At 35.3% G+C, this 288,358-nt stretch overlaps 4 protein-coding genes across 7 annotated transcripts; 2 read left to right on the top strand and 2 right to left on the bottom strand.

The window, feature by feature from the left end:
* Positions 1-161,750: 161,750 nt before the first annotated feature.
* On the bottom strand, positions 161,751-181,533 carry LOC131572566 (uncharacterized protein C12orf50 homolog). The gene is made up of 13 exons (XM_058825816.1): positions 181,525-181,533; positions 179,919-180,042; positions 177,777-177,950; positions 176,522-176,599; positions 176,312-176,425; positions 174,911-175,030; positions 172,190-172,297; positions 171,768-171,977; positions 170,243-170,332; positions 169,560-169,651; positions 168,970-168,999; positions 162,287-162,496; positions 161,751-161,798 (listed from the first exon to the last, which is right to left on the bottom strand). Exons 1-13 carry the CDS (start codon positions 181,531-181,533, stop codon positions 161,751-161,753), a joined length of 1,407 nt encoding a protein of 468 aa, XP_058681799.1.
* Positions 181,534-182,381: 848 nt separating this feature from the next.
* Positions 182,382-189,032, top strand: LOC131593133 (RNA ligase 1-like). The gene is made up of 7 exons (XM_058865390.1): positions 182,382-182,513; positions 184,337-184,454; positions 185,080-185,175; positions 185,590-185,706; positions 186,068-186,262; positions 187,373-187,542; positions 188,104-189,032. Exons 1-7 carry the CDS (start codon positions 182,424-182,426, stop codon positions 188,290-188,292), a joined length of 975 nt encoding a protein of 324 aa, XP_058721373.1. The 5' UTR covers positions 182,382-182,423; the 3' UTR covers positions 188,293-189,032.
* Positions 189,033-189,170: 138 nt separating this feature from the next.
* On the bottom strand, positions 189,171-239,318 carry LOC131593132 (centrosomal protein of 290 kDa-like). Of its 3 annotated transcripts, XM_058865387.1 has the most exons (55): positions 239,097-239,318; positions 236,966-237,022; positions 236,291-236,416; positions 236,074-236,151; positions 235,671-235,740; positions 235,392-235,438; positions 234,956-235,099; positions 234,679-234,732; positions 233,858-234,010; positions 233,330-233,512; positions 232,901-232,990; positions 232,704-232,826; positions 230,814-230,937; positions 230,104-230,276; positions 229,527-229,689; positions 228,775-228,875; positions 228,595-228,682; positions 228,009-228,121; positions 227,142-227,226; positions 225,844-225,986; positions 225,491-225,655; positions 224,414-224,563; positions 223,292-223,407; positions 221,636-221,738; positions 219,715-219,945; positions 218,383-218,556; positions 217,105-217,216; positions 216,089-216,294; positions 213,869-214,020; positions 212,775-212,886; positions 211,559-212,014; positions 210,352-210,516; positions 210,020-210,127; positions 209,807-209,941; positions 208,928-209,191; positions 207,749-207,856; positions 206,973-207,163; positions 206,109-206,322; positions 204,018-204,155; positions 203,706-203,927; positions 203,053-203,169; positions 201,422-201,567; positions 200,638-200,793; positions 199,916-200,039; positions 198,709-199,362; positions 197,551-197,685; positions 197,177-197,263; positions 195,312-195,476; positions 194,880-195,002; positions 194,417-194,577; positions 192,648-192,789; positions 190,874-190,947; positions 190,617-190,720; positions 190,077-190,183; positions 189,171-189,800 (listed from the first exon to the last, which is right to left on the bottom strand). In XM_058865387.1, exons 3-55 carry the CDS (start codon positions 236,390-236,392, stop codon positions 189,588-189,590), a joined length of 8,064 nt encoding a protein of 2,687 aa, XP_058721370.1. In that variant the 5' UTR covers positions 236,393-236,416; positions 236,966-237,022; positions 239,097-239,318; the 3' UTR covers positions 189,171-189,587. The 3 variants fall into 3 exon arrangements, with proteins under 3 accessions (XP_058721370.1, XP_058721371.1, XP_058721372.1); XM_058865388.1 differs by lacking the exon at positions 198,709-199,362; XM_058865389.1 differs by lacking the exon at positions 198,709-199,362 and having other exon boundaries at positions 190,629-190,720.
* Positions 239,319-239,422: 104 nt separating this feature from the next.
* Positions 239,423-269,400, top strand: LOC131573138 (protein O-mannosyl-transferase TMTC3). 2 transcript variants are annotated; one of them, XM_058826776.1, is made up of 16 exons: positions 239,465-239,523; positions 240,124-240,166; positions 247,021-247,138; positions 247,731-247,947; positions 249,053-249,271; positions 253,295-253,394; positions 254,081-254,196; positions 255,823-255,995; positions 256,824-257,076; positions 259,871-260,019; positions 261,869-261,989; positions 262,599-262,710; positions 263,465-263,568; positions 264,760-264,929; positions 265,714-265,940; positions 267,450-269,400. In XM_058826776.1, exons 4-16 carry the CDS (start codon positions 247,759-247,761, stop codon positions 268,259-268,261), a joined length of 2,745 nt encoding a protein of 914 aa, XP_058682759.1. In that variant the 5' UTR covers positions 239,465-239,523; positions 240,124-240,166; positions 247,021-247,138; positions 247,731-247,758; the 3' UTR covers positions 268,262-269,400. The 2 variants fall into 2 exon arrangements, with proteins under 2 accessions (XP_058682760.1, XP_058682759.1); XM_058826777.1 differs by lacking the exon at positions 240,124-240,166 and having other exon boundaries at positions 239,423-239,523.
* Positions 269,401-288,358: the final 18,958 nt, after the last annotated feature.

The following is a 288,358-nucleotide window of genomic DNA, read 5'->3' as shown; positions in this document are numbered from 1 at the left end:
AAAGGAGGACAATGAAAATGACACAACTTTATAAGTATGTACTTTCTGTCCTATTAACAACAATATCTCCTATGTAATCAGCAATTGCCTATATTTCAAAAGCTCTATTTAAGGCTGAAGTGAAGGCTGAAGTACAATCTACAATGCAATTTGCCTTTCGTCTTCCCACCTGCCTAAAGCAGGAATAGCAAATAAACCCACAAAATAACACTTTGGCAGGAAAGGTCATCATTCTTTCCATACTCCCAGTACTTATATACTTACAAGCTTTTACTTCTATGTTTAGTGACTCATTGTACCTGACACTTCCAGTGTATTGTTACTTTAAAACCCTGGTTGCAAGTCCCTTCAAAACACCTTTTGTGTGCTTGATTATCAATATCTGAACAACTTTCACACTCAATATTCCATGGACTGAATAATATTTTGTTTCATCTAGAACTATTTGAATGACAAGCATCAAAATCAGGCACATCAGAAAATATTTTTGCTTCACTAAATCTAGCACCAGCTTTCATCAACACTGAGTCAAGAACATTTTATAGCTAAAGAATATGTCTGACTTCACAGATAATTTATTTCAGCCAAATTCACTCACCCTTATTTCTGCCCATCTGCTAGGGTGGAAAAATAGTGCTAAATAAGGTGTAAAACACTATATTGAATTCATATGCTAAGAGTGCTTTCAGAACTGCACAGTTCTAGATATGAACAATTCATTCCTTTGGATGACTTGAATTAAGCAAGTCTGGTAGTCTACTTACAGTTTCAGAGAAAGGTTCAGGTTGTGTGGGTTATATCCTGCGCTGTCCTCAAAAATAGGGAACACTTCTGGACAATTATGTATGTAGTTGGAACTATGTAAATGTTATGTTGTGAGGCCAAAATAATCAGATATGACAGTTATCTTGTGATGTTGCAATAGGCGACAGAAAACACCAGAAGGGTAAAAAATCTCAATGCCAGAGAGTCAATGGAGTGGCTCAGAGGCACACAGAGACACAAATCTAAATGTCTGTACATGACTAAATAAGTTAGCTTGTTCTTTTATTGTTTAAATCACTTTTATTCTATCACTTTATAAAAAATGAAAATGTTTATCCCTAAGTTGTTCTGAAATATGTGAATTTACAGCCATCACTGGGTTCATTTATAAATTACAGAATCTCTGAGAAGTCATTAACAGACTCAAGAATGGGCAGTTACACAAAAGTGTCAACCCCTGGGATGGTGAATATTCATAATTTCACACAAAGAAGAAATAAATCCAACTTTCTACTGCCTTCATGAAACTCCAACTTATGCCCTCAAGCACAGGAAATTATCTCCATTTTTACTAGTTTGGTAGCTAATATAAAAGTAGATGCAGTTCTGTGCAGTTTGCTGTGACACACACATACATGGCTTATAATTTTTTTCAGATTTAACCTCTACCATGGTCCATATGACTGTACCTCCAGGGAAGGCTACTGAAAGGTTATCTGCAGGGCCATAATTTTACTCATTTTAAAAACTTAAAAAGATTCAGCATGTTACCAACCTAAATATCCCTTCAATGTCAAATCAGCTGTTGCTGCCCTAAGGTCTACTATGAGCACTCTGAACATAAACTTTATTTCCTAATGTGTTGAGTGTCAAAAGATTGGGAATTAGCAAATTAGATGCTCACACTTGCCTCATACAAAGCAAAAATACTTACCAGAAGCAGCATTCTTAGCCTGGCATGCCATGCCATAAAATACTCTTTGATTTGAAGAAAAAGATTTGGCCATAGAGTAATACCAGGGAGAAACCATCTGAGTCCAAAAGCTACTTCCAAGGATTTTGGTTCAAATACTCTCCAATTTTCTTGTACAGTCCTATTTCTCAAGGAAACCAAATATTTGAGAGGAAATAAACAGGAAATAACTTTGAAATATTTTTACAAATAGATATCTTGTTATCTATGTTAATAGCCGATGAAAATGGTTAGTCTTAGCAAGATATAGTTACCAGTGAGGTACTGGAGCAAGATTAGAAAAATCCAAAGATTTAAGAAAATTATCATTCAAGAGGAAGGGTCAGAGTGCCCAAAAGGTGATTAAATATTATCATATAGGAGTATCAGAAAAATTTTCTTGTCTCCATGGATTTGAGAATATTTCTCAAAGGTGTCTCAGAAAACTCCACAGCCCGCAGTTTTTTACATCTTCCCCACAGGAACACAGCTAAAGAATGTTGGCTCAATTTTTGCTGCTTGGAGTGACTAAAAAGGTGATGACAGCCTCTTGAAAAATGAAGCCATGGATGAAAACAGCTAACAATAACTTTCATTTATTTATTTTTTTTATTTGATATGTATGTTTAAATAGATTTCACAGATGAAATCCCAGCTTGTTAAAACCATGTATTCAGTAACATTTGTGGACAATCTCTGAAAAATATAGCAGCCTTTTATTGTAAGTTAAATTATCAAAGCTTAAATGAACTCAACAAATTAATGTAGTTTTAATCCATTGTGACTTTTTGTTCAGAACATTATATTTGAGCAGCTCTGGTCATGTTCAGCTGCAGACAGTCAGGACTACAGTGTACACTGAGAAGACAAATTTTCATTCTGCCCTCATCTAGAATGTACTTGACAGCAATTTAGGAAAAGCAGCAGGGCTTTGAACATTATAATGAGAAAGGAAGATCATTTGTGTAATATTTGTAATGTTGAGCACTACCACTGGGCTCTCACCATTGATTTAATTTCTGCACTTTGCAACAAATTGTCACCACCACTGCTCTTTGAGCCATAATTAAGGTAAAGTTACTGTGAAAATTTTGTAATTTCAGATTTTCATTTCTGAGGTTTTTATATTATATTTATATTTTGCTGAAATTCCTTCTTATGAGCTCATAGCTGGAAGCCAATAGACTATAACAAATATAAATATCATATATACTGAAAATACAGCAAATTGAAAGCTGGCAGAAAGCACAGCTAGCTCTAACATCACAAGTAGTGAAAGTTAATCAGCCATCCCTGGATGTACAGAACATGTTATTCTATTCCCTTTTTCACAAATTCTCTCTCAGGACCAAGTAGCCCCACATTTCTAATAAAACACTCAAGAAGTATATCTAGACTCATTTGAAAAATTTCACTGGTAGTGATATACTTTTTACCTCTACATTTCTACTGTAAATTTAATTTATTTTAAGCTATGATCGTATCAATAGTTGTAATATTCAACATATTAAAAAAAAAGTACTAAAAGAGGTCACAAAATGATCTGCAAATTCTTTAGGCTGACTCAAACCTAGTCTAACTTCCTATAAAAAAAAAAAAAAAAAAACCAAGCTGTCATTCTATTTTAACAGCATAAATACAATGGTTTTATCATTAAATTTTCATACACAGTATGTATTCACATTTGTCACTAATTTTTATTCTTGTAGAACCTTTCTTGTTATGCTTACCAAATAATTTTTCTGTTTTGCTTAAATTTTTCAGCTAACACTATACTCCTAATTCTATTCTAATAGTAGTCTACTTTGGATTCATTTTCTTTACATTATACCAGTAATAAATAATCTATAAAAACTCATACATTCTCACCAATTCTTATAAAGACTGAATAGAATAAAAAACAAACATAAAAGCCAGACACAAAAGAGAAATATTTCATTATATATTCTGTGCAAAAAGTTTGTAGTAATTTCTGGATCCCCCTTTTATTCATCAGATAAAATGGACAGCTACATTGTTCTTTTCCAGCTAGTCTGATCCACTTTAAGTGTATAAATCTACACTGTGTGCTATAATAATGCAAGAAGATAAAAGATTTTTTTATTTAAGACGCATATATACTCCAAATTACACTACTCAATGTATTTGCAATAATATTTCAGCATTTAGGTAAGCCAGTTGTTTGGAAATAATCAATAGTTAGATACAGTAAGTTCATTTTTTTTTTGTATTTATTGATATTATCCTAATCAAAATCCAAATTTAAACTGCTACAAAATAGTACATCAGCTGGGCATTTGAATGCACAGGAATAATGTTTAAATTTCACACAAATAGTGTTGTTGTCTTGACACTTGTGTTCTTTGGCAGATAAATTTGTCTCTTTAAATATAAACTTTCCTGTTTCAGCTCTAGCCTTTGAGAGAATAACAGAGTGAAATAACAACAATGCAGGTGCTGCCTGTGAAAGTGATGTGAAAAGTCTTAGCAAATGTCCTTGGCAATTGTATTCCAACAAGCATTCTGCAGATAGGTTAATAAATGTTAGAAGTATTCAAAGGACTTGTCTGTAACTATATGAAAAGTCATCATGCCTGTTTATATTAATTAAAGATAAATATTAATCATATATGCTGGCAGATTTTTTTAGTAAATCATTATCAATCTTATTCTGTGATAGATGCCCAATTACCTGTGCTGTTTTATTGTTTTTACATAACTTGCACTTTGATCCCAGAAGATGAGCCTTTGACCAACCATTCATATGGGCATGTGAAAACTCACCTCCCTTATTTCTTCTTCAAAGATTTTAGAGACTATTTGACAATATTATTGTAAGTCTTTGAGAAGTTCCAAGAACTAGAAAATTAATAATACACAGTGACAAGTAAATCCAGAATTCATCATAAATATGCTCTATGAAATGACAAGATTTGAAACTGACTGATCTTTCTTCTAAAAAATATAAAGTGTATGGAAATTAAAGAATTTCTGGCTGGATTTTCATAATGATGTCTGAGCAAACAGACCAACTAAAATTTTTGTCTGAGTGAAATCAAAGGCAATTTGCTGTTAACATCAAGGAAGCCAGAATATAACCCTTTATCCTTATGTTCTGGTTTTCTATCAGTATGATGAGGGTAAAACCATTATATTTCCCATACCATTTGGCTGTTTGGATTGCTTGTTCTTCAGCATAAAAATAGTTTCTCACTACACATATCAGAAGGTACTGATCTTGAATAAAGCTTCTAGTGTTACCCTCGTGGATACAGTTCAGAGTATAAAAAGACATAGATAAGTGGAATATATATTAGCCAACTTCAAAAAGACTGTTCTTTGAATTTATTTACTAGTACACATTCACAGTAACAAATATCTTCCCCTGAAGAGAAAAAAAAAAATCAAATATAATGTCTTGTATACTTATGCCTTTGCCCTGATCCAAATCCCCTTTGATGTTAATAAACATATGATAGGCCTTCATATTTAAAGATATTGCTGAAACAAAAAGGAGACCCTATTTGTTTCATGAACATTCAAGAATATTTATGGATCTAATTTTATAAAATAACAGATTTAACGTGGGGAAACAATTTAATTTATTGAAAATTTATTGCAAACCTAAGATTTATATTTTGATAATGTAAGATAATGAGAAATAAGTAAAAAACCCCACTAAAATATACCTTTCTCCCACCCCTCCCTTCTTCCCAAGATCAACTTAATTCCCAACTTCTCTGCCTTGTCCCAGAGTAGGACAGGGAGTGGGGGTTGCCGCCAATCCATATTACTTTGTCTCTGTTGCCCTTCCTCTTAATTCGCTTTCCCTATTCCAGCATGGGGTTCTCCTCCCACAGGAAACAGTCCTTCATTTTAAACTGGATCCTTGCCATGGGCTGCAGCTCTGCCCAAAACTCCCCAAAGCTCTGCCCAAACTGCTCCTCTGGGTCCTTTCCATGGAGTTCAGTTCTTCAGGAGAAAGCCGCTTCAGCCTGAGACCTGCAGGGGGTCACAAGTCTATGGAGGCTAGCTTTGGAGCAGGCTGCAGGCCCCATGGCCTGCCAGGCCTGCCTGAGAAGCTAGCCTGAGAAATTCATGGGAGGATTCAAAACAATCCTCAAAGACAGAAAACAGCCTGCAGGTGCCGTTTTCTGATTCCTGTGTTTTCCTTGCAGGAGAAGGTCAGGAGGTGGTAAACCCCACTGACCAATGATGGTAATGTAGTACTTTACTAACCAATAAGAGTTTCCTTTCTGTACTCTTCACGAACTAGTCTATATAACATGACTGAAGCAATAAACTAGAGATTCTCTCCTGGTCTGACTCCCTTGGGAGTCCGTGTCGTTCTTCCGCCGTTCCCAATTAGAACGACACAAGTCCTGCCAGCAAGCCTGCTCTAGCATGGGATCCTTTCTCTCCACAACTTTCCAAGAGCCTTCTCTTGCATGGACTGACCATGAAGTGATAGCTTCCTTCAGGGCAGATCGTGTATGGAGCTGTCCACAGGCTGCGGATGGATCTCAGATCCCCTGTGGATCTCCATGGGCTGCAGGGGAGTCTCTGCTCCTGTGCCTGCAGCACATCCTTCTTCTTCCCTTTCCTTGCTGTCTGCTGAGTCCTTTCTCTTACATGTTCTCAGTCCTCTCTCCAGCTGCTGTTGCCCAGCAGTTTTTTCTCCTTAAATCTGTTATCCTGGAGGCACTACTGCCATTATTAATGGGCTCAGCTTTGGCCCGCAGAGAGTCTGTCTTGGAGTCTGCTCCAAATGGATCTGCCAGACATGGGGGGAGTTTCTGGCATCTTCTCATCTCTCCAAGCCACAGCTGGAGTCCCCCTGACTACCTAAAACCTCGTCTCAAAAGATATTAGACTTAAAAAATAGCATTAGAAAGCCATGATAATATAACTGAAGAAACAACTAATGATTCTGTATTTTAAATGACATTTTATTTTTTCTATTATTTTAGACTACTTCCTTTTTCCTTCTAAATTATAATACAGATTATGATAGGAATATTTTAAAGGAACAGCAGACTATTTTAAAGGGATATTAAAAGCAGAAATTTTTTTATCTGGAGTATGGCCATACATATTTTGCTTCATCTGAGGCAGACAGACATGCTATTATTATTCTTCATTTTTTTTCTCTCCATTTTTTATTGTACATTTCTGTTACTTATTTTATACTGCTGTTACAGTCTAATTGATGATGTTTATCAAACTGGAAATCTTTTATTCTTTATCTGTCTCATTTTGGCTTTTATTGCCAGATTTTTCCAGAAATTATGTGTTTTTGCTATATAGATGCCTTTTGAAGAGTGGATTAGATTAAATGATCCGTAAAGTCCCTTCCAGTCCAGTGCATTGTAGTTTTAGGTTTAGAAAAAAATCAATCATGGTAACAGCTATATGAGGTTTCTGCCTATGATAGTTGCTCTGTGTCAGGCAATCTGACAGTCTTCAGGCTCAGAGAGTATTAGGAGAGTGGACACATGTGCAATTTGACTTACGTTAAACATGCTCTAAACATGCTTTATTGACACAATATGAGATTTCTGTTCATGTAACAGATATGCAGAAATACTTGAAAAAATCTAGAAAAGGAAACATGTAAAAGATGAGAAATATGATCACTCTAGTAAAGGTTTGTCAATTAAAGCAGTCATTTAACACCTTCCATACCTAATAAAAAGAAATAGTAACCTCTACACTGTGAATCTCCTGAGGGTAAAGTAGATCTGTGGGGAAAAAAAAAAAAAAGGAGTCAAGCTGTTTAGAGAAACAGACTTTAGGATAACTAATGGAGATCTAGATGTCTACACTGAAATCACCAAGTATATCCAGTGAATTTCATGATATATAAATATCAAAGCATGTCACTTCAAGTCTCAAAATTTACCATAAAGCCCATGTTGGCTGAAGCATGTGAATTTCAGTGTCTAGAGTAAAAGACTAGTGTTGAATTAGTGTAATTTGGAAAAAAACATGATATGGTTCTCCTTTCTTTTTATATATTTCATATTGCAACTATATGTATGACAAAACCAACTGTAACTAAGGTCATGGTATGTCTTTAACTCATTAATAACTGCTGTCCTGACTGAATAGTTAAGTTAGAAAGGAGTGTTCTTTGCGAATGACTAAATGCCTTTTCAATTCTGAGCATTGCAGGGAAAAAAAAACAAAACAAATGAACCCATAGACAGTCTTCTAATCTGTGGTTAATTAAAACAGACCTGGATACTTGGTGCAATGCAGTATTTTACAGCAACATTGTTTCACTTTTCAAATGTCTTCCACATACATACAGAACCACAAAATAAAATTATCTCCTTTGAATTACCCAGGTAGGTAAGGAGTTTCAGAAGAGGAATAAAAATTCTAGCTCATTTTGTCACTTTTGAAAAGGAAATTATTTCAAGTGTGATGTCTAAATATGGATATATAAGCATAATTCAAAATGTCCAGTTTTGAGAACCTGGCCAATGTATAGAATGATGATGTATTAATATGTTGGCTTAAAATATTTGCTAGATTTCTATTGAAATGCAATAATGACTACAGTGGAGAGAGTCAGGAGGAGAACAAAACAGAAAATATTTTTTGCAGTGAAATAACCTTCCTTTTGCACAAACACTTTCCTATTAGCTGTTACCTCTGACCCTTCTCCTTTAAAAATCAGCTCCTGTGAGCAATGCCTATCAAAAGTCTTATGCTGAAATTACCTCAGAACGTGTACAAGCATGCCAGGAAGTAAGTGTATTACTGAATCTAGCTGCAGTATTTATATTTAATAAGCAAATAATAAATATGACATTAAATTTCTAAAATTAAAAAGACTAGAAGCCATCCATGAAATTGACAATTATCTGACTCTCCCTGCAGTGTTGAAAGGATAAAGCAAAGGTTCAAATCACACTTTGCTCTGCATCAATCTCCAATTTATACATTCCCTCTAGCTCAGCCTTTTTAACCTCTCAGAACCAATTCTTCACATGCTCATTATCTTTAAAAATAAAATTTTATCTATATACTTAACCTAATTGTGAGTTCATCTCAAATATACATTTTAGACCAGATACTGTTATTCTCTCTAAGAAATGTTTTCTACTGTTGCAGGAAACAGTAGGATCAAGGCTACTCAAAATATAAGTATTGCTGTTTACCTTCTCAGATTGATTCATTCATTATTATCTGAGTTTATCAATGCTGAAAAGCATAATACCTGGAGTAAAGATACAAATGTCAAGATACTCAACTTTCTTTCCTTCCCTTGAGTAATAATTATCTACATAAAATTAATACATATCTCCTTTAGCCTAGACAAAACACTTTGACTAATTAAATAGCTAAAATTGGACAGATTCTTAGAACTGGTTTTAGAAGACTTCTAATAATTCAGAATAAAAAACCTTTCTTTTTTTCCTTTTTTAAGGAGGAGCAGTGGTAGTCAAAATTTGTTAATTCATCAAGATTAAATTTTGCTGTAAAAAATATATCAGTCATGAAAGCTGACTTACTGAAAAAGAGCTTCTGAAACCAAACTGGAATTTCCTACTGAAATAGGAGGGGAAAAAAAGTGATATGATACATATGAATTCTATTTTTAACCACATTATCTCCCTTCTTCTTCATCTCTTGATAAAAGACCGTATTCCAAAGCAAATTCCACAGGTCCAACAAAGTAGCAGCTTTCCCTGAATTTTTGCAAGTATTTCCTATTTTTATTTGAAGAGTCTTCATAGTAAGTGAGTGTTGAAACATGTAAATCACTCACTGAAAATGCCACAGTGCTGCTAACTGTCTTGCTGGTATCATGTGTTTACAATACCAGAGTTAATCATGATTTTTGCTTATAAAGGGCTCATTACAGAAGTCTTTCAGAGAGTATCTGCTAGTCTTTAAAAATTAGTAGAATCATCACAGAGGAATGTGTCTACTTAAGGTTAGATGGAAAATGACTGACTATCATTATTAAAAAGACTAATTATCATCCTGGATCACCATTCAGCCATCTGTTATATAAGTTGAGAACTATGACTCATCAAAAAAAAAAATAAGAACCTCATGTGAAAAGTCTAAATGTGTTTTGATGGAGTACCTGGAGAGGTAACAGCAGTTATATTGTAAACAACATTTATTTTCAAGTATTGAACATTTTCAAGTTTTTTCTCTAAATGTTTGTATAAGGAATGTACAGACAGAGATGGATAATCATTAAATTATGTTAGCAACATTCCATGTTCATTTCCCCTTGCATAGGAAGACCAGAGAAAATCAAGACAAATCTTAAACACAAAAAGCTTCACAAGAGGCTTGAAAGAAATTTTGTGGGTTTGATACAAATTATTTGATAGCTTATGAGTTCTGCATTAAATTGCAAGAACATATTGTGTGTGTTTTTGTTTTCTATGGAGAATTATAAATATAACCTGAAATTTGGGTATCTGTGTGTATAAGCATACATAATATACACAGCATGACAGTTATTCACAATTGATTCAAAATATCCAGGTCATCCAAAACTCTTAAGAGAGTCTAGGAATTATTTACATCATCTACAATATTTCAATCAAGCAAATTGTAAAGTTCACATTTTTATTTCCACTAAGAATTTCACTTGTTTCTTAAAGTCTTATTTTTCTGTGTTAGTTGTTCACTATCTCTTTTAGCATGTTAATGGTGAAATTGGATAAATTTACTCCTGGCCACTTTCTGTGTGGCTTGTGTGAGGGAGTGATGTCCTGCTCCCCGACAGTAATTATGCATGGTTGAATAGAATAAGCTCCTGGACTGAGGCTTTGAATGGAAGAAAGCAGCAAGAAGCCTGCAGTGCAAAAGGAACAACAAACAGAGTTTCTCAGGACTGCTGAAAGACTTGCTGGAAACTCCTGTTTCTCATGACAAACACCCCAGGCTGTGCCTCCAGTAGCAGTTAGCAAGGCTCAATAACAGCAGACCTGTGGAGAAGACAGGTGATAAGGACATGGTGACTGCAGGATATATACTTCATCAGGATTTATCTCAGCTTAAATTTAGTCTGGTTCATGGGCTGAAATAGGAGAAATAGGAGTATGTGCTTCTGAAATGCACTTTTCAATTTAATATTATTAAAGGAAAAAAACCCACAACTCACTACTTAGTATGCTTGCTGAAACCACTCTATGAATAAACTAAAGCACAATAAACAGTGGCACTGGGGAGAGCTGCTCTAAAAATGTAGTCCTGATCCAAACTAAAATGATAATGTAGAAAAAAATATTTGGAGGTGAATGAAAAGCAATTTTATCTTAGGAGATAAAATGTGCAGTTGGTGAAAGCTGACATGACACAGACAATTGCTGGAAAGATGTATACATTCTGCAGTAATAAAATGGCAGAACATAGATTTCAGACTTCTCTATTTCTTTTTTGCCTTCTACAAAAGATCCCAGTCTTCTCTGCAGGCAGTCACTTCATTTCAGATTGCAAATTAAGCCACTTTAACTGGAACTTGAGATAAGGAAAAGGTGGTACTATTGTCCAAGTGTTATCTCACACCTAGGGGGAGGTTAACAGGCTGAAGGAGAAGAATCTTTCACTGATAATGGACATAAAGAATGCAGAATGTATGGGTCACAAGGAAAGCCAGCTCAGCAGCTGTGCTGAAATCAGCTCAGACTGGGGAAGAGGGAGATAGTGACCATCTCACAGCCCACTGATGCAAGAAACCTGCCAACTGAAAAGAAGAGAGACTGGACATGGGACCTAATTAGCATTAGAAGTGAGGAAATAATTTAACCAGTAGAATAAGACAACATTTTAGTCAATCAGCATTAAATCTTTTATTTGCTAAAATGTATAACTAGTGAAAACTTTTGAACAACATCAGGACCCCCACCACTTACAAGCACAGGGTGAAGAAGGACCAACAGGTGGCCACAGAATCCATGGGTGGTGACTATCTTCTGCTTGATCTCTCTCCCCCTCTCTCCCTTCCGACCACTTTTCTATTTCTTTCTATTTCTCAATTAAATAATATCTGCATTATTGACTTCAGCATATGATCTCGTTTGCACAGCAGAGGCATCTCTCACTAATCAGATCTTAACACAAGGTTCCCAAAGGTATAATTACAGGATGTGCTTCAAAATAAAAGCACAGAAAAATAGAGGCCACAAGACTATAATCATCATCACAAATGAGTAATTATTTGCCATTAAAAGATTGTAACTTCTTGGCCAGGTCTTAGGGATCAGACAGAGAAAACACATCAGATATCCAGCATATACAAAATACCATGGGTGCAGTAGAACTTGAATGTAAAATGAAAACATTAATTAATGAAGAGCAAGAGGATTGTGTTTAAAAAAAGAAAAATAACAAACCCAAGTAGATCCACAAGTGAGGAAAAAAACTCCTTCAAAGGCATCATACTCCTCCTGATGCCCCTGATGACTGCATAAAAAGAATTTAAAGAATAAATGGTTGAAATTAAAATTTGGCCTCCACATTTCTGTTCCACTTCAGGTTCATCGGTAGCTGAAGTTATCTAGCTCACCCACAGATTAGGCTGTACCTTAAAATAACAACCTTTACTTGATTCCAAGTTAAGAAAAAAGATATAAATCATTCAAACCAGTTTTTAATTTGGATTTAGAGCAAAAGTGTTAAACCAAAGTCTGCATTGAAACTTAGGTCAGTGATAGCCAGATCATCCCAGTGCTGTGTTTATCATTTGAAAACTGGAGGAGATCCTATTACACTGTATAGACAGAAGGTGCTGATCAAAGCAAATCCAGCAATGTATAATAGCGCTTTTTTTTCTGCTCCTCAATTGCTCCAACTTCTCCTAACACTAAAAATTAAAAATCAAACCATTTCTAGTATTGTTTGCATCCTGATTAAAGTACAGCTGAGAACATGCTGATAGGATTGCTCTTCCAGGAGAAAAAGAGAGAATGTCCTGCATAAAACCTTGATTTTTTTCTGTGTGAATCTGAAAGAGCAAACAGTGTTTTTCTTGGATGGTTAGAATCTGCAAGGAGTGAAAAGCTGTGACAAGATAGGTGAAAGTGACCACTGGAATGGTCTGTTCCCATAGTGTGCCTCCTCCTTGTTGCAAGAATTTAAGATAATTGTTTCACTGAATATAGCAGAATAAGAATGTTTTATAAAAGTCAGATGAAAGATGATCATGACTTTTTTTTTTTTTTGTTTTGTGATGTTTCTTTTGCTTTGCCTTGGTTTTTTGTTTACCAAGTTTTACAGTATGTCTTTAAAAAGGAATGGTTGGACAGCAAATTCAAAAAGCTGCTCATTTGTCTTTCCTGACTGCTGTAACTCAATCAGATAGAAGCTTTTGGAAAGGCAGAATTTTGTTTTTTTTCTGCAAATGTCTGAACTTTTCAGGGTGAGTCTTCTGATGGGCATATAGAAAATGAGCCAAAGGATACCATGAACAAGCAGAGGCTGGGAAACCATTGAAAAGAGAAGGACAGAGGTGACCAACCAAGTGCACAAGGTAACAGGCAATAGAGATACAGAGTGCATCATCTGAAGTGTGGTGGCACTCAGCTGTTGTCTTGTATTGTCGTGAAAGACAAAAAGAATGGAGCAAATGCTCATCCTGAAAAGACAAGAGTAGAAGAAGTAGGGACTGTATACATATCTCCTTACATTCACTCTCTTAGCCAGCAGGTCTGAGATTTTACAATTAAAAAATATCTGTTTGTCTCAGTATTCTAAGAAATCCTAGCTTTATATGTGAAACTTTATAAGTTTCATGTTCTCCTGGTATTTTGCATATGCTCTCATAAGAGAAAACCTTCTCAAAATCCTAGCCGATTTCTGATGCATTTTGCCAACACTGATGAAACAAAGATGTTCAAGGAGGAAATAAAGGGAAAAATATTGAATGAAATTTGGAAATTAGAAAAAAATGTGATGAAAAAGGGAGACAGAACATATGGCAAGAGCAATTCTAAAGTATTCCAGATTGCCTTGTTCACATCTTGAAAAGCTGAGAAACCTAATTTACTCTGAAAGGCCACATTATGTCCTCACACTCCCCAGCACACATATTAACCATGCAATTTTAGAAAACCAGTATGCCACATCATGCTATCATGTTCATCCCACATTTGCTATTAGACTGAGTACCTGGGAAGATGTGTGAGCCTGATGAACATTACCTTCATCTGATGTTTCAGAGGGTCAGCACATTAAGACCGTGGTTGAAATAAACATGGGCAAACAGCAATTCTTTTTCAGTTTGGGCAACCTCAAAAATGAAAAAGAAGCATTTTTATTATTTTTCAGTCCTTAGTTTTTGCTATATAAAACAGAAATACAAAAAGAAGTCTTTTTCACTTAGCTTACTGTTAAATGCTCAGATACCTAGTTAGATAGTCCATAAAAATTTCCATAGGCAAACAAATATCAAAAGGTACTGTCATACACAAGCAATGTTATATGACCTAAGTCCTATGATTAGAAATTAATTCACAGCCTGAAAAATAAAGCTTCTTTATAAATTTTTGGTGGACACACAGTTCTAATTCCCTTTTCATTTCTCAGTCTTTTTTTTTTTTTTTTTCATCCCTCAAAATAAACTCAAATAGTTAAAGCAGCCCTAAGACATGATACCTTGGTACCCTGGTTGAGCTACTTGGCTGCATTTGTTTTATATCCTATCATTATTTATAGCACTAGGCTACAAGTACTCGAAGCAGCAATGTCATTATCCGAAAGCTGGTCACAAAAACACTGATAATACTTCTTAGTTAGAGTTCTAAGACATAGACTCTTACTTTTTATTGTTTGCTGTTTGCAATTGCTTCAAGATAATGTTTATATTTCATAGGGTCCCCTTCACAAACTTTCTCTTCCTGTTTATAATAAAGCATAACTAAGGATGATTTTGGAATATTAAAAACTTCAAAGGTAACTAAGCTGTATTGACTGAGCTATAAGAAGAATGGAAGAGTTCAGAATCATCAGTCTTTTTTATTGTTTTAATCTTTTCTGCCCTGTTGACACAATAAAGAGGGCTTCATAACAACTGCTATCTGAACTGCTGTGGTGCTCCAAGCTATGCATTAATCTTCAAAGCTGAAGCATTTTGAGTTGTATTTCCAAGAATGATAGTGTGGTATTAGTAAATCAATGGTTCCAGTTACATAAATGCCCTTATATAATATTTTTTATTTTTTTTTCCATGACAAAGGAACATGGAAAAATTTTTTTTGTAATTTTTGTCCAGTGCCTCAAGCTTCACCATCATCTGCAAATTGAGATTAAAAAAGATAAGAAGCATCAGATATTTACAGCTTTTTTAAAGTTCTAAAATTGAAATAGCTATAGTTTTATAAATAAAAATTCATGTCATGGTTCAGTACATTTTAATAACTGTTATTTATAATAAGTGCAGTATAGTATTAGACTATTAATAATTTAGATTCATGCTTCCCTGACAGGAATAAAATTGAAACTAACAACAAAACAACAAAACCGACTACAGACTGACAGAATAATTTATTGTAATCTTTTTTAAACCAATAAATATTTTTAATTATCACTCAGATTTCATTAGTAATTAAATATATCATGATTAATTATGGAGAATAAAACAAAAAATGGAAGATCTCACCAGCAGAGGAAAAAAAAGGCTAAAGAAATAAACTAATCATCAGAATCTAAGAATCTAGAAAAAGGATTCTATATGCATGTCATTCAAGAAATTACAGCAAAAAAAAGAATAGATGACAGAAAACTGGAGAATCACAGCAATGATGACAGAACAAAATGAAGGAATGAAGATTCTGAAATAGCTCAATTTATGGAGCACATACTCCTAGGAATAAGAGATTTCTGTCTCTAAAAACAGGGTCAGAAACTTTGTATTAATGCAAGGACTTACACTTGTTTGTTTTTCAGGATTTCTAGTGAATCACGGATTTCTTATAACCAGGTGACAACTATCAAACTTTTATTAGCTTTTTCTTAGCTTATGCAATTATGTTCGAACACTTATTGTTGGAATACTATCTGTGCATTTTTGTATCTATTATATAGTAACTCCAGATAATTGTTCTATTGAGAATGAGTTATCTATGATCTTTGATGAAGTGATATCTTAAAGCACAGGATATTAATAGTGTTTGAAAGTACCAGCAGAGAATCATGCCAGAGACCCTAAGAGCTCGAAAAAGAAGTTAGCAGTAATTGCAGAAAAATAGCCTTGTGAGATGGGTTAAACTTGGTTTAGAGATAACAATAAAAACAAAGAATTATCTCATACATGTAAAATATTGTGTGCCAAAAAAAAAAAAAATATCAGCTTTGTGAGTAAATAAGAAAAAATGATAAATTAGACCATGTCCACAAATTTACAAGATTAACTCCAGTTAAGGCCAGAAGCAATGGGATGGAACCTCTTCCATGGATGTCATACTCCTTTCAACAATAACTTCATGGCACTGACAACTCACTGTGACCCTACTTTGGAATGAAGGCCAGCACAAAGCTAAAGAAAGGGGTAGAAGGTCAGTATATAACAATTTTACCTGTTTGTTTGTTCATTTATATAATAAGCTGCAATTGGAAAACTGATCCTTAAATGCTTATATCACTGTAAATGGACTGTTAGCATCTTGGCACTTTGAGTTTTAAAAATTTTTTGATTGTCTAGCAGCAAATGTTTGCTGTCTCTACATCAGCTGTGTTTCTTTATAACAAAAATTTAAAATTTCCTGGATATAGTGCAAAAGGAAGAAAGGAATTTTGTCTTACCAGTGGGAATGCACAAGATGGATTTGATATGTTAGGTATTTCTCTCCTTGAGTCTGGCTGAAAAGGACTTTCAAGAACTTTAGGCACGAGTGATCTTTTTCTATGTCCTACATGAATACAAAGTGAAAACAAATTGTTCCTGCTGAGACAAAAAAATATCCCAGTAATCTCTTTTATTCCCATTAGAATTTCTATGTATAGATGATGTAAAAAAGAAAGCACCAGGTTTAGTTCTTTCTAATTTGAACTGACCTACAATGATGCCCAGTACACCCACGTGCCTTATAAAAATATATGCAACAACTCTCCTTGTGGATATGCAATGAAATGACCATTTTGCCACAATTCTCTCATTATTTAAGGCATCCTGAACTTAAAAAGCCACAATAAAACAGCAAAACCAACTACAACAAAACCCCTCCAAAACAAAGAACACAAACACACACAAACTGATTTGGTCTCATAGCTCACGGGTCAAGTTTTATGCATGTGGTAGAGAGAAAACACAATCCAGAAAAAAGGTTGAGGTTTCAAAGTAGACAGTGACTAAAATCTCAGCTATCCACTGTGCTGAAATGGATGAAGTTGTTTGAAATATCCATCAGATAAATTTTAAACACAATCCTTACAGTGGAATCTGGAAACCCAGTTTCACATATGATTCCTCTAAAGGCAGTTTTGCTTTGCAAGTGAAGAGTAACAGATTTCACCCAAGGTTTCATGGATGAAAATCAAAAGTTGCTGATTGTTTTGGACACTCTCTAAGACTACTTGCTGCTTTGAGTCCTTTAGGCAAGAAAAATGAAAAATCATTAATTTGAAGAGGTTGACATAATCTACTTAATATGGGCAAGACTTTGGTTCATAAGCGTTGACTTAGTGGCTTCAGGAAACCATAGCTATAGAAAAAAAATTTGAGAATTTGTGTTGAAGACTTATAGGGCTATATGGCACCTGCAATTCATTTTGGGATCCTCAGTGTGCCTGTCATTCTGAACAATTTATAAAAGGGCCTGATTTAGATTTTAAGAAGGAAAAAAAGATAAGAAATCTATACACAAAGATTCTATAGCTCCAGAAATAAAGATGAAAAAAGAGCCAAAAATAAGTTTTGCACTGAAGATAAGGCTGCATATTGATAATTGTATTCTTTCTCTCAGATTTTATAAGAAGCAGAGCAGAATATAAGTGGAACAGTGTGAACGTTAATGAGAATGCATATGTGGAAATAGATCAAAGAATTTAGTAAACTTAAAATGGAAGGTTGATATAAGAATATAAGATATAAGAATAAAGAAGTGCATCCTGTGATAAAGGCTTAAAATATTTAACCAACCAAAATTAAGACTTACAGAAAATATAGTTGTCCTTAACAAATACTCAAGAACATGAATAGTAGGGAGGCAAGATTACTATTCAAGTTCAAGGACAAAATTGTCACGACAAATGGATTTAATTTGACAGTAAATAATGTTGACCAGAAGTGAGAAGGAGATTTATAATTCTAAAAGAGCAACTTTGCACTCAACACCAGAAGAAAAACCACAGCAAAAGTGAATTTAGCTACCCTATGAAACAGACTTAAAATTATGTGACACAATTGCATATAAGCATTAAACTGTTTTAGATGCTTCCTTTCAAATATTTGTACTGTATTCCTAAAAAAGGACATTTGAATATATATGTTGATTTCAATTGTGTCACATTTATAAAATATCTAGATTGCTTCTATTTTTTTTCTGTCAATCACTCTTTTACCCTACTTTAGACACCATTTAATGGATTCCATGTGTTTCAAGGTTTACTGCTCAGCTTAAAAGGTTTTACTGTAATTGAGCCAATGTGTTTGTCGTCTTAAAAGCAGGTACTATATGAATAACAAGCAAAAGTTCTCATTAAATATGTGTAAATGAAGCAAATGTACTTTCTATATTGGTCTGATTATCTGTAAATTTATAAGAACATTTTGTATGCAAAAAATATGAAGGATATTTGTACGTAAAAAGTAAAGAATTGCCTAAAGATGTGTGCTTAGGGAAACAGTGTAAGCAGGACTTCACCTCAATATTTATATTGGAATTTAATAAAACACTCTGCACTCAGAAGACTTTGCTTGTTTTTCTCCACAAAATTAAGGTACCAATTTTCTTGTAAATAGAGTGTTTAGTATATGCACCAATAGCTTTTCTTCATTGAGAGGTGTTATTTATGTGACCATCACAATGTCAGTATGCACTGGCTAGTATTATTGGAAAATACCTATATTAGTGTTGTCCTTCCTGCTTCTCCCCACCTTGAACATTAGCCATAAAGACAGGGCTTGTCCCTTCTTTTCAGCTCCTCCTCTAACATGGAGCTTGCTAGGTAAGACTTTGAGAGAAAGTGGGAGATGGAAGAGAGTATTGTAAATATCTTTGAAGTAATTCTTTATGTGTTCACTCACACTGTGGGTGACTGAGAAGAGGAGCAACTAACAATTACCTAGAGGAGGACCCTTAGAGTTCTTAATTAAACAATGATTCAGGATAACTCCCAAAGGCAGCATGATCCTGGAATGCTTCCGGAAGTGCATAATGCTTAGTGTGAGTATGAGCAGAGCTCCAGGTGGCCTCTGCAAATGCCAAGTGTGCAATGTTCCACAGAAAAACCACTGTCACTGCTTAAAATGGCCAAATGAGCCCTTGCAAGAAGGAGGTTCTCTGCCAGCAGTTTGATAGCATTCATTTGCATGTTATCATAAGCAGGATGGTAACTTTTGTCCTGACACTGACATCCTCTGAGGTCCTTCAGCCTTTACACAAGGACATTGAGAAACCTACTGAAGGAGGTTTTCCAGTGTAAAAGGACAATGAGAATTTATACTCTAGTCTGTAGAGAGTTGTATTTACTGAGAAATCATGAGACTCAGGAGAGACATGGCAGTCAGAAACTCCTCTGGTAAAGCCTTGAAAAGCCTGTTAAGGGTTGCTTTTTCTTTCTGGAAATGACACAAGGGGAATTAGCCTTAAGACCTTGTATCTGATCTAAGCTTTTCTGTAGAAATCATAGCTGCTGAAAATTCTTTTAATAGATAAACGAGAAGATAAAGCATTTAAGGTTAGCAGAGCCTGCACCTTTGAACTGAAAGAGCCCATTGATATCATACTGGAAAGTAGATCTTTAACTGTAGGTAAAGCCTATTAGACCCTTCAGGAATTTCTCCTGGGGAGTGAGAATGCTGATTAATCTTTTACCTGAGGACATAAAGCCACAGTGACTGCTACACTGGCTGTAACAGAAGAAAATTGTAGGCTGCACATCTGAAGTTTTGAACTGGGAAATTCACTGTGGCTGGGAAACATGACTTATGACACTACCAGTATACAAATGTAACTATTTAATGTGGCAAGTAGATGTACTAGAATTTCTTCTACTGTTTATAAGAGTGTTCTTCTCTAGAAAACAGATAACCTCTAAGTCAAATTCATCCAGTATTTTGCTCTGAGACAAACTAAATTTTTCTAATGAGAAAGAGGTCTTGAGAAGGACAAAGCCAGGGTGATGAAGAGGTAGTAGCTTAAATGCAACAAAAAAATGATGGCAGAATCCTTGCCTATGATAGCCATAACTCAGTCACCAGAAATTATAAATTGGGATGTTTAATGTAAATTTGACACTTAGTCCCTTGAAAGAGGTTGGGATGAGAAATTTGATAGTCACTCTAAGGGAGGCAGCAATTATGCACTTCACCATACCTTCAAAATATTGTCATTATTCCATCAGCCTTGCCTCCCAGATGATTTATGCAAGACAGGCCTGTAGGTAGGCCAGGGCCTACCTGGAAAAGAATTAGTGTGTAAAATAAGTACCATCTGTGTGGACATGGACTTGAATCAAGACTGGAGCAAATTTAAAGATTTCAAGATGTCCATCAAATGTTTGTGGAATGTAGTTCATGTCGGCACATACACTAAACATGACTCTTGCCCTTGGACCTGCAATTCCTTACAGATATCTGTGGCCACAACCATGTGTTTTTTCAGGACAGTTCTCACAATTATGGACCTAGCTGTGACATCCAAAGCAGCAGCATACTACATGCAAATTTCTCAACTAGGATATTTATATTAAATATATTATATATATAATTATTTATATTTTCTAGTTGCTCTGCATGAGAAAAAATTCACATATTAAGTTCCATCACATTTTTAACTAGTAGTCTTCCAGATTACAACACATAAACCTGGATTCCGGTGAATGGAAACAAGGTCAAGGCCTAGCAGCTAACTTATTTTCCTTTTGGATGATGTGCTTCACACTTTTAATAATTACAATCAGAAGTAGATATCGTGACATCTTTCTCTCACTGCACAGCGGAACAGGAAACACAATACTAAATTAATTTTAATTTCTTTCTGCATAGTTTGGTTTCAGTGTCTGCACTTTGGGTGAGTCTACATTTCAGATCAACAACATGCTGTCAGTAAAAATTTCTGAATTTTTTGTGACAATCTCCAGCACTGGACAATGAGAGATGCACTGTAGCAACACTGATAATAAACCAGAAAAATACTAGCTTAATACAGGTAGTATAGCTAATACCTCTTTAGAAAACAGGGAAAGAAAGCAGTAGAAAGTAGTAGAATAATAGGGTTTTTTTTAAATCATGGATGTACTTTGTCAAGGCTGAAGACATTTGTTTACCACGAGTGAATGTATATTGATGAAAGCGAGGAAATGTGGACATATTGACTCACAATGGCAAGTAACAGTAGTAGAACCACTCTTTTAATAGTTGCTGTGGTGCAGTGCATTATGAAGGCAACAACAGCTATTTCTGAATGACTGTTCATTAAAAGCATGTGTACAAACTTCCATTTTCACCCAATGTGTGCAATTGAGTGGAGAAGAACTGATATCTCCCCAGTCAGCTGATATATGCTTCTACCTTCCCCATAAGCTTTCCACGCCTTCCCCATCTCTAAGCATTCACATCTGCAAGAGGAAAGTTGTAAGTTTTGCAAAATATTAACTCTACCACTGGAAAACAGATGCAGCATGCTGGACTTGGGACAGAAATAAAACAATAACCTGCAATCACCACAAAATATCCAACACTTTTTGGCTGCATTGCTGGCATTGAGTGGACCTAGACTGAATATATATTCTTAACTACAGACAATAGCTATTGACTTTAACTAATTAAAAATATTTTCAAATTTCTTCTAATTTGTATACTATTTGCATTGTCCACAAACTCGTAAATTCCACAGGGAATTCAGAAAGTTGCTAGCAATCCAAATAAAAAACAAACGTGAAACATGTCAACTACAGATTTTCATGCATCAATAGACATAAAAAATCCTTCTGTATCTCCACAACATAATGGCATGCTGTAAGCAACCCAATGTGAACAGAAAATATTGACTGGGGGGTCTTTTACTAAATTCCTAATGCCACTTTTTCTGTCCAGGAAATTGCAGAGGCTATTTTGTGGGGTAAGACATGCCTCACAGGTTCAGAAGGACAAAATGCAGGAACTTCTTGTACAGAAGTGTTTATTTCTGTGTTAATTTGCTGTTTTTATTTTAGGGAAGCTATGATGAAGAATGAGAGCTCTATGACAAAAATATCATGGAAAAAATTGTTTGCCATAGAATTTAAGAGTTGAGTCAGAATTCACTTGTTTAATTCAACATGCCAAATAAATCGAACATAAAACAAAATACTGCATTTTGCTAAAATAAATACTCATTAAAATTAATATAACCATAGATAGGTACAGTGCTTAGAGAAATAAATAGAGCTCAAACTGAAATAAATGTAGCACATTGAAAAAAGTATGCAACTTTTACAGGATGTGATAAAATGAACACGGCATCATTTAAAAGTGATTGACAGGTAATGAACTATAAAATCTATATTGAAATGGAAATGACAGAGAAAGAATAGGACAAGCCATCAATGCAATAGTCACAGAGCTGAAAGATGGAAAAATTTCTGAGACAACAGCTCACTGAAATTAAGCAAATTAAAGAATGATGAAAAATCTTTGTGTTCTGATTGAATTAACCAGTTGCTGAGAGACAGAACAGCACTGTAATTTAACATGACTCTTAAATGGTTTCTTCTGCTTCTAGCAAACTTCCTCTACAGCTGAAAATGTGACACCAGTAAAACAAAACACACATTCCTACATATCCAGCCTTTCCTTGACTGTAGCAACATATCTTACCCATGTTATCTCTTTACTATCCAAGTAGCAATATGACAGTTGATAAATGAAGCAAACATCAGTTTATTCTGGATTTTCAATCTAGGACTAATTTGCTTTGCACTTCTTTTGAATTTGCTTCAAAGAAAATCTCCCAATCTATTTAATAATCAAAATTCAGTTAGTAATATTCACTTGTAACATTTTCCAGGAATCCAGAATGATTTTTTGGTTGGTTTTTTTTTTTCCCTAAGAGTTCCTATGGTTGCTTTCCTGCACAGAACATTACCTTTCAGTAACTGTAGTTTTCATTCAATGGACTGCAGTCCAAAACTCACAGCCTCTAGCTAATCTGCAGAATCTATCGCTTTGAAAATGTTTTCCAATAAACACTGAGAACTCATTAAAATCATGATAAATTTTGTTACTTAAAAATGATCTGTACTCAGCTAAAAGTCTGAAGATTACTGTTCCAATCCATTTATTTTATTACAACTCTGCACTAAATCAAACAAGGAGCAACTTCTTTGATTTTTTGGGGTTTTTTTTCCATCGAAGCAGGAAAATTATCTATTTGAGAAAAGACCCACCTTCAGAAAAATCAAGGAATATATTTCTAAATTGATTGGTACTTTAGAGGTGTTCTCAAAACATTCAATCTGCACACAAGTTGATTTTTATATGAACCATTCTACATCCTAATACACTGTCTCTAAAGACAGTCAATAAGCAAATAGGAATTTTTCTGAAGTGTTAGCAACAATTGAAAGAATATGAAATGTGATATTCTAGCTATTATATTAGAGGATTTTGATTCCAAGTTTTTAGTAACTTTAGACACTATTAGCCAGAAAGTTCTATTAGGTCGGATGTTAATAATCTTCATACTAGTTGATCATTAAATTTTATCTTGCATTGTGTTTGTTTAAATGTAAAAATGTAATTTGCTTTTGCTTAGAAGTCATCAATAAATATACACTGTACTTTTAGGGATGTACTATACAGTTCTCATGATTTCTCTCTGTTCACAAACATGCTCAAAGATTTAACCCTTAAGTTTATCATAAATTAATAGAGAAACGTAGGTGTTCTGTACCTTCTTAGCATAGTCTAAAAGCCTCACCAAATAGGTTCACTGAAAATTTCAACTTATCAATCATCAAGATAGCTTTTTAAAATATAACCCTGGTGAATCTTTGCCTCTTATATCTTGATATTTTCTGTTAAGTGCTTTTAATGTTCTGTTCTTAAACTTCATGAAGTAAATTTTAAATACCAATGACCATGATATTTCTTCAACAGGCACTCCAGGTAACACCTGAAGATTACAGATTTCCAGTTTTCCTGGCCCTTTTTCCCCTGCATGGTATACGGGTAGCATGAAAAGGAGTTAACTACTCTCATTATTAATCTCCTTTTTATTTTTGAAACCCTGAAATTGTGAAGTCACCTGGCTACAACTCATCTCTGAAACAGATGCCATGGTATTTTCTTTATTTCCTGTAGGATTTAATTTTACATTTATTTGTCACAAAACACTCAGTATTATTGCATTTTATGTCATTTCCAGAGCATTTCCCCATTTCCATTCATCCTGCACACATTTTATGCTTTTAATGTTAAGCTTATGATAATTTTCCACAAGATAAAAGTTTAAACCAATCCCTACTGTGTTTAAATTATTTCAGAAAAGTAGCTATTTTCAATAATATATACTTCAAATAAGAAAAAAAATATACATTTTCTTCATAATGTCTGCTTCAATGTTATTAGTCATATTAATTTTTCTTTGAAGAATTTTACCATATTTCAATTCAGATTATAAAGAGAGAATTATATTTCTTTAAGAATAGGAAATGGCTGCAAGAATCCCAAGAAAGAGTAGAATCCATCTTCTTGTCACTATGAAAGGATTATTTTTAACTACCTATGTTTTTCTAGTCATTAATAGCCTGAAAATACATGTATCAAATAAACCACTGAATAAGGAGGAGTGAAATGGAACAGATCTACTAAAAAAGTTATAGTGAAGTGTGTTTGCTGCTCTAGTGCACTGAGAAGAATTTAGTTTGAATTAGTTTTACTACACTGTTGTATTGGAATACTAAACACAAGACTGTAGGCAATTTTAAAAAGTAACTGAATAATGTACTAGGAAAAATTGCAGATCTATGCTGACGATCTCCATCTTCAAAACACTCCTCAGAATAATAAATAACAGGATCTTCAGCTGCTAAAATATCCAGATAGAGACATTCCATCAATTACTGAAAAATAAAATGGTTTGTCTCGCCATGTGAAATGTAAATCCCTGAAGTTTCTGTGTAACAAAAACTTCACAGTTAGATACAGATCTTAGAATACTGTCAAGAATGTCAAAATTTAGAATAGCTAAAAATGTTCCTTCAGTGATACAATATATTAAGGCAGTCTGTACAATGTTTTTTTCCAGGAGTAGTTAACTTTGTGTCAAGGATAAAATTCAGAATATGCCTGGTTAGAATAGGAAATTTAAAACACAATATTCAAGCAAATCTGACATATTTAAAATACTTCTAAAGGAAAAAGAAAGACATTAAAGATTTTAAAGATTATACATAGCCACACAAGTAAGCTGCATTTTGATTTTGTACTCTACAATATTCAAGTTGAAATTCATCCTAAAGGAGTCACTATAAAGTACACTACCTAAACATTAAGTTATAAAAACTTCAGAAAAAGAAAGAAAAGTCAAATTGGTACAGAGGTGATACCAAAGACATTTTGCACAGACTAAATTTGAGCTAGAGTTGTGTGATATGGAACTGAACTAAGATATGCTACATGGAAACTTGGTATTATTTTTTTTTTTTTTGCAATCTTTTAAAAAAGAAAAGGAACAAAACCAAGTCTTGCTTATTCATCCAACTTTAACAAAGAAACTCAAGATACAATGTTAAGATGGCACCTAAAATGCCAATTATTTGGGCTTTTCAATCAGCAACTGACAAAGATTTTGTTAAAGGAAGAAAGAAAGAAAGAAGGAAGATGAACTTGACTTTAATATAGGGGTAATGGGATGGTAAAAAAAGAAGCCCTGATTTCCTATTGTTACAGCATCAGTCATTAACTGCTAGAAAATTACCTAACCAGCATCACAGAGAGAGTATGAAATGCAGCAGATGCAGAGAAATAGTGCTTTATATATTCTTAATTTTGCATGATTTATAAATAATGGCCTCTGGGATTAATATTTTCTCACAGTTAATGGCTTTGGGGCAAACTCCTCTGGATTGTCATTAATTGTCAAGAAATGCTGACCTCAGAGGTCATTCTTATGAAAGTGCTGCATAATGCATATAATAGTTATGTAAATGCTGAGTATCACTGCAATAAATATTCAAATGAGGTGCTTACAGAATGGTTACAGGTTATTCTCAAGCAAACGCTTTGGCTGGTTGTGGAAAGTGGGCAAAGGGAGGATGTGTGTACACTTATACTCAATGGCAACCAAGCCTAAATATTTTTATTCTCTGTTAAAATGGATCTGGATTAAGGTTTAGTACTAGCAAATATAAGGGATACTAAGACTGCAGGATAAACTCCAGTTTGGAGCTCTGCCCTTTATGGTATTTGGCTGCAGTCGGAGGAATTTTGAATTGCACTGCAAAATAAATGGAATTCACTGCCAAATATTCTCAGTGTGTCACAGAGGCACATGTTCAGAATCAGAGCATTCTGTCTTGCTCATCCTCTTTAGATGTGGATGACTAGTTCAGATACCTCCCTTAGGAGCATAACCATTATTGTCTCTAGTGAAAGCTATGCATCACCAAAAAGTATCCCTGAATTTTAAGCACTGAGCCTCCTTGATTTTGCCAGTCAGACATATTGATGGAGGAGGAAGTTTTCCCTCATGAATTTAGACAGAAGAAAAAGAGGTGGCTATCAAGCATGTCTACTCCAAATTCAGAGATCTGGATTCTGTACTATGAATAGACATATAACTATCACTAGCTATAGTGAGTAAATCTTTTTTGAAATTATGATTCACAGTGTCCATTTTGCATAATAATAGCCACTAAAAATAGAGAACACATGTACAAAATCAGTGTTCATGGATCATTTCCTTCCTAAATATGAGAGGAATTCAACTTATTTTACCCTCCTCCCAAGTATCTTACCTTCTAGATTAACATAGACAAGACTAGAATCACTGTCCACAGTTCTTACGGAAGTAGGAATCCTACTTCCTGTATAGGCAAAAGCACCAAGAAACAAGTTCCCAGAAGCCAACTCTTCAAGCTTTTAGGTAGAACCTTACTCATGGAAAAAATGTTTGTTTATCTGATCCACAACCCATGTTCTGTTTTGGTTTCTGTGTTGGATCAAACATTAAATAAAAAAGCAAATGCTTAGAAAGATCTCCCTGTCTCAAAACCTACATTATTTAGATGCTACTTCTGTGAATTAAAACACTGGCCCTCTCTAAGATGCTGAATGTCTGCTTACAATTTATCTGAAATGCAATGAAGTTTGAGCAAAAACAATACTACTAACTTCTTACAATGATGCACTTCTGTAAAATATTAGACACTACTAAACACCACAACTGGGTCACTGCATAGGATAATTAGAAAGTAACTGAATATCCAGTCCTTCAGGATTAGGGTGAAAATATCAAGTCGCTAAATTACTTTGATATAGACACCACAAACCTGTTTTATGCATCAAATAGCCCACTTCTATAATGACTTCTCTTGTTAAATTGCTAAAAACAACAGTGACAGTAGACATCACAGTTAACAGAGCAACTTCTAGTCTATGATACTGTATAATCACAGATAAATTAGAAGTGGTAAAGGATAACAGTATTGTGCATATATGTATATGTACTGTGTATATATATATATATATATATATATATATATATATATATATATAATGGTGCATTGAAATGATGAACTTACAAAAAGGATTGACCACTTATAAGTAGTGTGTCACTAGTGATTGCATTTCATTTTGTAGTTGAAAATTGATCTGGCATCTTAGACCTCTAAATCTTCCCATCTCAGTAATCTTTGATTTCTCAACTGATGCTTATAGATGTTGCTGCTCTACAAAGACTTGTGTAAGAAATTATGCATATGAAAGCAGAAATAAAATTTAGAGATACCTACTGTGGGGCAGCCATCACAAAAGATGCTGCATTTGGAAAGGGTGGTCATTGTCAGAAAGTAACTCAGAGATGGCAAGCATAATTAAGTCTTTGTTTGAAATGCTGCTAAGAATTCATCTGGCATGAATGATTACTATGAGACATTCCTTCAAAATAAACGATAGAGAAAAAAGGGTGATTTTGATTGCCATTAAGACAGATTTTTGGTGTTGTTGTTGTCTTATATATCTTCTAAACAGATTTAATTTTGTGATATATTTTCAGACAAAAATCTAAACTGACTGATGAATACTCCACCTTTTGAGCTTTGAGAGGAAGTAGGAACTGTCTTAGTCCAAGCATAATGTCTGGGATATAATTGAATGTTTTGGACTAGAGCACACAGAGCACATACCCAACTGTCAGTAAGTAAAAATACGAAAGATGTATTTAATCAGTATATGGTGTTTAATGCCTAGTGCAGACATACATTCTCACAGCAAGTAAATATATATGTATATATGTATATTCCAGATATTCAAAACTAGAGAATTTTTTACCGTTTTAAGCCCTTTTTCCCTGCATGTCATAAAGCTGTGCAGGGCCTTGTAGTACCTACCATAAGCTGTAGTATACACCAGGAAGTCTAAGCCTTTCTGGGGAACAATAATTTTCATCCATCAGTCCCTCAGTGTGACTATCCTACTGAAAATAACTAGTTAGTCCGCGTGTAGGAGATTTAGAGACAGAAACAGGAAAATAAAACCAAAAAAAAATGAAGAAATGCAGCACTCAAAGTGAATTCAGATTTTTAAAGAGGAAGAAGGTTTGCTTCACAACATTAATCTGTTTTTATACATTTAGGGAATGCTGTGTTCTAGCACATATTTGTTAAAGTAACAATTGTCACATCTGTACTTATCTGTACTTGTGCTGTGAGAGGACATTACTAATTCTTTACAGCTTAATTTTATGAGACTGTATAAAATATACCGTTAGGGGATTGGCATAATATCAATGTGTAAAAGTGATTCCAGTCTGAGGTTGCCTTTTGTTTTTTTTTTTTAAATTCAGTATAAAACCTGAAAAGAAAATTGGTTAATAAAAGGTTCTTTTCCATAAATAAAAGCAGGATTTTCTAAAAAGAGACATAAATAGCAGAATTCAGAAAAGAAGATTTTTCTATTACAAAGAAATTATGTATGCTACGCATATGTTCACAACTGCCCAAAGCTATAGGATGAGATGCTGAGTTAAAAATGAGCTATTATCCATAGCCAAAAAATGTAATATCACTTTCTTTTTTCCAAAGGAAAACTCCTTGAGGAAAAGATCATATGGTTTCCTCCATGTGAAATCTTTACCTTTTAACATGCTTTGCTTCCTTTAGAAGTTACCATCACTTTTAAAATATTTTATCTAATCTACTTTCTTTTCATTTTCCTTGGAAAAATATATTTGAATTATGCAAATCATTATCCATCTGTCAAGATGAAATGTCATAAAGAATACTTAGAAATAATGTTTATCCATAAAAAATATACAAGTATCCATCCTGTAGAACTGCATAACTAAGCAAAACATACTTTATCCCCTACTCCTGTTTGTGGGATATTAAATCTCAGTCTGAACTAGGAGGATTGTTTTCATTGTCTTTTGTGCCCTCAAGAACATTATAAGAAGACACGGGATTTTATGGGGGAGGACTTGAAATTTTGCATTAATTGGTATTTAAGAAAAGATGAAAAATTCAATTTTCATATATTGAGAGCCAGAAAAACATTACTGATTTCATAAACAATAGCAACATTAGTGAACACAATAAATAAAAGCTAGATGACTAGCTTTTTTGTTCAGTCTCTGAAAATACAGTCTCAACTTTGATACGAATTGTTAAACCTTTTAAAGAAAAACTCTGTAACAGAACCTCTGAAATGTAGTGGTATTTAGGAGATAGTAATAGCATTGCTCCAATGTCAATAATATCCTTATGACAGTGCTAAGTCCTTGTAACACATAAACCAAGTTATATGTCAATGTGAAAATTTAATTTTTATACATTAGGAATAAGAATTTTGTTCACACGGATTTACTTTTCCAGAGAGTCTACATATAAATCGCAGGGTTGGCTTGGCTTTCAGTTTCTTAGAATCTTGTTTTATTTAGCAAATAGTATAAATGCACTAAATAGTGCAATGTCTGCAATAACCTTATCTGAGTTTATATCTTAATTCATACATGAAAAGAAAACCAGACATAAGTGATGACTAAGTCCTACAGCAAGGTATTTTTAAATTACAGAAAATAATACTGTTCTCCTAGAATTTTTTACTTGGAATATTATAGGTATTTTAACATAATTCTTAAAAAAAAAGTGCAGTTTTTACTTACAAATACTCTTTCAAAAACAACATGACTTCTTAATTGATGAAAAACTATAGAAGATACTTTACATGCATGCATATATATTTAGATACACATGGTCCTTCATTTATGCTTTACTTAATAAAATAGTTGCCACAAATGAATACCTAACTTTCAGGTTATTTTTAGTGATAAAAGATTCAGCTGGGAGGGCTTTTGTGTAACTGCAAACCTGGCAAGTCTCTCTCTAACTACAGCATGGCTTGGCTGTGTACCTAAATACTAATATTTACTGCACAGATATGACTTTCCTTGACCCCATAAGAACATTCTATTCTTCTAGCTGTAGGACTACCATACACCTGAATCTAGTCATCTTTCTAGTAAAGTTAAAAGCATTATTTACTCTACTTTCAACCATGCAGAACTGGGCAGAGTGCATCTTGTCATTTATTCCTTGTACTATCAAACCTTACCCAGCAGAGCCTTAATCTGTGCTCTGTGCTATCGCCATTGTACTTGACAGCAATGTATAACACATTCTATTATGTGAACAGTTAGAAATGCACTGAACTATGCAAATGAGTCTCACTGCAAGAATTTTTATAACATATTTAAATTCAATGGGCACATACTGAATCTAAAATTCTGCATTAATATACATTTCATGGAATGATTTACAGAAATGCAAATCAATCCACTCCCATAAAGTGATTATGGCATTTTCTAATCTATTTTTACCAAAAAAAAAAACTTTCTTCCCAATGACTTTCCACTGTAGTTTAAATCACAGATTGGTACTTAACAGTAAAGACAGAAGAAACTGGGAGGCTTCACTTTGTATTCTAAAGGTTAACAAACAATCTTCAGAAAGACTTCTGGTATTTCTTCTGAAAGAAATATCCAGAAATAAAGGTCTTTCATTTAAAAATAACATATTAAAAATATCATACCTAAAAAGAAAACAAAAAACAAACCTAACCTTCTGCTTGAAACAGGAGGCTTTTTCAACCTAGTAGGAGAAAAATGTCCTAAATTCTATATAAGACTTTATTATCTTCTACTCCATGATCATCCTATTCTCTTCCCTAGTCAGATAACTCAACATACATTATTTAATGAGTTTAACAATTGTTTTCTCCTTTTAAATTTAGATCATAAGGTCTCCAAGAAAAAAAATACATTTTTATTTCTGAATATTTTTTGAGTATTTTAGAGCACTTGTAGAAGAAATTCTGCATCTCTAAGAACAATGTCAAGATTTTTCTGTTGTTTAGGTCTCCCAAATTTCATCTGGACACAAACCAAGAAGTACAAATCTAACATAAATATTTCTTTGTGTGTCCAAAATCTAATCTAGTTGCAGTTTTGGAAAAACATTTAGGCTAGAACATCCTCACAATATATAAATTTGCTAATGACCTTTATATGGCAACAGAACTAATTATAGATTGTAGAAGCAGTAAGCTATACCATTTCTCTGACCTTTCTTTTCAGAGAAATGAAAATTTTCACAGATTTTTGAAGTCGTGTGACAGTCTCTCTAAAGTCAGAATCAGAAACAAAAATTCCCCTCAAGACGGACCATTGTCAAGTACAGATTTCTTTTTTTTTTTTTTTTTTTTTTTTGAGGGGGGGGAGGGGGTGGGGTTGCTTGTTTGGCTGGTTTGGTTTTGCTTCTTTTCTCATACCGTAAAAAAGCCTTGGCACAAGTAGGAATATCCAACCATCCATAAGTAAAGCACTAACAGGTTAATAATGATTTAATTTGGATCTCTCCCTAGCCAGCAACACAGCCCCAGGAACAAAGCCCCAGACAGCTGCTCGTTCACTTGGTGGGATGAGGGAGACAATCCAAGAGTAAAAGTGAGAAAGGTCTTATATTGAGATAAAGACAGTACAATAGGTAAAGCAAAAGTAGCACATGCAAGCAAAGCAAAACAAGGAATCACTAACCACTTCCCATGGACAAGCAGGCATTCCTCCATCTCCAGGAGAGCTGGGCGCCATCACTTGAAATGGTTACTTGGGAAGACAAATGCCGTCACTAATAATGTCCCACTTCCCTTCTTCTTCCCCATTTTTATATGCTGAGCAGGAAGCCCTTATGGCCACTATGATTCCTTTGGTCAGTGGGGCCAGCTGTCCCAGCTGTGTCCCCTCCCAGCTCCTTGTGCATCCCCAGCCCCCTCGTTGGTGGGGTGGTGTGAGGGGTAAAAAAGGCCTTGACTCTGTGTGAGCACTGCTCAGCAACAGCTAAAACATCCCTGTGACATCAACACCATATTCACCACAAATCCACAGTACAGCCCCATACTAGCTACTATGCAGATTAACTCTTCATTGGCCAAAATCATCACATTGTCATAGATTTCAAAACCTACCCATAGTATACACTGAGAAGAGGGATCATCCTTGATTACTAGGTTAATTTGCTTTGCCAAGGTGAAATAACCCAAACTTTAATTGGATCAAACAAGATTTATATTGATCTTGCTTGAGTTTCACCAAAAAGATAGGAAAAGAAATACATTTTTTAAACATTTTTTAATTAAAGTAAGATTACAAAGTGCAATGTGTTTAATTGTTACAAATGTAAATCTTTGCCAAAAATTAATAAACCGTATTCAATATTTTATACTTAATGTGTCCTCTGCTTTAATATATAGACAGCATGAATAAAATAAGCAATACATCAATGGGGATATCTCATTACTAAAACCAACCTAGTACTATTTTGTTTGAAAGATAAGGTTGTCTGCAAGAGCATAGCCCAGTTGATTTATCTCTGGAACTGTAAATGATGTTTCACAGAGCAAGAGTCACTCCATGAAAAAAGCATTAACAACATTCCTCCCTTTCCTTCTGACAAATAATTTTCTGCAGCATGATAATTTTAAATGCATCACCAGAAATGATGTTTCACTGTCCCTTAAAATTCACTTCTGACAAGAAAATAATTTAGGAGAAAATAGGACTGGTGTTATGTTTATCTAAACAATATTGTAATTTTTGTGAAGATAGATTATTAAATCCACAAGTGAATAAAATATTTCAACTAGAGAAAAAACCTTCCATTGCCAACAAGAAAACAGTGCATTCTCTTTAAAACACTTTTCCTTTATTCAATATCGAGGCTTGAGTCAGATCAAGTGACGAGTAGTAGGGCAACAAACATGGACAAGTTTTGAGAGTAGGCCTTGACTAGAATTTAGTGATGTCAGATATTAGAGAAGCTAGTGGACTTGAAGGGTTAGGGATTTTGCAGACTGATGCAGATGTAGAGGAATCAAGTTACTGATTGAATCAAGGGGCAGGTGGGAAGGAGGGAAGATCTCTACCTTCATGTTAATCCTGAAGAGGACTTAAAACTTCAAGCTCTTTGGAACACGATAGAACAGAGCAGTTCTGGGCTTATAAATCACTGTCTTATAAATACAGACTTTCAGTATAAAGCCTTGTCTTTCATGCAGAAGTCATCCATTTCCATTTCTTGACATGAGAAAGTATTTTTTTTCTGGTGGATTAGATTTCTTCTTTTTTGAATCCATTTACAAAAAGGTAAAAAAGCACTAATACTAGTACAAAAAAAACGAGACGGCACTTGCAGCTGGAGTTGGAATTGCACTGAGGAGTGAAAGTAGGAAGCAGCTCAGACTGATTCAGTGTTACAAGTTTACAAGTGATACTAACTAAGCTAATTTAAATGCTGTAAAATTCAACAAGTAGCTTCTTTCTGTGGTTGTAAAATGTGTTGGAATTTATTTCCTATTTTATATTACTGATTTGAGGGAAAAAGCGCTGAGCATTGGATCAATCTCCAGTTAAACAGCAGTTTTGAACTAGTCCACCTCCCAGTTCATGCTTAATCATCTTGTCTATGAGAATGCTAAAGGAGAGATCGTGTCTAGATAAACAACATCCATTGCCCTCCTCCCATCCAAAAAGTTTGTCATCTCATTGGAGAAAGTTCCATTACTTGAGCAAGTCCATACTAAACAAGCTCATGTCCTTCATGTAATTGGAAATTATTTCTAGGATTTGTTGCTCTATCATCTTCCAGGGATCAGTGAGACTGACCTGCCTGTAGTTCCCCAGACTCTCATACTACTCCTTCTTGAAGGCAAAAGTAACATTTACCTTTTTTCATTTCTGAAGAACCTCACCCACTTGCATGTAAACTGTCAGAGACAATTAAGAGCAGCCTCACAAGGGCATCAGTCGTCTCCATGAGTATTCAGGGTCATCAACTGTCCTGTGAATTTGTGTGTTTCTGGTTTGCTTATATTTTCTAACCTGATACTTTTCCACCAAGGGGAAATCTTCCTTGCTCCAAACTCTCAGCATCCAGGGATTGCTTAAGGCTATCCTGGTTAGTAAAGACTGAGTCAAAGAAGGCAGTGAGTACCACAGCCTTTTCCATGTACTTTGTCACTGTTGCCTTCCCCATTAAGCATCAGGGTCACATTTTCCCCTCTTTTTTCTGTTTAAGTTCTTGTGGGATCTTCTCTTGTTACCTCTATGTTCCTTGACAGATTTAACATGCAGGCCCTAGATTTCTTAATCCCATTCTTGCACTGCTGGACATGGACGCCATCTCTGCATTATTCCCAAATCAATTGTCTGTGCTTTTTTCGCTCCTCGTACACTTCCTTTTTATGTTTAACTGGGAGATCCTATTCATCCATCCAGGCCCCTCCTATGGCCTTTGCTTGACCTCCCACTGATCTACATTCTCAAATTCTTGATCTTGGAGAATGTCAATCTTGAACATCAATGAGTTGTGCTGGAACTCTCTTGTCTGCAAGACAGTCTTCCATGAGGTTCTTTCAAGCACATCACAGAAGAGACTAAAGGCTGCTCTTCTGAAGTATGTGATCCTGACTTTAGTCCCGCTTCCTCTGTTCAGGATCCTGCACTCCTGCATGATTATTGCAGCAGTGGCTGCCCTGGCCTTCACAAGACAATTCTTTCTCGTTTGTAAGTATGAGATCCAGTAAAGTCTGCCTCTGTTGGCTCCTTGGCCACCTGTCTTAGAAAGCTGCCATCAAAGCTTTCCTAAGCTTTCCTAAGCTCCCTGCAATGCTCATGCTCTGGTGGTTTTTCTCTCTGGCTGAAAAAAACTTGAAAGGCACATTTGACTGAAATGAGAATTTTAACATTGACTGGTGATATGGTTTTAGACTTCAGTCAGTACCTGTGAGTGCATGAAAAAGAGGGTAGATAGACTAGACAATTCTGGTAAAATCTTAGTGCTGAACACATGCAAGGATGGTGGAACAAGACTGACATGTAAAGAATGCATCACATAACCCTGCAACTTTTTTACAGACTGATATCATCAATATATTAGGTATATATAATAATTCCTTATTTTCAAAATCCAGTTTTCTGCCAAAAGTGCTGGAAACAGTAATAAATATTTTACTGCATGACTCATTCTGTCTGGAACAAATTTTAATGAATTATATCTTAATGCTACAATTCAAGCATTAAAGTTGTGATTAATAAAATTGCATTTTAACAAAGGAAAAAAAAGGTCTGTAAGAGAAGAAAATAATGTTTATAATTACAATGACAGTGGTGTGATAAGGATATAGTATCATCAAACATTTTGTAGTAATATAAATATATAGAAAATATATTTTATGGAAATAGAGCTGAACCACTCATTTTTGAAAAGCCATACTTGATGCACTACACAGTAAATGTTTTATTATTGCCACTGTAATAAAAAGAAGGAGGAAGAAATATCTGCATCAACTACATGGAAGGTCTACTTGTTAAACAAAATACCAGTTTTTGGGGCATAAGTGAACTACACAGTAATTATTTCAAGGCTATCTAATATTTAATATGTTTAAAACTTTGGTTGTTTTCATCATGGAAACCCAAACCATTAAACTCAATTGTTTCCACATTTGTTTCATTCAGCCAATGAACCAAAAAAATCAATTAGTTGCACAGCCTTGTTTTGATGGTACTTTTCTTACTTGACTAGTCTCAGGGAGAGTAAACAGCATAATGATCCAAAAAAGTATTCTGCTATAAAAGCCAAATAAAAGTTCTCAAACTAAATACATTAACATATACAGAGAACCCTTACTTCAGACAGATATCTTCTGAAGGTAGTTAATGTGTATATGACTGTGGATCAACTGCAATTAATTTTCTTTTCATCACTTCTAGATACTTTTAAAAGTTCAAACACAAATCAAACCATATTCTGCCTCCAGCTTAGAGAAATAACATGGATTGTATTTCCAGAACTTCAATCAAGTAGCCATACAATTTATTTGTTGTATTGAAGAAAAATAGGGCACAGAAGTGAGTTTTGAAGTATTTTATCATTTAGATCTAAAAGACTTTTCTCATGTTGGAAGTGTTACTTCAGGTTTGTGCAAGACATGCTTGACGATTAGTTAGCTGTCACCTGAGTAGAAGTGCTTCTCTAATGTGTCCTGGTTTACTCTTTGTGGTTTGTTATCAATCCTATTGCTGTGAGGGAGTTTGGAGAAGAGTACACACACAAAGACACAGAGAACTCTGAGTCCTAGTTTACCTAGCCTATAAATAATTTAACACTAATTTACTTAATAGCAAAAAGATAGCTCTTTTGGTTTTACTAGTGAATCTGCAGTAATAAAATGTGTTTGATAACAAATTAAAACAAGGACTTTTTTTATCTACAGGAGGTGACAGAGATCCTGCTACAAATAGTAGTATCATTACTTTTACAATCATTTGTAAAGTTAATGAGCAAGAAATAGACTTATTTCACTAGAGTTTACCAACTATGAGGCAGGTATTTGTACATTGTTCAAAATAGTATCCACATGAAACAATTGTAGAACAAATTTTGTATTTTAAAGAACCATAAGGAAGATCAGAAAGACTTCTCGTTAAGTTTAACCATAAAATGTGTAGCTGTTTTTCTAAAGAACAAGACATGAGTAACTGCTTTGGCCTTAACAGAGGGTAAAAATAACTGAAGATAATTTTTACTCCCCACTAGAGTACAATGCTAAATCAAACCAGTGTATTTTTCCCCATATTAATAAACAAAGCTCAGAATCACTGTAAAAATGTGCTGAATATAAAATGCATGTAAACAGCTAATCCATTAGTGAAGGAGGTCAAAGGTGGAACCATTTTTGTCTCTAGCGAAGCTGTTCAGACACAATGCCCACTCATCCTTAGCATATCAGTTTCTGATATCTTAAGGTCCTTACTCTGTTTCTATGCAGCTGAGCTCAATGCTTGATAAAGAAAATCAAACTCTAATTTTTTTTTATATGTATTTAGCACTTATTTTACCCATTGGACAATATTAAAGCAATACATACACCAAACACCATACTCATAGATGAGAAAGATCTGTAAATACACATAATTTCTGTGTTATTCTATAAAATAAAAGAATCAACCCACTAAGCCTAAAGTTACATTTACTAACAAACCTCTGATTTCCTAAGAAAGAAAAGCTCTTGAAACCACATGTGTATGTATACATATATAAATAGATATACACATACATGCAAATATATATATCGTTTTAGCAGTACAATATAACTAGTAAGGTCTCCAAGAGAGTACCTTATTGGTATTTTTTGGTATTTTTTTGAGAAAAAAAACCCAGACCCTCTGCTCTGTGAGAAACATCCTGTTTATGGCCTGTTTCATGTACATATTAATTTCTATTTAAAAAGCATTATTATTTTTGCAATTCTTACAAACATTTACATTCAATTTCACTCAGAGGATTTTTCTTCTTTTTACTTTTCTTCTCCTTTTTATTTCTCCTCTAGTCTAGTGCAGAAATCTTGATTTAATAATGTAAATGATTTTTTGGTTACTTGACTAAAAATATTGATACCATAGTCATTTCCACATTTCTTCAGGTCCTGAAGAACTTTGAGTGTATACCATCACCAAAATTAGAGATCTCTTACTGACTTGTTCTTGAAATTACTCAGTAACTTCAATACCGTGAATAAAACAACATAGTTTTTAATTTTTTTATCTTGAAAAATGCACATGGTAGCTGTTAGCTCCATACCATAACTTCTCTTCATAATTAACACACAGATTTCAAGTACTTTGGATTATTTAACAGAGTATGTCAAATATGACTGTTGCCATCTTACATTTTCAATTATCCTGAAGGATTGTCATCATAGGCTTCAGGACACAGGGAGTTTGTTGTCAAAAACAGACAGGTTTTTTAAGTATTGCTAAACTCATATTTTGAGCTTCAACACAGAACATTTATCAAATCATCATGGCACACTTGATTTTTCCCAGCAGAAATCTTTAACCTGATTAAAATTAAAAATAAGCTGATAAAGAAAAAAAAATGTGGCTAAATGCATGTTTCTCTCCCAGCTGATATTTTTGCCTTATGATCTACATTTTGCAAACATAGGTTTGTTAAACTTGCCAAGTGATGGATGAATTACTCAACATCTTTAACGCACATATGGCCAAAGAAATGAAAAATGAAGTGAAAGCATTTGATTTTAAATCATGAATGTTTACAACAATCACTATTCAAATGTAATAAATTTTAATTTAGAGCTTCCTACACTTAGAACAATATATTATCCTTCACCTAAGCTTGTAATTATTTTTTTAAATGATCTTTTAAACCAATCAAAAAAGTTTAGAAAAAGCTAAGATGAATGATATTATCACTCACATTTCTTTATTTAATTTAATTTGTTTAAATTTGGTAAATATTCTTGCTGCTAGCATTTTAAAAATTTAATTAATACCTACCCATTTATTAATATCAGTTGCACTGTTTAGAGGATCCTCATTTGTATACATTAAAAAGTTACCATTGAGGATAAAACTGTAAGCACGTAATCACACTATTGCTATAATAGAAATAGTCCCTATCTTACATTTCAACACAGTCAGTGAAAAATACTGCCAGACATCTCAAATTAATGCTTTCATTTATTTTGTCTCTTTTTAAACAAAACACAGACTACATCAAGCAAATAATTCAAATGTTTGAAGAGCTTCCAAGCAGATATGGCAGGTGAAGCTCAAGAAAAGTTACAAAGCTTCTTTCTATCCTGTCACTTGGAGTTACTCACTGGACTTAATCACCACCACATTGTGAATCTGATATTTCTGAGTCTGAAAAGGTTTTCAGCCTGCCAGTGGCTGATTTCTTCCCAAGGGAAGATTTCTCAGGAGAGTCGTTCTTTCAAGGACAATTTCTGTAACTAACTTATGTTTCTCAAAATAAATCTGTACATCTGTGCTGATTGTGTTTCTCTTGTTCCACCAATGGTATTAAAGAGGTGTTGTTCCCTTTCACCAATCATGTTAAGTCTGTATCAGAACACCTTATGAAAGTTACTAAAAAGTGGGCAGTAAAGCCCTCTGATCTTCTGCCTTTGGAGTCGAGCATCTTTCTTTCATGTCTAACAGTGATATCACATTACATTCAAAATAACTTCAGAAGCAGTCCATATTTTTCACTGCAAAGCAGAAAGATGGAAAGGGGTTTCCAGTTTTGTTGGTTTTTGTAGCACTGAAGTTCCAGATGTGCCAGCAGAAGCCACAAGTATTGATTTACAAATGCACCATCAAGACTGGCAAAGACATTTGGGCGGTTGCCTGCTTTGTGCTGTTAGCCATGTGCAGGCTGGAGGTGTCACTTGTTCCTCCCTTCCTCTCCTTGCCTCAGCCTCCCCTCTCTGCAAAGGTGCATTTTCAGTTTTAATGCTCTCTTGCTCAGTCTGCTTTCCTTGCCATCACAAAAGAGGCCCCTCCAACACCACAGCCATGCTGACTCATCACAGCACACATTACACCCATGTCTTGGCCTTGATCATTTCTACAGGACAGGTACAGCCTGTCTCAATGCCTCTTGAGGTTCCTCAACCACATTGGAAGGTCAATTCACCTGAAATTACTTTTGTGGACAACGGTTAATTACCACCAAACATACAATTAGTAACTGTCTGGTAAAATCAGGTCAGTGATTTCATCATCATCATCATCATCATCATCATTGTTATTAGTATTATTATTCACACATTCAAGGTAACTGGTAATGTGAAGACAGTCAACCACTCCCTCAGGTAATAGATCAAATAAAGAAAAAGGGAAGGTGCTGCTATACTGAAACAGTTTGCACATCAGCACTGTCACTAGTATGTTTTAGAAACCTTGATATATAGGAGATTTGAAAAAAGACTCATAGGATTGTACAAGTGTGTGATGTAGGAAAAGGAAAATGAAAATAATTCTTTTTGTTAAATATTTCTCTGTGGTAAATTTTAAAAGGATTTGCAGCAAACTTACGTGGTCTTTGCATGACAGATTTTATTTTTTTTAAGGTTTCTTTTACCACAGAGCTTTGAAAGCCTGAGACCACTCTAAGATTTATTTGTGCAGTCTACCAGAATCTACATGTCCCTAGACACAGACTACCATCTGTCCTTCACTTTATTCAAAAGTTACCATGGTGGATTAACCTTGTCTGGCTGTCAAGTGTCCATCAAGCTGCTCTGGCATACCTTCTCTAGCAGGCCTAGAGATTAAAAATCCACATGTGGGTCAAGATAAAGGAAGTTTAACGGGGAAAGGGAGGGAGGGGTGGGGGAAAATCAAAGGCTGAAACAAAGCAAAACCAAAGGAGATTTATTTTCTACTTCCTATCAGGCAGCAATGTCCAGCCAGCTGCTAGGAAGTAGGCTCTCAGTATGCGCAGTGTTTACTTTGGAAGAAGAGAGGATATTCCTTTTGCACATCCAGTTTAGCACATACAGTTGTGATACAAGAGGAGCGGTGCTTCAGCAGGAAATAACTTCAGTTCTGAAGTGGCTTTAACTCCCTCAAAATGTGCTAGTATTTCTTTTCTGTTTTTGAAGTAGGCTTCAAAATATTCTTGCCTGATACTGAAGGAACTGAAAACACATCTCGTATACCTATTCCTTTGACAAAATGCCCTAGTGCCCTGAAGTCCCTTTTGATTTTCCTACAGCTTCTTCCTTCAATCCCATCACTACCAACTTGAATAACTAATAGTGACTGATAGTCAGAGGGCCATACCAGATCAGTTTCCTGGTAAAGTCCCATACCCAGGCCTCAGGGAGGCAGCAAACCTTCCTGTGGATGTGTCCTGTCAGTATGTCGTGCCCCTCAGATGGGAGCTGCCTACAACAACTGCCCTTCTTTTTTTGCTTTGTAAAGCAACACATGGGGTTGTCTGAGTCACCCTAGACAACCTCCAAGATGGTCTTTCTCCTACCTTATCATTTTCCTGGCTTCCTGTTTCCAGAGCCTCGTATCTTTTCCATAGAGGCAGTCAGTGTGGAAAGGGAGACCAAGAAGGGATTTGTCTGCTACCCCAAACAGGGCCCTACCTCCACTTTTCCGTGTCTCTCAGGTCCCCTCCTGCCTGAGAGGGAGAACATAGGTGATCCTCTGCTTCCGGAGGTGCTACCCTACCTCAGGGTTGGTACAAAGAAGCTCCAGTAATCAATCCTTCTCAGCCCTGGTACTCCTTAACCTTTCCACCTCCTCTTGAAGTTGTACCACCAGGCTGAGCAGAACATCAACCTGCTCACACCTCATACATGTACTGTCCCTGCTGTCTTTTGATACCAATTGTACATATAAGAAATATTATATACATAAGAAATAACTGTATACTGAAGAATATATAAGAATAAACAAGAACTAACAGTTTAAGCCATTCAAGAACATCAGAACTCAAATCTTCCATGGGCTTCCGTGGGAGCAGACAGCACAGTGACTAGTCTTACTAAGAAGTGTTATGACGCAAGGGGAACTCGACCTTCTGAACTGACCTTCTCAATCTAGGAGAAGCATCACTGGGACATGGCATTAGGAATCATGAGCAGCAAAAATCACCACCTTTGGCAGAAGCCAGCTGCTCTTTTATGAATTAAAAGCCATTTATTATGTACATGCTGACTAATGACTTAATTTAGACTGTTGGATTTATGTTCCTCTTTATTTTCCTTGAAGAAATACTCAGTAAACGTAACCCATTATTTATGGAAAACAATGAAATTGTTTAGAGTAAAAAACAAAGTATTCTATTTTGGTTGATTGTTTGGAAATATTCTTGCTTACAAATTAAAATAACATTAATACATGGATGACATTTGTAAACAATAGTCACTGTTAAACATTCATAATAATCATTAACACTATTGTGTGGTATCACAGAATAAAAAGATTGGTGAGTTTTCAGCATTTTGTGGAAAAGTAACATTTTATTTACACCTCCAGAGGACCTTTGAAGCTGCATATCACACAATTTAGTCAGAAATCAAAGGACATGATTTGTTTTTATTTCTTAGCACAACATTTCCTGCTCATTAGCAATATAGCGCTGAATTATTCTTAGATCATTCTTTTTCTTTACTAAAAGGGATGTAAAGGTTATGGCTAACAAATTTCTACTTAAAATGAGGACAGTAATTTAGTGGTACATAGGGATAGATGTAAAAAAGACAAGTAATTAGAGCTAGTGACATTGAAACCTAACTGCATGAGGCCTGTTTATTTCAAAGAAACTGAGTGTCACTAGAGTAAGGAAGGGAAAAGAAGATGGCAGTCTGCCAAGGCGAGTTTCTGCTGGGTGACAGTGTGTATTACAAACTAGAAAAATGCTTGTTATTTAAGCAAATTTGACAGTGTATTTTTTAATTTTTTTTAAATATGGTGTATATTTGATAATACAATCGGGTTAAAAAGGTATCCCTCAGTAAGATATGCATGTGTCATTAAAAGGGCCATAGCCACTCTCACATTATTAAAAAAAAATTTACTGGTTCATAAGTTCAAAAGCTGATATAAAATACATATTTTGGGAAGCAACTTGAATCTTGTTTCTTTTGAAAGTATTTTGAAAGGGAAATGTTGTGCTTCAAATTTTTTCGATTTTTTTTTTTTTTTCTAACACAGAGGATTCTAAATCTGTTAGACCTTTTAAGAGTATTTTATGTCGAAAAATGTATTGGTGAGGAATGCTGCATTAGTGACATGGCTACCATCTACAACACCTTCAGAAGCAAAAAGAGGTCCCAACCTAGTGAGTTCTTCCTCTCTCTTCTCAGTAGACCATGAAGTGCAAGGAGTTGAACAGGATCAACATCTACAAAAAGTATTACTACTTGTAATAAGTATTAATATTATGAAAGAATTAACTAATATTTATTCTTACTATCAAAGTATTTTAAGAAATATTAACTTCATTACAGCGTGTTTGACTAGATTAAGGCAATGGAAGGTGCAAAGCCAAAAACCCTTGTGCTTAAAAATATTTTTCCCAAATATAAAGAAATAAATTAAACTGTTTGGCTTTAGGAGATTTTCCTGGAAAATAGGGACAAGTTCTACCAACTTTGTTACATCTTTTCTTTGGTCCAATGCACTTTTGATTTCATTGGACCTTGAAAATCTTGTATACAGAAATAGAATAAAAAGGAAGAATATTTTTATATTATGAGATTTTTTTTCATTTCTACTCTTTTTTCCATAGATTTTTTTTTTTTAGTTTTTATCATGGTATTCAAATCAATCCTAAAATACCCATGACATTACAAAACAATGTATCAACACTTTCAAAGTGACAATTTTATGCTCCTATTTACTGAAATATCAAGGACAGTTTACAAATTAGTCAATCTTTCCTCCTAATTCTATAGTCATCTAATACAGTCATCTAATCATATTATAGGATTTACTGCTCAAGCTGCATATTTCACTAATCAACCAGCATGCTTTTGTGTGTTGTTTATTTTAGTATTTGAGAACTTGCATGTTTTACCAATTCAGTTATACATTTCACCAATCTAATTGAATATTGCGTGGATCTACCTGCCTGTGAAAATCCAGGTAGATGTGGAACGGATTAGCTTCTAGAAATATTTTAAGGTCTTTTTTTGAGCAGTATTTTAAGGGCTCTCTTTTGCTTCAAGTATTATTTATGTGCAAAATACTCTGGGTTTGGACAGTTTATGTCATCCCAACTGCTTCAGAAGTTATCCCTACACATTCTAGGGCATTCAAGTTTTAACATTATAATAGAATCACAGAATGGCCTGGGTTCAAGGGGACCTTAAAGATCACATAATTCCAACACTTTCACTAGCCCAGGTTGCTCCGAGCCCCTTCCAACCTGGCCTTCAATACCTCCAGGGATGAGGCATCCAGAACTTCTTTGGGAAACCTATTCCACAAACCTCACAGCTTCTTCCTAATAACTAATCTAAACCTCTGCTCTTTCAGTTTGAAGCCATTCTCCCTTGTCCTCATCACATGGTACATTGTCTCCATATTCCTTATAGGATCCTGTCGTGGTTTTAAGGCAGTAACTAAAACAATAACTAGAAAACTTACTTATTTCTTGCTGTGAGATATGGATTAGAACAAGAGCAAAACAGGCTTAAAACTTAAAAGAAACAAAGAAAGTTTATAACAAACTACAAGAATAAAAACACCAGAATAAACCTCCAGAAAACCCCTTTATCCCCCACTACCCACCATTCCCTTGTTCACATGACAACATAGAGACAAAAAACTTTGGAACTTTGATGTTTAAAATAGTCCCAATTCTTGCTAGAGTCTTTTTATCAGCCTTTGTAGAGAAACAGAAGTCTTCTCCTGCTAATCTATGGAGTTTCTCACAAGAAAACTATTTCTGTTATAGTTTTCCATTTCTCTGATGCCAGCTGCCCGGAAATCTGTCATCAGTTCACTCTTCCCATTTCACATCACTCTGAGGTGTGTATGGGTCAATGAGTCTAGGGATGTCATTTTAAGGATGAGTTATTCAAAGGCAAAAGTTCTCTTCATCTGTCTCTGTGAGCTTCTCTGGAAAAACAGTTTTCTCATTGCCCTCAAGGCCTCAAATCTTCACTTCACTCTGTTCCAGCACCTCACTGTACCACAGTTACTCCACCTTTTGCTCAAAATCCACACTTTGAACACTCTATTCCTCCCAATATACTCTGTTATGAATTAAAGGAGTTTTTTCAGAACACTATTGTCCATCTCCATAGCTTTAACAGAAAAATATTTCAGCTTATAAAGCATCTCCTTATTCTCTCTTCCCCATCTAAAACTTAACTCTTTTCCTCACTGTCTTTGATGGTTTTATGATGTCTTCTTCATGTTGATTGTCTCTCTCTCTGTCTCTCTGGGAAAAAGGAGTAATCTGTATGTTTTATCTAGATAGCAAAAGAATTAAAGTCTTCGAAAAGCTGCAAGTGTTCATGGTGTCAGGTTTCAGTCCAGCAGCAGAAACTACAAACTAAACCTGGCTGGCCGGTTCTGTTTCTCCCCCCCACCCCCGTCCTCTGCGGCCTTGTCCGGCCTGGAGCGCGGTAGGAGGCCGAGACAGAGCCTTGTTACCTTGTCAGAAGCCAGAAACCCAAAGAGAACAAGAGAACTCTGGCTTTATATCTTAAGGTGGTGTTCACAAGTTGATCCCACTTTTCAATGGTTAAAACTGCTGTCAATTCTTAGAAATGACCGATAATTGGTCAAGAGAAAAGACTCCCATCATTCACCAGCAGCTTCAACTTCCTTAGCTCCCAAAGCTATCTTAAAGGTAAAGTCACCTCATGGCAGATCCCCTGAGGCACTGGAAGACCACAATTAGGTCACCCTGAAGCCTTCACTTTCCCAGGCTGAACAAACCAAATTTTCTTAGCCTTTCCTCATAGGAGAGCTGCTCCATTCCTTGGCATAGCTCTCTGGCAGTGTGAAGGAGTCAATACTGTGCTGTAAAACCTTTGGTGCCTATGATAATTAGTATAAAGGCATCTCAAAAAAACATTTACTAATTTTTTATGAAGGTCGTCTATCCAATCAGAGCCTAAATTACCAAATAACAGACCAATAACTGAAAAGATAAAGAACTGAGTAAGTTCTGATACTTGTAAAAGAAGAAGAAGAAAGGGACTGAGGCATCTGCATGAATTCCCTGAAACTGGACCTCAAACTTTTATTTTTCTTAGGCAGTTTATGTACAGGAGAGAGAGACTGCTAAAATGAGAAGAGCAGACAGAAATGTCAACCACATATTCCCCATCAAATACATTAACTAGAAGGAACTGAACAGTTTTGAAAAGGCCAACATAAAGACATCATGACAGAAGCCTGTTTGGCTTTGCCTATGAGGGGGCAGGACTTTGAGAGTCATTATGGAAGCTTTATTGTATGGACAACTGTCCTACCAAAGCTGGAAGGAGACAGAAAAATACAGGCCAAAGAGAAAGCTGAGGAGAGAGAAGGAACATCTGTCCAATGAAGGATAAAGAGAACTTCTTGTGGGGAAGATCAAGAAGGGACAGAAGGTCCAGGTGACAGTTTGATATAATACTGAGACACAGCTAGTAACAAAAAGAAACTCCAGTGCTAGGTATGTTTTTAGAAGATACTAGGTGGTAAACTCTGAAGGCTAAGAGCACAGGCAAGGAGAAGCAACATGTTGGAAAGTTGGTGGCTAAATACTTTTAAGTTTCAATTCTAAATATTTCTGGTCACATGCAGAAAGAAGGGTCAGTGAAAACCTTGCAGATGTATCATTTCTGTACAGCACTAATTATGGTGTTTTTTATAGAAATTACATTTTTTTTGATGCTGCATTTTTGTTCATAGTCCTTGAATCATACATCTGACATCCCACTTTCGTCCAGGAATATTCCATGGGGGTGATTTGCCATGCTTTTGGAAATACATGGAAATGGCTGCATTTTATTTCTACTAGTGCTGAACTGCTACACTAAGTTTGTTTTTTTCTGAATAGCAAACAGCTATCACACTTTCACTTACACACACACGTATATATGTAAATTTCTGTTAAAATAAACACAGGGACTTTTGGTTTTTGTTCAGCTTATCCCTCATTTCTTGACAGTATTTCTATGTTTTCATACCACCTTGGTCTGGGTTCAATAATACATTACCAGTGTCCATTACAAAAGGAATATTTCTATTAGGTTTGTTATTCAGCACAAAAAAATCCCATGAGTAACAGTAAGCTAAAGTATAATCTATTCTTTATAACACTGAAATGAGTGCTGACCAAGTTACTTAAAGCTCCACATGAATAAAGTATTGGAAACAGGCCCTAAGGGAAAGCTAAGGTTTAATGGTTATACATATAACAGTGATACATTTCCTGACACACAGCATTCAAAAGAATAGATTCCATGATGAGTGTTTCTAAAGTGCTAGATTAGTTGGAGCTAAGCAAAAATTGGTATATTTTTATGACCCTTACCATTTCTTATGGGATCAAATCCTACCTTGGAGCTAAGTAATAATCTTTGCTCATAGTAATCATCAAACCCATAAGTGAAAAGCAAAGTGAATAAAGGCTTAAAAAACCCCCTCTCCTTATTTTCTTTCCACTCTAACTATAATCAAATAGTATCTGGAAATTTTAATAAATAATATTATGGAATTAATTATTTTTCAAATTGTACTTTGGTGACAAGGATCACCACAACACAAGGCGTAATGGAAACTAAAGAAACATAATTTATTTAAATTTTTGCTATGGGTTTTTATAGAAAGAATTCTTTCCTTGAAAAGGATTGACTATTAAGTAACTGACAAAAGGCTCTTATTTAGCATAGGGCTTTCATTATTCTCAACTTTGTGTTTATGCCGGTCACACATGTAACTATGTGTATAATTTAATCTCTAAATCTCATTATATAAAGATATCTCTCTCATACCTTTTTTTCCACCTACTGAAAGAAAAGATTATAAAATAAAGGGCAAGTTTTTTCATATAAAGTGTGATTTTACATAAAGTGTGATTTCATTAACAAAAACTTTTTATATATAAGCTTATAAGCTTTCAGCATTTGGCTAGTCCAAATTAATAGAAAAATTTTACTGAGCACAGAAGTGGAAAGAAAATCTTAAGAATATGTTTGAATTCCAAAAATTCTTTCTAAAAAAACTAATCTTTATTTTTTTTTCTAAAAATACAAGTTTATAATGACTGAGTTAAAGAAGCAAAAAATGTTTGCTGCTTTAAGCAATGGCAGAATTTATTTAGTAGTCATTTTACACTGCTGATAAAAAAAACTCAAAATTTCACTTTTTAATTATGTGATAAACTGAGTTAACTTGAAGTTTCAAGTAGCAGAGTCATAGAATATCCTGAGTTGGAAGGGGTCCATCAATAATACCATTGAGTCCCACTCCTGGTCTGCACAGGACACCCCAAAAGTCATACCATATGCCTAAGAGTGTTGCCAAATGGTTCTTCAGCTCTGTCAGGCTTGGTGCTGTGACCACTTCCATGGGGAGCCTGCTCCAGTGCTCAACCATCCTCTGGGTAAAATTTTTTTTAATGATATTTAACATAAGCCAACCCTGACTCAGCTTCATAGGGGATCATTATTCTAGGATCATTGGGATCATTATCCTCTCGTAAAAGTTAAATCTTCATTCAAACATGAATGGTTTTGCTAGAAGCACCACAGGTATAAGTGAAAACTAAGATTAGAATATGAGAAGCTCATTTAGGACACAATTTTAAATTACCACTGTACAAGTAAAATGTATTTCCTATTTACTTTTCATTTATGTGCAAGGACTCTTATTAAAAATTATTCCAAATTTGTTGTTATCTCTGTCTCAGCAAGAAATGCTAGAATCAAAGAAAAACTACATATTTTGACATAAAAAAGGTACTAAATGATATGTGTCCCACTTTTTCATATATTTTGGTTGCATGTAGTATACTAATCCACTTTTGTTTACAGATTAAAATAATTAGCAATGATATTAAACCTTCCAAACCCCAATGTTAGCAGTCTGCTTGTAAATAAAAACCCTTTATTTTCCATGTTTCCATCTGAACCAACCAGTAGGGTTCCTAAAAATTTTATAGATCAAGGAGACACAATATTTAGGCATCGCCTCAAAAAATCTTAAGTACTTATCCTCTTATTATACATGAGGTATTAGTCAAGGCCTTTTACAGGTATTGCACAACAGCACCACAGACTAACCCTTAAATATTTTCTATGATAGAAAGAAGTCCAAAATGTGTTTTTGACTTCAGTACCCTTACAATTCCTTTGGACCACTAAAGTAGGGCCCTTTTGAGCATTTCAGACCATTACAGGTTAAAAAACACACTGTTTAAATAAAGTCCAAGGGAAGCAAGCCAAAGTGGTCACAGTACCTCCCAACTGCTGTGGAAAGAAAGTCAGCTTCCAGATTTAGCATGGAATATCATCATTTGGCTCCATATTTAACTCCCTTTCCTCTCTTTCTGCAACATGTTTTCTTCAAGATGCTACCAATAATATCTCCACATACATTATGCAAATATTCCAATATTAGCAACAAAAACACAGTATGAAGAACCATCAGTAAGATTTCATGATCACTGAAAGAATCAACATTACCTATGATATGTGTTACATGAGTCTTCAGTGTCAGCTTTATTCTGTGAGAAAGAGCAAATAGATTCTTCCTTCTGACCTGAGCACTTAAAGTGCTGTTCTGCAGCACAGCTCAGATGAAAACCTCTGTTGTGAATAACATGATAATTCAATTGTGAGAGCAGAGTACATGCTCTCTCATTTATAAATTCCCCCCCCACTTTTTCACAAAAAAAAATGTCATGTTCTGGAAATATGTGTCTGATATTGAGGGACAGGCAAAGAATGAATTGATAAATATCAGCATAACTGTTTTATTTTAATGTTTTAAGTTAGTTCCACAATAAATTCAAAGTGAACATTGCAAGATGTTTGGCAGTTAAGATTTATCAATGGTGAATGAAAATCAAATGTAATCCCTTCTATTTTTTTTTACTTGTGGTCTAGAGCATGGATTGTAATAAAAATCTGGTTATAAATGTATTTGTCAATTGATTACTGCACTGAACTATAAAAAAATTCTTCCCAATTTTACCCAAATTAAATTCTCTTTTATGTTTTAGTTAATCTGGGAGTCCAACATTTACTGCTGCTTATTCTCCTTCCTTCCTATGTCATTTTTTCATTTGCATGTTCTTGAACCTTTTTATGAAGCTACCCTAGCACTCGTCAGTCCTTTTAGTGATCTAATCCAACCCATCAGGTTAGGAAAAAAATAGCCACTGTCAGTTTCCTTTTTGGTCACTTTAGCAAGCTCTTTCAGTGCAGGGTCATAATCCCCCAGAATAAGAAAAGGAGTCATGATCAGAAAAGACAGAGCAAGGAGAAAATTTTTGATATATCAATAATCTGTCAGATTTAGCAATGGGATGTAGTTCTATCCTGACTCTTTTCTTCAAATTTGTTTTGCACTACGTAAACCAATTAAACCTCCATATGCCTAAAAAAATAGAATGAATACTGCTAGTGCTTGGAGTGCTTACTGGTCCTCAGTTTCTACCTCCTTTCTGATTTTCCATGCAAATTTGCATGTCTTGTGAGTCATTCTCCTCCTTCCAATACTGTCAAAATGCTCACATACTCCCTCTTTTGATATACATCCTGTCCATTCCTCTGTCTGGTTGTTTGGCTCCTGCATCACTGATGAGCCTGAGCCTCACAATAGCCACATAGCAGCTTCTAAGCACAGCCCTGCTTAGGAACAGTTTTCCAGATGACTGCAGCCACATTAAGATGGAAAGTTTTAACACATTGCATTGTCTGAAGCTTTGTTTAAACAGTAACAGCAGTCTTCCAGCAAAATGCCAACAGCCAGAGTCATCCCTCAGCAAAGATTGCTCCGAGGTTAGCATCAGTAACCACTAAAATCACAAGCCACGTGGAAAATTCAGACGTACAATATCTGTTACAACATAGAATAAATAGTAAATTACTAATAGTAGCACTAAGTACTTCACAAGTAGTAAAGTCCTGATGATCTAAGACAATGATAGAATTATAAAGTATTAACGCAGCAGTTTTGCCCTGGTAACTCATGATGACACACCTCTAGCTGAGGTAAAAAATATAAGTAAAAGTGAACACTGTTCATTTAAAAAAAAAAATCAACATTAAATCATCATTATTAAATTCTTGTCTATAAGATTCAATCAGGAAAATTGCAGAGAACAATACCAAATACTGTGGAAACCGGTGGGCCTATTTACAAGGAGTCTACAACACTCCTGTGGAATAAAGGTTCCTAGACGAGTGCCTTTTGTTGAGGCAACAAAAGGAGTTGCCCCCAGCATGCCTTGCAGCCCATGCAAATTTTATGTACTTCATGCAAATTTTATGTACCATATTGTTCTTTCCCCTTTGCTGAGCCTTCAGTTGACTAGTCCTGCTGCTCCTATATAAACCTTTGTTTCCCTCTGACTATCCAGAGTCTCATCTCTGACCCCTTGGTGGTGGCTGGCATTCTCCTCGTCCCTGGACTGAGAATAAAGGCTCCTTGTGGAGCACCACACGAGGCTCCCGTCCCTCCTTCCGTGTCACACGAACATCGCCCAAAGAGTTGCAATCACTCACCAGCCCTTTTCAGGCCTCAGAGCTGAGATTGCTCTCAGCAGGGCAGGGAGTGCCTGTGTGCAAAAGAGTGTCCTTCCAAGGACGCTTCTCTGGGAAGATCGCAGCACCCAGACCACTGCCCAGACCGTGACAAAATTCAGAATCAATGTTTTATATTACCATGTTACTCTTTTTGCTCTTCCTCAGAGATATGGCACTAAGAAAGTATTTTCACAACAGCATTACTACCTTGGGAATTTTAACAATGAGCTAATTTCAAAGCAAGCTCCTGACTAAGGACTGAAAGTGAGCCAAGAACTTAAATTTTAAAAAATCCAAAGCTAGAAAAATGTTAAGTATCTAGAACAACCTCGCTGTTGCTGAATATGAAATGCTGAAAGTTTCTGAGAAAGGAAAAATCCTAATCTCTGGTTTCAGAAATGTGCATCATTAAAAAAAAAAAAAAAAAGATAGTAAATAAATTCAATAATTTGTGTTCCATACAACATAAGGAAGCATCATCATTATTATCCACAAGAAAGAGCCAGGAAATTTACACCAGAATTTCTTTTTTTGTAACAACAATTTTAGTTAGAGTTCTTCTAGAAAGTCACCAGAGGGTATGAATTAAATGGAACAGTCTGTCAGCACACTAAAATAAAGAGAAAAAAACTGCACTGCTTAGTGCAGTTGAAAATTGAAATAGTATTCAGCTTCAGGTAAAATAAATGGTTGTCTTAACAGGAGAAGAATGTAAAAAAATGTAAACCATAAACTTAAAATGCGAACATTAGGTCAGATATCGTTGGTAATTGAAAACAATCTAGTCTAGTTTTAGCAGAAGTTATATAAATCTATCTAATCAAAGAGGCAACTTGTTGATATACCTTTGATGTCCTCATTCGGTATTTAAATGTTGTGTCTGGTTCTTCCCTCTGCTTCCAAGATATGACATATTGCTTTGAAACACAGAAATTTGTTAAAACCTTACCTAATATTTCACTGAACTCTTCTATAAAAGCACATATCCTTAAAAAATGTTATTGTGATGCCAAGATGGTTTTCTGCATTTTCTTTTATATATGCTCAGTATTCTTAGCATGCATACTTATAATACCTGAAGTCTGGTAATAGCATAGTCCTAGTACTCTGCTAGGCCAGGAGACCAAACATCCTAAAGGCCTCTTGTAGGAGGCCAGGAAACCCTACACTATCTTGGGAAACCAAGGTCCTCTCTAGAACTTATCCTGTAGACTAGAGACTTGGCCCATGCAGGGGGGAATTTCACAGATGGGGGAATATCATGCCATTCGTCCAGGCCTCCCATGAGGGCATCCTTAATAAATATGCTAATATGTTAAATATGCTAATTTGTAAGGTCTATAAATTGTTTAGGTGATCTGTTGTGGGGGTGAATAGTGGCGCATCCCACCTTGGAGAAGTGGTGCACAAATAAGGATCCTTATTAAAATACAGAGGTAAAACCCCTCGTCCTTTAACTATGTCTGGCTCTCAATTTTTAAGACCAAGAAAAGACACCAATTGCAACTGTTTATATGCTTTCTATAAGTTTTGTCCATGTTTATATACTCAGCCTTATAAAAGGCATGATGGGGATTGTATGGGGAACTGTGTTAACATTCTCAGATAGCAGAGGAAATTTGTTTAAGGGTTGACATTTTATATTGAATCATTGTGGTACCTACAACTCTTAAGAGGGATTTCCTGTCCTTTCATGCAGAATAGGTTACAGAGAATGTCTGTATAACCAAAATCTGGAGGACTCCAAGCAGCTGGAAGGCCACCAGATAGGGCTCAGAGAATATCTTGATTACAGGAACTTGGATAGTACTGAAAAGCTACCAGAATATGTTCTTACTGTCTGATGCTTTCCATTTTTCAGGATTTCAGTTATCCTTTCAGAAGAAATACGAGTTCGGTTGACATATGGCAGATAAATCCATACCACCTCTTTTAACAATTTCATTCAATTTTAGCGTCATATGGATTATTCATTGCTTAATTCAAAATTATCTTGAAAAATCACTGGTATAGGCAATTAGGAGTAAAGGGTTGATGTTCTTGGAATAATGATTAGTATACTTAGGAAAAAAATGTCCTATTTAAGTAGCTCTGTTAGAGACATTGAGATACTGGACAGATTCCAGGAAATGAGCATGAAAATTATTAGGACACTAAAGTATCACTCCTATGAGGCAAGTTTATCTGGGACTGTTCAGGCTGCAGTAGAGAAGGCTTTGGGAAATCTATCAATGCATAAAGGAATGGAGGGAAGATGAACTGAGGACTGTCAGGTGCTGCCTAGTGACAGAATGAGGGACAATGGACACAAACTGAAGTACAGTGCCCTGGCTTTATCTGAGTTAATTTTCTTCTTAGTAGCTGTGACAGTACTCTGTTTTGAATTTAGGATGAGAATAATCTTGATATCACACTAATGTTTTACTTGTTGCTAAGCTGTGCTTGCTCTGTGTCAAAGACTTTTCAGCTTCTCACCTGTCCTACCAGCCAGTAGAGACAGGAGCAGAGCAGCTGAACCCAGCTGGCCAGAAGGATATTCCATACCATGTGGCATAACACTCTTTGTATAAACTAGGGAAAAGTTGCCCATAGGGCTGCTACTCAAGGACTGGCTGGGCACCAGCCAGCAGGTTGTGAGCAATTAAATTGTGGATCATTAGTTTTTTATATTCTAATTCTTCTATCACTATTATTATCTTTTTCTTTTCTGTCCTATTAAACTGTATTTATCTCATCCCATGAATTTTAATTTTTTTTTTTTCCTTCCAATTCTCTCCTCCATCTGACTGCTTGGAGGAGTGAATGAACAGATGTGTGGTGTTCTAACTGTCTGCCAGGTTAAATCACAACACAAAGAGGTTCCGCCTGAACGTCAGGAAACACTTTTTTTTCACTGTGAAGGTGGCTGAGCACTGGCACAGGGTGCCCAGAGAGACTAAGAGCTCTTTCTCTTTGTTTCAAAAACCATCCAGACACAGTTCTGGGCAACTACTTCTGGGTGACCTTACCCAAGCAGAGGAAGCTGGACCAGATTACCTTCTTTGTCCCTTCTAAACTCATGCATTCTGTTATTTTGTAATTCTGTCTTTCTGTGTTATTATCAACTAAACATATATTAAACCTTGTTTAGCATACCTAACTAGTTCTTCTTGTAACCAAAGCATTAATTCACCAAAGCATAAATTGTTTATATCAACCTAGAATACACCACTACTCTTGTATATCCTAATTCCTGTAGTCCTCCAGCATTTCAATTCACAATTTAGTCTTCTGCTGTTAGTTATTTATTTTCTTTTATATGCAAAGCTCATACTGGATTTCTATAATAGGAAAACTTCTCCAAAATATTCTCAAAGCTATTGCACATAATACAGACATATTGCATAATCCTTCATCACACAACCTTCAGAGAAAAGGATTGGTTCTTCTACTGCATTTGCTATTAGCAATTAAATTACATTAATCAGCCCTAAATGGAAACTAAAATTTCTAATTTGAACTGAAATTATATGAATGGATAAGTTTATTAAAACATACAATTTGAACCATTTCACAGTTTGGGAAACTGGAGTGCCTCTGGATTTGAAGGATTTGGTTGTGATCATGAGAACATTGACAAGTACAGAATAAAGAACTAGTAGACTAACTTTCAGATGTGCCCTGTCTTTATTCAAAGCTGGCCATTACTTAGATTTCACCTTACTTTCCTCCACTTTTATCACTTGCAAGTCAATGAAATACCAAAAACTATCAGAAACCTGATGCTGAAGAGCAGGTATATTGGTAGGAAATCTTTCTTTTTCCACAAGACAATTGAATAATGTCATTCTTGTAACTACCAGAACTAGGAATCACAGAATAGTTGAGGTTGCAAGGAATCTGTGGGTTTTCTGCTCCATCTTCACTCCTCAAGCAGGGACGCCTAGAGACTTAGGACTGCTTAGGACTGTGTCCAGATGACTTTTGAGTATTTTCAAGTAGGGAGACTTGACAACCTCTTTTGGCAACCTGTTCAAGTGCTTAGTCATCCTCAGAGTAAATGAGGAACACGAGTGAACAATTTTCTTAAACTCTAACTTTCATAGAATGAATATTTCCTGGATATTTTTGGTATTTCAAATCACTTCAAAGAAATATTACCATTTTTGTCACTCAAGAAACTTTCTGTGTTCTTTTTATTTTCACCTTTTTCTGCTAATTGCCAACACAGCTTTTTACTATCCAATCTCCCTCTCAAAAGTTTCACTTATCCCACACCCTGACAATTCTAGAAGTTTAATTGGATTTCCAAAAAGGCACTATTTTCAACTGTGTAACACTCCTATATTTCTGACAGAGGTAAGCTTTACAATTTCAGATGGGAAAAAGTTGTAGGTCATATAAACAAAATTTTCAAAATAATTTGTAAAACCAACAAAGATTATATTGCTGTGGAATAATTATTTGTATAATCTAAAATGCAGTTAGATTGTCAGAACAGGAAATCTTAAAACTACAAAACAAAAGTCTTGTTTTTTTTGTGTTTCTTTTTTTACAAAATAATAAATCTGGGAATATATCAGAACAATTCACTGGTAAAAAGGGAAGGGAGAGACTTACCAAATAATTGATAGGTGATTACAAAACAAAAACTGTCACAGGGTTGGTGGGTTTTGTTTGTTTTTTTTTTGTTGGGTTGTTTTGGGTTTTTTTGAAAGCTATTTTGTTTTTAGAATTGAGACCAGATTTCTAGGACATTGAGTGATTTCTCTGTACAACACAAAAAAATGTCTTTTTTTTTTTTTTTACAGAAATATTGTAACCCTGACTATTGACAAAGATGTTCTCTCAGGCAGCCAAGATCAATAGCATTTGTGGTTGTTCCAGTCATGAAAGCAAGTGGTTTCCATTATATTTAGAATAAAAGAAAACCCAAAATAACAAGTATCAAGGATTAGCATTTTATGTTCTGGCCACTAAATCAATTGAACATAATTTACATTTCAAATCCTCACCAGTTGTCATGAAAGAAACCATGGTGTTTCTGTTTGGCTTTTTAGTTTGTTTTGGCAAGTAAGAAATAGTTCCACTCCTTTGGCTGAATTCCAGATTAGCAATTAATTACATTCTTATGTCCACTTAAATGATCTTAGAAATTTCATGGGGAAAAGCCTCTCCTCCCTTCTTTCCTAAGTGCAACATATTGCTGCTTCCCACTGTTCAAATACCAAACTCATTATATCCCAATTCCATGTCTGAGTAAACAGAATGAGTTCTAAATGGAACAGTGTTACAGGAAGTGCTTAGGGATTTCTCTGAAAGACAATGTTCTAGACATACAACATGAAATTGTTATCATTAGAAAATAAAAAGGCTTTACTTTTAAAAACATCTTGTTAAATATGTTCAGACTGTCTTCTAAAATATGTTTTTTATTTATTAAAAGGTGAAAATAGCTTAAAGTATACTAAAATGTAAAATAAATTCTGACTTCTGACTTTTCTGACTTTCTTATTTTCTCTGCAATATGTCAGGTTAAAAAAGATTAAGGCAAACATAAACTTACCCAATTGCTCTTGTTCCAGGGAGCACTTTGGGTTTTTGGTTTTTTGGGGTTTTTTTGTAATTTATCAGAAAGAAATCTTTGACTGTTGGTAGTCTGAGTATAAAAAAAGTCTGATGAAGGAGATTGAAGTCAACATCAAAGCAGTTCATGGTTGCAGTTATATTTTCCTCTCTAAGAGTTCTTTTGTCCCTTCAAAATTCTCGCTCCTCTACTCTGTTTTGTGTTCTATACTGAGATAAGCCATCTTCTAGCTGTAAAAGATGAAACATCTAAGGTATAACATATTCACAATATCAAATAGTAAATGAAATCATTCTCATCAATCAGAGAAACAGGTTTCAAGACTACAGAACTGTTTATACCTTATTTGGAGTTCCAGTTCTGGAACATAGTACAACAGACACGTGGACAAAAAGAGAGAATCCAGCAAAGAAGCATGATTCAAAGACTAAAGCATCTCTCCATAAGTGGCTTAAATAGCTGAGTTCAGTCTGAGAAGGCTCAGGGATCTCATCAATGTTTACAAATACCTGGAGGGTGTACAGTGGACAAAGACAGGCTCTCTTCAGTGTATCTATTGTCAGGGGAAGATGCAATGGGCATGAAATGAAACACTGGACAGTCTCTCTAAAAATCAGGAAAAGTGTTTTACACTGGCACAGGTTGCCCAGAGCAGTTGTAGTCTCCATCCAAGGATACTCAAAAGCCATCTAGACACTCTTCTGGACAATCAGCTCCGGGTGACCTTGCTTGTGGCATCCATTCCTGCTCAGGTGCTTTCCAATCTCAGTCATTCTGTGATTACGTGGAAGTTTTCACTATAAATAATATATTATTACAAATCTGAAATACAACTATGAGTTAATACAATGGAAATTATCTTGCCAGTTTTTCTGAACACTTTATTAGTCATGATAAAAAGTATAAACCAAAACCCTGCAATTTTATGTTTTTTCTGTTGCGTAGTGTTCAAATTACTGTTTAACAACATTAAAACACTTATGAATGTCCAGTATTAATTATACACAGAAGAATTCTTCTCATACACATTCCTTTTGACTCTAAATTCCTTTGGACTATGCTCTTTCATCATTTTTATTCCCTTTCTCTTAGTCTGTTATCGCTCACATTTTTTTTTCACTGCAAAATTGTTTCAAGTTATTTTGTCCTTTATGTTCCTAAGTACTTTTCAGAAAGAGAGAAAGAACTGAATTAGATGTTTGTTCATCTAAAATATGTTTTTTATTTTTAGAAAGTGGAATCCTAGCTCTTTTGGACAGTCCTAAATGCTTTTTAGGCTTGAACTTTAATTGTTTCTTGGTTCTTGCTCAGCTGAATAATGTACATAAAATAAATGAAAAAGTAGAATTATATTATCCAGTTTACTTCATTACTTTTTCTATGTGACACAGTGAAACAGTTCACTACATATATATATATATAGATAGACAGATATAGATATATTTTTATCAACCACAGGATTTTTTTTTATCTTCATTTCTTTGCTGAATATATACACATTTCACCTAAGAACACCTTACTATTAAACTTTCTTGCCTCAATTATACCTTTGCAAAGCAATCATATGATAGTTTCTCATCCAGTGTAATCAAACTGTAAATATAGATGGTCTGCTTAGTGTTTTCTGTTCATATACATCCCTCTTGTTCGACTGGTGTTTCCATTCTTCCTACCAATTTTCCACACTATTTCCCCAGGGTTCTGCTCAACTGATTTTTTTTATCACACACATTTTGCTTGGTCTCTGTTTTCTTACCAAGATAGGAGTCAAACAATCCATTCCTGTGCTGAGCAGGGGATATAATGCAAAACAGAGTCCACAAGGGAAGGTCCTGATGGGTGAGTTCCTGCTGCTACCTGAACTAATAGAGAAGAAGAATGTGTTCAGACAAGCAGAGAAGATAAAATGCAGCAGACTTGTTCAAGGATGAAGTAGCATCAAATAGCTGTGTCAGCTGAAACAGAACAGAATTGAAGCTGCTGGGAGTGAAAGAGTGGATGGCAAAGGAACAGAAGTTGATGAGATTTGAAGACATTATTTCCCAAAACAGAATCAAGAGAGCTTTCTTTTAGAGTCCCTTATAAGAGCCACAGTGACCATTTAAAAAGAACTACTGAAAACTCATTTCTTCATTTTCAGTATATAATCTTTAAACAGTTTAAGTAGACTGTGCAGCCTGACTTCTGCACATTTTGCTAAATAGTATCACCATCATATTTTGTGAAACATTACCAGGAACACTTTTAAACATATGATAAAATCTGTCTAATTGAAATAAAGAATGAATGTCTTGGCCAGTTTGGGCAAGTCATTAAAACTTGCAGACTTATTAATGTGCTGCACCTTAAAAAGTACTAAAATAGAGAGAATTAGATAAAATTTTTAACCAAACCTTACAGGGATTTCATCCTCATTTTGTTTCTGAAAGCATGTGAAAGCTCTGTCTCTTGTGTTGGGTGGCTGAATGCTGAACCAAAAGGGTCCTTAGTCATTTCTGTATGGTGCTGTACTACAGCAGCACCAATTCACTGCCACCTTAGTACAGTTCTTCATAGTTTTTCATTTGGAATTGTTTGAGAGCTTGGTCATATCCACAAAAAGGAAAATCTTAATGACAACACCCATATGGGCTAATGCAATCTAAACTGGTAGACTCCCTTTTAAAGCGAAAGCATCCATGTACAAGCTGTAATTTTTTTTCCCACATACAGAGATACCAACTGCAACCATCAAATTTATTTGACTTAACAAGTCAATGTAAATTGTGCCAAGTAATGATAAGGGAAATATGAGCAAAGGAAGTGGCAATAGCTAAGAAAACTCAGCAGCAAGAAATAGAGGTACAGTAAAACTGTGGACAAATGACAAGAATAAATGTATCCTGACTGCAGAATAGTTTTACTTGCTAAGATTACTGTATTCTTATTATTATAGACCAATATTCATATGTATATACCTGACTTCCTATTAAATCTAAACTTTCAACCTGTAGGTATGAAACAAAAAAAAAAATAGCCTTCAAAAGGGAAATAAAATTTCTCCTTAAAAAATTTTTTGCTTATTTGTTTTCTTGGAACATCACATGACAGAAAATTCAGATCTGAGTTTTTTTTATGTCACTTCCTATGGAGGCTAGCTTTGGAGCAAGCTGCAGGCCCCATGGCCTGCCAGCCCTGCCTGAGAAGCTAGCCTGGGAATTTCATGGGAGGATTCAAAACAATCCTCAAAGACAGAAAACAGCCTGCAGGCGCTGTTTGTCTGTTCCCGTGTTTTCCTTGCAGGAGAGGGTCAGGGGGGTGGTGAACCCCACTGACCAATGATGGTAATGTAGCACTTTACTAACCAATAAGAGTTTCCTTTCTGTACTTTCCACGAACTAGTCTATATAACATGGCTGTAGCAATAAACTAGAGATTCTGTCCTGTTCTGACTCCCTTGAGAGTCAGTGTCGTTCTTCCTGCCGTTCCCAATTAGAGCGACAACTTCCATAGTCATTGCACTGCATACATGATTTGTCCTGGGGCTAGCACTGGGATAGTGCTGTTATAATTTTCTGCATTTTTCATTCAAGATTTCCAACAAATTTGTTTTTAATTTGCCTTTCCTGAAACATGCAGTTACTTTATACTTCCTGAACACCCCTTCAACAGTTTATAAAGAAAAGGTGGGTCAACAGTTTAAAAATCATCCATGTTTCTGTTCAATTTTGATTTGGAGGCAAAACCTAAGTACACATGTGGTCTGTCTTTAGCTTTAGTGTGGCTGGTAATTCAGTAAAAGACAGAGATAACTGGAGGTTTTGTTGCCCAGCTACTGAATCTTTTTCACTTGACAGTGATTAAATCTCAAAATCTTTTCTAGTGTGGTGGAAATTGTTTTATATTTCAGCTATATCATTTAAGTTTTGGGAAAGGGAAAGCAAAAAAAACTCACCACTTCTGAATTTCACCAAACATTATTTGTCCACTTTTAAAAATTCTGCATAAATATTTATGTTTCATATCACATACGGACACCAGTTTTAAATTGTAAGATACATTTAAACACCTCAGACTGCCTTTACTAGCTGAAATTCGTCATGTTGGCACGACACATGACCTTCACAATCTCAGCAATCGAAGAAAAATGCTTTGTTATTTTCGCTCACAGCCTTGTTTGAAATTGCACAGATGCAATTCTTATTGCTAACTATCTCTTTTTCATGATAGAAGCATTGGTTATGGCAGTCATCTGATAATACCAGTTTTCTAGCATACAGTATTCTGAAAATGAGTGGAGAGATTGAAGCACTACATGCTTCAATTCATGCAGCAGCAGCAGAGTCCACTGCTCCAAGAAAAAAGGACTGGAATATCACAACAAATTATCCTCTGAAAAATTAACAGACTCCTCTCAAGAAATTACAAGGAATAAGTTATCTATAAATTAAAACTGCTTAAGTTGCCAAATATTTGAGAGGAGATGAAGTTATTTTTGTGGTCTTCTGCAAAAATGGTGAATGAAGTGGGTCTTTGCTATGTTCCAGCTAAAAACAGTGGGTTTTGATGTCTACATATCACCAGTTCAGTCACAATGTGACTGAGTAAATAGGATCACTCTAAAGACAACATTCAGCCCCAGAACAATATAAAACACTTCTTCACAGTCAAAATTTACTTACAAGACCTTTATTTTTCTCACAGTGTGATTTCCTTGGATCAAAGACCAACTGTTTTGAGTATTCTCAAAATGTCTAGTTTGTAGAAATACTACTATCAGTAAAAGTATTTTTGTCTTGCCGTGCTGAACAGCAATTGTGCAAGAATGGCTTTGGCATGCCCGTCAATACATCTTAAGAATGTAATAAAGAACTACACCGTAGCCCAAAAATGCGCTACAGAATTCTTTATTCTAGGAGTGACAAAAGTTCAGAGGTTTTAATAAATTTCAGAGAAATGAATGAAATCTTCTTTTTTACAGCTTATTATATTAACAATTAACATCCAACTAAAGAACTTAGCTATAGAAATCAAATTTTTATAGATGTAATTTTGTCTTTTCAACAACCTGATTTATTTTGTATTACATTTTGGTATATTTTCTGCTGGGATAAAGGTTTCATACAACTACACTTTCAGTGTGTCAAAGGGTTCAAAAGTAAATCAGATATCAGACAGAGTTCATGAAGATATTCATTTGTGCATTTTAAAAGAGTAACTCAAATATTTCGATATTGGCTTTATTTTTTACTGGACTCAGGAAAGTCTTTGGGTACATTCACAGTCACAGATGCAGAGACTGCTTAAAGGTTTGCATATGAAATTCTGTGACTAGGAAATAAAACTGCAGTAGAACTAGGAAATACTAACTGCAATGATTAAAGTGTGCTTTAAATCATTACGATTTTGTATCTGTGGGAGCAGAAAAAGGGTTACTACCACCTCTCCAGTTTTTTTTCCTGCAGTGCCCACAAATGAATTTGATTTTAACACAATCTTAGCAATATAGAATGTTTTTCATTGCTTCTTTGGAGACTCACGCTAGGAAATGTGTCTGTGCTCCTCATATGTAATTTGAACTATGTCTCCTTTTTATAGAAAGAGACCTTATCCTAATTTTATTCTTTTGACCTATGCCATACCAAAGTAATACAATTAGTGTCAGTATTTTAAAGTAGAAAATATAACAGTGCAGAGCCAATGTGCATCATTTAGAAAACAATATGAACAAAATAGCTTGCCAATGTGTTAGCAAATATTTGGATGTTATACTTTAATATCCCTACCATAAATGTGTCAGCTCAAATTAAAAGTGCATTGTATACTGCTTCGTTGCAAGGACAATGAAAATGAATCCATCTTAATTTGCATTGTCCAAATGTGCAATTAAACCCTGCTGATCTGGTAAATATAAAGCTGCTTTGTTGCTTCAATGTGAGTTGGTTATTACAAGGAAGCCTCCCAGTTTGAGTTTAAATGAGAAATCAAATTGATTAGCATATAATTAGAGATAAACAGGCTCATATAAAAATCTAACCTCATGCAGGCATTGTCTGTTCAGTTAAGTAGGGCTCAAACTGAGCTTTCCATTTATAAACATAAATTGGACTTAGCTGAAAAGTGCTCTGTGTCCTGGCTTTCAGTGATATGATTCAACGTATTTGATAGTCTGTCATTGTGTAATGACATTTAGAACACAGAATACCAATATGCACTTCACCAAAGACTGCTGAACTTCATATTTGTTATTCAAGTTTAAGCTTCACATCTGCTATTTAAGAAGAACCTTGATGGCTTAATGGATAAGATGCTGATCTTTCCCAGTCTGCCTTCTAAGTAATGAGCACAAGAGTTGTTTGTGTTTAATCCTACAGAAAGCAGGAGGCTGCATCCTGCACAATCAAAAATAACTTTTCAAAGACAGATTGGGTAATGTTTGTACCATGTCCTTTTTAACCATGCAATCAAATACAACAAGGTTTATAAGTGCACTCCTAAGTGTGTCAAGAAAAAAAACAGGAAGATTTTAGACTTAAATTGGAGAACCTAACCAAAGAAGTGTAAACAGATTTAAGAGAGTTGCCATTCAGGGGAAGCTACAAACAGAGAAATGTATTTAAACTGTTACAAAAACTGATCTTATTTAGTGTTCTTGTGGCTTGCTTTGGACAACACTTGTTAAAAGTATCCCTGCACATCTTATAATATATTAACATCATGAGACATAGCATTTTAAGTCAAAATATTTTAAAATAAAATTTCCTATATGGGCCACACTGGTTCTGCAGTCTTATATTTAGCAATTAAAAAGAATCATTCAAAAGTTTTACTAGACCATTTTAATTTCTTAGAGTTAAGAGAATTTGTTATTACGCCAAGAACTGGGAACGCTTTCTTTTCCTTAAACACACTTCAATGCTTGGCTTGTCACACGCTGTTACTAGCCTTATGCAGATCATCTCATTCTTTTAACCATTTTTTTCCCAAGGAATTAACTGCAGGGAGTATAACTATAACTTGATATCTCAAGCAAGTATTATAAGTACACTGGGTTAATACTCAAGGTGAGGAGTCCCTACATCAATGACAACTTAAGATACTGAATATTGTGAACCATTTCCATTTCAGGTATTTTACTTGCCAAATACCATATGATATTCTGAGTCATAATCAAATCTTGCTTAGAAGTTGATAAATTGAGTTCAAATTAAAATTATTTTAGAGAGAGAAATGTAAAGTATAAGGAATACTCTTAAAACTTCTCTGCATAAACAATAATAATAAAAAAATACATTACCCTAGAAAGGTTTTGTAGAGAGGAAAATATAGGCCTTAGGATTTACTTAAATGAAAATATAAGATTTTCTTTGCCAGAAAGAAAATTTTTTTATTCAAGGCATGCTTCACCCAAATCTTTCTTTGTTTTGCAACAGATTTTTCTGCATCTCCATAAAGCATTTTATAGTGTCTCTACAGATGTCCCAAAGAGCTTGTGCAGTCTCCATTTTTATAGGTTTTCAGTATCCTAAAGTTCTTTTCAGGCTGAAGGAACACTCCTTTTAGGTGTCTGGACAATTCCCTTCTAATTACAGATCAACCTAATGAGATTTATAGGTTAGAACATTAGTGGTGGGAAAAACCTACTTGAATTTCTGTTAGCTTTTAAAAAAAATGTTAATTGTTAAATGAATGACAAAAACTTTTATCTTAAGGTTTCACTTGATAATTGCTTTTCTGGCCAGTGAGGTAATACTGACATCTCCTTGCTTGATCACTTAGACCCGTGTGGTGGAGCTATCATAACCTTTTTAGTCATAGGCATATCATGACCATTTTAGTCAGCTAGAAAGGCCAAAAAAGCCAGATTCACTGCTCCATCCTTTGGAAACACCAATTCACTGTGGGATCTCACAACTGAGTCTGCTTTTGAACAGAGGAAGGCTTGCCTTTCCCTACCTTTCAGACTATTGAAGAGAAGAACATTCCCTTGTCTTCCAATTATGTTTCCAATGATTCCAAATTGGAAACTTTGCAAGATCTTTTGTTGATTCATATCCATGTGGCAAACTGGATTCATATCCAGTGGGGCAATAAAAGAACTTTGTTCATTAGACAAGGCAGGCAGGGCTTGCAAATGAAGCAGTCAAAACGTGGCCCACCTCACATCAGAGACACCTCCTACATTTCTAGTCTAACCTTTTTTATTTTTTCCTCACTAATGGAAATATTTAAAAATATGGGAAGACAAATTTTTTTCTACTCCGAAGATGTATTCTGAAGATATAAAAGCAAAATTTCTAATTACACAAGTTTTTTGGGGTTATTTTGAAACTTGACTTAACGTGAAATGACTTACCTCTACATCTTAGTATTTAATGTGAACTCGAGAATTGGGAGGAATCAGAGAGAAAGATCAGATAAGAAAATAAGAGAAAAAAAATCTCTCACAAAATGGAGAGGCTATTTCTGTCTTTCAGAAAATACAGAAAAAAGTTTATATCTATAACTGGTACAAGTACTAAAGGTATAATATCCTGATGGAAAAAGTGGATGAGAATGACCTTAGAGAGAATTATCTTTTGGAATTGTTTTCATGATCTATTACTTGATATTCCATTTCAGGATTGCATTTAATTTCTTTCTAAGTTTTATAAAAAAACAAACAAACAAAAAAAAAAACAAAAAAAAAAACCAAAAAAACCCCCAGACAACAAAATAAAACCAAATGCAAGTAGAAATCCAAAAGACCAGAGAAATACAAAAAAAAATTACATTTTTCAGTACAACAGTCAAATTGATGGTCTGGGAAGAAAAAATAGTCTATGTGCAGCAGAAAATGAAATAAGAAAATATGTCCTTTTGTGAAACTGTTGTTTCCTTCTCAGTCACTACAGAAGTTTCTGAAAAAGGCTGGTAGTACAGTGAAAAAAGCTATCTTGTCTGAAACAGGTGATAATCTTCTTTTCATTGGGAGAATAAATAGCCAGTAAACAACAGGAGACCAATTTCTGAGCTTTTGCCTATTGCCTTCAAAGGCAATATAGATTCTAAGGGACTCTCTTGTAACAGAGAATGCTGTGCAGCACAAGGATAGCCAGAGAAGGTCTGTGTACAAAGTAGTGCAGCACAGTTTTGAATCACAGTGAAAAAATTCTAGACACTTATACTTTACAGAGCAGTATCACTGAATCAGCACAGTCACCTTTGTGCTAATAAACCCTGCCAAGATCAGCCTAGTCCCAGACCTCTGACTATTAAAGTTCTTGCTCGCTAGAAAATTAATTCCATGGAAAGATCCTCATGTAACTAAAATGTTATCTGGATTTCTTCTGGAGCAAGGTCTGACATCCAGACATAATTTCCTCTTTACTTGTTTTGTAGGCAAGGCTTTGAAACTAATTTCATTTACAGTACTTCAAGGCCTAGATATCTAAGAATCTTCACATTTAAATAAATTTCCTAGGTATACGATAAAAAATATTCCACATTAAAGCTATATATGAGCTATCATTCAAAATGGAAGAATGCTATGAACTTCTATTTTGTCAGTATAAGTGATTATTTTTCCCTTAGTAATTGATACTTCAGTGAAGCACATAATTTTCCTTTTTCCCTACATTGTTTTCCCTACAGTCTGTGGTAATTTTAACCAATACTCATCCTATCAGCTGACATTTTAGTATGTGTAAATTCTCCCCAGGATACGTACTATAAAAATTGCTGATCACTGTAGGACGCTACACTTGTTGACAAAAACAGTAAAACAGTACTCTTGTATTCTGCAACAATTTATCCATTTCAGTTACCCAAGATACAGGAGTCAAAAAGCAATGGTGCAGGTCATTCCAAGTTGTGCAATCCTTCCTCATTAAAACCTAACACCTCTCAGTTTTTGTGTGACATGTTGCCATGCCTCATGAGTGACAGGTTAAAGGAATCCCAACAGAGTTGATATTTTATTCAACAGAACTGATTATTCCAATGCAATAATAAAGATTTACCCAAAGTCAATTAAAAAGAAAAATACAAAGTTTTCTGAGAGGAGTTTTGTCGGTTTTTCTCATTTCTATTGGGTTCGTTTGTTTTACACTTCCTTGAAATATATCTTGTGATAGCCAAGGAATGAACAAGTTAGAAAATCAGTCTCATTTCAATGAAAAACAATTACTTAAATTTTATAGGTGATTTTTAGATAGTCCTCTTTCTCTCCTCCCACCTTCAGTTTTCTGTTTTATCAGAATACATTTTCAAAGGCAGCAGCACTGAAGAGATGCTCATTGGTTGAATACTGTTGTGTTTCAAACAACCATTACTGAAGTGAGAAAGAGCAAAACAAATCAACTGCTGTCATGTTTCTGCATATCATCAGTTATTCAGTATGCCTAGAACAGAAACCAGACATTCTATCACTTTGTTCTCCAAGTCCTGTTTGCAATGACAAAATACTATAATTGTAAAATGATTGTCACTGGGATGAAGTACTCAAGATATAATAGCTGCACAGAAATTCAGCACTTATGACAGATAAGTCAATGCTGCAAATACTTTAGAGAAGTACTTAAGGAATCTTCATATCCTAAAAAAAAAAAAATCTGAAGTACTTCCCTGACATGCATTATTTCCTCTTCTTCCTGAATTTCCTGCGCAAACTTTGATATTACTACTTTGCAAGCAAGTACAGAAAATGAAGTGAAGCAGTACAAGTCTCCAGACAAGTCTCCCACCAGCTAACATCACACTGTGGTATCCATTCTGGTTCTTATATTAATCCATTTGAAACCATGCAATTTCTGGACGTTTATTTACAGACAGTTGTGATCTAGGTTATTTACCCAAGTCTATTGCACAGGCAAAACTCTTAATCACATAAAATTAATGGAAAACTGAATTACATCATTTCCATGGATTTACAAAGATAACTAATCAGCCCTTGCATAAGTCCATAGCACATCAGAAGTGTGAAGGTCCTTGTGTACCTAAGTATTTCACTTAAAGGCAGGAAACAGGTGAGTGGGAGCACATTTTGAGTCTCCCCACAGTCAGCAAACAAATGGCAATAGAAGAACTCTTCAGATCTGACCTGGGATCTGAGCTAATCCCCACAGCCACAAGTAACAGCAAAAAAAATTAGGAGTTAAGTCTGCTGGTGAGTCTATCTCACATAAAAGATAAAGTTAAAATTGAAGAATTTTAGAAGCAACTTATAAGACTCAATGATTGAGCAATAAAATGTTATATGAAGTTAGACTAATTTAAGGTGACATACAGAATAATCACAGCATCTTGTTTTATGTTCACAAGAGATGCTGAAATTATTTATTAATGAAACAAAGAATCTTGGCAGGGGGAGAGGTGGAGGAGTGATTTTGGTGACAGGTAGCTCCATGAAACCAGCAGTTCAGAACTAGAGACCCATTTCTAGCACTGGGTTTTCTTTTTTAATTAGAAAAAAAATGACAACCCAAAAATCCCCTTTGATATTTCATGGTAGAGATCATGACTTGCTTATACCTTGAACTCTGTGTAGTTATTCTGACTCACCTAAATAAAGAATGTAGCACAGATAAACATAAATTGTTCAAAGAAGGGTGACAAAGATGGTCAAACAGCTTCCACATATTGAATAGGGTGGTGGTCAAGTACTTTTTAGCTTAGAAAAGAGATGACTCACACAGTATGCGAGAGAAGTTCAGAAATCTCAGAAAGGACAAGGCTGAATAAGTCTGACTCTTCATTCTGTATTACTCATATGATCTTTGTGTCTTCCATTTGTTTAGACAAATCATTATGCTACTGCTTGAGAAGTTAAATACCATACAGCACAATACTATTGATCTGCTGTTTCCCTCTGTGTAATCACACTTTTCATGCATCCTTCTATATTGAAAATACTGTTCAAGTTTTGTTACATAGTTCTTTCTTTAATTCATAGCCCAGAATGAAAGTTCAGGAATTGTCTGTCACAGAAATTGACAGAGAATTACAGGACATAATCAGAAATCACAGGATCAGAGAAACAAAAATAAGAAAACTATTGCCGCTGAAGATAAATAGATCACACGGACACAGGTCGAGGTGTGGTGGAGGAAAGAGAGAGTTTATTTTTCCCCCCCAGGATTTATAGGCTTCTGACCACGGCCAGGGATTGGATGGTCAGGATAACACTTTCTCACTGCACTGGCCATGAGAGATGTCCATCACAAGACGTGTAACAGAAAGAATGTACACATATCTATGTTTACAATTACTGTCCTGGGAAAGTCTTTAGAAAACTATGTTAGCAAGCTCAGAAGCTGAGTTTTCAGGGTGACAGAAAACAACACTAACAGTCATGAAAAATTCCATATTAGCATTTTTAATGCAATTTCTAAAATTTATGTATTTTCCTGGAAAAAAGTATTCTGCACATAACATGTTTAACCAAACATGTGGAAGGAGGTTGCATTGGACAGAAAATTATTTTCTTTAGAAAACGTGAGGGAAAAGAAAGTCAGACTTTTTATACTGGAGTCTCAAACAGAATTTTACTGAAATACAATTCTCTAGTGAGGACATTTAGGAAGAAAATGACTGGTTTTTTGCTTGTTCATTTTACTCCAAGGGTTTTTTACCTAATAGACTCTCCTACCAGTCTTTACTAAAACACTTACCATAGACAGATCTGGATTCACAGAATAACAGAACCATTGAGGCTGGAAAAGACCTCCAAGAGTATTGAGTCCAAACCTTCTCTGATCACCAACTTATCAACTAGACCATAGCACTAAGTATCCTATCCAATCATTTCTTCAATAACTCCAGGGATGGTGGCTCCACCACCTCCCTGGCAATCCATTTCAACGTTCAACAACACTTCCTGTGAAGAAATTCCTCCTGATGGCCAGTCTGAACCTCCCCTGGAACATCCTGAGGCTATGTCCACTTGTCCTGTTCTTGGTTGCTTGAAGGAAGAGACCAACTCACACCTGGCTACAACCTGCTTGCAGGTAGTTGTAGAGAACAATGAGGTTGAGATTTATCAGATAATATCCAGAGCTGGAACGATCTCATGAGGATCATTCAGTCCAATTTCTTGCCCTACACAGGAAAACTCCAAGAATCATACCATGTGCCTGAGAGCATTATCCAAATGCTTCTAGAAGTCTAGAAAGAGGCTAGAGAGATCCCATCTACGTTGATCTTGGTTGTGGTTTGCAGCCTGGACTTGAGAGAATGACAATTACCCACAACAACTAGTGATAAAGGAGTAGTAAAGTCAATCCCCTTGTCCAGATCATTGATAATGATATGAAACACAACTGGACCCAATACTGAGCCTTTGGGAACACTACTGATCATCTGCCAGCTGGATGTAGTTCCATTCACCACTACTCTCTGGGCCTGGCCATCCAGCCTGTTTTTAACACAGAAAAGACTGCACTTGTCCCAGACATGGGCTGCCAGCTCCTCCAGGAGAATGGCATGGGAAACTCCATCAAAGGCTTTGCTAAAGTCCAGGTAAACAACATCCACAGACTTCCTCATCCACTGGGTGGGTTATCGGGTCATAAAAGTTCCGTCTGGTTAGGCAGGACCTGCCTTTCCTAAATCCATGCTGTCTAGACCTGATCCCCTTGCTCTGTACGTGTGTGATGGCACTCAAGATGACCTGTTTCATAACCTTCCCAAGCACCAAGGTCAGGCTGACAGGCCTAGAGTTCTCCAGTTTCTCTTTCCAGCTGTTCTTTTGGGTCAACATTATATTGCCTAACCTCCAGTCATCTGAGACCTCCCCAGTTAATCAAGGCTGAGGATAAACCATGATGATAAACCATGGAGACCAAGCAGGACCACCAAGCAGGTGGTCTGGACGTGAGTTTTTACACCAGTTCCCATGGTACCCTTGGATAAAACCCATCCACTCCCAGAGACTTGTGAGTGTCTAAGTGGCTCAGCAGGTCACTAACTTCTTCCTCCTGGATGGTAGAAGTGGAAGCTATGTCCATCCCTATATACCAGCTCTGGGGGATGATTGCCCTGAGTTAGGTTCTCTCATATGAGATATTGGATTAAAAGTTTTCCTGGAAGGGTTTTAAAAGAGAATGGGTGGACAACACAGAGATAACTGAAAATTTATGAAGCCTTGTTTTCTTTTAGTATTCTGAAATCACTCTATATATCTCAGTAGAGTGCTACATATACCATGTCTTGTGTAAAACTCTTCTGTCATATTTTTTTTCATTTTATATTTATTAAAATGCTACAGGCAGCTGCTACACAATAAAGACTGAAAGTTACCATTTTATTTCCTGCTCACCATGCCTTCAGGAATAGGCTCTGTACAGAGACAGGTACAGAAACCTGTAATTTATGACTCCCACTGCAGTTTAGACAGGAGAGAGCTTCCAAACAGATTAGTGTTGTCAGAATTTCAACTATCTGTTCATACCCTGCAGCAGAAAATTAGATATCTATAGGATTTTGCTAGGCAAAATTTACATGCCCAAGGAATTGAACTTCTTTCATGCCAGACAAGGATTCTGAGGATCTACATTTCAGACATTATTGCCCAAATCCCCTAGTAAATCTATCCATAAAGCTGAACTGCTATAGTGTTTCTGGGTTTATAAAAAAAAATCATATCAAGACAAATTTCCATAAAATTTTTCAAATTCCAAATTGATGATATAGCTAAATATGAAAGGAGATCTCACTGAAGTTTTCTAAAATAGATCAGCAGTAATAACTGGCAGTAGAAAATCTATTATATTAACTCTTGGAAGATTTTTTTTTTTTTTATTTTCACTTTATTACTCAGCCTCAGAGCAGATCCTGGAAAAGATTTTTTTCACTTAGCAGTTATGGTATGAAATTATTTAGAAGCTGTTGTAAAAATACCAAAAAATGCAGTAGTTTGTCTCTCAGAGAACACACTTCCATGTTAAGAAAGAAATGCTGTTTTTCTACAACTCAGAATTAGAAATGTATGTTAAAGGACATTGAAGCAACTACAATTTTCTGTAAAAGAAGGAAACAAAAACACTTAATGTAAAGAAGATGGTAGATTTTAATAGAACAAAATACAAGAAAGTTTGACTTACTGTAAGATACAGCTTACATATGTTACCTACAGTTCAATTCCAATTGCTATTCACATGTTAAGATATTTTGCAACATCTTTCTTTTTTAAAATGCTTAAATGTTGAAGGATGAAAAAATAATATGGATGCATAACTGGTAAGGCACCAAGTTACTTAATATTCAGGAAGAGATACTCTGCTGTCATGAAAATGTATGTAACTTACTTTTATTTTCTAAGAATAAATTGAAATTCATCTGCAATCGTATCTAAAATACTCACTCCTAAAAAATGCCCAAGAATCTCAGCTTCTTCTGAGACACTTGTATACAAAAATATTATTTTGTAGTTATGATAATGTACTGCAAAATGCTGAGAACCCCAGGTCGATTCCTTTTCACTTCACACCAAATAACTGAGCCACTTTAGTAATGACATGAAGTTTACATGAAATTTTATACATTTTTCCCAGTAGAGTATACTCAAACTCTTCAATAAAACATGAATTGAAACTGGAGCTTTAGAAACATCATAATTTTTACTGTACTTAGACACAGCCTTGAAGAGAACTGGAAATAACCAGTATGAAAACAAACCCCACAGTGCCAAAGATTTGAGATTCTAAATACTGTGACTTGACATCATTCTTGCAAGGACATTTTGCTTACTAGACTTTTTCAAATGAAGCTGTGATATTGCATGTTTCTGTCTGTTTGGGAGGGATTACTTCTTAAAGGAAAAAAAATATATTTCAAAAAGATTGCTCCTTAAATGTGCTTAGTATAGGTTGCATAAGACAGAGACACTGTTGCATTCATTATGAAAATTTGTCTATACCTTGCAAAGCCTGAACTGCAAAACTTCTGTTAGTTCATTAATTTTAAACCTAATTCTTTCAACATATCTGCAGGAAAAAGGAAAATTGCTGCAGATAATGTGTGCCTGACCTTAAGTTAATATCTTCCCATATCCTTGATATTCTTCCTATTTTTAATGTGAGGATAGCATAGACTTTCTTTAACAGAGAGATTATATATATATATATGCTAGATATTAACACTAGGAAAGCTCAATATAGTTATTCTATAAAACACTACAAGGCAAATAAACCAATTTAATAAATGCTGTTCTAGTTTCATAAAAAATCTTGACAGAGTTCAATGATTATTAGCATGTGAGAAGGTTTTTCTAAAATATTTTATCAAATAAGTTCTTTAATGCTAATAAATATTAGAATTAGGAAAATAAATTTGTCCACATTGTGCAAAGTTTCTTTTGTAACTTCTAAAAGGTGAATTTACCTGTTAGCAATGTAAAATAGCTGTAGTGCAAAAATAAAATAAAATAAAATTCATAGCTGGTGAAATTAATTTGAAATGCATTAAAGAAAAAAAGAAATCAATCTTGTCAACAGTGTTTACTGCAGAAGAGAGAAGAAATCAAAATTGCAGGGTTTTATGTCTGGCCAGTTTTATTCTAAGGGACAAGAGGAAGAATTACAATTCACATATATGGAGAAAATATTAATGCACTAACTAAAGTTGATCTGCTCAGGACAACTAAATATACAATACCTGAACATTATTTATATTATTATTTGGAGTATATTTTCTATGGAAATAAGACAGTAAGACAGAATTGGTATGATTATTAAATGAGAAGGGAAAGCCTTGAAAACATTGGGTTTTGCATCCCAAATGAAGAATTTTTCCCTTGAATGATCATTTTACAAATCTATCTGGCCACAGAGTGAAATTTCTTTATGCAAAACAGTGTCTGCTTTAAAACTTATTATTATCTACTTTGTTTGCCATCTCTTTATTAAAGCTCTTAAATCAATAGCCAGTCTAGATGGAACTGGGAAGAATTAGATTTAATAAACATGAAAATGAATAAAAGGCCACTGAGAATTTCCATTTGTATTCTAGTAGTGTAAATACAGAAGGCCAGGTGATTGTTGTATTTTTTCATCCATACTAAGGAATAGGAAAGAATCTGCAGTGTACCACACTTTCTTACATCTGTATACTGAGATTCAGGGTGAGATTAGTCACAATATTGATGAAGGGGTTGCTGTTTCTACAACATAAAATAATACATGTCCCTGCAATCTGTCCAGTGAAGATCGGGAGATTATAGCTGTGCAAGAGCCTCCAATAAATCTGGGATATATCCATTCACAATTGTGTCTAACTTTTGACAGTGTGGTAACAAGCATGGTTATATAGATATTGTCACTACAGTCCCCCCTCCCCCCCATTTTTTATACACAGTTTTAAATACCAATATATATTCCAGCAGTTTTTTTCTTTACATATACATATAAATAAATATATGGTGGATTAAAAGAAAGTTATGATAAAAAAGGAAACAAAAACTCACTGAAAACTTCTTTATTTCTTTTATGGTGTAATTAAAGCACAATATAGTATATGGAGGTAATGGAATAAATATAAGATAAATCCAGATCTTCTACATGTTAATCAAAATCATAAAACCACAGTGATATTTTTAAAATTCAGATAGTATATCACATTATTCTTCTGTCTTTCTTATACTCTAATCTTAAAAAATATATTCTAATCTTAAAAAAATCTTAAAATCTTTCTATAAACTCAGAGAATAAGACATATAAGGAGACAAAATCTGTATCTAATTTGTAAACCTATTTGATGGTTCAGAGAAGCCTACACTGATTCCAGCATTCTCTATATTCCATTTACTTCAGCATATGAAATAGATAAGCATTTTTAGTACTGAAGTATCTATTTTCTGATGTCATCAGATATGTACTTCTATATCTCATATCAGCCTTTCCAAAACTGGAAGTGGGAAATATTTCAAATTGGTATAGAAGTTTACCAAAATGAATGCCAGTTATTGTTATCCATTGATCTCAACAATTGAAGTTTAAAATACCTGACAGCTACCCAGTACTCTTAAGCATTTCAACCAGCTGGCCTTTAAAATTAAAGCAAGTAACACTGAAAATCTGTGTTCTCAAACCCGTTCACATGCAGTTTTTAACTTTCCCAGATGCAATACTCCATTTTTGTAGTTTAAATTCCACTGGGCAGCCAAGCCCAAACACAGCCACTCACTCAGTGCCCCATTTCAGATTGCAGGAGAGAATGGGAAGGATAAAATTGAGAAAACTTGTGAGTTGAAACAGTTTAACAGGCAAGGCAAAATCTCCACACACAAGAAAAGAAATTAGGAATTCACTCAGCACTGCCCAATAGCAGGTCAGTGTTCAGCCATCTTCAGGAAAACAAGACTGCATCATCTTTTTATAGTGGCTTGGGAAGACAATTCAAAGGTCCTCCTGCTTCCTTCCTCTTACCCTAGTTTTTATTGCTGAACAAAGCATCATATGGTCTGGAATATCCCTCTGGTCAGTGGTGTCAGCAATCCTAAATGTGTCCCCTCCCAACTCCTTGTGCACCCTCAGCCTCCTTGCTGGTAGGGCAGTGTGAAGGCACAAAGGGCCTTGACATTGTGTCAGCACTGCTCGGCAATAGCTGAAACACCCCTGTGATATCAATGTTGTTGCCAGCACAAATCCCTGTCACAGCTACCACAAAGAAAATTATCCTAGTCAAAACCAGAACTTCCATCTCAGTCCCTAACACAATCTAATTAAAAAACTGAACAGCTACAGTTTATAAATTATCCACAGATGTCCAAGATATCATAAACACCTGACTGACTTTAGCACTTCAACATGTGATTGCAATCCCACTGATGTCATTACAACAACTAATTTATTGAGAAATACATGAAAGAGATCCTTCTAGAAATGTTAAAGCACATGGGGGACAGGGAAGTAATTTGCGGCAGCCAGTATGACTTCACCAAGGCAAAATTCTGTCTGAATAACCTAGTGGTTTTCCATGATGGAGAAACTACATCAGTGGATAAGAGATGTCCAGATGTTATTTATCTGGACTTCTGTAAAGCTTCCGACATGGTCCCCAACAACATCTTTCTCTCCTAGCTGGAGAGTGATGGATCCAACAGAAACACTGGTAGGTGGATAAGAAATTGGTTGGATAGATACACCCAGAACGTAGTATCAACAGCTAATAGCTCCAATGGACTTCAGTGACAAGTGGTGTCCCTCAAGGTTCCATACTGGGACCAGTGTTAGTCAATATCTTCATTAAGGACATAGACGAGGAGATCAAGTGCACCCTCAACAAGTTTGTGATGACACCAAGCTGAGCAGTGCCTTTGACACACCTGAAGGATAGGATGCCATCCAGAGGGACCTGGATGGACTTGAGAAATGGGCCTAGGAAAATCTCATGAGGTTTCACAAGACTTTGCAGCAACCTTTTCACAAGAAATTGCAGCAAGGTGCTGAACCTGGGTCAAGGCAGGCTGGGGGATGAACAGATGGAGAGCAGCCCTGGGAGAAGGACTTGGGGTGCAGGTGGTGAGAGGCTGGACACGAGCCAGCCATGGGCACTCCCAGCCCAGAACACCAAACGTGTCCTGGGCTGCATCCAAAGCAGCGTGGGCAGCAGGGCCAGGGAGGGGATTCTGCCCCTCTGCTCTGCTCTGCTCTGCTGAGACCCCACCTGCAGGGCTGCATCAGCTCTGGGGTCCCAGCACAGGGAGGACATGGAGCTGCTGGATCAAGCCTAGAGGAGGGAAACTGAGTTCATTAGAGGGAGGGAAAACCTCTCCTATGAGGAAATGCTGAGAGAATTGAGATTTTTCAGAGTGGACAAGAGAAGGTTTTCTCTCGTCTCACAGTTAGAGGTGACCTAACTGTGGCCTTCTAGTACTTGAAGGGAATTTACAAGAAAAGTGAGGCAACACTATTTACAAGAGCATGTGGTAACAAGACAAAAGAGAGTTTGTTCACACTGAGAACAGGTTTAGATTAATATCAGATTTTTTTTTTTTATTCTGAGGGTGGTGAAGCAATTGAATAAACTAGCCATGGAATTTGTGGATGTCACATTACTGGAAATGTTCAAGCCCAGATTGGATGGGGCTCTGAGTAACCTGGTCTAGTAAAAAATTACCCTTTCCACAGCAGGGACATTGGAACTAGATGATCTTTGAGGTGCCCTTCCAATCCAAACCATTCTATGACTCTATGAAGTACAACTGTTGTTTGATATTTTGCAATACATCCAGTGTAATGCTGACTTACATATATTAATACAGCCCCAGATAATTCTAGTATCCAGTTTCATGGTAGCATTCCTTCTCTGTTTTATTCTACCACAGTTTTAAAAACATAAGGAAAAGCACCTTGGAAATAGCTGGGCTAGATTCCATGTGTTATTTAATGAGCTTTTTGCTAATTCCTCATGTTTGGACAAGAAAAATACATTAGATCTTGGCACAGCTTATCTTCATTTTAATTAGCACTGCCTTCCAACCAAATGGCAAGAAAGTCCTGACCTACATGTGGAATGACAGTATGAAATATGAAATCAGATATTATCTTCCTGGAGGCAGACAGTTATACAAGCATAATAGAAAACCTCCTAACAGTTTACCTTTACAATATACTAATTCAATTATTTCTTTCCCCCAGCTTTCCTTAGTTTGTTTTTGCTAAAAGTTAGATTTCTTTTGAAAGACGAATGTAGGACACCAAATTAGTAATGTGATAGGTGCTAATATGTAATTCCTTTAAACACATGCAAATGTCCTTTTTGCAGGAATAAGAATGAGTGTGAGTTTTTTTACACAGGACAATTGCTATGATAAAGACAGATTTAGATGCATTTGAGGCCCTCTGAGAATCAAAAGAGCAGAATTTTGTAATTCTTAAAAGATAAGCCAAACATTTAGTTAAACTTTTACTTTACCAGAATTCAAAGAAATGTAGAATTAATATTTCAGTTGGGTTGTTAACAAAGTACTTAATAAAAAGCTCTGATTTTTTTTTTTTTTACCATCTTGCTTGGGCAGACATAACACTGTGTGCCTTTCCCATTTCTACACTTTAGTGATGCAGGGAACAGGTAATTGTGGTCTGTTATTTTCACTAGGAAAGGTCAAGAATTTTTTCCTGATTTTTACTTTTTTATCAGAACTATTTTGGACCTTAAAAGCTCACACTGATGATATAACATCCAAAATGGTTTTAGAAGTTAATATTAATATGATATTTTAAAGCGCTGCTCTAGAATGTGTTTTAGAAATATTAGTCCTCCAGTTTGTATTTTTTGTCACAGAATCAGCAATGTCCACAGAAGGCACTTATAACCATATGTTTAAACTTATAATATTCATTATTATCTGCATTTCAGCACTGAAACAGTACTTCATTGGAATTGTTTCGGTTGGATCATATGTGCAGCAAAATTTTATTTTTTTTATTTGATTTGACAGTTGGAACAGATTAACTTTTTGCTTCAGAGGTTTATGATGTCACTGTTCTTAATACAAAATTATTTTGTCTATGAATAAAGCTTAGTAAAGTGACAGAGCAAGTTAATACTTGATGGTATTTTGTATGCTTTGAGAATTAAAAAAGTGATATTTTGAACTGTTATGGAAATCATATAGTCTAGTTCCACTCCTATTCCAGAGGGTAGTCTAAAATTAAGAAAGCCCACAATTTGTGTTGAGCATACTTTAAGCTCTTAGAATTCCTAAACTTAAGCTCTTAGCTTGCACCCAAAAAAATATTTTAAAGGTAAAGATTTCAGCAAATGATATAACCCATTTAGTATACAAATCTCTTAAGTGTGGCACATTTTTTATTACTCAAACATATAATTTTTCCCCACAATATTTTCTATTTTATACACTTTTTAAATAGAACACTGTAACACAGAGAAGTGATGGAAACTAAAAGAGGAAAAACTATGGTTACTATGCAAGGAGGATAGCCATATGACAATATAAAAACAGGTACACTGTCATTGTGTTGACCCAATTAGATAAATTTCACCAGATACAGGATGTTTAAAATAATAAAATATTAATTTCTGGTTTTGTCTCCCTGATTCCCCAAACTTTCTTCCTATTCTGAGTACAATTTTCTTTGTGCTGCAGATCATACAAACACCTTCTACAGAGTCTGACTCACTGTCTGACTGCCTGAATATTAGTCCTTTCAGAACATAACCCCATTTACTCTGAAAACCTGCAGTGAATTGTCTGGTGGCTCAACAAGAGGAAAGTTGGCAGCATTATAAACTTCTTGTACAGCACTTCAAATCAGCTTTCAAGCAGAACACTTGAGAAGAAATACAATATTGTAGAGAGAATATTGCATGAGTCAGAAAAAGACACTTTTCTGGTATTTTTTCCTTTTCTGTGACTTTCAGCTTCAAAGAATGCAGATCAGCACTGACACCTTTGATATAGCTACAAACTTGGAGTACTTCTGGCTGTCTAGTGAGGTATTTCCATTCAATATTGTTCTGAATTGGGAAAAAAACAAAACCAAAAAAAAACCAACAAAAACAAACAAAAAAAGACATAGACACCAGTGCATATTCTTGACCATTAATTCCCAGCTGTGAAAACAACACGATTCTGCTGCATACTACTGCCTTGGTATTTTTCCATCTGTGTGACTCCCAACATGTCCCTCAGTCAAACCAAAATCACAGGTCAAAAGAACACAGTCAGTGGAAGTCTGTTCTTATTCATCAGTGCTGCTGTTTCTCTAGGTGTCTTTGAGCAAGTTAATCAAATCCAGTCCAAAAGACAAAGCACACTGAGAACTGTTAGAGATGAACCAGAATTACTTGTATGCAAACTATACACTGAAAACGTCTAATTATAGAAAGAACACACATCAAATCTTGTATTCATAAAGAGCTCATAAATTACTCTCGTTAGTGTGTCCAGACCAGACAGGCACACACACAAAATTACGTTTGTGGGCTAAGAGTAGAATTTGACTAAGACTTTTAACCTAATTAGGAAGCTGACTTCAGATAAGTTAAGAATGTAAAATGAATTAGTAATTTGTCTCTCAACACAAAAATTCCCTCTATCTCCTGCTCTGAAAAACTCCTAAAATTTGTGTTAAAACTAAATGAAAGTTTTTAACAAAACATTTTCTTTCTGTACGTACAATTCATTAAAAAAGTATTGTATTCATTTAAAAAGTAGTGTATATGATTCATTTAAAAAGTATTAGCTTTTAATCTATTCTTGCATTGTGCATAATGCCCATGAATTTTAACACTTTAAATAACCTTTAGCTCATTGATTTCTCAGTCAGTTGATGTTTTAAAGTTTAAAAGCTTCAAAATTTCATTTTAAAAACTTAATCTTCTCTAGCTAGATCCTCAAACATGTAAAGCACTACAATAAATATACCACAGAAGACCTGAGGCTGATAGCCTCAGTATAATTAAAAATTATTTGAGGCATTGCCAATGTAAGATTCTATTTCCAACTTTGCCAAACCTCCAGGATTTTACGTGGAATTTTTCACAGCTATGTTCTTCAGTACACACTTTTATTTGTGTCTTTGGGATTTAGTATTATCCTACGGTGAGGAAAATATTTATTGTCTTTTCTAAAAGTCCTTTAAATTTTACTTGAAAAATATCCTAGCTCTGTTTTGAATAAAGGAAGCAATGTTAATCATTCAAGAAATGTCACTCGACAGACAGAAGTGTCATTTTGCCACACCATTAAAAAATCTCTTGATATTTTTTTTTATGTATTTACCAGATAGTTCAATTAAGCTTGTTTTAACTTCACCAAGAATGAAGCAGAATGAACAATGTTAATCAATGTTAAAATCTCTCTGTATCTCCTTGAAAATAATCAAGCTACACCTTCAAAAAATCCAGATGTCATTACTGTTACAAGGTGATTTAGCAGGAATGGTTTGCAACACAATATTATATTCATGAGCAAGGAATACAATGATAAATGTCTCTCCATCTCAGACAGACAAATATACTATTTGAAAGTGCCCACAAAGATCTGGCTGCAAAACAAAAAGTCAGATCTTTGTAACAGAAGCAAAAAAAAAAACCCAAACTAATTAAATATAAATAAAAAACTAATTAAATTATACAGTCACCAGAAAGTATGTCTTTGACAGCACTCAATTCACACTTAAAATGTAGGTAAGCAATTCACTTATAATGCCTTTATCACACAAATCAGTTGTCCATGGTCATGTTGATTTTGATATACTGGTTTATTGTAATTTCTATAGTTTTGCCACTGCTATGTGTTATGAAAAAAATATGTAACTGTGTGCATTTTAAAATGGCATTTCATTAGTTAGGCTTGTAACTCCAACATAGATTCACAGAAAAATCAGGAAAATGGGTTAAGTTGTTCTTACAAATCTAGTTGATGTAAATCAATTCTCCAAACACTACTTTTATTTCTTCTTTTTGATTCACAGTATGCTCTTACTGAAAATTCTCTGAATTCCTCATATCTACTTCCTAGAAATCATACTCTATTTGTTCTAACTGTACTTTTGGTAACACAATAGTTTCTTTTGGCCAAAAGGAATTTAACCTTTATGTTAGATGAGTATCCTACTTCCAGCCGGAAGAAACTGCAAAACTTACTTGTTTCTACAGTCTCAAGCCCATCATAGACTGTAAATCCAGTGCCATTTTGTATATTTTGTTGTTGTAGACTCAAAGAAGCACTTTAGTCATTTGTCAGTGATTGCAATTTCAGTCACAACTTTAAATAGTTCACCAGATACTTTGAATTCTAACATTGTACTAGATATTAAGGCACAATATAAAAGATGAAACTAATATCTTTGGCTTGCTTGGCAAATTCATGCAGAGGTTTATCTTAGAAAGCTTTGCCCTATTTACTCTCTGTATACAAATGTATGCTGTATTTCTGTCAGTGCCACTGCATCAGCTGAAGACCCTGGTTACTTTGATTTTTTTACACTGCGAAACACGTAGGTTGTTCTTATTATCATATGTCTCCAAAAAGAAATTACATCTGCCAAATCCATCTCCAAGCTTTGCAGTGACATTATGACAATGCACTGCTATTAGAACATCTTGTCATAAAGCTCTGCTAACTGAATGGTAATTTGTACTGGAATAACCCTGTGTGTCACAGATCGCTTCTGAGTGAGTGAGCAGTGAAAATGGAGTTGCATTTAATGCAGCAAGATGTTACACTCCTTACTGTTCCTCTTTCTACTCCATCCTCCTTCTAAATATGCAGATCTAGATTAAACCAACAGTTCCCAATTAAAAAAGACAGACATTTCTATAAATGTTGCTTCAAGGGGATCCTAACACTACGTAAGTATAACAATTCAAGGCTTCAGAGAGTACCATCCCATAATCAAAAAAAAAAAAAAAAAGGAAGCCCAGACAATTTCTCCAACGTGGGAATCTTGGGTTTTGACCACCTTCCCAGAAATATGATCAGTCTAGCTCAATAAAAAGATTTCTGTCCATCTAAAAGTCTACTTTACATAAAATCAGAATGTCAGAGTGCTATTAACCATCCTTGTCATTCAAGCATTTCTTTATTATTTCTTACATTATTCGCTACACCAAAAACAGGTTAAGACAAAACACTTAGAGACACATTTTCTGAAACTGAGGTTAATTTGATAATAGATTATTTCTATCTTGGCATTGCTCTACAGTAAATCTGGGAAGGGGAAGGCTCAAAATATATTTGGGCCCTTTCTACACCAAATATTGAAATCAAGATATAAGGCCTATATACCCTTTAATGAAAAGATGTTAGGGACAGCTGAAAGTATTGTCTCTAGTTTCTAAACACTTTTGCTTTGATGTTTTTACACATGTAGGACTATATTACATACTGGAAATCCTCCAGTAATTTATTCCAGCAGAAGGAAGAGTTTGGATAAGATTGCAGCCCCAGTTTATAGTAAAATTTATTTCAGAAGTATATTTCTTCTTGCTTAATTTCTCCCATTGTATAAATTCTTAACATGAAACCAAATTATTGCTGATTCTTTGCAAAGTTCAAAATTCTGTTCAGTAAGAAAAGGATTTAAATGCCCATTTGAACTAGGCAAATTCTGTGACAAACTATTCTTTCAGCAGACTTAATTCAGAACTTTGTTAAATGTTCCATTCATCCTTTCACCACCCATTCTTTCACACCTATGGGCTGCAATTCTGGCTGTATATCTTCATTAAAGATTATTCAAAATCAAGATACAGAAAAGCCTAAGAAAGGTTAGCTCACATTGATGGACATAAATATTCACACACTTCCAGGCAGGCCGATTCAACCTGTGCTGCTCAGAAGCTGTGCAGCTTCAGCAGCACCGTCCTTGAGCTAATTGTACACAGCCTCTCAGCAGGAGAATGACAATCTATCTTGTAAGTGGAGAATAAATGAAAAAGACTTGTTTTGCCTAAAAAAGCAAACAGTGAGAGAAAATACGACTGCTATCTCAAAGCACACTTAAGCTTAAGGGCACAGCTGGCAAAAGAACAAGTGAGTAGAAACTTACCATGAACATGTTCAAGCTGCAAAACAGGTTTCTATCCAGTAGAACACAAAGGCTTTCCAGCAGTGTTTTCCACTCAGTATTTCTAGTTTTATCATGGCACTTCGGAAGTTTATGAAGGATCCCATAATTTAGATACCCATTATAGCAGTGGTTGGACTGGATGGCTCTTTGAGTTCTTTGCTTGGCAGATGTGTGAAAAAATATGAATTATCCCATACATGTCATCTTGTAACTAGCATATCTACCTATTTTCATATCATGGATCTGACTTTGAACACAGACTGGAAGCCAAAGATGTATTCAAAGTACTATAGTTTAAGTGCAGCCTGCATCCTCCTCCTACAGAAATGGCTGTCCAAGCTTTTTAATTCAGATTACCTATGCAATTTAAAAAGTCCTTTACCTATTTTTAACTAAAAAGAGTATCATATAATCAAGCTAACTGTACTTCTGAAATATATGTCACTTCCACACCGTGATGTGCTGATTGGACAGGTTCAATTGCACCCTTATTTAAAGCAAATGCAAGAAAATGATGCATCATCAAACTTTCGACTTCAAAACCAATGCACCATTTAATAAAATTAATTCCCTCCAAAGAAACACTGCCACTTGCCATCAAATACTCCTAAAAATTTTGGCACCAATAGATTTGTTCTATAAATAAATAGGTGCTACTAGAGGATGCAACTTGCTACTATTATTATCTTTAGATTAAATTAACTAAATGGAAATACCTGAAAAGAAAAACTTCAGTCAAAGGAGATGATTCCCAGAGGGCTTTTTAATTATTTTTTTTAGGGCCTGAAAAAGCAGAAAGAAAAAGGAGACTTTTCCAAAGAAAGATTCAGGTCTACCTTAGGTCCTGAAATGCGCCTTGAAGGTCTGTCTTGAAACACTGATGGATCATTAGATCTGAATACAATAACTTTAATATTCCCTGATTATCAAATCAAAACGATTTCCACAGTCTTAATCCAGCTCTTCTTTTTTGGTCATGTTTTCACTCACCTGCTGCTGTGTCTGGAATAGTCTGATTTTTCATGTAGTCTCATTTTCATGTAACTCAGGTAGTATTTTTGTAAGAGTATTCCATAGTTCTGTCATGATTTAACCCCAGGTGACAACCAGGCACCACCCAGTCACTCACTCACCCCCAGTGAGATGAGGGAGTGAACTGGGAGAGTAAAAGACTGAAAACTCTCGGGTTGAGATAAAGACAGTTTAGTAGATAAAGCAGAAGCTATACATACAAACTACACCAAAAAAATAAAAATAATTCATTCACTGCTTCTCATCGGCAGGTGTTCAGTCATCTCCAGGAAAGCAGGGCTCCATCATGTGTGACAGTGACTTGGGAAAACAAATGCCATCCCTCCTTCCTGTACCCATACCTTGAAGTGGGATGTTTCCAGCACACAGGACCTGAAATGTGGCAAGGAAATGGTAAGGAAACCACCTTTCTTTGATTTCCTAAATGGTGTGATACCTATGGCTTAGGGAATCCCTGTAAATTGCAAAGTGTGTTATATGAGCATTGATTATAAAATATACAAATAAAGGGCTTTCTAATATTTATTCCAACTCAAAAATACAAAAAAAAACCCCAAAACAGTAAGTATTTATTGCTGATATAATTTACAGTAAATTGGTCATTTACTGCTTTAGAGGACTTTATTTAATTTCTTTAGTTTTCTATAAATACATGATAATATCTTGTGAGAGACTGAACTACTAATGACTAATGACTCAAAACATCTGCCTATCTGTGGAAGTGGCAAGGTGCTTTATTGAGGCCAGGTTTGTATTCCTTGAGAGAGGTAAGGTTTTGGGTGTGAAATGATTAGACTTCTCTCTCTTTTTTTTTTCTTTCACCTTATGCATTTTCTTGAGTAATATTTTTGTCCTTTCATATTGCTATATTTCTGTAGATAATAACAAAAATACAGCCTACATACCTGCTTTCAACTGCAATTTGTACTAGAATATACCCTACATATATCTATATATTTATATATATTTACAAACACCAATCCTTCAGCATCATTTCATTCTAGTCAGCCCCAAGGGATCTATTAACAACACCTGGGTTACTCTTGCCTTTGTGGGGGCAGCTGGTAACATATGTTAGAAGGTATTTCATTAAATACCAAACAGCTGGGGAAAAAACAGATGTTCCACTAAGGTTAACAGAAAGCAAGGTGCTTTCCTCTTCAGATGTAAAATGAGTTATGCAGAATAGAAGGTCTGAATACAAGTGGTAACACAAATTTTAAAATCCTAGATGTAATCTAAACCCAGTCAGACTACCAGATGGCTCTTTTCTTAGAAAACAAGGAATTTTTGCTACTGTTCCCCTAGTACATACATCTCTGGAGAAAGCTTTAAAATTTATTTCTCCATAATTTCTACCATTGTTTTGCATTTAACTTTGCAATTATAGATAATTTTCTAATATATTTCTGCAGTATTTTGTAGCACTTTTCTTATCAATTCAAAATTATTTATTTGTGCACATATAAGTGTTTTTACTTTCTTCTTTATCTTGCTCTAAATAATTTAACTTAGGAAAAAAATCTATTCAAATGGTTCAGAATAACAACAGGCATTCTGCCTTGGTAAATTTGAATAAGAGAGAAAATACCCCTAGCCATACTCAGAGATCTGAAAAAATGTTTTTAATCACAATTTTGCCTTAAACTTGAATGTACTTCCTTAATTATTTTACTTTTTCTCATTCTTATGTGTGATACAAGCACCTTCCTGAAGGATATTCAAAAGCATGAATCAATTTGCCATGGGTAACAGATACAAAAAAAAAATAAAAATAAACCAATCTATGAAAGGAAAATATTACTTTTCAGTGCAATGAGAAAACAAAGCTTGTGTGTGTCCCTGTGTTACAAGATCTAAATCTTATCTGTGGATCAAATTTATTATTCTAAAAGAAACAAAAATTCCTCCTTTGGTTCTTATGCTTCATCCTGTTTTCAGAGCAAACTCTGTCAGCTATGAGGCACAGCCATAGCAACAGACATCTTAAGCTTCTATTAACCAAGGATGGAATAATCACAGTACACCTGGAACAGATATCCCCTCTGAGATACATACATGTCCTTATTATTTATGTTCAAATCACAGTGTACTTTCCAAATGGGCCATATTGAAATTTTTCACAGTTCCAGTAGAAAACTTCTAGATGGAAAGGTAATGTCTTGCATCAATTTTGTGTTTCTTACTGTGGTGGTTTTAAAGCATTAGCTAAAAAATCACTAGAAAACTTACTCATTTCTTGCTCTGAGATATGGATTGGAAATAGAGCAAAACAGGCTTAAACCTTAAAAGGAACAAAGAAAATTTATTAACAAAATCTACAAGAATAAGAAACCAGAATAAAACTTCCAGAAACCTTTTTTCCCCACCACCCAACCATTCTCTTGTTCACATGACAACACAGAGACAAAAAAACCTGGTGGTTAGAACAGTCTCAATTTTTCTATAGTCCTTTCATCAGTCTTTGTAGAGAAAAAAGTTTTCTTCTGCTAATCTATGGAGGTTTTTTTCACAAGAAAACCATTTTCTTCATGGCTTTCTATTTCTCTGATGCCAGCCGCCCAGAACTTCTGCCATCAGTTCTCTCCTCCCATTTCACATCACTCCGAGGTGTGTTATGGGTCATGAGTCCAGTAATGTCATTTTAAGGGTGAGTTATTCAAAGGCAAAAGTTCTCTTCATCTGTCTCTGTGAGCTTCCCTGGAAAACAGAAGTTTTCTCTTTGCCTCTACAACAGCCCCAAATCTTCAACTATTACTTCTCCCCCCTCTGTTCCAGCACCTCACTGTATCAGAAGTCGTCTTCTGCTAACCTATGGAGTTTCTCACAAGAAAACTATTTTTGTGAGCCTCTCTGGAAACAGGAGTTTTCTCTTTGCGTCTTAAAGGCTACAAATCAACTATTACTTCTCTCTTTTTCTGTTCCAGCATCTCATAAGATCACAACTACTTCACCATTTGCTTAAATCCACACTTTGAAATACTCCATTCCACCCACCATACTGTCATGAATTAAAGGAGTTTTTTCAGAACACTACTGTCCATCTCCATAGCTTTAACAGAAGAATATTTCAGCTTATTAAAGCATCTCCTTATTTCTCTCCCCCATCTGAAGCTTAATTCCTTTCTTTACCGCTTTTGATAGTTTATGTTGTCTCTTGACCTGTTGATCACTCTCTTTTGCCTTCTTCCTGGAAAAAAAGATTAAATCTGCAAGTCGCATCTGGGTAGTAAAAGAGTTAAAGTCTTGCTCCAGCTGCAGGTGTTCATGGTGTCAGCTTTCACTTCAGCGGTGCTTAGAGCTTGGGAGCCTCTTGGAGAAAGCTTCAGCCACCCTGGAGACTTCTTGGGAGGCTGCAGCAGAGCCCGGCCCAGCCAGAGCCCGGGGCAAGCCCCGCAGGCCCCATCTCCCGGCCGGGAGCCGCTGGGCCCAGCCCAGCCCCTGCCTGGGCAACATGGCCTGGGCAGGGAACGGGAGGCCAGCCGGAGCTTTGTTACCTTTCACAGCCAGGAAAACAAAGAGACAAAGAAATTCCTGGGTTTAGATCTTAAGGTGGTGTTCACAGGTTGATCTCACTTTTCAATGGTTAAAGATGCTGTCGATTCTCAGAAATTGCCAGTTATTGGCCAGGAGAAAAATCTCCCATCAGCCTCCAGCGGTTTTAACTTCCGTAGCTCGCAAAGGTAATCTTAAAGGTGAAGAACTTAATATATAACATAAACCAGGCAATTGGGAATACCAGTTTCATAAAGTCACCCCAGGACACTTACCAAAATAGTGTTGTACTTTCCTTAAATTTACCGTGATAAATCAGCCAGTTGAACATAAAAAAAACAGTCCTCCAGATTATTATTAGTCATATACTTGGAATGCAATATTTTATCTCAAATTATTAGATTTAAGCAGATAGTTGTAACTTCAATCGTGTAATTAAAAGTATACAGAAATATTTTTAAAATTGTCACTGGAACATCCAGGTAAATTTTTGTTCTATAAAGGACTTTTATAAAGGCAGAAAAAAAAAAAATTGTATTTTTTAAATTTTGTTAGGCAAAAACCATATTATTTTCTTTTGTGATATTTTCTGAATATAACTTCCATTTATCTATATGAAAAATTGCTTGCTGTATAAAATAGCAATTCAGTGGCTATACAGTGTCTAAGAAGAACTTTAAATTCGTTTTCAAGCTATACATCAGTTTAATACTTCAAGAGTATTTGAAGTATTGAATTTAAAGGTTTGGGATTTTTTCCAAAATAACACTAAGCTGTCCTATAAAGCTGTGTTGCATGATGTAATATGGTAAAGTTAAATATTACCATTCTGAGCCCATATGAAACTTCAGCTGCATTCAAAGTATAAACATGTAAAATACCGACCGCATTTCAACTACCATTTAGACTTCTCTCTTCTTCAGAGCAGTATACCTGAAAACTGTCTTACTTGGATTAACTTTGAACGTTTAAAAACATAACCTAAACCAGATGGCTGTGAAAATGACTGAAAACCAATGGAAAGATGTGAATTGCAAGTTTCACCAATAGACCGTATCAATCACAATGACATTGCCAATTACTCACTTTAACAGCCTATGTCCATTTGGCATTTTTTCCAAACAGATTTTATTTAGAACCTCACTGCATTGGCGACTACATACACATATTGAGACAGGAGGTGAGACTGAGCCCATCCAGTGCTCTTCCGTCTCCTGCCAAAAAGCAGTCAGAAAAATCTCCCTTTTATTCTTCTGATTTGGAGCCACATGGCTCTAGTTTTGTTTTCCTTCCCACAATTCTTGTAGACAGATCTCTTTCTGCAGATTCAATCTATTTCAGCTATTGACTTTTGGGTTTGAGGAAAAATTTAAACTAAAATTGGCTTAGACCAGCATGATAGGGTCTTGGCCAAAAGAATGGTTGCTGGTTTTGGCCTTTATTGTAGAACAGCTTCACAGAAATGGAAGTTGATAAATTATCAACATTAGGAGTTTGACAGAAATTGATAGTATTTTAGAAACATTGACAGAGAACACTGAGGCCATTTTTCTGCATGCCTACAGGTTAGTGATGGAAAGAGAAATTAGACAATCTAGGTCAATTAAAAATACAATTTTAAATCAGAATAATATGGTATGTACATATTAAATTTATCACCAATTAACATCTTAACATATTAACTAGAAAAATTGAGACATTTTGCAAAAATGTAATTAAATATGTTTAAAAAATATGTAATTAAAATGAAAAATATATAATTTCAGCAGTGGTTCTCTCAAAGATCTCCAAGGCTGCTGTTTCTAGCCTTCATAATATTGTACTCCCGCCAGGACATACTAAGATGAACAAGGTGAATAACTCATTTGGGTTTAGCAATCCAGCCTCTACACAAAAGCTGTGTGATTTCTGCTTGATTGATCTCCTGACACTAACTAAAGATAACATGATTTAATTGGGCTCTATGCTGTCTTCTTCCACAGGCAGCAATTCCTGTTTTTAACACTCAGAATCACTGATTTTTAGAGTCATAAAATTACAATATTTGCTGAATCCAGTATGGATGCAGCCAATTCTGATATTCCTGCAATATTCTCTGTGTGCAGTTGTGTTTGTCTGTATTGCCATCTAAACTTACTGTGTTCTCTTCAGAATTTTACTTTTAATCTCTGTCAGTCTCACCTAAATTTCATTGACTGTTCTGAAATGTGCTCCACGGTTTCCTGCCAAAATACATAAAAAAGTTCTCCTCAACAGTAGTCAAGCTACTCACCAGCTCAGTAAGAAGTGTGAAGTCACTAGTGGCAATACCTGGCAGAATTGTCTCTACTTGTATATGAACTGCCAAAAGCAAGACATTTCTAGGAAATCTGAAGAAACAAAAATAACTACTGAACTCGGTGACTGTCCTGTACACTCTTAAGGCTTTGAGTGAAAGAGAAAGCACAGTGTACACTGAACAATATAGTGGGTATATTCTTGTCCACAAATATCTAAACTGGTTGTCACTGAACCATGTATATATGACAAAAAGATGCATGTTTCTCCACTTTTGTAAGCTAGAATTTGAGTGGTGTGTGTTGAGACAAGACAAGACACATTATTTCTCATCTCATCAAAGAGAAACAAATAAATGTCAGGTGCAAAACCAACAAACCAACATAAATCATGTGTCACCCATACTTTAAACACCAGGATGTGGAATTCCACTGAGATGCAAGATACAAGATATGCATGAGCTATGGAGGTGTAATTTGCTTTTTGCCAGAATTATATTTAAGGTAATTAACTTTTAAAATACTTGGTAAACTGGTGCTTCAAATTTTTAAATGTATTTCTTCTTTTGAATAAGGCAAAAAGTGATTTTTTTAATACACAAGGAAGAAAAAAAAGGAGAACATGAACCTTACAGCTGATGCAAAATTGGGGCCTTTTTATTATTTTTCTTATTATAAAGTGTCCTGCATAGGCAACAAAATTAAATTTGAGTCAGGATCAGAGAGATAGTTGATTTATTGGCCATTCTGACTGACAACATAAGTCTAATGCCATTACTAAGAGATTATTTTTTTTTTTATTTTAAGGGCAGAATAGCCACCAATATGTGACAGAAAGCTTACTAATGAAATGTGTCCTGTCACCAATGTCAGTAACTGCTTACTATAATCTCTGAGATGTGTAATCATTTTGACTGTCTTGAAATTATAACATGCTGTTTGTCAGATTGATGGACCCCCAATTAGCATAAAAAATTGCTGAATTTTTCTTCTCTTAGATGAAATTAGGATATCTTAATTAAGAAGAAAACTTGGCATTATTAACATTATACAAGTGCAAAATCTGGTTTCTTCAGATTCTCAGAGTTAATGTAGGATTTATGTTTCCTGCATGGCAGAAAATGAATGTTAAAATTGAGTTTCCACTCACATAAACTTTGTTGTAGGCACATATAGGTAAATGAGAAAAGCTCATATGGAAGTGCACAGGTACACATAAAATTTGGCTTCTCAATTCAAGAAAATCTTTCATTTGACCTAATTGTATAAAATAGCATCTGCACATGGAGTGAAGATGCCTAATTTGGGTTTTTAGGCTAAATTAGAGGAGGTGAAGTGTTCATCAAGGAAGTGTAATGACTGTGAGGCATAAGTGAAACAATTCAAGTAATTTGATCTTTTGGATTATGTTCTCTTTTAAAAATATTTGGCAGGTGTGGGTGCTATTGCCTAGAATACGGATAACTTCTTGCTGCAAGATATTTATGCACAGAATCCTCCACAGGGAAGTTCCCCAGCTCCCACCATCACCCCAAATGCATCCATCAAATGAGCAGGACCTAGGTTTCTAGGTCCTAGAGTGGGACTTTTGTTGCTGGAGAGGAGGTTTAAAGGTTTCAGTTCTCCTCTGGTAGTAGCTACTGAGGAATCAGGGGGTTGAGGATTGTGTTCCAGCCTGTCTGTAGAATTTTTGCTCAAATAAGGAAATCCCTTCACTGACTTGTTTAAAAGTCAGATTCTTTTATACTGAGTAGCAAAGATACTTAAAAGTCTAAAAATATGAGACATTACAATGATGGTATTAATAGGAGTTATACACTGGTATTTCAATGCAGTATAGCTGAACTCTCCAAGGTGATAAGAAAACCTTTCCCTCTGTGGGACCAAAATCACCCCAATGACTACAGCCTTCATCATAGAGTTTACAGCTGGGTTTTTTTCTTCTATTTACAATTAGACCTCTATGATGAATAAACTGAAAGGTTACAATTCGTGTGCACTTGTCATTTTGACAGACCTTGCTCTTCTTCTTGTCCAAGCAGAAGAAAAATTTAATACCTGCTCTGCAGAGATAACTGGTTACTGGAGGCAGATACTCCATAAACAATCCTTCTATTATAGGAAAAAAATGGCCTTTTATTGATATGGCAAAGTTTGGGGAGAAGAATTTTGAGCAGAATGTAGAGAAATATGCCACCAGTCACATAAGAGAACATGCCTATATGTCTATATATAAATGTCTTCTGACATTTAGATTTTAACAAAGGCCTGTTTCTTAGATTTCTTAAAAAAAGACTCAAACAAATAAACAGTGTCCCCCACACACAATGAAAAATATAATTTGCTGCAATACTTCTTGTGGAAGGACTACTGAAATGGGATGTGCCATTCCTGCTGAGACTAGCATACATCTAAGTCAAGTGTATTTGGGCTGATAAATGCATCTTTTTTCCAAACATGCACTTCCTCTCTCTAAAAACCTAACTTAAAATTATTTGTATTAACTCAAGCAGTTAATTCACACCTAGATGTATTTATGAGTTTATTACACCATTTTTTGTGTTTAATACAGCATTAACATCTAATAAGGCACTGTTAGAAGATCATTTACAAATTTAATGAAGATTATTGCCACATGTAAGGGATGCTGAACAGCATCCCTTGTCTTTTAGAAGAGATGTATATATTTACTTCATAAGGAAAGGCAGCTATAAAACACACCTATCTCATTTTCATTTTCTTTGAAAATTGCTCCATGTATTCAAAGAAAACCAAGCTGTTTTAGGTGATGGAAAGCAGAGGGGAAAAAAATTAGTAATCAAGTAAAAAAATTCTTTTTCATCATGCATAAGCAATCTGTTGAAGGAAAAAATGCTATCGATATTCTAAACGTATGGATGTAAATTCTCATGTGTGAAAGCTGTAACATGCAAAATTTTATCTTCAGATACAAACTACAGTGGAGCCAAGTGCCACATTATCTGCAAACAGAATTACAAGGACCATTAAATCATTAAAACATTAAAGTCATGATAAAGCACAGACTACAAAAAAGTTAATGGAAGTTCATTTTCTTGAGGATCATGAGGCAAGCCCTCAGGTCCAGTTTCTGTCTTTTCACTTAGAAGGAAAAGGATTTCCTGTTCAGCCAATGTGCCTGCTGCAGTTTACAATGCCCCTGAGGGAGCTTATGGGGACAGGTAGCAGGCAGCCATTACAAAGATTAATGGAGCTAGCACCACCTTTTCTGCACTCTGATAGGGAAGGTGCCTTTACCACCTTTTCTCTCCTCCTCCAAATAATAAAGTTTTGTTTTGCCCTCCATACAGGTCAGCCATTAAGCCACAGATTGGGGCACCAAATCTGTAATGATCTGCAGGACCCCAGAGGATAGTATTTTTTACTAATTGATATCGGCATATTGGAGGTCATTACTTGCATCTCTGACTGGGAAGATTAATTTAGTCCTTTCACTAAATCCCTTGGTCTTCCTGTGGTCATCTCTACAGTTCTTTGGTGTTTCAGAAAGAAAAATCAAAGCAAAACTGTATATAATGTGTTCTCAGATTCTTTCAAAATACTGAGAATCTTTTCTGTATAAAAATCTGAAGAATAGTTGTATATACCTGGTCTTTTAAGTAGACCACAGAGACCACTCCTTTTTGGAGAGGCTGCAGATAACAAATTTGAGCATCAAATGCTAGTTTTTCACAAAGGCCAAGTGTTCCTTCACAGTTCAGAATCCCTTGATCTCACCTATAAACTTGCTACTGCTGCTGTGTTGCAATTTCCCACACATCTGGGACAAACACCAGCAGTATATGTGCAAGAGAGCAATAAGCTTTAGGAAGATTCCCAGTGGGTCCATCAATCTAACTTAGTGGCATCCTACCTCACAAGAGGACATGAAAAAGCAATGTGGAATGGCTATCCCTTCATTTTCTAACCTGAGTGATTGTGTAATTTAAGAGCAACATGCTAGAGCTCCTTCTTTAATTCAGGACAGACAGATATTTGTATTTTTTTCCTTCTCATGTCATTCTATTTCAGTTGACTGCTCTCTAATAGTCACCAAAAATTTATATTTAGCGAATAGATCCTCTAGTCTCTGCTCAGCTAAAACTTATATCTACTTTTACAAAGACATTTAAAAGTACTGTACTGAAATTCAATATAAATATACATATGTTTAAACATACATGTTTTAGATATTTTCTTCCAAATTTAGCAAAATAATTCCTTCCACAATTGGTTTCAGTGAGACTACATATGGAATAATGTACCATTGGCAGCAGATGCAGGTACAGTGTATTTAAAAAACTCAGTATCACTCTTCATTAAGCTGTCATTGTGTAATACTATGTATCTAACATGTTATTTAATGGGGGCACACTGTTTTGTGTGATGTCCCTTGTCTGTTAAAGATAATCTACAGTACATACTTCCCTCGGGTTGTATCTGACAGTGCAGCGTGTAATTTATAGTTTCTCAAAATAATCAAAATTATACAAAACAATATAAAAAACTTAATTAACTTTTAAATAAATTCTAAAGAAAAATTCTTATCTTGGTTTTAGAAAAAGACATGAATACTGAAAAAAAAAAAAAGAATTTTTGAGCTTCCTCAAAATGCTACAAATGATTGAACAACTTCAGAACTGCACTGTAGTGAGAAACCATTGAAGAGACACTGAGAAACCAGTTCAAGACATTAATGCCTTTCTGTGCATTGACCACTGCAACCCTGGAAATTTTTCTAATTCTTCTCCTATTATTAAAACATCTGTTCATTCATTTGATAGTGAGTTTCTTGACTTAGCTTCAGAACAAGATAACTAATATACTATTTCTTACATAAATTCTTCTGGTATTTGAGAGCTTAGATGATACTAATGTTGAAGAGTAAATGAATGTGATTATTTAGTAATCCAGTAATTGCTCTTTTCTTAACCCTTTTAAGAATTTCATACAAGAAAGCAATCTGTGGACTCTAACAGTGTTCTGCAATTATCCATCAATTTTGAAGAAACTGAAGGGCACAATAAGGATTAAAATTGCACTTTCTAAAAAGTCTGATATGTGGAGAAGAAAGTTTGAAAAATTGAGGCTATATTTTAAATTGTAATACTTTTATTGATCTATTTCTAAGTAATTTAGCAAAAGAAAAAAAAGAACTAATTGTTAGAATTGAAAGTTTTTGTACTTCTTAATCCCTACCACAAGTAATGAACTGAAATCTGATTCAAAACTCAGAAGATCATGTAGTTGTCAGGTTTTATCTTGTGATGTTTATGTCAATATATCTTCCAGAGAGAAAATTTCTAGCAGTCACCTTTCCCCCTGAACTGCTGGTATGACTAAATAGAATTTAATTATGATTGCTTCTATCCTGATCTATAAATTTTGGTTAGCAACAGATGTTTTCTTTTTCTCATGACAAGAATGAAAAGGGCATTACCCAGGTAAAAAAGAAAAAAAAAAAATTCTGAGACAGCCAGCATGGCTAGAAACAGTCAAATTTAGAGCTTGGCAGTATGTCAAAAACTGTATGTTGTCTTGTAAGACTGAATGAAAATGTCAGAACTTGCTGAAATTGCCATCTCAGCAACTACAAGACCACACAATTTTGTGCACTTTTGTCCTATTTTCCTTTGTCCATTACCCTCTGTATTCAAGCTGTTGCCTTGAGAGCAGTCAATCATAATTTTCCCAAGGAATTGTCATGTAGACAACAGCCAAGTACACCGATAACAGCACCAAAGTTAATTTTATTTTACTCAATTTAGAAATGTTACCACACTAGATTAGAAGATCTACTCATTTAAACTGGCAGCAAGCTTCTAGCAATGGGTAATGTCTGTTGTAAAAGAATGTTCTCATGCTGCAAAAATCCAAGTGTGAATAATTACATTCACATGAGAAACAATTCCTTCATTACCAGTACCATGATTACTCTCTGTCTAAAAAAAGAAGATTTTAATATCTTTGGCACACACTCTGTGGTTCCTCATCGAGGAAAACTTATAATTAACGCTTGACCTAACAACCAACTAACACAAATTTAATTGCTTAGAAGTATGAAAGTAAAAGCTGTGTTAGTAGGAGAAACATGTATTGCTATCTACCAGGCCTTTACTAACCTCTAACTCAGAAGTGTGTGAAATTATACCGGTGCTATATGAAAAGGCTTGCAAAAAAGAATTCCCTGTGATGCATATAATATATTTCCCTGAGTAAAGAAACTTCATATTTCACTGTTTTGAGGGAAAACTGTGTTCTAGGTTAGGCATAAACTGGAAATCTGACTGCCAGATTTCTTATTGAACACTAGCCTTTTAAGCAGTATGGACGCTGCTGCCACTCAAAGTCAGGATATGCAATTACCAGCCAAAGCTTTCTGCCACCAGCTGTTGTTTTAATTTCTGTCTCTATCCTTTCTATATCCTGCTCCTGGGATTCCTGCTTTCCCTTCACAGCAGACACGGTGAAACAGCTGGATGACAGTGATGTGAAGTTAGACAGAAGTACGGGTGACAGTGACTCCTTTCTCTGTAGTGACTTCACCTGCAATATCAAAAGAAGTTGCTAGGTTCAGAAAAACTGAGAAATAATTATGTTCTATGACTTTTAATAAGGAACATGGGGTTTAAACTTGCAATAACCACCCCCCACCCCCATATTATATGGTACTGCTGGAAACTCCAATGGAAGGATAACCCACATATGCTGTTGTAAGAGATAACTTAAAGAAAATTAAAAATCCTGTAGAGAAAGTAAATTTCATAGTCGAGATTTCTCCTACAGTTTTGCAGCCCTGTGCTATCTGAACAGAGAAGAAATATTGAAAGGAAAGATTGCTTTACAAATCCTATCTCTGCATTTTTGTTTCTCAGTCAGCATTAAAAACATGTTTAACCTACACAATAAAAATTATACAATGAAAAACATTCAAAATTTTATCATATATTTTCTGGACAAAATAAACCTGAACCAAATATCCTAAACTGTGTAAGAAAACAGTCATTAAAAGATAGTAGCTTCCTTTATGCCAATGAGGGTAGCCCATCCTAGTTAATATATTTAATGTAATGCCAAAACGTATCCTTATAAAAATATTGTCCAAGTTCTAAAATTACTTTATTTCTGAATTTGCATGCAAACATTAAACTGTCTGTAGCAATACACTTGATATAAAATTTGGGAAGATCACATCAAAACCACTGTGCTTCTCTAACAGATCCTCTCAACTTTTTTAAATCACAAAGCTTGTGAGAGTATATATATGGCTGTCCCAGGCAAGTTCATCCTCTTTTTGGATGATTTTGAGGACATATGAATGAAAATTATCTTTTCACTGCATATTTATCAGTATATGCTAAATTCCTCTTTGTCTTCTTTTACTTTTTAATGCTCTTTCTTTTTACTACAGTACTGCCTCAAGATTCTTATGCAATTAGGGAGTTAACCTTTACTGTTCAAATTTTCCACTGGACTGCAGTACTTGATGAATTGCATATAATCTCAGTACCCACTCATTTCACAGAACTTTACTAGTGCAAGTGAACATTTGAATTCAGATGTTGATTATTTGGGAACTTTTTTCTGATGTTAATCGGCTTTATAAAGCTACTAACTGTGTTTAAATAGTAAAGAACTCTTGCAATGGTCTGACCAGTTAGTTTTAAGACAAAAAAGTGTATGAAAAACTAGGATGTTTTTCAGTTTAACAAGCAATATGCTCTCTACTGTTTTCTTTCTTTTCTGTTCTCCTAATAGTTTTCAGTTCTTTTTGTAATACTTTTCTGACAGCTTGCTTCTCATTTCTGTGCTGGCCCGCTCAGAATGACACTTCTGGTAAACTGGCAATTTAAACTCTATTATTATTCTGCATTAAACTGCTACAGAATGCCAGTCAATATTGCATTTTTTTCCATCCAGCTGTGCTGAACTACAAGTAGATATGGAGTAATTGACCTTATTGTTCATCGAATTGTACAATGCTTTGCTACCTACTGTTTTGTGCCACTCACTTCACTTCATGTGTCTTTACAAGTCATGACCTTTATGGGGGATATTACTCTCCAACAGAGACAAAAAACACTTTTACAAAAGTAAAACATAAACCATGATCAGCACAACATTTAGGCAACAGAAAGCCCAAACAGACCTTCAGTGTTAAGATCGTTAATGGTTTCTAACATGGGAAAACAAAAAATAGAATTGTTTTTATCTAAACATACACTTGAAAAATCTCCAGTGGATGAATTAATCCTTCCTATTTTCCCAGAAAGACATGGTGGGTTGTTTTGTAGTTGGAAAAACTAGGTATAATGAATGTACTACACAGAACAATTAAAAAAAAAAAAAAAAAAAAAAAGTTGTAAAAGCAGGCCAACTGGCTAAACTCTATAGATTTCATTTCACCTTAGAGAATTGTTAATCCACTTCAATAGTACAGACTGCTAAAAGCAATACACAGTTTATTAAATAAAGCCTGTCACTTATATGTGCACCAACACTAAGTTCAGTGGGACAATCCTCTCTTTTTCCCAGGTAGTTGCCATATTTGATGCATCCCAGGATGCAGTTTGCCCTCTTGGCTACCCGAGCTCACTGTTGACTCATGTCAGCCAGCAGCCCCAGATCCCCTCCTGCAGGGCCTGATTTTCACCCAGCATGCTGTGAATCCCACAGCTGGATAACATATCCGAGAGAATTCTCTGGGGGACAGTAAGGGAAGCCCTTCTGTTCTCAGCTCCCTGGTACAAGAGAGATGTGGGCAGAGTGTAACAAAGAGCCACAAGGATGATTAAAGGGACTGGAGCATTTCTCCTATGGGGAAAAGAGGGCTGGGACTGTTCAGCCTGGAGAAAAGTCAGAGGGGTCTTGTAAGGTAAGTAGACAAAGGGAAGGTACAAAGAGGACAGAGCCAGGCTCTTCTCAGTAGTGCCCAGTGACAGAACCAGAGGCATGGGCACAAACTGAGACACAGGAGGTTCACTCTGACCATCAGGAAACACTTTTGTAATGTGAGGGTGACTGAGTGCTGGCACAAGTTGCCCAGGGAGGTTGTAGATTCTCCCACCTGGGAGATGGTCCTGGGCAACCCGATCTACATGGCTTTGCCTTGGTAACTGGGGTGGCCCAGATGACCTCCAGAGGATCCTTCACACCTCAACCATTCCGTGATAAGCAATGTAGAAAGTGTGGCCCATGGAGAGCCCAAACTAAATTGAGTGTTTTCTGAAGGACTCTCTCCTTCAGGGACCCCCACTGGGACACTTCAGGAAGGACTCAGCCCACAAGGACCCACACTAGAGCAGGGGAAAAGTTTGAGGAAGCATTGGCAGAGGTGAACACTTACAGGCCAGCTGCAATCACCATGTGCCTCTCTGTTCAATGGGGCGAGGAGGAAGTGGAGAACTGTGTTTTTTAAATATTTATCAGATTTTAGAATTTAATTTTGAAAAATAGGATTCGAATTAAAGTGGTTTCATCATTCACCCTGGGGTTAGCTCATCTGATTAGAGCCTGATGCTAGTAACACTAGTGCCAGGATTCAATCCCTGTATGGGCCATTCACTTAAGAGTTGTACTTGATCATCCTTTTGGGTCCCCTGCAACTCAGAACAATCCATGATAATATTTTGTTTAAAAACAAAATAATATTTTCTTATTAAATAGCATAAGTAAAAAAGAATAATAATACTAAAAAGACACTATCATGAAAAGAGGACAAAATGTTTCTCTGTTTTACCAGGATAGTTTTATAGAACTTTAGGAAAAAAAAATCCAGAAATCACATTTTGACAATGCCAATAAAATTATCCCATTTCTAAACATTCATTTTTAAAAATCAGTTTAGTTCATCACCTCTACAAAAGTTTAAAAAAAAAGGACAAAAAAATACATTTCCTGAAGTGGATAGGATTTGTTATTTCCCTATTCACATATGGTATATATAATTCTCTTGCACTGTAGATTCCAGATAAAGTCATCTTAGTCCTTCATGGTCCATGATGTGTTGAAAGATATATATGGCATGCTAGGCAAATTTGTCATGCTTCATTTAAAGAAACTTGAGGGAAAGTCAAATCACATAAGTAGCTGATTTTTCTTTATTATTTAAATAGGAAAACATCTCAAAAAGAATAAAATGTTTTTCTACTCTTTATAGTGATCTTTTAAATTACATACTTTGAGTATTTGGGTTTTAAGATAAAACTGCAGTATTGGAAGGAATGAACAGATAGAACAAGCAGTGGTCAAACTGACTTTAGGGGTTTTTTAGCACAGGGAATTGGTGTTTAAGTATGTCACCCTGTCTAGTTTAGATGAATCTTCATTTAGCTTTTAGATTTAGAAAAATCCTCCAATTCTTTGGCATTATGGCTTGTTACAAGGAAAATGAAAGAGGATTCCTAAAGTCTCTAAAAAAACCCAAAAACCAAAACAAAGCAAAGAGAAAAGCAAGCAAAAAAAAAAAAAATCTCAAGGGAAGTAGGTAAGACAGAAGAACTAACAAAGAATACCATGTTGGATTTCCTATTCATTACAAGTTTTTTAATAGAACCTAAAGTATTCATGTGTACTTTGAGAAGGATTGCCTGAAGCATATTTCCACTAGAAGGAAGCAAAGGAACCTTGTTCTAATGTTGTAGGTTAATTCTGTTTTCACAGACTATCGTATCTCAATACTCACAAAGCAAAATCCAATGCACAGTGTTCCAACTTACATGGGACTATGGATGAGAAAGAGCAAGGCAGATAACGAAGTGGTTCCTATTCCAACTCTCTCTTGCAGGTATTGTCAAGGGAAAAAACACCAGCCTCTCAGTTCATATTTACATAATATTTCTGCGCAGAAACATTCCATAATGTCTAGGGCTCTGTAATACCTTTTGAAAACAAGCACCTGGTTTGATTTATTTCTGTGCTCTAGTCTACAATCCTGTACATCTAAATCACAGAAGCACAGAATATTCTGAGTTGGAAGAGACCTACAAGGATCTTTAAGTCCAACTCCTAAGTGAATGGCCCATACAGGGATCAAACCCACAATACTTTTCTTAGCATAAGAAATAGTTAGCTGGCTTTTGTTCTTATTGAACACTTTTAACACTAGTTCAAACTTAGTTAAAATTTTCCTTTTTTTTCTATCAGTCAATTTAAAAATGTATTTTCTGTGCAAGCGCCACATTTTTGAGACACTTTTACAAGTTCATCTGGATTTGTTCCTCACTACAATATAATATTTAGTGGCTTCATTTTACTTTTCTCCTTGAGGCTCCTGAAGGCTTTTAAACTCTCATTACTAGTAAGAACTTCAGGGCAAACTACAGAGATACAGCTAGTTACTGATCTTCCAAATATAATGTCATTCCAAAACTGTTTGGGATATGATATAATTTATGACAGCAGCAAATAGCTTTCTGTTATGAGCACACTTCTGTTAGTAAATCTGTACTTTATAAAAATATAACAGGGCAAACTGGCACCTGGTCAATCACAGGAACTTAAGAGGTCAAAGATAGATTCAGTTTTAAGATATTGCAATGAAATGTCCTCTGCCTATTTTTAAAGTTCTGTCATAAAAAATTGTGAATAATAATGACCACTAATTTAGGAAAATCTCTGTCTGTAACATCTAATTGTCATTAGAAAATTATAGCAAAGAATACATTTAACTAAATATGTATTTTCTAAATGAAAGTATGTATAAATACAATGGGATATTAAATTTCTTATGCTAAGAAATATCTCTCAGTAAAAGACTACTTTTGAATGGTTCATTATCAGTAGTAATATAAGTTTAAGTGATCATCACCCACCAGCCTATCAAGAGTTAATAATTATATTCTGTATCTTAGAACAGCAATAACATAACAGCAAACAAACAACTGATAAAAACTAACACACCCTAATGTTTCACTTAATGAAATAAGGGCAATACAAACTTAAATCTTCTTTGGCTTCTTTATTTTCAAGGAATGAAGGACTGTGGTTTCATAGAAGCAAGAAGCCAAGGAAAGGCATATTATGATGGTTCTAACTACCAATTCTTTATGCTGTTATCTTTTTTCCTTCATTTAATGGAAGGATTGCTTACCTCAAAGGATGTGTCATGAGCTGCGCTTAATAAATGTTAATAAAATGCTTAGAGTCTCAGAAAAGTTCTATCTAAATGCCAAATATTATGATAAATAGCATTCTTCATTTTATGCAGAACATTATATTCAAAAACTCATTTCTCTATAGCACACTGGCACATCCAATTTCTAGACTAATAATATTCTATATGGAATTAATAAGTGTTCCACAGAATAAAACAACACATTATTCTTTTCCTTTCAAAATATATCACACATTTTACAATAATTTTTGACAGAACTCAGAGGGTTAGAAACATAACATACTTGACCATCTCCTTCTTATCATTTACCACATGGCAGATTTATCTGCGCTGAATAAACAGATCTGACGTTCCCAAAGAATTCAGACATGAAAATAAATTACCCTGGAGTAAGCTGCTGCATAGAATAATAATGTGGCTTCAGAATGATCCCAATCTTTAAAACCAAGCCATCAATTAAATAAAAATTAATGGCATCTTAACAAAAGCTGCACTTGTTTAAAATTACAGCATTAAAACTGCCTGGTAGTAATATTCACATGATGTCCATCATGTTTATGTGTGTGAAGTATATGGCTTCACAGAAGCATCAAGTACTTCTTAATATCATTTGTATACCATTCATTTTATTTTCAATGTTTTAAAATTGGTTAGAGCCTTATACTTTAAACATATCAATAAGAAAAGTATTCAAAATCACTGGTAAGATTACTGGGGCACCAGTTTTCCTTTGAAAGTTTTGGTAGAAATTTAGTCTGGGTTTCTAAATGATGCTCCAGTGGGGAAAAATAAAAATAAGCTAATATATTTTTAAAATTAATTCTCTTGGAGAAAATTTTTGTTTCTCATCTGCAAGTCCTAAAAACTTAACTCCACAAAACCCCTGGAGATAATTCTGTTCCTCAGAAGGATTCAGTAAGATCTGTTTTCTGTATGTTTTACAGTTAATTTTCTAGGAAATATTTATTGTGGGAATCATTTATTTGTGTCAGTGTAGGTGTCTATCTATGGACACAGATGTTTATTAGGCTTAGTAAAATATTCAGACTGGAAGTCATTGGACAGCAGTGCGAGCACAAGGACTAAAGATGAGGGCTCATTCCTACCTTAGTTCTTTTGCACCCAAATCATGGAAGTTGGGCTCAAAAATGTGCCTGTGCATGTGCCAGGGCGTACAGGGAACAGAAGACATAGAAACCTATGCACATCACATTTATATTAAGATATTTTGTTCCTTGAATATATATTCCCCCTTCAGCAATTCCTAAGCCTGAGTGTTTCGACTACACATGAACTAAAGATTAAAATTCAAAGTCGATTTGAAGTAGGAAACACACTGTAATGACAAATTTATTAATGGGTGATTATGCTCACTCTCAGAATATTATCATTGTGCTTGCCAAGAATCCCTCCTGCAGGAACGAAGTCATGGTACAGTAAAACAAAGCTATGAGTAAATAAAGAAGATTCCCACAGAGGGGAATATCTAACTGGGAATGCACTTTTATCCCCTAGACTATAGTCTTGTGGATAACAAAAGGCCAGTAAGTACTTTAAATGATAATTCTTCTTTCCAAACAAAACTTATATAATTTTTCTTCTGAAAACCATTCTTGGTCATGTTCATTTTTGAGTTCTAAGGCAACAAGGAGTTTCTAACACAGTACTCTTCTGCAGAAGATAGAATATAATTAGATTCCTCTATTTAGTGAGGAGTAAAGGAACAGTTTTTCACACTTTAAAACACTCTTTGACAGCATTGCAATTGAACAATGAAAATCATAGTTGTTTCTTAAAAGGATATATAAGGACATATAAAAGGATAGGATATATATATATGTACGATATACATATATATAGTGTATATATATATATATATATATATATATATATAGGATATATAAAAGGACATATAAGGCAGACTAAAGTAACTGCTGAAGTGCTCCTGAAGAGCAGGTAATTCTAGCAGCCTAGAGAGAAGGAATACAAAGTGAAACTGAAGTTGAAGAGCTACTGTAAAAAAAATTTCGTCCGTAAGTCATTTAGCTTCTCACAAATGCCCTGAAACCTTTCTCCTACTCATCTCATTTCACACACATAGTGTGTGAAATTTTGGGTCAGAATTTTTTGAACAAGTTTAAAGCAGATGGTGTTGTTTTCCCAGCATAAGTACATCATCCTTCTTTAGTAAATACTATCTGGTGTTCTAAACCTCTTGCAATATCCAATGTCCTAACCAGAATGACTTCTGTTGAGTCAGCCTGGATGTTACTCCTGTTGCATTTGCCTGCAGAATACATAGAAAGGCATGGTTTGTAAAAAGCTTTCTTTCATCAGCATTAATTATATACATATCATAACCTTGGAGCCCCATAATATATTATTGACGCTGTTAATAAAGAGATTGCAAGCTTTATACCCTTAGGACTGAGGTTTGACAGACCTTTTCTCTCTAAAATTTAGCTGAACTTCCTGATTTATCTGGTTGGTGTTTTAGCAGATCTTTTTTTTTACCAGTTGACCAGGTGGTTGAGGCTATCCTTTCTTTATATGGCAGCACCACGATGGTTTTATGACGAATGTAATGATGAGAAATAAAGGCCTGGTATCACAGCTGAGACCTTAGGAAGGGGAGACACAGGATGTGGCACCTACACAGGATGATGAGTGGAGACACAGGGTGGCACTGGAGACATGGCTGAAAATGCTCACCCGTCGTCAGCTTTTGACTTGAAAACATTAAGCTGGAAAAAACAATCTTTAGATCAATTAAAAGAAAAAAGGAATAGCTACTGACAAATATAGATGGCAATATACATGGTAAGTTTAAATGTAAATTGCAGATGCAGACCAGTGAAATAAAGAGCAAAGTTATAAGAGCATTCTAGAAAACATAGAAGCAGATCCTAGGCTGAGGAAGAAGACATTAACATGAACCAAGAGAAGACCTCTGAGTGCTCACAAGTTACCATAACATTCACCACACAAACAAGGAAATACAAGTACAAATGAGCTCCGGAGTACTGCATCATGACAGATTCCTAGGTAGGGATTTATGTAGGAATAGCAATAGGTAGTTAGAAACAAGAATAAAGAAATCAATTCCTTTACTGAAAAACAAAAACGATGGATACACTGAAAACAAATAATGGATATTTATACTTAGGCTAGACACAAGTTAGCAGACTTTTATTTCCCTAATAAAATAATTCAAAAAAAATGAAAAAAAAAAAAGCATGTCAAAGTAGAAAAGAGGATTCAGTCTCTATCCATAATTAGAAATCTGTGAGAACTCAATAGTCCTATCCATAGTCATAACTATTGAGTCTCCCTCAAATGGCACCAATCTGAATACTTAGATTTAGGCAACTAAAGGCTACCTCTACTGACAAGACAGCAAAACAACTTTCTGGAAGCTACTTCTAGGTACAACTGCCACGACACAAGATTTTCAAAAAACCTGCAGCCTTCAGTAAAGACTGCTGGAAATGGGAGATGTGAGCACTCAACATTTAAAACATTTGACACTGATGTAAAACAACTGAATTCTGCTGTGAGTGACCTGTAGTATAAGATGAATAGTTCTCCATTTGGGCCAATAAATATAGATATTTTATTCTTGAAGAGAATTTCACTAAGGAAAAGAACATTTTCTTTAAAATAAGCCTTTGATTTTTTTTTCTAAAATGGAACTTCTATTATTTGTAAATTCATTGATTTCTTTGCTCATTCTTAACCAAAACTATGCTCTTACAAAGAAAATTGTAATTCCTATTAAAATGATTGACAGTTTTACATGTGAAGGAACATGGAAGTGTTCATGAAAAAGGGCTTCAATGAAAAAACTTCATTTTCAAATGCATTTCCACAGGTTGTTTTTCAAACAGTCTTGCACAGAGGCTAAAGCTATAGTCCAAACAACCAAACCAAAGACATCTTCAAAAGAAACATTAAAATAAATCCCCCCAAAAAAACTCAAAATAAACAGTAATTCATTGGATTAAAGCTTCCTTCTCTATGAAAATATTTTACTGAACAAATCTTCACTATAAAATCAACCACTTGAGAAAAACCTTTGCTATAGCAATCAGGCTAGGGATGAGTAATAACTACATTGAATGTGTGAGCACATTTTGGAGAACATTTTCCTGTCTTTTAAAGATTCTACAGTCAGTTCAGCACAGCTTCAAATATGTTAAATGTGTTTTATGATTGGTTGCATTCTCATCCTGAAGCAGCATTTTCCTGGCGCAAACAGAAAGAGGATCAGAACTTTCCTAGCAGTGGATCTGAATGATTAACTTGCCATATGCAATAATGCATTCATCCAAATACTTATTTAGTTATAAAAACTTAATAGACCTATTGCAATAAGAATTTCCATATTTTAGAACCTACATTTCAGGGCATTATAAATAAAATTGATGGGTTTACTGGTACTACAGAAATTTGTATGCTTCCAGAAGGATGTCTGGAAATACTTCTCCCAAAACACTAGATGGTTAAAAAAAAAAAAAAAAAAGTTTCAGCTTTATCTTATTTGATCAGAAGAAGTTTCTGAAGGCTTATTCAAGTACAAAGATTAAAAAAATTGAGAATTTTAAGATTCTAGTGTATATGTGAAAAAAGAAAGCAGAAGAGCATGCTTCAAGCAAAACGCATTAGCAGAATACAAAGGTTATATTCTTATCTGATTCTGCATGTTGGTGTGATGCACAATCATATTAACTTCTTTTTAATGTTTCTCTTTCCCTTTCAGGAGAATGATAATGAGCTGAGTTTTTGTTTATTGTCTGGTTTCTTAACTCTGGAGGCAAAGCTGTTGATGATGACAGACATGCCTAGAGAACTAAGAGTGTTTAGCATGCAGCTTTCTTAGGATTTTTCTTTATATGAATATATGAAAGGTCCAAGTTTTCAACATAATTTAAAGAACTCAGATTTCTATCTATATTGGATATGTTTGCAAAAGGATGACAGAAAACAATTTTTTTAAAAAAAGGAAGAACAAAGTATCTAACACAGAGAGGCTAAAGGGAAAAACCACATTCATGTGTGTTCTTACTTCCTCACAAGAAATGTTTAAGGGGGTAACTCCCTTTTCCACGATGATTCCTTATTAGGAACTGGACCTAAGATACCTCCCTCCTTCATTTCAAATGATAACATACCTTTTTCTCTAGAGGGCATCTCTCCACTCCACCTGAAAAAAAGATACATTGGATGAGAAAACAAAATAAATATTAATCCCATCTTAAAACTCATTATACCATTACAATTACACAGAAATATGCTTCTTTGAATCTGTGCTTTCTGACTGCCAGGGAAGCAGAGTGGGTTCCAGGACAGACACTAACTAAATAATGTATTAATAAAAATAATAAATATGAATATGTAAGTACATTATATATGTATTATAAATACATTATTGATATGTTATAAGTATATTATGACGTATTATGAAATATTATAAATATATTCATATAAATAATATAAATTAATAGAAATAAATTAATATTGAAGAACAGTAGATGACATGATAAATCATATCATTGTTTTACATTAAATATCAAAGCATCCAGAGCTATCCAGAGACACAGACACTTTTTCCCTGACTTGTTTGGATGCATCTCAGTAACAACATAACAGTGACAAGAGAAACATTTCATTTGATATGTTAAAAACGGTGAAGTGTTTTAACTGCACCTTTTCCTGAAATACTATTTAATTAAGAGATGGATATTTAATTCAGTTGTCTTTGCTCTATGATTAAATTTTTAAAAATTAACTCTGATTGAATTCTGCTTTTCCTGCATCACTATTAGAAAGGCTCAAGACAGAGTATTTTAAAAGGTCTAAGAGTAGGATTCTACACTGGAAAGAATAGAGGTGTACAACAGGATCAAATCTCTCCCATTCATCAGCAAAAATATTTCAGTTAAGAAAAACAAACAAAAAAAAACCAAAAAAAACCCCACAAGTAAAGCCAAGCAAACAATAAATCCCCAGAAAATATAAGACAAATGGATGACAGTCCTACCATTATTTTTTTCAGGAAATAAAACAGCAGACAACAACACTGTTTCATTAAAGCTTAAAAATCCACAATGTATTTCAAACCCATCACTGCATAAGCCAGCACAGTTCTCCTAGGATAATAATCATAATTTTTAGTTAACATGCTGTACATCAATGAGGAGTTTCACCAGATTCCTTAAATTCTAGCTTCCAATGCAAGTTACAATTTTATTCAAAGTATTGATACTGCATATTGTTTCTTCACAAATGAAAATATAAACAAACAAGAGGACTATTATTTTTCTAAAATCATAGTTCTAACTAGGACAGTCGGATTTCATGAGCTGCTAGGGTAACAGACCTCTAGCAGTGAGACAAGATGATTGTTTAAAGTATCTTTAGCTGAAAGGTGTCGCTGCCCATGGCAGTGGGGTTGGAACTGGATCATTTTTAACATCCCTTCCAGAGCATTCTGTCATGCAGTAATTGTCAAACTTCTAATTATCTCCAGTAGTCTAAGATTTAAAAAAAAAAACCAAATAAGCTGGATTTTTTGCCTCCAAGATTTTTTGTTATGCTTAGACACTGGTGTTCCCCTTTAATCAAGGCAATGTTGATATAATTACTTAAAAACAAAGTTTTAAATAAAATATAATTTGGATATTTCTACTCATCGCATTTGCATGTTGTTTCTAGTTAAAGATAAATATTTCTATGTACTCAACATGTTTTATTCCATATTTACGGCAATCTTTGTTAGAACTACAGTTTTGGAAAGTTGTAGTCTATCAGTTCCTTTTAATGTTTTTTGGATTTTTTTCTCTAGCTGAACTTATCTCCCATTTTATTGCTAGGAGTCTCTTCTGGTGAGTTGTAAAGACAATAAGCAACACCTCTCATTAGAGAAATATTTTGTTTCACTGGATAGAATATTGATTAAAAAATTAGAATCTCAAAATATTAGAAATAATCATTAATTACAGCTAAATGTTAGTTCAGTAATAATTAGCTCATTATGGTTTACCTCTGCTTTTAAGTGCTCATGTGCAGTAATTGGCAATCTGAAATAATTTGTCTAATTATGATTATAGTAGTTTATTCCCTGTATCATTTCATTTAGACTTTGCCAGATACCACGCATCTGATTTTTTGTTTCAGTATCTTTGTCTTAAATGCAACTGTTTTGTTTTTTTTTTATTACTGAGGATATTAAAAAAATTGAAGATAGCAATTTTATAGAAAATTTCAACATTTCAAAGTTTTCCATACCTTCTGAGTACATTAGAAAAGCATTCTGTAATGAATGACATTAAAGCAAACGTGATTTCCAATGGATATTAGAATTCACGTGTTCATTGCCACTGCCATAAGTAAAGAACGTAAAAATATATAAAAATATTTAATAAGCTCTTTTTATTCAACATACTTCTCACATTTTTATCAGTGAACTCACCAAAATTAGTTTTGTTGCTGGCCAAGAATCTGACTGCAGCAAAATATTTTAGGAGTTTTCTGATCAGGTCTAACACAGTAACACTATGCCCCTGAAAGCAAAGTAGTGTGCACTAGATAGATGGTCTGTATTTAAAATGACTGATTTTTCCACTTCACTTCAACTTGCCTATGAGATTTTCTGGCAAAATATAGAAAATGGGCTCACAGTTTGAAAGCAGGCAGAAGCAGGGATTAAATCCTACACTGCCTGGCAGAAAGGAGACCTGGACCTCCCAGGACCCAGTGCAGCTGAAGACCTTCAGCCTTCAGGCACAATCTACCAGCAGATTCTTGGCTGTATGTGTCTCAGTTCAGAAAGTTTGTGGGTCATGGCTACAAAGATGCTATTATTTCTTGATACCAATAAAGTTTATTCATGTGGTGATTAAAATTATATTACATTATTCGTAAGCTTACCAACTTTTTACTTATGCATAATTACAAGCCAAGATCAATTACTTTTAAAACAGGCATTAATAAAATTATGTGCAGCAAAAGTAGTCTTGTTTAATCAGTGAATAAAATGGCATCAACTACTGTAAAAAATATTTTTAAAAGGGCAAATCAAAATTACTTAGGGGGTTACATGAGAAAAAGTGTAGCTTTTTATGAATCTTTCATTGTGTGATGCATAAATCATTGCAGAAAAGCCTGTACGATAAGCTAACTCAGGGGATGTTGGAAAGGTTAAAGCCTAGATAAGTAATGAATGACTGAAGGAAAAAAGAATAGGTTTTTCTTGGTTAGGTAAGGTATTGAATCATGACAGATTTTGTATAAAATAGATTTATTAATATCTTCAAGCAAAATTTTTCTAAGGATCTTACTCATTAAAGGGGAAAAATGGACTCATGCTGTCATCACCTGCTGTTTCTACAGTTAATAGATATTTCTTAGTCCAAGGTTTCTCTAGATGCTACAAGTGAAAAGTAGTTCTATTACTCTATTTCCTCTCCAAGTATTTTCCTTCCTTTTAGTTCTCTGCCTCCACCAAAAAATTAAAAATAAAAATTAAAAAAAAATGGAAAATATATAGATCAAGATTTCAGCAGGGTTTTATAAAGAAGTATAGAATCATTTTGAACTATTCCCACCTTCCAAGTTCCAGTCATTAAACAAAGTTGGGTTTTTAAGAGATGAAAGAATGGCTGAAAAAGAGCCCTTAACTTACTTTTGTAGGTTACTTATTAGGTACGTCATGCTTATTGTTAAAGCAAATAAGTAACATTCCCATAGACTACAAAAATCTATGTAGATACAACACGATGCTTTCTGATGCTCAGAATGCGATGCTCATCTCAACAGTCACAGTAGGGACACACATTTTTGATAGAAACAAAAGAATTATAACTGCTTATATCTGACCCAACTAAAGTAAGAATATTGATATACATTAGAAAAATATATTGATATATATTTTAAAAAGAAGAAATACACAAAAAAAATCTCTTGTTTCAGCTGAAGCATTTTGAATTCATCCATCTTGGAAGGAAATTTACACACAGCCTAACCAAAATTTGATGACAGAAAAGACAAGATTAGGAATGGATTCTTAAATTAAAAATAAAAGGAAAAAAAGTGAAAATACTGTATTTATTTCAAATATAGTGAGATAAAGATCCTAATGATGAAAATGATGAAAAGAAAAGAACAATGTTAAGCAGTCTTTGAGGACATGCAGTGCTCTATATTGGACATCTCAGTATTGCAGAGTTTAACATCTTTAAGATGTGAGACATTTTACTTGCTGCGTCTACTTGAAAGTTTCAGGTTGATCTTTTGGCCACACTCATAATTTCATCCGACCAGGTACATGACAAAATCCAAGCAGCTAAAATCCATGAAAAGTGCCATTCAACTGCAGACACACTCCAGGAACTCCGTGATTTTGTTTTCTAGTCTGACTGGCCTAAGGTCACCCCACTCCAGCCTCCTATATTTTTTTTTACTGTCCCTAAATGGTCCTTAGTCTTTCCCTTTGTTCCCTTCTCTCTGTCTTGTAATACAGATAATGATCTTTAGCCTGACTGTGGGCCAGGCTCTCAATCTAGCCTTTTGGCTCAGCATTTTACTACATTTCTTTTCTAGTACTTCTGCTTAGTATCATGTTTCCCAGCTTTTGCCTGCCTTGCCTTACCTTACCAGTATTATGCTATCAGCCATCCCTAGCTCTTAGTCAGTCTCACCTACCTTGTAGAGATCCCTCTGTATATTCCATAATACCGAAGAGCATAGAAACTCTGGACCTATATCTTTTGTTTTGTTATACTAGAAATTCCACAAACAAGCAGAAATCCACAGAAGGGAATAACTTAGAAGGTGTAATGCAATGTATCCAGTCATCATGATTTCTCTTTGAAAACAGAGATGGATATAATAAAGAGAAACTATTTAATGTATTATATTGTAAAAATTCTGTAGAGGTACCCCCAGCAGATGAGCACTGAGAGTCCTAGTGTGTGTATATGGTGGGACTGCCCTACTGAACAGAACAAAGCTGATGGCTTCATTAATTTATGATGTTTTGCAAATGTGCAGGACACCACATCACTGCACTGCACATGTCAATGTTGGGAATGCTTGGGGAAGAAAATAAAAGAGCTGCATTATCACTGAGTGTAGATTGCTTTTGGAGTGCAAGACAATATAGTAAAATATTAAGGTTTCAAAGCTTGATTTTTCAGTTCATATAGTTGTTTTACATGATATAATCAGTTGTTTACCTTCGGATCAACAGATATTAGTTCTATATCCTGCTATGCAGATCATTCACTTCAGATGGTGAAGAACTTTGCTCATAGTCCAGCTTTGAATCAAGTGCACCAATCCCTTCTGCTTTTAGTGGTTGCCCCATCCAACAGGCTAAAATTTACTCTTATCTGGGTCCATAATACCACCTTAGGGACACTTCTGTGGGAAGTAGATATGTGAAAGGAGAAATTCTTCCTCAATCTTGAATTCAATCAGTTCTAGAGAGTTTTCTCATTCCATGAAAAGTGATGCTTTACTCAAATAGTAAGCAAAGGTGGAAAATATTCCTTCATTTGACTGAATTCTAGGTTTCAAGTTTCTTTTCCAGCAAACCGAGGTTGTTTTATTACAAACGCATGTAAATGAATACATGAAGAAGCTCTTAAAGGTTTAGCAATTCATTTGTTAAGAATCCTTTCCACAAACACTTACTGGAGGAATATTTTATGTCCATCTAATGATCTAGGTTATAAAAATGTGCTCATTAGAATACATCTTAGATGAATAGAAATATTATGTCCTGTTACACAATGCAGGTTGAAGCCTTTGCAAATTCAACCTTTTCCCACAAGATGTTTATATTCATCAGTGCAGACATGCTGAACAGTCAGGCTAGCATAAATATTTGTTAATCCATTTTGATAATGCCAGCATTATTTAGGTTATTCAAGACATTAGCTAGACAAAACAGGAACTGCAAACATGTGAGGACTTTTTCCACCCTGACTAATTTTCTTAGTACTTAATCTCTGAGGTTTAAGAGATCCTACTTGTTTTCCTTTTCAGTGATTAAAAATACTTAATTTAATATTTCCGTACTTCAGCATATTTCATGCAATATGATGATTTCCATTTCTTATATATTGCAACTCCCTTTTTATAATGCAAACTCTGTCAACATCTTAGAGCTCTCTTATGTCAGCATCTCCTGACAGGAATGCAAACCTATGGGTTTGGTGAAATTGTTCAGTGTGGCTAGTAAAACTCTGACTCACAAAAGAATTGTGGAGCAGACCTAAAAATTTTTAAATGTTTGAGGAAAAACAAAAGGAGGGGAAGATCTGCCACTTCTTAATAAGCATTGAAAAAGAAATAGTAAGGAACATAAAAAACGGTGAAAATGCAAAAAACTAGGAAATAACGTGGATGAGAATTGTTAAGCCACTTTATGATGGGACAATTTTCTGAAAGATGAAGTGTTACCACTCAGAAGTGCTACATAGCAATTTTAGTGCATTCTCACAGAATCTGAAGTTTCTGTAAAGTGATTCTCCAGGAAGTCTCCTAGTAAGAAGATTTTGAAACCAAAGAAATCATCCACTGAAAGCATCAGAAAATGACAATGAGCATCCTTTCGTATCTAACTTTGGAAGAAGGTGATTTTTTTAGTTCATAATTTTCTAGATCTGAGCAGCTTTTTACACCTAAGTGGGATCCAAAACTAGGAGGAGAAATGCTTATAAAAGATCTGGAAAAATCCAATATGGTAGACACATCCAAGTGTGTTTAATACCAAGCCATAGGACTTGTTCACTGAAAAGAAACAGATGCAATCACTCTAGGAAAACAAAGCTGATGGTGTTGCTGACAGCGTATCCTAAACATTTTTAAATAGCTGAAAATAGGACACTGGGTTTTCAGAAATGTGCAAGTTTAATCCAAATGTAATGTTCAGATTTTCAATACAGATTACAATATAAGGTATGCCAGTTTTGCTAAGATTATATCAGAAAAATGCCAAGTTCTTAGAGTCAGTATACAAAAAACTATACCATGTCTGGAAATAGGCTCCTATCAAATATGCATGTTTTTTATTAGCAGAAAAAACAATGATTAGTCATTATTTTAGAAGATATCACATGCAGGGGGAAAAAAATTGTTATATTTTCTCATTGCTTCTTGGAGGAGAAGCTAAGATTGGTCTTTGGGCAACTCATAGAGACTAATAATATAAAATTACTTAGGTCAAAGATCCACTCTTGTAAATCCATCCAGGACTATAAGGGATAAATTGCATATTAAGTCTTTCTCTTTACAGTATTGAGCAAATTAAGGAAAGAAGTTTCTGAAATGAGATCTCTCTATATTTTTCCTGCTTTGATTCCTCTCGGTATTTAGGCTTAGGCTTTTAGTCAGTTGTTTTGTGGTGGTTTTTTGAGGTTTTTTTTTTCACCTCTATTATCTGGAGAGATATTTGATCCTTGCCTTGGGTGACTCCAAAAACAGATGTATACAGGGGGTAGGTAATTCTGACTGTCATGTTTCAGGAGTAACCTCAGTTATTTGTGAGGCAGGACTGTGTCCCAGACAGACACAGAGAAGGTTCAGCTTGCTTTTAGAGTGCGGAGTTTGACCCTTGCCCACTGTAACTGTCACTAAATGCTCCATCATCTCCTTTCTGAACCACTGACATAAGAAGTTGCCATAAGGTAATAGGGTAAAAACTGTTTTCAGCTTGTCTACTTTTTTTCCCCCTGAACTGAAATGCATTGAGACACCAGGCTGTCGGATGGGCTATGGGTGACTGCACTCGTCAGGAGACAGGTGGCAAAGAGTCTTGCAAAATCTCAGAAAATGGAACAGGTAAAGATGAAACACAGATATAAAATAACATATAAAGATTGACAGTGCAAGAAAGGGGGAGAAAAATTACACTAGCAGACTTCCCATAAGATGCAAGAGATCCACGATGCTCGTGACTCTATTATCAACTTAAACGTCTCCACGTTTCCAGCATTTGAAACTTGTACAGAATAAAACACAAATGAAATTGGTATTGGGTATTTACTATGAAAAACAGTATTTCGTGTGTATCAACTGGTTCAATTTAGAAGCAAAAGACTAACCCACAGACCTTCAGAACTACAGACTTTTCTGAAAATTCAAGCAAAATAATTCTCTCTATAAGCAAAGCTCTTAGGAGAAAGACACACTAGGATTTCCAGCTGAGACACATTAATATTTTAGTCAAGTCTTCCATGGCATTTAGTATAGCATGTATAATGCAGCATTTGAAAAGTTGCCTGACTCTCCTAGGACTGTAATTATTTCTGTAATTTTGAAACCTGGTAGGATATGGGTAACGGCAGTAATTATAGGCCAATTTCCTTAATTAATTCAGTCTGCAAAATACTCACAAAAGCAATTGCAAAAATTATTAGAATAGATTCCTATCAAAATTAATTCATAAAAAGAGACACTCAAACAATAACACATGACTCTCCCTTGACCTCATTAATGAAATTTACAGTAAAATTAATGAAGTGATAGATACAGTATCACCTAGAGCAGTGGGACCAAATTTAATAGTGTAATATGTTTTTACCAGAGTACAACCAGACAATGCAAAAGAAAAAAAACCCTGATTTTTCTGGAAACATATTTTCCTAATTAGCTTGTGCTACTACTGAGATCGAAGTTATATATCAGCAGAACACAATTCTTTGGCTTTTCATTTATTTTTGACAAATAAAATCAGGTAACCAGTAATTTCCATTATCCTTGCCAGTTTTAATTCATCATAGATACAATTTTTTAGAAAACACTGATTAAAAAAAACAAAACAAACAGAATTAAAAGTTGAGAATAAGCGTTATAATCTTTCCCAGTTCCTACAGCACAACTGAAATTACCAAAGCACTTGAGATCATTAGACCTGAACAAAATCTCCACTCAACCCAAGAGGATAAAAAAAGAAGAAACCAACTTTGCAATAATTGCAGAGGATTTTTGATCAGCATTGAAACTAATATGTCCTGATGTATTTGTGTACCTCTGTGAACATGATTATCATGATTTGTTATGGAGGTTTATCAGAAGTAGCTGATATCTAGTGTTATTAAAGAAAAACATCTATTTATAAGAGATACAAAAGGAAATGGAAAGTAAAAAGATGTGAAAATATCTAACAAAATAAAACATTTTAGTTATTTTAAATAAAACATTTTAGTTATTTGTTGACCTTCTTTCAGTTTCATTTGCTAAGAAACATAACAATTCATCTGATTCTGTATTGACAGATACTCTATTGTATAAAAAGTCCCTGGGGGAAAATAAAAGTTCATATGGCTTCAGAGTTTGTTTCCAATTGAGCAACAAAGCCACTAGGAAAATGAACAATTTTCTGAAATTTTAAAAGTAGTTCCATCTTTTATTACAAAGAAACTTTTTTTTTCTATTTACAGGTACCTCTCTCTTACTTTAGAATCTTATGAAAGCAAGAGCAACAGATTATGTAGATTTATATAAACTATTACACTGGTAAACAAAAATATAATAACTATTGATTCAATCCTAGAACATGCATTAAAACATGGATACTCATCTTGAATTCTGGTATTAGCTAGGACAGATTTGTTCCACTCTGTCGCATTTTGCACAGTTATACTGGCATGAAGTGAATTTAAAATGAGTTCCTAACACAGCATGCAATTACCCAGACTTAGTAACATACAAAGTCTTAATCCTACCTTACTAAGCACAATTTAGCATCACTGTGACAGCAAAGCTTAAAGAAATTTAGAGATGAGAGTCTTGTCTTTAATTGTAACAGGTTCTTGGAAAATCAGTTTCTGACATATGCTGACCTCTCTTTGTCTGAACAGTTCAGGGAAAACTTCAGGGGAAGAGAGAACTTCTGACAAAGCCATCCTGAGAGCAGCTCTGTTGTACCTGCAGAACTGAGACCAGCTCATTTCAGCTCTTTTCCAGCCAACAAGATAGGTTAAAATACATCCCTGAACTTTCTTATTTGCCAGAACTTAAATGGGTGCACAGTATGGCTTCAGATGATGCTGCACCAGGGGACATTCAGATTTCACATTAACAAGAAGTTCCTCACTGACAGGGTGGTCCATCACTAGAACAGGCCTCCCAGGAAAGTGGTCACAGCACTCATGATGCTACAGTTCAAGGAGCACCTGGACAATTTTAGCCATATGATTCAATTTTAGGTAGCTGTATGAGGAGCAGAAGTTAAGCTTATGGTGATTCTTATGAGTCACTTCCAACCTGAAGTACTCTGTGGTTCTACAAAATTCCCACCCTGAAACATCATCAGACTAATCGTGTCTGCTTGTTGCAGCCATACTGAAAAGTCCTCTGAGGAATAGCTGAAGAAGCTGGTGATGTTTAAGCTGGAGGAAAGAAGGCTCAAGGCAGACCCTATCACTCTCTGCAATTCCCTGAGAGGAGGTTGTCGCCAGGTGAGGGTTGGTCCCTTCTCCCAGGTAACCATAAATAGAACAAGAGGACAATGTCTTAAGCTGAGCCAGGGGAGGTTTATATCGGACATTAGGACAAAGGTCTTCATAGAAATGGTGATGGGCACTGGAAGGGGCTTCCCTGGTAGATGGTGGAGTCACTGTCCCTGGAGGTGTTTAAGAAAAGACTGGATGTGGCACCCAGTGCCATGGTCTAGTTGACAAGGTGGTGTTTGGTCACAGGTTGGACTCTATGATCTCAGATGTCTTTTCCAACCTTTTCCAAGTTGGAAACTAACAGGTCTGATGTTTAAGACAGCATCAGACTCCTTCATAAATGAAAAACATCATGTTATGCTAATCTAGGAGATTCCCAGTCCATATAAGGAACCCTACTACTACTCTACTGCATTAATAGACTGGCAAGGCCTGAGATTAGGTATAGATACATTCCTAAAATTTCATATTCATCATAGGTCCTCATTCAACTGTACCATACAGATTGCTTCAGCACAAATTGTGGGAACTGTATAACGTATTTTTGTTTGCCTAATAATATTGGAATATGCATTATCCTTCCAACATGATCTATAATCAAATACAAGTCGAGTGGGATTCTTTTTGGTTCTGCCTGTCAAGGGATAGAGGAATATATTCACTTGTATTTGTCACTGTCATTTAATCTTGCAGGAAGGACATTCAGCATCAAAGAAAATTATTTGTACTTTCAAATTTTTTGATTTATCATGAGGAAGACATAGAAGCTCTCAGTTCTTTGCCAAAGTTTGAAAAAAATTCAAGTTTCAAACCGAAACAAATTCTCCATAATTAGTATTTTTAGTGTATTATTGTAACAGATGACCTAATAAAGATCAAGGCCACGAGGCATTATAATGCAAACTAAAACTACAGAGTTAGGAAACGAAATCAGTCATGGATCCTATGCTATTTGCTCCCAGTAGTCCCCTGTATGCTGCCAGCTCAAGGCTGCTGGGAACAAATATTGCAATGTTGTGCTCACTATCTCAAATGGACTATGCAAACAGGGTAATGAGCATATTCTAAAAATTCCTCCGGAATGTACTAATAAATAAATAAAAATCTCATGCAACAAGATACTGTCTTTGAAACTTCCCAGGCTTGTCAAATCATGTTGACAGCACATCATGCCCTGTTTCACTGGCTTGTTAGCTAAGGGTGAATGCCAAAATAAGAACTCATGACAGGCCAATTATCTTGGCCTGAGAATCTTTATAACTTTCAGTACTTCTCCACTATAATGAAATGTTATACCAAATAAGTACCACAATGGCAGGTATTTATGTGCAGTCATGGAAGATCGTATAGTCCACACAGATTAGAATTTATTTCCAAGAGTATTGGAGTACCAACTTTGTATTTAATTCCAAAACCTCTGTGTTTTAAGTTCTGAATGTACGTGAAGTATAGGTTGATGAAACTGATTTCAGTAATGATTTTTTTTCTATTAGTAGGAATATCAAAAATAATTACTAGACAAAACACACCCTAGCCATAGCACAGATAACTCATGACGCTTTTCCAAAAGCTTTGAATTGAAAAGGTTTCAGCTGGAATGAGGTGATAAGTGAAGATCTATCAGTAAAGGCTGTCTTTATTCTGACTCTAACATGTTTCTGTGACAATTTAAAGAATTTTCTGCAGTAATTCCTTCCCTAGATAGTTGCCCTCAGTGTGAAAGGATAGGTAGTGTCTACTTATCAGTATTTTGCCCTAACATTCTCAGTCACATTTGACAAGGCTGGGACTCGCAGCATAGTCTCCCTACTTCCAGTGGATGGCTCAAGAGCCATTCAATTAAGTGGAAGGTCATTAGTATCAAATATTTGCTTGCTCCAGCTACCTACATTCAAAACCATGCCAGTGCAAGATACATCAAAAATGAGACATAAAATGGGACTCACTCCCATCACCATAGTGATGGTTTTCCATCTCTGCCTTTATAACAGTGGCTGTCCCTTGAATCTAATTGCTCCTCTTGAAAACTAATCCCTTGCAGAAGAATACAAATAACATGAAAATTTTGACTTCTGAAATATAGTTTATATCATACATAAACATCCTCCAAAATGTGTGTACAGAAATACTAAACCCTGAAAGCTTCTTTTATTAATATTCAAATCACATCATTGCTTAAACAATGTGCAGGATTAATGAATGCAAAGAGATTCAAAAGTCAATGATAAAATGTAATTGTATTTATATATAAGCAGAATTAGGTATTCATCTAAGAAAAGTATTAAGATAATTTGAAGATGAATCCCAAACAATAGCAACCTACAACAAGAGAGAATGAGCAAATTATAATTTTTAAGACTGATGATGAAAGAACAAGCATAAAGCTTCTCGTGGTTTAATGCTTAAAACAAATAAAATGTAAACAGCCATCTCCTTACACTTGGAAATATTTATTTCTTAATATTAAAATTAATGAAAGTAGCATTAGCAGAAATTACTATGAAGTTGCTTAGAGATATTTAATTTTTGGAATGTTCATTTGCTAATTTAATTTTAATCTTCATTTGATAATTGTTGAAATCATTGCTTCTATTTCCAAACTGGGTGATATTATTCAATGATATAATACAAGCAATGTTTTCCCTGTCACTGGCACCTTCACTACTTTTAGAGCAGTCTCTATGTTAATAAATACATACTTCTGTTCCACAGTTCCAAAGATTTTTCTAAGAAGCCATCCCTAGTATGACTGGATTATTAAACATGAAGTTTTATTTATTTTTGATGAAAAATTGCTGAGCAAAAGAAAAACCTGAACATGCACATCCTATGGGAAAAAACTATTAAGGTGGTAGCGCTTAATAAGAACTATTGAGTTTAATCATAGACACCAGCGAACACTACATGCTTGCAGAACGGAAAAGCTGGACTATAAACTCTTGTTTCAGAGTTTATAGAATCTCAGCCTTAAAGTTTTAAAATCATGACTATTCTCAAAATTCCATTATTATTTTCTACAGTCAACAGGAGAGAGTGTTGATATTGATATCCACCCCATCTTCCACCCAGCAAAATTTGGAGCTTGAGTTTACAGAAATACTTACAGAATCAGCCTTCCTAGCTAATGCTTTTTTTCAGTCAATGAAGTAACACCTACAGAGGTAATGATTCAATATAGTAAAAAAACTGTTTGCTTCAGCTTAAACTCATTTCTAAAACCTATTAATTTCAGTGACATTTAAAGTTCAGCACAGGTTTTGAGTACATTGCTGAGCTGTAATTCCAGGTTAGCCTGCTAGCAAGTATTGTGTACATCACATGGCAGCCAGGCGTTCTTTCCTGACAGCTGCTGTCAGTTCTGTGTTCTGAAATATTAGACAAAACAGTACCGTGAAGTGTGTATTTAAAGTTTTAATGCTAAAAACATGCAAAATGTCAGGATTGATTTACACCTGTTTGTATTTCTAGTGGAAACATATACATACTAAGATATATAATGAGTTTCCACTGTTCTAATGAGTTTTAAATGTTAAACATGAAATATTGCCTGAGGTCGTTTCCCTAGCATATTTCTGGTACAGGTTTGCAATTGTCTTCATTATTTAGAAACAAGAATGATCACAAATCTGTCAGCTCTTCAGAAAAACCTACAATTGGGGAAAACCGTCAAGTGTTCTTCAATGCAATGAAAAATGGCCTAACATTTAAAATTATGATTAACAATGGGATACTATTAATTAATAGCATCTGTAGTTTTAACACCTAGGCTATATTTGTAGCATATTTTTCATAATGAGCTAGAAAACATATTAATACTTAAGAAAAAAGCTCAAGGTTTGCATTTTTTAATCAACTTGATAATACTAAAGAAATATTCATTGTTTCTTTCTGCATTATTAAAGTAGGAGTCAATATCAATATAAGCATAGCTCCTGTTGGAAATCCAGAGTGATTTTTTCATCCATATGACAAAAATCTAAGTAGGTTTATGGTAAGCTGGGCTCTTGTAACTTCTCTCTACCTCAATCAAAGCAGACCTCAGACACCAAACTGGGAAGCAGACATGTAAGAGTACGGTCTGTCACTCACTCCCCTTAGCCCATAGCTCATTCATTTCTGCAGACCTACTGGTATCATCTGGGGTTCCCAGCACCAGATTATCTATTGCTGTTGAACCTCTTCAGGAACCTGGTGGGAAAAGCCAGAACACATATCTAATAGATTCACAACGTTTGAAAAGTCACACTCAAATATATTTCTTTATTAGTACTCACTATGGCAAGACATGGAAACATGGTTCTCTTTTTATCAAGTATTTTGTTTGCACAGATTTCATGTTGGTAAGTTTGGCAATGGATGGAGCAAAATGTTCCCCAAAGACCACAACTGAAAGTATCCAGAATTATACAGCACAGGTATCCACCTTTGGAAATTTTTATGAGACTAAGAGGTAGGAGTCTGTTTCAGGTGGTGAAACATGGTCTTTCGCAGATATGTTCTGGCAGAAGCATCATAACAGAGGGAATAGTGCAAATTTACTGCCTTTTCAATGTCTTTTGAGCACGTACTGTGCTGCAGGACAAGAAACTAACCTGATGAATTTGCACATTTGTATATCATTTAGGAAAGTTCAACAGTGAATGCTGTTGTAATTCTCACACATTCTGTGGTGATGATACCTGGCCACACAGCTGCCACAATTTATAAGGCTGGAAGTTAACACAGAAGCTAGCTGAGGTAGCAGACCTGCTGTCCTGGTTTCAGCTGGGATAGAGTTAATATTCTTCCCAGTAGCCAGTACAATGCTGTGGTGTGAATTCAGCATGAGGATAATGCTGATAACACACTCATCTTTAGCTGTTACTCAGCAGTGCTCATCCTATGTCAAGGACTTCTTAGTTTCCCATGCTCTCCCAGTGGGCAAAAATTTATCATTTTTTCTCTTTTATTATATTCTTAGTCTTGTTCTAGAAAATAAGGTATGTATTAATCTTCCTATAAAACAGTAATGCAACACATACTTGTGAAGCTATACTGAAAATATTAACAAAATCAAACAAAATTTTCTCATTTTAACCCTTACTTTAGGCATATTTGCATCATGAATTAATAACAGAGTACAAAAATTAGTCATGTTTTTAGCAGACCAGACTAGGCACTTCAGATATATAATGGATTTCAACTTCATAACTCTTCAATATTAAGTTTGAACAGAATCAAAATAATTTTATAGCTAGATGAAAAACTTACAGTTTCATCCTTGTCTGCACTACAACTGTTATCTTTGGGCTACTTGCTAGTAGTTAAAATTCTTTCTAAATAATTGCATTGGTACAAATCAATGTAAAAACCCATACTTTCTTCAAGTGTGTGGTGGGGAGTGGGGGAAGGAAGAAAACTTCTCTCAACATATTCTTCTTAAATATCACTGAATAATTATTAAAACAATAAATCTAACTTGCATCTCTGTTACTTCCTATGCAAAGAAGATGACATTAAAAAAAGGAAAGAACATGAGTAATAAAACAGAAAAGTCAAAGATTGTGTTAAAAAGGCCTTTGCCTTTAATGTTATTAAACTTAATAAATAGATAGGTACAAAAATAAAACATACTATGTGACAGACTTTAATCATGTGAAACATATGTGAAACTCATGTTTAAAGATCATAGAAGCAATACACCTCTCTCCAAATAATGAGGGGGGAAAAAAGTCACATTTTTAGATCTTTTTTCTTAAGCTAATTTTACATGCAAAGTCTATATTTAATAATAACAAGAGTTATTTCATACTACATTTTGTAGAAGGAAGGTTTATTCAGTATAGTTTTACCCAAGTTTTACCAAGTCCTATTGCTGACTAGGGAAACCATTGGAAAGTGTATGCAAATATCAGAAAGAAAAAGATATTTTTTCTTTCTTTTTAAGATCTGGTATTGAAGGAATATTTAAGTCAGCAGCAACAGTAATTCTTTGGGTTATGAGAAGGGTGATTGAAATGTTAACCTTGAGGTTTGAGAGCAAAATGAAGAGCATTAAAATTCCAAACGTAGGGAAGCGATAACGTACATTCAAATGTGTTTTGATTTCATAATATTCAATTTCCACATTTAGTATAAACTAAACAAACTTACACATAAAATTCTCTATAAATTTGATTGACAAACTGCACATTTTATCAGAGTTTGAGAATGAAAATGGGGAAAGGGAAAAATATACACGAACAATGTCTTAGTTTGCTGACAAATATGAATCTTCTTTGGAAAATTCATAAAGAGTTTAGGCTTCAACTAGTGGTTTGAAACCAATTCTGGTAATTCATCCAAAGGATGACTTGCTTCCACTGTAGACACAATAGGCCTCCACCTAAAAACTGGTCTCCTACAGGCAGCAATTGTCAGCCTGCATCTGTGCTTGAATCAAAACTGCAGGCCTGAGCAGTCAGACTCTGAAATATGGCAGGGAAGGAAACTTCAGCCTGCTGTAACATTCAGAGTCAATTTAAACTTGACTTGACCTACTTCATCAGCTCTGTGGGTGCCAGCTCTCTGTCCAGCTGATTCCCTCCCTAGATATACCATTTTATATTGGAGTGTTATCATAAGGTCAGTACAATTCAGAATTGCTGCTGTCCTCTGCAGCTGCAGGGCAGGGTGCAAGTCAGGAAGTATACTGTGCTTTAATATTTATGTGTATAGCATAAAAAGTGCTGCTACAAGTAACTTCACTATGATAAATACTGATTTGTTATTTCTTGTTAGTCAGTGTTAATGTTAGTTATGGAATAAAGTTCTACTAAGTCTTTGACAGACAGGTCTCATCACAAATTTCCCTTTGGTGTAGCATCCTACATCATAGACCTTTTTATATGAAGAGAAGAAAATGATCACAGCACTGACAAGTGAATTTTTGAGCAACAGAACCAAAATCAGGACTTCTGCAGACTCATGTCTCATGATGAGATCTCAAATGTATGTAATGATGAGTGCTGACTGAACTTTTTCATAGATGAAGCATTCACAGTATTGCTCTCACAGCTGACACTCAGCAAGAAGTAAAACATCGAAAACTTTTCTCTATTTTCACAGGGAATGGAGAAAATAGCTTGATCAGGGTAATTTGTGAGATTTCAGAAAAAGTCATCTCAAATTAAACTTGGTCAAAAAAAACCAAACAAACCAAAGTCTCTTAGTGAGGAGGACATGGCACATTAAGAACAGCTGCTTTTGTTACTCATTAAGCATCATCTGAGAAAAAAGAAAACAAATGCTCTGATACATAGAAATCACTTCTGATTTTTCTTGCAAGATATTCAAAAGAAGAGGTTACACTCAATTAGAAAAACAAACAAAAAATTTACAAAAATCACACTGATTAGAAAAACAAAAAAAAATTACAAAAATCGCACTGGATTCAAAATACAGCCAAATTAAAAACTTACAGTGAATGGCAGAAATGATAATTTTAATAAATGCAAATCAAGAACTATAAGTTCAAGAAAAAGTAAGTATTAGGGCACGAGAAGAGCACAAATCACATATGAAACTGAAGAGGGTGTTTTGAATATACGTATTGAAAAACAGTAATCCTTATAACTGCATTAATATAGTCCACAGCAGAAAGAGTGGATAAAGCAAGGAAGAACCAATTATTTCTATTGCATGTTAGTAAGGGAGTGGTGAGAAGGGAAAGCTGAGTTGTCATTCATAAAAAGGTTTTTTTCAAAAATTGGGTATTTCCTCCTCATAACCCAAGCCAGGATCAACTATTCCGCATCATTCAAGACGCTAAGTTTTAAAACTCAGAATTAAAATCAGTCTTCTAGCGTGTATCTTTGTAACACCCTTATGAATAAGCTCTTAGCCTGTGGTCTGACATCCTTAAAACAATTTAACCTTAAAATAATTTGACCTGTGTGCTACTTGCTTTTTGATTTCTGGATACAGAGGCCATTAATTAAACCCAGCTCCTAGGCTTGCTCATACAATTTCAGGAGAGTAAAATTAGCATTATATAGTAAGCTGATATAAGTAGACAGACAATCATTTCAGCTTTCCTTCTTGTGCATCTGAACAACACATTTCATAATATTTTAGTAAGAAATGTTCACCTACTAAACTAGTTTACACTATCTGTAATACTTTCATAGATGTAGCTCTCAGCAACAGCTAACCTTGTTATGGGTATTTCCAATCATAATATCCTAGAACTAGAATCATAATATCATAGAACACCATCTGCAGTATTGATTGTGAGATGGGAGTTTAAGGGAAGTGAGCAAAATTGACAGAAGGATTATAATCCTGAACTTCAAAAAATCAATTTTTAGCCTCTTCAGGTACCTGCTTTTTAGTATCACACATGAAACTGCCTTAGGAGGCAGAGGTGTACAGGAGACCTGACTGATTTTCTCAGTCTCCTCAGAGCAGGGAAATGGTCCTTTCCTGTGCGCAGGAAGGCAAGCAAGCACTGCAGAAGGCCAGCATGGGTGAACACGGAACGCCTGTCTGCACTCAAAGATCACATGTGACTTCAGCTGAAAGCAGGAGCACAAAGGCATTGTCTGCACATGTAGGAACAGAGGAAAGCCAAAGGTCAGCTGAAACTAAAATTAACAAGAGAAAAGAAGAAAAGCAGAAGGAAAGGTATGTGCATCAGCAGCAGAAGTAAAGGTAGGCAGAATATAGTTGAAGAGTTGGGTATCACTTTACCCACCTGGACATGCAAAAGTCTCAGGTATCAGGTAGGTGCCAGGAACAGATGTTTTAGGTTGTTCAAAAAATCACTGATAAAGGTGATCTCCTAGATGAGAGCAGTGATCCTAAATATTATAATTTCTGTAACACATTAATTAATTGATGGCAGCCGGCATTGTTATTGCTATATTAAACTAAGTTTCCTACTGAGAAGCATTAGGAGATCCTAAACAGGAAGAATTTCAGATCTGGAGAAGACAGCCCCATTTTTCAAGCTGGTCCTAATTTGAAGTCAAAACATCTAAAGAATATTAAAAGACAGAAAAAGTCATGATGATGCTCATAGTAAAAGTACAAGATGCTTCCAGCTGGTTCTGTTATGCTTTGCTAATTTGGTGTATTCCTAGGAAGATTAAAAATGTGTAGGAACACTAACATCATAAATGCTACTCCTGCTTCCACTATTGTCTTTTTTATGTTTTAGTGAGAACATCATATCACCTATATTCTCTTCCTTGATCAATAAAATAAGTTTCCAAAGGTGATATTTGCATAATTACACATGCAGAGCAACAAAGATAAATTACTGCATATTTAGCAGAAGTGTTCTCTACTCCCACTGTTGCTCTAAACTGTTTGGCAGAACTAAATAGGAATGTAGTAGCCCAGATGTTGTAGCATTGACAGGGTTCTCTAAATTCATTGCAAATTTAATAGGCAACAGTTATAGGAATTCTTCTGCACTTACATTTGTATAGCTGGCATCTGTATGAGATGACATTTAAAAAGGAATGGCAGGTTTTAAAGAAGAAAGAAGAGAGAAAAGGAGGGTATGTAGGTTCTATGTAGTATAAGGGTTCAAAAAACTTAAGAAATTTAAGGGAAGCTTTAGAAGACTCCAATGTTATAAATATACTTTAAAACAATTCTCTTTCTAAAGTTTACAAAGAAATTCAGTCAGACACCTGATGGAAGTTAAGCATGTAATCTTTTTGGATGTCGTATAATTTCAAATTCAATTCAGAGGATTAGAGTGCTCAGGGTTTCTTGGTGTCAGGCATCAAAATGAAAAGCCATAGCTGAGAGCAAACATTTTCTCACAGATACTGCACCTTGTTGTTGCAGACTCTTCTAGAAGTATATCCTAAGATATTTTTTTGCATGATTTGTTCCAGTTCCTTTCCAATAAACTGTGAAATGACTTGTCAGTATTTCTGGACACATTGGAAGGTGATGGAAGAAGATGAGAACTGAAGTAATTTAGCTTGTGTTATCACCAGCAAGACCGTGTTGCCCACGTGTGTAAAACATTAAAACTACATCCTATACATCTCTGCTGCAACTTCATTCTATACCACAGCCTTACATGTGCACAAAACTTAAAATGCAAATATACTGTTGGCTAAACTGTTCACACCTTCACTTCAGAACAATGCCATTATTGCCCAAAGCACTGAAACGAGCATGCTGTCTGAACAGTCCAATACATACTTACAGTGTAAATAGATTCACATATGAATGTGCACAGCAAATGAAATATTTTACAAGAATGGAACTCTTCTTAACCAAATACTTTTGCAAAAATGGTATTTATAAGAATATGCATGCAGTTAAATAAAGCCATACCTGTTGGGCACACCATTGCTCTAAGCCAGCTCCTAGCCAGAGACCTCAGGCTGTAGCTGGCAGAGTACTGCTCTCTCCAAGATAATGAGCCCAAGGAGTGCTTGCAGGTAGGAGCTTTACTCAATGCCAGTCTGAGCTCATTTTAATTCCTGGAAATAATTTTGTAGGCCCTTTTTAAGAATGAAGGTGCTATGCTCAAAACTAGTGTCACAAATTGTCAAACAATTGAATTTAATCTCCCCAAAATACCAAATAACACCCACAGATTAAGCTGGTGCAAACAGCCCCACTTTACTGAACTCAAGAAACTAGGACTTGAACTAGAGATTCCTCATTAAAAGGGTCATCAGTTGAAAACAACAAAAGATGGAAAGTCATAGATTTTCACAAATGCAAACATAATCAAGTAAATAATGTTCAGAGACTAATTTTGTTAGAAAAAGGAACTAAAGAATGCATAAAAATGATAGGTGTCATTGCATGAAAACATTCTGTTTACATCCAAAAACTTTACAAAGTTACAATATTCCAGTGTAACTCTTACAGAGTTCACCAGGAGAACACAGAGTGCATTTCAGTTCCAAGACTGATATTTAAAGAGACAGTCTGAAGACTCTGACTTCTTTTTATATATATAAAAAAAATACTATATTGAACAGCAGGCTGGTAAAATTATTTACAAACAATGAATTTCATATTTAATGTTTTTCTGCCTCAAATTTTTCTCCCCTTCTCTTGTGATCCATTTAACAAGAGCTGCATTTGAAGCCATTTAGAATTCAAGGTGAATGCCAAGTTTCATCTCAAGCAATTCCTGAATCTGTAGGTTCTCATTTCGCATGTGATTCTCCCCAGTTAGCAACTGCTATACATAAGAAGATAAGGAAAATATAAATGGTTGGATGACTTTAAAATTTGTTTTCCTACACTGAAAAGCTTATGCATATCTTTAAATGCTTCCTTTTTCATCCTTGAAGAAAGACTATTTTTTATTTTTTTTTTACTTTTCCAATAATTTTTAAATTGACATTTTGTATTCCTGTCACTGCAGCTCCCTCAGCCTCTAACTGTTAAGGTGCATTGCTAGAAAGAAGAAAATCACAAAACTCTAAAAACTGAGCTGATTTGTATTAATTCATCTATCTAATTCATGGGGAAAAATGTTCTTTATTAACTTCTTCTCTGAGGAAAGAAATGCCTCATTAATTTTAAACACATCAATCTGAAAATGCTATCCATGTCAGATAGAATAATGACTGACATTACAGAAAGCACAATAAACTGCACAGAAAATACAATCACCCATTATTCACTGCCATGTGAATTTATACTCATGTGTGTAAATACATGGTTTTTTGTCCTATGAAAGCCTTGAAAAGTAGAAATATTAAGAGTAACGGGAATGCAGGGGAGAAGAGAGATAAACAACACGGATTTAGAAATTTATATTGAGACTGATGAAATACTGTGTTTTGCATATCTGAAATAATTGATGCTATCTTGCATGCTCTGGTCACCCTGGGTCCATAGACCTAGAAATCTCTTCAGAGAATGCAATCAAATTGGTCAGGTTTGATTTATTCCTGGTAAATCCACACTGGCCTGTTCCCACTTACTTGTTTTTCTCATTTCTGGAAATGACTTCCACGCGGCTGCAGTGTTACGTTATATTACTGGTATCAGTCTGTTAAGCATATCTACCTGTCCTATTTAATTTCTGAAATCTGACCACTTCAGAAGTGCCTTCTTTCTTGAGATTTCTACAACAGAAGTTGTCCTTTTGCTTTTTCTTTCTTGTTAAACACGGCATGGAAATGCACAAACAGCCTGACTGATTAAACATCTGACTGAATGGAGTGAAGGTGGGAAAACAAATAAACAGTACTTTCATAATATATGCAAATGTCAGCTAGATAAGCTTTTTTTGAAGACAGCAGCTATCTGAATCAATATGAAAGAAACAATCTGTCAACATATCTGTTAAATCACACCCCCACACCACCTTTTTGTAGTCCCTATGGAAGCTTGCTCATCTCATCCAACATTAATAGCCGCATTGTGTTACTTGATTTATTGCAACGAATTCAAGTTGAAGGTAAAAACATCAAAGGCGGTTAGAAAAAATCTAACCTGCTCACCTGAAATATGTGAAAAACAGAAAAGAAAAAAAGAATAAGGTAAAAAACAGTTTATAAGGGGGAAAAAAATGGAGTACTGTTATAAGATATAATACCCAGATTATATTTGCTGCTCTGCAAGCACGAGTCATTCTTCTCATCTTGCCTCAATATCTACTAATTCATTAATTTATGCATTATGAAAAGAGGGTTACCCAAGCAGTCAATTGATATAAAGGAAGATCACAGGTGAAAAGGCTTGACTTACTAAATACTTATAAATTATTTTCAGTTTTGTATTAGCTATTACAGCTCTATTTTTCTATTAACAGTGGTTATCATTTCTCAGTAAATAGAATCTTTAATGGCTGACAACGAAGGTCTATTCAAAGAAACTTCTAATGCAGATCTTTCATTTTTCTCAAATAGAACCCGCTATCAGACTAATTACTGTACATTACTTTTCTCTCAAAATGTATCTGTGCCTGCAAGAGGGAGACCAGTTACAGGAGGAGTCTAAAAGAACTTTGAATTCAAAGTGTACATTTACCCACCTCATAATGACATGGAGTTTTCCTTTTCTTAGTTTATCAGTATTTGTCCATGTTCTAATCTCTAAATTCCTGGCAAGATACAATAATTGGTTAAAATATTTATATCTGGATACACATTAGACACTCTAAATGCATATAATACATAGCATTTCACAATTAGTAAGATATTTGATCCTATTTCACAAGAATGTGAGTGACCGAAATGATGATGAAATTAACAGGTTCCACAGATTCCACTAAAATATCTTCTCTATTCACTGGCAAAAATGAAATCAATTTTTGTTCAGCTCTCTTCTTACATATTTTTTCCACACACATCAAAGAAAAAAATAGTGTGTAGCATATTCTACAAATATAGCCTGACATTCAGTTTGTGATGAGGTAAGTGTGGAAAACTCCAAGCTGACACAACTTTTTAAAGCAAATGGTTGCATCAAAGCTACTTTTATCAGAAATCCACTATTCTAAAATATTTCAATATAGAGTGCTAAAATAAAAGATATCAGGATTTATTTAAAGATGCAAAAATACTGCATGAACACTGTGCCAAAGAAAATTCACATATAGATGTAGCCCTTTTTCTTACAAAGAACTTCACATTTCTCTTAAATAATTTTTAAGACCCTTTCCTGAACAACTGACAAAGCTGATTAGCTTCCCTCTATCATTATTTTCATACTTGGAAAATGAGTCCACCATTTGATTTTTTGCATTCATTAGGGATTCCGTCAATCTGTACATCATTCTAAGAGTAACAGGATCAGCCTCCACTGATTGTTGTTCCTCTGTTTGGAGTCTGTGCCTAGGCATAAAAATCTGTGGGACCTTATAGTGAATATGTAGGCAAAGGCACTGATGTCCCTACCTTAAATGCAGCCCCTACAACACTGAGTGACTGACCCATTTCATCACAAACCCACATTTTCATTTAATCTCTTACTGCTCATGAAGCAGTAAAAGATTTTTTAATCACTTACAACTTCCCTCATCACTTCAATTCTAAATTAGCTTTGGCTTTTCTGACACCACCTATGCAGGCCCAAGCAATGTTTCCAAGTCCCTGCTGTGCAGACTGTCCTCATTTGGATCTCCTATCTATGCCCTTCATGGACTGGATCCTGTTCAGCCAAGCTACTCTCCTGATGAACATTTGCACATTTTTCTAAGGATGACCCACTCTTATACTTGAAGATGTGTTAATTGTGTAAGGGAAGTCTCAAAGAGGAAAAAAAAAGAAGTATAGACATTACCCAAATTTATCATCTCACAACTCCTTTCTAGAATACATGTTTCACCACTTCAGGGCCAGGATAAATTTTACTGAGCATGTACTCTTATTTATTTCTGAAACTTAACTGCAAACTTAAAACTATGTTTCAAATTTCACTAAATATAGTCTTGTTTGTCCTATAGTGTTTGTAGATCTGAATCAAGTATTTATGAAATTCACTGAACTTCACTGACTTCAGAGAATGTCAGATGGGAAACACAAGTGATGAATAAGCAATAAAAATACTTAAAACAGCTAAAATATTAGAAATTAGAAATTACATGAAAGACATTGCAAGACATATAGACTTATTTTGGTCCATATAATTAGAAGTTATTATTTTGATTTACAATAAGAAAGCTTATACTGATTGTATAATTCCAAAAGGAAACTTAAACCATAAAATTTTTAACAGTGGTAATATATTTACAAAATCTGTTTAGGGTGCTACAGAGAAATTAAGAAGAATAAATAATAATTACTCTTTTAAGATCCCAACATTTTGTATATTAATTTTCTTAAAATTTGGTTTAAAAGAAAATAATTCTCTACAGGTCTCACCAGAAAATATTGAGCATGATCAGATCCTCTATGCTATGAATAGTCCTAGGGATCATCCTCATCAAGAAAATCCTTGGGTTTTTGGGGTTTTTTTGCTATCAGTTCTCCATAATTATTCACTTCCTACGTCTTTCAAATCCTTTGGATCTCACTGCAGTCAATCAAGTGAACCCTTCTTCTCTAGTGCCTCAATTAGTAAGCCTGTATTTTATATTAGCTTCTTAGCAACAGGCAGTTAGACATTCAGCTTTGCCTAGTATAATATATTAAAAATCAAGACTAAAGTTCAATATCTCAGCACCTGATCTTGTTCAGTTTTTCCCCTAATAGACCTAAGGTAATGGACCATAGCTGAGGTCTTATTCATTGATTTGCTTTCTGAAACTCCAGAACAGACACAAAATTGCTTTCAACTAGATTAATTTATTCTGTCCCTTTTCCAAGTAATTTTTTAGTGCATTTTGATATTGCTTAGTTGATAAAATGATGTTTTTCCATAGTGAAACAGTCACAGGAATTAGCTTTATGAAAATTATAAATAAATTTTATTTTTCCCCTTTGGCTCTTTGATTTAAACAGAATTTACAGATAAGCATCAGCAACACATCTGGTTATTTTCTTAAAAAATACCTCATCAGCTATTTTGCCTACTACTCCTATAAAACATTTTTGAATAATCAAGCAAAAAAAAATAATACACATATATATATATGTATATATATATATATAATTAGCTGTTGAGCTCATCCTCCACTGCAGATCTCTTTGAATATCTTTTCAGATAAAATAATGGGTACATAGCTATCTGCCTTTTGTATGTTCATATAGAAAGACTATTAGCCAGAATTCACATTTCATAGTTCTTCCAGTTCAGAAATACTGTAATGTAATTCATGATACACTGAGTTTAAATAATAATGTTAATATTCAGAAGTACTGTTCACCAAATCAAACATGCCATTAAAGAAAGAAGAAAAAGAACCTGTACTTCTGATGATGGGCTTATGCCAGACAAGACAGTGAAAGTTAAACAAAACAAAACTAAAACACCCCACATACACTTTAGAATAAAGAGACTTCTTATTATTAGGTATTTACAATAGCAGTATCTCTAAAATGAAGGTTGTCTTTTCTCAGAAGATCAAAAATGGGACTTGAATTTAGCCTTTTCACCTCACTGTTCTGCTGCACACAGGGATAATAGATTCCTCTGCTATGTTAGTGAAAACAAGAGCCAGGAGCTACTGTCCAAGATTTCTACCCAGCTGAGGGAGAGATCAAATTATGACAAACCTTTTCTTAATGGTTCAGTGGGGCAACTTCTGGGCAGCAGATAATGAACCTCTGCCAGCACTGCCTGTCAGAAACTGAACAAATCTCAGTATAGGATGAAAAAAAAAAGAAAGTTTTGAAGAGAAATTTTTTTTAAGACAGACACATGATGATAAAAAACAGTAGTTGGAGATGCTATATTCTCAGAAAATATTTCTGTACAGAAGAGGAAATTTGAAGAAAATTCAAAAGCATCTTTTTTCTTTCACAGAGCTGAATTTTTTTTTTATACTGTTTATGTAATTTTCATCTAAAGTGTTCCTTTGTAAAACAAATGCATGCCAGAACTTAACCTTAGCAAATTATCTGGTAGGTAATAATTAAACTGAAATTTCCATCAGTCTGGTGCTGTAATGGAATATTGAAAAACTTGGTTTGGGACTGATATTTGAAGTTAAATACCAAAGGGAAACACTGAAACTGCATTCAGGCAGGTTTTTTCCTCAGTCTTCTCTAGCCAGTGGTCTTGCCCTTTCTTAAATGAGTTTTCCCAGGGGCACCACCATCTCAGCTGAGCCCTGCAGGGGTCCTGTATACCAGATCTTGCTTCTGGAGGTGTATAGTGACATTTTGTCCAAAGACAATGATATGAGCCAAATATATAAAACTATCTGAAATACACCCACCTCAAACTTACTGGTTCTGAAAGCCTTGGTACAATTCAGCACTTTAACAAACTGATTCTTATGAGTAGTAATGACTTTGTATTACAAAGTATTGTTAAGCAGAATTTTAATACACTCTTTTGGAAAGATGTGATACCTACATAGAGAGAGATACCAAAAGTATGTTTTGTTAAATACTTAGAATTCACAACACTAACTGAAAAATATTATTGATTGCATGAGCTATATTTGATAGCTGGAGTTTTGAATTATCCTGTAAAGGATCATCAGAATTAATAATTACAGCTGCAACTATGGGTGATGAACTATAATTAGGCACTTTCTAAATAATAAAAGTAGTCTACAGAAAAGCAAACCGAAGCCTTGCTACTGGATGCAGCAATATTTTATTTTTTTTTTACAGGGTGTCACAGCCCATAGTTTTCTATGAATCCACATTAATTTTCTGTTCTTCAGTGCTCTGTTATTTGATTTGTACCTTGGGTATATAAATGGAAAGTCAGTTATGTGAACTTATTTCATACTGTTCATTTTTTCTCTTCTAGCTACTATTAAAGACCAAAAATTTTCAGACAAGGCATGCAGAATGCCAAAGAGTCAAAACACTGACAGCATGACTTGTCCTTAAGATCCAAGATCACTTCAGAACCTCTCACAAGTGTTAAGTCTTCCCACTCACTGAAGACAGACCACTCACTGGACAGCCAGTGAACCCCCATGTAATTGCCAAATACTTTAAAAAGGTCCCCATGAATTTTTTAACCACAGCCCAAATTAATCCCCTTGAAAATACAAATATATCCTCTAACTTGTCCATTGCTTCCACATTCCTTCAAGGCTGATTCTTAAAAGGACTCTTGAGCTCTATTTTCCAGTCAAACCGGCTTCACTGACAAATGTATTTCATAAATCAGAGAAAGATATGGTTTGGAAAGAATTTTAAAGATCACCTAGGTCTCCCCGCCCCTGTCATGGGCACCTTACATATGAAATGGTTGCTCAGGTCATGAACACCTCCAGGGATAGGGAGTCCACGACCTCCCTGGGCAACCTGCTCCAGTACCTCACCACCCTCACAGTAAAAAATTTCTTTTAATATCCAATCTAAACCTACTCTCCTTCAGCTGAAGGCCATTTCCCCTTATTTTGTCACTACATGCTCCTGTGAAAAGTTCCTCTCCAGCTTTCTTGTAGCCCCCTTTAAGTACTGGAACATGCTATAAGATCTTCCTCAAGGCTTCTCTACTCCAGGATGAAAAACCCCAATTCTTTCAGCCTGTGTTCATAGGAGAGGTGCTTTAGCCCTGTGAACACCTTAGTGGTTCTCCTTGGACTCATTCAGGCCTGTGTTGAGGACCCCAGAACTGGATGCAGCACTCAAGGTGGGATCTCACAATAGCAGAGCAGAGGGGCAGAATCCACACCCCTGCCCTGCTGCCCATGCTGTTTTCCATATAGCCCAGGATGGAGTTAGCCTCCAGTGAGAAATTTTCCAGTTTACAGAAGATTAATCTAAGGGAACATTAAGCACTGGAACAAGTAAATGTTAAACAAATAAATCTAATTTGAAATTTCCCACAGAAAATGAAAGACCATTCTAACAGTCTGAAGGGCACTGTCGGTCAAGAATTTTTTAAACCTACATAATGAAATGAGAAGTGGCAGCTCCTTAATAAATGTTTCTTTCATCAAGCAGTTTTGTACAGTGAGGATATTCCATGAGACACACAGACTAAGACTTTGTGGTATACTCCCTTTCAATACCTTTTCCTTAGCTTCCTTTTAAAAATTCGTATGGATACATCTTTGAGCAATCTGTCTATTACTGGTTTATATCTTGCCAAAACTCCAGATTTTTGTATAGCAGATCTTGTTATATTGCAACACATTTACTTACAAAATGAAGTAAAATGGAAAGATAAAACAGAAGATACAGTGAAGGAAAGGAGATGTTAAAAAAAAGTGATAGCTACAAAAAATTATCAAATATGTGATAGGCAAATGAATGCAATATGTCACCTACAGGGCTCAGCATACCTATGTGTATGTTTAACTTGTTCTGTGCCTCTGATACTTAACTGAGTTTTCAGCTGCAACTATGTAGGCAGCTTGACTCTGGCTCTGACTTGGAAGGTTCTGAAACTTAATTGCTCTTGGGAAGGAGCAGAAAATGTACCATCAGCTTTCACTGGTCCAAAAATAACCTCATCAACCAAAGGCATGAATGGTTAACTTCAACACAGAGAAAATTTATTTTAAACACTTGCATAAGCCAGTTGGAAGTTCCACATAGTGTTTATTAAACAGAAAAATATCTAAAAGTTGGTAATTTGGGAAAGAAAATAAGATATTTATTTGGAAGAGTAAAGTGAGTTTACAAGATGAAGCATAGACTTGCACATTCTCATCAAGCAAAACAGCAGAAACTGCAGCAATTATATTATGAGAGAAAGAGACAAATAAGTGCTTCCACCACTGGAATTTAGAAGCCACAAAACCTGACAAGCTCCAATCAGAGCCTAGCCATTACTTAAGCAGAAAGCCACAGGGTTTGTTTAGTACTTCCTACCTAAATCTTTGCTCTGGGAAAAGGATTTTCTAGTAAAGTATAATATTGGGCTGGACAAATAACAGCATGACATGCTTGCAAACTGTCCAGCCTTTCTTTGAGAGGTTACACAGTGTAGAAGAGCACATGTACCTTTTGGGTTTGGGAAAGCTGGTGAGGACTAAACTGCAGAGTCACAAAAGTTGTAGGGCTGTGTAGGGCAACTAAAGAGCACAACACTCTCTCAATGAGCTGCCCAGACTGCAACTCCATTAAAGTTCTAAGACTTCTACTGAACTGGCTCAGCACCAGCAGTCAGGTTTTCTCCCATAACATGCCTTCCCTAGTTTCCAAGTTCCTCAGCCATTAGAATTGATGTATCTATCTTGCTTTTCCTAGACTTCAACTCTGCTCCAAAGGCTAGATAAGTTCCAAAGATTTGGTCTCCTCCATGTTCAATAAGTCATCAAGTTTCACCCAAGGTTTCCCTCTAGCAACCTTTTTTTTTTTTTTTTGTACTTCACCTTTCTAGAAGGAACATTTTAGCAAAAATCTTTGAGACTTCATTTGATGACACCAAGAACTGAAGAATATCCCGTTTCCTGTGATGCCTTACTCAGATGACAAACAAGTGCCCAAACTTCAATGCTTTAGCTCAGATTAGGAGTGAGCTTTTGAAAACCTCCCAATCATCACTACTCAGAACACATCAGTCTGCATGTCAGAAAGGCCTTGAAGGGTATATACAGTCATCCTCTGTCTGAAGCCACACTAGAAAATGTACTCTACTAGTGGGTCTTCAAGACCTGAAACCTTAGTTTCATCTTTGATCTTGCCTTTGCTCATGAGGACTATCATTTGAGGAAGTTCAGAAAAACACGTACCAGAAGGGTTTTTTAAATCATTATTTTCCTCTGGCATTTAAAGATACTGCCACAGATTAATTTTTATATGTGGAAAAATTAATATTGGATCCAGTGTTTGGATAAGTCTTTTCATTATCGTGAGATAGACTCAAGAACACACAAAAACCATAATGCACCATGAAGAGGAATGTGATATTTAATCAGAGATACCTTAGCTTCTAATAAATGCATTTTTCAAGATACATATAGTGACATTGATTAAAACCAATCCTAAAACAAAACAGTAGTAATTCACAGGATAATAAAAAAAATTCAGGTACTTTTCTATAAGTATGCCATTTACAATATTTCTGTTTTCCCTTCAGCAAATGATTCAAACTACTTATTTTCTTAAATCCTTCAGGATACTGTATGAATATGATGATACCAAGAGATATACTGGTTACTGAAGCAATGTGCCTCTCACACTAAGAAGGAAAAAAAAACCTAAAAAGAATCTGTATTTGCTTTTTCTCATTTCCTGTCTCTTATAATCCTTAATAAACATGACAGACACAAGTCACTTTTAAGACTGAGGTGTTTCTGTTTAGATATGAAAGCTAGATTTTTTACGTTGCAGCTCCACAGTAACCATAGTTATTGGTTTAATCTTCACTTAATGCATGATCCAATAAAATAGTCTGCACATGAAATTCAAATCAGACTGGCAGGAGCACCCAAAAATCAGACAAAGGTCGTAAGAGATACTAAAAGAGCAAACCCTAAATTGAAATAAGAATGGAAATAATCAAGAACTGAAATAGAAAATAATGATTTCTTCTTCCCCCCTCGCAGGGAAAATTATGATCAGAAAAAGATACTAAATGCCTTGTTCACCACTGCAGAGTTTCTGCACTGCTTATGGCTCGGTGCTGTAGTTTTCCACGTTGGATGAGCAGTCTCAGAGCAGCCACTCAGGTCTGCAGGTGCTCTTTGCAAGGAGGACTATGAGTCAGCCAGCTACAAAGCAGAGCCAGGAGACGTGACTGTTTATAAAGTCCTGGGAGGGCTGGCACTGGTCCTCTGGGCTCCTCTTAGCTGCAGGGTCTGAGTCAGCTGAAAGAACTACAAAAAAGTCACCTGCTTCTCTACCCCTCCTCTTCTAACCTCCAACATGCAAGATCCTGCAGTAGCACAGTCCAATGAAAGTCTAATGAGCGCAGAGAAAATTCACTTTGTACTGATGTTGCTGTTTTGTGCAATCAGCAGACCTTCTACAAGAGAAATTGATTTAGCTCCTCAGGTCTAAATTACAAGATGTTGGGCAAAGAGGAACAGCTCACAGGAGACTGCAGCCAGGCTCTCAACATATATTCTCTCTAGTGATATTTAGTACAACACAATCTGATGGACTCTGACTCCTTTTTACTCCATCTATTTTCTCTCCTGATTAAGGGTATTGGTCAGACACGTTACAAAGAAATTGTATCCATGACTTCCCCGTGATGTTTCAAGGAAATCAAAACAATAAATATTTAGTAAAAGGTAATTTATTTCACTGTACCATTAGGTGGGAAATTTAACTCACCTGTGTTCCCAAGGCAAGATGCAACTTTCTTTAAAAGCCCCAACATGCAAGTCAGCAGTGACTCAAAGAACAAAGCCTAAAAAACTGAAGTGAAGAAAGCAAAGGGAATAAGGAAAAGGCTTTCAGTGCTAAAATATTCAACATTTTAGTTATATTCAGGGAGATAAGTAATTGAACTAAGGACTGAAATACAACAGAAATTCTTCAGGAGAGGACAACTTTGTTCAGAAAGAGCTCTTGAAGGATAAGGACTGGATATTTTTCTCTTTTGCCATTATGAATATAATTTAGGGAAATTGAATGGATTTTGTATAAATAAATATTGTTACAACTAATAAAACAATGATTTTATTCTGCTTAATATATAGAGATTTTCATGTTTTCAATGTTTTCACAAAACATCATGATATCTAATACCCACATGTACTGATATTTTCAGATGGAAAGTCCATACACATCAAGATATTATTGATTAATTTTAGTACCCCAGGGAAAGTGGCCAATAAACCTTTCAGGGAAAATACAGAATGTTTTCTAGAAATGCAATATTAAGTTACAGAGCAGATCACCTGTTCTTCATTTTCATATTTACCCCATGTTTACTTCCCTCTCTACGGGGCACAGATACATATATACTATTTATCTGAAAACCATCATTGCAATACAGCCTTAAAGATAAGAATTCTTTATTAAATTTCCAGTGATAACATTTTAAAAACTATAATTCATGCTTTTCGTGATTCTCAGTTCAAACAACTCGTTGGAGGAAAGAGTGATAAATACAGATGCAGGATCCATGCCTTTCCTCATGCTGAGCTAGGTTTGGGAGATGTGGGAAGTAAGGAACAAGGAATAGCTGCATTTTCAAAGATTCTGAGGTTAGCTATTCTTGCCCTACAACACCTCTCATTTGTCAGTCTAAAGGGGGCAATTTTAGACATCACAGCAAATGAACAAGCCATCTCCAGCCCTGAGGTACAAACAGATTTCATTACATTTGACTGTAGTTGCTCTGTAGCTGGATGAAATATTTCAAGCCATTTCTGAGCACACTCAGTCCATTTCTAAGCAGCATGATAAAATTAACTGGTAACACTTAGTTTATTCATTCTTTATAAATACATAACAGATGTGATTTTAGGATACGAGTGGAAAATTTCACAGAGGTGTCCCATCTTATCAATCTTCTCATCACAGAACCTTCCATAACCCTCACAGCAAGAAAATAAGCCACAAAAGAAAACCACAACTAGAGTTGCATTAGAAGAAATATTACACAAAATTCAAACTACAATGACACAGCAGATGATCATTTGTCTGTTTCATCTATCCAACTGTCTTGTTTTGCTCTCAGATCTGCTAATATCAGTAAATTTACATGCATTTTTGAAACATGGGTGATTTTTTGCAGTGTTTTTGTTATGTTGTGAACTAACCACCCAGATGTTAAACATTTCACTTGTGGAATTTCCATGTCATTAGAATGGAAGCACAAAGGCAACAGCATCTGCCTTCCACCTTTTTACACCACTACTATGAAGGTTAAATACAGACATTTCAAGGCAGACTGTTAGACAGCTACAGAAGCTAAACTGGGTAGCACTGCAGACTTTGCTTTTTCCCTGGTATTTTCATTTATTTTTTCATTATGAGTTGAAGGACAGGATTCATTAAATACGAATAAGATAATCAACAAAACACCTGAAAGAAGAATCATTTTCTCTATGGTAATCTCTAATCTTCCTGACTGTCACAGTACTAACACAAAAGAAACTGCTCCACCTCTCCCCCCATCATGAAATGAATATGCCATCTCTAAAGAATGCACAAACAGATTTGGGAAAATTATATTAGTTTTAACTTTTATGTATTTTAAATTAATATTCTGGACAACAAATTTTCAATCAAATAACTATTATTTCAAATCTTATTTTTTAAGATTCCTTCCAATTTTTCAGGGCTTGTAAATGGAGAAGCAACATTGGATGGTCAGGAGAAAGTCCACAGAAATGTTTTTTAAAGGACGAAAGGAGCACCCGATGTCATAGAATTGTAGAATGGACTGATGGAAGAAATGTTAATCATCTTTTTCCAAACACCCTGCCATGAGCAGGGACACCTTCCACTAGACCATGTTGTTCACAGCTTCATCCACGCAGCCTCAAACACTTCCAGGGGTAGGGCATTCACAATTTCTGTCCTTGGAACTAGGTTAATAATTTTAATTTTCTACTTAAAAAGAAAAAATAAATAAATAATAAATTCAAAAGTAGAATAAAGGAGTTGAAGAGCAAACTGAACTGAGAAATTTCAACACAATTGTATCACCTGATCCAATTTCCCCACCTCAAAGGGGCAGAAACAGTTATGGCTACAGTGGGACCTCAAGGTGATGGAAGGAGGGAAATGCTTAGTGGGATTGCAGACAAGGAGAATGAAAGATCAAAGTACAATTATGAGAGCGTCAAGAACCACGTCATTCTGGAAAGAAATAAACTAATAACACAAGAAAGTATTATATGTATTATTCCAGGTCAATTAACTCCCTAGCTGAGATACAACACTTGTATAGAGCACCAAATGAGAGCTTTTTTTTTTATTTTTTAACTACAACTAAGTGAAAATCTAAGGTATGCAAGTCAAAGTGCAGCATCTCACCATTTGCATTTTCAAACATAAAGAATAGTATTGGTGATGAAGAAAGACAGGGACAGCTGAGTGGTGATCAGAATCCCAATTTACTGTGGGCTACAATAGAAGAGTTGAGTAGCTGTTTTCTTAAGCAGTGCTCTTGATTGATGGGCTACATGGAATAAGAGTCTATTTTCTGTCTCTGGAATTAGATAAGTTTATTTTGCAGTTACTATGATTTCTGGCCTTCACAGCTGAAGTCTGCAAGTGATGCTTGCCCAAAATCAGATGTTTCTATCCTTCTCCTGAAATCTCTCATCTCACAGCCTTGTGAAATTTTATTATTCCCTCTTGTTTTTAAAAAATACAATGGCAAAATATTGATTTTTATATATGTATACATATATCCAGCTAATAAGAGACATGACAAAGCGTAAACACAGAAAAATCAAAATACTGTTTCTTCATCTAAATCAGTTTTCTGCTACAGTATGACATAGTCCACCACTCAGCAAAATACAAAATGTAATGAGCATTTCTACTGAGTCAAAATGAAATTTTATTTAGAGATCTAAGCACCCAGTCAGTAGAACCCTTCTAGCTGCATAGAAGTCAAAATTTTCATTGTCCTGGTCTTCAGCTATCCTGTCTCAGCCAAGAAATTACACATATGACCTTGAATAAATATTCAGATAGAAATTTCCATTTCAGAAGAATAATTCTTTTTGGTAATTGATCCCATGCACATCTATGGCTGACATACAAAATTAATTGCAAACCATTTACACACACTACTCCATTTTCATTTGAGATATGGTGATAATGGACTATTTCAAGATGCAGAATGAGGGCTAGGAAAGGAACATTTAGTTTATTTGTACTTAAAAACACTTTAAAGCTATATAACATGTAAAACCCAGCAACTTTATAATGTTATCAGGTCTTTAATACAGGGGATAGCATAAATGATACTTGACAGAGACTTCTAACTGCCTACACTTTCTTCAAAACATTTTACTGCATCAGTTTTTTACAATTAACATTCCTATGGTTGTGGGGGCACCTAGTGGTAAACTAAACATGTTTATATATAAAGTAGCTGATCATAAATTATCAGAAATCTGATTTATTTTCAGAGGACTATTCTCTTGCTTAAATAAAAAAAACACTTTTTGTGTAAGATTAACTTCAACACAAAGCAACATTAAGAAATAACAGATGGACACAGCACACTGGCAATTTCAATGATTCTCCCTCCCTTCCCTCCTCCTGTCTGATATGTGCCTGTAGGAGCTGAAAAATAGACTTTGAAAATAAAATCCCTTTTTATCCTGTATGCTCCGTCAGAATTCATTACTCTCTGAGCAGCTTCTCTTAGACATTTCACATGAGAAGGGTTTAATGTTTAATGCTAAACTTACTTATTTGAAGATATTTCATGCTACACCGGATTTTGATTTAGCAGAGGGATATGACAGAGCAGTGAAATCACAATAAAAGCAGAATGTAGCAATTCAACATACAGTAGGATCACAATGCAAATATGATTCCTATTACTGGTTCTGATATGTTTGTTATGATGGCACTGGGTATCCCCAGTCACCAGGAGGGAATATCTATATTGAATGCAGCTCAAGCCTGTTTCTATCTAAGTTCATTTTGTTGCCTGTCTGTTTTTATTGAGCAACAAACCCTTCCTCCATGCTAGTCAGGCTAGCTTGGGAAAACACTCACATTCTTCATTAACTTGAGAGGTAAATTAAATAAAATAATCAATTACACAACCAGTTTATCTTCTCAACAGGTACAGCCAGCTGATCTAAACCAAAGCTCACCCTCCAGTCCTCCTCATGCTGACCTAAACTCAGCTTTCTTTGAAATAGCTGTTGTCACTCTTTGCTTTCTTCCCTGAGATACATGAGCCAATTGTGTGCACCCACCTCGTCTGAGCAGCCTTCCACAGCGGCTTGACTGTTGTTCAGTCACACCACCATCTCTTTTTCCACCAGAAGGAGACCATGCAGGGGAAGATTTCCAGTTATGTCAAAGTTGTGCTCAGAGACTATGAGGAGATCAGGAGATCATCTCAAAAAACAGTTTTCTCTCTTTCATCCCAAGACATGCAATATAATATATGCAACAGGTACAAAGATCAGAAGTCCTTCATTTGTGTAAGTTGCCTAAAATTGGATTCCTTGGCCACAACAAACAGAAAAGAAAAAAAAAAAAAAACAAAAAAAAACCCAAGATATTTAAAAATATTTTCTCATTTCAAAAATCAAAAATTTTGTTTGAACAGTGAATGCCTCTCTGGAGGTTTTATGCTCTGTTTCATCTATTCAAATTCCACATGCAGATTTCCAATAAGCTTCCTCAGTTGTCTTCCTTCCCAGGCTTTCTCCCTGATCAGTTGAGCAGATTCATCTGTCAAATTGTTTTTCTTTTCCTCATTTCTGTCCAAGGCCCATATGAAGAAAAACAGGCAAGCAGTCTGGCTAAGCCTTCGTTCTACTGAGCAAAATCCCAGTGTTCCCAGAGATGCACCATACAAGGATGTTTTACTTGCTCCTCACAGAATCCTTGGCACTAAGTTTTGTCCTACACTTTATTTGATGGCACATTCTAGATGTCAAAGACACTGACATTCTGATTATTAATATTTTACTATTCAGAAGCCTCATGCTCTATCCTTGTAATTACATCACTAATTCACAAATGCCAGGTTTAACTAGGATTTTTGGGTTGGGTTGGTTCAGGTTGTTTTGGGATTTTTTTTTACTTGGTTTTGTGTTTGTTGGTTTGTTGTTTTTTTTAACCTAGATATATCCAACAGCAAGCAATATCTCCACACCATCTCCACTGGGCTGTGCAGATCCTGAACAGTCTTCAAGGCTGGTAATAGGCAGTGCAGCTTCTCTCTAGAGAATTGGAGAAACAAACAAAGAAAGCAGATTTTTCCATGGGACTGCAACAGAGTTTTATCACACTTAGGAACAGAAAAGATAAGGTAAATTTACAGTCTAAATCCAAATATTTATCTATCTTTTGATCCTGTACTGGTGCCTCATGGGGTCCACCTCCAGAAGTCAGATCCTTCCCCAGGACCCAGTAACCACCTCCCAGCAGCCACAGGGTTCTGACTGTTCAACCAGCTCCTCAAAAGAAAGACTACTGATCCTACTGTCCTCAACAACCTCGCATAGCTCAGTCACAAACATCATTTTGACTAACAACTCTTATCAGCTGGATCTCATTATCAGCTACAGGGAAAGTTCACTGAACTCATTATAGATAGCAGATAGGAATCACTTGTTTGTCTTTTTGTCAGGATACAGAAATGCTGTGCAACTCTATTGCTGTTTTATAAGTTTCTCTCTCCATAAAACTGCACATTTTGACATGTCTCACTTAAGCTAGCAACTTTTTTTTTATGTATGGGAATGGATTATTTTGTTCAAATTATTCTCTCAAAGCTATCTCTCACCATTACACTGAAATATTACAAAGTCAGGATAAAAGTAGGCACAGAGTGAACTGCCCTCTGAATCTCTGGTATATGGTCTTGCAACTTTATCTAGGACTTTTCTAGAAAAACTAACTGCATTCAAGACTGCTTAAAATCACAAAATCAGTCTTTTCCAGCCCACATTAGGAGAGCATAAGTGAGTAAACCTATTTACATAAACAAACACAGGAAGAGGTTAGTCAATTAAACAACCTGATTTTCAGTGTTTATACAGCTGTAAGGCAGTAATTTCCATGCATGGATGAAATAACTAAGATATGCTCAGCCAGTGAGGAGTGGCCATAAATGTACAAAATACAAATATTTGTATTTTGCTGGGGGACTTTTAACTGCTTATGAGCTAAAAATTTATTAGGTTTTGGAACTTCTTATTAATTTTATTTCTCTTTTGAAGCTATGCTTAGGATTACTATGCTTTTACCCAGCTCTACACTGATTAGGCTAGCTCCTAATACATGGGACATATCTGATCGCATCAAGAAAACAGGAATAGCCTGAGTCGTTCTGGACCTTCCCCAATATATGTTCCCAGTGCAAACTGCCCATTTTGTGGATCTTTGTTCTCACCTGGGCACAGGAAGACTTCATCCCTTTACAAAGATCTTTCTAAGCCTGTCCACACCTTTCTTGCATAGCCTTGAGAGGCAGGCACACAGCAAGCCTTCAGATACTTACCTCCAGCAAATTTGCCAACTGCTCTTCCAAAGTGTAGGACTGCTACCAAAGAATCATCCTGTGATCCCAGGAGATATATACTCCCTGAGCTCTCTTGCATGTCAAGGAGTTCTTCCTTCTGTCCCTGCTGAGCAGAGCTGCTGTGCAGACTGCCTGGCTAGCAATGGTTTCATCATCACTCAGATACTGCTTTTTGTCATTGTCTGAACAAGCTTAATATTTCTCCTTAGAAGGTTCATTAACTCAGGGGAGCCTAGTTCCAGCTATCACTCCTTACCTAAACATTTGCCAAAAATTGATCACAGCTTTGCCATTTAAACTAATTGTCATTAAACAGTTAACATAAATAACAGAGATATAAGCAATCTACAGCCTGACCATGAGCTGACATTTCAGTTTCTCAACCTTCCTTTCTGGGCTGTGTTAAGAAGTGCCCACAATCAGCCTGCCCCACTTTGAAATGTCTTTCAGACTACTGTGGTTCACTCAGCAAGGTTTGGCTATGTGATCTTAAAATAAGTGTTGAGAGTTTTCTCAGGATTTATGTCAACCAGGGGCCAGCCATCAGTTTCTGGCTTCCCTTCTCCCACCAACACAGACCTTTCCTAGTCAGTAAATACCTGAAATCCACCAACCTACAAGTCTGTATGCCTGCATGACACACTGTCTTCTTAAACACCTTTTCCTTCTGGCACTGTGCATGTATAGAAAAGTCCAGGATGCAAGATGCAGAAAGTGAATTTGCAAAGAGAGAGGAGTATTATTTCAGGGAAGAAATAGTGAATGTGCACTAAGATCCCTTTGATTTAAGCACATTGTGAGAGAATAGGTAAGGCCACAGAGAACTGCTCGCTACAGTGCAACCTGGGAGCAGAAAATGAAAACTCCTAACAAAAGATGCTATTTCAAGGAAGCTTTTGTAAATGCAGACCAATGGAAGATTACAAAACTGACACAGACATGTTTTACTAGAAGAGGATGAAAAATATCAGGTTGGCCAAAGCACATGTTCACATCCAGAGAAAAGTCTGCAGTCATCCATTAAAAATATGTGTATATATCAGACAGAAGAACATGCTTCCAATTTCTTGCTTATAATCTGTTTTTGTCAAAAAACACATACTTGGGTTGAAATGAAGACAAAAGGGCAAGAGTTGCCCAAATTTGAAATCACCTGACATGTTCCCAGGGCACATTCTATAAAATTAATGTGTCCTTTTCTGTTGACTGAATCTTCCACTGAATTTTCCTGCCCCAGTGAAAGGGAAGTAATCTGTTACAAGAAAGTAAAGGCAAAATACTAATTGATCCCTAGGTCCTTAATTTAGTGACGTTTAACTCCATCCCTACATGCTTTCCTAACTGTAGTACTGAGAACTACTGAAAAGTATACAGTTAAACTTGCGTATGTGCATGTAGTATTTGATTTATGCCATGGTTCAAAACATTTAAAGTCTAATTGAAATTATATTATTCATAGGTGCTAAAACGGAAACACATAACCTTAATTTGAAAGTGCTTTAGGAAAAAAAAAAGTAATTTTAATAATAGATTTTTCAGTAATTTAGGTGAAGAGAGAAGCAGGAAGAGAGGAAAAATAAGTGGTTATTTTTCCAGTAAACATTACATTTTTGAGGAACAATAAACCAACCAGGTTTAAGTTATATTTTTTTAACTGTAAAAAATAGATTACTTCATTTTGTTTTCAACTGATTTTGAAACTGATTGATTATCAAAGTCTTGCAGTTTGTTTTGTTCAAATATGTAATTTCATCATGAAGCAAAACTTATTAACAAAGCCCTGGATCCTGAAAAGATTTATGTACATGCTTACGGTTACAATATTTGGCTATTCTCATTGACTTTGATAAACTTTTTCAATATCCAGGATTTTCCGTGTCTACACATGATATATATTTCAGTGTGTGAATGTAAACTTCCTTTTCTTACATTTTTTAATTTTCTGCCTCTCTCCAATGTTAATCTTTCCAGTTCTGAAGCTGGATAAGTCATTGCATCACTTTTTTCTTGACCCCTAAAACATTTCCAGAAGAACTAAAATAAACCAGACAAATAGCAGATGAACAAAAGATAATTTCTCTAACACTGACAATGATCCAAGAATACTGCTAGCAATACCTGTAGGATTAAACAATGCCTTTGTGAGTAAATACAGCAACATAATCATTCTGTCTCAGACCTGAAGCTGCAGCCTCCTTAGTTATTTATAAAACCAAACACATAGATTTTTGTCCTGATTTTTGCAGCAAGATATGGATCTATGGTAGATAAATATATCTATTATTTATATCTTATAAAATCTGTAGATTTTTAGTTCAATTTAAGTGAAATCAATTAAGACTGGATTACAAGAAGATTGGATTTCAAGTGTTTGAATAATGCTCTTAGGCACATGGTGTGATTCTTGGGGTGTACTGTGCAGAGCCAGGAGCTGAACTCAGTGATCCTGATGGGTCCCTTCAAATTCAGTACATTCTATGTCTCTACATTTCTTGGTCTGACAAACTCCTTATTTTTTATTTTTTAAGTATAGTACACAGAACTTCTCATATGGAACAGATTGACAAAAGATTCTCTCTTTAAATGTACAAGATCAAACTTATACAGGTTTAACAGCAAGACTATGAATTCTTTTTAAATATTTCCTTAATGAAGTGCCATTTAAAGACTTTTTACCCCTTCTGTATTGAGAAGTCTGCTTTTGTCTAGTTTTTAAGAGGCTAGTACAAAAATACAAGCAGTTGAAAACTCAGATTTTATAATACAGTACCTCTGGTATTCTTGCTATTCAAGGTATTAATCCATATCTTACTTTTTCATCACTCAAATACCTTCTACATAACAATAACACCACCCTAAAGACCCGCACAAATAGTTGGATGTCTTCTACTTAGATAAAGATGTTTTCTTCTTTTGTTATTCTCATACTATATTTTATTTAATTCAAAATGAGTGGTTTCTGGTGCATATTATCTTCCTAGAGAAAGAAGGGATACTATAACTGAGTCATTCCTGCCAGTGAAAACTTTCTAAGAGCTCTGTTCACTGTCTTATTAACGTTCTTTGTGGGTTACTTATAGATGAGGAAGGTCAGGCAGAACCATGGATTATTGTAACTACCCTCAGCCACTGCAGTGGATCTCATGACAGTATCAGTTAAATTAATTTTTAGTGATTTGCACAGCTGCAGTGAGTTTTGGTCGACTTCAGGCTACAACATAATGATAACTAAATGTTTATTTCAATCACTAGACTCACATGCACGTTGTGAGAGCTGAGCATAGACTACAGCTGAGGCAGAGCAGCTGAAATTCACTCCAATAAGATGAGCAGAGTCATGGTAGCAGTAGTCACAGTCATATCAGTAGTTCTCCGGAGCTTTGATTTATATGTGTCTAATTATTTTCAGTAGATATTCAGGCTGATATATAGCAAATTGAAATTAACTGACTTGTCTGCTCTGTAAGTTGCCCTTTATATGCTTTGAACATGGTTTGATGCCAGTTAGAAAGCACTACTACTCATGCCAAAATAGGAAGACATCCAAAACAATCAGTGTCATCAGTATCATAGTTTGGGCACCTTGGACATAATGAAGAGACTTAACCTTTAAGAAGTTATGATTACTGCTAGCATCTGCAGGCAAGAGACAAGAGTCATAGTTCTTCATTTGCTATATGACAAACTGAAATGGTGTAAACACTTCTAAAGTAATAAATTATTACTTTTCTTTCTCTTTTTTTTTTTTCTTTTTTCCAAATTGCATTGCAGTGACTTAGTAATATAAGAAATCATTCTGCTTCAGCATGCTGGTTTATAACTCTCTATTTTATCTGGAGTATTGTATCTGCAAAGTAATTGTAGGAGAATAAAGGAGGAATAAAGGGCCAGAGGAGGTTTCTTTTTATTTACCCTCAGTAGCATTTGACAATTCACTGGGCTGCTTTTTTATGTACTAGACTTTCTAGACCACGTTAAGGCAGCTTGCAAACATCTCATTTTTTATTTAGGCAATGTATGCTTAATGACTTTAGTGTCTGAAGTTTCATCTGAATTAAATTTTTGTGTAATGCCAGCCTTGGTTTCATTTCATTTGGAATCTGGCAGAAAAGAAGTCACAGAGGGGAAAACAACAAAACCCCACATTCTTGGTTTATGTCCTTTCTCCCAGTCACATTTGAAGCAGACTGTGAATTAATTATGAGTCCATATGAAGCCAATAACTTGGTGACTGGGGTTTTTCACATGTTCTGATGTTTTATTACAATATTATACTCTGTGATTGTATTTCCCCTGGTTTTGCTTACATTCAGAGTTGCAAAGATCTATGTGCATGTGTTTCTCAGAGGTTTTTTAAACAGAGTTATCTGACTCGTTAACTGAGTAGTTAATTTTAGTGCTAAATATTTTCATTTGGTACATATTCAAGAAGTTGCTCTGAAAAAAACAAAATTAATAATACCAAAGGGGAATACTGAATAGCTTATTTGGATCTAAAAATTGTTATTCCCCTGCAGGTCCAAATGAGCTATGGGAATTAATACTTTTTTTATCTCTGGAAATAAATAGAGACCTGTGACATTAATTATGGATATGTCTTTATGGAAAGTATGGATCAAAAGAGAGTATATACAAATAATTATACAGCAAATGTATTCAATTCCATCCCAGAGACAAATGTTAATCATGCTGTAACTTCACAAGACAGCAGTAAATAGTTAGAAATTTACGGTTAAAGAAGAACATTAATCATTGAACAAATTATCACAGTGCTACAATTTTTGTTATAGTACAGAGAAATACTGGAGACTTGTGTCCAAAAACTCAGATGCAGGTTATGTGCTTAGTATACAAGTCTATTTGCTCAGAAGGGTTTCAACAATCTTGTAAGTAACTTTCTCTTTCAAAACATCTTCTAAAAGAGGTAGCAACAACATTATAAAATCTAACAAAAAGAATATTGAGTTTACTTGGGGTATCATCATGTTTCTGCAAACCCAGACACTACTGATATTCTCTGCCTTGTCCCACACAGTCAGTTCCTCCTAGGTGAACTCTGATACTGCGGCTCTGCACAGAGCTTCAGCTGATAGAGCACAGCTCTGTGGCCAAGGTTTACATCTGACAATACTGTTGTTAAGATTAAAGAAAGTTAGGGAGCTAAAGTCAGATAATAAAATTAAAAAAGGAGTGTACTTATTGAGATAGTGAGTGGCTCAAGGATTCAGAAGGAAGACTACTCACATGAAAAGATATAAAGCTCCTTAGCTGTGTTTCTCCTGGTTTTATTGTGCATAGTAAAAGACTTCAAACTAAAGTGACATTGTGAGTTGGATTACAGATAAGATCCTACCACAAGGCCATGCAGGATTTCAAGACTTATTGAGCATTTGGGTTTGATGTAAGCTAAATGTAAAATATTATATCCTGTCATACTGAGGAGGTAAGACTACATGATTTAGACATCCTTTTTGAGCTTAATTTCATAAATTTAAATTCTCTTAAGGAAAAGCAAAGAAAGGATATCTTTGATTTTTAAAGAGAAGCAATAAAAACATTAGAATGCCACAATGTTAAAAGCAGCATCTTGCCCAGCCTGTCAAGGACCATGCAGCAGAGGACAGAGAACAGCTTTGTAAATAGATGCTGTGAAAATACAGGATTGTGCTTAATGGTGGTATGAAAGAAATTACACTGAAAAATTCCTTAACTGTCTGAAACAAAGAGAGTTTGTTATCCAAGTGTAAAATATGTCTGTATATTATTTTCCAAAAGCCAAAACAACATGCCGGAAGATCCAGCTCACAACAATAACAGCCTAGACAATGTTTAGGTGGCCAAATATGGCAGGATTGAAAGGAGAAAAATATGTCATATTTTGGCAAAAAAAACCTTCCTGGTTGACATATTTGATTTTGTCAAGAAGCTTTGAGAATGTAAATGAGCCACATTCAAACTCTCAAACCTTTGAATTCAAAAAAGTGACTTAGAAGTAAGCTAGAAAGATTAGGAAGGAATTTTCAGAAGTGAAAAAATGGGACAGCAAGGATTCAGTAATTTATGAAATTTAAATTTACAAAAATACTGAGATAAAAGGGTAAAATCTTAAGGGGAGAAAAAAATAAAAGCAGAGAAAAAGACAGCAATTCTACATGAAGAATTAGGCTATACAAAAGGGCCTATACCTCTACCACTTGAGAGGCAAGTGCTGGATTAGCAGATTCTCTTCATTGGATGTGGAGAGTATATTAGTACTCAGCCTCCTAGCTAATTAATCTTGGCTACCTAGCTCTCTCTCTTGTGGAACCACCAATAAGCAATTGCTGAAGATCCTCTTTGTGACTGATAAAAGATCCCAAAAGTACTCAAAGTGAGTGGAGAGAGAACTCTCAGCAGCCACCTGCTATAACTTATTTTCTCACAAGCTAAATTAACTCTGCATTATTTAAAGAAAATTTAACCAAGCCATATTGTCCACATCCTTTTTTTTCAGGTGTTGGGAAGTAGTCTGAGAAGAAGCCAGTAGCACACTATAACTACATTATCCTCCTACAGCAGTCAGGCTTTGAAAATTAATTGATTAGCTCTTTCTGGTCCATTCAGAGAGTGCTGAAAAATGTTCATGGATTACTTTCTACGTAAGATTCTGCTTTCTGAAATTTAAACAGAATCATGTATTATGCTGAAGAACAGTCTGACTTCAGCACCAAAGCTCCATGGAGTAATGGAGTAAATAGAGATTAGATGTATTTGTTGTTTCCCGCCAGCTCTAGATTTGGGATCCAACTAAACTTGTAAATTTTTTTTTTGTTTACTTTCTGCAGTTCTTAAGTCCCAGGTCCCCAACTTGGTTGGGTATAAAGTGGTATAAAGATACCACTTATTTATAAAGATATAAAATAAATGGTATAAAGATACTCATCAGCTTTCATAATCTCCTCTAAGACCATGCACCCTATAGTTTAGGATTTTGAATGTGTGAAATTACTGACATGCAGACTGGCTTACTGATGGGCCTTGATGGGGAGCTGTATGAGGAGAGGCTGAGGTCACTTGGTCTGCTCAGCCTGGAGAAGAGGAGACTGAGGGGAGACCTCATTTTACATCTTCCTTGTGAGAGGACAAGGAGGGGCAGGCACTGATCTCTTCTCTGGTGCAGCAGGATCCAGGGGAATAGCCTGAAGTTGTGTCAGGGGAGGTTTAGGTTGGACATTAGTAGAAGGTTCTTCCCTCAGAGGGTGCTTGGGCACTGGCACAGGCTCCCAAGGACACTGCTGGTCACAGCACCAGCCTGAGAGAGCTGAAGAGGCATTTGGACAATACCCTTGGACATGTAGTTGGCTCTTGGGGCTGGTCCTTTGCAGGGTCAGGAGCTGGACTCAAGGATCCTTGTGGGTCCCTTCCATCTTGGCATATTCTGAGATTATGTGATTCTTTTGGACGTAGAACAACTGACAGGTTTTGCTAATTTCAAGGACAAGCTATCAACATTAAGACAAATACATAAAGTACACATTAAAATACACATAGATAAAAATATCTTGTGTAGTATTATTAAAAGTCTTCTTACTTCAAAGCACAAAATCTTGAAGGTAAAATTAACAAACAAACAAAACCCTGAAAAAAAAAAAAAGCACAAACCCAAAAAAACCCGACCCTATTTATTTCATAGAAATCTTAAATATTTATTACAAATTGGTAAGATTTAATCACTTGGGGAATCAATAATTAATTAGTAGAAATGTTTCAGATATCTTATAAATATCAAAGGCTTTTAATAATTACTTTACAAATCCAGATCAGCAGAAATCATTAAGGTTTTAAACATTGTGGGAGGTGGCAACAAGAAGTTGAGAACTATAAAAATTATCAAAAATTAATAGAATACTTTTTGATCTTATGCTGTAACCTTGTTACAGTGGAGATTAATACTAAAAGCATGATCCAACATGGATCTTTTGATGCTCACTGCAATTAACAACAAAGCTATTCCTAGCTCTAATGATCCAGAACCAGACCCATAGAAATGCCACAGTATTGATCATATACAGTTCAAGTATCAATAACAGCATTTCAAAGCAGTTGCCATAAGAAAGTGAACTTGCTTTTGTGTCTTACAAGAAAGCACATTAATTATTTCCATTTTATGTGAGCAAACTCATAAAACTCTGGAGAACTAAGTTCAACTCTAAAACACAAAAACCTCCCCACTCTATCCCAGGAGACTGAAAAAAACCACAATAAACCTCACTATGCATTCTTAAAGAAAAGCCCACTGTTTCAACTTTAGAGTCAATCTTGACCACTTCTAACTATGAAAAAAAAAAAGGCCTACAAAGATATTTAAATTAGACAATATTACTGATTCCCTAGTTCTGACAGCTGTCCTACAAGCACAGTATATCTATGAAGATTTTTTTTAACTCTATGCAAAAATAGGAGTTTTCCTTTTAATTCAACTACTGTATACATGCAGTGAAATTTTCTGTTGCAATTCTTGATAATGATGTTTACATAATGAAAAATAAAAATCCCCAAACACTGGAGTAGAAAATCTTGTCCAAATTTTAGTTGCTTTATTTAAAACTGAAATGAAATGATCTTTAAGATCCCCAACCCAAACCACTCCATGTTTCCATGAAAAATAAGCATGTATAGCCCCGTTACTCTCTCATTGGAAGAAGACAGAGAATAAATTGCAAATAACCTGTTCATTGTAGAGTATGTGATTTCTTGTATAATACAGATATGAAAAAATTCCTGTAAACCTGTAATGGCAGGAATGGATAACAGACTGATTTGCACCTGAACCAGATGACAAACATATCCTAAAGAACCAAAGGCATTATTATCAACTATCCCTCAGAAGACATTAAAATCCTATGCTCCATCTCAAGTCAAACAAAACACAAGGCTATAACTTTCCTGGTGTTTTGTGATACTTGCATTTTTTTTTCAGACATCCAACAGCATAAGCTATGAGACTTCTGAAAAGACAGGTATTCCTCAGATAAATCATACAGGGTAGTAAGTTCAGCGCTAAGTTCACCTTTGATCTGTGCATACTTAGCAAACCTGAAACATCAGACATACTCAGCATGCAATAAAGAATCTCTCAGAAACTGTGTAGTGTATCTATCCCAGCATATAAACACCTCCAGCCAGTAGTCAAAAGGATTAAAATAGCTGGGGGAACAGAAAGGGGCTGGTAACAAGTGCTGTGAGGTGCAGAGATACAGAAGTCTGGGCATTTATTCTAACCTGGACAATTCAGGCTATTTGTCACTTTATTCAGTTGCCAAAAAAACTCATTACTATCAAAACATATCTTGTTACAAAAGCATGCAATTATATATCACTTCTTTGCTTGCAAAAGGAGAAGGCAAATACATTTTCTCTACCACATACTGTCACACCTCAGTAGTTTCAATATACATCTAATATTTGGAGTTTATCTACATTTCTTCATGCAAAATTTGTAAGGTGTTAATAAATGGACATATAATTTAGACTGCATGCTGTAATCTGCCATGTTTAGTTAAGAAGGGAATGCAATTAACTATAGTATCTGGCATAGATTCATCCTGTGTATTTATTAGGAGGAAGAAGAAGAGAAAATACAGCTGAACTAAAGCAGCTGGATAGATAGAAAAATCAATCCTGGTCATATTACAGCAGTAGTACAGGACGGCTCTAACTCCAATTATTCAGGAAAGCCCCAGCCTCTGGCCTAGCCTAATTCACCATCAATACTGATGGAGAAAAGAGAACACTGAGATGTTCGCTGCATCAATGCATTTAAGAGGCAGCACTTGACACTGTTGGTATCCCCCCACAGCTATTATTTCTTGATGAGAAAAGGTCACTCTGTTGTAGATCTACGTCCTGGTTCACAGGAATGTGTGGCTTGTCCCGACCTGGTGTAGCATGAACTGAATCCTTCGCCTGAGCCATCTGTATTTCACCAAAGAGGATGTTTTGTGTTGATCACCTGTTCACTAGATGCTTTTGGTTTTCTTCATTCTGACCAATTTCCACTTCTGTTTTCCCTCCATCTGTATTTTGCAACAGGTCAAACACAAGCATCCTACTTTATTTCCCCATAATTCATTAATGCTAACACTTTTATTTCCAGCACATTCCTTTGCCCACTGGTATGGGTATGTGGACATCCACATGGGCATATCCCATGTGGATACCATGCAATGAAAATTAAAGTCTTAATCTTCTTAAACTCTCACACTGACATTATATAACGACATTCTGCTCATGAGTGATTCATTCATAGGGCAAAGGCTGGCTGGACAGAAAGTAATATAATTGCAATGATTGCCTGTAAGACCTCAAGAGGCAGAACCTCACAAGACCTGAGATTTTAAACTCATAAAAGATAAAGCTGAGTCTCATAGGAGAAGATCAGGCAAGGCCAGAGAGGACTGGCCACAAAAGAAATGTCCTGATTGTTGTTGAACAACTTTCTTCTGGCAAAATGAAGATTATTTCTCATTTATTAAGTTCTGAAGTGATAATGACAGCAGAAATTTGCCAAAAGTTGCGTACTTTCTCTATGTTAGTACAGAGTATAAAGGGCAGAAGATAGTGAGAAAGTAAAACTTTGACCACTATTAACATCTCAAAGTAAGTGATTATAACAGCAGGATTTGTTTGCATTCAATGACCATAAATTATAAATAAATAGTAATATTCTGTTTAATCTGTTTATTCTGTTTCATTTTATAGCTACTCTCTATGATTTGTTCTAGCTTTTGCTCTTCTTTCAGAAAGAAAACAGCTCCCAAAAGAAATGGACACATATATTTTTTGATTTTTGCTACCATCTTGTGTAAAATACTGTTTTGATTGCCAAGAAACTTGTAGAACAAGGGAAGAACAAAAGTCTGACAAAATATTAAAGTTCCTGTAAACACTGTGGAAAAATAGGCAAGAAAATACAAGGGAGAAAAGACCTAAACTCCTTTGTCTAATTCTGTCTCCTGTTCCTAAGTCACTTATTATTTTCAAAGAACTCACAGAGCTCCTTAATCTCAGAATGCATTTCCAGGAAAATCTCTTTAAAACCTCAAGTTGATCTGAAAGCTGAATACAAAATGCAATCCCCAGTGCCAAGAGAAGATATTTCCAGCTTCTGTAATAGGTACAGAAGCTCTGCCACTTTCCAGTCATTTCATGCCTAACCAGATTCCATCCAGCTGTTCCCGAGGACTTTCCCCAATGTATTTTCACTGCATCTACATGACATCTCATATGCCTGTTCATGCTTGGGGTATGTATAAAGCAGATATTGCCAAAGAGTCAGGCAGTACATAACTCAATATGATTTGAGGTACCCTGTGGATTTTCCCCCAAGGTGAGTCTTCTTCAGCTATTTTGACTCCAGCATTTCCCAAAGAACTTCTGTGCTTCATGCTTGGTCTCTACCTGGCCCACACCTGGCACTTAGGTTACCCTTCAATTAACAGGACTACATTGTGGTTTTGTTTCAGAAATGAGCTTGAATTTTCATGACTTCTCACTCCTCATAGTTTATGGGAGGTTATACTGAGATGTCACTTCTTTCCCATCAGCCTGAACAGCCCTGTAGGGTACCTCCACATCACCATCCTTGGATCGTGCCTGGGAGAGTGACTGTCGGCTGCTGAAGGCTTTTTTCCTACCTTGAGTTTTCTCTTTGTCTAACTTACAGCTCACACTGTAAAGAAAACTCTTAAGACCTTGACAAAAACAGCCATCCTCCCTGCTGCCCCTGAGAGTGGTATTGCTGTTCTAAAATTCCAAGGGAAATTCCTGGGGCCCAGTGAGAGAGGAGAAACCAGAGAGCAAAGTGTCACCTTACAGGGAAGGTTCCCATTTATCAGCTTCACATTTCTAGAGTTAAATTCCATTAGCTGGAGAAAACCTTATGCAAAATAAGGAAGTCTTATGCATTTACCCCCAACACAGCAGAGAAGCTGAGCAGGATGCTGCCAGCTCTCATGCTCCATTAACAAGCTTATTTTTTAAGCTCTGCTAAAGTATATCTCAACAATCCTGACTGCATGTCCTTGATTAGCCATTGTGCTGTCAATAAATTAATCAGAAAAGTGGAGTTTGCATGGGAGTAGCAGAGAAGTCAATTTGATTCCTTCTCATTTTTGAATATTGATCATTCCTTGGGAAAGTAAAACAAAATCAAAACAGCTTGTAAGATGGGGTGGAGGGGGGGAGAGAATGTGTTGTTTTTTAAAATGGGTTGACCATTATTGCTAGATTATTCAGTGGTAACAGTTATATTGTATTTACATCCTTTTGCAAAAGTCACCAGCAGGATGTGTAATCAGGAGGAAGGGTCTCTTGTGATGCTTGATTTTAGTCATCCTTATAGGGCATGACTGGGCAAGTTACGATGAGCAGGCTCTCTCCTGGACAGTACTCCTCCAGGAAGTAATTGAAAGTTAAATTGCAAATATAACTTGTGTTACTATTGAGTTATAAATGTATGCAAAGAATCATTTCTAGTTCAATGCTTTAGTAGCTGACAAATTTATTTTATGAGCAAGCACTGGCAAGAAGAATTGAGCAGGGAACCTGAGAGAAGCCGGGTGTTTTAACTGGCCAGAAAAAAATGAATCTAGTTTAATCCTTGTTATTTGTTTTACAAGCAGAAAAATATTACACTGCAAAAGCCCAAGAGGGTAAACTGGTCTCTCAGCAGTTGCCTACTAAAGGTAGAAAACCTTCATCCATGAAATATAGATAATTTATTCATTTAAATATCTTTCCAAGCTGACCACTCTAATATTAAACTTTCTCTTGCTTTTGGTGGAAAAAAAAATAAAAAATCACCATGTAACCATACATTTATCAGTTTTTTTCTCCTGTGTGTTGTTTTTTCTTTGTATTTGCCTGTTCCAGACAGCCTGTGTTGATTGTCCAGTGTGCTCAGCTCCCCAGCCTGGTGTGCTCAACTCACAGGATAGTTTGCAGAGAGGAACACAAATTAAAAGCACATATTAAAAAACAATAAAATCCCAAAACATTGAGCATTTTGACAACAGCCATGAGGTTAGTTTTTCAGGAAGCCTTTGGTTCCCTTAAAAGTAGAATATTTAAGCAAAGGCCACAGACAATTTTATGGGACTGAGATTAGCAACTTAATTTAAGGCACTTATCTTGCCAGTTCTCATCCTAAATCATAGTGCTCACCAGCTATGTATCTGATGATTTTTAGGGTAGTACTAATATTACTTCATGTAATAATTTCTTCATACCTCATAATCTGCAGTAAAAGCTAGGCTTCTGAGGCACAACTCTTTGAGAGAACTAAGTACGTGTCACATTCTCCTTAGTATTTTCTCCTCTGATAACCTGCAGCTGGAATGAGTAATTCTGAGAGCAAGGGGGTGGTGGAGGTGGGGTCACACTGAGGATAAAGAGGACAGGTCTCTGTGGGGAAGACATTCTTTCCACGCCTGTGCTGGGCAGTGGCTGGTGCAGTGCGTTTGCAGACTCCCAGACCAAATTTCAAGCTGCACACCTTGGGGGGAAGCCTGATTACAACATCACTGCCTGCCTGCCTTGCAGGGCTCAGAAAGAAAAGCTAGTGAGAGACATTGGGAAGAATAATCTGACCTACTAATGCACCTTACAGGACTCTAAATTATCTGCAGTTGCAGGGGGAATAAAGGACTTGGATACTTCTGTGAACAAGTCAATAATAGTCCCTGCTCAATACATGACATTGATCAAAAGAATGAATGTTAGGATGCAAACAAGACTGATGTTAAAAACTGTATTGAAAGTGAACACCATCATAAAAATCAATGAGAGAGCTTCCTCTGAAACACTGTTCAGTGGTGACCACTTCATCAAAAAGGGATGTGGCAAACAGTTTATAAACAAACAACAAAAATGAAGAGATGCTTGGGTAAACATTGATTATGTAGTGAATTAAATGACTGGGAAAGTTCAGCTTTGAGAGGCATTATTTAGGGTGCCATGAATAATACATTCACTAAATTGAATTTACAGAAAGCTGGGACATTTCTAACAACCTGGTTCCAGTAGAAAATATGAATTTGTCAAAATAGAAGTATTCTGTCAGAATTTAACATTTCAAAAAAGACATTTCAAAGGAATAACAGCTAAGGTTACTCCTTATCAAGGACTTTTCTCCCTTTAGGGAACTGATTTTTTTCCTGTCTGGGATCCCAACTTTCTGTGGCAGATGAGTGTCAGAGACCATCTCAGACACAGTAAAAGTGACAATTTAGCTTCAAGACTCCAGGGCAAAGGCACCAAGAATTTAATACTCAACATTTCTAGTGCTCTGGAAGCTCTAGATGCAATAACTCTGGGCTTCTAGAAAGGCAGAAAATCCTAAATCTCCCCAAGTTGAATAGCTCTGGATTTCACAAGTATGAGTTGACATCACAATATCCTTAATTTTTTATTTAGCATGCTCCTCTTCATAAAAGAAATCAGGAGGCACACACATCATAATCCAACTGTGAACAGTCACTTCTGAAAAGAATTTCCACTGAACAATGACAAAGTTATGGGGCTAATTTTTGGCAGAAGGCCTCCATAGTGCTCTTCCACATCCAAAGGTCTTCCTGTACTCATTGCAGGTCATCCCCTGGCCTTAGGAAAATGTTACCTCACAAGTTGGACATTGCATCATACACTAGACATAATCAGCTATGGTGGGATACCCTCCCACAGGAAAAAAACAGGTTCAACAGGCAGGACTTCCACCTCATGAAGCTGTGCTGGCTGTGATCAATGATTGTGTTGTCCTCTAGGTGTTTCTTAATACTTCCCAGAATAATCTTTCCCATGGTTTTACCATGCACTGAAATGAGATTAACAGGCCTGTTATTTCTGAGGTCCTTATTCTTGCCCTTCTTGAAAATCAGGACAACATTCTCCAGCTTCCTGTCAGCGGGGACCTCTCCAGATTTCCAAGACTGTTCAAAAATCATTATTCCTCCAGCTTGGGGCACTGAGACCCCGTTGGTCTATCATCCATCTTGAAGACAGAGGCAAATAATACATTAAATACCTCTGTCTTGTTTCTGTCCCTGTTTGTAAGACAACCATTCTAATCCTGTGACAGGATGATGTTATTTTTGCACTGCCTTTTATATATATATTTTATATATATTACTGCCACTACTATGTTTGCAAAAAACCCTCTTCTTATTGTTCCCCACAGTTCTGGCCAGCTTCTTCTCCAACTCAACTTTGGCTACATGATTTTTTCCCCCTACAGTGGCAATCAGCATCTCTGTATTCTTCCCTCGTCATCTGACCTGGCTTCCCCTGGGTGTACACCTTCTTTTATTTCCAAATGAAATCTCTGTTCAGCCAAGCTAGCCTTCTGCCTCGTCTGCTTGACTTAAGACACCTGGGATTTGCCTGCTCCTGTGCTCTTAGGAGGTGACGTTTAAAAAGTGAGCAGCACTGATGGATCCCAGCTCCTGAAAAAAAATCATTTTCCCAGGGGATTTCACTCACTAATTCCCTGAACAGCTTGAAGTCAATTCTCCTCATGTCCAAGTCCAGGGCTGAGGTTTTGCTGGCACTTTTCCTCCTGCCAACAGAGATTCTAATCTCGATCACATTGTGGCCAAGACAGCCGCCAATCTCCACCTCATTTACGAGATCCACTCTGTTGGCAAGCAGTAGATGAAGAAGGGCATCCTTCCGAGTCAGCTCCCTTAGGACCTGTTCCATAAAGTTGTCATCCAGGTGTTTTAGGAATCTTCTGGCCCAGGTTGGACCAGCTGTGATGTTCCCAGCTGATTTCTGGCAAGTTGAAGTCCTCCATAAGAACTGGGGCTGTTTCCTTGGAAATGTCCTTTAGTCCCTCAGAGAATAACTTGTCAGTGTCATTGTCCTGGCTGGGAGGTCTATAGCAGACTTCCATGGTGACACCTGCATTATTTCTCACCCAGAGGATCTCACCTGTGCCATTGCCAGCTGTGAGTTCAATACATTCTACCCCATCTATTACACTCCTGCCTCTTCTGCCCTGCCCATCCCTCCTGAAGAGCCTTTACCCATCCAACAGAGCACCTCAGTCACAGGACTCATCCCACCAGGTTTAAATTATGCCAATAATATCAATAATTTGGATGGAGCCAAAGCATTCTGTTTTTCTCCTTCATGCCATGTGCATTATTGTAGAAACAAACCATGTGTGGTACATTGTAGTCAACACCTCCTGAAGTAGATTGAGAGATCCTATTAGAAGTGGTTTCCTCAAGCTCCTCAGGTTTTGACACACCATTGTTCATCACTGGGAAGCCTGGTTTTCTCTCTCTCCCTCCCAAAATAGTTTAAAGCTCAGTCAACAAACTGCAGTGGCTCCTGTGTACACTTTTTAAAAATGTATACATATATCCAAAAATATATATATAAATATATATGTGCATGTGTGTGCATGTATATATGTATATATATATATATATATATATATATATATATATATATATATACACAAACACACAAATATATACACACAGTCAGGAAGCAGTCTTTTCAGGACATTAGCTCTTTGCTACCACCTGCCTGAAGTTTACAGAGGAAAGAGGGGGTTTTCTCAAGACCAGTTCCGCTGAGAGGAACATCTCAAATTCTTCAGAGAAGCATGATATGATCTGGTATCAAAAACCTATTTCCATTATATAATCTAAAAAGTGGCTACTAGTCTATTAAAATAAATATTGGGTGCTGCTATATCTTGCCTTTTAAATAAAGATAGTGTGTACTATCCTAGAGATTTTAAAATAATGGTTTTAAAACAGCTTTTTTCAGCAAACCAAATATTGGATCAGTCATGCTACAATAGGGGAGGAGAGCCTGCTGTGAAAGTGTGTCACTTTAAAATAGTGCAGAGCACTCTAGGGCAAATAAAACTACAGTAAATCAAAAGAGTTCATCTATTGTGGCTACGTATTCTACAGCAGCCTCAGTTCAAGCCATGCTGCTAGTTTTTCTAGTGCCTTAAATCAAGCAGCAGGTATTTGTGGCCTGAAGTTAAGAAATGCTAAACATCTGCCAGTTTCCATACTTGAAACATCGCAGCTGCCTTACCTGAAGGATATTTTTCTGTTAGTGTACCAGGAATCTCAGTACTACTGTCATGTGGCATTTTCACTATGAAATATATCATTGTCATTTCACAAAATGTTAAACAATTCCCTCTCCCAATGATCCAGTTTTAAGTAATTTACAAAATATTTTAAATATCACATTTTTCAGTTCCTCATATTGGACACAAAAACACAGCAGCACACGATTCAGTTTTACTTTTTAACAGACTCAAGACTTCTCTTGACAGCTGGCAGTTTCAGTGACTGTTCAGCAGTCCATTCATCCAATCTGTAATGGCACTATTCTTGCTGACACGTGCTTTGGCCTATGAGAAAGACTTACAGGTGTAAACATAATGAAATAAAACTAATCATCCCTCAGAACAAATATTTAATTTCTGAATGTTAATGGTCTGGTACTTACGAGCACAAACTACTTAAGACTTCTGTCTTCCCTTCATCATCAGGTACTCCCAAAGCCAAAGAGAACAAAGGTTTTGATTGGTACTGGACCCATGAAAGAGCTGATGCAAATCATGTTTTATGTAACTTCCAATTGATTGTTGCATTTCCATAATTGATTGTACCTTCTACAGTTCTCTACTGTTTTCCCAGTTTGCAAATTTTTCTTCCAAAGTTAAAGTCTTGCAGCATTTCACATCCTCATCTATCTCTAAGAGCAATATCAATTTGGCAGGCTGCAATGCATATTGCAATGAAAATCTTGGAAGCCACTCTGTTGTGATCAATCAAGATACACTTGAATCTAAGAATATTAGTAATTGTGTGGAAGTCATAAGGATTACTGTGGGTCTTGTTAGAGTAGTTGTACTTCATGCATATTCTGTGAGGCACTATAATAATCTTCAAAAGGTGCCCTGAAGATTGTCCTGGGGGGCAGAATGAGTTGAGAAGACATAAGAAGCACATCCTTAGACTGGAAATTCATTAATAAACCTTGGACTCAGTGATCTTGGTGGTCCTTTATAACCTTCGTGATTCTATGATCATGGATGAACAGCAACAACAAGGACATCAAGATCTGAAGACATTGCTTTTGCTCAGGGAAAGCAAAATGCACCAAAAAACCCCCAAATGTGTCTTTTGTGTATGTTCTTAAATGAACTAAGGAGTTTTGGATGTCACTTTACCTTCTCAAATGACCCTATCAATTTAATATCTAGTCTTGCCTAACAGCCTTTTCCTTAGGAAGTAAAAAAAGTAAAGAGGGAGCAGGATTTTAAGCATAACTGTCGTGCTATCAGGTGCCTCAAATCTTACATATCACAGTAGCATGTTTCCATCATTATTTCCACTTGTAAAATACCCCAAATATAAAAAGAAAAGGCATTTAAAAACATCTAAAATGTTTCCAGGCTAGAAAGATTAAAGGAGACTCTAAGTCTGGGGACATCTCTTTGAAAAGACTTCTCAGTTTCCCTGAGAAGCAGCTTGTGGTGAGAACTGCCCAGAGCAGGAGATAACAGAAAACACCTTTTGGAAAGTGTGTAGAATGAGATTATATCACCACACTGTTTAAAGGGGAAAGAAAAAATGCTAATTAGGAATTTTGAATGCAGGGTGTTGTAGTCCTCCTCCGAGCTGGCCATTTTGTCTGAAGTAAACCTTGGCAGAACAGGGCGGAGGGAGAGGCTGCAGCTCCGGAGAGCCCTGCTGGGCGTGTTCAAACCCATTCCTGGGACTGCACCGCCCCCTGCTGGCCGCAGGCACAGTTAAATGATTGACAGACTCGGGTTGTTTTAATACATTTATATATTTACATAATGCATTGCTGTACAAGGGAGCTTTCATCAGAAAATATCTTTATTAGGGGAAATCATTCAAAAAATCCTTCTTTTTAAACAAAGTCTACAATTCCCAGGGACATTTTGCTCCATTTTTATTTTACAACAAGCTGTTTTTCTTGTTCAGGTGCTAATTTGAGGTGGACTTTCTTACCTTAATTAATAAATAAAATATTTACAATATCAGTGCTGCTGAGACGCTGGGAGTTAATAGCAGTAATTTAGCCAGGCTTGTTAAGGAATGCAGGATCTCACACTGGAAGCTTTGCAAACTTTTGTCAAAATACAGCTGGTAGCACTGTTATTCTATTTACTAAGGAATATGATTCACCTAGATTAGATGTCTGATGTGCTTTTAGAAGTACCATCTGGAAAAACATTAGCATATTTTAACATGTCTAGGGTGAAAGCAACAAATCACTTATTTCTCCTGGGCCTTCCAATTCAGCAGCAGATTATGGCCATGCATACTTAATACCAGGGCAAGTTCAACCCTGCTTCAGTGGCCCTCTGCCTCGGCTCTTTGGCTCATTATCTCAGAGCTTATTTTCAACTACTATAAGTGTAAATCAGTGTGGGGCAGGGTCTGTCATGCAGTGATTATGTGAAAGTACAGAAATGCAATCAATCTTTAGGGCCTCGCTGCATGAAATGCTGAATATTCTCAGTTTCCTTCAGCTCCTCTCTGGGGCTTCAATGACAGAGAAAATCACACAAGATTAAAACGTATAAGAGGGAAAGTGTCTGTGATCTGGAAAACAAGCAGGTATTTTTATTATTATAGAGAATCTTAGTGTCTTTCAAGCTGTGAAAGGGAAATCTTAATTAAAGGTTTGATCACAAAGCACTTGATCCTATAATGCTCCTCTGATTTCTGTCAAGAGCAGCTAACACCTCACAGGAACTGTAAATATCTTGTTGAGCCATATATTTAATGTGCAGTGCTGAGGTATATTTTGGTATCTGAATTTCTGGGTTGAGCAAGTGATGACTAAAAAACCAGTATTTGCAATTTCTCTACAGGAAGCTCCAGTGAAAAGAGTACTGAAGCTGTGGTTCCACAAAAGCTGAGGATCAGCCCAGTACTATCCTCATAGCCACATCCTTTTCTTCCTGTGTTTCCTTGTCTTTCCCTTGAGAAGAGCCTGACACTTAGCTCAACCATCTGCTGCGATATTCGCATCTTAAGATGCTAGAAAATTGAGGTTTTTGGCTTTGGTTGGTTGGGTTGGTTTTTCAGGGTGGGGAGATGGGTTAAATTATATCAGGAGGTGCCTTGTTCTTTATGATGCCAGTCAGAAAGGTGCTCAGGTTCTATAAAAGACCTCTTAAGGTCCTGATTTTTTGAGACCACACCAAAAAGAAAAGGAAGATAGTAGAGTTAACCATAAGACCCTTCAGAGGCTGGGAGCCCTGGACTGAATGGGCCTCTGACCCCAGCCCAGCACACCCTGCAGTTTCCACCCATGTGAAATTACCCCATTTTGGTCACTGGAATTCTTACAGGATTTTCCCAAAGAAGCCAACTCTATTCCTCACTTCTGCTGTCAAACAGAAAGGATGTCCACCTGAGAACTTGCTGCTAAATAAAGGTGAGGCCCAGCAGGGAGTGTCATCACCAAGCATGTACCAAACAGGAGGTGCTGATTCATTCCTGTGTGGCACAAGCAGCAGGCAGCACATGCAGCACAGACCAGCCTGCACTTACACATCCACATATAGTAACAATATTAACCACTTGCACAAATTAAATATTGAAATCCTTTTTAAGAGAATGCTAAAATCAGACCAGCGTAACATTTGCCCATGCCCTTTTATGGTCTTATCAAATTTAATACTCTGAATTGTGAAGACATTGGACAAACAGCAAATGTAAAATTTATATTTCTTTTATGTGAAAAGCAAAAAGGGAATTAAAAGCCTTTATCAAGATATTAAAAAAAATAACTTGATTCAACAGCCCTCTGAACCAAGATTTTAAATTGCCTCAAGCAGACAACATGTGAAATGTCGCTGCAAGGCATCGTGCTACAATTTGAAACATCAATGTTGAATTAGAGGTCGAGGGAAAATTTCCAACACACCTAGTCTTTGATTTTAAAAAGATGCTTCTTGTTTTGTACATTTTTACTTAGCTAAACCAGATCCTCTAGGTTTTTCTACTCTCCTCTTAAGAAAAGTGATGCATAATTGTCTGTAATCAGTACAGCATGTTCTAACTTAAATTATTAAAAATTAAATTTTGAAATAAAATAAAAATTACACCACTATTGAAATAATCAAGTAGAGCAGAGAAACATATGACTATATTTCTCATAGAACAATAGAATCATTACAGCTAGAAGTATCCTGGAAGGTATCTGACCCAGACTCATGTTATAAGCAGTCACAGAAGAAAAGGCTCCAAGGTGGCAAAATGCTTTCATTCTCAGTTACAGGTGCCACCAAGATCATTACTGGATCCTAGTGTTATGGAAAAGAAGTTTGAAGGGCTCTCTTCAAAAACTGATTATGTTCTAAGAATGACAAAAGATCAAGTAAATGCAAAAAAACTGAAAAAACATCTGAGAAAAAGATATGAAGTCATGTATATGTAACACTTCAGTATGAGGTTTGTTTCTTCAGAAAAAATATTAAAGAATCCTTTTCAGTCTTCCACTCAATCTTTATATAAATCTTCATATTTTAGTTTGAAATGCATGTAAATATATATCTCAGTTAATTCTGAGAGATTTCTTGTGAAGTTCATTTAGTTCATATCACAGTTCTGCTGCTGCGCTAAAATTGGAAAATCTTAAGATCAAATTCAGACTGAGTCCCCAAACATCTGGAAAAACAGCTAAATCATCTAGGAATCTGACTTTTGTACCAGCAAACCACGTTCTAGAATGCATTACATTATTGCTGCTTACATTAAAAGTCCTCTGAAACTGCTAAGTATAACTAATAGTATTTATTCATATTAGGAGTTATGCTTTAAAACAGCTATCAAATATAATAAGGGAAGACTCTGCTTTGGAATTTTTTTCTCTTTGAACTATTACTATCAGTCTGTGGTGTAGAGCTGGAGTCTGTAAAAATAACTTCAACTGCCAATTTTTTATACTAGATTAAACTTAGTGAATATAGATCTTTATATGTCACCATGCAGAGCATACTTTTAAGAATTTTTAACCAGTTTTGAAGCACTATAGTGTGCTTCCTTCCTGCACCTTCTTTTTGGAATTTGCAGTCTCTTCATCTTTGGATATTCCAGTTGATAATTTTCTTATTTCCCTTTAGATGTTTCTTTTTCTCCTTTTTTATTCACTTCCATGTCTTCTTTACTCTGCTGTTAAAACAGATATACACAAAATTCTGTGCATAATTTCTTGGAGTAAAACTACATGCTCCTTCAGAAACATTTTAAGAAGTAAAATTTCAACATGAAACATGAGATAGAGGTTCTCAGCTTTCAAGGCAGCTGTAGAATGTATGAATGGGTTTTAAGAAATTATGAATGGGAATTTATGAATTTATGAATGGGAATGACGAACAATCCATCAGAGAAACAGATAGATCAAACTCATATCTCTATGATATGAGTCTCTACTGTGTTTGCCTGGTGCTAAAATCCAAAACCTGCCTTTTGTATCACTTAATTTTACTGTAAACATTTTGCTTTCATATAAATATTGTTATAAAAAATTAGAAATCACAGGTTATTTATTCAGGCAAAGGTACATGACTGAAAACAAAACTATAAACTGCTCTTTCAGCTATTCAGGATTGATCAGTCTTGCAGGTTTTGAATGAGGAAGTCTTACAAGCACTTTCACATTTTCTAGGTGGGCATAGGCATGTCAATTCTCCTAAAAAGGCTAAATTGTAACCATTTCTATCAGTTACCTGAGTGGTTATTTTAAATTTAGAGAACTGTTTTGCTTGTGGATTTCTTTTCCTCCAAGCTGGTGAATTAGAAGATCCTGAAGTATATTTGCCTGTAGGAAAAACATACACATTGTTTCCTAATTTCAGCCACAATTTCAGGAAAGACTCCCTTAGTCTGATATGTGAATTAAGTATTACATTGGCTGAAGTTTCAATGAATGCATCAGATGAGTCAGACATCGCATCTGAAACATGAGCTAGCATTAAAGGCAGACTCTCTCTAGAACTTTAAAGATAATTTGCAATATTGTAGATTTGCAATATCATTTCCATGAGGCTCATGTGATCTTCCAAATGAGGAGATTCTGCTACGGACATCTTTGGTTTTAACAAAGGGAATGTTCCTAGGCTAAAGACTGTCCCAAATATATCAATAGCTTCTGTTTTATCCCTGCTTGTGAAAGCCCTATATACAAGGCTATATTATGTTTTTGTGCTAGACAGTTCATTGTGCCTCAGAATATACTGCTTAATCACCATTAAAGCATTAAACCATTAGGCATTAAACCATTTTCTAAAAAACTGATTTAAAATTAATACTCTTAATATTCTTTTAATTCCATCTTAATGTGATTAATTAAAATTATTAATTTCTTAATAATCCTACAGTTTTCAGTTTATAAACAATGTGAAAACATTACCATAGTTTTCTGTCTGTGTCCAAAATCTCCTATTGTTGTCAGGCTGATTCTTTTGTTTGGAGCTTTTCTGACCATAGGATTCAGGTACTGCTGGAAAGAAAGGCAGCAAAAATGTTAATGATTGTTCTTACAACAAAAATGTTGATTCACATTTTTTCAAAAATGCTCTATTCTTTTTTAACCTAGAAATTTAATAAAATGCATTCTCACATAAAGAATGTTCTCTCTATAATCCCTATACCACCTTGTTCACATTTAATGAAAGCAAACATTAAAAAAAAGAAAAAAGACACAACTACTTGTCCTCAAGACAAAACACCAATGTTGGAATTCATTTCACTTTATTTTATTCACCTTAAAGTAGGCATTACTCTGTCTGAAGGAGGTCCCTGTTATTAGAAATTAAGACAGGGAAGCACCTCAAAATGGAGAATGAACCCAGCTTAAGAGAGATGACTGAAATTGGCAAGATGAAATCACTTTTTTTATTTCTGATTATTTAAATTATTTACCATTAAATCTGTTGACAAAGTGACAAATGGGAAAAAAGATTATTCAGAGAAGTCATGGACACAGCAACCAAAAATTCAAATAAAGCCCAAATGAGGTACTAAATTGGGTGAGGCTATATGTATTAGCAGGATAAAAATAAAGCAAAAGATGTAATAAATCTGAAGTACATTGCCAGAAAGAAAGATGCAAGACTCAGAATCCCACCTGTAAGTTTCCTCAAATTAATGACATAGCATGTACCATCAAGAAGACAGTAGAGGAAGATGAAGGAAAGTACCATCCTTTATGAACAGCAGAAAGAATAGATTCAGTCCTCTGTCCAACATAATTTATGTGAAAAAATAATACTAATGTTAAATACAAAGATTTACACTGCACTTAAACTGATAACAGAAGTGTAAATAAGACACAAAACCTTGTTTATTCAAAACAAAAAAAAATCCTAAATAATGAAAATAAACAAATCCATAAAAATGAAAACTCCAGTGAAATCGCAGTTATGGAAATATATGCCACAAAACAAGGTCATTCTTTCTTATCCTACATTGATATAAGATTGAACAAGAAACATGTCTTGAGACACAACTAAAATTCAACTGCAAAAAATACTTCTACTATAAGCAGTTAGAATAATATAAGAGCTTAAAGGTGGAGTTTTCAAGGTTTATTAAATATTTGAAAAGAATAAGTCACATAAGACTGTAAAAACTGTAAAAATGCTGTAAAAACTGGGGATCACTATATTTGTGCACATCACCACTTCACTGCATCCATGAATTCCTGCCGTAAAGGTGGCTCAATTATTGTTCATGAATATCCTGTCTGACAAATTGTAAAGCTTTATAAATCTTTACATTTCTGTCTACAGACATGGCTGAAATCTACTTGTGAAAATTATACTTGATCAAATTTAGTCATGCCTGTATTTAGGCATTAATGACTTATTATTAACCTGTAGGGACCCAATTGAATGCAGCACAATATAAACAGGCATTTTAAGAATTCTGTGTACACAGGGACCCACCTGGAGTTCCATTGAATTTTGGTTTTTGAGTGACAGTCCGGTAGACTACATAAGCTGATCGTCGAGGTTCTGGAGAATTTAAATGAGTGTATCTTCCAGTTTCTCTCCCATATGGACTCAAAGAAGCAGTTTCAACATCCTTACTTTGACCCCTTTGTTGATAACTTGGTTTTACTTTGGGGTCTGGAGTATGAATTCCTAAAAGTGAAAATACAACCAAAAAGGTTGTCCTATTATTCAGAATTGCACATAGTGCAGGCAACCGGAGACTGAATAAGCTTTGAAGATAGACCAGTCCAAGTATGGGATGTCCATATTTGACACTAAGAACAGAAATTTCCTAGATAGTGCTAAATCATATCACAATTTATTAAACAGAAATTAATAAACTGATGATTTTTTCAAAATACCTTTGCCAGTTACTACATTAGCTGAATTTCTTCGCTCCTCAGAAATCCTTTTATTTTCCTTTACTTCCTTACAGTGGCGGTTCTTTACCAGTTCATTGTGGTTTGTTTCTGAGGGATTAAAATGATACATATTCACTTTTTCAGAAAGCACAAAAAGTGTTCATAGCCAAGAATACTGTGGTGTTTTGAAAACATAATCTCCTACTTCATGAATAGGTCCCTTTGGGTGGAACATGGTTTCACATGCTAATTACTGTAAAAGTATAATTCCCCAGAAGGAAAGCAAAAGTGTCTACATCTCCTCTAGCAGAAGAAATCTTGAAGGCCAACTCAAAGATTAAATTCAAAAATCAGATCATCCTTTCTCTGCACTGCATATATGTGGACCTCTGGCCATGGCTGAGCCTATGGAGACCAATTCACACACTTCAAAGGATGCCTGGCTGAACTGTGAATGACTTCTTCTACCTGTAGCATCTGGATACACCCTGGACATGTGCAGTGCATGAACATAACAAAATACTACAAATGATGGAGATAAATTAGCAACAACACTAGTTGCATAGGTAAGCCCACTTCAAACTACAAACAGAACTTCATTGGGAAAGTTGCATTGTACAGTAACCACAGCGCTCTTTTCCTGGCCCTGCTTCTCTTTGGGAAGATGAGGATTTGCTCTCCCTTTTTTCCTGCTAATGTAAACAAGCACTTGTGGTTCCTCTCATTTCAGACCAAAATCTGGCAAAAAATAAAAAGAAAATGAAAAGAAACTTTTGCTTCAGTTTACGGGGTAGTTTAAAGACAAAAATCTGTCTTTTTTTCCCCTTTAAAACTGCAAAGAAATAACTGGATAACAATGTACTCACAATAAAATTTTATACATTGACAAATACATTCTGGAATTCTCCTGTGAAAAGGATGAAACTTATCATTAAGGTACTTTGGTGTAGGGATGTTAATTTGCTGTACGTGACTAGTTTTTGATAAACAGAGTTTATCACAAATGTTATGGTCTTTCCTTAACTATATTTGTACTGGTTTTATTAAGTCCTCTCTTCTGGGAGATACTAACTGCAGTCAAATCTGTTTTACTTGTCTGAAGTGGAAAGTGCACAGCACTCCCCATGATCTAACGTGGGCATCAAAGACTTTAGTAACTCAGGGACTCATAATTTAATCTATCAGAGGATGCAAACTGGCTGAAAGAAGCAGAATTAAACCATAACATACAATTGCTGTCATCTTGCATTTATAGAAATCACTCTGTTAATGGAAATTTCACTTCAGATTGGTTTTACACAAGATAGATAATGTTCACCACACTTGCAGAGGAACAAAAGTAATCGAATCTAAAAATATGAAAATATATAATAATGAAGTACCTTTCACATTGGGATACTTTGACGTAATTGGTTCCTTTTCCCGAGGTAGTGCCTCAAATCTGTTCCCATCAACAAATGTGTTCCTCTGCATCACAGAACCACCACCTCCTGTAGGAAAGGAGTCTCACAAAATTATCTGTACTCAAGAGCACCCTGAGAAAGGTGAACAATGCAAAAAGTCTGCTTTTTAAATGGCATGTTTTTAGTTGGAGTAGAAAAATACAATGAACACAATGAAACCAAATAGCTGATTTAATAAGGCCCACAAAAATTAGAGAAAATGGTTAAATAGTCTATTAAAAGCTTTAAATATATATAATTGTGAACAGAGATTCAAAAGTATCAGTATCATTAAAAAATGGCTCAGTGGTAACTGTTTATACAGACATAAAGTATCTTTCTAAAGATACTTTCGTACATAAAGGTCACAGGAAAAGATGTAGAATGAAAGATATATTTCTACTGTGCAACAGTTCTGGAGCTAGAAGACACACATCAGTTTGCTCCAAGCTAGAGCAAGCAGCCCTAGCATGGTATTGCACTATTTTGCATTGACAAATAGGAAAATAGGGTGGAAAAAAGAATACTACAATTATTACTATTTTTATAATTAATAATTATTTATGAAAAAAAGGATTGAATACCACTAAGTATTAAGGAAATTCAGGAGAATGGGGCATTATTCAGCTTTAATGACAGGATTCAATGCAGAACTCAATTCCTCAAAATAGTATGTTTTCATTATGGTCAACCAAGTTTATGGAAAGGGATCAGATCCGTTAAAGAAATTGCAGGATTGCAGCTTCGTTATTTTTCTGTACGATAACTGAAAAATTCAAAGCTTATCCACCTTAACTATGGATAGTCTCACAAAAGGGACAGTTTTTGAAGGCATTTTCACTTCAGACAGTCACAGAATCACAGTCACAGGATATAAGAGTTGGAAGGGACTCACAAGGATCATCAAGTCCAGCTCTTAAATGAATGGCCCATACAAGGATCAAACCCACGTCCTTGGCATTACTAGCACCAGGCTCTAACCAACTTGTCTGCATCTCTACACTTGCTTTTTCATAGCTCCACAGAACCCTTTCTTTCCCAAAATCAACTGTAACCTGCATAAAGGATTTTGTCCAGTGCAAACCTAAAAGAAGCATAATATATAATCATAAACAATGAGTTTTATTGTTAAAACTAATGGTTCAGCATGAGATAGAGTGTCTAGACCATAAAGATCATATAATAACTCAAATGCAAAATTGGGAAGTTTAATGCATGCATATTTAGTTATTTACCACATGATGTTCAGCAGTGAGAAGCTGATGCTACAGTATATTACCTCCATTCTCAAAGGATTTCTGATCTGTTCTGGGAATACTCTCTATTGATATTCTCCTTTCTGAACTCTCTTTTTCTTTTCTTGTATTATTAAATCTTGTAGGAATGGTGTTCCCATCACCTGGAAAGGCAACAGAATGTTTAGCTGTGTGTAAGCACAGGTAATGGAACTGACACTCTCTCCCACCCCTATGAGCCAATGATTAGTTTAGTGCAATTTCTCTTAACCTCTCATTTCATAACCTTCTTTCTCTTTTATTATTTGAATCCTATCTAGTGTAACTGATGTCTATCTTTCATGTTCTGTAAGAAAATATCATAATTCATAGACTAAAGAAAACTATGACTACAAAGTAAAGACCCAGCTATAAATTACCTGCTTATTCATGAGCCTCTCACTACCCATGAATTATATTTATTAATCCTATCTAATTGAATTTATGGCATTGTCAGAATGCATATCATTATAGTAGCTGAAGCCTCAGAAAACTCAATAGAAAAACTGGTTTTTGGAAACATATCTGTATTTTTCTCTTTATGTATCTAATGATAAACAATGACACTTCTTAAAGGGTATGTTCACACATTTGTCACTGAGTCTCTCATCTATAGTCTCATATAGTCTCTCATCTATGTATTTGTTAGAAATAATTTATCCAAACTATTGTAATAACTAACATTTCAAATTTAGAAATTAGAAGAGAATAATAAATGAAAAACCACAAGAACTGGGGTAAATGTTTAAAAATTTGTATTATTTTATGTTAGATAGTCCAGAATTTAAAACAAAATGTAACTCTTTCGTTCTTCTCTTTTGAAGGAGACAATTGAAGGAGGTATTTAATCTAAATTTAATTATAGAAAAGTTTGATTTAACACTACATTTTGACATCAAGACACCCAAGATAGCCAGCAGAGATCATGAAGCACCTCTGGAAAAGTGGCTCATCTCACCCTTTGGCACTGCCTGGTGATTCAATAAAAATGAGATTCATTTGAACTCCTCTTTCTCTCTATTTTCACCAGACAGCCTAGATGAGAAATTTAAACTACATCCCTAACCTTAGGATGGTTAAACTTAGACTACATAAATCTTTGCCATTAAATTATATGAAATACCTATATTGTATGTGTCAGGAAAGTACAGATTGTGTTAGTAGCCCATTTCTACCTTTTCCATCCACAACTGATGCAGGACATCCCCACAGGTGTGACTATATATATGGCAAAAAAGAATGAAGTGTTTTTGTAATTTGCTGACAAATACAAAGATGTTTTTGGTAATATTTTATTTTCACTAAATTTAAAAAGTGGGGAGGAAGTGAAAACTGTGTAATAGTTTCTCCCTATTACAGCAATTTTAGAAGTGGTAAATAGAGTCCAAAGAAATCAAAATACTTGCCTTTCTGCAAGTTTTGTTCAGTAGTTTCCAAGGGTAATAACTCATCTTGCCACAGTGAAGACACAGTTTTTGTCGATTGGTGTTTGTAAGGGTTCTGAATCCCATAATACTCTCCTATACATGCCCCAAGAGGGGAAAAATAAAAAGGCCTAAAGTTTACTGTATTGGAAGCACTGTCTTCAAGGAAAGAATGATTAATTTCATATTTACCAGATTTATAGCATATATCCCTTATTGCTCTTTCCTCTTCAATATCTAAAACAGTCTTAGGCATCCAGCTAGAAACATCTGCAGGAAATATTTGTAAAAGATTACAAGATAACTATAAAAAGACTTCCAATAATTCTTAATAATAAAATATGATAATGACTTTTATTTTTGTCATTGATTATTCTTGGTTTTGACTGCAACCTGTGCTTTTGGACTGAAAAATCATGATTTAATATTAGGTACTTTCAAGTGTGATGGGATTGCAGTTAAAACACATTTTAATAAACAAATTTTTGTTAATTCAAAAATATTCAAAAATATCTCAAATATTCATTTTCAAAATAATCTTTCATTTATACCCGCCAGAGAGTGCTTATCACAAAACCACTGCCCAAATTACTGCCCTGCAATGCCTGTTGGCAGAGCTGATGAAGTGAGTGCTCCGGATCTCTCTCAGTTAAGGTTATGAAGATTAACAAAGCCCTACTTTCTATATTGTTTAAGTGGCATACTCAGGCTGAAACCAAGTTAGGAAGCACTGACAGGCTGGTCTACCAGACAGCCTGATAGGCAGTGGGAAAGTGCAAAGTGGGTTGGGTCAGCACAGTAATTTGCTGAATGTATGCCTGAAAGCAGATCATTCTCTCACTTGTCACCCTCCAGGAATGTGTCATTTTTTCCATCCCTATGAATGTCTTATCTCTAAGTGAGATACAGTCAATGGCTTAACTGTATTAACCTGTATATATATATATATAAATATTCAGCTCAACTAGTGGAGAGTTTTACATCAATTCTCTTTGCTAGATTTAAGAATAACTTTCTTTAAAAAATAAGACTGCCTACACAGTTTGGTAAATCAGCTGAAAAAATTACTTAAGTTAAAGCCACACAAGCATCTTTTGCAAAAAAACTTGTGACTTAACCTTTGTTGACGAGTGCATACAGCCCTTGTTCAAACACTTGTTTGCCAGAAAAAAAGTACCTCCTAAACTTGCAATTTCATTCCAAAATTTTGAATAGTTTTTGATGGCCATTTGAATTGGATCACAAGTGTTAGAAAATACTACCTTGCTCATATCTGGTGACTACCAGTTCCAACATTTTAAGCATTAGCTAAAAACTAGTTCCAAAAACTTTTCAACAACTCTTTTCTAAAAATGTAATGGTTATTATAACAAATCAGTTGTGAAGTATATTGCGAGAGCTGACAAAACCCATTCAACTTGCTTATAAAAGAAAAAAAACTGTTTACAGTTGTCTTCATCATCATCCTCTTCATTATCCTCTTCATCATCCTCTTCATCACTGAGGTTTATAATCAGTGGAGGGTGAATTGGTACTAAAATATTCTCTTGACTTCTGAGTGAGTCCTGACGATGGGCTGGATGCAGAATGCCTCCTTGGACATCCTGTTTCAATGGGACATCTGCAGACAAGAACATTAGATTTACTTTGCTACAAGGAAACTAAAGTATCACATCCAGTTTGACAGCTCCTCTGAATGGACATGGGCACTGCTGAATACAGACTTTTGAAAAGAGGAACATTTTCATCACTGCACAATTTTAAAAATTCGCAAATATGCTGTATTAATCCCTAGAGCATCCATTTCAAAGAATTTAGCAATGCTAAGCATAGGATTGCTCATTTTAAATTTGAATACATTTTGATATCAAACTAAATCTCAGCTTTCATTACTAGGTACAACGTGTAGATTTTGTGAGAGAATTTGAAGTTCACAAAAATAATTTACACCTAATCAGAAAATATATTATTTTCCTGAGGAATTTATCTCCACACATAATATTTTCAGCAAAATGCCTTTAGTATTGGGATAACACTTTCCAAGAGCCATTGTATTAATTGACTAAAAAAAGTTATGAAAGATGGTGTGTCTATGGGTATTGTTCGAGCTGACTACCTTGCAACTATACTATTCTGTGTATTATATTATAAATAAAATAAATAAATAATAAAATAAATTAAAAATAAAATAAAAAGTTGGATATATCTTCCACTCTAAAAGAAAGTGTGGGCATTTTTCAATTATTCCAGTTGTTTTTAATCTTGTGCATCTCTTGCTTGCCTATGAGCAGCATGCGTATCATGTTAAACCTTTTCTTATAACATGGTTGCAAATCAGATTTGTTGTATCTCATGTGAGAGATGTGTAAGATACAACGCTAACTTGATGGAGCCTTTTTCACTGTTCAGAACAGGCTATTTTTAGCTCCAGGTAGAATAAACCAAATCAAACTTAAATTTGTTTAACAAGATTTTTAAGTATAAGAATGAAAAAAATTTTTAAAAAAGCACGTTTAGTATTTACAGTGCTATTGTGGTGCACACAGGCTTTGAACTTGTACATATTTCAGTAAAAAGCAAAAGGGTTTAGTCTGTTTTCTAGCTGTGATTGTCAGACATTGCTCTTACATAGGATACCCTTGCCCACAGTGTCTTTTGGGTAGTCTCTGACTTGCACCACAGCCAAAAGCATGATTGTGCTGTGTAAGTGGGAGCTGTGCTGAAGGCAGCATGGGCACTCAGAAAAACAGGCCTTGTCTTGATCCTGTGTGCTTATTTAGGCTCCACGTGCCCAGATATGACAGGCTACATTTTCCTGGGGCAATTTCAGGAACACCAGGTTTCACAGTGACTTGCTCTCCTCATTCCTGCTTCTGACATCTTTGTTCTTTGCCCTGGACTCTTATCCTATTTCCAGGTTCCAGCTGTCTACCAGAATTTCTGGTAGTCAAGAGCTCCTCTTAGAAATGGATGAGGGAAAAAACCCAACTTGTAATGGTGTAGTTTTCCACAAATAAAAGAGTGCTGCTTTATACATTATTATTGTACTTCAGTAACATGTAGCCAATGTTCAAGCCCAAAAATTTTATTCAAAACAACAAACTGGAAATATATCTGCACAAACAGCTCTGGAATCTCATGTTATCTACAAGGGGCATCTCATCCATACCTGTTGTGCTCTATCAACAGATACCAGTGTCCCTACAAACCTCCTCCTCCCACCACACACACTACTTTTGATTTCTCTTAAAAGTATGACCTGCATACTAACCATTTGAACTACTAGAGAGATTTAATCTACCAGAAATTCAAATTAAGCAACATTTTTATTCCATGGATCTCAGCAACCTAAATGTGACTTCATCTTTTTTATCACTAATAGGTATGAAGATTTGTAATATGACAGCTAAAATAATTCATGTGGCAAATCAAATTCCTTTCTTTCCCTTAAACTTGCTGGGATAGCAGATCATACCTGATTGATTTGCCATGGTGCATTTCTTGACCTTACATAAGCGCTGGAAGGGCATTTTTTTTTTCTATTCCATTACTCTAATGAACAAATTGTGGAGAAAATATTTTTACTCACTGTTACTAGGTGGCAAATAAAGTCCATTTATATTACGGGGTTTTCTGTGAAAGAAGTCACAGCTTATCCTCCTACAGCCTACGGGCTCTGTCTCCCAGAAACAGGAGAACTTGCTGTAGTTTTGCTGCAGGAGAAAACAGTTTTCAGGTGTTGTAAATATAACAACAAAAATGGAATAAATAGATTAGTATATGCTGTGTGACTGAATACATGACAGTTCACACTGCTATAAACATATGACCAAGATTTTGTGGGACCACATTCTTATAGTTTACAACATTTCAAATTATCTTTTATGACTTTTATCATAAGCTCTAGATACCTCTAAAGTTATTGAGTTAGGTCAAATAGTCTTCAGTGATGTAAAATTGTTTCTAGATTAGAATAAGGGTAAGACAGTCTACTTAGCTTACTGCAGACTTTTCATGAGCTGCCGGGAAGGAAAAAAAATCTCATAAGTCATTTAATTGACATGTCACTGAGTTTACTTTCTGTACAATGGAAAAATCATATCAATATCCAATGAAATGTGCTGTACAAGTGCAAATCTTGCACCAGTACTGCCTTACTATTAAAGGACATGAATCTATGGAAAAACATGGGGCAAGAAACAAAACCCAGAAAGATTCCCAACAAAAACTGAAAAAAAAATTGGGACCTGATGTTGGCACTGCTGCTATTACACTGCTGACACCATCTTTCAGCTTCAGCTGTTTTTAAAGGTGACAAACAAAAAGCTAATGGGAATAATACTCTGGCTACATGGATTTGTTTAATGATTATTTCTTTACTTATATATATACACTCATACTGCTGCTGTCCCTCTATTGATCAATGTGGCATCAGCTAAAAAGTTTGCACAATACTGCAGAGATAGTACTTTCACAACATGAGTCACTTCTGTCAGTCATACATAAAATCATTGTTCTGAATCTCTGTCTTATCAGAGTTTGCAGTTTTTAGCGTCCTCTCCGATGATGCAATTCACTTATCATTGTAACTTGAGGTATCTTTCTCAAACACATGATAAACTTTTAAGTCCAAGGAGGCAAGTGTTCACGCACTTTACCCTGAATATGGAAACTCAGATTTACATCCCAGATGTGAATGGCATCCCACCTGAGAGCCATAAATACCAGGTTGGGGGTTATTTCGGAATGAGTTTCTGAGTAACTGTTAAAATGAAAACAAGGCCATACTTGAAAATATTGGAATATTTGGAAGCAGGTTTCTCCCAGTTCCAGACATTAACAGCTACATCTAAGAGCAGCATCTCCAAAAACTTTTGGATTGTAGTCAGTACAATTGGGCCATCCCCTGAGACACGAAGTCCATCTCCCAGGCATTAACACCTAACACCCTGACCCTTAAAAACAGATGGAATAACCAAGAGCCCTAAACCCATCCCTGGATTTTTACCAGGTGGAATGTAAGTACTTCTTTGAATTAAAGCTATAAATTATAAAGCTTCTTTATAATTAAAGCAGTCAGGCAAATCATCTTATCCTGAAAGCAGTTTTCTTTCAAATACCAAACCTTCAGATGAAGTAAAACTCAGTGGATAGCGCAGCTAAAGCAAAAAATAGTTGAATGAAGCATGTGGTACCTTCTCCATGTGGTTGAACTGTTGAACTGAACGGAGAGCAGTTGTTAGCCAGGATGGAATGTTACATTTTAACAGTTGCCAACTGCTCCTCCAGCTTGGGACATCAGCATGATGCTGCTACATGACCTGTCCAGGCTGAACATCTTCCTTTCTCTCTATTGCATCCAAGTAAAATACAGAATATCAGATTGTTTCAAAGAGTTGCCCATTATAGTGCGTTTTTTAATGTGGAATGTAACAAACCAATTTAGTGAAGCTCAAATTATACCCAACTTCTTGCTGATACAACTGTGGTCTTAAAAACAAATCTCTGATACCACAAAGATACTACAGCCTGCTGGGCGACAACAGTCAGAGGGAGGAGTGAGAATATGTGTGAGAGAAAGAACCCTCCGACACCAAGGTCAGGGAAGAAGAAAAGGGAGAAGGTGCTCCAGACGCCGGGACAGAGAGTGTCTCCTGCAGCCCGTGGTGAAGGCCATGGTGAGGCAGCTGTAGCCCTGCAGCCCATGAAGATCCAAGGTGCAGCAGGGATGGATCTGCAGCCTGTGGAGGGCCCCACGCCAGGGCAGGTGGGTGCACCCAAAGGAGGCTGTGACCCCATGAGAAGCCCGCGCTGGAGCAGGCTCCTGGCAGGACCTATAGACCCAGGAGTCTACAGGAGTCTACTCTCGCAGGAGCCGGCGCTGGGGAAAGCGCAGCTGCCCCCGGTCGGGCTGGGCCGGGCCGGCCGAGCGGATCCACCGAGTCGCAGGGCCTGATGTCGGGCGGGAGGCGGTGCCGCCCCGCGCAGCGGCAGCAGCAGCAGCGCCCCCGGCGGACTCCATTTCCCGTGGCGCACCGCGGCCGGGCCGGCGCAGGCGCGGCGGCGGCAGCGGCGGGCGCGGGCGGCCGGGGCCATGAGGCGGCGGGGCGCGGTGCAGCGCAAGGTGCCGTGTCTGTTCGTCACCGAGGTGAAGGACGAGCCCTCGGCCAAGCGGGAGCGACAGGTGGCTGGGGCAGTACCGGGACGGGAGGACGGGGGGCAGGCAGGTGGGGATGGGCCCGAGCCCAGGGAAAATCGTAGGGCCGCGGCGTGGAGCAGCACGGACCGTGTCAGAGCCCGCGGCCACAGCCGAGTGGCGAGAAGGTTGGCCGTAGATTTAAGGGAAGCTCACGGGAGAGGTTTGCGTAGGGTTCTCCCGCTGGAATGCAGGGAAGAAGGGCCGTCTGAGTGCCGTATCAGCTCAGCCCCACGCTTTTCCTGGCGACTGCATACAGGTGTTCACCCTGATGCTGTGTTTGCTTTTTCTCAGTGAGGGCCACTCCAGCATGACCGTACGGGGAGCCTGTGCCTGTGTGAAACCATACTGCCATTCCCGCCTGTGAGCCTCGTAGGAGGAAAAATTAGCTTGTATTTTCCCCCCCCGCCCCCCTTTTTTTTTTTTTTTCTGTTTTGTATATCAGGCTTATGACAGAAAAAAAATGAGGCTGTGAGATGTGGACAGATTGGGGCGGCACTCTAGCTGCAGACCTCCAGTTTGTGTTCCCTGATTTTAGTAGCAGCTGCGTAGTGAACTCGAATGCAGCTCTGGGTGACTTCGCATTGCTGATTGGCTTCTGGATGAAAGAGCTGAAATGTTTGCCAAAACGACAGTAATGTAATTGTTCAACTCAGAGTTAAATAATCTCAATAATGGTAATGTAAGGGTACCTCTGTACACTGTTGATTCTTCACAGAGAAAAAACTAACAGGGTATTAGATCTGGAACTGGCACATGCTATTTTTGTTTGGTTGGTTTTGGTTTTGTTGGTTTTTTTTTTAATTTTTGTGCTGTTGCTTTGAATTGGTTTTTGTTTTGGTTTTTAAAGTTCAGGCAAGGATAAAACGTGGTTATGACTGGTAGGGAAGAAAGAGAGTGGTAGTGCTGGTAAAACCAATGGGAATGTTTTCTCACTACTCAGAAATTTTTAATATAATCTTCATATATGCTGTTTGTTATAGTTATACCTAACTGTAGTATGAAACAGTCACGTTATGTAATACAGGTTCTCCTTTTATGAATTCCACATTCTGTTTCGAGACTTCTGCAATATAAGGACTTGTTTTGTGTTTTGCTGGCATAAAGAGTCCAGATTAAAAGACAAAGCTGACTGAGGAGAGAAGAGGGAGGTATGATGATTAGAAGAGAAAAAAATTTGAATCCAAACACAACTGATTGTACGTTTGCAGTGAAACTGTTCGAGAAGCTGTACAGAAGCCCTAGAAATTTGTACTAGTTCACTTTTTGTTTAAGATCCACAGATCTTGTATTTCTTTGCTCTTTTGAAGCACAAAAGTGTTTAGCTGACATCGGTGATACTAAATGTTTAATACAAGGATGCTTTTTCTACCTTGCAAGAGCACACCTGCTCTGTGTGTTGCACTAACATGGCACTATAGACTTTCATCTCCAAACTGAAAGCTGGGGAAGGCTTGTCGTGAGGAATTTCTATTGCCACCCTAATGCAGAAAGGCAGATCCCAAAATGCTGCAGTGTTGGACTGGAACACTTCTAGTTTATAGAAGTGGTTCTGTTGTCCTGTTTAGAGTGGAAAGCAAAGTCTTCTCTAAGTAATAATCAAGAATGGGAAAGAGGAAGAGACTTTACAAACAGATTGACCCGGTTCTTCTGTCTTAGAGTACTTTGCAAACTAACAGGTTTTGAAGAAACTATTAGAAATCAGCTCTATAATGTGTAATACTTAAAGAGCTAGCTTTAGAGAGGCCAACTATAAGGACCAAGAATCTGTATGACAGCAAGGCAGTAACAGCCACTTGTCTTCTTTTCAGCCATTTAAAGTTTTGGCAACTGACACTATAACTGGAAAGGCATTAGAGGCAGATGTACACAATGCAGTTCCTACTGAAAAGGTGGATGGAACCTGCTGTTATGTAACAACGTATAAAGGTAATCAGAAAGACCCATTTGCAGATTTCTCATGCTGACTAGAACTTGTTTTTCTTAGTTTTTACTTATTTTGTATGATTTATTTACAACTGTTGTGAGTTCAAGTGCCATTAAGCATCTTCACCACAAAGTAGTAGTTACCATAGACTTAGAATGTGTTTCTAGAGTTGTTCTAGCATTTACTCTCTAAAATACATGAAGTGTGATTTAAATGAATATGGACATCCAGGAACTATTCCAGTTTTTAAACTTCCTATTAGTAAGTCTTCCTTGCAAACTGGGTCAGGTATAATAGAGTGTCTAATTTCTTTGGGGAAGATATATAGAAGTACAGAGGTTGGGAGGAAATGAGAAGACTGTGGTTCATTGACTCACTGGGGCTCGTGCCTTCACCTGCATTGAAAGGAAGCTCTGTATTATGCTAGGCAAGACTGTACACAGAATCTAAAATGGATTTGAAAATTCACATAGTGTACTTTGAATTTAAATAGTAGTGGCTTTGCTGATAAAATTTCTCTAGTGGCAAATGGGAATTCCTATCTTGCCTGTTATGCAGTTTATTTCAGTACTCTGCAGGGTATGGTCACCTCAGTAAAGTGCTGGTTTTATCTTTGGAAACTCCTAGGACAACCCTACCTATGGGCCAGGTTGGATCGAAAACCCACCAAACAAGGTGAAAAAAGGTTTAAACGATTCTTGTATTCATTGGAAGATTGCAAAGGTTAGTGAAGATTACTTTCTTTCTTTTTTGACAATATAAGTTAGCCAGTTAGAAAAACAACTAAGCTGACATGGGAAAGATCAGTGATCCTTGTTCCAGTTTTTTTAACCTCACCCTTTACATTGAAGAACTTTAAACTGGTATAGGTAGCTAATTTTTTTAATCTTAATTTTTGAACCTTTGAATCTTAAATTTTGAACCTTTAAACTTCTTAAAGGCTGAACACATCTTTAAACTACCCTAATTGTAGACCACTTGAGTGTGACAGATGTTGGTGTTTGTACAAAGTAACTGGGATTACTGTCTTTAAAACAAGGTTTAGATCAGTGGTATTTTGATAATTGCATTGAAAGACAACACAGCAAAGTTGGTTAACAGTTCACCGAAAACAAAGTATTGCATTTATATGTCTAGAATTTGTCTGGAATATTGAAGAGGATTTCAAGCCTGTTCCAGATACCTGGATTCCAGCAAAGGACATAGAGTTCTCTAATGGCAATCCTTTGCCTGATGAAAATGGACATATGCCAGGTACCTATGATGCAGCACAGGTAAAACTGGGGAAAGGTGTGTGTGTGAATTTCTGAAGTGAATTAGAATTAGTTCCAGAGTTAAAAGTAGTATTTAACATATTCAGAAAAAAAAAATTGGAACGTCATTCGTTGACTATCCAGAAAGGCTTTGTTCTTCTGACACATGGAAATAATTGCAGTTTGCTGTACAAACTCACAGGCTTTCAGCTGAAGGCATAATTGGCACATTTGCATTCTTCTGAGATACAGTAGTTTTTCTTTTTACTCTTTCTGTTTGTACTTAACTGTAGGGTTTTTTTTTTTAATGCATGTAACAGCTTCTAGTATTTACTTTGGTGAAATGTAGTGTTTTCTCATAGGTTGGGTGCCCGTGGAGAAGAATAGTAAGCAGTATTGCTGGCACTCATCTGTTGTAAATTATGAGGCAGGAATAGCACTGGTATTGAAACACCATGCTGACCCAGGGCTTCTGGAAATCAGTCCCGTGCCTTTATCAGAAATTTTAGAACAAACATTGGAGCTTATTGGGACTAATATCAATGCAAATCCATATGGTAAGTTTATATGGTCTGTTCTTAAATACCTTTTTTCTTTAGTGGTATTTTTGAGTGAAATCAGTGCATTTTCTTTGTGTAAGTTTTTTAGAAGAGTTTTCCAGTAGCAACCTTCATAGAAAGGAGATAAAGGGCTGGCTGAAGGAACTCTCACCCAAAAATACTCAGTTTAGAAAGCTGAGTTATCATGGGACTAATTACATCTATTAAATCTCAGTTACTATAAAAATGCATTGCTTTGGTCTTTCAGAAATATTTTGACTGGAGAAAAGTGTTGTAAATATTACTATTAAGATATTAGTAAAATTTTTAAAGTTTGTTTCTTGGAACCTTCACTTTTTTTACACACTCTTTTGATGAATTGAAGTAGAAAGCTTTATTCAGCCATTTTTTGGAGCCCCTAAAGTTAGTCAGAAGTTGCAATTTTTTAATTATGAAAGAGAAATTTTTAAAGGAAATGTAATTTAGGCTAGATTTAAGTTGTGGCTCCTTCCTTTAAAGGCCTTATAGTGAGAAACTAATTAAGTATGAGCACAAGTGAGTTCTAACTTCTGTGCTTTGCTGTTAGGATAACTTGCAAAGATGAGTAGGAAAAATAGTCCTACCTGGTCCTAAGCATTTCTTCAGTTTGAACAAGAATTGCAACAAAAAGTTCTAATAGCTGTGTTCTTAGATGAAGATTTATGTTAACATGAAAAGGCAATGCAGTTGTTAACAGCCCAGTTTTAAGTATTCATGAGAAGATGTGCCAGATTTTCAGGAACTAAGGTGTTTGTGCCATTGATCATGATCTGAAGTATGAAGGACTTAGCTGGTAGCTTTATGGTGACTGAGGAGGTAACCACAAGGAAAAAACAGACAACTCTATAAATCTGTGTGTCATGTTTATTTTATACAAAGGAGGAGGTTTTAAAAAATATAAATGAAAATGTGAGGAGAGACCATTGCATTTGGTACTTAAAAATGTAATTAACTGTTCTCTTAAAGACAGGATAATGTTGTAGCATCTAATAAAAGTTTACCTTTACAGAGTGTTTTTAAGATGTCTGCAATAACAAAAGTGAGGAAACACAGTAACTAGGAGGAAGCTATTTGTTTTTTTAAATGTAGGATTAGGAAGCAAGAAGCACCCTGTACATCTTCTAGTCCCACATGGAGCATTTGAAATAAAGAATCCACCTGCTTTGAAGCAAAATGACATACTGTCTTGGTTTGAAAGCTGCACGGAGGGTAAAGTTGAAGGAATTGTGTGGCACTGCCATGATGGGTGTTTAATCAAGGTGAGTATGTGGATGGACACGTGGAAAGCACTGTAATAATTCATAAAATGTGAAGTACTGTATTCATTTTTTGTCTTTTTTTTCCAAATTCTTTAATAGTAAATAAGTAAATCTCCAACAAATGAGATGACAGTAGAATTAGCTACTGTAATGACAACATAACATATTGAACTTTTTCATTCCCAACATGCTAACAAAGTAATTGAGAACATATTTTCTTGCCTGTCTGTACAGGCAGCATTCGTTTTAAAGCTTAATTCTTGTATTTAAAAATTGAGTTCTCATAATGTTGACTAATAGAACAAGTATTATTAATAAGAATGTGATTTTTCATTAATTAGCAAGTTTATATTATTTCTGAAACTGTGGAGGACACCTTGGTTCTGGTTTGCCTTTTGTGCTTTGCTGTTTTTCATGTTACAGAGATAACTTATTCATGGTTTTAAGTGCCCTGATGCAGAGGATCCTAGAATCCACAAACACCCACACACTTCCCAAGCTGGAAATTGTTGCACTACTCTATCAAAATGGCTGAAATGATCTTCTTTCCTTTTCTTTTAGCTCCATCGCCATCATCTTGGTTTACCTTGGCCACTTGCAGAGACGTACCTGAATTCTCAGCCTGTTGTAATTTCTTTTAACAGAACTAAATATGACTGTGACTTTGAACCAAAGAGTTTGTTTCACCATTTTTCAGTGTTGGATGGACAAAGATTTGACAGACTCAAAGATATCAAGTTTGATGCTTGAAATGATTTTTTTTCTTTTAAGTTAATTGTTGTATGTCCTGCATTCCTCTTAGTTGTGTCTACCACAGAATTCTTCATGAATACTCTTCTAGCTTAGGCAACAGCCCAGGTACTACTGTATCATTTTAAGTTTATCCTAAATGACTAATTTTATATAACAGAGATCTACCTTCCAGCATGTTTATTTTATGAAAAGTCCTTAATTTTGAACCCATTCCTAGAAAATGTTAGCACTGTGTGTAGGAAGTATGTTTTCTACTGCTGGCTGGTCCTAAAAGCTTTACTAGTTAATGCAATCTACTGGAAAAGTTACATAGGTTGTGCTTCTACAAATGTAATTATTATGACACTATTGTATGTAGGTTTGAGACTTAGCATCAAGTTTCTTAACAGTAGACGGACATACTTCAGGTGGGACCAGAAATTTGACTTTTTTTTTTAAAGTTGTAACAGTTTCTTACATGGGAAAACTTCCTGGTATCATTTAACTGTATATCTGCAGCATTATACTGTTATTTAAAAACCCAATTAAACTATATCCTCCAGGCACTTGCACTATTTTGGGACAAAGAGAGTAAATAATAGAAAATAAGCTATTTTTATTCTGGAGAGCCTAGTAAGTGGAGAGAGACATGACTTGGTTTAGTAATTCCCATTTACAACTATGTCTCAATTAGGAAACTTCATCAAAGACATATTAAGATAAGGTATATAAATAATAAAGGTGAGACTGAATGATCATTTGAGTTGGCTTTATTTCATCTCTGCTATAAAAGTATACATCCAGCAACATTAAAAAAAAAAAAAAATATGTACAAAAAATCCCAGTGTTTTGGCTGAAATAGTATAGCTTCATTTTCAGTTCTTTGTTCTTGGATTTTTTAACATTGAGGTAAAAATAACCAGGGACATAAAAACAGACATCCAGCACACTGACCCTGAGTTCAGAGTTAAACATTATGGTTGCACAGGACAAGAGCAAATTATGTATTCTTACTGATCTGGGACTTAGCATACTTAGTATGCTGACAGTTTAAAGGTTTATTAACTTCTAAGAGAAGCCCAAGGTTTCAATTTCACCTGACACCTTATTACCCAAATTAACTGTTCTGAATTAAAATACATTATTGCACAGGAGCTGGGACAGGTAAAACTCACTTTTATTTTGACTGTTGTGTACAGTGACCATGAACTGTTGAATAATCCAATTCTGCACTCTTAGGTGTGTGCAAACTCGCATAACTTTAAGAGATTTGTACTATTCGAAGATACAAAAAATGAAATTGTCTGTGTTTATCAATGATGAGGATATTGAACACTACCCCAGTCAACAGAACTGTTGTCTGGATTATTCTGAATGCCAAACTCTTCATAAAGGTGCTTCAATCTCTCTTCTAAGATAATATTTTTTTTTAATTCTTCTTTGTAGTTATATTTTAGATCCTCAAGTTCTTCAAAAAAGGAAGGACTATAGGTTTCTAGTTCTCTTCTTAGCTCTTTTGTCTCTTCCTATTAAAAAGAATGAAAAGGAGTACCTTTATGCAGAACTTTGCTAATACCACACCTATTTTTTCCTTTTTCATGAGGGATTATATAAGAGAATAAGGATCTTGTCTAGAATCAAAAAACTCTAGCCATAAACAGCATCTTCACTAAAAACAGGCTTTGTGAACAATGCTTAGAAATTGACTGTATCATTAAATATTAATTTAGTTATTAAACAGCTCTTTCTAGCCCAACATAATTTTGCTTATTATCTTGCCTAGGATGATCCTTGCAGCTCACCTTTAATTGTTGTTTTTCGAGCTCTGAAACTTCCAGCTGTGACTGGAGGTCAGCCATTTCTGTCATTAGTTTATCAATTTTATCCTTCTCTACAGTTTCATTATGTCCTGCAAAAATAATGATTTTTTAAATGAAATTTTAAGTAGTGAAAACCCATGGCACAAATAATCTTGTTTCAATAATTCTGCATCTCCTGAAAACTGAAACAGTTAAATAAGACCAGTTATGATCACCAAACATTAAAGTCAGCTAGACTTTTCCTTAGTTCTTTTACAAATTAGGCAGTGGTGTCTAGTTCCTAGTTTACAGCCTCTTGCTCAAAGTAATTGATTATAGAGATTTTTATTGAAAATTCTCTTCAAAAAGCGTGTATATGTACTCAAAAATCCAAGACCTTAATCTGCTTCAGTTTACGCGACTTTGGGATTAATCTACTTCAAATAATTCTGTAGATTTATTATCACTTTGCACACACATATTAAGTAAAAGTAGTTTTAGACCCTAAATACAAGAAGATCTTTAGGTATTGAAAATTATTACCAGCTGCAGGACCTTCATTTGTAGAGGTTTGTCTTTTGTGCTTATAATCCTCTATCTGGTTCACTAGTTCTGCTTTTTCTTTCTCTAATTGATTATTAGTTAATCTGGAATATTAAAAAAATAGATTTTTTAAATTATTACAATATTTTAAAACATAAAATATTTAACTAAAAATTGCAGTGGTCATTTCCTGATCTTCTGGTCACTTCCTGATTTCATGTATATTAGCTGAGATACTTAGTTTAGAAGTACATTACCTTAAAAGCTGAAGCTCCTTGATGATGTTTTCCTCTGACCCTGAACCTTCAGGAAGATGTTTGAGATGCTCAATCTTAAAAAAAAAATTAAGAAAGTTTTATTCTTGAAAACAGTATCCATGGCCCTGCAGTTCAAATAGAGTTCTCTTGGATACAATATTAAAAAAAGAATGAAAATAACACTAAGGATGTAACCAAACATTAAGCTAATAGAAAAAAAAACAAAAACTTGTTCATGTACAGTTCCCACACACAAAGCTAATGCTTGACAGCCTTTCCAAAGTTAGTAAAATCATTGCTATGTATTTAATGAAGGGCAGAGAATAAAGTAGAAGTTAGATTTACAAAGAAAGTTGGATACATAGCTACACCAACGTACTGTATAAATATGCTTAAGGAATTAATATGCCTAAATTATTTAAATGCTTTAAAAATATTACTGATATAGTTATTTGCATACTTGGGTGTCCCAGTTAATTTTGAAAGATTGTATGAAAACCCTGTGATTTTTGTAATGACAGCCCCAGTGAGGGTACAGTGACTTGGGGTGACCTGCAAGTTAAGTTAGAAGAGGTCCCTGACTAGAGAGGGAGGGAGCCTCTGAAAGAGACTCCTGGTAAAGATGCAGGCACAAGAGTGGTTTAAATATGTGATTATATACAGTTGATGAATGCAGTGACAGTTCATGAACTCCTATGAGGTTACTGACAATGATAGGTTTTTGTTCTGTTACTACCTAACAGGGTAAGGATTTGGTTTTTTTTACACAATCAGGCTCTGTTTTTTGAAACATAGTTAACTTTGATCTCATCCCTTCATCAGTACTTGAGACATGAAAGAAACTGAAAAGTGTGTTGCTCCCCGAGTAATATCACAAAATGAAAGACTTCTATCTCCATGTTAAATTCGCTGCTGGTATATACTTCATGTAAATAACACTGATGTTAGAAAAGGAAAAACAAGGAAAAACTAAGAAAGTAATTGTTTTGTAGGAATAAATTCCAAGTTCTGTTATTGAACACATCTACTTTCTTACATAATATATAGACACACACACACACATATATATATCTATATATCTATATATCTATGACTTCCCAAATCAGAAGTTTTATATTTGATACCTTACACTGAGAAAGGCCAGTACAAGTTGTCTGGGGAAGAAAATCGTCTGAATATAAATAAATGAGAAGATGGAAGCTAATGTAGGGGCAATTCTCTTTGTACTTAAAAGCCAAAAGGTGATGCATCTTTTAAAAGGTACCTAAGTTTAAAATTCATCAACTCTTCCACACGTACAATAGTACTTGTAAGACTACTGGAGACTGCATGTAAGGGACCAGACTGGAAACAGAAATGAGGATCCTATTTAGGATAGCGAACTCAGTACTCTCCTGCCCCCCACCAAAACCAGAGGAACTAGGGAAGTCTCTGCAGCAACCTCACTGCAAAACAAGCTTGAAAGATTTAAGGCCTTTTGAAGCATCTATCTACAGGCTTTCATGTGATCACTGAAACTATAATAAAAAAAACCCTACAGAAAAATATAGTAGAAAAATAATCATATTCCTCAGACTGCAAATCAAGAATATGTATTGATAATATGTGGTAAACCTCATTAATTGGCTAAAATATGCAAATATAGCAACTATGACTGAAAAAAAGCATAAAAGAAAGGGTTAGAAAAAAAACAAGTATTCTGCCACTACAGACATTATTACAAAGACAAATTAAGCATTCTATTTCCAGAGTTATCTAGCTAAATTTTACTCACTTGTTCTTTCAGGTCTTGTACATTTTTATCAGCGTTGTGCTCACGTTCTGTTGCTTCCTGAAGCAGCCTTTTAAGGTTAGCAATGCTTTGGGTTTTCTTAGCAATATCTGTTTCCATTTCCTTCAACTTAGTTTCCTGCATTCTGACAGTATTTTTATTTAGAGAAAAATAAGAGCGGAAGTTAATACTTATGCAGAAACAGAGATTAAAATATCTTTAGGAGAATAAATGCTGTAAAATACACCCTAAAATATGTTTGGGGCATTGGCCTTGAAATAACCACTGGCCTTATAAACACAGTTTGCTGAAAGAAGCATAGCAAGAAACACATCTTTAATCTTAGAATAAAGGCTTTTCTAGATATTACACTGTTGTGGTTCTCTTTTTGTGTCTACATTTATTAAAAGGGGACAGGAATATTTTTATGCTATTGCGCATAAACCCCAAACACCTGCTGCTGAAAGGATCCATGCTGCTGATGCAGGATGTACACTAGCTGGATCTTACTTCAGTGTTATACCTTTGAAAGTATTTTTCTAATGATTTAGTAATTTATGAAAAATAATGTACCGAGAAAAGGACTAATGCAGATGCAGAAGATGAAGACTCCAAGGCCAAACTAATCTGCAGTAAATTGTTTACCCTGGAGGAAGAGCAGTCTGAAGAAGATTCCATTTTGCTTTGAGCTTTACAAGGCTACAAAAAGGTTTGTGTAGAATCTGAAATGTTGGAAAGTACCTCTGGAGGTCATGTAGCCCCATCTCCTATCTGAATCCATCTGGATTTTAGATAGCAATACAGTGTCCAACACCTTGCTACCTGCCAAGGAGTCTTCTGAAGGGTCACTGGGATGACAGCCCTTTGTTTGCCCTATGAAACACTTTGTGTTACCACGTATATGCATTGGTAGATGTGCTGGTGAGGTGCATTGCATGTTAAAGTTCCCCAAGGAGCTCTAGGTTAGTAAGGTTATGTTATTAACTTACTTTAAAGTAAATGCAAATAGAAGGCTTTAGTCACATGAGTTGAAATAGGCAAGTACAATTAAATGTGACCATGTATTTTGTATCTATACACAACTATGTATCACTGTCAACTAAATAGAACCAAGTAGAAATGTTTTTGAAAAGAGGTGAAGAAGAATACTGCTGAACCAATATGGCAGCTGTTAAGGGCCTACTATCTTCACTGCATGCTCATAGCCTCTCTCTGCTGTGGCAATCAGCTACTTCTGTCCTGTCCTGCAGTCAGCTCTGCCCTCCTTCCTTAGACAAATTATGGTTTCATCTGGCCTTGCACAGAGACATTTTACCTCACTGGATTGTTTGGGGGAAGGTTAAAAAAAAACAAAATGCTTTTTGAAGTCTCAATGAAGAAATGGCTCAGCAATATGTCAGAGTAGCACTACACTCCCCAAGGGATCCTGTGGGAGCGCAAGACTCAGAAGGGAGTAAAATCTTGGACATCAACAGTGTTCTGACCTAAGATAAAATTAAACAAGTCTCTCTCCTGTCCAGCTGATTTTCTGCCCTAATAAGTTTACTGTCAGAGGTTCTGATTTTGTAGATACTTTCCATTTCTGTTTAACACTATTAAAGAGTACTTTTTAACATGTCAACTTATTTCACCCTGAAGTCATCCAGGAGTCCAGGACTAAGTATTTATTACCAAAAATTTGCTCCCTGCCATCCTTACACAGGTTGTTTATCTCTTAATAGCATAAGCATTGTATAATTTTTCTGTCCTTTTATTACATTCCCAATTCTTACCTTGTTACAATGGACTTCCAGCCTCTGCTGTCAGCTCCATCAAGCTGGCTCTCAGCCAAATTTAGCTTCTTAATGGTTTCCTCCAGCTGTACATTTAACTTCTCATTTAATATCTCCAAGTTATTCTTCTCTATTCGTAGCTTCTCTCCACTGTCAACTTCCTATTGTTCAATAAAAGCAAAGCTTTATGGAATACTTAACCGCACATGAAGCATGGTATTATCTCAAACGACAGTGAGACGGTGAGTGCTGATGTAGAGGAAAATGGCATCAAAGACTACTAGCACTACAACTTCCAAATTTGATCTTGGGCTAGTCCTTGGATATCTCCTTTCCACATATAGTAAAATAAATCTTTCATGGCCATATCAGTGTTATATCAACCATTAAGAAAAGTAAAAACTATATACTTACCATAACCAGTGCCTAGTGGAAAGAAAGGGATGCATCAAAATGATCATACCTTTTTCAGTTCTTTACGCAGTCTTTCATTTTCAGTAATGAGTTTTTCCGTTGCTTTGGTTTTAGATTCAAAACGCACACTCAGCTGGCTCTCCAGATCAAGTTTCATTTTTTCCATTTCAGACTAAAGATCAAACAGTTTGTTAAAACCCATTTACATTGCTCAGTAGAAGATTTTAGATTTCCATTTAAAGCACAGGTACTTAGCACAGCGAACATTTCATCACATAGTTAAATGTATCTGCAAGGTACAATGTACCTTAAACTGTGCAGTATGTTATACTAAAATGCAGTTTTGCCTTTCTGTTCTATATATTTCACAGCTGGCATTTCCAAAACAGTTTTGTGCCAATCAGTATCATGCTACTCCATTTTGTTACTAACTTGCATATAAACTGTTACCTAAATAAAGTTACTGGAGACAAATCTGTACCTTTAGCCTCTCATTTTCCTGCTCAAGACCAAGTAATTTCTCATTAGAAACCACAGCTGGAGCTTTTTTCAGTTCTTCATTTTCTCTTTGGACTCTCTCAACAACCTTTTTCATCAAGCCAATTGTTTTTTCCAGTTCTGGGACTGTCTTTCCACTTCTACCAGCCTACAGAGGGGGGAAGGAAAGAAGTAAAAGTGAACAAATAGTTCATCTTAACATTCTGAGATACTCCAGACCTTACATTATTGCTTATTTTCCCATTGCAATTCATACTTATATTAAAAAAATGCTTTATTTTGATACAACTTGAACACTAGAATTTCTTGCATACTTAGCTCTCCAAAACATCTGAAGATTTATTAATCCCCCAAGTCAACAGATCAACTCCTTCATTTTCTATGTTACCCTAAAGAGCTGCAGTTAAGTCTCAAAATCTGCTGTACTCATGAACTAAACTGAAACATTAGGAAAATAAATTAAATAACTACTTAATTTATTTAGCTTTTCTTGTAGAAAATTTCCCCAATCCAACAGACCATGCAATTGCTTAAATACTAATACCGTTGGGGGCACAGGAGAAAAATGGGAGCTTGAGGGAAGAAAAGAAGGCTCTTTTTTAGCAACCCTTCTTCTGCTGAATTAAAGTGACAGAAGAACGACATATTAAAGCATAAGTAGATCTGCCTTTCCAAAGGCATATATTCTTCTTGCAAAATGATAAATAAATAAATGTGGGGGAAAATACTGTAATTTCCCTGTTTTTCTTCTTTCACTACATTAAATAATGAGTTAGGAAATCTGTTAGGGAGTCTTCAAATCCATTTTTTTTCTCATCCTCTTTGTAACAATTTCCTCAGCAATCATAATTTAAAGATACTGCTGATTCCAGTTCAGGGGACATAAGGAACCCCATAAGGAAAATGAGGAGGATTTACTCCCTAGACTTCTACATAAATGTATAGCAACCAAATTTCAGAAGTAAAAACTACTTATTTTTCTTCTCTAAAATAACTGGAGGGATTAGGAGGTTTGTGTTGGTACACAGCAGAGTTAAAGAGAAACCTGTCACATCTTGCTGCCTGTGAATGGAGAAAGATGCAGAATTTGCTGTATCCTCAGAATCTTTGCGTGAAACAGTTGTATAAACTGAATTTTCTTGTCTAAGAATACCACTACATAAGAGAGACAGGTCTACAAGCACTTCATGCAAAGCATGGGTAAAAGAATGAAAAATATCTGATCTTTTTCAGGTACCCCAAAGTAAAACTCATTCTCCTTGTGTAGTGAGCTACAAAGAGCTACACAGGCACTTAGGAGCTTTTATCAATTCACCTTTCTTTACAAGGTCACACAAATAGTTTGATAAGTGAGCAGCAGGAGACACACTGCTGAGTAGTTTTTCCCCTTAACTTTGGAAATATTGTTCTATTAAAGTAGTTGACAGTAGCTAGGGTAAAATTTTGCTGTGTTACCTTCCATAGTACAACAAACAAAAACCTTCACTATTAGTAACTGACCCTTTTTACATCTGCATCAAAAAATTTACATAAACATATGAATATAATTTTCATTATTACTGCTGTAACTGCTATTTATTGTACAAATATGCTGCTGAAGGTAACTAATCCAAATGACAAAATAAGGCCATGATAGTGCAAATATTTAATAGTTTAGCTCTAGTCCTTCTAATGCTCCTGTTAACTTAAGGTCATTAATTCATTATAGCATTTTGTCAATACAATAAACAAGAGCAATTAATGTTTGGCTTTGGTTGATTCCAAAATATTTCATTTCAGTAATACTTTGGGGTTTTTTGTATTTTGTTTTAATTTACTTATGATGAAAAGTGCTGTTAAGATACTCACCCCTCTAATGCTGCCCAGCTTTCGTTCAGCTTCTGCTTTCTCTTTTTTGAGAAGTTCACACATTTCTTTTAAGTCATCTACTTGGTCCTACAAATAAAAAACAAAAAAAAAGTGATAAGCAACTTAAATCTCAAATTGAAGTGAAAAACTGGTGAACAAAATTACAGTGGTTTTACTTGAAAAATGTAAGAGAAAGCAATTTCCCATCACAATGACATTTTCCATTATTTCTACCATTCTACCATATTCAACCTTCTCATCATTCATGTAAAAACATGGAAAATTTACAGTATGTACAGAAAAAATATCCATTTCATTTTAAGCAATTCTCTGAGCTGTGTGAGGGTAAAGGGACTAAAGTAAGATGATGTTACCTTTAGTCTTGGCAAATCTTTATTGGCCTGCTCTAGCTGGAATTTTAGCTCAATGTTTTCAGATGACAATCTGAAATTCTCCTTTAAAACTTCTTGTTCTCTTCGATACTGATCACCTGATCTTATTCCTGATGTCTTGAGAAAAGAAAGGAAAAAGATATAATTAAGTGGTAATGTAATTCAGTACAACTATCAGTTGTAGCTGATTAAGAGCAACAGAGAACTAGTATTTTTCACAGGAATGAAGCAAGACTATATTATTTCCAGTTTTGATCTAATCTGCTTTGATTTTAACACCTTCTCTTACATTTCATTAACTTGCTTAACCTTTAAGGGAAGTTTACAAATCAGTATAAACCAGTAAAAATTTTGTCAAACCAAAATTACTTCTCAAACTATTCTGTAGAAGTAAACCTCAAAGACTAAAAGATAAAGAAGTTACTGAATGAAGTAAGCTGTGACACTGTACCTGGGAACAGCACCTAATTTTAAGAGCATACTCTGGTAGTTTTTCAGGTAGCACATACATCATAAGAAATTTCAATTATGTCAAATGGATCAGAGAGCAAGCCAGGAACAGTAGCATGTCATTCTCATTTAATCTGTTAGTTCCCAAAATCCTAAGTTTTTATCCATGGAGGATTGTGATTTCAACTACACAAAGATGGCTTTGCATACTTTATAGTGCCAGCTGAAATCACAGCAATACAGTAAATTTACTCTGACTAGTAAAAAGAAAAGTCTTTTAATAATTTAATAATCAGTATTTTTTACTTATGTAATTTGGGAATTAACTGTATGATTCATTACTTTATTGCTAATTGGAGGAATCAAGTATTTGTTTCTTTAAAGCCTTTTTTTTTCTTGGTGTAAATAATAACAGATCGTAAGTCTCTTAAAGAATGAAGGATATCAATTAGCTCCATGTATCTTTGGATAGTCTCTGGATCAAAATTTTAGAATTGGCAGTAGCTTACTTGTGAGCTGACATGCATGCCTATCCTGAAAGTATAACGTTTGCTTTCTGGACCACTTGGTAAGTACTCTAATATCCCTGCAGACCATGCACAGGAAAGCACTGCTTTATCAAGATCAAACTATTCTATTTCTAAATTATTTGTACTGAAGAAATGCTAGAGGGTCACTACAGTATCAAACCTTAGGCATTTCACAAAATTCTGGGATAGTTTCAACCCCTTCTGTACAGCCTCGGTCATTTTCCTGTTTATTCTCTCCAGTGTGTTGATTCATTTCATTATTCATATTTATATTCTCTGCTTCACAGTCATTAGCTTGATTAGGAGGTTCCCCTGAACCAGACTGATTGCAGCTCATTTTATCAGCATCAGGCTCTTCTACACATTCCTCTTCATCCACATTTGATTGCTTGAAGATTTCTTGCTTCCTCTCTTCTTCTTCTTCGCATTTCTCATTAACTTCTCCATTTTCAGGTTGGGTTATATTTTCTTCTTTTTCACCACAGTTCTCTTTACCAGCTTCAGCTATAATTTTGGTTTTCAGTCCTTCCCTAGAAACATCTGTGTCCTTGCATTTCTCACTATCTTCAGGGTGCTGTTCAAGAGACACTTCTCTGCTTACATCTGCAGCAGCCTCCTGGCCTTCATTATGCATGATGCATGTTTGCATGCCTGTGTCCCCATCTACTTCACTACCATCAGTAACTCTATTATTAGTCTGATGTTTGATTTCATTCCTATTTGAAATAGATTTCTTGTGAAGGAATTTCAGATACTTCTGTTTACTGACACTGATAGGAACAGACTTGGTCAGTTCAGTTTGGTCACATGTACTCTGAGTCAAGTTGAAGATAGAGTGAAGCATGAAAGAAGAGCAGAACACAGTAAAAGAAAACAGAAAACAGAAAGGAAACTAGAACCTACTGTTAAGTCTATTCTTGAAAGATTAAGAAAACATAAAAATGCAAAATTTGCAATATAATCAACCTTGTAAAAATTGAAGAACAACAAAAACACCTAATGTAACTGAAATGAAGCTGAGTATTTCCCCAAACTCTGTGTGTCTTAAATTTTTAATCAATATATAATATAGTAGTCTCTCAGCTGCAGACTCACATTTAAAAATATATTTTCCTTATTTCTCTGCATATGCTAGGATGCTGAATATTCCAGCTTCTACCTGTAGGACACAGAAATCTGAGAACTTTGGGGATTTGGGGGTTTTGGTTTGTTGGGTTTTTTAAAAAGCACCAAAAGGTGAGTATTTCATATCCTGCTGTAGAATACTGTTGTTCAAATAAAACCAGCTAAGTGACAGAATACTGAATAGAAAACAAATACTTTTCATAAATAGTATTCTAGATAATATGGTTACATTATTAACTTACCAAGGGTCTCAAAAATGTCTCTCTTGAACATTGTCTCTGCAATGCATGAAGCTTTTCCTGGAGGCATTGATTTTTGAAGTGTAAATCTTCTACAACAGAGTCTCGTGGGATTGCTTGCAGTGTTCTACATCAAAAAATGAATCAAGCCAAAACAAACAAATGGCTATTAATGCAGAAAAACATCCCTGAAGGTAAAAGCACTGTGAAATTCTCGATTTCTACACTGGATTTTCCTAGTGTTTCTAAGCTAGTTATTCTAAATCAATGTTGGTCATATTTCAGCTAATCCAAATGAATGGAAGATACTTGCTTTAGCAAAAGGAATCGGCTCTTTTCAGATGTGTACAGTTTCTATTACTCAGGTACATTATCCACTGTGACAGTGGATATACTGGTTAAGAATACATTTCCTAGCTGCACTTAGCAGTTCCAGTAACTTTCACCAACTCTAAATTGCTGTTAAAATTTTTCACAATAGCAGCCATATGTTTTTCATATTATTTAGCTTTTTAGAATAATGAACCAATGCTACATAGTCTCTGAACATGCACAACTACTCCCAAATACTTTTAAGTTAGTTCATCACAGACTCTAAGTTAAATTCCTTTTTACTGTTTTTTATTCTTGAAGTAAAGTTTGCCTATTGGAGACTATCTCATTCCATATATTTTTTTACTAATTTAGATTTCTCACTTTTTATATTATTTTAAAAAGCATCTCACCTCATGTGTGCAACTTCATTTTCTAACTCTAGATTCCGTTTTCTTAGTTCTTCCACTTCTTTTTCAGTTTCTGTGGCTCTTACTCCAACAACACGGTCAACAGTGACACCAGTAGTTTTCAGTCTCTTCTGTAGAGCAACTTTCTCTTTTTCAGTCCTGCAACATCCAGTAAATTTACATTTTCAAGTTTATTTGCTAACTTGCTTTCTTGAGGAGGAAATACTTTCTGTCTTAAAGAATCCACATTTGCATTTCATCTCCTCACTGAACCAAACCCCCTTTTTCTGTTTAACAAGGTTACTGTATAGACAGTAAAGCCTTACACCAAAATCCCAACACAGGGAATGGACATATGGTTGTTTCCTGAAAAGGCTTCAAACTCATAATCCTAGAATTGTCATTACTGCAGTAACACTACAAGTATCCAGTCCTAGCAACCTGATTAAATAATACCATCGTGAGAAACAGCCTGTCTTCATAAAGCTGTTACTTGCTTTATGAAAATAATAGAATGCTACACCAGGAAGCATAATAAGGACTTTAATTTTATCTTGAGACACTTTCTTCTGATAAAGGTAGTTGGCTTCCACAAGGGAAAGGATACCAGAGAAGTTAGTAGCCTGCTGCTTGAAAATTAACTAAACCTTTTAGTCTCAACAGCAATGTCAAATTCTCGCTATCGATCTTATAAACATAGCAAACTGCAATAATTACTGTATATCAAACATATCTGGATTTCCCTTACATCATAATTTTGAAGCTGAATCAATTAAAACCAACTCACTTTGTATAAATTTCTTTCAATGTATTCAACTGTTTAGATAAAGCATCTGCTTCTTTTTCCTTTTCCCTTAGTTTGTTCCGCAATCCTTCCATTTTGATTTGCCATTTTTTACCTTCATCCCATCTAATTATTTCCTCCTTGGAGGTCTGTGAAGAACATAAATAGATTATGTATTTCCCTTTTATTTCTTCTCTTAATGCAAAACAAGCAAACACATTTAAAAACTAAAAATGATATATCCTTCATTTATCAATTTAAAACAGGAAGCCATAGCAGGCATATATTATTTGCCATAGCTAAGTAGCAGTTTCTTCACATTTTTTCTCAAGTTCACTTTCCAACTTTTTAATTTTTTTCTTAAGCACATCCATCAGATTTTTTCATCAGCTTTGCTCTGAAAAATTCAGCTGGATACACTGCTATGATTGGTGTATAAAGCTAATGCAGCTGATTGCTCCTACCAAATTCTTCCTTAGCTTTTAATATTCCCTTTACAAATAAAAGGAGCGAAGCATTTTATGAAATTAGAGGTGCTAGTTCAATGTGTCCTTTTACTTCAAATTACACATTAGATTTAAGACAAAGTAGGTTTTTCATATGGTAATTTACAACAGATCTGTCTTCTACAACTCACCAGGGACTTGAATGCCCCTGTTGCACAGCTTCTTTTCCTACAAGAAATAGAATCTCTACTTAGAGTTAATAACTCAGTAACTATAAACTATACATTGGTTAAAACCTATAACTATAGGATCACAAGTGTCTACTGAAAAATCACAGTCAATATTCCTATCAGAAATTTTTGGTTTGGTTTGGGGATTTTTTTGTTTATTTTTAGTTGGAATTTTTCTTTCTCTGGTTATTCCCTGTACTTAATTTTCTGTTTTTGTTCTGAACAGTTACTGCTATAAAGCAATGGAATGAAAGGAAAATCTTGGAAAACAGGAAAAATGCATGCCAAGTGTGAGAAAAATATCTCTACACACAAAGCAACAGGTATTGAAAACATTTCAAATTAAATGAAAGTCTAAGTGCAGTCCTAGAATAATAATAAACATCATACATAAATACTTTGACTCTCAATATGCAAGTGTGCTATAATATTCCAGTACACTTTATAATTAATATGAGAAGCCACTAATTAGATAGTGACATAGTAACAAGCAAGAAACCAGGAAAACACTTAAACATTAACACAACTGTAGTCACTCAGAACTTCTTGAATGTGGAGATCACAATTGTCAAGAATAATCACTTATAGAGATACCATCCCTTTTAAAATTCACTCTTTTGCTCCTCAGTATTTTGTGCTTTTACTATCGCATTGGTTTCACAAAAGCACATTTGGCAGAACTTATGTAATCAATTTCACCGCTACCTAAACAATCTTCATTTTCTAAGATTTTGTAGAATTAAACATCCATTAGAAAAAGGCAGGAAAACATGAATATATCAGTACAAAGTAACAAGAGCAGTAATAAAGTACATGAGAAACATGAGAAGTTGCATCCATGAAACTACTTTTTTTCTGATCGAGTTTGGCTGGTATGTTTTAGAAGAAATAGGGAGACGTGAACAACCTCGGCTCGGCTAATGAGCTCTTTCAAAGCCATGATATAAATAGCACATACCTTGTCTTCTCTTAGACTCTTCTTTTCTGTTTCTTCACACTTCTTCTCAAGTTCACTTTCCAACTTTTTAATTTTTTTCTGAAGCACATCTATCAGATTTTGTTCATCAGCTTTGCTCTGAAAAATTACAGAATTTTAAAGCTTCAAGTTAAGTGACTACTGAGATTTTTTTCTCCAATCAAAAAACAAGGATTTTAATTCCAAATTGGCAAAACTAGTTTAAAACCTAAACAAACTTTTAAAAATTGTCTTCAAATTATTGTAGTATTGGAATGTAACTTTTCCCTCTGAACTGAATAATCAGCAGCAAGTAGATGAATTTTTAAAAAATAAATGGATGATTCTTCTGTAAATCCCTTACTTATCTTCTAAAACGGGAAACAGGGACAGCCAGGAAGAATACAAAATACCATTTTCCCAAGAAGCTATGAAAGTGGTTATTCAACTTCTCAGACTCTTCCAAACATTTCAAGAAGTTTTCTTTTAGCTGAGGCATAGAAACAAGCTAATAGCTTACATGTAACCCAACTGATGAGGAAAAAATAAACTTTTTAATCAAGTGTAAGATACTTACATTTTCATTCCCCCCAAAACCAGCTCCTCTATACAGAAACTTGACCAAGATCAAACATAGTTTGAAAAGTCACTTCTACCTGAATGCTACTGCTTAGCCTCCTAATCCGGTTCTTCAGTTCTTCATTTTCTTTTTCTATTTCATTTTTTTCCCTCGATATTTTAGAAAATGCTTTTTGTTTCTTCTGAAGCTCTTGGTTTAACTCATCCCTTTCATTAGACAATGACGTTTCCTTGTTTTTACTTATTTTAAGGTTATCTGTAAGTTTTGTAATTTGATTATTCAATTCCTCTATCTGTGTCTAGAAGAAAACAAAAAAGTCAGCAAAGGCCTGAAATCAGGTTGATCAACAATACAAAAAAGCAATACAATGACATTACCTAGTACTCACCGTAAGCCCCTTTGTTTCTCTGTCAACAATCTCTTGGACATTCATATATGCCTCTTTTTGTGATGCAGCAGAAATAATTTGCTGTTCAGCATTGGCAGTCATTTCTGCTCGGAGTTCTAGAAGTGCTTTACTCAAAGCCTGAAAATAATTAATTCAATTTTTTTGTAAGTGAAGATGCTGCTACAAAACAAGTGTCAGGGTTTAACATAGCTTGGTTTTTAGTTAAAGAGAAAATCTGTCAGTTATGGAAGTGATTCTCTGAGAGGACTGCTAACAGCTTTCTCTGGACTTTACACAGCTAATTAGCTGGCTAGTTTTGAATATTGACACACTGTTAAACCACTAAGAAAGCTGGACACACCTCTGTGAAGAGCACATTTGAAAACGAATAACGCCCGTAAAAAGCTCTCAAGTTTCTGGCCTTTGAACAGGACTGGGCACTGGGCAGGCCAGCCCTGCACAGACTGCGCGCCCGGGCCGGGCTCTGCTGTGGCGCTGGCCCCTTCCCGGGGACCCCATTGAGCCCCATCCCAGCGGAGCGGCTGGGGCTCCTTCCTAGTGGGACCGGGCCTTTTTTTGGCAGAGCCCACCGATCTCTTTTTTCCGGTGGCACCGCTGGGCCATCCCAAGGCCGGGAACAACCATGGGCCGGGACCGGCGCCGGGAGCGGCCTCGTGGCCGGCGCTGGAAGCAGCCCTGAGGCCGGGAGCGGCCACGGGGCCGGGACTGCTCGGCCGAAATCGGAGCGGCCGGGGCAGCGCCACGCAGCCACAGCTACAGTGGCATTGTTTGCAATGAACTTGGTTTGCTCAGCCCCTTTTAGCCAGCCATGCTGCGGAGAGAAGGACAAAAGTAGCGGCAGCAGCTTTTCATTTTTTTCGGCACCCCGCATGAAGAGAATACGCGGGGTGGCACCAGCAGCCGGCACAACTCGCATGGTGTCGGCAGAGGCCTCACAAGCAACAGCGGCACGACCAGCGACATCCTCAATGCAGAGCCTGGATGAGATCAATATTTTCAGCGCTGCAGAACTCCGTAAAAACTGTTTCAGTTGATATAAATTGAGAACAAATTAACCTATGAACACAAATTCTCTCCTGAATGAGGAAAAAAGAAAGGGTGAAGACACATAAATAAAACAACATGGGACACAGGTCAGTGAAGAAGAAGTGACAGTCTAGATGAGAAGAGATTGAGGAGATGCCTTAGTTTTGGGCTGAAATTCTCTTGTAAGGCTACGGTGAAGAGATAATTGATAAATCAGACTCTTTTTTTCCTCCTGTAACTCACAGAATGCATTGGGCAGATGTAGTATTCTAACCACAACCATGAACAGAGGCACCCACGCTGAAGTAGCTTGAACAGAAAAAGATGAAAGAAATAAAGTACCTTGCCCCAGGGATAGAAGAAGAAAACCTCTGTTCCTAGAGATAAGAGAACTTTTGTTTCTGTATTAGAACAGATCATTCTTAAGATTGCACCCCAATAACCTGAAATGGCCCATGGTGGTAGTTGTGGGAAAGGTACCAAAACTGTGGGAGGGACTTTCACACTGCAAACAGATTTTCCTTTCCTGGGTGGCTGATTTGCTGTGACACTGAAGCCACGAGAGAACTGTTTCTTGTGAGAAGTCTCCATGGCATGATAAGAGAGACTCTGCTCCCTAAGAGAACTGAAGAAAAACTATTTTTAAAGATGGTAAACTGACTGAAAGTCCCAGGTTTTGTCTTTTTATGTTGTCAGCAAGAAAGAAAAAAAAGTGTGGGGGGAGGAGAAGTGTTCTGAAGGGTAATTCTGATTTCTTATTATTTTTCTTTTAATTATGTTAATGAAGTTTTCATACCCTTTGAAGTTAGAGCCTGCTCCTCCTCCTAATCCTTATCTCACAGCAGAAAATGAGTAAAGAATTCTATTAGGTACATTGGTGTTTGGCCAGCACTAGACCCACTACAACAAGAAAAGGCATTTTTCTTTTACTTTGGCATGTTATGCGGTTATATTGTACCTCCTGCTCAGTGATACAGAGAATCCTTAACTGTTAGGAAAGATCTAGTATTCAAGTGACATAGAGATAAATTTTTATTGACTAACTTTGTGCTGGTTCTCTTTTATGGCTAACTGGCTCTTCAGCTGTTCCACCAGGTTTTTCAGTGTTGCTGTGGGTGCTCTATTATTTGCTTCTTTTTGGACCTCTAGTTCAGCTTTAACATTTGCTAATTCCTTCTCCTTCTGAGATAATATGTTCCTCAGTTCATTTGCTTCTTCTTTTATTTGTTCCACATCAAGTGTGTGCTTTTCTTGAAGCCTAATAGAAAAATAAGCATTAATAGGGTACAGTGTAATAATTAAGTTAGCAAACTCTAAATAAATCACAAAGGTCACAATATTTTATTTTTATTATTATTAAAGAAAAAGATAGTTAGATTTGGAAACAGCAAAGAAAAACTGACTCAACAAAGGCAGCCCCCATATAATAAGAGAATTACTCATGAAAGTCAGCAAAATTACATTATAGCATTGTTCATTTTCCTTCCTGGCCCTTACAGGTAAAGAAATCATCATATTTTTTCCTTTTCAAACATGGGTTAAACTTTCATGAGTTTAAACTTATTCAGCAGCAAACCCAAATGGATGTGTCATGAAAAGAAAAATGACTGAACACAAGCCAGCAAGTAATAAAGTAAATTAAAAACAATGTTCTTTTTCACTAAAAGGCACAAAGCTAACAACTAAACAGCATTTTTCCAAGCCACAGTATTAGCCCCAGTGAAGGACTACAGAGTAAAATAAATTTACAATTTCCAACTGTACTAACACTTTTGAGATTTTTTTTTCAGCTAGATCTTAAAGTAAGCAAAAAACATGTTAAATTTGATAGAACAGTCCTGTAGCAGCAATACATAATTGACTTGAACCACTTCAATTGTGACTTATGTTAATAGTTTAAAAACTTACTGGGCTCTGATTATCTCAAACTCATTGATTTTCAATACAGTAATTTGTTTTTGTTTCTCCAAATCAGACGATGTTTTCTGTAATTTTCCAACAAGTGAAGCAAGAGAATGATCCTGTTCTGCTACAGTTTGCTCTAAGTGACGAAAATATTTGCTGTTGGAAAGGGACATAGAAGTCTTTTTCCCTAACTCCTGTAAAACATAACAAATGCAAGTGATAAACATTTTCAACTTTATGCAAAAGATAAGCATTACTGATGCATTTTTAACTCATTCCTAAATATAATCAAGTATTAATAGCTACCATTTATTTACTGAGATGTGACTTTTAGTTCACAGAGAAACGGGTCATGCTGCTTTGAAAAGAGCTTTGTACATCTAATGATCAACAGAATACAGCAGAATACCGGTTTCACCTTATCATAAAGTGCAGAGAGAAATTTTGAATTGAAATGGGTTAGCTTAATATACCCATACACTGAATGAGAAGTGAAAGCAATATATAACCCGTATATAACCCTCTTCCCTAGAATTCTCCATGAATTCGGAGGATATGCAAAATGCCCATATATACGGATGTGGTAAATCTGGTTTTTAACACCTGACTTCTAATGCCTCTCATGTGAAATCTCTCAAAAACAATACAACAGTTATATATCAATGATATATATATATATAATCAGTTATTACTCACTTTTGACTGCAAAACTGTTCTTTCCAGCAACAATGCAAAAAATACAGGAACAACTTCACTAACTCTACAAATACACGACTCACCAAAGCAGTCTCTTTGAATTTATTAAGGGAATTGTCAGTGTACAAATCTAACTTCTGGTGTAGTACTCTTATGTCTTCCTCATGCTTCTTTGCTATTTCCTCTTGTTCCTGTTAGTTCAAAATAAAACTGGTGATGTACACTACCACAGAAAGTCATGAAACAGCAGTGCCTTCAAGTTGCTTGTTCACTCGTTGCTCAGTATTACTCCCCAGATTTTCCTCTAATTCTGTACGTTTTTAAAGTTCTTTTCTTCTAGCTATAATCAATATTTTTCTTCTTTTTTTCCTCTACACTATTGGGAAAAAAACATCAACTCTTGCAGTTTTAAGCTATGTAGCAAGTAGTATGGTGTAACAGCACAGAAGTTGGAGAACAAAACTGTTGGTGTTGGTCTTCACCAACTGTGACTTTCAGTATGGACAGTAATATCCATAACCAGGTACATTTTGAATTTATGTACTTTAGACTATAGTGTGATCCCATGGATGGAATGCTAGCACACAGAGCACAGCAGGCTCATTTTAAAACCGCATCTTCTGTTTTTTTTTTTTCCAAAAGAAATAGCTACATGTGTTAACCAAAGAACACTAAGCAAAGATGATAGAAAGTCTGCTTTGGAAATGTGCTTCGGATCACGCTACAACTGATGCATGTTTGGTATTGAAATATCTCTTTGACAAAATGTTTATGCTTTAAAATACACTTTATGGATATAAAGAAAAAACAATACAAACTATGCTTAAATAATATAAAGCATGCTTAAACACACTGTTTATGCTTTAAAAAATGCTTTAGCTTAAAATATGATTTAAGAATATCATCCATAAGTGTATGTCTTTTTTGTACTTTCCAAATACTACCAGATGCAATCTGCTGCAAATACTGAAAATCCCAAAGAAATATACAAAATATACCAAGACCATTTCATCAGAATTTTAATTTTCCTCATGCCCACTTTAATTCCTAGACAGACATTATATTTATAACCTCTCAACTAAGCAAACCTACTATTCTAAAAAGCTGAAAAATTCTATATGAATTTTCCTGATATGTAATTCTCTCTGTTCTGTGTGAGATCAGAAACCTTTCTTTTTAGATTTCACTAGCAATGAGAAAACAAAGAATTAACTAAAACACCTTGAAAATGAAAGAAATTTCAGAAAAACAAGTTTAATTACCTCTCTTGCTTTAGCAAGCATATGTTGGTATCTTCTTAACACTTCTTCCTTTTGATTTAATCTTGCTTGCATATTTGCAATGGTTTGATGAGCAATTTTCATGGCATGATGGTACTCTGAGTCATCTTCTTGTTTGCTAAAGTCAGCCATTATTTTCTCTCCTGATATTGCAGGTAATCGAAGTCTTAATTCATTTATAACTTTGTCTCTTGATATAACATTTTGTTCAGCTTTCCACAGAGCAGTCTCCTTTTCTTTTAATTTCTACAACAAAAGGCAATTTCTGCATTTCCAGAATTCAAACACTGCAAAAAGATCTTTTCAAGAAATGTAGCAGAAAGATTTGTCTAAATGTACATATAAACACAAAACACTTTTGACTGGGTTCTGTCTATATGGAATTGAAATGATGACAATGTCCCAGAATATCATAACTGTGTCTTCATGTATTTGCTTGACATAAGACACTTAAACAATTCATTTTGTCCTGCGAAATGAAGAAGCTGGTGTTTTACAAATTATTTAAGAATCACAAAGTATCTTCTGTAGCAGAGTAGCAATTTAACAACCCAAGATAAAAGTATTTTGTAGCACTTGCTAAATTTAACTAGGTATAGTCAACTGAATTTTGTACAGCAAGAGACATCTTACCCTACTAAATGGATGAATAAAAACATTAGAAAACTCTCCTTTATGATTTGTTCCAATGGAAAAAATATTTAATTTTACGCATAGTTTGATTATATTAGTTACATTTTCTGAGTGTTAAATATGTCCAAATGACACTTAAAAAAGGATATTTTTCATGGAATAAAAAAGTAAAAGAGTATGGAAACACAAACTTTGTCACTTTAAATTATAATTTGTACATTAAATTACCTCCTCCAGCGATCCACAGGTTGCCCTAGTTTCCAGTATTGTTCGAATATGTTCCTGAATCTTTTTTAAAGCCAACTCAAGTTGTTGTGGGATTGGCAAAGCAGGGTCTGGAACAGAGCCTGTAGCCTCTTCTAACTGCACAGAAAGATTAATATTCCTGTAATCTGACAGCTCTTAAAAACATGCTTATATGTGTACTTTTAGTGTATATACCTTTAAAGCTGTGCTAAGTATTTGAGTTTGTTGATGATCAAACTGGTCTAACTGGCGCTGCAGTTCTACTTCTCTCTGGTCCCAAGCCATTTCCCTTTCTTCATGAAACTGTAATAAATGTTTGATAAAAGTAATTTATTTATTGAAGGCAATGGGAATTTTATAGACAACTTCAACTGAAAAAATAGTTCCCAAAAAGTAAAACATTCAAACGATCTATTAAAAAGGATTAGGAAACCAAGATATAAACACCTGTGTTCAAACGTTATTAGAAAATCACTTAGTAAAATAAGGAACAGGATATTTTTTCAATAGCATGCAGGAATACATACCTTGTTCTGCTGTACAATTTCTTCTTCCAGGTTGCTGATTGTACATTCATATTCAGAAATTATATTACGCAAATACTTCACCTCTTCCTTTTGCTTGACTAATTCTCGACTGAGTTTAAGTTCCTGCAGATGGAGTTCCTCCATTTTCATGTGCCATTCAATTACCTTGCAATGAATAATACACAGTATATTATAATTTACCATAGGCCAACTAGATGCGGCTTCATTCCTTGGCTTTGAGACAGGATGGAACTTCTCAAACTAACTGGAAAACAGATATTTTGCCTTTTTAAGCTTCTTCACTTTTCTTCAGTGAGGGAGCATGACAAGAGTATGAAACTGCAAGGGGAATGACTGATAAGTGCAGCAGCCAACTGAAGAGGCAACAGGTTTCCCTTACACTGACAAAAGTGCATTGAAAACAATTTTCAAATGATCCAAGTTATACCTTATGTATCTGTCCAGACTGAACAAAAAAAAAAGCAAAAATTTTAGTTTGTATTTTCTAAAAGATCAAGAGAATTCCAAACCATTAAAAACTGTAGGTATACATAAAAATGCCCTTGTACTAAGAATAACAGACATGTCAAAACACTCTAGAAAAACATTTGAAAACTGACTTAAAACTAAAACATACCCAAAGCATTATAACTATTGCTTACATGCAGACAGCTTTTGTCACAACAGATATGATCATATCTTACAGTGATCTTGAAGAGAAGTGAGAAAGCCTTCTTAGATTTCAGGGTGACTTTGCTTACGGTTGCAAAATACGCTTAAGCAGAATTACATAAGCACAGCAATATTTCTAATCATGCTGTCTAAATTACTGCCCCTGGATTTTTTCTAAAAAAGACATGGATCTGGAAAGATTTCACTTCAACTCATGGAACAAAACTTCAGAATGCTACTCTGTATTTACCTTAATTAATTAATTAATTAAATTAAACATTTAATACAATTTAATATAACTGCATTTATAGTTAGAATCTAGTTCCTGTGTACCTTCATTGGGCATAAAAGATAATTAATACATATAACTGCACTGACTTTTACAGAAAGCGAAGTATGATAGCTGTCATATTCTACAAGTGTATTTTGAAATCAGTAAGTTTTACATTAAAACATATATTTAGAGAACAAACTGAGCTGAAACTTTATTTAAATAAGATAAGCAAAGCTTATTCAAAGCCATAAAATCACAAACCTTTTGAGCTCCTTTTGTATCCTTCAATGCACTTACTAATTCTTCTAAACTTTTCAGTTTCAACTCCAGCTCTAATGCTTTGTTTTCTGCATTTCGACGCTCCTGCTGGGCATGCTGAACTTCTTCCAAGATCTTCAGTTTGTCATTCTGTAGCTGAATCATTGTTTTAGAGAATTTTTCTTGCTGTGCTAAAGGCAGAGCACCACTAAACTGTCGCCGCAAAGACTGAACCGTCTGTTGTAAATGTTTGGCTCTATTTCTTCCTTCAAGTCGGGCAAAATATAAGGCTTGATCTCTCTCATCAAGTTTCTGCTCTAAACGTAGATTATGGATCTCCATCTTCTGTAGTTTCAATTTAAATTTCTCCAATTTGCCGACAGCAACAGACTCACTACCTTGAAGGGCTATGATATCTTGATGCAGTTTTGCAATAATTGCTTTTTCATCTGACTGTGCCTAAGAACAAAATTGATAGAACAAATTTATTTTTCATTTTAACACAGAATATGTTAACACAGTTTATATGTAAATATAAACAAACTACATTTTATATATATGAATTATATATTGCATCTATTTTATTCCACAGAGAAGAGTAAGAACCAGCCTCTAATAGGCTTTTAATTTTTCCACTATTGTTTCTACAGCCACATTTTAGAAGTACACCTTTTCAGACACTGATCTTAAAAATAGTCTCTTTCCAAAATACCAGAAACTGAGGAAAAAATGCGTACGTAAACTTAGAAGATATCGTAATGTAAAAGTTGACAAAAGTGTTGGATTTAAGGTCTCAAACCTCTCTATAATGTGAAACCAAATTATTTTAGCTAATAACAAAACAAAATAGGAAACCTATTGCAATTCTTCAATATTTACAAGTAATTTCTTGCCTTGAAAAAATTGATCAGACTTTCCTCACCATGAGTTTTTCCTTGACCATGAGCTATTAAAGATACAGGAATGAATACTACGTAAACAACACAGAAAAAGGTCAGGACCCGTAATAGCTTCACAGCTAGAAATGCATAAATGGAGAAGGGAATAATTAATTTAGTACAGAAATTTTGAAAAGGTATGGGCACTACAAGGACTAGCTTGCTAAGATTCTTCTGAAATACTTCTGCAGTTTTCGAATTCATTGCAAAATTATTTCATTTCTTCTCATTCCAGGGAAAAAAGAATCAGAAATGCAATTTTAATAAAGGCTGAATTTTACCTGATAATCTAAAATTTGCATTCTAAGATATTCCACTTCTTTATCTCTGTATTGCTGGCGTGCCTCCAGAGCTTCAACTTGTTTTTGTGCTACATCAGACAGTTCTCTTAACCTTCCAGGGAAAACAAGAGTATTGTGTCACTTGGAACCACTGAATAACTTATTATGTTTTTCTACATAGAAGATACTAAGAAAAGGTAGTTAATATGTTTCCTCATATCAAAACATTTGGACTTCACTCTTTTCAGCACACTCTACTGCCTAGAATTCTGGTTAAGAAAATTCTTCTGTATTGCCTCTCAACTTTTTCACAGGACATTTTCCTAAGTATTATACAGAAGTTTGCTAACAGTAACCTACTTCCATAAAACAATGCCATGGTTTTTTTACCTAAGCATCTCTGTCCTCTATTTCTCTCCTACTTCATGATACAAATATTCACTATTTTCTAAGTGCTCAAAATGTTTCATTCTCAATTCCCTTCTCTGCTTCTGCGAATCTAATAACTTATTTGCAGTGCCAAAATTCACTGCAAGTATCCCTATAGATTTTGCTGGTTTAGGCATATAAAAGGATTATATTAATTACTTGAAGACAAATGTTCTTATCAACATATCTAAAAAGCTCAGTTTTCCAATTTATGCAGAGTTAATCTCTTCTAAGCAAATGGAAAACCTCCCCCCTACTGTATCTTAACGTTTGAGATATGAGTCTTTCAAAGAAAAATCTGCTTTCCAATTAGTTCTATGAGATTTTCATATACAGAATGGGAGTTGTGGCACAGAAACAAAACCAACCCTAATTAGTGTAAAAATACTACTGTAAGTATCTAATTGCACAGTTACCCTATTTATCCAGGCCAGTACTTAATTCCTTGTTCAAATTAAAATGAAACAAATTGCATTCTTTATAGTCAGGGATTAAATACTTCATTTTCAATGCCAAGTTTGGCATGCATATATGCTCAAAAAAACAGGTATTGAAAATTGGATGTTAGTGATACACAAGTAGTGTATTATGTAAGACTAGTATGCCTGAATTTTCACACATTTCTGAATATACAGAATTCAAAATTTATAACTTCAAAGACTTACTTTGATACTTCAATCTTGAGCTCCATCTCACGCTTCTCTAGGTCCATAATTTGTCGTCTATCTGCATCACTTACTGCCTTACTTACACTCTTTGACAGTTCATCTCTTAAATCTTGTTCCACTTTCTGTGCCTCAAGATTGATTTTGGTGAGCTTAAAAAAATCAAAACCACAAATAAACAAACAAAATGGTATCCTAGGCACATAGCCGCTCAAACTCTGCAATGAAATAGCAGCACCAAAAGTACTTTTCTTTTTCAGTCATTACAAAATACAGTTCAGCGGTGATGAGGTTGTGTTCAAAAGCCAGTTTCCCTTACTCTTTCATTAAACATCTTTTCTTTTGCAGGATTCCATGCACATAGGAATGAATACACAATTTGGCACTGAAAAGAATTCTAAACTAAACACAATTTTTATCAGTGAATTGTCTTAAAATAGTTACTGCAATAACTTGCTCCTAAACTAAAATGGAAAGCAAAAATAAATTTAAAAAAAAAGACTATAAACACTTTAGGAAATTAACAGTTTTACAAATTTATGTACTGCTTTTTATAGTGGCATTGATAACACATAGAGGTTATAAATGCCAATACTGACAATAATGTTGTTCTTTTTTTTTTTTTTCTAAAACAACTTTCTTAATTGATATTCTTTCAAGGAGCCTGATTTTTCAAGTTGATTATCAAACACTGAGTAACCAATATTTCAACTCAAACCAAAAGACATTAAAAATAGGTAATCTATCTTAATCCTAACACAGAGAAATCCCAGGACTTAATCAGTGCATACATTTGCGGCCCATTATTCTGATAACACTTCTTAATAAAGTAAGTGATTTCCTAAACAAACAAAAAGAAGTGCAGGGTATCCTCATGTATCTGGAAAACTAAAAGTAGAATGCTGAAGTTGATTTATGAGTTAAAACAATGTATAGTAGACTTCTAGCTATCAGTTCTTACACTGGTATCACTTACAACTTTCATTAATTACATCCACACAACCTTGTTATCGCTTTCTCAAACAAAAAACCCAATTATTAGGATTGGCACTAGATTAGGAGGTACTGACAACAAGAGTATATGGAATAGAAAATGTATGTCCTGGAACTACAGAAATGGGGCAAAAAAGGGATACAGAGGTACTAGTAAGAAAGAATGGCATTAGGAGTTTATAAACTCAGAATGAAAGATGACCATCAGACCTAAAATAATAATAAACACAAAAGAGAATATGAAAAATGTGATGCTAGGGTGCATCACCTAAAGCATTTCATAGAGAAATGAAAGAACCTATTCCATCAGAAAAGGCTTCAGCAATACTACTGCTGAAAAGCTTTATACACTTTCAGTTACTCCATCTCCCAGATTAAGTCAAACCAAAACAATGTAACAAACATTACTAAAACGACAAAGAAACAGGGAGTCAAACCAGAACAATCTAAAATAGTTAGACTACACTCTAGCAAAGGACAAGGAGTGGAAATGAATACAATCTATCAGCATTCCTATCAATTATTATATTTCTGCCCTTGTGCTAAAATTATAGACCAGCAATGTCACAAGAACAAATCTGTAAAATTCCTATAAAGAAATTTATTGTAGAAACTATAATAAAGTCTCCTGTTAATAAAAAATAAATTTGTATAAGAAATTCAAATACAAATAGTGTGGGCAAAACACCCTAACAAGTTTAAAACTGATAGGAATACTAAGATTCATCAGCTTCAATGGCATGACTTTTATTTCTGTACTATAGACAATATGTGGCTTAGGACATGGCCAGACTGTAACAGAATCACAACAGTATCATTTGCACAAGGGATGTAAAGTTCTAACCTTTTTTGTTGAATAATTGGAAATGGAAAAATTAATAAGGAAATGAGATCATATGGATTAGACAAAAGCAATAACAAGTTTGGAAGAGACTGTTTTCTTGCAGTCTTCTGACAAAACTAGAAAATTATTTGTCAAGATGCTTATAATGTGCTTTACTATTAACTAACTTCTAAAATAAACTGCTGACAAATTGAATAGTTCTATTTTTATCAACGTCTTGCATATGCAAAATTGCAGCTTTTAAAGGCTGCAAAACTATTTTTTGCATCTTAAGCTTATTTGTTGACACAAATTGGTATTATTGATATAAATAATTTTTAAAAAGCTCAAAAATATGTTTTTAAGATATATCTAATTAGGTTGTTATATCTCAGCAGATTTACCTCAGCAAATTTTGTTTCCAATTCAAAATTACGTTCTTCTATTTGCTTTACAGTACTCCTTAAGTGTTCATACATTCGTTGTGAATGTTCTGCTCTCTGTCTTTCATTTAGTTCTTTCATTTCCAACATAGTGATTTTCTTAGAAATGGACAAAATCTCGCTGTTGGTTATTGCTTTTGTGGCTTTGTCCATGGCATTTTCATCCCCTACAAAAAAAAATACCTAAATTAAGAAATACACAAACCGATATAACTACGAAAATTATTTCCACCATGAATCTGAACATGAGTTTTGCTTTATCTGTGTCAAGTAAACTTTATCACAAAATCTGTGCTATTTTTTTTAAGCTGGAGGTATGGTTATCTTGTCTTACTACATGTATGAAAAGTATGTAATTTGAATAAAATACTGCTATCAATTATGAATGCATGTATCTGCAACCATGGTTATTGAGACTGAAAACTACTTTCAATGTAGCCTTTCACCTTATGCTTAATACAACTGGCAAATCTAAAGGAAATTTAATTTAAAATCTGTAAAAGAAACTGGATAAACGAGCTTTTCCCCAATAATGGCAATGAAATCTATACAGAGAAACCCCAGCTGTTAAGAAAGAATACTTTGTTACAAGGCGTGAAACCAGCAAAAAAGAAATCACATTCTTGACAACCTCTGAAACATTATTACTAACAGTCAAGTTAGAACATAGTAAGAAAAAAAATTCAGGTGATGTTGCATTAAAGCTTTTAAACCCTTGACCCAGTAACCCAAGAAAGTCAAAGCAGAGGAGTTTCAAGAGAAAAATACCAAATTTGGTTTTAGTCAAATAAAACATACAAACAAAAAAATTCACACAAAAATGCAGATCATTACTGAAGGACATTAAATAGATATGGTTAATTTTTTTTTTTTAATTTTATTTTCAGACACATCAATTTTAAAATATTTTACAGTAATACTTTAATACAGGATATACCATTTGGTGTTTAATGTTGCAATATAACTTTCATACTTGCCCAGTTTAGTCATCTGTTCCCAAGCTTCTTCTACAGTGTGAAGTTTTTCTTTCGTGATCTCCAGTTCCTTATTCAATGAATTTATCTGTGCTTTCAAGGATTCATTCTCACGCTATATGACAGAAAAGTTGCAATGTAACAGCAAACTATTTAATTGTAGCAGAATTCATGTTTAGTATCTACAAAATCTTTCAGATTAACAGACTTTACCTGTGTGTGACCCACAACCTACATATATGGCAACAGAAGAGTACATATTTGTAAAGTGCGTATGTTTTATAAGTGTAAAAATGTCAGTCTTTATCCACTGTATCTTACTGTCACAGCTAATAATGCAGTGAATATTTATTACCAGTGACTGTGATTCAGACAACATCTAGAATTAGATGAGAAAACACTTGTTTGTCATACTAAGCACCTCATTGACAGTGGAAAGAAATCCTTCTGGATGATTACTTCATCCCACAAAGAATACTTCATTTTGCACATAAATACCTATTTGAGACAGATCAGACATTTCTTTTCGTTCTTTTAGGGGTTCAGTATGATACCAAATACTACTTTTGTAAATGTTCCTTCACTCCTCCAAACAGCAAATACAATTTTACACATTAAACAAAAACCAAATTGAATACTTCATATTATTTTCAATTTTTAGTTTTCTGAACATGTTTTTAGTTGATAAATTATTCTCTAGCTCTATGAAGTTGCTGAAACAGGCAATGCAAGTTTTCATACGCTCAAAATTCCATACAATAGACATAGAAGTCCTTCATTCTTTACCCGCCATGAAAAGTGGGAGGTAGTAACATATCTTTGAAGCTAACTTCACACTTCTTGATAAGAAACTCCCTTTTACTTCGGAATAAAAGTTCACAGGAAGAGTTAAATATTTGCAGTGCCTACAATATTTTGCAAGCACATTATCAACCATCTTTGGCTTCTTTTATGGAAGTAAAATTCCAAAGCTTTGCTCTTTTTGAAACATTTTGTTCCTGTGAAAGCTAGGAATTAGTAAGAGCATATACTTTGAAAGAAAGCTTTGAAAGTGTTTACATTCATTCTACTTTCTTTATGACCTCCAAAACTGAGGATGATAGTAAATATTCCTTCTGCCAGCCTTGTTTTAGTAATCAAAGAACTAAAAATAATCGCTGAGAGAACATATCCAAAGCTTAGTTTAAAGAACAAATAAACAAAAAAACAAAGAACTGAAATGAAATGGTTTTCTGTCTGCCCATTTTCTCCCTTAGGGTTAAAACGTAACACAGATATTACCTCCATGTGTTCCATGTTTGTTGTCCTTTGCACAAGCAAATTATCTTTTTGTAACATCTCCCTGTATTTAGCAGTTAATGCATTGTACTGCTTATTGGCCACTTCTAGCTCAGACAATGGCACACTACTGTCCAGCACTTTTTGCAGAGCTGCAATCTTAAAGCAAGCCATTTCCTATGAAAATAATCAGCACAATAGGTTACTAAAGTCAGCTAGAAATTTAAATATAAAATTACTCCACATAAAAAGAATACTTAATATAGTGCTTTAGATATTAGTTTCTTTTTCTAAATTACTGTTCATCTTTAAAAATCACCTGCAATAAACATTGACCAAACTCTGATATTCCAACTCTCTGGGTAATTTTATCAATAGTCACCTCTCAAGGCACTGTCAAAACATATAAAATTGATGCAGGCCCTAGCAACCTGCAAGACCAAAAGGTAAGATTTGGTTTCTTATGATGATCGTAGAATCATAGAATGGTTTGGGTTGGAAGGGCACCTTGAAGATCATCTAGTTCCAAACCACTGCCATAGGCAGGAACACCTTTCACTTGACCAGGTTGCTCAGACCCCCATCCAACCTGGCCTTGAATGCTTCCAGGGATAGGGCATCCAATTTCTCTGGGAAACCTTTGCCAGTGCCTCACAACCCTCATAGCTAAGATTTTCTTCCTAAAATCTAGTCTAAATCTACTCTTTTTTGGTTTGAAGCCAGTCCCCCTTTGTCCTGTCACCACATACTCTTGTCAAAAGTCTCTCTGTTTCTTGTAGGCTCCCTCCAAATACTGGAGGGGCAGATTTAGGTCACCCCAGAGGTTTTCTCATTTCTAGTCTGAGTGACCCCAGTTCTCTCAGCCTTTCCTCATAGCAGTCACAGTGCTTTGGATGCAGCCCAGGACATGTTTAGTGTTCTGGGCTGTGAGTGCCCATGGCTCGTGTCCAGCCTCTCACCCACCTGCACCCCAAGTCCTTCTCCCAGGGCTGCTCTCCATCTGTTCATCCCCCAGCCTGGATTGGTACCAGGGACTGCCCTGACCCAGGTGCAGCACCTTGCACTTGGTCTTGTATAACCTCATGAGATTCCCACAGACCCATTTCTCCAGCTTGTCCAGGTCACAGTACTTATATAAATACAAGGACTATTTATATATTTATAAATATTTATATATATAAATATAAAAATACATTTATAAGATTTATAACAGCAATTAGCAAGCTTTTGGGAAATGCATTCAAGAAACTATTAATAACTCCATTTAAAAACAAAGGGCGTTTCTTTCCAAACTGCAAAAATAAAAATGTGTGCTATTACTACTATAAACTTTACCTTGAATCGTTGCAAGTTTCCAATCTTCCCTGTAACTGCAGTTTCCATATGTGTTATTTCACCCTTTAGTTTCTCATTTTCTTTTCTGAGGTGCCGTTCCATTTCAAGTAAAGTGGTGCACTGCCTTGTTAGTGATTTTTCATTAACTCGTAAAACAGTTATTTTTCTATTATTTTCTGCAAGTATTTTCTTTGTTTCATCAGGATCCATCTGAAGTGCATCCAGTAAATTCTGTAAAACATTTTTTTAACAAGACCCTTGTACAAAAATATGGTAAAGCACAACTACATACACAAGATTTCTTGTATATTTTTTAATGTAGGTGGAAAAATTCCATTAATTTGTCTGAAATAATTTCTTTTTGCTAATAAAATATAAACACACACTCAACATATGCTCAAACATAACATAATCTAAGAAAAAGATCGATCTTCAAAACCAGCAGCTAAGTACATTTGACCGACTAATTGGAATTTTAATTAATGCTGACACTTCCAAAATTTAGAACAAGAGCGGTTCTCTGCACTCACTGCCATCATTCTTCCCATTTATACTAGAATAAAAAAAAGGCACTGGAACAATTTTCTAAACAAAATGGAATTCCAAACAAACCCTAATAACGTCCTACTTTGAAGACCCAAACCCCTACTTGTAAAGTAAGCACAGGATCCCTTCCACAGTAACATTTATGTGGATGTGTGCACACTCAGGTTTGCATGTATGTGTAAATCCCAGGAGGCGCAGTGGTGGCGAGAGCAAACTACGGCAACTCAGGTCACAGAAGTCATGTGAGCTTTAGCTTTGCCATCACACACACCAGCTTGCCAAGGAGACAGGTAGTAGAAACTGGAGTTGCTAGAACTCAGCTGTCTAAACATCTAGTTACTTTCAACACCCTGTGCTATCCTTGCCCTGTGTCTCCTTCTCTAAAAGGACACATGGCTGCCATGCCTTTGGCTAAATTTTGCAAAGTCTGCTGCCCAAAGACAACCATAGCCATTTAAAATTGCACTATGTCTGTGATTAGACACCTGCATCAATTCCAGGAACTTCTAAATACTACCAACACTTTTCAGTTTTCTTAATGCAATATTGAATTCAAACTTGGTGGAAGTAAACCAAACTAGAAAGATGAATTCTATTTCCTGTTTTTCTGAAATACTGACTCATATACATTAGCAGTTATATATAATAAGATGCAACTGAAAGTAATAACCTTAATTCTTAGGGTAAATTAATGTATTTTCCAAGGGCTTGTTTGCATGCACCCCCTCCCAGTCAAACAGCCTGGGTAACAACTGCTGTCCAGAGAGCAGTGTGAGTGTAAACAGTGTGTGTGAACAGAATACCAAAGACTGACTTAGAAGGCATTTGCTCAAAACTGATAATCTTAAAGAGAAAGATCACCATTAACCAGACTGAATAGTAACCATAGAATTAGAGACTTCAAATAAAGAAGTTGTCAGCTTGAAAACTGGCATAAAAAAAGCACAAAAACTTCTAACAGCAGGGGCAGAAAGGGTTATAATGCAGCACTCATAACCTAGTTCAGCTTCAGAAGCTTCTCCACTGTCCCTGCATCTTCTGCGCATCTGTGAGTGATTCTTGCCTGCTGGACACCACACCTCAGCACTCAAGATAATGGTCTGGAGGTACTAAGTGCAACAACTAGTGACCCACACCTCAGGTGTGTGATGTGACCTCTTGGGGTTGTTTGTCCCCAGTGCATGGACTAGCAGACTTCAGGAAGGCCAACAGGCACACACAATATTGGAGCACCCCCATGCATACGCAGCAACATGGCATGCACAAGAGGTGTGTGTACACATTATCCCTATCCAACAAACTAGAGTAGTGTATTAAAACCTCTGTTCTGTGTCCTAAAATCTTTTTCAAAAATGAAAGTAACAAAATTACTTACAGAATATGCCTTTATTTTTGTGGCATCCTGTTCTTTTTGCTCTTCTAGTTTTTTCATTTCCTCTTTAATATTTTCTGATTCTTTTTGCCAGCTTTCCTTTTGACTAAAACAGTAACAAATTTTCATTTATTATAATGAAAGACCTGATGATTTTTAAAACTAACTTCAACAGCAATTCTGAAATATTGCAAATCAAGGTACTTACTTTTGGCAGTAATATAATTTGAAAAGTACATGAAAAATTGTAGATGGATTACTGAAAAACAATATCCTCTGTTTAGACTACAGCTGGTTAAATTATGAAAATAATTCTTCAGTGTCTTATTTGTTCTTCAAATGTATATTATAAAGCAGATATATATATATGCCTTACTTTCCTACTTTTTTTGCCTGCACCCCAAGGTGCATGCAATTCTTTCCTCCTATTACATTTCTTTTTATTTCAGATGCTTAAAGAACATAACTTTCCACCCTTGTTTTGTTATTTCAGTGAAAAGCACACCCAAAACATAAAAAGATTCAGCTTATTCAGCTTCACTTTGGCTCAAACTACTCTCCTGTATCCATTTTTATTTATTTGGGAAAAAAAACCAAACTATGATCTTTCATATATATCTAGTAAGGAAGTTCCTATATACTATATGGCATAGTTTAGGGTAGTTTAAAAAATGCTTCATCAAGGGCACTTTAGAAGGGGTATTTTCACTTCAAAGAGGTATCTAAGTTTCTTAAATAATGGAGTAAAATGGAGGAGAACTAAAGTAAATTATTTGAAAGTGACTTTTAATAGCATGCCAAGTCAAAGAATCTCCTCCTGTAACTTCAATCTGTACCAGGTTTAGAGAAGGAGCCTTGAATCATCATTTTATTCCTGTCATTGGAGATATCTCACCTAGTAGTAAATGAGTATATTACAGTATATTACGGCCATCTGTAATAAAAAGCTGTCTCTTTAATGCCTAAAAAAAAGAGACAACATTGTCTGGGAATCTTGAAGAACAAACAGAAGTTTCTGAAAAGTTAAACCCTTAGTCCAGAAACAATCCAGGTGAGTGTTCATTCCAATCCAGAGAGTCCTAATTCAACTAACAGTCCGTTAATTGAAATATATAAATCTCCATATTTATCCTCCCAACAGATGAAAACACTTTTTAAATTTTTTTGACCATACAAATAATTTTATAGCATTAAGGTTGACTGAAGCATATAAAAGAACTAGGAGTCCAAAAGAAAACCAACCACAAAATCCCGATGATCTCAAATTTTTAGAGATCTACAACTGTATTTGGACAGCAGTTTGCTTTTTTCCCTCCCCTCCACTCCCAAAAACCTATTAGAACCCATACTTGAAAGCAAAAGAAAAGGAGGCTAAAGAGTCCATCATACCAGGTTGTAGTAAAATGCAAGATACCAGATGCAGAAAGCACAATGAAATCCTCATGATAAAATATGCAACATGAGAAGAATGCAGCAGAAGATGGTTTTGTAGTTTTCTGGATCTTTACTTTTAAAGAAAATGTATGGAGTCCATATCCAAACATGGCGGCACTTATGACATTAACCAAAGATCTACTTCAACACAGCAGAAAATCTTGTCTCAAGACTGTTAAATATTTAGATAATTAAACCTTTATAACTCAGAAAAGAGAGCAATACCTTTGATATTCTTTATACAGCAAGCCTTGTTGATGACGAATTACTGCAAATTTTCGCTTGTAGTCCTCTACTGCATCTTCTAATTGTTTAAGTAACTTTTCTTTGTTCTCCAGTTCCTAATTATTGTTTTCCAAATAAAAACATAGAAATTATTAATGTAGCTTTCAAACATGAATCTAGCAATTCAATCAAAAATACTTTGTGTTTTCATGATAGATGCTTCTGCCATGAATTGTGTGAACTACAAATATGAAATATGCATTTTCTTTAGAAGCAAGAGATGAAAAAAATCCAATGAGCTTAAGCATCACATTAATTAGTGTGAAATAGAAAACAATTGTATGGCAGTTACAGTCCTCAAAGTTCAAAACACTATGACCTGTAGCTAGCCCACAAAGAATACTAACTGAATGTTTAACTGGCAAGTGTCATTTTCTTCTCATTTTCTCAAATACTCTTCTGCTTTATAAGCATACAGAGTTGAGAAAATATTCTCTGATGAAAAAATGAAAAAAAATTATCAAAGACAGAAAAATACCATCAAGAAGAAAAAGGTAACTTTTTTTACTCCAATTCTCAAATAGTTCTTCATTACTATATGCCTGTTGGCTATGCTTCCCATGGGAATCACTGGGATCTGTTTCAATGCATTTATGCCTGTATTTACAATTTTTTATGTATTTTTGACAAATAATGGAATGAAAATTAATATAGTAAATTATTAGAGACCTTGGCTCTATAGGAAAAAACTGTTCAAGTAGGATTTGCACATGCAGACTGAAGTGTGGAATCCAGACAGCAGTAAGAGAGAATTTCTCATAGAAAGAGTGCAACTGTGGAAGTAGAAGGAAGAGTGGGCAAATATTTAGATCAAAACTCAGATTTAAAACAAAAAAATCTGAATTACTGTCCAAAACTTATTTAGCTATTACCTTTCAGGCTTACAGCAAAGCAAAATACTTACAGCTTTAAATTACAGAATAACCCAGAGTTTAGTAGATGTTAGAACACCAAAATAATTTTGGAGAGATCTCTCATGTCCATACATGGCATACTACTGGATTTTAGAGGAATTAGATACATGTTACAAATATTCTTTATTTCAAGGAATGTATTAGTTACCTGTGTAAGATGTATTAAATACTCATTCAGAGAATTAATTGTATTAACACTTGAAGGAGCCATTCCTTCTGGAAGATTCACTGTTTGGAAGACAATATTGGCACCTTCTGACTGATGTAGTAAGCAAATTTCATTTTTCATTTGTTCAATCTAAAGACAAGACACAAAACTATCATAATGAAGTAGCTCTTGCTATTAGATTAAAAAAATAATGAAAAATATATTGCTACATCACTCCTTATTAATAACCTAATTAATTTTCCCTTATAGTCTAAAACATTCTAATACTCCTTAAAATTACCTTTTAAAAATGCTATGATTTCATAAATCAATACATGCATAATAAATTCATCCAAATTTATCAAATTACCCCAGCAATCAAGGCAACTACACATATCATCACAGTTTTAAAACCCAGTGCATTCCTACTCTAGTAAGATTAAGTTTTGGAAAGAATTATTGCAGTGGTTATTAGACAGGTTTTTCTAGACAAATCTTTGCCTTTTCATTTAATTCAAAAGCTCTCTGGTTTCTCTAACAGTATGTAAAACATTATTTTAGACGATTAGTTTCTGGCAAATCTTTTTGCATCACCAAAGCTGTCATAAAAGGTAAATTTAAACTTGGCTTCTTATAAGATAATATTTCATTCCTCATTCCTTCCCTGGAAGAACCATTCCACAGAATATATTTTACAACTTAAAACAAGATACAGGACTCATAATTTCAAACACTTAATTTCTGTTACATATTTATAAATACAAAATGTAAGACTCCTGGCTTTTTTTATGAGAAAGATCTGTGAGTTTTTTGGACACAGTTCTCCCCAGAAGATAGGCATGCTTGGTGTTTAACATGATGGAATATTGCAAGGATTAAGCAACATCAAGAAGAATAAGATCTGAAGTTAAAAAGAACAAATGAGTAGTTCCATTACATAAATTTCAGTGAGATTTGTACAATGACACTATTCACATAAGCTAAATTCAATGTCTTTTGGTTCGTGTGGATTGTTCTAAATTACCAGTACAGCTGCTTTTGAAGTAGGAAATAAATTATATAAAATAAATTATATACCTTTTCATTGGCACTTGCCAGCTGATTAGACAAACTTGTTGCCTCCTTCTGAGTCTCTTTTAGCTCCTGTCTCAATTCTTCATTTCGTCCTGTAAGCTGGTCAACCTGGGCTTTCAAGTGCACACTAGCATCAAAGATCCCGTCTGAATTCTTTGACTCCATTGCCTAATGCAGTACAGTTAATTAACATAACAAATAAAAAGTGTAGAAAACTTTAATTAATCTTAAGTTTAATTTTTTTTTAGAGTAAATTTGAGCCCTCAAGTTTAGACTACATGAAATTAGCAAAAAGCATGACATTTTAACCCTGTAAATCCTGTAAAGCTAAATAATAATTTAGAAAGCAAGCTTACATGAACTAAGCGATCCAGACTGGGGATTATTAAGGCTGTTTCTCCTCCCTTCATGCTAGAATCATTCTGCATTTCCTTGATGGCTTGCAATATTTCTTTCATTCCTTGTTGAAGTTGTTTATTCTCTTCTGATAACTCTTTTACTGTAATAAAAGTTGTAAGTCTGTTAAAAAGCACTGGAAAAATGATTTAAGGTTTCCTAGGACATTTCATCATGATAACTGTTGATTTGATAAATTAAAAGAATGTTCATATTATACATACATAGGCATAATCAATTATGAAATTAAAATCAAGAGCTACTAGGAATATCTGGGAAGTGTATTTTTCTGATGAAATATCAAGAAAAGATAATTAAATGTTTCATGGGAACACAATTGACTTCACTGAACCTTCCAGTCTTCAATGTTTACCTCACTTTAAATTTCTTTAGTAGCCTGTCTGACTTTTACCAGTTCAGAAACATGGCTGTGATGGAAATGACTGGGTGTAACAATGAAGTATTTAGGAATTGCCTAAATTCCTTCTGCAGAATGAGAAAAAAGAAGCAATTAAATTATGTGGCTGTCAAGGACTCTCAAGACTCCTACTACCTGTAGCTTCTCAAAGAAATTCCAATTTCCAGCACAAAATGAGAAGTCTGAAAACTAAAAAAAAAAAAAAAAAAAAAGGCAACAAACCTATCAGGACATTCTCTGCATTTAAACAATATGGCTAATCATCCTGAACAGCCAGGAGTGAACTGCAAAAACTTGAGTAGTTTCAAGTTTGAAGTGGTTTCAAGTCTCTTTTGACAATTCAAAAAGAATTTTAAGAAGTGTCATTCTCTGGCGGGAAAAAAATTAAGCTTCTTGTCCGAAGAAATTAAAATTATATTTATTTCTGAGTTTTCAAGCAGTGCACTTCAGTTAAGATAGATACATATGCAAGCAGCAAGTGGCTCTAACTCCCCAACACTTCCTTTGAGCCAGAAAAGCCCGACAATTACACAAGTTGTATACTTGTTACAAGTGGGATTACTCACACACTTAAAGCCTTTACTGTGTCTGAATCAAGAAGGAAAAACATGAGAGATAATGTTGCAATGTTTTTAGTGAATAAACTATGCTTCATGTACATTCACTGGTTTGGTAACACTATAGATGTATATTTACTCATATACACAAAGATATACACAAGATTTTTTTTACAAGTCAAGTTATTTATGATCACAATTATAGAAACAGAACAACTAAATAAGCAAACTATCTACAGGTATCTGATAATATTCCCTAGTTTTAAAACAGGTTGCAACTTACATTTAGATTGAAATTTGGCTATTACAGTCCTGTTCTTCTCCAAATCTCTCTCTCTCTCACGTAATTCAGTTGCAAGATATTCATTCTAAAGAAAAAGACAAAGTTTTTTCTAGACAAAAAAATATGCAGAACCTAATTTTAGCAGTTTGATATTTTAGACCAAGACTTTTTCAAATTTGAAATACGCATTCACGAAAAATTCCCTGTCCACATACTGATTTCTTGCCTAAATAGGAACAGAAATGGATTCACTGGAATAGTTACATCAGGTATATCCCATATAACACTGTCCATGGAGAAATACATACTCTTGGGTCATGCAGCAGCTGGAACAGTGGTCTGGTACAAACTAGAAGTCTGTAAGGCTTTGTAAGCTGTAGCTCTAGTGGTATGAAAACACCAAGAATCTCGAAATTACACTTGTGTTTAACTAGTTGCCACTCTATCACATAGGCTTAGAACCAAAATGAACCAAAAAAGTATTTTTGTTTTTTCCCAAGTAATCTGAATTCTCATGTATGCCAGAGGTTTTTTTAAGTAGATTTCCCACAGCCTTTCTCTCTTCAGCTGTACTCTTTTCTCTACTTTTTACAGAATTTTCTCTGTCTTCGGAATTTCAGCTAGTGCTATTCTATCTGTAAGTGTATTTCTGTATTCCAGATTATATGAGTTGCCAGGATATATTTACAAAAATATAAAATATTAACTTCTAAAAAATATTACCTAATATTTATTTTGGGATTTTTTTAAAAATCAGTTAAAAAAAGCTCCTAGATAAGTATTTTAACAAATATTTACAAAACAGGTGGTTTTAATTTATGAAAGAGAAATACAAGAAATGTTCATAAACTTGCTTTATGAACCTACCTTTGCTTCTACTTCAGCAATGTTATATCTGCTCAAGAAATCCAACTTCCTGGAATTCTTTCCCTTTTCTTCAGTAAAGCTGTCAGTCATCTGCATATTATCAGGGTCCAATCCTAAGTGCAAGTAGATGTACAAGTAATAAACTATCAGGAAATTGTAACTGGTCTCCAACCAAAAGAATACACCCCATTTATTATATCTGAGTTCTACTTTTCTACCTTTCCATCGGAGAATTATGGTACCCTGAGTGGCATGGAATTGAAATTTTAAGAATTTCAAACTATGAATTAAATAGATTTACTGGAAACTTTGGGGAGATCATTCTGCACCTATTGCAAGGCAATGACAGAAGGCTCGGTGATGCAGTACAGGTCATAACAACTCAAGAAGATACTGGGCTGTAAGATCAGGAAATCCAAAATCACTCACCTCTTCCTACAGAGTGTGATTTATGAAAATGCATTTAACCTTTTAATTTAAACAAATTATTAACTATAACATAGCTATATTAACTATAAACAGAATGTCTATGCTTATGTATAAACAGAAAGTTTTTTAAAGAATAATGTATATTAAAACATCCTACCTATTGTTGCAATTCTTCCTCCTTTCTCCTGAGCCAACTTACGAATGTGTTTTTTCAGTTCAATTCTTTCCTCTTCTAGTCTTTCAATCTGCATGTTATTACTCACAGATCAGATTTCCATTTTGTTCAAATGCATTTTTATTATGTAGCTCTTACACAAAAATAGGCTTTATCACTTACCTCTTGCAAAAGAATCTGGTTTTCAGCTCTATATTGCTGCTGCTTCAGTGCTTTGCTGTTTCTGAATTCATTTAAATCAATCATTGTCTTTGGCTCAAGACCTAAAAGGAAGTATATCACAGTTATTCTTTAAGGAGGAATATTAATGTTAGTTAATACAGTTAATGTGTGTAAGAACATATCTAGAGAAGTAGAGTAAAAAAAAAAACTTTGTTGATAGTTGAATATGATTCAACTATCTCTATATAACTATCTATGTAACATAAACACACATCTTATACTCCATATATTAAGAGCAAAAGAAAGCTTACTTTTACCTTAATTACTCAAAACCCAAAATGCAATAAAGTGGCACTTAAAATTAACTTTATATATGTTTAAATGCTTCTATTTAAAAATAAGCCTATCTGAAGTTTTCTCTGTGTGTTTCATCTAGCATTACAACTTCAGGATGCTGTGGTTTCCAAACAGCCCATTATGAAGCTTATTAGACAGTGTGTAATCAAAGAGGAATCAAAACCAAAAAAAGAGTAGAGAACCTATTCTCCTACTTTTTTCAGTCAAAGGAACCTGTAAGACAAGTTCATTCATGCATTTTGTCCATATTAATAAAAAATACTTGGAAATACTAGCAGAATACTTTATAATATAAAGTATTTTCAATGACTTGATATAGTAAAAAATTTCAACTATAGAATCCTATTTCAATTTTTACACAACAAATAATTGAACATGTACTGGATACAGCATACCTAAGCGCTCTCTGAGCTCTTCATTTTCATCAAGGAAGTCATTTATTTTAAGTTCAAGTTTATTGACTTCCTTAATTAATGACTCAATCTCATGTTCTCGTATTTTGACTTGCTTTCTTAAATCTTTGATTTCAGCAACAGCTTCTTCCAAACCATATATTCCCTGTAAAAATGCCACACAGGAAGTAAGAACAAAACAACCTATAGAAGACTTACTAAAATAGATCATGAATCTTTCTTTTATCATTACACAGACATGAAAAAATGTTTTCAAACTCTGTCACTCTTCTGCATTATGCTTCGTGAAAAAAGTTACTGAATAAAAAGCAGATGCTATAAATCTGTCCTTGACTACAGAGTGGCCTGGATATTTCAAAAGTGAGTCCTCAAACTACATGATCCTTTGAAGAATCATATATTGAGCATTCAATTACTGTTCAACAGGGAAGGGAAGCAGGAAGGGGAAGGCCATCAAAATAATTTATTTAATTTTTAATTAGAACAGTTAAATACGGGAGGACAAAATACTCTCCTAAAAATATGATTAATACCCTCTCCACTCTGACAAACTGCTTACCAGCTCATAGTCTCTCATTCTTTTCAAAGTTTCAACAAGCTCTTTGTCTTTTTCTCTAGCATGTGCTTCTGCCAATTCTGCTGATTTCTCAGCCTCTGTAGTTCTCTCTTCTAGCATTTTTAACTTTTCTTGCATATCCCCAATTTGGTTCTGCTGAGCAAGAGATGAGTGACCTGGAAAGAAAAACCTTGATGTTTCCAATTCAACTAGGAATTCTTGCTATCTGCCATTAATCAAGACAGAAACACTTCAGAAAACATTATAAAGGAGATTTTAATTTCCTGCTCTTTTTAATTAGGAAATTACAAGACACTACATATAAGAGGTTGGGTTTTCTTCCCCCCAACATTTCCTTTGAAAAATATTTATCATAACTGAGTGCACAGAAGGGATATCAGAATTTATTTAGAACTGCATGCAGTTCCTCCTTTTCAATTCTTGATGGAGCTGAGATCTTATGTGTTATGCTCTAACTTTTACAGATCAGGTGTAGTTTTATTACCCATAAAACCCACTGAGGTAATTGGATAAATTTGAACTCTTCATGAATGCTTAATAAAAGAAAATTAAGAAAAAATATTAGAGACTAAAATTACTCAAATACTGCAATTTTTTTTCCCCCGTATTTCTAAAAAAAAGAAAGAATGCACACTAAATTTGTGGTTTCTGATTTTCCTGATTTTGACATTAACACAAAATAGTCACGTTACCTTCATCTTTTTGGAGATCATCTTTTAATTTCTCAATAATGAAAGCATTTTTCTCCATTTCTTTGGTATACTGTTCAACTTGCTCAGTGAGCAATCTTATCTGAGCATCTCGCTCTTGCACACCCTATACATACAAAAGAAACTCCATTAAAAGATCCTTCTTTACTGACAGGCAAACTACGAATACAGAATACTACATGGGAAGTGAAGAAATTACATGTAGCTAATACAAAACATTTTATAGAACATTAAACATACTATACTTACAAAAAAGAGTTCAGATATTATCTAGAAGTTCGGTATATAAATGCAAAGCAGGAAAAATGAAAAAGAAAATAAAAATAAAGCACAGAAAAATATGCAGCATTTTAGTATAATGATTTTAAGTGGAAACAATACTCTCAGAGTTTGCCAGTATTAGTTGAAAAGTATCAGATGATACAGGTTTCTTGCAGCTTCCTCATGAACAATTACCATTGGGAAATGCGAGACAGAAGCTCAAGATTGCAAGGACTAACAGTCCATCATACATGACACGTGAATTGCAGACAGTCTTTCACCAAGCCATCTAACTTCTAGAAATTTGTATCTTGTTTTGGATACATATACTTCCATAGGCACACACAGACTGAAAGTGACTTCTATGTATACTATCCTATTTCTGTACTTGTACATGAACTTTGGAAACAACATAGAAAGCTTTGCGTAATTTTTTTCTGTGATGAATAAAAAAGTGGTAAAAGATAAAAAAGAGACTTAAAAAAAGATACAGGCATTAATAATAATAAAATGTAAAATAATAATAATGTAAAAATCTCAATGTTTTGAAAAACAACTTTCAGGCTTTCTTACAAATATAACCACATTTGAAACCTGAAAGTACAGAGCTTAGCAAACCAGTAAAAACCTAGATATAACCCTTTAGAATATAAACATACATTGAAGGATAGCAAGCTCAGTTCATTTTGAGTAAAAACCTCAGCAGTAACTTGATTTATTGCTTAAAATGTATGCTTATTTCCACAAAACATTTCAGTGCTAATGTCACACTAATAATGTCCCCTCACTCCCACAACTCCCCAAAAAAGCAACCTCTACAGCCATCTAATCAGCTGAAACCAAAAAACTGCTTATCAAAGATACTTTCAGCTGCTTTCCTCTTCTGATAGCTAAGGCTGATTTGTACTTTAGGGTGTTTTTCTCTTGAGAAGCTATCTGTACTACTAGGTTTGGAAGACTGCATAACTATATCTGATCATATAACTATATATGACCAAAATGTGACATAAATGTCATTACATATTTACTTAAAAAACTTGAAGCAAGGCAGGAAATCATCCTAGAATCAGAGAGTATGCTCTCCATACAGACTATTTCAGGATTCCTAATGGATCACGTTATTTTGGGGAGACAAGGAGGAGGTTATGTTTTTTAAGAAAGTGGAGACATTCAAAACCATGCAGAACTATGTTATTTTGCATGAATATGAGAGATATGCAAATTCAGCTAGCTCTATCATACAATGAACCACAGAGTTAACCAGGTGAGACAAAAGAACACAGAAAATTAAGTACTAGGTAAGACTGTTCCTTAACAAACTTAGTGGACAGAAGCTAAACTATATTTTAGAAACACTACATAATAGTTAGAAAAGATAGATATGGAAATAACAGAGCAGCTACCAAGAGTTCAGGTCATACATACAGAGAAGTTTCCTTTGTACATTGTCTATTAAACTAACTTTGCAATGTAATGAATCGACCTGCCTTATAATTCTCAAAATTAAGTATTTCATATTTGCAAGCTATGAAAGAATAAATTTATATTTGGTCAATAGGATATTTAATTAATGGTGATTTCAATGTGTGCAATGTCTCACATGAACTGTACCTGCTGAAGGGACAGTATACTGTTTCTGTCTACATCAAGTTGGACCATTTTCATTTTCTCTTCCATGGTAAGTAACATTTGCTGATACTCTAGGAGTTCATCATCTTTTGAAGCTAAGATTTTCTGAAAAGAAGATAAAATACCATCAGAACACTTGAATAATTCCTAGAAAGGATTTTAAAGGCACTAAAAAATACCTTCCATTCTTCAACTTTTGCATTTACAGCTGCCATGAGTGGATCATCTTCCTCATTCTTTGCTTTCAGCTGGTCTGAAAGATCCTGAACCTAGACATGCCATTTGAATGAACATCACATTACTAAAAAGGCTTGGGCCTCTGTACAAACACACTATATCAAGTACATAATATTTAACAGATTAGTATTACAACAGCAAGGGAATGACTTCTGAGAACTGTGCATGACTATCATTCTATACAAAAACTTTTTGTGATCGACAGTCAAATTTTAAAATCTGTACCACATTCAAAGATCACACTATTTTTTAAAACCATTACTTTAGAGGAGTGTGTGGTTTTAACTGCATAGATAGAAAGCTTTAACTTAAGCTAAAATATTATTAGAAACCTAAAAAATATTTATACTAAATTATGAGTCATTTCTTACTTGAAATTTGTACCGATCTTTCTCTTTTCTTAACTCATCCATAATAATATCAGACTGTTGCACAATCAGTTTCATTTTGCTATATTCGTCAGTCATCTTCTCCATTTCTTGCACTGATTCCTCAAGGTTTTTCCTCATTTCTTGGTTTTGAATCTCTAACTTCTCATTAGCTTCAGTTAAATTCTGCAAAAATAAAGAAAACAGTGATTTTAGAAAGTGCCCATCTTAATAACTGAATAAGAAAGTCCTGAAAGTCTTACACAAAATTAGCACAGAATAGAGTATTTCCCCTCTAGGTTATCAATTTCAATAAATCCAAACAGCAAATATGACGTATCTCTCTCCCTCTCAGCAACTTCATTACCCCTGCCAAACTCATAGACACAGACTGTATGTATGACAGAACCCTACCATACTATGAATTCTCTTACTCCACATGACTTTATCTGTAAATTGACATAGTGTCATAAAAGACACTACGGTCAGTAAAGCTCCCATAGCTACTCAATAGAATGCATAGATTTTTACCTGAATTTCATCCAAATACTGGACAAGCTCAGAGCTTCTTTTGGACAGCTGTGATGTGTAATCAGAAACCTCTCCTCTTCGTGATTGAATTGCTTCCTTTTGAGAATCTATTTGCCTCTGATAGTCAACCACATCCTGACGCAATTGTTCATTCTGCACAAAAAGCAACCCAAACTTAAATCCACTTCTTAGAGTTGAAGACAAAGTTGTTGCACTTCTAGCGAGCTAACACAAAGAGCTAAGACATGTAAAACCCATCCAAATTCCTACAGTCTGCTTTTAAAAGTCTTAGAAGCCTCACCTTTTTCTTTATGTGCTTTTTCTTCATATTAAAAAGGAGGAAACAAGACCAAGAGAACAAAGCATGAAAAATATTAGAAATTAGCTTTGCTTTTGGAAGACTAAATATTAATCAATATAGAGACAAAATAAAATAACTTTCATTATACCTCTGCATGTATATACATACATACACATATATATAGAAGGGTATTTTGACAAATGATTATCAAGGTTTTACCCCAGAACAATAATTAAACAAATCTACTTGGCAATATTTAAAAAAAATAGTAAAAATTCAAAACCAAAAACCCAGGCCAAGCTAATGCATAGTAGGACTATTCAAATTGAAATATAAAGACTTCATAACCTCAATTAACTACATTTTATCAGAGCAGATGTACTACATATTGACTTTGCACTAGTAAATAGGAAATAATCCAAAATTAAACATCATACCAAATATTGTAAATACAGAAATATAGTAATGCATTTATAAAAAAAATTGAAAATATAATAAATCAGCAATAATTTTTGCTAACCTCTCTCCTGAATCTGATGTTTTCATTTTCAGCATCTTCAATTCGAAGAGCAAGCTACAAGACAGAAAACATTTATATGCATCACTGACACCACAAAGAACTCCAGAAACCAAAAAAGAAAACAACTGCAGAGCAATCCTATTTCATCAGTGGTTTCTTTTTTTTTTTTAATTTTTAATTTTTTTAATTTCAGATCAGATTTTTTTTTCAGAACATCAACTTTTCAAAATATTTGACAGAACAGCTTCTAGAGATGTCAAGCTCAAGCCCCTCTTACCTGTTCATTCACTTTCTTCTCCTTTTCCAACTCTCTTTCTGTTTCTGTTAACTGTCTCTCTTTTTGCTCCAATTGTTTTTCCAGTTGGCAGATCTCATCACGCAAAAAACGAGTATCACGACCACCAGCAGATTTTTGTGCCATCTTATGAACATAAAAATAACATTATAAATACAGTAGATATTCAAAGTAGAAAAAACTAAAAAAAAAAAAACAAAGCAGATACTAAGACTAAAATAAATGGGATTTTTCAAGTATATAAAAAAAGCAAGTAATTATTCATCCAAGACTGGTGCATATTCAAAAAACAATAAAAAGCATTTGCTAAAATGTAGGGCTATTTCATCACTTTAAAAGACTAAATACTAGTCTAAAATAAAATAATTAGAAGACCCCACCAGAGCACTTTACACACTAACAAAATTTTAAAACATACCTCTAATTCATTTTGAAGTTTCATCAGCTTGGTTTTAAAATTATTTTCTGTTAAATAGAATAGACGTAGTGAATTACCCAATAAGGTAAAAGACACGTAAAACAACAATGGTTAACCTAAGACTTTAAATATTTGGTTTCATCAAAGCAGTTGACTTCAGGGCAGTTGGCATTTTGTCCAGTTCTCTAAATTTTAAAAAAGCCACAAAGCAGCAAGAACAAAAATCTAAAAAACACGTTTAACAAATCATTTAAGAACAACATAAAAAAGCTTGCTTACCACATTTGGCTTGCTCTTCCCCCGCTTTTTCAACTTCTTCTAGTGCCAGTTCTACCTCTTGAGTTTTCATCTGAGAAAAGAAGCATAGCAAAGAAGAAATATTTACTATTACTATAAATTAAAAGATTGTTCCATAGACATCATGTTTAAAACATTTATTTGGGGAAATGTATTTGCATTTTCCATCTATATAACTATGTTATTCCAATTCACTTTCCACTACTAAATTCCAACAGCTACACAAGAAGGTACTCTGGTGCAAGCACACATTTAGCATATAAATTACCTTAGGAGTAAGCAGTATTTTCAGGAATGGGGGGAAAAAGAATAATTATGCTTCCATTTCAGCCAAAAAACCCAAAAAACATCTGCAGAACTGAAGAAAGTAAGCCTTAATACAAACCTTCAGTAGTGATTGAGTAATTTTAAAAAGGTGTATCATTTTTTCTGGAGTTTCATTTTTTAAGTCTTTCCCATCAACCTAACGAAAGAGACAAAAGTTGTTTTACACTAATATCAATGAAATCCACAAAATACATCTTTCATGTATGTGAAGGACCAGAGAGAGTTTAGGGAAGAAGATATAATAAAACTCCCCATGCTCTCTTTTTCTCAAGCACCTTGAACATGATATCCAGCAATCTGTCAGCTAGTTCCTCTTGACGAGGCAGAGTATCTGGATCAACTTTCATGAGCTTCTTCCAATCTAAAATGGGTGCCATATTGCAGGTATGACTTTTTTTTTCCTGGAATGAAGATTAAAATAACAGCTATCAGGTATTAGCAGTGCAAACCAATTTTAAGTCAATGATTTAATGGAGGCTGGCCACTGAACAACCAGATGATTCTAATAACTGTTACACTGATTAACATTCTGTTCACATTTTGATCTATTGCAAACTAGGAGGCTATAATAAAACCATTTTTTCTTTATGTTAAAATTACATCATGCATACTCAATGAGTTCTTAAAACTATCAGTGAAGATCAGGACACACATGAAATCTGTATTTTAACTTCAATATCCTCTTTTTCTTCTCCATCTCTTAATGGGGAAGACATAAATAAGCCAATGAACAAATGAACAATGAACAAACACAAAAATCATTTAACATTTAAAACACAACAAACACTTTCTTTAGTTTGATACTGTGAGCACTGACTTCTTGACATTCATTGTATTAAACATCGTTTCTTTTTGATCAGAATATTTGAATTGACAAAGGACATTAATCAACTTAGAAACTGAGAAAAATCCCATCAGAAAGTGGTGGAAAATTTTCTTCTGCTGCTTACCTACTGGTTGCTGTGGGCCACAGTGATTTCTCACACACCTATAAGTCAATGCAGTACCTGAAAAAGGCAGAAGGGATTTGAAATCTTTGATTATTCTATTCTTTGGAGCTGTCTCTAGACTTTCCAATCAATATTTCAAAAGGTAAATTCTGCCAAGTTTTGAACAGAAAGTTTTTAATCTACTTATTGCCCTAAATTATGAACATAGCACAAATGGTTAGGAAAAATTAATAAATAAATAAAGCTAACTAAAATAGTAATGAAGTATTATTCAAAAAACTAATGACACAGCAAGGGTATGTATTTTATAGAAAAAAAAATCAAGCTAAATCAATAACTTCAGCAATGCTTTATGCTGACCACAGTATTTTGACATCTGATCCATCACACATCCTGTTCCTCATTCAGCAGTTTAAAAACTCAACAACTGAAAACTCCTTCCTTAATAAAAGGCTGAAACTGGTATTACTTTCCAAAACTAATATGCATAAGCATTCTGAAAGAAGAGCTATCTGACTCAGAAATACAGTTGTATGCTTAAGGGAGGATAAAAATGACCTTCATCATTTCTGAATATGTGAACAACTTGAAAGGTCCCCTATATTTACTATATTTCTTCAATGTTTGCTAAACAGAAAACATGCATTATATTCAACCCATGACTTCACAAGGATGATACCTTATATACATTATTGCTTTTCTGTTTTGTTGTAATGGCAAAGGATAATATAAGGAGAATACTGGCACTTTGACTTATTCAGTTAATTGAATACTACTTGATTTCAGCAACACATTTGTCTAAGGATCAGAGTCCTTAAACATTTTCATTTTTTCTTAAACAATGAGATATAGAACTTAGGACTTTTAAATGCTCAACATTCAAAACTGTTCTGAAAGCAAATACACAAACTTATTACTGTCAATCCTTTCCTACCTTCCATCTCTGGTATACCTTTTTCCCTTAACTTACAAAATAATGTCCTAAAAAAATAGCAGTCCTAAAATTTTATCCAAAAGGAGAGGTATCTGTACATAAACAACTGAATCAAACTTACCGGGAGACTAGCTATAGTAAGGTAGAGGGGGAAGGGGGCACAACCTGTGCACAGTGTATGTCCCACAGTATACACATACTGTGAGAGAATTTATTTAATTGAAGAGTTTTTCATCATTTTTTTCATCCATTGTTCCCAGCTAAAACCTGTAATTTTAGAAAACAGATGATCCATGTAGTGAGATGCTGAGCTCATGGGTCTACAAAATGTGCGCAATAGATGGGTATTTGGTATTATTTTCCACAAGATTTTCTGGACTTACTCAGGGAATCAAACATACTTAAAACAGCCAGATGTTGAAAAGTCCAGCAGATTTAGGTAGAAAAGGAAGTCTGGAGGGTATATTCAAGTACTACCAATGCCCTGGTCTGACTACAGGAAGCCACGCAGGGCAGCCAAGCTCACATGGTGATACCTTCCCATCACAGCGAGATCAAGCACCACGAGGAAGAGCAGTTCCTTCCCCACCAAGGTGTGTAAAATGGGCAGCACAGAATCGTGCACTCGAGGGAGACTTAGCATCAAGAAGTACCGCAGTCATACGGTAGATGTGCTCTGCTAACTCCATTTGTTTATATGCGGTAATTCAGATTGAGATAGTTTTGTTTTTCAAATTGCATTTACCCAGAGTAGCTCTGCGAAGCACAGGATCTTAATTATAAGACCAAGACCCAACCAAGAGAGGATCTCTGCAGGGTTCCCATTCTCTCCTGTTTGGCATATCCCAGCCACAGGATACAGTGGTGACAGCACAGGATCCCTCCACGATACTGCTGAGACAATTTTGTCACCGTTTCATTCCAGCTCTTCTGGAATTAACAAATTGCCTTATTTTGCAGCCGCCTTCCCAACGAGGCGCAGCAGAGGCAGCAGCCGAGAGCGGACACAGCGGGACCTCCTTGCCCAGCCTCAGCCCGCGCCCGGGGGCGCCTGCCCGGGACCCGCGGCCGGCCCGCAGGAGCGGAGCGGCCCCGCCGCCGCCGCCAGCCCGGCCGCTCCCGGGGGAGCGCGGGCCGCTCCAGCCGGGGGCAGCTTTTGATCTCCTTGTCCGAGCACCTCCCGCCCCGTGGCCTCACCGCTCCCGGAGGATGACGGTGGCCGCTGCCAGGCGACGCCATCAGACACTCCCGCGGACCCGGAGACTCATGGACGCAGGGAAAGTCAGCGCTCCCGCGGCACCCACAGACAAGCCCCACGGTTCCAAGAGGGCTCTTCCAGTCCCGAGGGGCAGCCAGGAGGGTAGGGCGCGATACCGCCCGGGCGCGCCGCTTGCGCCGGGGTAACGGCCCCGAGCCCCACCCCCGCCACCGAGCGGACTCCTCAGGACTACAGCTCCCGGCATGCCTCTGAGCCGGCCGCACCGCCCACCTCCTTCCCGACACCCTCTACAGGGCGGTGAGCGGGGCGGTGCGCTTGCGCCGTGTGCGGCGGCGGCGGCGGAGCGCGCGGTGGGTGGCGGCTCCGGTGGCGGGGCTGTGGCCCCGGTGTTTGTCCCAGCCTCAGGTAGGGCGGGCACGGCGCGCTGCGGCCGCGACCCCGCGACGGGCCTTGCCGGGGGTGAGGGAAGGAGGGAGGAGTGGGTCCGGTGTAGCTGCTGCCCACGGTAGTTTCGGTCCGCTGTCTGTGCCTGCCGTGCCGCATCGGTGAGCTCTCCGCGCCTGCCGGGCTGCGGTGCGGCCTCGGCCTCTGACTACGCCGCTTGAGCGGTGTACGGGACCGCGCCCTGGTTCGGCCGCCTCCGCCGCCCGGCCTTCCCTTACCGTACCTGCCTCGCCCTAGGGCTGCAGGCAGCGTGCTGGTTCCTGCCCGGCCGGCGGGAGAGCTGCGGGACTGCCCGGATACGAGTGTGCTTTGGGGGTCGGTGGGGAAGAGTGGGGGCCAGAAGGCACGGGGAAAATCACACCTAGTGATTTCGAGTAGTAGTCGAATCCATTGGGTACTACTGGCCAGCAAGTCTGAGTTTTGGCAGTGATTTGATGGCCGAGAAAGTTTGGGATCCTGTATTTTAGTTAAATGGGTGTGAAGATATCTATTCAAATAAAAAAAAGAAAACTAGTAACCCTTCCAGGTGTGTTTATCTCCTTGTATTTATTTATTCAACAGCTGTGGAGAGCTGAAATGGATTTGTTTTGTTTTGTTTTTAATGGTAAGAGAAAGGTGATTATAACGCTATCTTTCTACGTCTGTCCTTTTTTTGATTAATAATTGTTTTCGATTTTTTTGCTGTCACTTGATCAGTGTTGATATTTAATGAAGACTGACAAAATGCAAGATGCCCTGTGCTCCTTATAGTTATGCAACTTGTTCCAGTCACAACACAATTTCAAAGACTTCTTTATCTCAGCTAGGGGTTAGTTAATTATAGTTCGATATTGGGTGCAAAAAGCAAAAGATATTTGGTGTAGTTAGGAAAGGGAAGGAGACTGGGTTATATTTAATGAATGGGTAATGTTACTAAAAATAAAATTAATTATGGTTAAGTGTAAGAAAATTATTTCTTAGTAGCAGGAACTTTTATAGGTGTAGGAGCTGTCACAGAAAATAATGGCACCTTAGCCACAAACTAAGCCTTCAGGAAATGAATCCTTCTGTGGTAGAGAAAATAATCAATTGATGCTAGAATGCTTCTGTATAGGAGCTTTCTTTTTAAATCATCTTCATCATCTTAGCAAGCTGTTAATGCGAGTATAGCTATTTAATATGCATCAGCATTTTTGAGTGTTCTGTTGCAGAATCAGCAGAGAACACTTTATTACATTTACTGGTAGTGAAACCATATCTGGTTTGTAATTGTGTAGTACAGCTAGTAAAGACCATTGGTGCAGAAGTAAAAGGTATTTAGATTTAAGGTGGACATGGAAACTCCAAAAATGAAAAAAAAAGTAAAATGAAGTATTAACCACACACACAATGAGGAAACATTTAAAATACAGTATGGCTTGGACCGAGTAAATTGGTTTTTCTTGTGTTTTTCATCACCTCACATGATGAAATTTGTGTAAGTGAATCATCTTTTAGTGGGAATAGATACTTGCCGTTCTGGAGCCAAGAAATTATTTCAGCTCCATAGTGGATGGTTTGACCTACTCTGATAGAAGAGTTAGGCATCCATGTTAAATCACAGCTTTGATAACAGTGTGCCCTTGCAAAGACCTAATAGAAAAACTGCACTGTGGAAAGCCTAATGGAATGTTATTTAAAGTATACAAGAAATCGTATACAGACCCAGCATGCTAAGTACAGATGGAGTAGCAGAGTCTGAGGGCTGTATTTTCAGCTTATACCTCACATGTAGCTTTTGTTCATTTATTCTTTGGAGTAAGCATGCAGTTTCTGCTGTTGTGTTTCTGGAACACTGAGTGGTGTTAAGTGTTATTTTAGAGACACTGTTTTTGCATCAGTGAAGCCACCAAAGATATTTTATGTAGTTACTCTAAATAGAACAAGATTGCTTTGTTACTGTTTCAATGTAGCAAAAAGCCCTAAAGGTTTGACATTTAAATGCGAGATTCTGTTACTGACTTTTTAAGTTACAAAGTGCAAGCTAGACCTGTGTGGTTTGTATTTCAACTGGCTTGTACCAGTTGCATTTAACAAATTGAAGCTAAACCACCAGCTAAAACAGTGTCTTCATCTCATCCATTTTAAACTGCATTACATTTTGGTCCTTGTTTGTACCAGAGTGACGTAGAATGTCCCAAGTGTTAGTTGAACTGCTTGGTTGCCAGCAAGTTCTTTTTGGTTGGGAGATCTTTCATCTGGCCTGCAACGTGTGTTTTAACTTTGTATCAGAACTGCCTGTGTTCTTCTAGTTAATCCTTCAGAACCGCCTGAAGAGAAGGCTGGAGGCCATTAACTTCCTGTGTAGTGAAGAGTATTTCGTAGTAGTCCCATGCCTCTTGATCTGGTGGTGAAAACCTTGCAGAAGAAGGTTTTCACAATTAAACTTCTCTTGTTATATTTATCCTGTTTTAGAATCTCAGCAAGATGAAAGGGGAATCCAAGCATATTTTGTATTATTTGTCCTCTCATCTTCCTAAATACCTCTTGCCTTCTAGATCAGATTCAAGCCCAGTCATTTAAATCTCAGCTGTGCATCTAAGTTGTTTCATATTGGAATTAAACCTTGGAGTGGTATTTTTAAGAGTAGATAAAGTTTAAGGTTTTGTTAGAAAGGCAAAACAGAAACAAAATGAGGATCTCTCTGTCCGTAAACACTTGTAAATCAGCAGAAAGAATGTTCAGTTTAACTCAAAATAAAAATAAACAAAGGTTAGCACGTAGGCAATACAAATTAGGACATTAGCAGAGCCTCAGAAGCTGAATTAAAATGCTATTTTTAAGTGGCTGTGCTACTGGTTTGTATATATCTCTGCTGATATGCATCAGTTCAGCTACCAGCTCTTACATTAACTAATTGGTCACCTGTTTAAAAATAAAAATAAGCCTTGGAGTGGTTTTAACAGCTCTTAATTTTCTTCCACCTTTGTTAATTTAAAGGTTTTCTGTGTGAACTGTACATAATGTTCTAAACAGTTTAGAACCTTTAGTGATTAATAAAGTTTGTCTCTAGAGTAAATAAATATCCAGTATTGCCTGATTATGTCTCAGTAAATTGGCATAACATGTTGTTATTAATGCCTTTCGATCCATGAAAGTACCAGTACTCATAGAAGAAAAATATTTAAATGTATGTTTAAGTTTATAAAGTTTGATAGTCACATGCGTCTAATGGACAAAAACATATTTGTTCCTGCAAGGGTCTTTTAATCTAAGGTGGCAGATAGCTAATTATGGAGTGCTAAATAGCTTCTGCATGTTTTCAGGATTGCAACTGTATTCTTGCCAAGATACACACTTGACAATTTTTTCTAAATTTTAATGGACAGAAAACAGCTTGTGCAGTCCCAAATTTCCCAGATGAGAATACTCTTAGAACATTACTATGCATTTTTTGACAGGTTTTCTTATGCAGACTACTGCATCTTGAAGCATGTAGTGTGCTAAACTGTCTGTAGTGTCATGCATTTAGTAGCAATGGTTGAGAAATATTTTGTTTTCTAAACTTTTAAAAGTGCTTTGGCTCTTGGTTTTTTGTCAATGCATTTTTTCACTTTTGTGGGACTTTCTTACATTTCACTCTTGTCTGTTATTCTTGAAGACTGGGTGAACTATTAGAGGGATCTCAAGAAGCTGGAAGAGGAAAACTGTGCCTTATGAGCCAAATGGGCTTGAGAATTCTGGTTCTCTTCTGCCCTTTCCACTTAATGTCTCTGTACAAACATGAAAATGGTGCAGTGCAAAGTGCATATTTCTGTGCCAAACAGCCTAAGAAATTTAGTCCAATGATAGGCTGTTTTGCACAGCCTGGGTATTCTTTTTTTTTTCCAGTTGACTCTCATGACTACTGTGCAGTTTCTGACTCTCAAGGCTTACCTGCTGCTTATTGTTTTCAGCTGTATATTCTTCACAACATGGTCAGATACTGTTGTAAATTAAAGCATCCAACAGAAGTCTTTGTAATAAAATATGTGAAGTACATATCTGTCCTGATTTCATCCAGTCAGATGGTAGCTCTGTGGCTGTGCACTAGACCACAAGCTGGCAGTCATACAGCCCAAGGGTTGGTTAAGGTATTTCAGGGGCAGTATTAGAAGCTGTGAAAGTAGCAGGTAGGTGAGATGAAAAAATAACTTGAGGGATGGTCATTCTCTTTGCATGTTTAGGACTAGGCAGTGGTGTAGTTCTCCCTCAAAGCAAGTCTGTTTTAACAAAGAAATTGTTAGGCAGCATTTTGCAGGTGTTTATCAAATACATTCAGCACTGGAAGTGAAGTAGTGACACTTGCAAGACCATACTTGGGTTGGTCGACATGTCAGTTGGGTAAGAAGGATAATATATTCACTCACATAAGCAGCCCAGTCATACCAAGGCTTCAGCAGCCTCTTGCACATCTGTGATTTGCAAGGTTCTCAGTCTTATATACTCCTTATATGACTTCTTACTTTCCAACATCAAACTGATAACAGATTAGTTGGTGTGAAAGTAGTTTTGGTTGCCAAGAAGCAGTTGCTGTTTTCCATTGAGTTTAATGGCAGGCATACTCTTGCCTGGCTTACCAACTACAGATGATCTTTTATAAACTTCTGTTTTAGTTTTGCGTTTTCAACATGTTGATTATCATTGCAGGTTTGGGGCTTTCAGTGTGAGGGTGGACCCAGCTACAGTAGCAGATAGAAAGTAGTAGTTCCGATGGCAAGACTTCCTCAAAATCTGCGTTGTTAAGCTAACATAAAGGACTGCAACTGGGTTTTTTTTCCATATTTATGCTTTGAGTCAGCAAGAGCATTAAAAGTACCCCCTAATCAGACCAGGTGGAAAAAATGTAATTTTCCTAACTCTGTGTATCTTTACAGTATATTTCAGGAAAATAAGACCTTAGAATGCAAGTTGGAAGTAGTAAAGTACCTGTGCTGCAGTTTTGTGCACTCTACAGGTTGTACGTGGCCTTACATTTCCCATTTTTCTCTTTGTGCTTAGTCTGGAAGCGTAAGTGCTTGAATAAGCACAGGGGACCTGACTGTATTTCCATTATGCTTGTTTTCAAGACCTAGTGCTTTAGCACACAACTAGAATTTGAGAGGGGTGTGATGCTTTAGAGGTTACCAAGTTTGGTACAGTTCAAGCAGTATGTTGTGTGACTTGTTGCTAAAACCAGAACAGGGCATTTTGTTGCATATATTCATTGCTTACAGTAAATTTAGTAAAACTGTCCAGGATTACCTGGAGTGTCTGACTCAAATGCTTGTCTTAAAAGACCAAAGTACAGCCATGTATTTGCATGTAGTTGTAATTGTATCCGTGATTGACAAGTACGTATAAAGAAGAGGGTGAATTGCAAAAAAAAAAAAAATTCCATGTTAAATTCCCATGTGAATATTTTCTGGAGTTCTCTGAAAAGTTTTTCTGATGATGAGCTAGCCACTAAAACATGAACTTTGGAGTTATCTAATATTGGAATTTATTGATGCTTGAGAGTTCCCTTTCATTCAAATGAAGACAATATTTTCCATACAACTGGCATGTAGGTAAGTGGAGCTCTGTCAGGGAGCAGCATAGTCAATAGTGATGTAGAGTGTGGAGTTCTGAGTGGAAAGAGTATTAAAAATTCAGAGCAAAATGAAAGGCTTGTGAAAGCATCAGAATGACCTAGGATTAAGGGATAAATAAAATAGATGTTTTGACATACTTTTTCACGTGTGGAAAAGTGAAAACCTACTAAAAATTGAAAGAGCTAATAATGAAGGCTGGTTAAGCTTTTCATTTCGATAAGATGCAATACTTAGGAATAATCTTGGGTTTTTGCTAGTTGGGTAACAGTAGCTGTTTCTAAATTAGTGTTGTTAAAGAATTAGAAATCACCAGAACCCTACTGACCTAACAATGCCTTTTCTTGAAGGTTGCATTTAAATAAATGTTAGAGTTGGTTTTGTGTGGTAATATTACTATGTCACAGAATTTAAAATAATAAAGGCTTGTATGTTGGAAAATCCTGACATATTTATTGGTCCTTTCCAGATGTCACTGCTTTTCAGTAGAATTAGTGAACTTAAAGAACTGTTCAGAAGCTGTTGCAAAAAGGGAATTTCAAATTCTGGCAGGGTAGAAGCATATGTTTCATATCCACCTTCTTTGAAGGGGGAACTAAAAAAGTGTGAGTTCAAGTTCAAAAGTGGGCTGTCATTTCATGTATTGCTGTAGCATGCTTGGTTTTCTTTTTTTAATAAGATTTCTCTGGCTGCCAAGAAGACCATAAATGCATTCAGTTTTAAACTTAGCTTAGTGTTTTAAAGTACTCAGATGGAGCCCATGGCAGGGGGATTGGAACTAGATGATCTTTAAGGTCCCTTCCAACCCAAACCCTCTATGATTCTATGAAAAAGATGTAGCAATATCCTTCAACATTGTGGAGGGGTTTTTTTACTTACTTTTGTTAATCACAAAGGTGGTGGCAGCTTTAAAAAAAGCTTTCTTGGTTGAAGTAACATCAATAGCCAGTGCTTCAAGTACTACTAAACCTTAACTGCCATTATGTGAAGAACACCAAATGGTTTGGTTTGATTTCTTTGAAATCAAAGTCCTAGTTTTTAGTTTAGCTGAACCTGCATATTGTATTCCTTCCTGTACTAACTGCTCCTTTGCCACTAGCTGTGGTGATGAGTGACTGTCATGCTCTCAGGTCTACACTGCAAACCACAAACAAGATCACCTATCTAGATCTCTGTGGCCTGTTTTTAGAGTTGAAGAAGCATTTGTACAGCACCCTCAGGCACATGGTGTGATTCTTGGAGTCGTCTTGTGCAGGGCCAGAAGGTGGACTCAGTGATCCTTGTGAGTTCCTTCCAGCTCAGCATGTTTTATGATAAATCTGAGCACAATTTTAAAAAAAACCCAGCAGACCAAAGAAAAAAAAAAAATCATCGGAGTTTAGGACAATAAAGCAGACTGTAGCTTTCAAATAGTTCATCAGCTTTGATGTGTGAACTGTGATAAGCATAAGGCTTCTGTGGATATGCATTTTCTGGCTAATATTAGCTGCTCTGTGTCCTATAATAGATGCTCTCCCTCTACAGGTTGGGGGAAAATACTTTTGTTCAGTCAGGTCTGTTTTCTCAAAATGAAGCCAATGTTTGATTGTCTGTGGCTTTTCACTATTTTTGGTCCCAATGGTTTTGCAGTGGTCTATGCAGTGTCAACCAGTGGTCAAAAGAAATACCTTTGACCTGTAGTTTCCTTCTTACTCTTCCAAGGCAGAACAGTATTTTCGAACAACCCAATGCACAGTAATTTCACCTTTTGATCAGTTCACCCATAAAATATTTTGTAAATAATCATAAAACTGCTGTTTAATAATTTCTAGGGCTTAGGAAGTTTATGCAAGATGAAGGAAAATAATGAAAAATAAAGTTTGTTTTGGGTTTTTTGCATGCTGTTTTTTAGGCAGTAGTCTCATGAACAGTCAGTGATATCAGCACAATTGGCAGAGTTGAGGAAAAAAAAATGACCTTTTTGTGAACTTCTACAAAGAATGCAAATGAGCCTAGTGTGACCTTCAATGGTAAGTTTAGCTTTTTATTGTTATTCATGTCCTATATCTGTCCTTGAACCCCTGCGTTTATGAAGTTCTACAAGTTTCTTGTTTGTTCATCAGAATGTTTGAAGTTTGGTTAAATTTTAATTGCTTTTGAAGTATTTTGAAAAAGACCTTTAAACCAAAACCCGAAAAGTAAATGACACACTATCTGCCTTGGCTAACTTAGAATTTTGTGTATGTTAAATTACTCAGGATTCTAGAAAACTTATTTTTCATAGTTTATCACTTTGCAGCACTCCCTTGAACTGCAGGGTTGTCTGCTGAAAACTACTTCACAATTTATTATCAATGCTTTTTTTTCTTTCACCCAAGTAAAACATGAAAAGAAGCAGTGTATCCACCTTGTGTAAGGCATTTTAAGGGTGAGATATTTTAATAAGAATATTTACTTTAAATACTAAACTATGTTACATGTATGACTTGAGGAAACTTTTCTCTTTTACTGACTTTTATGTATGGAGTGTCATTAGCTTCTAAAGTATTTGATACCTTAATTTGACTTTCTTTATCAAGTTTAGTAAGTAAAACTACTCAAGTTTGTCTACATATGTTTCAGCTTTTGTCCATGAAACCTCCTAGAGAAGATGGCTGACGTAAGCCTGAAGGAAGCAGCACTAATAGTTGGTGTGGTGGCAGCCTGCTACTGGAACAGTCTCTTTTGTGGATTTGTTTTTGATGATGTTTCAGCAATTTTGGACAATAAAGATTTACATCCTTCTACTCCGTTAAAAAATCTGTTTCAGAATGACTTCTGGGGCACTCCAATGTCTGAGGTAAATGGTTTGTGAAACACTTTGAAACATTTAGGAAATTGAAAAAAAACCTTGCACAGTGTTTTTACACTTATTTTTCCTAATGTGCTTTTAACAGAATAGCTTGGATTTGATGAAATTTGGTGGTGTTAGTGTTTTGTACAATAATATCAGGAACACATGTAGCTTATAGTCTTTGCCTTTGTTCCATAAAAAAATAAGGTAATAAAGTTGTACTGACAGCACATAGCTGCAAGATGTTATTTCCTATGTAATCGCAATATCAAAATATCAAAATTGAACAACTGACCATTTTTTCTCCTGCAAAAGTTAGATGTTGACATACAAGGGTATTTATTTCTAAATGCAGTCTTAAAGGAAAGATAACGCTTAAGCAACAAAGCTTGGAATTAGGATATTGAATACTTTAAATTTATTTCGGTGTGTAAAGATATATATATATATATACACATATATGTATATATGAATTCAGAGTTTCTAATTTGTAACCCATATAGAGTGGCTGTGTATAATCTGAAAAACTGCATTGGCATTGAAGCTCTTGGTAAACTGTTAAATGACAATGGCTAAAGGATTTTGGTACAGTTTTAAAAGTCACTCATGGTGTTATTGCTGAGCAAATAAATAAAAATTCTTTCCCATTCATAAGTTCTCTGCTTATCAAGGCATTCCACTTTATAATCTTTTCTTATATTCATAGCCTATGGGGTTAGTTCCTTGTGGCACACTATATGCTAGTTCTACAAATAGGCTCTGATACATAATTTTCATATAACCCTGTAACCAAAGCTTCCAGATGCCATTTAGTTCTGTATTCATTGAGGGTTAAGTAGGTTCCTAAATTCCACCAGTAAAGTTTCAAATAGTAGTTTTTAACATGTTTTTACTGGAAAAAAAAATCCTTAACCAGGTCTAGTGGAAAAGATGGGTTTTTTTGTTGTTTTTTTTTTTTTTTTGGGCTAGTGATTCTCATATCTTTATTTTAAAGTAGATGCCTGATAGTAGAAGGGGATTCATATCTGGAGAGGTGTTTAGAAAGGTATTTTGGAGTGAATGTTACTTTGTAAGTTAGTGGTGACTAATTTATTTATTTATTTTCTTTCAGGAGAGGAGTCATAAGTCTTATCGTCCCCTCACAGTTCTAACATTTCGCTTAAACTACTTGTTCAGCGAGTTAAATGCAGTCTCCTACCACTTTCTAAATCTGGTCTTCCATGTGGTGGTTTGCATAGTCTTCCTCAAGGTCTGTAAGCTCTTCCTGGACAACAGGAGCAGCATAGTAGCATCATTGCTCTTTGCAGTGCACCCAATACATACTGAAGCGGTAGGTACAGCTGTGATGTGCTTAATTTGTTTGAGCTGTGTTAATTAAATTTCATGATGTTTATATCTGCTTATATATATATATATGTAACTCCAGAAAATATGATTTGACTTATGCTTAGTCTTCCCTTTGCAGTGAGTGATGGAAGTGACAAATCTTCATGCTCAGAGTTGTTTTATATTACATGCAGCTACTGGAAAATAATTAAAAAAACATGAATTTAATTACTAAATAATTTAGGCCTCTGCTATGCACATTGGCTTTTATGACTTCAGTTTACGTAGACATTTGTGTTCTGTGATGATTCATCCAGTATCCTACTTTGCAAATACTATGAATGCCTCTTGATTCATTTCCAGAATCCCTTCTGGCTAATCACCATGTCTGTTCTGTCTGCTTTCTCTTATGTCAATGTGTCTGTCTCAGTGGGACTTTCTCTAGGATTGCTGTTGCTGTGCTATAGCCAGCTTAGGCCCAATTCTGTTTGAGCCTTCTACTATTTTAACTATTCCTATATAAGGAAGAAATAAATTTCTCTCCCCTTTTCTTTGATTCTGAAGGAGTTCTTTACTGCAATTTAAAAAAAAAAAGGCTTTATTTTTGCAAATTTTCTGGTTATATGCTTTTTAATGGCCAACCAGGCTTGCAGTGTTGTGGAGGAAATGAAGTCTTGTGATCACCATTCATTAGATTTATTTCTGCCAGAAGATCTGATAAAGCAGATTTGTGGCATTATCTGCTGTTATCTCTGCTCCCCTCCAGTTTGCTTTCCTGGATTTCAGTATACAGGTGTTTCAAAGCCATCTCTTGTTTTATAATATTATTAGCTTATTTTCAGAAAACTAAAAATTTTACTCTTTTTCTTCTTTGTAGGTGATACCACTTTATTGTGTGGATGGGGTTTTTTTGGGTGGGGAAGGGGGAAGCATAGTCTTTTGATTTTAATAAAATGAGAGGGGTTTGCTCTTAGTTTATGTTGTATATTTCTTGGTCCTGATTTGTTGGGTAAAGAATTTGCATCTCTCTCTTATTCGCTAATAGTACAGATCCCTTTAAGCAATAACTAAGAAGCTTGCATCCATGTATTTTGAGCAAATTTTACAGGAATTGAGTTGATAAAGTTGGCTGTTATTTAATCTGCTAATATGTCCTTGCTAGAAGTTAATGGAATGTTTAAAATGCAGAAGTTAAGCACCTAAAAATTTCTGCTTACTCCAAAGCACAAACCCCCATAAAAACTTGGATAAAATACGGATTAAATAAAATAAATTCCTTTATTTCATTTGGTTTTCTGGTTCTTTGAAAAAACATGCTTTAAACTGCCAAATTTGTCTTTGCCCGTTTGTAGTAAACACGGTAGCATCTTTGCAGCAGCGTTAGCAAGTTGCCAGTGACTTACATTAGTGGCTCACAGGTTAGATCAGCCAGTGTAATTTTATCACTTTTATTCCAAATATCAGTGATTCTTTATTATGCCAGAACTTTCAGATTCTGCCCGAAGTAATAAGTAGCACAGACGCTTTTGGTACTGTGCATCCGAGTCAGTAAAAATACCGTAACAATCCTAGGGCCCGTCGTGTACCAGAAGCCAGTTGTGTAAGGCGAGGCTGCGGAGGTGTGAAGCGCTTTGGCGAAGGGTGTGCAGGGCCTGGTGTCGGCCACGTGAGGGCACTGCAACACAAGGATCGCTGCAGCGTGGTGCTGCCTGGAAACTCTGCGAGACTCAATTCTGCTGGAATCCCCCTGCTGTTGTACTTAGGTACTCAGTGAAGAGTCAGATAAGGGCTTGTTTTCTTCCTACCCTCACCTTTTGCAGTGTGTAAAAAGGAGAGCGAGTGGAAGCTTCCTTACACAGAAAAGAGGAGCTAATGAGATGTATGTTAGGACTTGGGGATTTTTCTATCTTTTATAATTGCAAGGTATTTGGTCTTAATTTCCTTCAAATTAATCTCCTACTTATTAGTCACCTGCTTAAAAGTTTGCAACAGCAGATACAATACATAAATATTTCAACCCTTTCCCTATCTTACAATAAACAGATTTTTCCTGGAGAAGTTAGCAGAGCCAGATAAGTAGAAGATAATTTTCTGCGTGAGTTCAGAAAGAAGCTAGGCTCTTGCAATGGTAATATCTGTTTTTCTGAGGAAGAAGTTTTTAGGAAATGGGTTGAATAACAGCATCATAGTTTCATATGTCCTTTCTTTAAAATTCCAGTTCAGTCTTCCTAGGTATTTTGCTACTGTTCTGGCCAGAATTCCTTAATTATTTGCAGGAAAATTTTGCAAAAAAATGCACCTATATAAGCCAAAAGATTGTCTATCCTGGGGACATATAATCAAGGCCAAAATACCAAAATCACGTAGATGTCTTTATAACTATTGCCTGTGCAGGTCTAGTGAATTAAAATAAATTTTCTGGCTGGATTTTTAAGGAAATTACCAGTATGTGACTGGTTTTCACCCTATTCTTCCTTTCTTGTAGTAACTTTCAATCTGATCTTCAATTTCACTAAAGTTTAGCAAGATTGAGAAATCAGTTGAGTATGTAAACTACCTTTATATCTACAGGATGTCAACTAGACTTGTGAGTGCTGTAATTTTCTCTCATAAGTCACGTTTGTATCCAGAAATAGAACCTCTCTTTTGTTGGCAGTCAACTGTGGAGGCACACCAACATGCTTTGTTAATGTTCTCTTTCAACTGATCTACGGATAAAGTTCTCTTTAATGTCTTAATGCTAGACAGTTTTGGAATCCAGACCAGGAATCTTTGAAACATCTTAAGATATTTTGGAAACAAATACTTAGATGTTCTTCAAAATATTAATCCAAACTGTGGTGTCTCACCAATTGTGAAACATACTTTGTGCGTAATTCAGTGAATCCTTTGGCAACCATACAGTAGTTCCAAGAGAAGTACTAGAGTATGATTTTAGATTCAGATTAGAATGCTTTTCTTTACACTGTGACCTTGGATACTGAGTTACTTTCGCATTTTATGCTTGCTGGATCAATCATGCTTGACCAAGAATGTACTAGCAATAAAATTTTCTAGCTAAGTCCGGATGGTAAAAAGTCAGTTTTCAGCATTGTCATAGTTAAATCATGAGCTATGTGGTTTCCTTAGCTAAATATGATTATCTACTTCAGGACAGCATGCTATTTTTCAGCTATTTTGTAAAAATTTGGAAGCAATCAGAGGCACTACAGGAGAGGACAAGTGAGGAGAAATGGTAGTTCTAGAAGGTACTATAGTCAACACACTGGCTAGTGCGATAACCGTGAGCATAATGACCTGTCTTCCATATCTGGTTGTTGGTTTCTCCTTACCGTTTTTTGAAAAAAGTTTTTGAAATGGGAATGAATCTGTATTTCTGGGGGGACTCTGAAACAAGTCTCTGCTGTATGCATTTTAACGCTTATCTGAATTTCATAAAATCCACTTCTCTCTGTCATCAAGGGAAAAGAGATTGCCATTGAACACTGAGGCAGAAATGTTGTTGAGTACCTCAGCCTTCTCCTTGTCCATTGTAACCAATTTTTCAGCACTGTTGACATGGGGAGATATACCTCTGACATTCCTTTTGTGGTTAAGCTACCTGTGGAAACCTTTATGTCTTTACTCTTTATGTCTCTTGCCACGTTCAGCCTTGGCCTTCCTCATCCCATTTCTGCACAACTGAGCTTCGTCTCAGGTTATTCTTCCCAGGTTACCTGTCCTTGTTTCGGCTGCCTGGGCATTTACTTCTTTCACTTCTGTTTGACTGGCAGTTCTCTACTCAGCAACACTGACCTCTTGCTTTCCTTACCCTGTTTCTTGCTCCTGGGGATTGGTAACTCTTGTGCTCTATGGAATACTTCCTTAAAGATCTGCTAGATTTATAAAATAGTAAATATGTAGTAACATATAAATAACATACTTAGATGACTAGTAAAAACTCAACAAACACTATCTTAAAACATCAAATAATAATAATATTAAATAAATATTAAATAATAATTAAGGTTTTTCTTTTATTTTTCAGGTAACTGGAGTTGTGGGCAGAGCAGAGCTTTTATCATCTATTTTTTTCCTAGCTGCTTTTTTGTCATACACAAAGTCTAAAGGGCCGGATAATACCATAGGTAAATGATTGACAAATAGAGATATAATTTAGTTTCTTTATCACTGATAAAAACACTCTTAAAACCATAATTGTGGTGTAGTGGTTATTCACCAAGTGTGTACCAAAACCCTTTCAGACCCAAGATACCCATGTAATACTACTTTCCATTATAAATTCAATTTTTTTTCCAAAGACTTAGGCATTTCTTTAATTAATTTTATAACACCTGCCCTAGGGAATTCTTACACTGACTTTTTTAAGTGGAAGTGTGCTGAGGTGCCTCAGATGGTCAGTCACAAGCTGCAAAGCTTCAGTGCACATGAAGGAGGCTTCCCTCTTTGCCAGACTCAGATTGACATAGTGAGAAATCATGACTCCCTATAAAGTATTCAATTTGAAAAAGTGCTCTGGTGATTTAGGAACTACTGATATATTTGTTTTACTTATTATAAATTAGTCTTTTACCCTTCATTTATTTCTTTCAATTTAAGGGAGGCAGTTTTAAAAAAGATGCGTATGTATTATTTTCCATAGAGTAAAACTGGTCATCTTTCATAAGAAATTACATACTAAACAAGTTTACAGAACATGGCATATTCAAACATGAGGAGCCAAAGCCTTCGCTTTCTAGATTAATTTCCTTTATTAAATGTTTGTGGTTTTTGTAAGATGGAACATTTTCAATAGCGTCTTCTTTTTTTGCAGTGTGGACTCCAATTGCAGTGACTGTATTTCTAGTAGCTGTTGCAACACTGTGTAAAGAACAAGGAATAACAGTGGTGGGGATATGTTGTGTGTATGAAGTCTTTATTGCTCAAGGGGTAAGCTGTTGAAAAATAAAGTGGATTTCAGTTATGAGACATTAAGTACTTTGAAACACTGATCTTTCTCCATTAAGGTTAACCCAATAATTCTGTTATATTTTTCAGAATTTTTTTGAGTCAGTTCATGTTTGATGGTTCACAGTGAGGGAATCCAATGGCTTTCAAGTTGTCCTTTACATGCCATGTAGGGATGTTACCAAATATATTCAGTAAAGACTTGTCAGGTCTTAATGGAAGTCTACGGTTTTTGCTGACAGATTTGCAAGTCCTAGCATGTAACAGTCTTGATTAAAGCTTGAGGTGCATAAAGGTGGGGGATTATTTATTTTTAATCCTTGTAGTAAAAATATAGAACATCTTTTATACAAATTCATTTCATTGTTTTCTATTGAGAAACTAGATGTCTTAGAGTAGTCCTATATGAGTAATATTCTTAAGAAATTTGTTGTTCTAAGAATACCATTATCTGATATATTTAATTTTAAGCATTGCTAAGCCTTTAAATTAATAGTAACTTTTCCTTAAAGAAGCAAGGTTTTCCTGTAATTAAATAATTCTAAATTTTTAATAATCAAAATAAATGCTATTTTAAAAGTAGCATTGCATATTTTAAGAAAATTTTATAGTTATTATTCCTTAATTACTTGCAGGAAAATTTTGCAAAAAAATGCACCTATATAAGCCAAAAGATTGTCTATCCTGGGGAGACATAATCAAGGCCAAAATACCAAAATCACGTAGATGTCTTTATAACTATTGCCTGTGCAGGTCTAGTGAATTAAAATACAATTTTCTAGCTGGATTTTTAAGGAAATCACGAGTATGTGACTGGTTTTCACCCTATTCTTCCTTTCTTATAGTAACTTTTGATCTGATCTTTATTTTCACTAAAGTTTAGCAAGATTGTAAGATGTAAATCAGTTGAGTAGGAAAGATAAAACCCAAACTGAGGCTTTTTCTGCAAGCACAGGTGTCACATGAACTAAGAGTTTTATCAGTCCTCAAAAACCTTTCAGTTTCTGTAGTTTAGCCAACCGGTATACGTGAAGTGATAAATCAGCAGCAGCAGAAGTCATGAAGATAAAGGGAAAGAGGTACATAGAGAAGAAATAAGCTCGTAGAAAGGGGAACTGTGCAATATTATGATGTTCATGAGGCAAGGAGTGAAGACTTACTGCTGTAGGGGCATAAAATAGAAAGCTAGGGCTAATCAGGAAGTGAACAGAATTTCTATCATTCGTAAGCAATTTGTTTATAGGGCAAGTTTTCAGAGGGGCTGATAATTCTGACAATAATGATTTTTCTTCTTGAGAGTTTATTTCATGGTTTTGATTCAGTTCTTCAAGCCTCTGAAGATGGTACAATTTTTTGATCTGTCAGCACAAAATAGCTACAGGTGTACAGGTTCAGCTGTGATAGTGTTAGCAAGAATACTTGAATATTTTATTAGAATGGAAGGCTTATTTTGGGGTCTTGTCATGAAGACACTAAGAAGCTGAATTAAGTAAGTATTGGGAGCTGACATTTAGAAAAAAACAAGGAAAAAAATACTAGATAGCTCATATTTTTCTAATGCGAGTGGTGAGTACCTTGTCTGATTATAAACAATTTTTTGATTTGCAGTACACCTTGCCAGCATTACTGGACACAGCTGTACAGATTCTTCGAGGGAAGGGCAGTATTCCTTTCTCTATGCTTCAAACACTGTTGAAGCTCATAGTCCTAATGTTCAGTACACTCCTGCTTGTAGTTGTCAGAGTCCAGGTTATCCAGTCTCAGCTTCCAGTGTTTACAAGGTAATAGTAAAGTGTTTCTTATTTACAGTTGGTTATAAATGTGACTTCATGAATTTGGAATGATATGGCCAAAAATGTATGAATTTAAGTGTTACTCGCCTGTTTTAATATTATTATTCAATGTCTGTACAATATTGAATTTTTTGTGAAATTGCTAAATTATATATTTCAGCAAATGTTGACCAAAATGTCAAAACTAGTGAGGTATCTGAGCAGGCAGCCATTTAAAAAAGTTTATAGTTGATAGTTCCTCTTAGTAATTCAGAAATTAAATGTCTTACTGCTTAAGTATTTTTATTGTCTCTGTAGTTGAACCTTGGCTGAATTCTCCAAACCTCCTCATTTTTAATTCTTCTACATACTGAATATATATTTTGCATTTTAGGTATGTACTATGCAGAAAATATGGTTGTTTTCAGACAGACTACTTAGAGATAAGTATATATGAATGATGTTAGAGCTGAAAAACAAATTTATCTTAAGTTTGAGCAATGTAGAAATAAAATAATCTAATACTGTCCCTGAAAAAATGAGACAAACTATTAAAAACATGAGCAAGGACCACTGGACTCAACCTGAGGTGTATATCATTCTGTTTCTCCAAACTTATTTTGTTTATATCCCAAAACAGTTTCATAAACATGGAGGAGGCTCTTTCCCTCTCTTCAGTGAATCATCATGCATGGTTTCACACCTGACAAGATTAGGATATTTTACATGTCTTTAATTAGTAGTTCTAGCTATGACTCTCAAGTTTGCCACAAAGTGACTCAAGACCATATCTTTCTTCATGAAAACCTCCTTTTTCTCCTTTTTTTTTTGCTTTAGGTTTGATAACCCAGCTGCTGTTAGTCCATCCCCAGCAAGACAGCTGACTTTCAACTACCTCCTGCCTGTAAATGCTTGGCTTCTTCTCAATCCCTCAGAATTATGTTGTGACTGGACAATGGGAACTATTCCTCTTGTGGAGTCTTTGTTAGATGTCAGAAATGTTGCCACTCTTACCTTCTTTTGCTGTCTGGGATCTTTGATGGTCTTTAGTCTCCGATACCCTGGGGATTCCTCCAAGACAGTACTGATGGTATGAATGATGCACTGTTTTTGTCATTTTGTTAAGATTAAGTGGCTCAGTTTGTACGGTCACATGCGTAATCTGCTGTGGCCCACACATACTATGCTCATCTCCATTTGGGCTAGAATGAACACATAAGAGGAAAATTGTCCAGCAACAAACTGCTAAATTGCAATTAAGTATGTGATTGTCAGAAATGAAAATAAATATGCTCCTTGATATGTATTTGTAAACTGTATTGCAGCCCTTCTTAGATTCTTAGCTCAACTGGCACATGGGGGCTTTCCATAGAATTTAAATGTGTTTCAAGGACCAGAATGCATTTTCATTCTGCAAGCTGCCTACTTTATTTAAATGTCAGTAGTCATGATGGGTATTTAGCAAGAGGTTTGATTTTCTTTCTCATAGGTGTAAAAGAAAGGACATATTTTTGCATTTAGGAATAAGGTTTCCACTTTTGTTATGGTTTTGCTTTTCTTCTGTAAGCTGTTTTCATATTATAATGAAAAACTAATTTTGTCAAGCTGTAAGATCAGTTCCTGTCTGTCTATTCACTATTATATGTGATCTTAATACTGAGAGGTATTAACCGAAAATAGTATTTTGGAAGAAATGGGAAGGATCAAAGGGGCTAGTATTTTTGAGAAAAAAACAGTTATCAATTATTGATTCCATTGCAGATTTTTTCAAGCTTAATGATAACCTGATACCATACTTTTTATTAGTTCAGTGGTGCAGGTATGTGCACAAAAAACCTGCATCCATTTATCTTAGTCTGCTTCAGAAATAATGTATTTTTTTTGTATGTTAATCAGCCAACAAAAGTTTCAGATGGGTGGAAATATTTATTCATAACCTAAGATTTAAGTAGTTCTTTGCTAACCAGCTGACAAATTTTGATTCACTTCTAAAAGGCCTAGCATTATAGTTCTGACTCATATGTTTTTTCTTGTCTTGTCACTGGAATGAGATAATATATTTCACGAGAAAACCAGTGAAAATTATATCTGGTATTGCTGATGAAATCTCTTGTCCTGAATTTGAGAACTGTGTATGAAGAGAAGAAATTTGGATAACTTATTGATATCATAAATATGCAAGGTGACATGCTTAGAAAATAAGTTTTACAGCACTTCAAATACACGAAGGAGTAGTTGCATTTTCCTCCTTATATAAGCTGAGGCATAATTTTTTCTCCACTTCACTGTAAGCAGGAAAAATGTGTGTGGGGAGTGGTTCACTTTTTTATAGGACAGCTCCTGAATTTTAAGGCTGTTTCTTTCCCTGTATTTCTGTTTGTTCCCTATCCAGTGAAGCTCACAAGAGGAAAGGGTTGATGGGTTTGTCAGCATATGTTGGTGTAAGTTGGCTAGTTTTTGATTGAGGGTGGTATTTTCACATGTGTTTTTATTATTCCAAGTGCCTTTTCTAGGAAGGATTTTCTGAGATCATTCACTCCAGCATGCAAGCCTCAATGCCACAATATAGTCCTGGTTTAATGCCAGTTGCTTTCCTTTAATCTATACTTACGTTGTATATATAACTTTCAGTATGATGCTGATTTACTTCAGCATTGAGGTGCCTGGAAGCTAATTTCATAGGAAATGGGAATGCAATATTTTATATTAAATATTAATTGAAAATAATATGATAGGCCAAAGCCTATTGCTGCATTCCAGTAAGCCATTAATATCCCAAAGTAATCAATGTATTCTGTACATTGTGAGGCTCAGTTGTGCTTTTGTTTTCATAGAGCTTAATGAAGTGCTGTGGATCAGCAGCTGAGCTATGTTCATGATCCACGTGCATATTCTTAAAGTATCCTCGAAACACAAGATAAAATCTTACTTGAAGTTTTAAATCAGTGTTGCATTTTTATGCATGTAATTCCAGGTTGATTTCCAGACTGGATTATTTAAATGTTGTAGCATGGAAGAGGCAGTTAATGTCATGCTTAAATCGGCCAGCTGTACTGAAAGTTTCTAGAAAATTCCTCTTTCTTCAGAGAAACTTTCCATTTCTGTAGGTTTGTTTTTGTGGGGTTTTTCTTGGTAACTTGGAGGCCAGATATATTGAAATAATTATTCACATCTTTTCTGGAACCAGAGATTGGAAAGCTGCTACTTAACAGTCACCCAGGACTTAAAGCAACTGTTCATGTCCACTTTCTTTGCAGCAGATGGATTTCTTTGTCTCTTAATAAATACAATTTTTTGATAAGAAGTCAGTTCCCAATCTAAGAACTACAATTGTGTAGTTCTTAAGTTCATTGTAATTTCAAATTTTCAAATACTTCAGGGTGCTCTTAACGCTCTGTCCAAAAATTGATGTTTATTCAGTGACTAATTCTGATTTTGTAATTCACATTTCTTACAGAAACATGAGATAGACTCTATTTTCCTGTAAAAATAGCTGCTTTATGCCTCAAGCTGATAAAAATATTTAATTGTTAGATATTGTCCAAAGTTCTTATGCTGTCTTGTTTCTGTATCTGGAATAAAACAATGTTTTTTGAATTTAATTAATCTTTTGATTCTATTGATTTGTCCTCTTTTTGTAGTATAGAAAAGGAAATAGACTTTCAAGCCCTCAAGTAAGGAATAGAATCATTTGCAGGTTACTATTTGCCATATTCGGAGTGATCTCAATGTAAAACAGATCTGAATATTTAAAAGAAAGACCAAATATCTACTATGTATGTCTGGTTTTATGGAATTATTTTTGGATTTGTTACTTATATCTTTGGTACAGTTTCTCACTGCCAATTTCGTGATTACTAATGTTATTTGTATTTCCTTTCTAGGCACTCTGCTTTATAGTTCTGCCATTCATTCCTGCATCAAACCTGTTTTTTCCTGTTGGATTCGTAGTTGCAGAACGAGTGTTATATGTTCCTAGCATGGGATTCTGCATTTTAGTTGCACATGGATGGAAGAAATTATCAAATAAAAGGTAAATAAATTCATACTGATAAAAGCCCTAATGGGAAAGCTTACGTAGGCATAAATATGATTAACTCCTATGAAAATGGGAGATGAATATAAATCAAAACTGCTTTAACTTTATTCAAAGGTGATTACTGAATGAAGTTTATACAATGCATGTGTGCCAACAAATTAAAGTGTCTGAAAATTTAATCAGTAAAAGATTAAATTTTCAGAAATGCCATGCTAGGAATGGATATCAGAGCCATTCAGTATTTGTTCAAAAAAAAATAATTCCTTGGTTAACAACTTCTCCTTAAAAATTGTGCTCTAAAAGCATGTTTTGCACTTGCTTTTGTGTTTTCTGATATCTTCTGCATTGATCTGGACATACTTCCCACTGATGTGAATGCTTTAACCTTCTTAGCCCAATGGCATGCTAATGGCAATTCAGACAAATGGAAAGGCAGAAATTTGCATTCTATGTTGTCTGCTATTGTTAGAGATTAGGCCTTGTAGTAAAATTTACACGAACAGCTGCTGAAACTGACAGCACCTGGATAATGACAAATCAGCAATATATTGTGGGAGGGTATATTTCTCACAAATCCCACTATGAGACAAAAAAATAGAACTGATATGAAAGAAAGCAAGGAACCAGGAGAGGGTGGCTGGGGAGAAAAATTAGGTAGCTAGTGTCATTTACTACAAAAATACTGGAAGTCAGTTCTCAAGAATGAGAAAGAAAAGACTCCTTGTTTTAGAAATATGTGGAAAGAAAAAAGCTTCTGTACAAGCCTGATGGGCATACAGATTGCTGTATATGCCTGTTCTCATTGATCACTTTGGTAGTGTTTTAGAATTACTCACTTAATTTTACGGTTTAACTTTTAATATTTTTAAAACCAAATATGGTAGTCAAAATATGCATTTTGTTTATTTTAAGAGGTGGAGGGGGGAAAAAAACCTTACAGTTTTTAGTAAACTCCTGAGATTTAGGTAGCAGAGTGAACAACTGTTCCATAAGTCAAGTGTAAGAAATAGCTGTTAAGGGTGAACACCTGTATGTCCACTCAAGAATGAGATTTTTTTTTTTTTTAAAAAACAAATGATATTCGTAATTGTGGGAAGGCTATTGAATGTTTGACATCTTTTTTGTAATTGAATTAGAATCCAGAAACCAAATTATCAGCATGTTAAAGTGTATGTTTTCTGTCATGTTTAAACTCCAGAAAAACAAACTGCACAAAATGAAAATTATTCCTGACAAACTTGTCACAGAGAGTTATATTTGCCCCAGTTTGCAGTTTTAAAAATAAAATTGGTAGAAAGACACTAAATCTTTCTCCTGCTTAGACATTACAGTAGCACTGGGGTTATGGAAGATTGGGTAGTCTCCACAGACCTCTCCATTGCGGTGTGTTCCGCAGTGTGGGAAAGATTGGCCATGTGTGCAGTAAAGAATGTGTGGAATTGTCTGATGTGAAACAAAAGTATGAGGTGATTTTTTTAGTTGCTTTCTTCATTTTTTTATCATTTTGTATAGTGTTTTAGAGAACCTCACTTTTAGGTATCATATTTATTGTCCTAAATTACAGATAAGTTTTAAGAGAGGTAGAATTTCTGTAAACATTTTATACAAATTCTGTTGTGTTATGTGAATTGGGCTTGTTCTTTTTAAGTTGCATGGACATAACAAAAGCAGGTTGTCCTGGGGTCAAATTAATTTGAAATTGAACATTATTTCCTTTCAAATTCTAGAATGTGCTAATCACAAATGTCCTTCGTTTGCCTTTTAGCATATGAGATACTTATTCTAATAAAAATTAGAATTATTGGTGTGCTTACAACAAGTCTTTGTTTGTTTTATTTAATAGTGTGCTAAGAAAAATTTCTTGGGTTTGTTTGGCTGCGGTGCTATTCACTCATGCCTTAAAAACACTACACAGAAACTGGGATTGGGAGTCGGAATACACTTTGTTTATGTCTGCTTTAAAGGTACTGTAGTCTGTTTGGAAAAGGTAATGGGAATTTCTTATTGCTGTTCTTAAGAAACTGCAGTGGAACATGATAAAAATGGACAGAAATTATGCTTGTTTCTGTGCATTAATTTCTATATTGAGAATATTGGCATCTAATTAGTTGCATTTTAGAATGCTTTAAAAGCACTGTGATGCACACAGAAATTCCTGTGCAGAAAATAGGTGATAATTTTTCTTGTGTCAAAGCAGTTGAATTTATTCTCTTGTCTGGATGAAAGTAGGATATGTTTCAGTACAAAAATCTACAAAAAGTTTCATGCATAGAATTATTTCTTCGACGTTCATGTGACATGATAAGGCAGTTTGCAAAATATCTGATAACAGTTACAATGAATTCTAAGTTGTTTGGTATTTCTAGGGGCAAATAACTAAAACAAATTTATGTTGCACAACAAGATCAATGTAATCATTCTATATGTTGCATTTTGATACTCTTTCTATATAGAAGCTTGATGAAATCTGCCATTTGCAGTACATTTTTATGTCTTAAGATAACTGTTAAGAGAAACTCAATTGTTAATTTCAACTTAATGCCTTATGCTTTGGTATCTTTTTCTGGTTTTAGGTAAATAAGAACAATGCAAAACTATGGAACAATGTGGGGCATGCATTAGAAAATGAAAAAAATTTTGAAAGAGCTCTGCAGTTTTTCATACAGGCCACACAAGTGCAACCAGGTAAAACATTTAACTAGTTGCCATCTCTGCACTTTGAGTATTTCAGTATACTTAGCTTACTTAACAGCTTCTCAATGGACTGTTTTTCTTCAATTGCAAATTCAAGCAATGTCAAATAGTAAGTTAATTGATCCAGGGTTTTTGGAAATAAATTTAAAAAGTCCCCTGGAAAAGGTTTTTATCTATAAAAGGCTGCAAGTACTTTCAAAACTATTCCTTGTATGACATTCTTTATGAATGAACTTAAACTGTGATTTCTTATGTAGTATAAAATTTTTTTTTTTTTATCCAAAACTAAGGAAGTGTGTAAGAAAATAAAAACTAGATAATATCAAAATGCACATTTAATCCATTTTGCATATTGTTGCAAAAAGAAGTTCTAGGTAGTACTGGACAGTCTTTCCTTTTAGATTAATAAATAACTTTCAATTTATATGCCTCTATTATAGCAAGAAATTAGATACAGGGAACTATGATAGAACCTCAAACTTTTTATACTTTTTCTGCTTTAATATTTTTTGTAAAATAAAATATATTTATTTTCCCACACAATTTTATAATCCTTCTTTAGTTCATGGTTAAACTATTAGCTTCATAATTAAGATGAAAAATGATAGAATTATTTTATTCTTTTGGTGATGGGGATATTCTGTCAGAGTACCTGTACTTCACACTACTCTGAATGCAGAGGTGTTTAATTTCATGATACTCAGTGCATGGAAATATTTTAAATTTCAGTCTTTTCTTTATTAAGATGATATTGGTGCCCACATGAATGTAGGAAGAACTTACAAGAACCTAAACAAAACTAAAGAAGCTGAAGAGTCATATATGATTGCTAAATCATTGATGCCACAGGTAATTAGTAACTTGATTTTATATACCACCACAGGACACAACCTATAATTTGTGATACATTTTTTGTATTTTTTCTTTGGCTCTGTGTGGCTGTATACTTTAAAGTTTATCAGTGTTCTTTTAAAAGCTATCTATGAAAAAAATAGGCTGTATATACTCATGGCTGTTAAAAAAATGCTGACTTGGAACTCTGATACAACTATTTTAATTTACTTTTCATACTGCTGTGTTATGTTTTGGGGGTTGTTTTATTATTTTTTTTTGTTCTGAAAATGAGGTTATAAAAGAAAGCAGCAGCCAAAACCTACAGGTTATAGTCACAGTTGGTTTATTTTCACTTACAGCTAATACATTGATGGTGACTGAGTTTCTGAGCCCTTCAGAGAAGGCCTAAAATACAGCATTTGAGGTTGGAGAAGGTAGCCACAGCAGCAACAAGAAACTTGGCCCAAACATGCTTTTATAAACATGTGTTTTGTTACATTTCCTATTTGTTATTTTTATACCTAGGAAATTTTACTCGGTCAAGCTCTTTAGAGAAAAAGAGAGTAGTATTTTGAATGTGTGTAGGTAATAAAAGCTATGGTGAAAGTGAGACTGGCAACAAAAATGAGCAACCCTTTGAGTAGAAACATGGCATTTAAAAGTTTATTTTGTGAAACAGTATGAAGATTCTAAATGGATAAAGTATAAACAGTACAGTTGTTGCAATGTCATAGCATTTTCATCTTTTCTCACTATTCATTTTCTGGCAAGTCATTGGCTGTAAAATCTTATTTACACTTTTCTTAATCTGAAGGATTATATAAAGGAATGAAAATGTCTGACAATGTCAGTTTAGGCTTTAGGAAATACTTTTGTCTGACTGAGGAAGGTTTTGCAAGGTCTGCTTGGTTTCCAATGGCTATCTACATGAGCCAAATTAAGTAGTAGCAGAACTTAATTAACTGGTATCTTTAATATTGTACAAGATATCTATGTTTTCATAGAAATAAAAAATAAAAAAGTATTGTTTATTTTTCAATATGATTTTTCTGGAAAATAATTACTGCTCTTTGTCATCAAGAGCCTACACACTAATGTCCAGTAGTACCCTAAAAAAAAAATGTGTCAGAGTGAAAAAGAGTTCTATACTGATCATCTTAAATATTTTTGCTCATTTGTGTTTGATACATATATTCTCTTTTACAGATTATTCCAGGAAAAAAGTATGCAGCAAGAGTTGCTCCTAACCATCTAAATGTTTATATCAATCTTGCAAACTTAATTCGAGCAAACGAATCTCGCCTTGAAGAAGCTGATCAGTTATATCGACAAGCAATTAGTATGAGGCCTGATTTCAAGCAGGCTTACATCAGCAGGTATATTTTCCAATTTTAGCGATACATATTCTTGGATAAACATTTTTGTATTTACAGTAGTATGAACAGTATTTAATTTGTACAGTTCAATTAGCTGAAGTTGTTTTGTTTCCGAGTGAGAAGACGGAGATTTGGGACAGTAATCAATTATTCATTACAAGTTCTGTTCTTTTAAATTCCTGTGTCAAATGGCATATTTCTATGTAGGTTCTGTAGTCAAACATTGTGTAGAAAGAAGCTTCTATTAGATTTCTTTATGAATCTCTAACTCAAATTTCTAACTTTGTAGTTTAGTTTTGAACTAAAAAGCTTTTGGTCAGTGTGAATCATGAAGCCTTCTTTATACTTTTTTATAAAGTTGGTCCAGAAAATGCAAGTCTTAACTATTTAGTTGACATTAGTTGCATTTTAGTTAAGAGTAATATGCATGTGGGCGTTGAGGCTTCTGTCCACTATTTTATTTGTTGTGCTTCCCACTGGGACTTAGGGAGGTTCAAAGATGCCTGAACTATAGCTTTGCAGTGTAATTACAGAGCCAAATCAGGCACCTTGATCACTTCTTTTTTTGTTCTTGTCCTAATTATGCATTTGTTGTATACATGTTTTTGAAGGTTGATAGCTTTAGGAACAGAACGTAAAAGAGGGTCTTGTATTGTTTTGTACTTACAACTAGCAAAATTAAAAAAACACTGTTGTCTGACATCCACTGTCTGTAGGAAGGCAAACTTTCAAAACACCTGTCAATTTTTATATGGGTAACAATAAAAGTGTTATTCTTCAACAGGGGAGAATTACTTTTAAAAATGAACAAACCTCTGAAAGCTAAGGAAGCTTACCTTAGAGCTCTAGAGCTAGACAGAACCAATGCAGACCTGTGGTACAACTTGGCAATTGTTTACATTGAACTGAAAGATCCAACAGAAGCCCTGAAGAATTTCAACCGAGCACTAGAACTCAACCCAATGCATAAACTGGCGTTATTCAATTCCGCGCTGCTAATGCAGGAATCTGGTATGTTAATTGTCCCTTCTGTGCATATTGCATATTTGCATTTATAGAATCCATACTATTTAATAATACTTTTTTTTATTAACTCTTGTCTTTGTAACGGAGAAGTACATAGCATCATCAAAAAAGAAACTATTATAGCTTTGTAATTTATAGCATATGGAATTTGTGCAAAGTACATACACCTTAGCTAATCAGCATCTTCAATACAAGTACTGTTTTACAGTATATCTTACACATAAAAAGAATAGTGTTACTCAAACATCTTCAAAATAATGCCTATATAATCTTTAAAGATAATGTTTAGTAAAATACATTAAACACCTGGTTCGCATTTATAGTGATTGATTTAATTATTGACTCAAAAATCTACCTTACATCTCTGAGCTTAAATACAACTCTAGAAATATGAATGTTTTCATAGGTTTTTCTGTGATACTGCCAACTAGGATGAATTCAGTTGAATTTTCATGAGTCTGTTTTTTCATATGTATAGTTCTGTGAGTAAGGGTAAGCCCTTACTGAACTAAGGCTGCTGCAAAGAGTATTTTGCAAGTGAACTGCTAAGATTTGTTTTCCTTTTGTTGACATGGTAAACTGCCTCTAAGACAGATAAAACAAAGTTGATTGAAGCTGAGGACATTTGACAATTTTCCATCTCTTCTCACAGTGTAAGTTAGGTAGTTCAAGATGTGCCTTGTTCCTTGTCTGTGGAAGTGCAAGCAGCTTCAAACAAGCAGAAATATTAGCTATTTATTACTCATTCGTACTAGAAGGTGCAGCATTATTTTAGGAGGTGAAAGAGGGCAAATGAAAGCAGCTCCTCTATCCTTCAGTAAGTCTGTGTCTGGAATTCATTACTAAAATATGTTCATTGTACTATTCAGTAAAATAGCACAGACCGGAAGCATATCTAGCTAATTCTGCCATTGTCAGATAAAATTGCTTTAGTAAATTTTTTTTCAACTTTGATGCAAATTAAAATATAGGGGTTACAGGTTTTATTGTTTTGGTGTTAGAAGATATTTTAGCCTGGCAACATTAGAAGTCACCTTATGTGCTCTCTGTCTAAACTCTTTCATAAAATATAAAATATATAAAATATAAAACATAAAATGAGATCTTCCACTCAAAGTTTGCCTCTGTAAGAACTGGTTTGTCATAACTGATGTTTGCTCTGTTTCAACTGTGTGTGAAAATAATTTCTCTGAAGCTTGTAGAGACACCTCCTGTATCTGTTACACTAAACCTAGATATCATTCAACAGCTAATAGAGCAATGATGCTGACTTTGGCTAGAAGTCAACTCCATGTAGTTTCATTATATAAAGAAGGTAGATGACATTTGCTTTTGCTGTTACACAGCAATGAGAAAAAGTAGCATTTTAAAACCTTTCCCTTTTGCAGTTGCATTTTAATTTGTATAAAGATTAGCATTTTACAGTCTAAAAATCCTTCAGAATAAATATTTCAGGAAATATCTTGAAAATTAAATGCATTTTCTTTCACTCAGGTGATGCTCGACTTAGACCTGAAGCTAAACAAAGACTGCTACATTATGTGAAAGAAGAACCACAGGATTCAAATGGATACTTTAATTTGGGTATGCTAGCAATGGATGACAAAAAAGACACGGAAGCAGAGGCATGGATGAAGAAAGCTATCAAATTACAGCCAAACTTCCGAAGTGCTCTGTTCAATTTGGCCCTGCTTTATTCTCAGACAGGAAAAGAATTGATGGCTTTGCCTGTCTTGGAAGAGCTACTAAGATACTACCCTGATCATACCAAAGGTCTGATTTTGAAAGGAGATATCCTTATGAACCAAAAGAAGGATATTGTTGGAGCAAAAATGTGTTTTGAAAAAATTTTGGAACTGGATCCCAACAATGTACAAGGAAAACATAATCTTTGTGTGGTTTATTTTGAAGAAAAAGATTTAATAAAGGCAGAAAAATGTCTGGTTGAAACACTAGCACTGGCACCTCATGAAGAGTATATTCAGCGTCATCTAAACATAGTTAGAAGTAAAATTGCAGCACTTGGTGCTGTGGAACAGTCATCACTTCCATCAGATGGGACTGCAGCTACAGAAGCAAAAAAAAATTCATTTCATAATTTGAAAGAAGCAAAAAGGGAGAAGACAACCACCCAATCAACAGTTGATAATAAAGAGCACTCCAAAAATAAGAAATCAACAGAGAAAAGCAGTGTGGACAAAGAGACTCCCAAAAAATCTACAAAAGAAATCAAAGACATTGAAAAAAAGAGAGTTGCTGCTTTGAAAAGACTAGAAGAAATTGAACGTATATTAAATGGAGAATAGTCTTTACCATGTCTCAAAAGAATAAGGGGAGAATACTATTTTTAATTATTGTTTAATTTGTGAGCCAACTGGAAAGTGTTCTCAGTGCTTTGAAAATAGAAATAATGTTGACTGCATATCCCTTAACAAGCAGCAAAAGGCATTACAATGCTCTATGTGAGAAAACCACAGCTTTTAAATATGATGGAGGGATGGGTGGGAATTGAAGGATAAAGGATTGAGAAAAATCTTCAATGCGGAATCCTTAATAGTGAGAAAATTGCACTCATAAAAGTCATTGGTAGCCAGGGATATTAAGTAATGTTACTTTCAAAGACTCAGTGAAAGAACTGAATGGTGAATTACTGGGATAAACCAGGCACTCCTTCTTTCCCCCAACAAATCTGTATTCTCATTATCTACATTTCAATTTACACATCAGCTGAAATTTTTCTAGACCTCTGCTGAACAAGAAAAATAATTTTTTTTTTGCATTATTTGTTTCCAGAACTTAACAAAGTCATCAAAATGCCACTGGATGTAGTATAGGAGGATGCAACAACACACTAAAATTTTCAGTTACATTCTAAATATGGAATGATATATTAACTTTTAGGTGTTCTTTATTTACAGTGCTAATGATTTGTACTCTTTTACCTGGTAAGAAATCTTTCAGTGCTCTTAAGATCTTTAGAATCTGCTTTTTTATTTTAAACGAAATGTGTGGGGTTTCTTCAACTGTCAATCATCTGATTGTTTTAAAAAAATATATTAAAAAGGGTGGTTTCTTCCCCAGTTCATTGAATGCTGATAAATGCACCTTGGTACAGTAACCAGTATGCTATGCAGTAGTCCATTTTGTTGACTTTGTATCAATGGCTGTGGATTGACTCCTTGGTGTAGTAAATTCTTCCTTGTTTATAGCAATCTGGTTTTGCTATTTCTGTCATCGCAACAGTATTTCTATTCTCATGACTTTTTACAACACTAATATAAGCAATGTTTGCTCAAGGCAGTGTGATAGTAATTAAACCACTGAATTTAGTCATGTTTAACACAAGGCAATGTAGGTAATATACTTTCAAATACTAAGTTCTGTTGTTTTGATACTTTGTCTTGGGTCTGTGGTTTTTATTAAATATTTATTTTGACTACTAAAATATTCCCATTTACACTTTTTCGCTAGTGCATCATTTAAATTTCTTACAGGAAATTAAAATCTTTGCAATTTCAGTATTGCTTTTATCCATGTGTGATGCATATATTTTTGCTTAAATATGCTATTGATTACCTAAACCTGATGTTTCCCTTAATTCTCAGAAAGAAAAGACGTGTAAGAGCTGAGTTCAGTCGTAATTCTCACTGATCATTAAATCTAACTCTTGCTTTTCATGTTTTGTCTTATTTCATAATGTGGAAGTATTCCTTAGCAATTCTGCAGTTCAAACTTAATTCTTTCTGTACCTGCTCAACTTTCTGCCTCAGGCAATAATCCAGCTGTAAGATTTAATAGTTATCTCTGTGGGAGAGATCTTAAATGGGTAAAGGGCTTCCTTGCACAGACCTTTTCTTTATTATGTATCATTCTAAAAGTGAGCACAGTGATTGCTTGCATGGTAACAACTTGGGGGGTGAGGGGGGAAGTGTTTTAAAAAACATGATTTACAAGTGGCTGACAGGAACAACTATGTGGTGTGCAACTGTTCATCATACAAAAGAAAATTTAGGTGCTACTTTTAAAGAAGTGCTCACAGGAATCTGTTGGCCACACCTTGAAAATCACTTGTCTGTGAATAACTCAGATACTTGTATCTAGGCAATAGCAAGTACATTGACTTTTATAGAAACTTTGCATGTTAAATCTTCCTTCAAATCTTTGTTTTACAAAGGGGTTATCCAGTGTTCTGGGCAAGATGAACAGACATGCATTTGAAAATGGCTGGAACTAAGTAGTATGAATAGTATTCTGATAGAGAAGGTCAGAATTCTCCTCCCTTCTTATATGAAGAGCTCCTGTTATTGCCATTGCCACACCACTTTTATTTGGTTTATAAATTGCAGAGAGGAGTAAAGACACAGTCTCGGTCTCTGCATCTGAGCCTCTGTCATGTCTCATCCTGACCATCCAAGTAGCTCTTCAGGTACTATCAGGAGCTGTTAGATTTACTGATGCTAAGAAGTGCCATCAGGTTTAACTAAAATTATCAGATGGATGTAAACTGAAGGTTGCTGGATATCTTTCAGTGTGTTCTCCAGTTCTATTACCCCTTTGTCTCTTTCAAAGAAATGTTAGTAAAAACAAGTATTTTTTAATAAAAAGTTGTATTTATCCTGTTAGGATGGGTCAGCCGTTTTAAAATTAAGCTTTGACAAGAAAAATGGTTCAGTAAATTGAAGTGACATAGCTTGTGAAAAACTATCAAAATAGAATTTCCACATAGGAAAGCTATCAAAAAGAGAATAATTTTGGCTTTTTCTGCCTGCAGGTAGGACAGAATAATCAACAGGTATTTTTCCCTTCCCAGTTCAACCTATATTTTCTCTTCCTGCCATCATCATGTGCAAAACACTATAAATACCAACCCTTTTCAGAATTCCCTAATTTCACTAAACATGCCAGAGGTAGGAATTTCTAAAGTGGGACAAGCATACTAAAATAATTTGTAGTTCTCTAATCATACAGTGCAATTGCTATGGCTGCTGAAAAAATGGAATGGATTTCTTATATCATCTTTGCATCCATACACAACATTTTTCCAACTTAGACATACAGCTACAGAGTAAGCATTTTAAGTATTACACGTATTTGAGTGTGTGATTTGAATACAGACCCATGCATTTGTCAGATTATTTTTGGATCTTTTGCACGTGAGTATATGCATAGATAGGCTCAAAATATGGATTAATTGGATATGCATGCACATAGCTGGGACACTTGGATACCTGGAGATTGTGCAGTTGCAGAGGGACAATGTGCCAATTGTAGACTAACCTTTGAGTATATAATCTTTTTGTCTGTTTTGTACATGAAAACTCCTGAGATTGAATTGCAAGGATTACTTAGGTTCAAAATATTCTTTGCATTACCGCCAGTTAAAAACATGATCAGTCACTACTAGTTGTTTGTTGTGTTTTTTTTGTCTGTTGTTTCTTACTAGCTGGGCAGGAAAGTAGTCTAGTATTGTGAAGATTAGGAAAATTTTCCTACCAACAGGCATGTATAAAGTGTTGGGGATTAGAGTGGAAAGGATTAAGTGGGACAGAAATCCTTTCAAGGTGCAGTGCAGTTTGTACCTTGACTGGGCAATACTGAAAGCCAAGCTAGAGTAAATGTACAGGAAGGTTGCTGTGAATGGAGGGTGTGGAGATAGGCAGCCTCCTGTTTAATGGCACTTTGGAGCAAGACACTGGCCCATGAGAAACAGCAATATCCTGGAAGAGGAGTAAGCACTCAAAAACCAACAACTCTGGATCATTTTGACACTGTGTGTAGGTTGTCCAGCTCCACATCTCAGCAGCTTCCTGTTCTCAGCTGTTGGGCAATCCAAGCCCAGGGGACACTGAGGGCAGCTCTTCAGGCAGCTTCTGCTTTGTTGTTGGAGGAGGCTTTCACGCAACCTAGCTGTGCCTTGTAGCTCACATGCCTTCTTCAGGGGTGTGGACCTTTGGGATAAAAATGCAGGCATGTGTGCCTTCCTGAAGTTTCTTATGGAAAGACTGAAGATCAGAACAATTCTGGGAAGTTTTCAGCCCATCCCAGTCTCTTGCAAACTTTGCGTTGCACAAAAACTCCAGGAAAGGTTCCAGTTTGGGTGAGTGTACGTGCTGGGTTTTTCCTTACAAGTTCTATAATTTACTTCTGCCTGGCACACTCGGGAATTGCTGCAGAACCTGCTGCTCCAGGAAAGTCCTGCTTCAGCTGCTGCCATGTAACCAAAACTATGCTTCAACTTTGAGCCTAGGAATCCTGCTTTGCTTAGACAGAAACGTTGAGAATGGAAAGGCTGTAAGACACCTTCCACCCAACCTTCGCCTCACTTTCTTTCCATACAAAAATGCAACACTCTGTGCAGTGTTTCAACTACAGCAATAAGAACCTGTCCCCCAAACCTCCAGCACAGCTTATAAAAACATAAGACATTCCTTCTTGAAATCAAAATAACATAGCTTAGTATGTTATAAATACTGCAGTGCTACTTTTTGTTTAAAATCATCTTGGATAAATGTGGCATTTTTGTAGCTCTGGGTGAGTGGTAGGGTAGTTAGTATTCTTAGAAAAACTTGAAAACTGCTTTCTACAGTCTAGTGCCTGTCTACAAAGTAGTGGGTTATATGTCCCTTGCAAACAGCCAGAGGAAATCATATACACATATCAGCTAACAAAAAGCAACAATGACAAAACCAAAACAGGAAAAGAAAAAAAAAAACCCAAACAAACAAATCAGAGAACTCTGTGCATAATTACCCTAGTTTGGGAACAACATAATAAACTGTATAATTTTCCTGGGCTAGGAAATCATCCCAGAAAAATACATTTAACCTTCTTTGGCACAGTCATAATTTAAAAGATTTCTGGAAAGAAAATTGAATTTTATGGATACCATCTACCATCAACTAAGGAATTCTGTTAAGAATAAAATATTAATGTCGTGTTATTGCTCCAGTATAATACAAACAACTGTTAACTGCTACATCTTTACCAGTATAAGAAAGATACTACCAAAAAAAAAGAGTAAAAAAAATCCTTGTTCAGCTTGTGTCTTCACCGGTGCTTACAGAACTGTAAATGTCTTTTGCTAAATAGCCATACAGAGGTATTAACATTACAGCAAATTTAAGGGTTACCTGCTTGCATGGGTGAGCTCAGTCTTTTGTGGTTATGGACAAAAACAAAAAAATTAAAAGCTTAGTTTGGTGGGGTCTTGCATGCAAGACTACACCTTGGCATTGTGGAAAAATGTATATATACTTGCCAAAATTTTAGTTACTTATAGATCACTGTAGCAGGCAATTTGCTGTATTTGATACAGTTTTGGAAGGTGATACAACTTACACAAGATTCATATGAGGCTATGAATTCTGTAACTAGTGAATGTGAAGCCTTAAAAGACTCCACATAGTACTCTATGCATTGGAATAAAGCATTGGAATAAAGCATATTGTTCAGATATCCTACATCTATTTAGCATATATGTTTGTTCCTTACATGTAATTATCAGGGTATTGTCTTTTTAAATAGGCATGACAAGGTATTTTTAATTATATGCGTATTCATCTACTCACAATAAGAGTAGGTGGAGGAGGAAAATACAACAATGACAGGATGTCTTACCAAAAGTAGAATTCATAAATCTTGATTTTTAAAATACCATCTAGAACATGCACTCACCTTGATTTCATTTGCAGTTGTTAACCCAGTCCCACACTTCAGTTGTACGTGAGCATCATTCAGGCACGATCTGTAGCACCGACTCCCCACTACCGAGAGCTGTAAGGAGATTGTGACAACAGGAGCTGACAGAATGGGGGATTAGTTGTTACTGCTCCTCAGCCTCAAGCTGAATAATCAAGGTTTGCTTGTTTGTTTGGGTGCACTCCTTGTTTCATCTACAGCAATATCAGACATTATGGATGATTATCTCTGTTTGCAAGATACAGTAATTTCTCTGTTGATAAAAGAAGCTTAAAGGGAGCTTCTGAACACCCTTTCTACCCCTTGAACAAATTATAACAGGTCTGGAATATGCTGGGTTTTCTTCAACTCTATGCATATGCATTTATCAATTTACCAGTATAAATAGCTGCAAATAAATAAACAAAAAGAATGGAAAGGAATGTGACAGTTTAAATCTCATGAAATTCAAATACTGGGCAAAAACAAAAGAAACTGAATTCTGTATTACTTCTTTAGATGTATTTATATGAGAGGGTTTTCATGAAGTTAGATCATGATCTGTAACACTGACTATTTTTTGTATAATTCATAGTGTATTTCTGCCCCTTACTTGAGTGAATATAGTCAATGTTTTAATATAAATATTTAGGTTTAAATTCCAAGGATAATCCTTCAGGTGGTTTAACAGATATTGCAAAGGAGCTAATTTGCATGTTCAGGAAAAGCAGAAATAAGTATAATTGATTTTAGGGAATTTTTTTTTTCCTTCTGATCAATATACATGAAAAATTATATATTTGGCAATAAAAAATAGAAGTCTTGCATAAAGATAAAAGCACCACTGACATTACAAAGATGCATAAAGAGTTTTCAAAGATTTTTCCAATTATCTGCAGTGGTTTATCTTGTACTAAAAAGGATCCTTCTTTCCATTGACTTCCTTTATATTTTGATTATTTTACTGACACTAAGACCTTTTCCCCTAGTTAACAGCTTTTTTAAATTTTGAGTATAAAATTCACTGATGATCATTCGGGTTACAAACACAAGATATACTGTGACTGTAGAAAAAGAGAAAATCACATAAACCAGAAAGCAACTAAAATGCAAGAAAGCAAATAGGGGGTTTAGTTCTAAAATTAATAACAAAATAACAAACACTTATCTTGGGCTGTTTTGTGTCTGGGTGTCTTAAGAGCCTTCTGTTTTATGAGGAAGTAAAGCAAACTTAGCTCATCAATTACTGACAATTTGAACTTCAGTTTCTAAAAGCTGTGTCATTTGGCTGTTTTTAGTATGCTGTTCCTTCTTCAGCTAGATGAACCTATGTAAAGGGATTGGGGGTGAATTTGAATTTCAGTAGCACAGTCTATTGTTTTTGATGTCTTTAGGTTCTCTTTCCTTTGTTCTCTTGTCCTTTTTTTTTGTTTCTGTGGCAATGATACTTTCTGAAAAGAGGAGCTAACTGAAGGATTAAAGTCTTTATATATAAAGTAATAAGCATCTTCAGTATTCTGCTCTTTACTTTTTATTAAATACATATGAATATATGTATTTATATATGTATATAAATTGCATATGTAAGTCTTTGCTAAAAAAGTAGAACACAATTATTTCAACACTCACTATGAAATGTGCTCATTTTGCTTTATTATTCAAAAGTTTCATTATTGTCCTTGGAACAGCAATGTAGAAAAAAACCTATAGGGACTGACAACCAAGTAACTGCTTCCCGTTATTAACCATTGTGAGGCAGTTACATAAATCACAAAAATGATCAGCTAAAAGTAGACTTAACATAAATAAATCAGTATAGTTGTATAATACGTAGAGCATAACATCGTGTGGCTGATTTTTGCAGTTGTGTATTGTGATTGGATTTATTTTGCTCGTGATCTGGCAGGGTTTTGAGAAGGTGGGAGTTTCTGCTTCCAAGGGCAGCAACTGTTCAAACTGTTGTTTTCTGCTCTTCATTATCACTTCAGAGGTGAAGGCTGCTGTCTTTGTACTTGACATCTTGGTAAGTATCTTGTTAAAATGTGAAACAGGGTTCATTCAACAGGCTGAGCTAGAACACGATTTACAGAAGATCGTGATTGTATCAATCTATGGATGAGGACAAAATTCGCCAGAATTGTTCAATATTTCTGTCCTGCATTCAGCTATTTACAGAATGTTTTCGTCCTAGTCCTGGCAGCAACTTCTGTATACCTTAGGCCCGTAACTGTAAATCTTAAGGAATAATCCAGCCCATGTGACAGGATAAATTGCAGTACTCTAAATAACACCACTGTAATATGTGGCCTCTGACCTGAGAAGCTTATCATCATGAAAGAATGTGATGATCTAAACTAGGAAATAAATAAAAATGGCATTTTCATTATATATTTGGGACTAGCAAGAAAGCATCTAGGGTCTTACAAAGCTTCTTAATTCTACTGAAATATGACAGTCTTCATGGTACTGTTTGTTAACATTCCTCCAAGCCTGTGATTTTTTTCTGAAGAATTTACTGTTTTTCTGTGACTGCATAATTAAAGAAAAAAATACTAATTTGCTTTTAAATGTTACAGTTAAGTTCCATATCAGATTTTCTTAGTTTTAATTCAAGATGATTATGTGTAGATCCTCAAGCTCACGTACATTCAATAGCACCAAATAGTGAAACTTCTGTGAAGACCATGTTTGGAATATTGCGGGTACAGCATGACAGGAGAGGCTTAAGAGGAGTAATTAAAAATTAATAAGATTTTTGTGCACAAAGATACTACCAGTGAGTCAAGACATGTATACTCCACAGATTACTGGATGCTTGAGTATACACTCGATTAATATAACTTCCAACTTGCTTTACACTTTTTCCAAGCATTTCTTTCAGATACTGAAAGTGGGTTACATAGACTGTGGTCTCATTTGGTGTGGCCATCTGAGAAGGAGCTCTGCAGTGTATCCATGGGGACCAGGGGCTGTAGCATGTGATGTGTGAAGAGAGACTGAAGCAGCTGATTCATTTTTGCCTGAAGAGGCAGGACTTACAGGGTCTTCTTACTGCCGTCTTCAACTCTGGGATGGTATTTGCACAGAAGCAAATAATTCAAAAGGTAATGAACACAAGGGAAGTTCTAAATAAATGCAAGAAAACAATTGTTCTCAGCATTCGTATTTGCATGTGATCCTGCTGTTCAGAGTCTCATCACCCCTTTGGCATATTGCCTTCTTCAGGCTCCTCAGCAGTCGCACCCAGGTGAGAACAGGACTGTGCTGGCCAGCCACTTCAGCAGAGCCAGAGTGAGACATTTTGCATGGCAGATACCACTGGGGCTAACTCCTGGCATATGTGTTAGAATTCAAAAACATACAGAGAAAGATAGCAGCAACTAATTTAATGCAGAGGCATTGCAAAGTCATGCATTACTTATGCAAGGATTTTGCAGGGAAAAATCATACAACTTACAGTTCAGGTGAGCAGGAATTGACACTTTTTTTCTCTTAACACCAGGCTGAATGACTTAAATGGATGAAAATTTTGTTGGTAAAAATAGTATCTTTACAGAACACAATTAAATTTTGTTGTTCATTGCAAGACGTTAGGGTTGATGAGGTATAAAAGACGACAAGAACCAAATAGCTATATTCATGATAGCGAAGATCTGTAAAATGCCATACAACTTCTGATTTAGGAAGGTACTTGTGCACAAACTCCCAAAAGCTCATAGGACATACTAAGAGAAGAATCCACCTTGCATGGCTACAAAACTTGTTCCTAAACTCTTCCCCTAACCATTTGGCAATAGAAACAGTCAGGGATTCTATAAAGCTAAATGGACTTTACGGCTGACCTATGCCATAACAAATATTATTCTTAACCTCAAAATCATTAGAGAAAAAAAGTAGAAATGTTTTTCTTGGAGTAACACAGAATGAACAATTATCTATTGTAACCCAGCTTTGGCTATAAAAATATAAATGAAGATCTTGTTTGTAATGTTTTTGGCCAGAGAAATGTTTGGGAACTTTGACTTTACAGATACAGACTGGGGAAAAATGCTGAGAATATGGTAAGTCCTGGATATTTGTATGCATACTGACCAGCCAATTTTTAGTTAGTTTATGAATCTGCGGAAAGTAACATTATTTAAAATTATTTTTGATAAAGAGTAGAATATTTATGAAGTTATGGCTGTAAAAAAGCCCCAGCATATCAAAACTGGGCTTTCAGGAAAAAAAAAAATAAAAAAAAAATCTTTAAAATTAAATGGAATTAAATGTAATCCATGTCTGGATCTGCAAAAGGCAGATTTAATGCACAGATATACTAAGACAATTCAATAAACCACAGGAAAAAGGTGGAAGTAAAATACCATAAAGTTCTCAATCTATATAAATCGAGATGCTATTTTTTGGTTGATTTAACAGATTAATAAAACACTTGATAGCAATCTTTCTGAAATTCAGCTCAGGAGAAACTAATAGTTAAATTGCAAATGACAAGAATTAATGGAATTATTGGAGGATGGATAAAAGCTTTCCAACAGGGAAAGAGCAAGACAGTTCTGCAATATCTGATAGCACAGTTGTTATAGCTATGCTCCTAAAATAACTTGGCACTGAACTTCTCTAATAATGTCAGTCAAGACTGTTGTAGAAATACAGTAAAATACTGATTGTGTTTGTTGATGATACAAATATGTAAGCATTGTCAATACAGGGTATGGTATTGTATAAAAATCACTTACTTCAAATGGATTGATAGAAGTCAGATTAAATTCAATAATAGATACTATAAAGTGATGCACTCTTCCCCTAAAGGGTGGATCATCACAACCCTGCTACTGGTATCTGAATTCTGTTGAAAGCAGTTCAGCAAAGAAATAAGCTGGAAATGTACTTGCCTGTCCTACATAAGAGCAGGATTACAAATTAGTGAATTCATTTAGCCAGAAAATGATATGACTGTATTGAAAAGGCAACTCCAGTAGAAATAAATTGCTGATGTAGAAATAAATGCTGGTGATGCTTATCTGGAATATGTTCTTAGTTTTGATTTCCTATGTCCAAGATCAATAAATTAAAACTAAAATAATTACACAAAATCTTTGCTGGATGGATAAGTAAAGTAGGAGGACTGTCTTCTGCAAAGAGCCAGAGCTTGTTATCTGAGGCTAAACAAGTCGAAAGGGCATGTCTTTGTTAAGATCTTCAGTAGGAGGGTTAAAACTGGAAGAAATACTGCCATTTAGGCTAAAAGCCAATGTTTGTACAAAAACAAAAAGGGAGAAAACAATTATAAATACACTCAAGCTGGAAATGAGGCAAAAGGCCGGTCTACTGGAACAATGTATTTTGGGACTATCTTTGAAGAATGGTGGGGGGAGGAAAAAAAGTTATTTTAAGATAAGGCCGTGAACAGTTTTGAAAGTGAATTCATTAAATGCTACCTGTAATAATAAAGAAGTAAATTTTGTGATCCAGGAAGTTTATTCTAATTTTGTTCTTCCTTAAAGCACTCTAAACTAAGAAATGATAGGAATTTGCATCTTATCCTCTGTTTATTTTAGAACATATGTTTAAATTGGAGGTATTCTTGTGAAAGCAACAATGCCTATTGCAAACTGATGTATTTGACATGTGAAATCACTCTGCACAGAACAATACAGAAATAGATCACATTAAAATGTTTTGTTTTCAGTGGTTATAATTTTACTGAAATCTTAATGTAGCAGTGAAAAGTTGTCTAAATTTGCATGTTTATTGTCTTCCAGAGTTATTTTGCCATCTTACTCCTTTGTACTGAGATGCTCTCACTACAGGTTAAATAAATGACCTTTCAAAGAGCCAACTCAATGATGTTAAGACAAATCCATTGACGTACAGGTCCCACAGCTGTGTGTGCCAAGTTACTGGTGCAATTCATGAGTTAGTACATGAAGTGAACTGAAAATTTGCAGTAGAATTCAGTTTTTCTGAAGATGCAAATACTTGCCTTTTTATATGTATTGGAGATGGTAGTGAAAGCCTTACGAAACATTGGAGCGAATCCATATTGTGAAGGTAGAGAAGAATATGCAGTTCTCTGCCTTCCTTTTTTGTTTCCACGCCCTCTACCTGGTAGGGCAGTTTGCTACAAACATTTATATACTGCAAGGTATTTATTCTATATAATAGTAGTTGTATTATTATTATTATGATTCTTATTAATAATAATAATACTAAATAATAATAATAGATTATGATGAAGAAAAACTCATTGCAAATTTTAAAAAACTGAAAATCTATTATTAGTACTGGATTATATTTTTGGTTTTTGATATAATATATAATTCTTACTTTATATGTATATGAAAGGTAAATTAGAATCACAGAATTGTTTCCCAGAAACATTTTAACTGGTTAAGGTAAAAAAGAATTACAGTGCAATTGTAGAATTTACTGTATTCTGTTATTCAAGAAATATGGGGAAAATGGTTTCTGAAGTAAATTTTTGAATTTCAAAACCAAAAAACAGAAGAGAAAGAGCACTGAAAACAAGTCTAAATTTTGAATTCAGGAATGACAATCCCAAAGAACATGGCTAATGTATCCTTAAATATAAAATTTTGTGCCTAATTTAAAACTCTTCTTGAGCAGCAGAGGTTTAATCCAAAACCTAGGGGCATGTCCCAGTATTCATCCCTCAGTGCTTTCTTGGTTTATAAATACCTATTTTCCAGAGTTTGCTTCCCTCTGGGCTCAGGTCCCTCTGTATCTCTACCTGCTGTGCTAGAGCCAAATCCTTCTGTGTCTGTATTCTAAAAAAAGGATACAGGCACTTTCTCATCCAGCCCTATTCAACAAACTCTTAAAAGTAAGGAAAAAAGAAAAAGTAAGAAAGTCTTGGCTGCATTCAAAACTTATTTCCTAGAAGTATATTTTTACCTGTTCCTGAACAATTCTGTACATACACATGCTAGACATGTGAGGCGCCTAAATACCTGGCGTGAGAGATACAAGGCTGAAGTAACCTCAGTAACCTGGCTCTACTGCCCTGCAGAGGTTTCCTTGTGCACACACCTCAAGAGCACCCTCAGCTCCTGCTTGTCAAGATCTTGTGAGGTGAAGTTTCTGTCACTACATGCTTGTGTGTTCCCAAGCCATTAAAGGCAGCCAAGTTCACGGTTCTCAGCCTTCAGAAGATGGAAACGTGAGCTCATGTTCCTATGGACATGTACTCCCTTGGCCATTCTTAAAATGCATTGGGAAGATTCAGCTTTGCCCAAAACATAAGTCAAGAAAAATACATTTAATTTTTTGGGACTGTTGGGTTGTTTGTTTCTTTCTTTGGTTGGGTTTTGGGGTTTTTTTTGTTGTTTTGGGGGGTGGGGGGAGGGTTGTTTTTTTGTGTCTAGCAACTGTTAACATAGGTTTGCTCTGTATGCAGAAATTTGGGGTATAAAGGTAGCCTCTTGATTTGAAACTGGCCTCAGTCTGCAGAGGGGCTACATTCTAAGGCAAGCTTCTCATACTCTCTGCCTCAGAATTTTTCATTGAGAGCAATAGGGATTTAGTTTAGTTCTTCATCAGGACACAAGCTGTTAGGAGTCAAGAATTCCCCTGACACTGGACCTATTCACATCACATCTGAGAACTTGCATCATCTTTCAAACTGCTTTATCTCATCTTTATTGAAAATGACAGTTTTTGGGTTTTTTTTATTTAATTCTCTACTGTATTCACAGAGAAGATCTTGTTTGTGAGTAATTTTACTTTTTTGTTTTTTTCTGACTGGAGTGATATATTTTGGAAAGGAAAAAAAGTGTAATTTTTTAACAATCTAATGGAAAACTATAATGATTTTGCTTTTTAAATATCTGAGTTCTGACCTACAAGAACTAAGTGCTTTATTATTCTGCTTTGAACTCAGACCCCAGATATGTCTCATACATGAAAAGAATCTTGATTAGATTTTTCCTAAATGTGGGATTAATGAGGCTAGTTGTGGAAAAAAATGTTTCCTCCTCCTCCTGTCACTTCTGTTCCAGAGCAGGATTTTTTGTTTCTTTGTTCTGTACTATGAATCTCGCTCTGTACTATGAATCTGTACTATGAAGAAAAATGGTTTTGCTTTAATTTTCTTTCCGGGAGAAATGTCTGTTTGAATAAATTCTTGTAAGTTATCTCATAATGTGGAAGATATACTCAATTAAGCCGGGAAAAAATTGATCCAATTTGTGAAGAAGATCTTGTGTTCTCCTATAATTATAGAAAAACATATGAGGTAGAGAGAGAGAGATGGATTGGATGTGGGCAGCCGTAATCACTGAACACATTATATTAAGGTTAACTTCAATAACTTAAAGGTAATACAAGGATAATGATAATAGGGCAAATAAGTAGCAGGCAGAAGCAACTCTCATTAATCTGTTGAGTCACCTTTACTTCTAAAATATCATTGGAGTGTAATTTGAAAGGAATATGTTGAAAAAACCCATGGGGGTAGGGGAAGAGGGGTAATTATACATATATACATGTATATGTATATGCAATATTTATATGTGCCTACATATGCTATTACATATTGTTATATAATTGTCTACTAGAGATTATGTATTATATAATGTATATGTACTTAAAAGTTTTCTAGTTGTTTTATAACACTGTTATTCACAAATTTTAATGAGTTTCTTAGGAGAGTCTATACCTGTCTGTTATTTTTCATAGCTCTACTAGTTTATCATTTTCTTCCTTTTCTGTATCCTTTCCTTTTAAGGCAAAAACCACATTTGATCAGATCCTGTGGGGGGTTGAAATTTTCAGAAAGATTTGTATTGGCCATATGGATAAGCTATTGCGTGACTGAGGTAGGAAATCTAGTGTAACCAAAGAATTGTTTTGCAGTGTATTCAGCACATCCTAATTGATTGTGCCCATGTCTTCATTCCACAGTAAATGAAAGGAATGTTGCACTTGGCTGAAGGTGGCAGTTTCCAATCAACTAAAGCATTACAAGATTCATAGCCTGCCTTTTTCTCACAATAAGGGAATGAGAGCCAATTCAGTATTGGTTATTGTCAGCCTGCTATATCACTCAAATTAGTAAGTAAATAAACTACTAAACATGTCCTAATATTTCAGTAGATGTGTTGCGTAAGATATGACTTTGATTAAGTGGAATTTTGTATAATGAATGTGGGTTTTTCACTGTATTCCCTATTCAAATAGTATTTCCAAAAAGATTTTGTGAGTCATAACAGCTATTCTCATGGATTTTTTGCTATGTAAACACATTGAAAACATTCAAAATGGAAATTGTGCTTCTACTTACACTTTGCTTGCTTTTTTATTCCTCTTGAGTAATTACCTTTGGAAATAATGCTATCCAAATAGAAGAACTCCTTTAATAATAGAAATTTTTACATACATTTTCAGGTAGCTTGAGTAAGTATATCACACAGAGAAGTGAAATCAGATGAGGAAGAAAATTGTGTGAGATCTAGAGCAAGAGGACTTGAAAGAAAAGGAGGTCCTGGGGTTAAACCTCCCCTTTTATAACTCTCACAGGCATATAAACTTTTCTGATCTTGAATCATAGTGTTTGTTTGGATTTTTTAATCTCTGATGAATTAAACACATGAAAAAGCACATTAACTCTCGAGAAATTCATGTGGGTTTATTGACTATGCAGGTACCTGAGCGTTAGAATCAGCAATGAATTATTTTAACTTTGATGTAAAATCCTGTTTAAAGATGAAATTTGTCATAAGATTTTAAAAACATGGGTAATATGGTGGAGGGAATATAATTTTAATAAGGCTAATAATAAATTCTGACCTGTACTTCAGGATGTGGCATCTTTGCAAACAGCAGTATTTTAAAAGGAGAATATTTGTAAAGCCTTTAATAATAATAGATACACTTTTCTGTGTATTAGAAGGTACATATCAAAAATCAAACCTAATAGACTGAGAATCTGAGGAATAGTTTTCAAAGCAACCTGAAAGATAAATCCTGAATATCTCTTGGTTAATAATTTGTTGCAGTTAGCCTGTTAATTAATTCTGCTAATAGTAGGTATTTAACAGTATGGAAAATGTTAAACTCCTCAGAGTATTTTAATAATCCCTATGTTTATTTGACTTTACTGATGATTTAGCTTTTATTTTGCATTTGTAGAGGTCAGCACTTCTGATTGTCTACCAGACCATTTTTCTAGTAGGTCTGTAATATCTCAAGTTATTAGAATAAATTCTCAGCTTTTTTTGAACACCGAAGATGTGGCCTTTGGCTTTCTTTCTTTTTGCATTTTTATATGACTAAAATAAAAATTCTTAGTTTTTAAAGTCAAAAATTATGTTAAAAAGTTAGTATGAAATATTGCCCTCCATGAAAATTTTGGTGGTATCTTTCCTAGTAGACTTATTCTTGAAATGCTGCCTAGTGAACTGAATGAAGTCCAAATTATCTTAATATTCTGAGCAGAACTGAATTCCATGTAAATATTGTGTATGTAACTTACATTGAATGCTTGTACAAAAAATTAAGTTGTTCTGACTTTTGCTTCAGTGAATTTTCAGAGATAGAATTTTTCAACTCACGGTGGAACTAAGGACCAAGTAATTAAATTCCAGACAAATCTCTGTGGTGTTAACAGCCACTGGTCTTTCTTTCTTGTTGGTAGTGATGTATGTTTCTATCTCAGAGAACATATTCTATGCATGTATTCTAAAGGCAGGTTTTACAATACTCTGTTTAGAACCCAAGATGCAAACGTTCTCACTGGACCACTGCCATCATACAAGAACTGGCAGATAATATTAAGAAAGAATAATTTAGGAAAATCAGTAAATAAAAATAAATAATCTGAATTGTAGCAAATATTCCCACTTAAAAGAGATATTTGTATATAAATTGTTTAATAATTACTTCCATGCTTCAGAAAATTTATGATTAAAATAGGAGTTGATTATATCAAGGGTTGTAGGAAAATCATTTATGCTATTCCTTAGAGTCATATTTGAGTGATCCAACAGTGTACTGGATAATAAATATTCTTAAGTAAAGCATTGTTAAAGAAGCAAATTTATAGAGCTTTATTTTTATTGTTCAAATGAACTTTTGAAGATTCAATTAATTCTGGGCAATGTCAACACAGCAGTCTCTTTGGGATAGGGGAAATCTGCCGGGATGTTTGGTGGATGAGCAGCAGGTTGAGAAAAACTGTGTTGCTGGAAGCAGAGTGGCCACCAATCTTGTAATGACCTGGTAACTGACCCTTCTGAGTAATCTTGTAAATGACCTTGCAAATTAGATCTTAGGAAATTTCCTAATTCTCTTAGCTGTGAGGTAGCCAAGAACATAGGAAGAGAGTCAGGGCCAAAATCTTCCAACTTACTGGAAAGTACTTTCAAAAAGTAAATAAATTCTGTCAGAGCAGAATCCTAGGGGCGTTGTATGTTTATTAGAAACATCACGTGTGCATATTTTTTGCCTCCACTGAGAGACAGCCTTTAGTTATAAATCTGAATTCTAAAGATACTTTGACTGAAGTGTAGTTTGGAGGCACAGATGCTTCTTGGTACACAGGCACACAGGTTCTCACAGGTTCTTGGTGAAGGCACACAGGTTCTCACTGCTGTGCAGTAAAACATTCGTGACTGAAGTATTTTACACGATATCTTGCTAGTGTCCAGCCCACCTTCTACTTGAAGATGGAAATACTTATTATCTTTGTAAAAGGTTCATTAGTTTGGCTTCTTCTAAAGCCTATTAGTCTGAAAAACCCCAAAGCAGTAAATTCGAGTTACAGTGAATTGGGCCATTTGCAATGTTTACCTATCAGTGTTAAGTATGCCATGAATATATATCTATAAATACATTGGGACCCAAATCTGAAAAAAAAAAAAATAAAAATAAAAATAAAAGAAGGAGAAAAAGGCGTCAATTGTGTAGCTAGTAAGGATTAAGAAATATTTGGGAAAAATTTCCATTTCAGAAACAAAGGTTAAATGGATAAACAAATTCCTGTCTGTGAATGTAGGTAGCAAACTTGCAGCACTTGCAGCACTTCTCTTGTTCTGTTTATCATGTTTTGATTGTAGTAGTCACTTTCTTCTGAAATAAACCCGTAATATCCTGCAATTCTATCTAAGTACTCAGTCGAAGATCACAGCATTTACCGGTATTTGGTTATCCCTCTCTTCAAAATGATGTTGTTATACTTATTTACAAGTATTTAAATATAAAACTTTGTGTAATACAAGCCTGATACCTCTTTATAGTGAAAATTAGTGGTTAATGTGCAAATATAGAAAGATGCTTAGGTACTCTAAGTAATTATCACTAAGAAAAGGATAAACAAAGACTTCTACTTTTTTTATATTAAAATATATTTCTTTTTTGGTCCAAAGAAACTTTTTTATTAGTATTACCTTCCAACAGAATTACAACAGCAATGAAACAAATATAGCTAGAACATTAATATTAACAATAATTTCTTAAATCCCACTGCAAAACAAAAAAGAAAAAACAAAACAACAAAAAAAAAGAGCAGTGAAGTAGAGGATTTTGTATTAAGAAAACTGAAGTCAGGAATACACTAAACCTTAATCTGATTAGAGTTTTGAAAACTGAAAAACATTGAAGGCTATTAGCAGTGTACAACTAAGTTGAGGAACCTCTTCTGTTTTTGGTGAGACCTTGGAGAAAGATGAATAATTAATCTGGTTTTGCTTCCTGATTTCCAATTTTCTGTACTGCACAATTTTTTCCCATGCTCTTTCAGCACTGAGACCAGTCTTCATTAGCAAGATAAAAGCAGAAGTAAATCAACAGAAAGGAAGAAAGAACCCATGGTACAGCACCAAAAATCAACCTTTAGTTTAATGGAGTATCTGGAACATACTGAGTTTACTGAGGCTTACTTATTATACAATTCTATTGTATTCATATTATTATATTATACAGTATTCAGTTTAGTGCTCTTACAGAGATACTAATTTTAATTTTTCTATCAATAATTGTTAAACTAAGACTAAAGTTAGCTTTTAATACTCCAGCCTTTTCATGGCTGCATTTAGGTAAGACCCGCTATAGGTTATGGAGAAATAAAATTTGGTCTTCTTTTTTTTGTAGGAGATCAGATTAATTCTTCTTCTAACATCCTGCAAATGTAATGTCTGTTGGAAGATCTCTGTGAACTGGAAAACCAGAAAATATCATATAAGTGATAACTAAGAATTTGGGGAGTTTTTTTATATGTTCCAATTTTATTGCATTTATTTAAATTGTTTCTTTTTTTAATTATTTTTATTAGTATGGTAGCTATTTTTAAGAGGGGTGTGTAACTTACTTGTCTTTGTGCTGCATGTCTTAAATCTGTGTAGGTGAGGAGTGAAAACTCCCTGACCTGCTCCCAGTAGTTCCAACTCCCAAACTATTTTCAGGAAATATTTTTAGTAGACCAGCTGGGACTGCCTTTCTCTTTCCCTTTTTTTTTTTCTTTTTTTTGCTTTTTCCTATTTTTTTTTTTTTTTTGAAGGCCTGCCTTTTCCTGTACACTATGTATTAGTACTAATTTGGGGGACAAAATTACCTGCTGTTTGTCAGCAAAATGTCTCTCCCTACAGCACTTTCTGTTAAGTGACTGATAAGGCAGACTGAGAGGAAGCTGTAGCCATATATGCATAGTAATGATATTTGTAAGAGAGAACCTGGATCATACTGCACTTTTATAGGAAACACTCAGAGCATGACAGGATTTCTTTTGATTCATCTCCCTACAGATGTGAAATCCCAAGTTCTGCAGATGAACCTCTTCTATTTTTTTTGACAAATATTTATTTCTGGCATCATTTTAGGCCATGTATTTCTACCCTTTTTCAGTAGAAATTCAGAAATTGTAGAACTTCAGTTTCATTCATCAAAAGATTTTGTTATATGAATTTGAAAAATGTCCATTTCTTTGGCTGCTCTTATCTCAGCTACTGGATAGAGCAACTTTTCTTTTAACTATAATTTAATACATATATAATTTTTTGGGGGGAGAATCCTATGTCTTGGTTGAGCAAATATATGATTTTGTTTTCCTGATCTTGCTTTTTCTACAAATTCTGCATCTGGCATATTTAATTTAATTCTGCTTCTTTCTTAAATGTCCTGGTCTGTTTTAATTTCCAGAAGTACTTTTCACTATCTTTGAACTTTTATTTATTTAAATGTATTTTGGGTTTTGAGCACTGAACAAACTAAGCCTACCAAAAATCAGAAGTCATCCATCTGGATTTCTACTCTGTTCTCACTGTTCAAGACAGTTTTAGCTCTGTGCAGTTTTAAAATTTTGCAACATATACTAGGCCTATTGATTATTATTGACTGAAGCTAATAAATTCTACTTCAAATACACAGTGAGTTTGGTCACTCTTATCTCTCTTATCTCTCTTTTGAGATAAGGTGACCTTCCTGCACAGCCCGTTAAATAAAACTGTGTAATTTATATTGATGCTAAACAGAATCAGAATATAGTATTTGCACTTATTACAAAGCATTTCATAATGTTCCTAATTTCCTAATGTTCTGTTAACATGCTCTGACTGAAATATATATCATAAGTTCTAATTGAAAACCCTTAAGTTAATACCAATAGCAGTAATTATGCATTTCATAATTTAATTTTTAATAACTTAATTTTTGTTGTTTGTACATTTGTCAAATCTGTCTTACTGATCTAAAAAGTGCAGATAGAGTTTAGA

This window comes from Poecile atricapillus, chromosome Z, assembly GCF_030490865.1.
Source record: "Poecile atricapillus isolate bPoeAtr1 chromosome Z, bPoeAtr1.hap1, whole genome shotgun sequence".
Taxonomy (NCBI): domain Eukaryota; kingdom Metazoa; phylum Chordata; class Aves; order Passeriformes; family Paridae; genus Poecile; species Poecile atricapillus.
The sequence above is the reverse complement of the archived record's forward strand: the minus strand, read 5'-3'. Positions and strand labels throughout refer to the sequence as shown.

Bases quoted from the DNA above. Each gene is read 5' to 3' on its own strand.
- LOC131572566 (XM_058825816.1), bottom strand. The intron at 172,298-174,910 runs GTAATATACTGT...TTAATCCCTCAG, and splicing joins GAAATCCTTTGAGAATGGAG to AAACAAACCACAATGAACTG. The intron at 161,799-162,286 runs GTGAGTGAAATC...TCTGTCTTCAAG, and splicing joins TCAAGCTGTTCAGGGAATTA to ATGGATGATAGACCAACGGG.
- LOC131593133 (XM_058865390.1), top strand. From the start codon at position 182,424: ATGAGGCGGCGGGGCGCGGTGCAGCGCAAGGTGCCGTGTCTGTTCGTC. The intron at 185,176-185,589 runs GTTAGTGAAGAT...TTATATGTCTAG, and splicing joins TTCATTGGAAGATTGCAAAG to AATTTGTCTGGAATATTGAA. The intron at 186,263-187,372 runs GTAAGTTTATAT...TTTTAAATGTAG, and splicing joins TATCAATGCAAATCCATATG to GATTAGGAAGCAAGAAGCAC.
- LOC131593132 (XM_058865387.1), bottom strand. From the start codon at position 236,392: ATGGCACCCATTTTAGATTGGAAGAAGCTCATGAAAGTTGATCCAGAT. The intron at 195,477-197,176 runs GTGAGTATCTTA...CCCCCTCTGTAG, and splicing joins AGCTGGGCAGCATTAGAGGG to GCTGGTAGAAGTGGAAAGAC. The intron at 190,721-190,873 runs GTAATGTACTTC...TTAATATTCCAG, and splicing joins AAGGAGCTTCAGCTTTTAAG to ATTAACTAATAATCAATTAG.
- LOC131573138 (XM_058826777.1), top strand. From the start codon at position 247,759: ATGGCTGACGTAAGCCTGAAGGAAGCAGCACTAATAGTTGGTGTGGTG. The intron at 261,990-262,598 runs GTACTGTAGTCT...TTCTGGTTTTAG, and splicing joins TGTTTATGTCTGCTTTAAAG to GTAAATAAGAACAATGCAAA. The intron at 262,711-263,464 runs GTAAAACATTTA...TTCTTTATTAAG, and splicing joins GGCCACACAAGTGCAACCAG to ATGATATTGGTGCCCACATG.